The sequence below is a fragment of the Dermatophagoides pteronyssinus genome, unplaced genomic scaffold (assembly GCF_027571235.1).
Source record: "Dermatophagoides pteronyssinus isolate colony J.1.1.1.1 unplaced genomic scaffold, Derpt_VIB-CSIC_2022.12 sq0035, whole genome shotgun sequence".
Lineage (NCBI taxonomy): Eukaryota > Metazoa > Arthropoda > Arachnida > Sarcoptiformes > Pyroglyphidae > Dermatophagoides > Dermatophagoides pteronyssinus.
The window spans coordinates 97,995-320,000 of record NW_027461559.1 but is presented as its reverse complement, the minus strand read 5'-3'; the positions used below and the strand labels follow the sequence as shown (position 1 = coordinate 320,000).

Here is a 222,006-nt window from a genome sequence, read left to right as displayed (position 1 = left end):
AAAGGTTTTGTACATTGATCATATAAATGTTTCATGTGTGTATTAATCGTGTTCTGTGCTTGTTGTTGGATTAATTGTCTAAAAATATTGGTTCTTGATAGGTTTTGTATGTTATTGTATGTGTCTGTCTTCACTATAATTACATCTTTGATTAGAGGTGTGTTTGTTAATAAGTGTATTGTGTTTATTGGTGTGGATTTATATGCATTTAGTGTGTTCCTGAGGAGTGCGTTATCAAATGTACTGAGTGTTCGAAATGTGTTTTGATTAATTCTGTTGCTCCATATTTCAGAAGCATATAGTAGGGAGGGGATTACGAGACATTTATATAATATGTGTCTGCGTGTTTGTGTGAGTCCGTATTTGTGTGAGATGTGAATTTTAAGAATATTGAAATATTTATACAGTTGTGAAATTTTGTTGTGTACATGCTTGTCGAATTTTAGATTTGATGTGAAAGTAACGCCAAGAATTTTTGGATTGTGTGACGATGTTGATGTTGATCATGTGTTCGATGAAAGGAGGAGAACGGGCAATGGGGAGGACGTTGGATTTTTGATAATTGATTGGTATGCAGTTGTCATTAGACCAGTTGCTGACGGTGTTGGTGATTCCATTGATTTGTAGAGCCAGGTTGAGGACAGAACTACCGGATGCTATGATGGTTAGGTCATCTGCATAGGCTGTGCAGGTATACGTTTCTGAAAGTTTTTTGAGAAGACTGTTCATGATTATGTTCCAGAGGGTAGGAGAGAGGACTCCCCCTTGTGGGCAGCCACGTCCCAGTGGATTGTGAATGATGTTGTGATGATCGGTGATTATGTGGATGTTTCTGTTGTTAAGATAGTGCGAGACGATAGATTTTATATAAAAGGGACAATTTAGATTATTCATTTCGTTGAGAATTTTGCAGTGTGGTGCATTATCAAAAGCTCCTTTGAAATCGATGGAGATGATTGCTTTGTGCTTATGGTTTAAATTGTCGATATCGGTGATAATTTTGTTGAGAGCGGAGATTGACGATTTGTTGTTTCTGAATCCGTGTTGAGAATGATGAATGAGGTTGTTGGACTCAAGATGACGAACTAGAAAGATGTGTACGATTTTCTCATATAGTTTAGATAAGTGGGAGGTGAGGGAAATGGGTCTGTAGGAGGAGGGGGAGAAATGATCTGTTTTGTTGGGTTTTAAGATGATGCGTGTGTATGACGTGCGCCAGGTCGCTGGAAAATAACCGTACGAGAGACATTTTAACATTAACTGATGTAGTGCTGAGATCATTTGTGAAGGAAGGTGTTTGATCATGTTGTTGGTAATGTGATCAGGTCCTGGGGCTTTTTTTGGATTTAACTGATTTATGAGTAGTGTGAATTGGAATAGGGGAAAGGATAAAGGAGTGTTACTAGGGGGGAGAATAGGGGTGCAGAGTGTAGGATCAGAAGGGAAAAGGGAATTGGCGAGGGAAACGATCTCTTCTGGGGAACGAACGCTGGATAGAATAGGGGTGGTGTGTATTTTGTCTTTCAGCTTGTTCCTGATAAATTTGTATGTATTATTCCATACATTGGGGGATCTGTCCTCATTTTGAATGAAATTTTTCCAATCAGTCTCAGATTGTTGGGCTATAAGGGAGGTGAGCTTTTTTTTCAGATCGCAGTATTTTGTTCGGTAAATATTCTTTAGAATGGGATTAGTAGTTTTGTGTAGTTTGTTTTTGAAGCGTTTGGTGTCTTTGTGAAGGATACTGATTTCGTGTGTGCGGTAAATATTTCGCGTGTGTGTGTAAGGGTAGTGTTTTTTGATCGGGATTGTTTTGTAGGCGGTGTTGGTTATGATATTAGTGAGGTTAATGACACAACTTTCTATGTTTTCATGTGTGGTTGCATTGTCGATGTCATTAATTAGGGAGGTGATTTCATTGTTGTCAAAATTTTCAGAAAAAACATTCCAGAGGAAGTTGTTTTCATTAAATTTCCAGGTGGAAGGTTGAGTAGAAAATATGGGTTTGGGGACATTGATTGAGAATGTTTGGGGTGTGTGGTCTGAATAGGTAGGGTGAGGAAGTTGCTGAAAATTCTGCGCGAAGCGGGTAGCGTTGGGGGAGAGAAGTGTAATGTCTATGTAACTGCTACGTCCGTCATTGTGTTGGTAAGTGGGGTTAGGTGTAGTGAGGACAGTGAGATCAAAATGATAGATCAGTTCAAAGATTTGGGAGCCTCTGGGAGAGTCGGCGCTACTGTTCCATAGAGTGTGGCTGCTGTTAGAGTCTCCACTGATGAAAATGGGTGTGTCGTTGTGTTGGGAGAGGATGTTTTCGATGTGTTGAAGATGACCGTCAATTCTGCAATTGGGGGGGAGATATACTGAGAGAATTAGAAATTCTTGTTGATTTGAGGTGACTTTAATCGCACAGATGTCGCCGGATTGTATTAGAATTTGTTCAAATTTTATTGCAGTATTAAAAATTGCAATGATTGCTCGTGGACGGTCTAGTGTGGGGGGGCGAACGACGTTAGCAGTGTGTAGGGAAGGGAAGAGATGGTTAACATAGGAGGGTTCTTGTAAGAGAGCAATGTCAAGGTTTGATTTTTGTACGAGATCAACAAGCTCTTTGGCAGCATTTGTACTGCGGTTAAGGTTCAGTTGTATTATTTTTACAGGGTCCATGAACGAAGGTTAGGGTGAGGGAAGAGGAAGGCTGTGTATTAGGGGAGGGAGGGGTATTGTTAAGATTGTTGCTTGTTGATGTATCGGCAAGAGGGGGTTTATCAAAAAATTGAACTTTAGTGGAGTTGTCAAAGCATGTTCTATCCCACGTATTTTTGATTCTTTTACAGTAAAGAGGACAATGATCAGTTAATGCAGGATGATCTGCTGGCAAATTTTTCTCTGCGCAGTGGCAGCAATTGAAATATGAACAGTTTTTGATATGTATTGAAAATTCGGATTGTTGATTGTTTATACGCGAGGCCGAAAATGAAATGCCGCAATTTTTACATTTTTTATTACTCTGACTGGGACAGTCCTTTGTTCGGTGTTGAAAACTGAGGCATTTGCTACAGTGACCGAGAAGAAATATTTGTTCTGCATTGCACGCAGACCAACCAATAAACAAAGTACGTTGAAACAAAAGTTCAAAAACATGAGGAGAAACACACAGTATCGCGTCAAAGTAGTGTCGTTTCTTGATTGTGAATAGAAGTTGTGTGTGTGTGTGTATGGTATTGCACACCGGAATTTAGTCTCTCTCTCTCTCTCCTTCTATATTACTTCTGTTTTATTTACTTCGTTGATTTATCATCATCATCATCATCATCAAACATTGTCTTTAGAAAATCATCAAACGTTCATCCAAAAAGAATGAAAAAAAAGAAGAAATCCTTATATCAACTGTCATATTCTTTACAATTTGATTTTGTTGTAAAGTTTTGAAATGTAAAAAGATCATCCTCATGATCACCGTAATTTGATATTTTTTCTTCTTCTTTTGATATTTTTACCGAAACAACCGACCAAGAAGAAAAAAAAATCTTCAGCCATTTTTATGATCTTTATTTTTTAGTTTTTGGCAATTCCATTTTCCAAAAATTTATCAAATTCACCATCATTGAAGATAAAATGGTGCAATGAAAAAAATCAAAAGAAGCAGCGAACTAGTGATTTAAAAAAAGCAAACCACTAAAAATCCAGTGAATTGATTAAGACAAAGATATTTAAATGTCTAAATGTCTGCATGTATGTATCAAAATTTGGAATTTTAAAGTGTGCAAAAAAAACAAACAGAAAAGATAAGACAAGAAGCCGCACATAAAAACAGTTATTTTTTTCTTCTTCTTCAAAATGTTGATTGATCTGAAAAAAAATGATATTCAGCAAACACTGGTAGAATAATGTCATCATCATTTTTCATTTTGCCTTGCCTTGCATTCATGATACAAATGTTGCCAACAAATTAGCTATATTTAACATATGTGTGGATGGAAATGTTCAAAGCGACAAACAAAACAAACGGAAAGACAACAGTTAAACGATAGAAACCAGGCTTGAAGATTGGAAACAGAAAAAAAATCACTTGTTTTTTTCTATCAATTTATTCAACCAAACAATAATCAACCAACGTTTTTAATGAATACAATTAACCGAAAAGGAAAAAAAATGACACAAATTATCGTTTTTGAAAATGACATTTTGGACATAATATATATGGATGGAGAAACGAGTGTGACAAACAAACAAAAAAATTCATAAATCATTCTTTCGAGAGCAGAAAGAAGAAAAATCATCTTTTTTTTACCAAAAAAAAACAGGCAAACTCTGAACAACATTTGGATCATAAATTGACACACAGTGATTCAACCACAAGACATTTCTCTAAAAAATTCTAGTCTAAACATACACAGACATAGACACAATCTACCAATTAGTCCATTAATTAAAGCAGCAAAACAGTTTCTTCATCATTTTATGTTTTTGACTTTCCACCCTACTTCAGTTCCATTATCCACAACCAAAAAACAACAACACAGATGATCATTATCAAATTTACACCCCAAACACACAAACACACGAAACGAAATAATCAACGGAAATATGCAACTTGGATTTTTGAATTGCCAAAAAGACAACGAAAAAAAAATTCATCAATTTTCTTCTTTTGGAAAATAATTACTTTATTTTGTTAATTAATTAATAATTAGCAAGATTTTTTTTTTGATTACATAATTTTCATTTGTTTCATAACAATCTTGATTGATTGATTGATTGACATTTGACAAAAAAAAAACATTGATTACATTGAGAAACACAAACACACACATACAAACTATTTGATAATCAATACACCAGGAACAGAAGAAGAAAAAAAACAGGAAAAAAAAATATATTTTACAAGTTAAAGTGAGAAAAAAAATGATTATACAATCAATCAATCAATCAATCAATCAATCAATCAATCAGAAAAAAAATAATAACTAAAAAAGATCAATATGGCGTTAATTGAGAGAGAAAATACAAACAACATTGACATATAGGTGTAATTAGAGAAAAAGGCAATCATCATATTGAAAGGTGTTTGTGTGTGTGAACATTTCTTTTCCTTTTTTATTTCGAAGAATTAACTTTATGGTGGTACCGGTGGTCCAATACGACCGGCAAGAAAATTTGGTGGTGGTGCCAACGTAAATGGATAATAAAAATTTGATGCGGATGATGTTGGTAAACCAGCAGCAGCAGCAGCTGCTGCTGCTGCTGCTGCAGCTGTAAATGGTGATGTTGTTCCAGTTAAATGTTGTTGATGACCATATAAACCAATACCATTTGTTGTTGAACCATTTAGACCAAATAATGATGGCATCAATGTAGGAGGTAGCGATGATGCTAATGAAACATTAGTTGTACCTGAAGCAGATGATGTAGTAACTGTATTTGAATTACCATTTGATAGATTTATTGATTTTGAATAAGGATGATAACGATTATTAGTATTATGATGATGTTGATGATGATTATGAGATGATGATGATGGACTGGCCGTTGATGATGATGATCCTGTACGGCTACCCGATGGTGATGGTGTTCCACCTATTGATGGTGAATTTTGTTGTTGTTGATGATTGTTAATTAATGGTGATGATGAACTTTGATTACGACTATTATTATTATGATTATTAGCAGATGTATCATTGATATTATTTGTTGACGTTGATGATGTGTGAGTTTTTAAATGTTGTAATAATTCTTCACTTGTATTGAAACGTTTTCCACAATGATGATTATCACCAATAATCCAATTGCAAACATTTCCTGTTGTAGCTGTTGGTGCTGCTGATGCGGCTAAAGCTGCCATCATACGTTGATGATGTTGTTGTAATGCGGCTGCAGCTGCCAATGATGATGCATAAGCATTACTTGCTGCTGCTGCTGCCGATGATGATTGCAATAAACCGTATCCACCACCACCCAAAGCGGCAAATGAATTTCCATATACGGCAGCCAATGTGGCTAGATAACGTTGATGTTCACATTGATTACAACCATTTGGACATGTTGCTGGTGTACATGGTGTATTTGAAGCTGAATTTGATGATGACGATGAACCGTTTGAAGAAGCTTGTGAAGATGAATGACCATTTGTTTCCGTTCTATGATTCGTACCATTAACAGAAATAGGAGGAGATGTTGTTGTCGAAGAAGTCGAAGATGATGATAAGGCCACCAATGCCAATGGATTATGATGACTATTATGATGAAGTGGACTACATTGTCCACCACAATAAGGATCACGACAATGTGGATTAGGTACAGTACCGGTAGCTGGTATTATTCCTTTAAGTCTTTGTGAATAATTATATGCTGCTAAAGCAGCAGCAGCCGTTGCCGGTGGTGTTGGTGGATATATCGATGGATAGGCACCGGTTTTATCCAATGCAATCGGTGGTGGCATTAATGTTGGATATGGTGTTCCAGATGTTGTTGTTGTTGGACAACAATTTGGTGTTAAAAATCCATATGCTTTATAGAATGCAGCCAATGAATCTTTATGCATATCGGGTAAACCTAAACTAGTATAACTGATTGGTTGTGCCGATGATGATGATGATGATGAATTTTTATTATCCGATGATGTTGGTGATGGCACTTTATTATTTAAAGAATTTGGCGAAGTTAATGATTTTGATGGTGATGATTTATCTCTTTCATTTGTTAATTTTCTATGATTATTATGATGATGATGTTGATGATTATTATTATTAGTTTCATAAGGCTTAAAATTGAGCTTTGAATGATGATTGTGATGTTGTTGTTGTTGTTGTTGATGATGATCAAGAAAATAATCATTAGATTTTATTTTCGGTGTCGTACGACGATTATGATTATGATTATGATTTATTGAATCATTACTATTGGAAGAATTATTTGATGATGTTGATGATGATGATGAACCATTGGATAAATTTGCCGTTCCATTATTATTCAATGATTTTAGATTATTATTATTATTATTATTGTTTGGTTGATCAATACCAATATTTGAACATGTTTTTGCTAATAATGCCAATGGACTTTTATTTGCGTCCAACTAAACAAATTGAAGAGAAAAAAAAAGAAAAGAAATTAGTCAAACTAAACATAATAACAATAATAAAAATTCAAAGTTATTCAAATGTGTTATAATATCCCATTTATATGGATTTTATTTGCTTTTTTTTTACAATGATGAAATTGGATCTATTTGATCTAAAGAAATCGATCGATCGATTTTTTTTGTTACGTTCAGTTTTAGTGAAGCACAAAAACACACACGTAGTTTAGGTTTTCTTTTCGTTTTTCTACGAAGAAAATGCATAAAGAAAATGTATTTGTAAAGACCGCTTCTGGAATTTTTTTTTGTGTATTCAAAAAAAATAATGTCATTGCTGAATAAAGATTTATATTTTTTTCAGCAAAAAAAAAATTGTCTTGGAATTCTATGAACAACAACAACACATTATAAGTTCTGGTTTTTGTATATATGTACGAAATGTGTCATAAATATGGTTGTTTCTTGCCCATTGTATTTTTGTTGGTAAAATTGATGATATTCCAACAGCAACAACAATTTGATGATAATGGCCCAAGCTGAAAAGAAAGAAACCGATCAGTCATTTCCAAGTGACTAAACAATAATAACAACATGGGCAATATGCTGTGTGGCTAATATATCTGAATGAAAAGAAATATTACTTTTTTGAATAAAAATGGAGAACCAGAAAATATACAATCAATTTATCATTTGCTTTTATTCATTTGATAAATGTATGTATGTTCGTTGTATTATATGGTTCATAATCAAATTGGTGTCAAATAACATAACAGAAAGAAAAAAAAATTTCGGATGAAAAGTCCAAAGAAAAAAATAAATCGAGAGGAGGGTAATTTATTAATAAAATGATGATGATGATGATCAAAAAGAAAAGAAAATCCGATCCATGAATGATCGATTTTCTAAAGTGAGAGAGAGAGAGAGAGAGAGAGAGAGAGAGAGAGAGAGAGAGAGAGAGAGAGAGAGAGAGAGAGAGAGAGAGAGAGAGAGAGAGAGAGAGAGAGAGTGGGGAAAAGAAAATGAAATTATATGGAACCGAAGAAGATGATCATCGCTTCGGCAAATAAATAAAAGATTAAACACACATACGCACACACTTGTGTTTAATCTTTTATTTAGGCTCCAAATCCCTGAACTAATATATCAATTCGATCTTACAGTCCTCACTACACCTAACCCCACCCACCTATCAACACAATTACGGACGTAGCAGCTACATGGACATTACACTACTCCCCCCTAATGCCACCGGTTTCGCGCAAAATTTTCAACAACTTAGAAACATAATAAAACATAGAAAGTTGTATCATCAATCTCACTAATATCATCACCAACACCGCTTACAAAACAATCCCGATCAAAAACACTACCCTTACACACACGAGAAAAAATTAGAAAGCAATTAAAGAAAACAATTATAAACAAACTCATCAATACAACACTTTACAGAATTTTGCAAAGAAATACAAACATATACGAACACGAACACACAACTTCTAAAATACAACACACAAAACAACATATCAGATTCAACATAAAACACTAACACACATTTATAAATAATTTTTCTACTATTTGTAATTTCTTCTATTTTTTCTTTATAATATTAAATAAAATTTTGGAGTTACGCTCCTTTAAAAAAAAAAAAAAAAAAAAAAAAAAAAAAAAAAAAAACATACGCACACACACACACACACACCAAAATTTGATCAATCAATCTTAAAATGGAAGAAAATATATATCCTAAATACACCCACGCATACATCATACAAAAAAAAAAAAATATGATCGCCATCATGATGGTCAAGCAATATTAATGATAATAATAACAACATATATATTTAGTCAAGGGTCAAGTCAATCAATTCAAATATTATTGCTTTCAAATCCACTTTTTGGTTCATTTTTTTTTTGGTCCATCATATTCTGGCTATCTCTCAATCATTCATTCATTCATTCACATTTGGATATCATACCGTATCAAAATTGACAATTTCTGTTCCGATACGATAATGTATGACCTCCCCCTAAAACGGATGATGGCTTTGTAATTTTTTAATTTTTTGCTGTTCCTGTAAAGTTTTTCTTTGAAAAATGTAAATTATCGGGGATAGCAGAAAATAAAAACATGCGGTTCATTGATCAATTTATCTAAAACATATACAGCACAATTGATCATTATGACATTGACATTACAGTGGAGAATTGGAGAGAGAGAGAAAAAAAACCAATTGATCAAATAAGAATTTAAATATATCTTTATATACGACAACGACACTACAACTTTGAAAAATTTGTAAAGAAATTTCAAAAGAAGAAAAAAAAGGAGTATAATGGATCGATTGATATCAAAATGAATGAGTGAAAGAAGAAAAACGAAAAACCATTTTGAACAAATCTACAAACAAACAAACAAAAAAAAATATACAAACAAGGCATAAATCATTCAATAATGATGAATGAATGAATGAATGGTTAAAAGTGATAAATTATAATGTGTGTGTGTTACATACAACAACTACAACAATGACAATAACAACAACCAAACAGATAAAAGGAATACAGATCAGATTAGATTCAATTCAAATTTTTTTAGACATGTGTTGTTGTTGTTCCAAAGAAAATTTCAAATTTTAAATAATAAATGAAAAAAAGAACTCGACTATAAATAAATAAAAAAGGAGGCAAGAAGCAGATAGAAAATCCAATAATGATTTGTGTTACGTTAATATTCATTGATTCATTGTCATCGGCAATATACACAATAACGGAAACATCAAACATATCAATAATCAATGGACAACGACACGTGATCGTAATTGTGATTTTATTATTATTATTTTGGTTTTGATGTATGGATCATACATCATTATTATCATCATAAATAAATTTCAATTTGATTAACAATTGTTTGATCGATCATTGTGTGAACCTGTGTGATTTTTCGTTTCCACATTTTCAAATCATCATCAATATTAAAGATTTGCCTACAAAGCTGGTAAAAGCCAGAGACACAGGCAATGTAAAATGATAATAAAATTTTGTTGTTGTTGTTGGTCGGTCGGTTGGTATTCCATCTTTGACAACAACAACAACAACAACAACGATAACAATTTTATAACTTTTTTTTTATTCTCGGGTAATCATTTCTATATTCTAGACTTTTTTTCATCATCATCATCATCATCTCTAGTCAGTTGAAAGTTATGACCACCATCAACAACGACGAACGAAAAAATTATGGATGAAAAAAAAGTAGTAAAAAAAAACAAACTTTAACTACCTATATTTTTCATCTTATATCATTACTATTTTCAGGGTTCATATATAACGTTACACATTGAACATAACACACACACTATTTCGGATAATTTATTATGGCTAATATTAATTTATTTCATTTCATTTTTTCTTCTATTTCTATTTTATTTTATTACTTTAATAAATAATCCTATCATAATAATAATAATAATAATAAAACAGGCTATATAATAGTAATAAAATTGCCCATCATTATCATCATCATCATCATCAGCAACAACAACAACAACAACATCAGCAACCACCATCATTTCCTTCCCCTATGAACATTACACGCGTATAGAATTTTATTTTACTTTTTTTTCAGTAACAACAACAACAACAACAACAACATTTGATAGCTACATTAAAAACAAAAAACAGAACAGCAACAAACAACAACAACAGAAAATCTTTATCGTTTTGGTCAATGGATAATAATAATATTATCAATGGATTTTGACCAACAAAACAAAAAAAATTATAACCTAACAACATGATGATTTTTGACCATCGACCATCGAATCAAATGGAATGGTAAATGCGTGTATGTGTGTTTCAAGTTATAAAATAACCCGAAATAAAATCCATGTTGAGTAATAAAAAAAAATTACGATATTTTTTTATATATTCGCGTATATAAAATATGATATTCTTATTTTTAGAATCAAGTTTTTATATTATTATTATTATTATTAACATTTATCATTCTCTCTCTCTTTCTTTCTCATTTTAGCCATGAAAAAACTTTACTGCTAAATATGTTGATAATGAAATGAATAAATGAAAAAGAAATTTTAATGATATAATTTTCCTCTGGCAAAAAACACATTGAAAAACTTTTTCCAAAATTTTTTAAAGTAATAAAAAAAAAGTTAATAAAAAAATTTATTAGCTTTTTTTAAATTGTTTTTGTTTTCTTCTTCTTCTTTCGTTAGAATTACACCATTAACAATTGACAATCATAGGGGAAAAAATAGATTTTTTTTTTGAAAACAAACTTGTCACGAACATAGAAATATACACAGGATACATAATGTAAAATGATCAGATTTTTTTGGATTTTGATACACACCATTGCCTTGCATTGTGCAAATGAAAAACACGTGTTAAAATCTTCCAAATATGTTATCCTTTTCATATATATAAAAAAAACAACAGTAAACATAAGTGAATATAAGTGACTATGCCTTACCTGGAAGCGAAGTTACCTGGTCTGCGCTTCCAAACAACCGATAATAACAACAACAACAACAACAAAAATTAACCCCGTAAAAGATATGATTATGATGATGGGTGTTTTATTTCACAGTTGTGTCATAAATTATATTATCATTATTATCACTATCATTATTATTATTATTATCCATATAAATGTCTAAAATAAATAATATTACAATGAGACAAGATGATTTGTGTATTATATATGTGTGTGTATAATGTAATTTCATTGAATTATTTAAGCTTGTGATTTGAACAACAACAACAACTGTGCTGAAAAAAAAACACATAAAATATAATAATAATACCTGTTTGATTTGAATTATTACTGCTGTGTGTGTGTGTGTGTGTTTTTATTGTTTGTGTCTAGGTAAAAGAAAAAAAAAAACTATATAAAGGTAACGACAATATTCGATCAACAAATACACCCGGGGCCTTCGATAACAACAACAACATGATAATTTTCTTTATGTACCAAAACAATATCACCCATAAAGGTCATATACACCACCACCACCACCACCACCACCACCATGCACCATCATAAATCAAATTGAAAAATTATTATTATTATTGTCTAAAATTTAGACTCTAAATGATTTCTTCTAAATAACATATCAATAAAGAAAGAAAAAAAATTATTATGAACCAAAAAGGAATAATGATAATAAGGAACAATTTGTGTCAAAAACAAAATGAATGAATGAATGATTTTATTATCATTATGGATCGTTAATTTTTGTTGTTGTTGTCGTTATTCAAAGTAATCATTTGAAAAATTGCATCACTATCAATGATAATGATTATGATCATCAGGTGGTTGTTATCCGGATGATGATCATTCATTGATTTCATAAATGTTTATTATTATTTATGACAAAATTATCTATCTAATGAAGCAAATAATTTCATTCGCATTCAACCATTTATATACAAACGACAATCAATTACTTGTCAATCAAGATTGAAAAGTTATAATCAATTCTTTTTTCACTAATAATTTATCTAGTTTGCTTCTTTCTTTCTAATCTTTTTTGATTTTCAAATTCTTGTCATTCTTTTTTTTTTTTTTGTGTGTGGCTATTGATGACGATTATATGATGAAAAATACATTTTAAATGTTTATTTTGTTATTATCATGATTACGATGATGATGATGATGATGATGATGATGAGTACATTTTATTAATATTATCATCATTATTTATTATTATGTGATTTATAACCTTTTTATTTTATCATTGTCGTTATAATAATAATTTCAATCTGTTTGTTTGTTTGTTAAACCAGCAACAACATTATTATTATTTATCATTGGAAATTGATGATGATGATGATGAAAATGTCGTAAAAATTGAATTTCAATCATATAGGATTCTATTTTTATGACGATGATGATATTTAGAAGAAAAAAATTTCTTTCAAATCAAACGATGATTTTTTTTTGAAAAAAAATCATAACTTTTTTTTTATCTGACATTTTTATTACAAAATCAGACATCAAAAGAACACAAAAGATGTGTATAGGATTGCTTTTCCATAAATTTTTTATATGGATCATATCATTTTCTTTTCTTTTTTAAATAGTCAGAACATTTGGTTTGTTTTATGATGATGATGATATGTCTGTGACTCTGTCCCATGATGATGATCATAAAAATTTCTAAGTTTCATTCGGATTCAATCAGATAGATGTTGAACATATGTATTTAAAAAAAACAAATTTATTGATTTTTGATCGTAAAAAAATGTGAAATAAAAAAGTTTCCAGTGAAAATGATGATGGTAGTGGTTAACCTAACCAATGATGATTAGTAGAAAAATTTCCATCTCAATTTAATCAATTTTTTTTTGCTGTTTTTGTTGATTGATTGATTGATTGACATCATTGATAATGGATTCAGATGAAAAGAAAAAGAAACTGTTGAAAATATCATTGTAAATGAATGTTTCAAAATTTTTGTTTCAACGAATTATAAATTGCCTGCAAACATCGAAAAAAAATTATCATTCAAAAAATAGTGTGATTAAAAGAGAGATTAAAATCTCAGTAAACAAATCAGAAAAACGAACAGCAACAAGGTTGATTATTATTATTTTCGATCATAAATCAATCAACAAATTATCATTATTATTATTATCATATTTTCTATCTGCAAAAAAAGATTTTATTTACGACGAAAACAAACGTAGATTTAGATATAATAATAATAAAATCCAATTTTTCAATCAGTGAAAAGAGAAGCCAGAAAAGATAAATAGATAAATTACAAATTGTCAGTAAAGATTTATCTTCAGTTATGTTTGTTTCTTCTGTTGTTGTTGTTGTTTTCATATTTGAAAAACGTTTTCTGTCATAATCATTATCATAATCATCATCGATCGAAGCAAGACTTTTAACATCTCCAAAATGAATCTGTAAATCAAATTAAATTAATCGAATTGAACGATAAATGAAATTACATACAAGCGAACAAGCAGAGAGCTTCAGGGAATCAATATATTGATGGTGTCAACAACAACAACAACAACAACAAAAAAGGTGAAAAAAAATACAGACATTTGATTGAAATTGATCACCATCATTATTCATTTCAATTCATTTCATTTTACATTCAATTCAATTCAAACATGCATACATGTAATGAAAAACTGCCAAATACAGAAGAAATCAAGATGATTATTAATATGGAAAAAAGAACAGAAATGAAATGTAATGAAAAACGAATGAATAAATCAAAGTTTTATTATATGGAAGAAGGGAAAAAAAAGAAAGAATATAGAAAAAAAATTGCCATGTTCATTCACACGAAGATACATACATAGATAGATAGATTGATAAAGAGATAAAGGCTATCACTACATCTCTATCTCTCTCTATATCTGTATACGAATTATATGATAAATCTGAAGAAGAAAAAAATGACACATTTTTTTCAACACAAGAAAAAAAGTTATGACAGCCACGAATATATCAAATAAATTACTTTACAGATAGCAATTACCTAAGCAATTAATCATGAACAAAAAATGAATATATGATAATCATTCATTCAGTATAAATGTTGATTATAAATTATTATTATTATTAATCTAAACATTTATATTCAAGTAAGTTTTCAATTGTTACAACAACAACAACAAAATTATTAATAATAATAATAATAATCAAAGTAATGAAATAATTATTTAGATTTTCAATGGCAGGTTAATTACATATTCTTATAGCAACAAACGAAAAAAAAAAACAAAAACAAATTTGAATGACATCATATTAAAAATTGAAAAATAAAATCAAAATTGATTATAATTAATCGGTTTGTTTGTTGTTTTTGTATTTTTTCCCATCGAATCAATCGATCATCAATCAATTTTTTCATTTTGATGAATCATTCCACATTCACCTGGCCATGATTTTTTTTTTTGAAAACTGAAAACTGAAAATTCATTTTTTCTCATTAATAATTTTTTTTATAAAAATTTTCATTTCATTTCTAATAATGATTGATTGATTTTCAAATGGGAAATTTTTCGTTTTTTTATTTGGTAAACATTTTTTTTGTTTTGTTTGGGAAAATTCAACAATCATCAAAACACATGGACAAATGATTATGATGATGATGACAGTCAGACAAACGAATTTAGAATGATTCTCTTTTTTTTTCTAATTTGTTTTTAATGATGCTGTTGTTGTTTTCTTTTTCTATTTGCAAATCAATCATAACATCTATGGTTTGTGTCATTCAACCAAACTATTAAATTGTAACTTTTTCTTATAATAAAAAGAAAAAAAATGATAATGGATGGATCGAGAGGGTAAATGGGAAAATACGGATGGTTGAAAAGAAAACAATCCTTTTTATTATTCTGTTTTGTTTTGCATTAAATCATCATTATAATGATGATGATGATGATGATGATTTTTAAAGACAATCATTATCATTAAATTATCATCATCATTGAAAATGGCGCCTTTTTTGTTGTTGATTATCGATTGAATAATAATAATTGCCCACCCAATTTTCACTGGTTTTTTTTCAGTGAGTTGCAAGTTTTTGATCATTATCATCATCATCATGATAATCACATCATTGGGAAAAAAAGTAATAAGTAATAAATGTGGATTGTCTTGAAGGCAAACATTAATGTTTTTTTTTGCATCCAACCAATAATAATCGTTGAAAATCTATTTGATGATTAATTATTTAAGGTGATTGGCGTTGTTCTCTCTCTCTCTCTCTCTCTCTCTCTCTCTCTCTCTCTCTCTCTCTTGGTCATAATGATGATGACAATAATCAAAAATGATTTATGCCTTCAAGCTAAAAATGATTCTGTTGTTGTTGTTGTTGTTTTGATTACAGCATTTTATCAACTCAAAAAAAAAACTGCAAAATGCATTTCACCCTATTATCATTTGTAATTTATAACACAAATGCATTGTAAAAGGTAGCTAATGAATGAATCATTTAATCATCATCATCATTATCAAGAATCATTACACTCCAAAAAGCATAATCAGTTACAAAAAAAAAAAAATATTCTGGAAGATGATGATCAAATCGTTAAACTGAAAACAAATATCATGTGATTATTTTCATGAAAAAACTAATTTTAGTTTTTGAAAATTCATTTTTAAGCAAAAAAGAAAAAAAATCATAATGAAAATTGATCACTTTCTTCATATTTCAGCCAAGATTCATGGAACAAAAATGATGAATGAATGAATGAATGATTATCGGTGTGTGTTGTCAATAACAGGCACACCTTTTATTCTGCTTTCTTTCGTTCAATTTTCAGATCCTCAAAACAAAACAAAACCACCATTGACAACGACAAAAACAAAGTTTTCTTTTTTTTCCTACATAATAAATGATCATTTTTTTTTGGTGATTGTAATCGATATTTAATCGATTTCTTACCAACCAACCAACCAACCAAACACATACATCTGTGTCTATACATTATTATCTGATTATCATTTAGTCGTGCATTTTCAGTGTGTGTGTGTGTGTTTGAAATTCATTTTTTCTTCTTCTTTTTCTGTTAACAAAATGAAAAATGATCTTTGAAGATTGATGATTGTTGTTGAAATGAAATGAAATGAATGAAATGTATGATTAATCGATGGATCAAAATGCGAAAAAAAAGGTAAAAAAAGAAAATGATTGAAAAAAAACAACAAATTTTTTTCCCCAGCTAAAATAACCAAAGGCAAGAGATAATTATTGATTGATCTAGTTGAAGAAAACAATCAATTTTATAGTGGCAACTTTCGATCAAACAAACAAACAACTTTCACCTTCAAAAAACTCTGAATTAATTTGTTTTCATGTCCATATTTTTATTTAGGTAAAAGTTTATCATCATCATCATCATCATCATTTGTTGAAATAATAATAATAATGATGATAACAAGGGAAAAACATACACACAGACACACACAAACACATAACATTTTCTGAACTTTGAAATAATAATTATTAACGTTCAGTAAGTAAGCAGGTAAAAATTATTAATTATACGTGTATGAAATACACACACACACCTCCGTTAATTTATATGTGTGTGACCCCTGAGAAAATAATAATAATAATAATAATCAACTTTTGTTATTTTATAAACAAGTTTGTTATAAATTACACGTATATTTCATTTTATACTGACATTGATAATTTAGAAATTATAGACAACGAAAACGACAAACAAAAACATTTAATGATTCCATAGGCAAAGGAAAGATTTATTGATTATAAAACATATATAAAAAACGTGATAGTATTGATATAATTTGTTTTTCTTTTAAACAAAATCATCATCATCATCATCATCAATTAATGTCGATTGTTGATAATAATAATTTAGAGATTTAACAACAACAACAAAAATCATCCATCAAATTAGAAAAATGAAAAAACATGTGTTTCGATTAAACAATGTTATCATTATTATTTAAAATGAATGGGATTTTTTTTTCATGTTTTTGTTTGATGAATTACTTATGGAAATGACAGAGAATATAACCAGATATAACTAGATAAACATACAACACACACACACACACATAATGGACGACAAACGATAAAATGGATAAACCAAACAAAAAAAACATCGATCATTTTTATCCATCCACAACGTAACAGCAACAGAAAATCTCAGTTAATTTTATTTTTTTCATAATGAAAAATGAGAAAAATTTTTTCATTAGCATAAAACATGATGATGATCCATCTATTTCAACTTTGGATCGGTTATAATGAAAATTGAATGGAAAAATAAAAATACAAAAAAAATTCGTTCGTTCGTTCACTGTTTCACTATTTCATGCTTGTCATAAAATAACGAATGTAATCCATCTTCCACATATGTAAGCGATACATTACTATAACTACTATTATAACAACTTGGAAAAAAAATAGGTAAAAAGATTTATTATTCATTTGGTCTTTGAAATCTAATATGATCGATTGATTTTAATATTGAATGGGATCGAATTTTTGTTGTTGTTTGGAAATTCAATTCCAGTACACAACACACGCACACACATTATATATTGAATAATGTATTTTAATACACCACCTACGCTCCAGGTAAATTTGTTGCTGTAATCAAAAAAGTTTAAAATTCAACTTTTAAACTTTTTTTTCTTTGTAAAAGCAAAACGGGACAACCAATAGAAAAAAACACGATAATTACAAAAACAAATTCATTATTAATTCATCATTTTCAAAAAAACGAAAAACAGTGTTTGTGTTTGTGTGGAAAATTGATGTTTATTTTCTTTTTTCTTTCTTTTTTAAAAAGATGTTATTCAGGTTAGAATGAATCAATCAATTCAAAAATTCAAATTACAAGAAGGATTTTTTAGTTTTTTTAAAATAAACAAACAACGGCGACAATCAAAAATCAAACAAAAACAACAAAACACATGCAGAGATGATGGTTGAAGATCATCATCATCAATGATGGTGATTGATGATTGATGACAGAATGAATGAATGATCAAATATGGACATTAAACATTAAGAATGTCGAAATTATTTGATTTGTTCTTATCATCATCTTGATCATCATCATCAATGGAGAAAAAAAAACTTGAAAACTTTTAAAAGTTAAAATTGTCAAATACAGATGTAAAGAGAAGATTCTACATCGATCAAAACATTACAAACAAACAAACAAAAATCGATCATTTTTTTAATGAAGAAAACCATCATCAATCAAAGTAATCAATCAATCAATCAATTGATGTTGCAATTATGTATTCAACAAACAAACAAAACAGAAAAAAAGGTTTTTTTTTTGATTATTTAAACAACCAAAAGAAAAAATACAACGGACACGATAATTCATCATTTCGATTCGATTCGACAAAAAAAAAAATCAAAAGGAAATCTTTCTAGAAATTTCTTCTTTCTAATTTGATTGATGACTTTTTCGTTCGTTCGTTCTTCACTAGAAATAACTTTGAATAACGAAAAATGAAATGAAAATATTCAAAGAAAAAAAATAAGGGTGAGGAACATTATTCTTGTTGTTGTTGTTATTATTGTCATCATTATTATTTGCCCTTTTCGTTTTCCTTCCCCCCACCTCCTCGTTCAATTTTAACATTTATAAATTAAGCTTACAACAACAACAACAACAACATTGACAGCAAAAAAAAAAAATCTAATCCATCATAATCAACAACCCACCAACAACGAATTTGCCAAAGCAAAAGCAAAAAAAAATGCTCAATCAAATTGTTGATGTTTTTTTCCTTTTTTTTTTGGTTGGCTGTTTTTGGAACAAAGCAGCAGCAGCAGCAAATGGAAAAAAATCATTCATTTTGGCTGTGGCTGTGGCTGCTGATCATCATAATAAATATTCAAACAGAGAAAAAAAAACATTGAAGTCTACATTCAAGAAGAAGAATTTTATATTCGTTTGAAGAATAAATAAAAATATGAACCAATCATAATGATGATGATGATGATAGATGTTCATCATTGAATTTTTTTTTGTTTTTGTTTTTGTTTTTTCTGGGAGCAATAAATTATTTGTTTAGATTGGTGGGGGATGATGATGGTGGTGGTGGAGGGGGAAGAAAGAAAAAATGAAATAAAATTTATGGATGACAATAAATGACATCCGAATTACGGAAAGAGAGGGGGGACCTTTCTTTGAAAGAAGAACGGGTGCATGAATTTGTGGGGGTGGAGGTGGATAGCCATAAATAAACAAGACCGGATGATGGATATGGAGGGCAATATTTTGAATGGGGGTGGATGGATTGGGTGGTGGAGAAAGAAGCAGAAAAAAAAATCATAGTGTCAAATGATCGATGATCAAGAACAAAGAGAATTTGTGCTCATCGGAATCGATCAATCAATCGATGTTGTTGTTGTTGTTGTTGTTGTTATTCGATTCGAATCGATTTGAATTTCATAAAGATGAAGAATTTTTTTTCGATTATGATAATGATAATAATAATCATCATCGATCATCATCATCATCATTGATTGATCAACATAGAGAGAAGAAAAAAATGCAAAATAGCAAAGTTGAATTCAAGAGAATCACTATAGAAGAAAAAAGAAAATTATAGAGAAAATAAACAACAACAACGCGAATAAAATCATTCATTCAATCAATCAATCAATCGCAAATCAAATGAAAAAAGAAAAACCAATTGATGGTCAATTCAATCAGTGTTCAGGAATAATATAAAAAAACAAGATTATAAAAATATTATGACCATCAAAAGTGATCAAAGAAATTGTAGAAAAAAATTGATGATAAAATGAATTGAAATGAACGATAACAACATCTCCATTTGATTCATTCACCCACGCATTATAATCCTTAACAAAATTCAAAAGAAAAAAAGCGGCAGCTACCAACCATCATATCATACATACACCTTATCTCATCAATAACACTATGCCAATCATTCATCGATATCAAATGTTTTTTTCTCCACTCTTTTCGTTGTTCGGTACAACATTTTCAATCCCAAACGATCAATCAATCAATCAATCAATCAATCAAACGACAATCATCATCATCGATCAACATTCGATTCAACAAACAAAACAAAACAAAGATCACAGGTCGAATGGGAGAATCATTCATCAAAAAAAAAAAAAATCTTTACAAAAACACACAGTGAGGATCCATCAACCACCACCGTCAATCATAATCATCATTATTATTATTATTATTCGCTATCATCACCATCCATTCATTCATTCAATCATTCAGTCAGTCATTCAGTCAGTCAAAATGATGAAATGAAATGAAATCCTCATTCATATGTTTGTAAAGATTTCTTTTCTTTTTTTGATGTTGATGATAATTGACGAGGCTGTCAACATCATCAACCATTGATGATGATGATGATCCTTCGTCGTCGTCGTATAGTGGTGTAGTTTTGATGGCGTCATTTTGTCGTTTTTTTTTGTGACTGTAAATGGTATCGCGTTTATTTGATGTGTTGTGTTTGCGTTAAACATTTATATTCGTAAACAGCAACATTCCATTAGAAATTTTTTTCAAAAAGAAAAAAATTCATAAATAATACAGAGCGGGATGTTTGATGATGATTTCTTCAGTTTTTGATTTGACACTTGAAAAACAAAAAAATTGTTTGATTGACATCACAAACACACATCAAATTCATCAAATCTCAGTACAAGAATAAAAATGAGAAGTGGGGAAAAAGAAAAAAATTCAGCAACAATATTGACATTTGAAAGAACCATCAAACAGATCTAATGATATATTGATCAATCAATCAATCAATCAAATCAATCAAAAAAATAACAACAACAAAAACTATCAAGATGTCAATCAGAAATCAACACACAACACAAACTGGAGAAAAAAATGAATCAAATTTATTGACAGGCGTCAAATTTTTTTCACAAAAAAAATCAATCAATCAATCAATCAATGGATTGATTGATAAAAAAACGTTTTTGTTTTGTTTTTTTCGATATCAGAACAACAACCGAAAAAGGAAAAAAACAATGATTATCATTGATTCTCTCTCTCTCTCTCTCTCTCTCTCTCTCTCTCTCTAGTTGGATACAAAATTAACATTTTTTCAAAAAGACAAGAAAATATCTTTATCTTGATAAAAATAAAGATGATAAAATCATCAAGAAGTGAGGAGGGGGAGAGGGAAAAAGGCGTTAATTTGATCAACGACGATTATCATTATTGCTGAATATTTCATCAATGATAATAGTAATGCAGGGAAAACAAAAACAAAAATTAATTGAAAAAAAAGAAAATAAATATGATTTGGCGGCTTGTCTTTGGTCTCGTGTGTATGTTTGTATTCTATGAAACCGAACCGAACCGAAAATCAAAAAAAATCAAATCAAATAATCATCAGACAAGAGCAAACTAAATTATCATCATCGTCGCCGTCGTTTGAAAGACGACGTCGTCGCCGATAATTTTCTTTTTCTTTTTTCTTGTGTGTGTGTCCGATTTCAACCGATAACCGCGATTGACATGATGAATATCCCGATGTTTTTTTGTTTTTGTTTCGATTCAGATAACAAAACAGGTTTTTTTTCAATGATTATTTCGTGATTATTTCTTCAATAACAACAACAACAACAACGATAAAAATTTGAAACAAGAATGATTCAAGAATTCAAGAACAACCAAAACAACGAAGAAAATTTCTTCATTCATCCAACAAACAAACTAAAAATGTCTTAATCGAATAATAAATCTTTTCGTTTGCTTTTTTTTGGGTTAGAAAAGTAATAAATTTACTGACAAATTTTTTTCTGTTTGTTTGACACGACCAGAAATAAAATCCATCCATAGGATATAACACACCAGCAGAATTGAATAACGAAACGAAATGATGAAAAACAAAACTTACCGGACTTGAAACCGGTGGTAGATATTCCGGTCTTAGATATTGATTTGATGATGATGATGTTGTTGTTGTTGATGTTGTTGAGGTGAGCATTGTTGTTTGTTTGTTTGTTGATTCTTAATTTCCGATTGATACGAATTATTTTGTTGTTGTCGTTGTTGATCACTATATTTTTGTTGTTGTTACTTTTTTTTAGCATCACATTAATTTAATGTTGTTAAAACATTTTATCTCGATAAACACAACAACAAAATCACTGAACAAAACGAAAAAAACACCGAGATATTTCAATGTCCACCAACTCTACCATAAGAAACATAAGCACAGAAAAAATCGCAAGAATTTCTTGGCTAGACGACGTTGATGATAACGAAGAAATTTATTTTTTTCTCAAGAATAATTATTATGCCATTTGTAAAAATGATTTTTTAAATCAAAACAAAAAAAAACCGATTCCGGTGAAAATGGAAAAAGCGAATAACGACGACGACGACGACCAATTCGAATGAAAAGTTTGAATCCAAATAACGGTGTGTAACAACAAAGGACAACGACGATGAATCCAACATTCGAATGAATTTCGAATGCGAAAAAAAAAAGAAGAAGAAGAAGTGGTAGAAGAAATGGAAGAAGACATGTTCCTCTTTCTCCTTCTTCTTGTTGTTGTTGTCCATTCATGTTGTCTGTTATTGCTATCCGTAATATCAACATTTATATACAACATAAAATAGAACCACTACCTCAAAATCAACAAAACAAAAAACAAAACAATTTCTTACGCCATCTTTTGGAAAAAATTTTGAACTAATTTTATTTTTTTTTTCAAAAATTGAAAAAAAAATCATTTTTTCAAAATTTGAAAATCATTATGCATGATTCACACACACACAGAGAATCTTGTCAATTGAAAAGTGATCAGTTATTGAATCAAGAAACAAGCAGAAATATTCAACATGTCCAAAATGTATGTTTGTGTCAATCAAATTCTCCAAAATGTCAAACACTTCATTTCAAACCAAGATCATCATCATTTGTTTGCCACCGCCGTTATATGCCGCACCCTATCAAAACACATACACACATGGATCTGACACTTGATTTTCAGTAAGTAAAAAACAAAAATTCAATTTTCCAAATGTTTAATGTATTTCTCTCGGTGTTTGTGTATGTCTTGTCATCAACATTTTCCATCAAAAAAAAATCTTGTTAATACAAAGTGTGTGTGTTTGTCATTTTTTTCCAGTCAAGATTCCAGTATTCACTTTCTCTATGTATTCTGTATATGCCATCATATGATTTTTTTTTAATGTTTCTGGTTGGTAAACAACATAACAACAATGTTGTTGATGAAAATTAAAACACACACAGGGAGGGAGAGAGAGAGAGAGAGAAAAAACATGAAAATTATTATTATTATCGCCGTAGGATATATTGTCAATAAATTTAATGGAGAATAATAAATTCGAATGAACGAACGAATGAACGAAAAAATGACAGTAGATGACATAAATCAAATCAACAAGAGAGAGAGAGAGAGAGAGAGAGAGAGAGAGAGAGATCCAAATTGATTGACATTAATTACCCAAAACGATTCTTGTTGTTAGTTGTTTGAAGAAATAAAAAAAAACGACAACGATGATGTTTGCAATGATTGACTGACTGACTGAATCACTGACTGAATGAATGAATGTATGAATGGATATGTTTAAACACGCGTAAGTGTGTGTGTGTGTGGGTTGTCTAAAATTGAGAGAAAATTGAACGAAGAAAGAAAATTTTTGACACCTATGATGATGGTGGTGGTGGTGGTGGTCAACGCATTTGTCAGTCAATCAAAATCATGTCGTTTTAACGAAAAACAACAACAAAGGTATAATCATATTTCACATATAGGTAATCACAAATCTTTTACCTTTGACCTGATGTGAATGACAGACAGCAAATGTGAAAGGAAAAAATGAATGATTTAATGATGCCAGTGTGTGTGTGTGTGTTTGCCTGTCATTGTCAAGTGTCAAATGTCAATCAAAAAGAAATTCTCTTTCGGAAAATTGATTTTTTTTTGTTGAAATGAAAATGAAAGCCAAACAACAGATCTTTTTTCTGATGTTGAAGGACACACTACAGTACAGATAGATAGATAAACTTAATGTTTAAGGATGGAATTTAAGGATTTTCCTTTTTTTTAACACACGCAAACACACAAAGGATCATTGTCTTTTGTTTGAAATGGATAGCTTTTTTTGTTTGTTGGATCAGTATCAGTCACCACCACCATTATTATTGATCAATGTTGCTCGATATCGATTAGATTGTTAGTTTGAAAATTGTTTTATCCATCCATCGATCAATCAATCAATCAATCAATCGATCACAATCGTAAAATAGATTGAAATGAATTGGGCGTATTGATATTTGTTGATACATTGTTGCCTACCTAGAGATATTTATTCTTGCTTGCCATTATCATGTTGTTTAAATGTTGAAGTTTTTGATTTTTGATTTTTGATTTTTCAAAAACAAAAATCAAAAAATCCAAAAAATATCAATATGATTTTTCTCATTGAAAATGAATCGTTGTTGTTGATTGTTGATTGAAATGAAAATCAGGGCAATGAAAGCCTGAACAACGTCAAATTGTTTCACTTTTTTTTCCTACCACTGTTACTGTTTGTTGTTGTTGTTGTGGAAGTTTGATAAGATAATAATGATAATTATGGTGAATGAATTTGATTTCAACAAGCGGATGTGTTTGAAAATTTGATTTCCATTGGGAAAAATCAATCAATCAATCAATCAAAAAAAGTACCATTTATCAAAACATTTGAAAATATGGAGAAAAACTAACAAGTGAAACACACGGTCATTTCAAATGGATTCAATGAAGAAAAATCATTCCAGAAAACATGAAAATCATTATTCATTTTCATTGGAAAAAAGGGTGAAAAATATCGTTTTTCCTGTGCGTTACAAATGATGATGATAATGAATTTAAACATCAAGGGCTTTTGATGAATATTTTAGAAAAAAAAACGAATTTGATTGATTTTCAAAAAAAAAGAAAGTCAAAGATAAAATCCAAACAGAAAAAAAACACATTTAATTTCAATGTTAAAGAGTTTATCGCTGTTTTTCTTCTTCTTTCATTCTGGTATATTGTAATTATAAGGTGTTCAAAATCAATGGTTAATTTATTTTTTTTTCAAATGATTTTGTTAGGAGAATGTCATTTCTATCATCAACATCATCATTTGATTCATGAAAAAATGAATCATTCTGATTGAGGTTTTCTTTTCTTTATCGAAAGAAAAAACTACTTAATCACCATCAAGTTAGGACAGGAGGTAGTTATAATGATGATCATCATCATCATTTAAAGGTGTTTTCGTTCTTTTCTCTGTTGTTGTTGTTGATAATGATTATGGTGATACCTGGCTAAACCAGTCATTCTTTTTCATTTGAAACCTGTCAAGCTTGTCAAGTTTTTTTTTGTAAAATTGAAATGTACCAATTATTCTTCAATGATGATAATAGTTGTTGTTTGGATGTGGAAATGTGTTGATCATTAACAATTTTCTTCAAACTTTGATTGATCGATTGACATTTAGAAAACTAAAAAATTTGTTTTCTAAATCATCGATTTGATGATGACATTTTTTTTTGATTGACAGGAGTGTTTTTCTCTCTCGTTCAATTCACTCCTATTCGTTCAAACGCATCATAGATATCATTGAATGCATTTTTTTCTACTTTTGATTGACAATCGATTGATCGATTCATTGATCGATGATAATAACCATCTTATGTTTGGATTTTTGTTGTTGTTGTTGTTGAATGATTAAATTCAACAACAACAATAATTATATATTGATTCTTTCTTTGAATTCGACTTATTTTCTACGTTGTTGCAAACGAATCGAAATCCAAATGAAATGTTTCGGCTAATTATTTTTTTGTTTTGTTCAATTCAATTCAATTCAATTTGATTGATTGATTGATTCAAGTTGTTTGTGAAGTGTTTGATGTCTTTGGGTATGGACGATGATGAACATATGGCGTTTGATTCTCTTTCTCTCACACAGCATATTTTCAGTTTGGATTTTGAATTGAATTCTCCGATTGATTGACTGACTGACTGACTGACTGAAGTGTTGAGCTTATAACTTTCTTTTTTTCCTTCAACAACAACAAAAACTGATTTAGACTTTATCAACAACAACAACGACAAGCAAAATCAGTTGTCAAAAAACTAAACCCGAAACAAAAATTCATTCATTTCAAATCAAATCCACTATTTGTGACATATGTCATAAGTTATTTCAATTGAACTGTTGTTGTTGTTGTTGTCGATGATGTCATTGAATTCTCGAAGCAGAAAAAAAATGTAATGTATACATATCGAATGAGGAAGAAAATTGCAAATGATGTAATGATTTGTTAGTTATGTAATGGGAATTGTGTGTGTGTGTGACAACAACTTTGTGTGACGACAACATTACACATAATAAATAATAAACTTTGATTTATATAAGTGTTGAGAGATAATAGGAGAGGGTTGATTACCATTATCATCATGATGATTATTTTTTTTGATGTTCTGTATGCACGTGTGTGTTTGTAAATGACAGCCTGTCGTTCATTTCAAGTAGTACTCTTGGTTTGTTTCTTCTTCAATATTGACAACAACAACAAATTCAAAGAATGATGGCCATCATTATCATTGATGATGATGATCATCACATTCATTTGATTCGTGATTCTGATTCGACCTTTTTGTTTTCTCGTTGTAAAATTGCAAAATCTATAATCAATGTTTGTTGATCATTCAAATGTCATTCATTTCAATCATCAAAAGAAAAAGTTTCAAATGATTATAATCAAAGAAAGAATGAAAGAAAATTCTTCAAACAAACAATCAAAAAAGAAAAAAAAAGATTTTCCATCTCTGTCATTTCAATATGGTGATGATATATTATGTGATGACCATCATCATTTAGTTATGACATCTTTCAACTTCTTTTTCTTTGATTCGTTTCTTGATATCATCATGTTTTTTTGACGTTTTTTCTTTTTGACAATTTTCTGTTGGAGAAAAAACAAAAAATACTTATTGATTGAAAACAGACATGAATGAATGTATTTGAGGGAAAAGAAATTAATCATAACTTTTGTCTTTCTCACACTCAAGCACAGATTTTCTTGAGGATTTGCTGTTTGTAAGTATCATTTCTATTCTTCTTCAGAAGAATTCTCAACGACGACGATCAGAATTTTTCATTATTCAAAATAGAATCTGTTGTTGTTCCGAATTATTTGCTAATCATTCTTTTTTTTCAAACAAAAAGGGACCGACAAGATTTTCATTTCTCTCATTGTATTATCATCATTTTTCGTCGTTAAAGATGTTTGAACCTCCTCAATGAAATCTCCTTTAAATCAAAGAAAACAACCGAAATTCTGAGAAAGAAAAACAAAAGCAAAAAAACCCTCAGCAACGATAATAACAACAACAAAGACAATCCGGCAATACCAAAAATCAAATGATTTAAGTATAAATCATTCAAAAAACATAACAAACAAACAAAAGCGATGCAAAACAACTGATTTTTTTTTTTTTTTTTGTTATTTTCCCTTCTCTATATGGAAAAAAATCAAATTCCAAATCAAATAAACATTATCCAATTCTGATGATGATAATTCTGTCCAGATGTTTTTCTGATGGTGGTGTTTACATCCCGAACATATATTACACCGTTACAAACTGGATGGATGGACTTATGATAACGATGATGATAAATATACGAAAAAGGCTCGAAATCCGCATCATTTAATCATTACAACATTGATGCCCTTTTTATTTTCTCAAACAAAACTATTTGAATGGATGCTACTGATGTTTTTTTTTTGTTTATAAACAATCATTTCATTCACTAAAATTCATATCATCATCATCATCATCATCGAGGGAAAAAAATGAATGGCCAAAAATTACTACCGAATTAAACAAAGTAATGAATCTTTTGTTGTTGTTGTTGTTTTTCAAATTATAATCATTATTTTTTTCATTACTGATGCTTAAACATCCTACACACTAGAACCCGCCAACACACAATGATCATTCAAATGTTTCTATTTTGTTTTTGGGGGCAAAATTCATTTCCAAAAAAAAAAATCCAGAAGCAAGTGTTCATATTTGCGTTGATGCGTTAATGCATCATGATTAAAACAAGAAGAAAAAGAAGAAGATTTTCTTCATTGTTTTATTTGAATCAAATTCATTCAAAACATTCAAAATTCATTCAGAACAAAGTGACAAAATTTTTAGTAAAGATTATCTAATCACATTGTATCTCATCATCATCATCACCCAAACATCATCTTAATCATTATCTTAATGATAATCGTTTTTTTAAAATCTCTTTTAAACAAAAAAAAAGTTTTTGTCGGCTTTAAAAAAAGATTTAATCAAACTGGATGATGATTAAGATTATGTTTGATGGTGATGATGATGATGACAATTCCATCACCCTGTCAATGAGAAATTCTTTCATCATTTCGACCATATGTGTCTATCCGGCAACAGCAACAAAACAATGAATTTTTCTTTGATATTTTCTTCATCTTTGAATGAATGAATCTTTTGAACAATTTGATTTCAAAAAGATTATTTTAAACAAGAAAAATTTCTTCAAAGATTTACATTATTATTACTGGATGAAAAAAATAGACAATATAAAAATTATATAAACATGTCAAAGACGGAAACAAACAAACAAACAAACAAACAAGCAAAATGAAAGAAATTGTCAAACAAGAATGAGAATGAGAATAAGAAAGATGCCGCTCAACAAATCTTTATGATGATTTGGTTATGTACCGAATGTGTGTAAACATATAATAACAGAAAAAAAAGGCGACAAAGATCAAAGTATTTGCAAAAATTTGATTATAAAAAGTTCAAAGTTCAAAGAATCAACTGCAGCAGCAGAATCAATGAAATTGTTGTTGTTGTTGTTGTTGTTTCTCATCATTCTGTCCATTTTTTTTTGTCCTTTTTCTTTCACTAAAATTCTTTCTCTGATGATTCCTTTTGAAGATTAGTTTCAGATGATAATGTTTGATGAATGAATGAGATAACAAGTCATCGCCGCCACTGTCATAAAATGTTCAGAGCAAACAAAACAAAGGAATTCAGATTGGATCTCAATAAAATCAATATACGTAAGTAAGTAATAAAACTTTTAAAATTTAAAATTGGAAAATTTCTCCAAAAAAAAGTTAACAAGCTCGACGACGAAATATTTGTTTGCTTTTGGTTTGTTTTTGAACAAAATGGGTGATAGAAACAGCATTTTGACCCAATTGACATTGAGGAAAAAAACCTGTAAAAAGGTGATAGGTTTGTTTTGAAAAAATATATCAACTGATTAACTGAATTTATAAACTTTTCTATTCGATTTGATTGAATTGATTTATCATCGTTATCATTCAAAAAAAAAGATTAATGTTTGGTAATGTTTACGAAAATATGAAAAATGATCAATCGATCCGTAAAGATTCCGATGAAATAATGATGATGATGATTATGAATCAAGTTACATCACTAGATTTTTATCATCAAGTTTTCAATCATTTTTCCCCAATGGTTACCTAACAGTTAAACCAGATTTAATACGAGAGAAAATAAACAGAGTTTTTTTCAATCTGATAATAATTTTTCGTTGAAAAAACTTCAAAAATGATAAGATATTTATGACATATAATTAACCTGGATGAACACCTTTGAGGGATTTTGTTCGTTTTTTCTAATTTAAATTTAAAATCTTTTTGATGATAAAAATCAGATGCGGATCATCATTTAAATCGCTTTTATGCTAATTTGGAAGCTTGAAAACTTGGAAAAGCTTTGATAAATTGAAATAAAATCATCAAAATGAATGTTTTTTTATGTTCTCAACAAAATGAAAATCTTAATTATTTCGGTAGCCATATGATGATGAACTTTATCAAACTTTATTCAACCAATTTAAACACTTTTTTTTTGTTGGAACGATGCTTTTTGATAAGGCTGAAGAAAAAGAAGCCATAAACCCAGGATAATTAGTGATTTAAAAAAAAAACAGAAACAAAATGAACTTTTTATATAAGAAGAAAAAACAGTATGTTTGACAAGATTATCAACATCCTTTTCAAAATCAAAATTATTGAAGACGACAACGTAGGTGTTAATATACTGTATCAACAAACAAAGTGCTTATATGAAATTAACTATCATCAAGTATGTTGTTGTTTTTTTTTGATCATTTACATTTCAATCAAAATATGGTGATTTCAAAGATGTTTTCTTTTGAATCCATTTTGTAAACATACTAACTGAAGATAATTAAAAAGAAACTTTTTCTGTGTGTGTTTGTACAAATATAGATGATATGAATTTCAAATCTTCGTGGGAAGCGTAGTTAATTTTTTGTATTTGTAAATGTTTGTAATAAGAGTATCAAGCTTTTTTAAAAATGTTTCATTGATCATTATTGATCCTTAGATCCTCATTGATTATTTTATAATTAATCAATCATAATTATAATTAGAATGAAAAATTTATTAAAAATCCAACATTAAATGAAATTAATGTTTATGGCGACAACGGCTAATATCATTATCATCATTACCATCATTACCATCATTACCTTCATTACCATCATTACCATTATCATTATCATTAGCAACATTGTCAAACAAACAAACAAACAAACAAACATTGAAGCAATAATCAAAGAAGAAGAAGAAGATCCAACCGAAACTAATGAAAAAAAAAATTTATTCACATCATTTTCAAGAATGGTATGAATTCTACAGAAAAACAGACATTAGCATCTTTTTTTTATCCAAGTATCTTTTCAACGAAAACATATAACACATAAAAATAAATATTGAATGTTTCCATTTTATTCTTTTAACAAAAAAAAAAAAACATTCATCCTTTTATGGAAAAAAAAATTGTCAACCATGAATGATGGATGATGATGATGGAAATTTTTTGACTAGCCAAAAAAAAAAAATTTAACAGGTAATATTCATTAGTCGGTAATAATATTATCATCATCAAAAAACCTGATAGAATCGTTTAAATGAATAATTTAAAAAATTAAAAATCTTCTCTCTCTCTCTCTCTCTCTCTCTCTCTCTCTCTCTCTCTCTCTTTGGCTTTTCAATTCTATCATCATTACACATCAGTATCATCGGTAAATAAAATGCCATCATCATCATCATCCATTTCGAAGAAAATAATGTTGTCACCTGGCCAAGAAAAAAACGAAGAAAAAGAAGAAAACCGAAAAAAAACTCATTTCTTTTTCCCATTTAATTTAGTTGTTTGAATTTAACCCTTAATTTATATTTCCTGATTTATTTATGATTATTTTATTTTTATTTTTGTTTGTTTGTTTCCAAATGAATGAATGAATGAAAGACAAACAAACATAAATTTAAATTTTTCAAAAAAAACGGGTATAGAAAATTCAAAGGAATTAATGAATTGCTTGTCGTTCTTTTCTTTTTTACATGTGGTTTCCACCAACACACATCACACACATCGAGAATGCTTTCCAAAAAAATAACATAATTTAGATGTTGATGGTGACAATTATCACCTTGGTTTTTTTGTTCAAAAAGAAGATTTATATTCATTTTGTTGTTGTTTGGTTTTTCTCCACTCTTTACTTCTTAACAACAGCAATTTTTTTCGTATTTAAAAAGAAATTCAAAATGGAAATTTTTTTCGTTGTTTTTCTTCTTCTTCGCGCTCTCAATAATTCTTCGGAAGTTTGAAATATTTGGATTAAAATGTATTGAAATAACACACACATAAACATAGACATAGCCAGGCAATGTCGATTCTTTTCTCCCTCTCATGGATGTGATTATTATTGCATATTTCATTCATTTCGATGTTCATGGTACAGCCATCAGTATAATAAATTAAATAGGAAGAAATGAAAAAAAAAGCCGAATCAACCGTTTTTTTCTTTCATTTTCTCGCTTGAAAACACACATAAGGCAGACAAACATTGATTCATTCAAAGTGTCGGCGCTCAATTCCAAAAGCAACAAACACACATAACGATGGCGGCAAATTTTCAAACATCAATGTGGCTTTTTGTGGTAATAACGATGCTGATGATGATAATAATGATGGTGGTGGTGGTGGTGGAATTTCTAGTCTAGTGGGTGGATGGGTGTATTGTGTGTGGGGGAGTTTAATACAAAAAAAACAGATTTTCCAAATAAACAAAACCAAAAATTTGTTGTCCATGTTCGTAAATAACCAAGAAAAAAAAGAACCATATTTTATCTTTGATGATACAACAAATGTGTGAGGGAAAGAAAAGAGCTTCGCAGAAGAAGAAGAAGAAGAAAAGCAAAAGAAGAAATAAATTAAAAACCGAATCAAACAATCAGAAATTGATGTGTGTGTGATGCTGAAGAAGAACCGACACATTTTGCCATTTTTTGAATGTTCCACTGTAAATCTACTTTCTGAATTAGTTGATTTGTATCGATGTTTTAGAAAGAATAAACAAAGAATGAATAAAAAACATCATTAAACACACACTGAAATGATTTGTCGTTCATTTGCCGCATAAATTTTTCAAACGCTTCTGGTTAAAAGTTTAATGTACCATTCCACCATTCGAAAAAAAACATTGCCATAGACATGATGAATGTTGCTGACACTTTTGAAATTATCAATTTCTTTCCCCCCCGTTTGAATCAAAATTTTTTCAACGAAAAAAACAAAACAAAACAAAAAATCAATTAATCAAGCGATTCCTGATGTCTAGAATTTGCCCTGTTCAAATGAATTTTGATTTTTTTTTATTTTTCGTTGTATTTTTATTTCCTAATTACAATTTACAACTTGAAATTTATAATTCAAAAATTTTGATTGCCAATGGCAATTATACAATGGCGTTGATTGATATAATAATTTTTTTGTTGACTGCCTTAACACTTCAAACATTGCAAAATGTTTTCTCTCTCTCTCTTCATTCATTCAGTCAATCATTGATGGTTTTTTATTGTTGTTGTTGTTATTGAACATCTTTTATTCATGATCATTAACAACAACAACAAGTCCTGAATCTAAATCTGAATTTGACGTTTCTTCTTATTTGACGATAGGAAATGATTTTTTCGATCGAATCGATGATTGATCGATCAATCGATTATCTTCTATCGATAGTACTCTTTCCTGCAGTAAATTTGATATTTTCTCGTTGATTACAATATTCACATGATAATGAACGGGGAATGATGATGATCATCATAATAATAATGATAATCTTGTGCCCTTTTAATTTCGCAAAAAGTGATTGTATAATCACATCCAAAACATTTACATAATTATAGAATGTTCAATGTTGTTTCGATATAGCCGAGCAAAATCAAATGAAAAACTTGATTTTTTTCCATTCACTGATTAGCATTAATTGATTGATCATCATTATGATTATCATCGATAATGGATTAAATTTTCAGAATGGTTCATTTCTAGGAGAATTTGTTATTCATGATTCGACATTGATGATGATAAGATTTTTTTTTGTTGAAAAAATATTATCAATTTGTTGAATATTGATGAAGTATCAGATGATGATGGTCAAAAGTCAATCGAAATTAATGTTGTTGTTGTTGAATAATGATGATGATTATTGATATCTTGCTTTGGTTACAGCCAATATATCTTTGAAAAGATATTTTCTCTCTGCAAGGTACGGTAATTAATACGGTTCGCTATAGACAGATTCATTAATCATTTTGTTTTCCATCCCGAAAAAAAAAGATAAATTTTTTTTTCATTTCTTATCATCATCATCATCATCATCATAAGATGTTTATGATGCTATTTGATTTGATTTGAGAAAAAAAAATCAAATCATTTAAAAATCTAAATGTCAATCGCTTGGCGCCCAAAAAAAAAATCATTTGCTGTTCAGCTAAATAAATTGCGGATTTTCCTTCCCCCCACAAAAAAAAAGAAGATAGATTATATCATCATTTATGTCACCTGTATATGGTTGTTAATTATCATTTTGTTTTTTTTACTTTGCATGATGTTTTCGACTCTTTTCAACAACAACAACAACAGCAACAAAAAAAAATTAAGATGTTATCGTGACTATCTTTAACTGCAACAACGTTTTGAAAACAACATTAAAACACATTTTGAACAAAATCAAAAATTAATGAAACAAAAAAAAATCATTTTTAATTGAAATAATAAATTTTAAATGTTTTAAAATTCATGTGTGTTTATCATATATATGTAATCATTGTGTGAATTAAGATTTTTCTTCTTTTTCTTCTTCTTCGTTTAATGATGATAACTAAATAACTAACTATCGTGTGTTTAAAATCAATTTGTTTGATTTGCAGTTTATTTTGTTTAAAATGAAAAGCCCCATGATTGTTGATTGTTATCTTTATCTGATCATCATCTTAACGATGATTATAATGATGATGATGGTTTTCCAACTTGTTTCAAATTTAATTAGAAAATTTTTTTCACATTCTCTTTTGATGATTATTAACTGATTGTTTTCATCACTTGCGAACAACAACAACAAATGTTTTCACACAAACAAACAGCAAAATATCAATCAATCAATCAATCGAACTGATTGATTGATTAATTTTTTATGGAAGTCAATCATGTAATCGTGTTATCCTATGTGTATCCTTTTCTTTATTGTTGTTGATTTGAAACGAAAAGCGTGAAAATTGTTTTTTCGTTCTTTCCACTTTGTCTTATTTTATATTGACAATGTTGTTGTTTTGAGGGGGGAAATCAATGAAATGTTTTTCTTTTCTTTTCTTTTCATGTTTTACGTTTCACCCACATCATCATCAAAAATTATTGAATAAATAATGATTGCTTCGGTTGAAAATCATGCAAACAGCAAACAGCAACTGATTAAAATCTAATTAATTCAAACAAACAAACAAAAAATGTCATTAATCGTTTAATCCACAAGTTTTTTTCCAATACCTTTTTTCCTTTTTTTAAAAAAATTGTAATTTGTAATGAAATTATTAATCAAAAAGGTTGAACTAAAACAACGACGGAATCAGCCAAAATCGATTATTGTAACTAAAAGATTTTCATTAATCAAAAAAAACTGAAAACGAAACGAAACACTATCTATTGATATATCGAAATTAATTTTGACAGTTGAAAGAAATAAAATAAAAAGAAAACATTAATTTGTTATGCATGTTGTTAAACTCCTAGTTTAAGTTTTTTTTTATAAAGCAAAATGGAATAAATTAATTTTTTTCCTTTTTGAATATAAATCAAATCAAAAAAAAGGTTTTTTCCAATGATAAAATGTGTGTGTGTGTGTGTGTGTGTGTGTGTGTTTGTGACAAGCCATTGCAGTCAAGCAAAACAACGATAAATTTGATTTAGCTGACGATTTGAAATGTGAATGATGAATGATTATGGAGAAAAAACGAGATAATGATAATGATGATTATAACTTGAAAATATCTGATCAATTTATCTTCTTTCTTCATCATAGTATCAGTTATAGATGATAAATCCTGACAGATTTTTTGGAAAAATTGATTTCAATTAAGTTATATAGGGGAAAAAATGGAAGAAAAAGATAAGATTTTCCAATCTGATTGACTTATATCAATGATGATGTTATATCACCACCACCGTTATGATCACATCATCAATATTCATTCAGATACGCATACAGGTATTTGAAATACGATTTTTTTTTGCTTCGAAAATATTAATAATTCCCTCTTCTACATATGCCCGATAGCATAATCGGGTCGTAAGTGATCATTTTCATCATCATCATCATCATCATCATCAATTACTTTTGCGGTAACAGTGACACACATATCATTCAATAAATGTTGACCCTTGTTGTTCAGTTTATCGATTTGATTCAAAATGATTGAATGATTTTTTTTTTGGTTTCACCACCATCATCATCATCATCTTGTAATCAAATATTTTGATGAAATGACGGAAACGATCACAGATCAATCAATCAATTTTTATCGATTTTCGATTGTCATTTTGTTTTCGTGAAAGAAAAATACCGAAAAAGAAACCGACAACATTTTTTGCATAAAACAATTTAATTTTATTTAATAAAAAATTTTCGTTAAAAAAAATTATTTAAAATCATCACAAATGTTGTCCTGAAACAAACAAACAAAACAGAAAAATTTGACTTAATCATCAAATGTCAATATAGTTGAGAAAGAACTTTTTTCAACATTTCTAAACCAATAAATTAAAAATGGATATTTTGATTGTAAATTTTCATCAAACAATGGTGATGATGATGATTGTTGTTCATCATCATTATCATTATCATCATCATTATCATCATGAAATGATTGTCGTTTTTTCAATGCTAATTTTACAGCATTATAAACATTATCATCAATTTTTTCTTTTTGTTCACCATTTATATAGAAATCGATTAATATTTTCGGATGATGATGATATTCATATTCAGGTTTTGGACTTGTTGGTGGTGTATAGTAAATATCATTGTCATCATCGTCGTCGTCGTTGTTGTTGTTGTCATTGAGAGAATTTTCATCATTCACATCATGAAATTCATTGTCTTCCAATTGTCCATTTTCATCCATTGATTTTATTTCCATTTTCGATAATGATTCTATAAGATATAATTCATCATGTACTGAACGAAGATAATCATCTAATTTTTTTAAATATTTTTCTTGAGAAAAATCAACAAATTCACCAAGAAATGGCCAATATTCACAATATTCTAAATCAAATTCTTTACTTAATTCACAAACAACACGTTCAAGTCCACGTTCTGGATCTTGTAAACGAATTTTTCTTTGTTCAGGTGTACATCGTTTTGGACTTTTAAATATTTCGTAAATTTTTTTTGATTTTTCTGTTGTCATTGGACCTACAATAGCAGATATTTGTACATTTTTTTCTGGAGTATTTTTCAATGTTGATTCAAGCATTTTCTTTCCAACCTGACATGCTTTATTAATTGATTTGTCAAAATTATCTACCGATTTTGTTACCGTTATGAACACAGATGAATTAATAAGTTCTTGAACTTTTTTTCGTAATGATGATTCTTGAACAACTTGATAAGGCAATAGATTTTGTTTGTTTAATTTTTGTGTATCCAAAACCGGTATATAACCGACTAGAATAGTAATACATTCTAAATCACCAAATTTACAAGCCATATGTAATGGTGTATCGAAATTAACTTTATCGGGTGAATTTAGATACATATCTAAAAGATGATCACGTTTTTCAATTAATGATTCTTCAGCGAAATTCGGGTTCATTTTTTGAACAAAATCAACCGAATTAATTGTATCGAGAATAAAATTCAAAATTTCTGGACTTTTGTTACGAATAGCTAAATGAACAGCATTATAACGAGCACCTTGGACAATTATGGTTGGACTGTCAAAATAATTTGATATTAGATAACGTGGATTATTGTAAACAAATTGTTGAACCGAATCTAATTGTTTATTTGTAATGGCACGTTTAAAAACATTTAGATCACGTAATTCGATTGATGGAAATGGTGGAGCTTCTTCCATTCCAGTAGATTTTGAACCAGAAATTATTTGACTTGAAGATGGACTATTATTTGGCGATGATAAAATATGATTGGAAGGTGTATTTGTAATAACATCACAGTTTTCTTCCAGAACAAATTTCAAGGCTTCATCATATTGAGCAAATGATTTAAATCTTGAACCTTTATAACGTTTGATTAATTTCAGTATTTCATTTTTATCATTCGACATAAAATGTTCAGGATTAAAACCAGGTGATGGAATTGTTATTCTTGCCTGTTGTGGTATACAGGCAGCATAGAATATCATATCGGTTCCAATATCCATCATGAATCTATGAAAATCGTTTTGGTGGCATAACTAAACGAAAGAAGAAAAAAAATGATAAGAAATAAGTGAAAAATTTAAATTTAAATTGTTTTACAATGAACAATTTTAAATTTGGAGATTTTTTTTTAAATTAAACAAAAATTTTTTTGACAAACGAACAAATGACAAATGTGTTTGTTTATCATCAAAACAAACGAATCAAAAACAAAAAACAAAAATCCTTTGACCGTTCATAACCAATGTATCCAATTTTTTCACGTGATCGATCCATGTGCTTGAATTTGATCAAATCATTTTTTTCAAATCATTTTTAAATGTGATTAAAAAACAATCGAAACAAAAGATGCGTTCGAAAATTTTATCCACTTTATGGGAATTAGCAATCAATAATAAATTAACATCTGCATTAGCTGTTGGTATAACATTAATATTAACAACAGGTGTTTATCGAAAATTACAACAAAATTATCCAAAAGTGAAAAAATTTTATAAAGATTCTAAACAACAACAACAACAACAACAATGTAATTGTATGAAAAATAAACCTAAATTGAAAATTTTATATGGATCAACTGCTGGTAGTAGTCGTCGTTTATCGAAAAAATTACAACAATTATTAAAAAATAATGATTCAATATTACAAATATTTGAATCAATTGAATGTATTTGTACTGATCAATATGATCCTGAAGATGAATTATTAAATGATGCTTCGAATGGTAATTATTTGATTATATTAATGCCAACATTTACTGGTGGTGAACCACCCGAAAATGCTCGTTGGTTTTGTCAATGGATCAAAGATGCTGCAAATGATTTTCGTTTATCAAAAAATGCTCTTAGTCAATTAAGTTTTGCTATATTAGGTATTGGTGATTCGATTTATGGTGATGATTTTTGTCTTTGTTCATTTAAATTAACCAAAGCATTAAAACAATTAAGTTCAAGATGTTTATATAAAACAAGTGTATTAGATCGTTCGGCTTTAGAATCAATTGAAGATCAATTTCAATTATGGTATCAGAAAATTCTTTCCATTTTAATTGAACAAGAAACTAAATGTTGTTCATCAGATAGTTCATCTGATTCAACAAATTATTCTACATTTGTAAATGTTGGTGATGATAGTGTCAATGCTGATGATGATGATGATGATGATGGTGAATTTGATGAAGATTATGCCGAAGAATATGAATCCAAAAGAAATGATCAAATAGTAACCGATCTTGAAGATATTGTTACAAATACTGAAAAGAAAAAATCCGCTTCCAATAATAATAATAAAAAACAACCAATACGAGATATGTTAACAACGGATCTAAGAAAAGAATTAACAAAACAAGGTTATAAATTGATTGGTACACATTCGGGTGTAAAACTTTGTCGATGGACAAAATCAATGCTTCGTGGACGTGGTGGTTGTTATAAATATACATTCTATGGTATTGAAAGTCATCGTTGTATGGAAGCAACACCAAGTTTAGCTTGTGCAAATAAATGTGTATTCTGTTGGCGTCATCATACAAATCCGGTTGGAACTGAATGGAAATGGAATATGGATCCGCCGGATATGATTTTTAACAATACTATGAATGCACATTATGCAATGATCAAACAATATAATAGTGTTCCAGGTGTATTACCCGAAAGAATTGATGAAGCTATGCATGTTCGACATTGTGCATTATCATTAGTTGGTGAACCGATTATGTATCCAGAAATAAATGAATTTATTCGTTTACTTCATTCGAAAGAAATTTCTACATTTTTAGTTACAAATGCACAATTTCCAGATGAAATTAAACGTTTAGATCCGGTTACACAACTTTATGTATCGGTTGATGCATCATCAAAAGTTTCATTGAAAAAAATCGATAGACCATTATTTCGTGATTTTTGGGAACGTTTTAATGAAAGTCTTCGATTACTTAGTTTTAAAGGACAACGTACTGTTTATCGTTTAACATTGGTTAAATCATGGAATTCTGAAGAAATTGATGGCTATGCAAGATTGGTTATTCTTGGTCAACCAGATTTTATTGAAATTAAAGGTGTAACATATTGTGGTACAAGTATGAATGAATCAAATCTTACAATGAAAAATGTTCCATGGCATGAAGAAGTGGTAAGATTTGGAAAAGATCTTCTCGAAATAATTAATCAACAAATTAAACAACGAAAATTAAATCAATCTGGAATAAGTGGATATTCGGAAAATTTTGATTCTGAATTATATGGTTTAGCTTGTGAACATGAACATTCAAATTGTTTACTTTTAGCACGTCGTAAATTTTATATCAATAATCAATGGTATACATGGATCGATTATTCGAAATTCAATCAATTAATTCAAGAATATTATCGAACAAATGGTGAACGAACATTTACATCCATTGATTATTTAGCACCAACACCAAAATGGGCAACATTTGGTGCTAGTGAACAAGGTTTCAATCCAAACGATACAAGATTTCGTAAAAAACGTAATCATACATATGATAAAAATTAAAATTAAATTAAATTATTTGAGAAAAGCAAATGAAAAAAACTGACAAATTTTTATTTATTATTATTATGCTAAACACACACACACACAATCAAATATTCTAAGCATCATTATTATAATTATAAAATTATATAAAAATGCATGAGTATTATTATGGTTATTATTATTATTATTATGCTAATTACGATAACGAAGCGGTGGTGATAAATCACCAATTAGATTGCCAATCGAAGCATTTGTCTTATTGATATTGGTCGTTGTTTCCAATGTTGATGATGATGATCCATTACGTCGATAAGGAACTGGTCGTTTACGTGCACTTTTTTCGGATTGATTACGGATTACATTAAAGCAAGAAAAAAAGGAAAAATATATTTTTCGGTTAAGTTATATTAATTAAAGATTAATGAAAATCTATAAATCTCATCAGGCATCTATTGCATTATGTGCAAACAAACAAAAAAAATCAATATTTTTAATCATGGAATCAAAATGATAAAAAAAAGTGAAATAAACAAACAAACAAAAAAAAAGTAAAATGAAATAAAAAATGTATTGAAAAAAATGAAATGAAATGTGTCTATTGGTGAGTGAATATAAGTGGTGAATGTGAAAATGAACGAAAAAAAATGAAAAGAAAAAAAAAGATGTGATTTCAATCAAAAAAAAAAAAAAAAAAACAAATGATAAATGAAGGTGATGGTCTTCAATAGTCCGATAATATCCAATTACTATTTACTAATGATACCTGGTTATACGTCGTTTTTCAAGAAAACTTGGTGAACCTTGTCGTCTTGGTATAGATGGACTACGAGATCGTGAATATCTTTAGATCAGGGGGAAGGGAATAAAACAATGAATGTAATTTTGATTAAGTAATTAAGTAAAAGTTTTTTAATTAATTACTTTTTCATTTTTTTATTTGATCGTCTGATAGTCGGACTGTTGTTGTTATCACTGCTCATTGAAGATACCGAATCAGATATCGACGCGGATCGTGAACGTTGACGTTTTCGATTATTTTTATTTTGGCGACGATGATTTTTATTATCATCTTTTTCGTCTTCAGAATACGATGATGATGATGGTGATAATGAACGATTTCGTGGTGATTTCGAATGATGTGATCGTCGTGCACGAATTGGACTGCGACTTTTAGATCTAGATGAATATTTACTTCGATGATGATGATGATGACGGTATGATGGAGATTTTTCATTTTTATCATCTTGACGATGGCGACTAACTCGCTGATGATGATGACCTGATGAAACAACCGATTTTATTCGATTTTTTGACGATTGATAGGGAGAAATTTCTTTGTCGCCATCATTACGACGGCCATTTGTCGGTGGTGATTTAGAATGTTTTCTTGGTGATAAAGAATTCCTGCGATGATGACGACGATGATGATGATCATCATAAGATTTTTGTTTGATTTCAGCACCAATTGGTGATTTTGATCTTGATTTACGTGTTAAGGAATGACGACGATTAATTGATGAATGTGAATGTTTTTGTTGACTACGATGTTTTGATCGTAAAGATTTTTTACGATATGAATCATATGATGATCCACTTTTAGCACTATCTGATTCACTACTATCTGTACTACTTGGTTCCTCTGATTCAGAATCCAATTCTGAAGATGAATCCGATGAACTATTCGATTCTGAGCTACTTGATGATGACGACGATGATGAACTTTCCGATGATGAATCATCATCATCATCTGAACTTGATTCTTTTTTAATTTTCTTTTTATTTGCTTTAATAACAACATCTTTTTCTTCATTACGAATATTTTTATTATTTGATTCATTTTGTTGTTGTTGTTTTCGTATAGTATCCTGTATAAAATCTTTATTAGCTTTTAACATTTCTTCTTTAGCAGCTTGTTGTTCTTTTGCTTTACGTATAATATCCATTGATGAACCGGCAACAAAATCATCGCTAATACCTAATGCTGATTTTAATTTATCATTACGATTACGATTCATTTCGGCCAATTGATGTGTTTCTTTCACACTAAAAAAGTAAATTAAAAAAAATCAATTAAATTATTCATCATCATCAGTAAAAACATTTATAAAAAATTAAGCAATTATCATTTTATAAACAAACAAATTTTACAATTCTACTACGAGAGAGAAAAAAAAAATAACAGGAAACCAACAAAATTACAAATTACAAATTACATACCTTAAACAACTTTTTATCTTAAAAGAAGATGAAGCATTTTTACAATTATAAAATGAATCATTATTAGAATATTTTTTATCATTATTATTATTATTAAGATTAAGATTATTATTATTATTATTTAAATGATTATAGTAACAGTAACACACAGGATTATTATTCTTGGATAATTTTCTTTGATTATAATTTAAATTCTTATTAATAAAATGATGATGATTATTATTATTATGAATAAATGGCTGTTGTTGATAATGTTTTTGTCGTTGTTGTTGTTGACCTAAAATTGAAACAGCAGTTGCTGCAGCCGTTGCTGTTAAAATTGTTTCAAATCTTTTCATTTGATTACGTTTACGTCTGATACGACGTTTTGCTGCAGAACTTAATGGTTTTATCTGATTATTATTATTATCATTATCTAATTGTTTACTATTACTAGTACCATCTATAATATTATTTGAACCTATACTATTTCTATTATTATTATAAATACAATATTGAAATGGTGTTGATATTAAATGATTGGTAAATGCATTGAATAATATCTGATGTGGACAATATAATGATGATAATGATGACGATGTTGATGAGGTATCATGATTACAACAACATTGTTGTTGTTGTTTCGATGATGATCGATCATTCAGAATTGTTGAATTTGTTGCCGATCCAAGAATCGGACGTATCATTGGTATTATTGATGATACATTTTTTTGATTCATTTCAGGTTTATTATTATTATTATTATGATTATCATTCAAATTATTAAGGGTATTTGTATTTTCCATAATTCTACATTCTATTAAGTAAAATTATGTATGATTGTTTACAACAAAAAAAAAGGTGATATGATTTGGTAAATTTGGAAGACAAATCTGTGGAAGACTTGGATTGTTGTTTGTTTCGTTTGAAAAAATGGCTGAAACTTAGACCATTTTTATGTTTTGGAAGACATTCATACTATTCACATTCGAGTAAGGCACTGAAGATATGTAAGATTTGATCGTTTGGTTTTTATACCAACATGATAATCATCATTATCATGGTCACTTTGGAAATAAAATACATAATGACCATTAGCAGTAAAAAGTTTTTTTTGGAAAGAAAAAACGTTGAGTTTTATCTTTTTCTAATTTTGTTCTCGATCCACAACAACAAAAGTGACAAATTGAATTTGAGAAAATCTTTTGTCAAGAATAAATCAACTGTAAATATCAATTGAGTGATAAGAATTTTTTTTCTTTTGAATATTCAATTTTTTTGAAAAATATCAAAAAAACAATTTAAAATAAAATAGGAGAAATTTTGATTGAAATCAACCAAAAGAGTCGGCCATTTTGCCATTCAATATTCAGAGAATTTTTGTTGTTGTCTCAAATAGGCCCGTCAACAACAACAACAACAACGAGCATCAATTTCATTCCAAAACTGAATTTTTTTTTTTTTTTTTTTTTGGTTCGGGTAAATTAGCAATATTATATAGAGATGCTAAACATCATTGGTTATAATCGGGTGTTATCGCATGTGTGTGTGTATAGTGGGAAAAAAACTTGACGCCAACATCCATTAATAAGTAAATGTTACGTAATGGATTCTGTATATTCTGTAGCTATATAGCGATAGAATTGGCTATAGAATTTAGAAACAAAGTTGCTTGTTTCGTTCGAAAACAAGAAAGAAGATAAGAAAAATTTTCGTTTTTTGAGATTGGATCAATGAAAAAAGTTAAGATAAAAAAATTGTCAAAAAAAGAATGAAATTATGCAAAGGAACAACTTTGAAAAAAATTCAAGAATTTAAAAGAAATAAACCTTACCCTTTACTTTGAAGAATTTCATCAATAAATTCTTTTCGATTTTCTAAGGCTTTTTTCATTTTTTGTTGCAATTCTTGTCGATATTCATCTACACGTTTTTGTATTTGATCTTCAGTTAGCCTGGTTTGTTTTTTTCGGAGTAGAAAACAATAGAGAATTACAATGAAATTTAAAAAAATCGAATCAAAAAAATAACAAAATAAACATACCCTTTCTTTTCTAATTTTTCTTCCAATTCTAAACATTGTACTTCAATTTTACGTTTACGATGATGTTCAAGTATTTCTTCATTTGGTGCTTTTATATATTCGGATTCAAATCGACGAATTTCTTCTTCGGTTTTATAATCAATTTTTGGTTTTCCAACATGAACAAAACTAAGATTACGTTGAACATAACCATTGGTACCGCTACCACGAGCGGTTTGTAAACCGATTCCATTATACATTATTCTTCTTTTCGAATCGATTAATTGAAGAATTTATTAATTAAAATTACAATTTGTAAACAGAAAACAAGAAAAAAATTGTCGAGGTTTTTGAAAATTCAACTAATCACGATGACGCAAACAATGAGCACACCGATCTCAGTATTTCAATGTTTTTTTTGATGGTTGGAATCCTGGAATCTCATTTATGAATGTATCAACAACACGAGGACCGACACGAACACCGAAAAAATTAAAAAGAAAAAAAAAAAAAATTTTTGTTGTCGATTTATAAAATATCCACGTTTTAATTTAAACGTTTTTTAAAAAAAAATTAACTTAATTATCAATGGGTATACTCGATCGGATTGCCGAAATTGAACGTGAAATTTCACGTACACAAAAAAATAAAGGTATTTTTTAAGTTTGGTTCAATGTATTTCTGTGTGTTAAATTTTGTCTGTTTATATTTCAGCTACCGAATATCATTTAGGTGTATTGAAAGCTAAATTAGCTAAATATCGTGCACAATTATTAGAACCAAGTAAATCAAAAGAAAAAGGTGAAGGTTTTGAAGTGCTTAAAAGTGGTGATGCTCGTGTTGCATTGATTGGATTTCCTTCGGTTGGTAAATCAACATTATTGAATACGGTTACAAATACACATAGTGAATCTGCATCATATGAATTTACAACATTAACCTGTATTCCCGGAGTTATTGAATATAAAGGTGCAAATATTCAATTACTTGATCTGCCCGGTATTATTGAAGGTGCTGCACAAGGTAAAGGTCGTGGACGACAAGTTATAGCTGTAGCACGTACTGCCGATCTTGTTATTATTATGTTAGATGCAACAAAAAGTGAAGCACAACGTCATCTTTTGGAACAAGAATTAGAATCAGTCGGTATACGTTTGAATAAAAGACGGCCAAATATTTATTTCAAAGAAAAGAAAACTGGTGGTGTTTCATTTAATTCAATGTGTAATCTAACAAGAGTTGATGAAAAATTGGTTCAAATGATTCTACATGAATACAGTTAGTTTTAATGAAATTTGTAGTTTTGATTGTTTTCAATTGAAAATCATCATTATTTTTTTTTCTTACATTCACTTTACACAGGAATATTCAATGCTGAAGTATTGTTTCGAGAAGATTGTTCACCAGATGAATTTATCGATGTAATATGTAAAAATCGTGTCTATCTACCTTGTCTATATGTTTATAATAAAATTGATCAAATTTCTATGGAAGAAGTGGATAAATTGGCTAGACAACCACATTCAGTAGTTGTTAGTTGTAATATGAAATTGAATCTTGATTATATGTTGGAAACAATTTGGAATTATCTTTCATTAATTCAAGTTTATACTAAAAAACGTGGTCGTATGTTTTATTTTTTTGAAAAAAATTTATTTTCCTAATAAAAAACCTTTTTTTATTCCAAACCAGAACCACCTGATTTTGAAGATGGTTTAATCATGAGACGTGGATCATTAATCGAACATGTTTGTCATACAATTCATCGAACATTAGCATCCGAATTTAAATATGCTTTAGTTTGGGTATGTGTTTATATTCAACGATGACACTGGGGGTTAATCTTAATTTTTTTCAACCTAATTTTAAAACAAACCAGGGTACCAGTACTAAATATAGTCCACAAAGAGTTGGCTTAAATCATGTATGTTTTTTTTTAAATTACTGAATAATTTATTTTAAAATCAATCATTTTGTTTGTTTAATCATCATACAAATAGGTTGTACATCATGAAGATGTTGTTCAAATTGTTAAAAAATGATGGCCATCTGGATAATTCGAATGAATTTTTGTTTTTTAAAATTTATAATTTTTTTTATAATAATAATAAATTCTATTAAGATTCGAATAAATAATTTGTAAAAGGCGTTGGTGGTTTTATAAATTCAGCTGTAATTGAATTTTCTTCATCAGTACTTTCAAGTGCATCTTGATTAACTTGACCATCATCATTACCATTACATGTTGATAATGATGATGCTGTACCGGTAGAAGTGGATGTATCATCTGTTGAATCATCATTATCATCACCATCATCATCGAAACAACCTTTACGAAAACCATCAAAACCACAATCATTTTTTTTATTCTGTTGATTAATATTTAACATTTGTTCTTGAACACGTCGTTTTAATAGATTCATATTCATTTCAAGTAAATCAACTGGTGATTTATCTACAGTAATTGGTGATTGTTCAACTACTACCAGTTTTTCATTATTGGGATTATTATTATTCATTGTTTCGGATTGTTTTTTTATTTGATGATGATTTGGCAATCTAGTTATGATTGTATTTTGATTTTGATTTTGATCTTCATTTTGATTTATCATCATCATTTGTTCAACATTATTCATTGCTGTTTTTGTATCCAAATTAATCGAACGATGAAAAATTTCTAATTTTTTAAGGCTTGTAGGATTCGATATTAATATTTTAAAATCTTCTTCACTAATAAATTTAATTGGTTCATCATCTAATTCTAATTCAAAATCGGCAATATCTTGTGATGTTGATGTATCACCAGCACCATCGGCTTCATCATCATCATCATCGTCGTCGTCATCGTCTTCGTTATCATCGTCATCATCATCTTCACAACAATCATCATCATCATCTTCATCGATAAATACAGGATTATTCATTGAACCACCACCATCATTATTGTTTTGTAAAATTTGATTCAATTTTGATTGATTTATTTGTTCAAGCCAATATCGATATGGATTTTGTAATGATTGATTGATTGTTGGTTGAGTCTGTGTTGGCTGTTCCCTTTTCTCATTATTGTTGTTATCTAATTCTTGTTCTTGTTGTTGTTGTTGATTAACAGGAAAAAGATTTTGATAATCTTTAGGTGGTTCAATAATTGCAACATGAAATGGAATCTCTTCCATTGATTCGGGATGATTATTAACAACAATTGGTTCTTGTTTTGCTATCTGTTTGGTTTGATTAGATAATCCATTCTTTGTTGTTGAATATTGTTGTTGTTGTTTCGGCTGTTGTTGATTATTCGATTGGCCACAATTTCTTTGATGACGTTGATTACGATGACGATGATAATTATCTTTATTAACAGTATGAACATTTGTTTTCAATGGTAGTGTATAATAATTATTATTACTAATACGATTTTGTGAATCATAATAATTTTTAAATGCTTCTTCAAATGTTGTATATATTTGTTGATGATATTCAGTACTATTACCGATACTTGATGCAAATGTAAAAACATCAACTAAACTTGGTTGTTGTTGTTGTTGTCGATTTTGTTCTTCTCCATTCATTAATTCAAAATTATGATTGTCCGGTGAATGATCAATATCTGTTGATTGTTCTTTGTTTGATGATTGATTAATGGTTGAAGATTCAAATGGATTAAAATAACTTATATATGGTTGTGTTGTTGTTGTTGTTGTTGGTTGAATGGATATTGCATTCGGCACTTGTACAAATCCTTTAGCCAATTCTCCTTCATCTTCATCAATACATTCAAATGAATTGGCAAAATCATTCAAATATTTTGACCATTTTGAATGATTTTCAGTTGATTCATTAGAACTATGAATAGAATTATCAACTGATTGTAATGATTGTTGACAATATTTAGAAGTAAAATCAGTACGTGATTGTTCAACATTATTAAATAAAATTACATTCGTTTCAAATTGATGACCAGATTCTATATCATCATTTGATGAATTTTTCGAAAAAATCAAATTTGTTTGTTGATTTGGTAATAATAATAATTCTACATTATTATTGGCAGTATTTAATTGATAACGAATTGTTTGACTTTTATTAAAACTGGAATTTGATCCTAAATTGGAAGACGATTCATTACTATATGTAGATGATGATGATGAAGTTTTCAAAATGGATTTAGAATTTATCGAATTATTAGCATTCATATTGGACAGTTGTGATACTGAAAATCGTGGTATAGCCATATGAGGAGGTGGAAGTAGTGGATGTTTACGACGATGATGATGATGATGATGTGAAAATGTTGAATCATCAGCATCATCATCATGCTGCATAGAATTATCTTGTTTTTGAATATTTTTCAATGAATTCAATTTACGCCATACATATGATTGTACATTTGATGGTGTATCCAATATAACGCTCATATATCTTCGTAAATTTGATGTTGATTGTTGATGATTATTGTTGTTTATATCGGATGATCGATATTGTTTATTATCTGAAATTGTTTGAAAATTTGTTGTCGATTGTGATGATGACCATATTTTATCTTTTCGTTCTAATTTTCTATTCGGTGAAAATAATAACATTTCATCCGGATAATCATTAGCAGGTGTATTTGAAACAGTTGTTGATTTAAATGTTTGATGATGGTGATTTGGATTATCAATTAATAAATCTTGTGATGAAAAATCGGCAGAAAGACATTTAAAATTTGTTGTTGATGGAAATGATGATGATGATGATGGTGGATGGTTGAACTGATTTGTGGACGTTTGATGTTTTGTAGTTACTGTTGTCGTAGATGTGGCAGGACAATGGTCATATCTTGTTATTGATCGTTGATGATCAATTGATTGTGATTGAATCTGTGATTGATATTGATGACGATGATGATTACGAGCAATAGCCAATTGATTTTGAAAATATAATTTACGTTTTTCATGTGTAGATAATTTAAATAATGTTATCATTGAAAATAATGATATAATTATTGCTAATAATGATAAGGCAAATACAACACGTAATGAATCATATATAATACCATGAACTATATCACAATTCATTATTTCTTCCATAATAAAATGTTTGGAAGATGCTAAAATAAACAAAAGCAAGAAAATCAATAATGAAATAACATTAAAATCAATCCATTACCTTTGAATGAATTTGACAAAAGAATATCATTATCAATATCATCATCCTCATCATTATCATTATCATCAGCATTATTATCATTATTATCACTATCAATATTTTGAATATTAATCGATTGTAATTGATTGATTGATTGTTGTTGTTGTTGTTGTTGTAAATTAGATGAAATAGTACAGGTACAGGCACGTATACGAACATTATATGCACATTCACGATGTGAATTAAATCTTGGAAGATGTATAGCCGATGTTGTAATAGCAATAATTATCATTAATAATAATACCAATAAATAAAGACCACAAACAGATTTGAGCTTATCAGATTTAAAAAACAAAAAAAAAATTGAATTTACATTAATTATTAAACAAACAAACAAACAATTTCTTTAACATACCAAATACATTCGTCGTGTATTTTTGTTCATAAATGCCATCAATGATAATCCATTACAAAAAAGCTAAACAAATTTCAGAAAATTAGGAAAAGAAACCCAAAAAAATATCCATTATTCAACATTATCAAAGATCGATAATTTATCTTAAACAAAATTACTTACAATCAATGATGGCATATATAATGGTACTGATTCTAAAAGATGAATAGACGTTGTATTTGTTCGAAATAAAATACCAAGTAAAAAAAGTGCCACACCAATAATCAAACTCATACAACCGAATAATAAACAAAATAAAACATAACGATAAATATTAAGAATGTAGAAAAAATGTCTAAATAATGATGGTGATGGAGTCAATTGTGTTGTTGTTGTTGTTGTTGATGTTGATGATAATATTGATGATGATAATTTCTTAGTTTGATCCATTAAATTAGATTTGCTCGTTGTTGTTGTTGTTGGCGGTGGTGGTGGTCTCGAAGAAATCATTGTCTTTGCTATAGTCATCAAATTCTGTGGTGGTGGTGATGATGATACTGCTGCTCCTGATAATTTGGCCATTATTCTTTGAAAATTAGATTTTAGCTATTCTTGATTTCATCATTATTTTGAAAGAACAACAATCATTGGAATAGAAATCAAAATAGACCAAAAAAACAATTCTTATGATTCAATCAAATTTGAGTAACTGATTGACGATGAGGATGATGATTCGATTTTCGTTCGATTTCGAATACATTGTTAAGTTAATCAGAAAGGTAAACAAACAACAACAAAAAATTTGGTCGTCGTTTGGCCTTTTTTTTCTCCATTCATTACTTTCTTCAAGATTCTTTTCTTTTCTCAATTTTGTTTACCAATAACCAAAATAATGAGGACCAAATGGATCTATGAAAGAATACAACTGGCGGGTACCACTTCTTTATTTTGGGATTCGAATTTTTTTTTGTTTTTTTTTGTGTAAAAAAATATTTGGGTCATTCGATGGATGTTGTAACCCCAGAAAAATAATAAAAAACGGTACGCCCAACATTTTCATATATATTCCAAAGGTTCCAGACAATAATTGTATCCGTATTTATCTTACAAGTACTGCTACTTTGCGTATGTTTCCAACAAATACGGAAATACTAATAAAACAGCAAAGATGCTTTGGGAGAATATTACATATATAACTTGTTATTTTCAGGAGCGCACAATCAGGTTTGGATTTTCTTTATTTCTTGGTTCAACGGAATTTTCAACTATAGAATTATTCTCGGATTCCATTGCAATAACGATAACGACGACAAAGACCACTGCCACCATCAATTATCAACACCCAAAAAAAAATAATAATAATAAATGATAACGGGACCAACAAAAAAAAAACGAGACAAATAATGAATGATTGAGATTAGAGAAAGAAGAAAAAGAAGAAAAAAAAGTCGACATTTATAACGACAACGATTATGATGATTATTATTATTATTGCTTTTGGCATTTTCGTTGAACGAAGGATTTAGTGAATGAAAGATTGTTGGTTGGTTGATGGTGGTGGTGGTGGTGGTGCTTGAAAACCATTAAGAATATTTTCTGGTACAAGTATATCGAAACAAAAAAAAACACCACCATCAATACAATAACCGAATGATGAATAAATTCAACCCGTTTTTTTCTTCATTTTCAAATGGTTTTTCCAAAAGTCCAATGATTTAGATCAAATTCGTTTTTGTTTTGTTTTGGTTTTTGTTTTCATTGCTCAACGAAAATTCCACTCGACAACCAGAAAAAAACAATAAAACAATTCACGATTTTGGCTCGAAAAGTCCAATTGAATTTCATTTCATTTTGATTCATTACTATAATCATAAGCAATTTAATTTGATATGAATAAATTAAATTTGAATAATTTGAATTTATTTATAAAAACCTTTGAACATTCAATTGTCATAAATTGGGAGAGAAAGAAAAATATTATTTAACCAAATCGAATCGATCATTGTTTTTTCACAATATTTCGCCACACCCGTGAAAGATTTGGTTTTTTGGTTTTTCTGGTTTCTCTGGGCAATAAAATAAAGGTCCATAATATATCTTTCGGGTTATTCGAATCATCATAACAGAATGGTCATCAAATCGTTGTTTGCTTTGAAAATGAAAAAAAATTTAAAGAATTTTCTTTTTGGTTTCAATTTCGCTAAGAAATTCAGGCGGAAATTATCGAAGAAAACAAATCGGGAAAAAAATTTAGAAAAAAGTTTCCGGAAAACAATAGGTACTGTCATCATTGAATGGATGATTATTTTTTTTTGGACATTCTTTTTCATTCTTTCTGAATATTAATCCGGTGTGCTCTCTTTTTTTTTGTTTTGTTTTGTTTTCAATTTATTTTCGAAAAAAAATAATGGATAATTTTTATGATTATCGTAATGATGATGATTATCCTTCAGATTATGAATCGGAATTGAAAAAATCACAAAATGATTATCGTAAACATAATCGTCAATCAATAAATTATGTGGTATTCACTTCAGACGAAGATGATAGTGATGATAATAATAATAATGATGATGATGATGAGGAATTTGATGAATTTTCTTTAGTCGAACGTTTTGACCAGTTAAATTTAAGTAATGATAATTCGTCAAATGATTCGGCTATCACGAATGTAAGTGAAATTATAGAAAACATTTTAAAAATAGTAAAAATATTTGATTTTTTATTAGTCATCATCATCATCATCACAACAAACGATTAATTCGGATATTTATTTGGATTTTCAGGAATGGTTTACCGAAGATGAATCAAATGATTCTGATGATACCGATGGTAAGATTTCAGATGAATCAAATGACAACGTTAAAGATGAAAGTTCAAAAACAAATTCAACTGAATCATGTACTGAAAAACGAAATTTCGAAATAATAAATGATGATAATGATGATGATAATGATAATCAACGGCAAAAACGTTTAAAATTACAAAATATTATCGATTCGAATCAATGTCAACAACATGAAACAACAACTATTGAAATTATTGTCAAAATCGATTCTCAAGATCATATGTCCAATGATGATTCTTTGAGTAATGTCAATGGTTCTATTCGTTCATCCAATTCGATCAATACTAATTCAACTGGCAATAAAACTAGTGATGAAAATAATAACATTTTAGTCGATAGAAAATCGAATTCAGTTGATAAGCAAGACAATGACAATCTTGATTCGAAACATAGTGAATGTAAAATTCCAAAAAATGAAACCACCGATAACACCGATAATTATTATGCTAAAAATGTAACTAATTTCGATACGACAAATTCTACGATTTCAAAAATGTCTTCCATTCATAAACGATCATCGAATCAATTTGCTCGAAAACGTATTCGTGAAATATATCATCATCGTGATTTAAATTTAAATACTCAAATAGCAATTGAAATGGAAGATGAACGTACAAAACGTATAATGGAAAAAAATCGATTATTAGATATATTTGCTAAATCGGATCCGAATTCAGATTCACGTGTAATTTTAGAATTTGATCCGAAAAATGAAAAAGTATTACTTGAAATTGATCAAGGTATTGTTAAGATTTTAAAACCACATCAACGTAATGGTATACGTTTTATGTATGATTGTACAATTGAAACATTTGATAGATTATCATTGAATGATCAATCTGGCTGTATACTTGCTCATTCAATGGGATTAGGTAAAACATTACAAGTAGTTGCATTTTTACAGGCCATTATGAATAATCCGATCATCACTATACATATACGTAAAGTTTTAATCATCATACCGTTTAATGTACAAAAAAGTTGGATAGAAGAATTTTCTAAATGGAAAAATGAATATAATCAATATGAACCATTGAAAATTTATGATTTATCCGATGCTAAAACAATACCACAACGTATTGAAGTGATGAAAAAATGGAATAAAAATGGTGGAATATTTTTACTTACAATCAATATGTTTCGTAATTTGATTATGGGAAAAAGTCCTAAATTGAAACCAGTGATTTCATCGATGGAAAAATATTTACTTAATCCTGGTCCTGATATGGTTATTTTTGATGAAGGTCATTTATTGAAATCAAACACAAGCCAAATCAATCAGGTTGCATCAAAAATTCGTACACTTAGACGAATAATTTTAACTGGTACACCAATGCAAAATAATTTAGGTGAATTTTATGTTATGGTTGATTTTATTAAACCAAATCTTTTGGGTACAATCGATGAATTTCGAAATCGTTTTGAAAATCCAATCAAAAATGGACAACATATCGATTCAACTAGTATGGATGTTGCACGAATGAAAAAACGTGCATTTGTTTTGCATAAAATGTTATCACATTGTATTAATCGTTGTAATTATAAAGTTCTTGTACCATTTTTACCACCTAAATATGAATACGTGCTTTATCTTCGATTATCTTCAATTCAATCAAAATTGTATAGAAATTTTATCGATAATTTAAATGGTGATTATCAAAATTTACTTGGTGATTTTTGGAAATTATCTAAACTAAATAATCATCCAATATTGTTTTTAACTTCAAACGATGAAGATTTTGGTGTTAATGATGATAATAATAATAATGAAGAGGATGATGATGATGATAATGATGATAATGGTAAAAAAAGTAAAAAAAAATCTAAATTGAAAACCAAAATAATCGATAATAATGATGATGAACATAAAATAACGGTTACGGATTCTGGATTAATAAATGATGAAGAAATGAAAACATTGGAAAAAATTGAATCAAGTGTTAAATTTACTATTGCATTTGCTATACTTGATTATTGTCAAAAAATTGGTGATAAATTATTAATCTTTTCACAAAGTCTTCGTACTTTAGATCTGATTGAAAAATCATTAAAATCAATTAAAGGTGGTGAATGGAAAAAAGGTATTGATTATTTTCGTATCGATGGTCAAGTAAAAATTGGTGATCGAGTTAAAGGTACTAAACTTTTAAATGATCGAGAAAATAAACGTGCACGTTTAATGTTGATTTCAACACGTGCAGGTGGTATTGGTATTAATCTTGTCGGTGCAAATCGTTGTATAATTTTTGATTGTTCATGGAATCCAGCAAACGATGTACAAGCTTTGTTTAGAGTTTTTCGTTTTGGTCAATTAAAACCTGTGTATATTTATCGTTTAGCCGGTTATGGTACAATGGAAAATCGTATTTATCAACGACAAATTTCAAAACAATCAATATCAGGTCGTGTTGTTGATCTGAAACAAATTCGACGTTATTTTACCCGTATGGAATTAGAAGAATTGTATACATTTATTGAAAAACCGGATAAAATTATTATACCAAATGTACCTGATGATCAATTATTGGCAAAAATATTAAAACAATATTATCAACAAATAATTTCATATCATGATCATGATTCATTACTTGAAAATCTACCTGAAGAACAGCTAACAAATGATGAAAAAATTCGTGCATGGATTGAATGGAAAGAAAAATCGGATGAAAATCCCATTCAAAATAATAACGATAAATATGTGTTAAAATCAAACAACAACAACGATAATAAAATTACAACAACAAATGATCCACCTAAAATCGACGATCATAATCATTATACATTGAAAGAGTAAAATGTCAACAACAACAACAACACATAAGAATGATCAATTATCATTGATCATACGAACAACGAAGAAGAATCAACGAAATAAATAATACCGACGGGGATATTTTGTAAAGATTCATTCATTATGTAAAAAAAACTTTGTGAAAAAAAAATGTTTTTTGAATAAAAAAAATGATTATTATTATTTTGGAAAAAGTAAAAAAAAATCTTATTTACCATGAATACTGTGATAGAGATATATTTTACCTTAGTCAGTTTTTTTTCTGGTCTGGATTTTACACATTAATTTTACTTTCTTTTTTGGGGGGTTCTTTCTTACAAATGATGATTGATTATTTTTGGTCGAACAAAAAGCCAAAGAAATAGCGTGATATTATCGACAAACGAGAACAGCAATGAAAAAAAATCAACACAGAATAACCGAATGTGTGAGAAAAGTAATATTCAATCATCATTTTTGATTTCAAATAGAAAATATAGAAATGTAAATGAGAAAACCAACAAACCATTTTTTAATGATACATTTTCTTCGGTTGTTGTTGTTGTTGTTGTTGATGGCCAATTATCAACATCTGACGTTCTTGGAGATCTAAATCGTAAAAGATTTTCATCGGAAAAGTTTTTTTTCAAATTAAAAACAATCGATTTTGGTTGTGCATTGAAATTTTTTTATTATTATTATCATTATTTTGATTTAATTTGTCCAACAAAAAGAAAAAAAACTGAAATAAAAATAATTTTTTTCTCCCCCTTCATAAGCATCGAAATATATAGTGAGAGAGAGATAAGCACCAACCAGAATATTCTTGGCTGTTTGTTTGTCTTGGTGTGTGTGTGTTTCTGTGTGAGAAATTTCTTGATTCACAAGTAAGAAAAAAACATCACTAAAAAGTTAACAATATTTGTTGCAAAAGAAAAAAATTGAATGTTTGAAAATTGAAGAATGTGTGTGTGTGTGAAAATAAATAAAAATTGTGAAACATTCATTATTATTAGGTGTGTGTACACGTGTGTGAAACAAGTTCGTTCGTTATTTTCGTTATTTTTTAAATATTGTAATTAAAAAACAGAATGAAAACAAAGAAAAAATATTGATGCCAAAAAAATAATGTAAAATGTTTGTATCCTTATTCTTCGCACCCATATTGTTTGTTTTTTTTCGTTTTGCATTTGCTTCTGCATAGACAACCAGAAGAATTGAAAAAAGGGTTGAAAAAAAAGTTCAATAAAGTTTGCATTTCATTAATCAATTTACTAATACTATTATTATGATTCGGATTGTCCATTTTGTTGATCAGTTGATTCATCATCATCATCAATTATTGGCTGTTGTTGTTTCGATTTCAATTCTTCTAAACGTCATTGAAAAAAAATATAATGAAACAAGAAAACGAGAAAACAAGAAATGTTAGATTTTTTTTTCTCAGTGAAAATTTTTTTCGCTTTTTAAATTATTCATGTGGATATAATGAACGAGGAACGTTAAAAAAAAAGAAAAAAGAAAAATACTGTTGATTAGATTTGTTTGCAATGGAGAATAGGTAAATTGGAAAGAGCGACATGCAGCAATCTGTAATTCTGTAATTCTGTAATTCTGTAATTCTGTAGTACCATCAATGTTGTTGTTGTTGTTAAAAGTGATTAAAAGGAATTCATTATTCTGTTTTTCTCTGTGTTTTCTGATCATTATCGATTCATTCATTTTCATTAATTAAATAAAACTTAATAAGGGTAACACCATCTTGAAAATCGAATCGAAAAACAAACATATAAACATTCATTATAACTTCATTACAAGTGGATTTTTTGTTGTTGTTGTTGTTCATTTTCAAATCATCACACCTTTAACATGTATTTATAATCATCAAGTTTTTTTTTGATTAATATTACCATCATACCTTCAAATGCTGCTTTTTGTTGCCATTTAGATTTATTCTGATCTAAATGTTGTAACCATGGACGATATAATTTTCTTGTTGAACTATTTATAACCATATTGAATATAGGTGCTGTTGTTGTTATCACAGTGGCTGATGAATTTGTTGTTGTTGTTGTTGTTGATATTTGTTGTTGTTGTTGTGGTTGTTGTTGTTTCAAGGCCAAAGATCTATTTGAATTTTTTAAAAAATAAATTCATTAAAATATAAGAATTTTCAAATCAAGAAAATTTCAAACCTAAATTCTGAATCATTATCATTATCATTATCATCATCATTGGAAGACTTTTGATCATCACCATTACCACCAACATCTTCATCGATTATATCCACTGAAGTAGTGGCCATTGTTGTTGTTGTTGTTGTTGTCGATACTGTCATTGTTGTTGTTGATGCGGATGCATTGGGTAATGGTGATGATGATGAATTTAAATGTTCATAAACACGTTCAATAAGATCACCACAAAGTTCCATTGTTGGATAGACAATAAATTCGATAAAACCTTTTTTTTAAGAATATTAAAAAAAATTATTCCCCGTTATCAATCTTGCTACGTAAGTGTTAAACAAAAAAAAACAGAATAACATACCAATCTGTGATTGAGGTATCAATGTTGAATTACGATCACATAATGGAGAATAGGCAAGACCTAATTCACGTTCCATATCGCCCTATGTTTTGTTTTTGTTTTGTTTTTGTGTATGCACAGTGTTAAACGAGATTTTCAATTCAAATTCAACGACAACCAAAACAAAAACAACAAAAGAGAAAAGAGAAAAACAAAAAACAAATGAATAATTAATCAAATTCAAATTTATAAAAACAAAAGAAGAAGGAAGGAAGAAAGGAAGGAAGAAAAATTCATTTAATGATAAAATGACCTTATTATATGCATCAAACAAAACAAACAGCGAAAAAACTGTCAACAATGGGCTATGATTTTCATTCAGTGTTTATTTCTACTTTTGTTGTTGTTGTTGTTGTTGTTGTTGTTGTTGTTGTTGTTGTTGAGAAAAGTAAATAGGATAAACTTGATAACTTTATCATTATAAGATTATTATTTCATATTAATTCATCTTCTTCATATCTGAACTTTTTACTTTTACTTTTTTGCTTTAATGAATTCCCTTTTGTTTTCATCTCATTATCATCATCCAGTTCAATTCAATTCAAATTCAATGTGAAATAATCAACGATTTTTTTTTTTGATCGACGAACCGAAAGATCAAAAACAATGCGAAAAAAAATATATACACGAAATTGGATTACTTTTTTTTATTTGTTCCAATTCTATTCTTTTTCCCGAAATCTTTTTTTTTTGTGAATATCTTTCACCTTGTTTTCACTGAGTTTGTTCAATGAAACAAAAAAACTTTACTTTATTCTCTCTACAGTATCAATTTTTTTTAGGGCCAATTTTTTTTTGGGGTTCACTTTTACTTGCATAAAACATGCTATCATTTTATTTCATTTGAATCATTCAATTGGAAAATTATGAAGAACTTTTTTTCTTTTGTTTTTGTTTTTTGGCCAGTTTTCGTTTTTGTTTTGTTCAATGCAATAAACAACATTTCAAAAGCCAAAAGTTTTTTGTCTTTTGCATTCGTTGATCCGGTGTATAATTTGTGAATTTTGTTTAAACAAATAAATTAATAATGAATAATTAAAAAAAGGTTACCTGTCGAAAAAATTCTTCCATCAACAATAATGTCCAACGTTGATGTAGATCAAAATTTTTTGATGGATGTGATATATCGGCACTATGTAATATATATGATAAACCTTTTTGTTTATCTAAAACAAAATCCTGATGTCCAAGAATTGTTTTCAATGTTTTTATCTGTTGAAAATGTGTTGACATATCAGTTGCAATAACCATTTCAATAATTAATGTACGAAATTCTCTGCGTTATGTTTTTTTTGTGTGTAAAATAATGAAGAAAAAAAAAGTTGCATTTTAAAAGTTTTGTTTTGTTTTTCAAATTTAAAAAACAAAGACAACAACAACATTACCTATATTCTTCACGACTTAGATTAGCAACAATATTTGCATCATCTTTACGCATCACTCTAAATGCTTCGGAAATGTGAAAATTTTCCAATACTGAACGATCATTATACAGAAGGCTTATTTCCGATCTATAACCATACAAAATAACAAAAAATAAAAATGAAAATTTTTTTTTATTCAAATTTGATTAATGATGATGATGATTAGTTTTTTAGTTTCACACACAGCAGTTTTAAACCGAACAAAAACAAACATAAAGCAAACATACCCGGACATGATATGAAAATTATTTGTTGTACCAGTATGTTGATAATCATGTATAATAGCAGCAACTAATGTAGCAAATATTTCCAAATCGGTCAACCATTGCTTCAAGGGTAATTTATTGATAGATGGGATAGATGGATGGATGGATGGTAAATTGAATATGATAAAAAATTAATAATCAATTTTCAACAATGAAAAATTTCGTTTTTGTTTTTTTCTATTTATTTACCACACACACACACACACACACGCAAAATTGTTTTAAATTTAGAAACAAAGTATATATACTTGATACAAAAGAGAGATTGTTTCCAAAATAACGAAACTAATCTTCTTTTTTTTTCACATATAGTAAAGTAAAACATAATGAATGATTTACTTGAAGATAAAAGAAAAAAAAATAAACGATGGATATGCCTAAAGGCTTCCAGCAATCAAACTAGCAAGCAACTTTTAATGATAAAAATTTTCCCCATATACATAGACAAATATGAATTATACATTATCCAAATAATAAAAATCATCTATTTTTTTCTTGGTTATCATTTGTGGATGCTTCTGGTTGTCTTCATCATCATCATCATTGTCATCATCATCATCATCATTGCTCCCTATACTATCTGACTATCTGACTATAATGTGCACTTGCAATTTGTAATTATAGCTCGAGAATTCTCTCATAATAATGTTTGATAGATATGAATAGAAATATAGAAATAACCAAAAAAAAAAAGAGAATATAGCTTGAATCATATGATGATGATGATGATATTTTATTCATTTAGTAACTTCTATCGTCGTCATCAATTATAATTTCAATTGACGACAATATTTTTTTTTCGTTTTCATTTTTCGCTGGAAACCGGATGATAATACTTTCTATTTTCAACAACTGTATAGCTGTTTAGCCTGAAGCTTATTTTTTCTTTTCTTTTGCTTTTTTTAAAAAAAGGCTGAATAAAGAAGTTACAAATTGAAAACAGTAAAGGGATTTTTCAGTTGGATGGGGTTGTTGAAATCAATTTTGAATTTTTTGAAATTTTGAAGATTTTAATTTTTTTATTTCTTGTTAAATGTAATTTGTTGTCAAAAAAAGAAAACGAAAAGAAATACTTACTGCCAATCCAGTAACCCATAATAAATAATGGACGGTTTGTGTTACATCAGCTGCATGTAAATTATTATGATATGGATTTTGATATTTTTGATAACCTAATTCTACTTGTGATAAAAATGAATCAAGATTACTGGTTGGAATCTGTGTTTCAAGAAAAAGAAGAAGAAATAAAATACAAAATGAATGAATGAATGAATGAATGAAATGTTGCTGGAAATTTTTTCTGTTTGTTTCTGTTTGCCTTTTTTTTACCTTAAATTTATGTATAAGACCATAACGATTCAAAAGATCAGTTGCTAGATTACGTAATACTTTTCCTTGTTGTAAATGATTTAATTGAAATACATCAAATGACCATTCATCTGCACCCTGTAATTTGATTTGTAATAGGAAAACAATAAATTAGATTAGTGAAAAGTTACAGAATTTCTGAATTTTTAACACGAAAACAAAATACAAACTTTAAGAAAACTTGAAATTTCCGGAGCAATCTGTATGGTTGTTGCGCTAAATAATCGTCGATAAATTCTATTGAAATAATGATTTGTTAAATGATTTGTTACCGAAAAACAAAAACATATACCAACCTATCAACCATAATACCAGCACGTATAGCATTAGCAACTGAACGAAATTTTGGTTTATCATCAGTACGATTACGTGATGAAACCTGATTTCTTGTAAATGTTGATGTAAGCCATTCACGTACTTCACTTGGTACTGCATCCGGTTTTACTTCAGCCAATTCATCTTCTTCATCCAATAAACGTCTGTTTGTTGTTTTAAATCGTATTGATGAACAGAAACAAACAAAGCAAAAAGAAAAGCAAATTTCAATTAGAAAATTTTGTTAAATTTTTTCTCAATAAAAACAATAAAGAAAATTCTTTAAAATGCTACGATTCTGTTCTTTTTTGTGTTTTTTCTGTGTTTCACAAGCTTTCCAACCAAAAAATATTATCACTGATAAATTTTATTGCTATTAGGTTTTATTTTACGGAAAGTTTTTCTACGAAAAAACTAATCTGGATAACTAATCTCCTTAGCTTAACTTTTTTTTACGATAATTTTTCAAATTGAAAAATTGAAAAAAATAAACTGTTGTCTCTAATATTCTCAAGCTTAGTGGTATTTTTATTTTCTCCTTTCAAAAATTGAAAATTGTTTTTTATTTCGGGAAAGTTTTTCGGGAAATGTTTTCCGGAATGTTTTTAGGAAATGTTTTTAGGAAATGTTTTTAGAAAATGTTTTTAGGAAAATTTTTTAGAAACCTTGAATCTTTATCCGTCATTAATTTGTTCATATTGCTTGATGTATTATTATTATTATTATTATTATTATCAATATTTTCATCATCAACATCGACAACATTATCATCATTGTCGATGTTATCATTATCATTTATTGTTTTTTTCTGTGGATCAACTTGATCAAGTATAACTTTTTTAACCGAATCGGTTGTTATTGTAATTTTTGATTTTTGATTTGAATTTGGCATCAATTTTATTGAATCATTATTATTATTGGATTTTTGATTGAAAAGGCAGTGAATATTGGCCAATTTTATTTGTTATGGAAGAAGATTCATTGGCCACATTTATCATTGTTTTTGATGATGATGATGATGGTTGTTGCGATTGTGTTTGTGAAAAATTGGAAGATTTTATTGATGATGATCCTAATGATGATGATGATGATAATGGTAAAGGCGGTGATGCTGATGATTGACTTCGTAATAATCTTGGACCTGAATTTGTTGTTTGTGCTGTTGTTGTTGCAGATGTTGCAACTGCTCCATGTCCAAAACGATGATGATGTGGATAACGATGTTGATTATGATGATAATAATGATGATGATGTTGTTGCTGCGTTTGTTGTTCAATCAATTTACATCGACGTCTATGAAGTTTTTGTTTTTTTTTTTTTTTTTAGTTATAAAAGATTTAATTTAATAAATTTTTAATTTAGTAAAATTTTAAAATTTGTTTTTAGATTTTATTAATTAATTAAATTTTTAGAATTTTGGGTAAAATTAATTACAAAATTCACATTAATATCTATCTATCTATTTTTAGTCACACATTATATAATTAGCAAGAAGGATTTTTTTCATAAAAAACAAATAAATTATCCCTAAATATAGAGAGATAGAGAATGGAAAAGTGTGTGTGTGTATTTGTATACACAAAACATACCTTGTTTCATCCATACTAACTGTATCCAAAACATATGCAGCATATTGAAATGTTTTTTGTAAAACTTCATTCGGTATGTCACCATGTTCTAAATGTTTGGCCAATTCACGAAGTCTAGAATAGAAATAGAAACGTAAAAAGTAAAAAAAAAAATTAGTCAGATTAACAAAGACAAAGACAATGGAAATTCAAATTCATCATTCTATTTTTCGCTTTTGAAGTTTGTTTTGTTTTTCAAAAGGGGGAGGAAAAACAGAATATAACATTTTTCGGCCATAACAGAATATAACATTTTTCGGCCATAACAGAATTTCGCTGATGATGATGCTGACACAATGTTTTATTTTTATTCTTTTTTTTGGTGTCGAAAAGATTTTCATTTGTTAACTTTTTTCTCTCTCTCTATTCTGTGGATATAAATCATTTCAAAATAACTGATGCTATTGGAAAAACTGATGATGAAGCAAAAGTTCAAATTCATTTCAACAACGACCAACGACCGAAAAAAAACTTGTCCATTTTATTGGGGGGAAACCAGTTTTTGTGATTATCATTTTTGTTTTAGTTTTTTTTTCCGGTCGGGTCTACCATAATTCGCACATTTGATATTTGCTTGATGGGTTTTTTTCCGAATGTTTGTTAAATTGTAGCCAATTTATGGCAGTGAAGCCAACATTTTTTTTTTTTTTTAATTTCACAATGAAAACGAGTGAAACAAAAAAAAGTTTCGAAAGTTTTTCCTTTTTGAAAAAAATTGAGAAATTTTCTGGCAACTTCTTTCTGGAAACTTTTTTTTTGTAATTATAAAATTAAATTAAAAAAAAACTTACCTTGCTGCCGCTTTATCACAAACTTCTAATGTATCGACAATTGGTTCAAAATTTTGTTGTTGTTGTTGTTGTTGAGGATGACCACCACCACCAGCGCCACCACTACTGGTCAAAGATTTTTGGGAAATTACAGAATTTGATTGCTGCTGCTGTTGTTGTTGTTGTTCTTTCGTTGTCATTGTTAATGATTGTTGTTTTTCTTTATCCAATGTTTTTTCAGCTTCCAACAACATTTTATCATCCGGTGGTTGTTCAGTAGAACTTTGTGGTTTAAATACTAGAGGAGAAACGAAAAAAAAAACGTAACAATTAAATATTTTATCATCAGACTTTAACATCAATTTCGAAATTAAAAAAAAAATCAGACAAAAATGTAATGGGATAACAAAATTGATTTGCAGTCAAAAGATCAAAGAACTTTTTTCATTACTCTTTGCCCACACACGCACACACACACACACACACATTCTTTGTCCAATCCTGAAGCCATGGAAAATTTGAAAAGTTTTTTATTTTTTCCAAAAAAAAAAACAGTATAAAACAGACATAAACAGACAGACAAACACAAAGGAAGAAAAAAATTCCAATAAAAATGTTAATTGGAACCATTTGAAAATTGTCAAAAATACCAAAATGAAAACGTTCAATTTCCAACGAAATTCCATCATTGAATTGAATTGAATTGAATTGATTTTTGTTTTGTCTCTCATTCTTTCATTCATTCTCAATTAAAAAGCGAAGAAAAGAATGGAAAGAACAGCAATCGATAAACAATTCAAAACAAAAAATGTCAAAAGGTACATTGAATTTTTTTTTTTTTTGCTTCAAGTTTTTCATTCGTTTCATTTCATTTTATAATGATCAGAAAAACAACAACAACCCAAACAACCTACCCAAACAACAACCCAAACAGCAATCAAAATTTTCGAGAGAAAAAAACTAGAAGTACGAAAAAAAGTCTATTGGACCGTAAGCAAGTTATAATTATTTTTTTAATTTCCAAAAATGATTTTTTTAATTTTCTGTTTTGCTTTGTTTCATTTTCATTGTTGTTGTTTGTTGTTGTTGTTAATGTTGTTACACAATCATCATAATTACATAATAAAAGATTTTTTGTTTTGTTTCTAAGCATCATTATTTTAAAATTGAAAAAAATGAAAATTTTCGCTGTTGTCCTGGAATCATGTTAAAATGGCATTTTGATATACTTTTTTTGAAAAACACACACACACACACACACACACATCTTTTGTATCACGTTTTGGTTTGTTTGTTGACTTATGAAAATAACATTAGAAAAATAAGATTCTTTTGGTTAGTTTTTCATTTTCGCTTTTTCTGATTACACAAAATGTTTGTTCACGTCTAGAAATCGAATGACTTTTATTTCATGTTAATCATAAAAAACCGCGTGTACAAGACCGCGTGAAAAAAGACCGCGCTGCTCACTCGAGTGAGCAGCCCGCTCATATACAATGTTACAAATAAAATAATAAGATTAAAATACAATGATTATACGACATCCCCCTCCTTAAGAGGGAAGTATGTAAGTTGACAGGTTTTAAGTTCCGGACGGAATGGATAGATTGTTGGCCGTTGTTCGTAACCAGGTATCTTGACGCTGATAATTTATCCACAATTGTTTCTGGTCCTCTATACAATTCGTCCAGTTTCTTCCGGTTAGGATTGACCTCGTTTACTATAAGCACTTGATCTCCTGGAGAATATTCGATTTGCTCTCTATATCTGTTGGCCCTTTGTTCGGTGTACAAACGACTTTTCCGATTGTTCTCGTTTATCGTTTCCAGCAGTTCGATTGATGGATTTTCGATGGCAATCTCGTTTGGCTTGAATTTCGTAGCCGAATGTACTGTTTCATTGTAGATGTCGACAACTTTGTATGCTGCTTGTGTCCAAGAGATGTTGATAGTTGGGTCGTTGATGATAGCTCTGATTTGATTTACTATAGTTGAGTTGACGCGTTCGACCATACCGATGGATTGTGGTGAATATGGTGGTGAATGTTCGTATCTGATTTGTAATCTATTGATGAAACTTTTTAATCTTCTCGAATTCAACGCTGGATAATTGTCGCTTCTAATACAATCTGGTTTTCGGTCGCATAAGACTCTGTTGATTAGATTGATGAAATCGATAGTTGATTGTGTCTTTGAGCAGATGTGCCAGACTTTTCTGGAAAACATGTCGATAGCCAGATGGAGGTAACATTTTCGACTCGTTCCATATTTCATTCCTCCGATCGAATCAATCTGAATTACTTCGAATGGCTTGCTTGTACTTGTCGAATGGAACAGGCCTAATTGATTGCTAGGTCTTGATTTATTCTTTGAACAAATCAGACATTTTTTGACTACTTTTCTTACGTCTTCGTCGATATTAGGCCATCTGAATCTTTGTTTGATGTGAGGCAACATCTTTCCAGTAGAAAGATGTCCCAAGTCGCGATGAACATGCTGGGCGACTTCTTCTCTTAATTGTGGTGGGACAAATCGTTCCCCGTCGTATGTGATATTGTTGTTAGAAACATTGCATCTCGTTGGTACTTGATTATTCGCGATCAACTGGCGGTTTGCGTCGTTGACTCTGCTCAAGATCGGATCGTCGTCACAGAGGTAAACTGCAATTGTTGGCGTCGGATTTCTGGATAATCTATCAGCCTCAATATTCGCCTTCCCCCCTCTCATAAACGATGTTATAGTCGTATTGGCTTATTTCGATGCTCCATCGTGCCAATCTAGCATTTGTTAATTTAGTTTTTCTCAACCATTGTAGTCCACAATGATCAGAATGAATTATTATCTTTTTGCCATCTACATAGTGGTGCCAATGTTTTAGGCTTTCGACAATCGCCAGGCACTCTAGTTCGGTTATGGTGTAGTTTCGTTGATATGGTTGGAGCGATCTGGAGAAATAATGCACTGGTTTGAGGATGCTATCATGTTGTTGCTTTAGCACGGCTCCAATTCCTTTTGTTGATGCATCAGTAAAGATGTGAATTTGTTTTTCTGGATTGAAGATCGCAAGGATCGGTTCTTTAACCAGTAATTGTTTGATGGTGTCGAAGACGTTTTGTTGTTCGGTGCTCCAGCGAAACTCGGTATTTTTTCTAAGCAGATTGGTGATTGGTGAAAGCAAAGCCGAACAATTTGGAATGAACTCTCTGTAGTATTGAACGTGTCCGACAAATGATTGTACTTCTTGAATATTTTTGGGAGGTTGAATAGCGGTGATTACTTCGATGTTTGATTTTAGTGGTCTGACTTCGTTGTGACCGATTGTGTGACCAAGATAGTTAACTTTTGATTTTGAAAATTGACATTTTGATTTTTTTCAATTTGATGTTTTCTGACGAAAATGCTTTGAATATTTGCTCGATGTGTTCAAGGTGTTGCTGATAATTATTGGAAAATATTAGTACGTCGTCCATATAATTAGATGCGAATGCGTCCAGTTTATGTTTTCTTAGGATTCTATGCAGAGCACGTTGAAATATGGCTGGCGCATTTTTAAGCCCAAAGGGCATCACGTTCCATTCAAATTTGCCGCTGAACGTGACAAAGGCGGTTTTGCATCGGTCTTCTTTTGCTATTTGAATGTGATGGAAGCCTGATGCGACGTCTAATGTGGTAAAGAATTTGCAGTTGAGCGTTTGATCGATTAGTTCTCCGACGAGGGGATAAGGGTACGTTTCGTTTGTTGTTATTTGATTCAATTTTCGGTAGTCCACACACAACCTTGTTTTCCTACCGTCATCTCTTTTGTCTGCCAAGACCACTGAGAACGAGTATGGTGAGTTCGACTCAGATATAAGTCCCGTTCTCAGCAATTCGTCGGTGATATTTTTGATGATTTGATTGTTTTGTTCGGAATGTCGAATTAATCTCGTGTTGATTGGTATGTTGTTTGTTAGGTGAATTCGACATTTTTCGTTTTGAATTGTACCGACATCATACTTGGATTTTGCAAAGAGATTTGAATATTTGTCGATTAATTTCACGATGTCTTCGTTGGTCTCTTCTTCTGTCGAACACGATGATACTAGTTTGTTTTGAATTTGTTGTTTTTGAGATGGTTCGATTGTCACGTAGTTTGTTTCGAGTTGAAGATCGCTTAAATTTTGGACGATTTCGCCGTTTTTTCGTTGTTCGAGATTGAAGAGATAGATTATATCTAGTCCAATTATGATATCGTGGCATGTTTTTTCGCATACCTCGAAGTTGATGTCGTTTTGCAGAAGTCCTATATTGAGTGTTACTTTGGCCCGACCAACAGTCTTTTCTCTAGATGAATTTGCTGTAATGATTGTTCGTGATTTTTTTGAAAATTTATTTTGGTGAATTTTTATTTTTTTCAGCATTTTGTGGTTTATAATGGAGACTTCAGCTCCTGAGTCGTACAAAGCATTACAGATGATATTATTGATCATAATTTTTATGATGATTGGTCTGGGAGTGTTGGTTTTTGTTGGTCGGGCTTCTAAAAATCCTGCGGCAGTTCTTGTATGGTTGTTTCATCTACTGTGTCGATGCTGTTCACTTGTGCAGGTCTTGGTCGATTATTTTTGCACAGATATGTGGCGTGATTGCCATTACATTTTAAACAAGTCTGGTTGCATTGTTGGTCGTTTCGAAATCGGTGATTTCCACATTTGATGCACACTTTTGCAGTTTTCAATTTAGAGATTAATTCGGTTAAATTGGTGGTGGTCAATTTTGGACATTTGTCAATTTTGTGATTTGTTTGTTTACACAAAGGACATTGATTTGTTGGTATATTTTGTTGTCTGTACTGCTGCTGACGCTGGTACGACGGTTGTTCGAAGTTTTGTGGTCTTTTTAGTCTGAGACTTAGCTCTCTCATTTCTTGCACGTATTTGAAGATAAATTCTAGGTTATGTTCGTTGTTGGCCCGAAGGCTTGGCATAACATCGTTAGGCAATTTTGCCATGATTTGTAATTTTATATTTTCTATTTGTACGGGATCGTTTATTCGTTGTTTAGCTTTCGCTAAAACATTGTAGATTGCATCCCATCCTTTGAAGTCGGTCGATGAGTTGAATTTAGCACATTTATTGATTTGTGCGCGAACTTCGTCGAATATTATGATAGGAGAGTCGTATTCTAGGTCGAGCATTTTAAAGATTTGTTCGATAGATTCTTCATCTTGTGCATTGCATACGATATCTAATGCTCGTCTAGATTCTTTTACTGCTGTTTTGAGGTATTCGTATTTGATCGCGTTTGATACAGTCGTATTGATCACTATTTCATAGAATTGCTTCTTAAATCGTTGATACGTAAGGACATTGCCGTCGAATCGTGGAATTGAAGATTCTTTGATTTTATCGTTGTTGTTGTTAATTGATGGTAGTGTTTCTACTATTGATGTAGCTTTAATTTTTTGCAATTTCTTCGTAACTTTCAACATTTCAGTGAGTTCTTCTGTTGTTGCTATTGTACATTTTTTCGTAATTTGGTGAAGAAGTTCGTTAATTATCATTTGTGATGCCGAATCGTTATACGGATTGTCAGCAAATGCTTCATAAGTAATATTGGCTCGGTCAATCAGTTCTTTGATTTGATTTCGGTTTGCCGTTTCGGTAGGGATAAGCGTAAATTTTACTGATTGATTGCTCATAATCGTTTTTGTTACATCGTTGGTATTTGTAGATGTTGTGTTCGTTACTGTAGTAGTTGTGATTGTCGTAGTCGTTGTAGTCATGTTGATTTTCGGGAAATTAAATATAATCGTTGAGTATAATCGTTGAAAATAATCGTTGATCTGTAAAAAAAAAAACACAAAAAATATTTGCTCGAAAATTTGTTCACGACTTGCTGGCTTGTTCACGTCTAGAAATCGAATGACTTTTATTTCATGTTAATCATAAAAAACCGCGTGTACAAGACCGCGTGGGAAAAAAGACCGCGCTGCTCACTCGAGTGAGCAGCCCGCTCATATACAATGTTACAAATAAAATAATAAGATTAAAATACAATGATTATACGACATGTTTATCTCACACATATATCACACACACATTTAAACATGGAAACATGAAAACATGAAACATGGACATTTTTTTTTTTCTTTTGGGGTTTTCTCCCCTTGTGATTTGTATTGATTGAATTCAATAATTCATTCAAATCAATATCAGGATTTTGTTTGTTTTTTTTTGACTTTTGGTTTACATCATTATTCTTTCATTGGGCCAGATTTATTTGATGTTTTTGTTGTTGTTGTTGTTTGCAAGAAACATTCATTTCTCCTTTTTTTGAGAAAGAAAAAAAGGACATTTTTTTTCTGTTTGCAGGGCATTATATAATCGTTTTTTATTCGTTGTAATGATGCAAATGGATGAAAAACTTTTTAGGGAAAATTTCTTTTCCCTTTTCTGGAAAATGTCTAATGGTGATGATAACCATTTGCTGTTGTTGTTTACAGGGAAAATTTTCCATTTTTTTTCTCATCAACAGCATTTTTTTTAACCCGGCGTTTTTATCAGAGGGGAAAAAATAAATTATGAAATTCAAAAAAAAAAAAGTTTTTTCCAGAATAAAAAAAAAAAGGTTTAAAAAGGTTCTGTTTTATTTCAATAACAGACATTCATTTTTTCAGTTGAAAAGAAAGAATGATGTGCATCATTAAAATGATGTAATGGATGAAAAAAATTCTGTTTATACGAATAAAGTATACCATAATCATCATCATTTTTGACGAAAAAAAAAATATATTCAAATTTTTTTTGGTTCAAATGATTTTCCTTCAAACTAAAAAACATTTTAAACAACAATTGCTGAAAACATCCTTAAAAAGATTTACAAAATAAAATTGATGGCAAAACGAAAAAAAAAATATCTTATCTGGATATTGTCATATATTGTGAAGAAGTAAAGTAAGAAAGAAAAAAAGAAAAAATCCTGTTAATAATAATGATGAGGATGCATACCTGTGTAGGAAATATTTACTTTATTTTTTCAACAAAATTTGATTTTTTTTTTACTTTCACTTTTCGCTATTCATTTCGGTTATTCAATCGTTTATGGGCTCTGTTTTCTATCATCATCATCATAATGATTTTTTTCTTTTCTTCAAAGAAAAAAAGAATATTTCTCTCTCTCTCTAGCATTCATTCATTCATTCATTCATTATTTCGGTTTTTCTTATAGAAAATGAAATGAACAGAATATATACATGAGTACATGATTGAAATAAGAATGGAGAAAAAAAAAAGATTCCTATATGGTGATGATGCATTTAGGAAGAATATTCCGTTATTTTTCTTTACTCAAAGATATTTATACAAGTGAGATAGGTGAAGAAACAAACAAACGAACGAAACATATATAATGAGCGTATTGCTTCGATGGAACATACACACCAAACACATATTGTTACCAGAAGCAAAAAAAGTTTAAAATTTTTCAACCATAATCATCATCATCACCGAACAACAACAAAAAAAATCCATTAAATTCTTACCCAAAAGAATCTGTAATCAAGGGAAAAGTGAAACTTGGAAAACTTGAATAAACTTGAAAAAACTTGAAGAAAATCAATCAATCAGTTATTGATTATAGCAATAAATTTTTGATTAATGAAAAACAAAGCAATAATCATTAATGACAAAAAAAAGGAAAAAAGGAAAACAAAAACAATCACGCAATAATTAAACTAATTGAAATGAAACCAGAAAAAATTCATCTTTGGTTATTATTGTTTGTTTTCAAACAAACAAACAAACAAAAATCGATAAAAATGAATTGGCCAATAAATTGATTTTCGTTTGTTTGTTTGCTTTGCTTTGCTTTGCTTTGTTTTGCTTTCATGATCTAGTTTCCAAACTAAACCAAACAAACAAATACTTTTTTGTTCGTTCAATGATCATAATCATAAAGATTCCAATTTTTCCCTTTATCATTATCTTAATGTTTTTTTTCTGCTTTGCTTTTTGCTTTCTTTGAATTTTACTTCAAGATGAAAGGTAGACGTAGTAAAAAAAAGAAAATCTTACAATTTTTTTCTTTGTAAAATGAAATTTCTTTTTTTCTTTTTCTTTTTTTCAATTATAAATTTACGATTCGAAAAGTATCATCAATGTTTCTTCCCCCCATTGATTGATTTTATGATTCTCATTAGAGAATTTGTTTGTTTGTTTGTTGCTTTTGTCTGTTGTTTGTTTATTATTGTCGGTGATTTTGTTTCATTCCTAACATAATAATAATAATAATAATAATGATGATGATAATAATGATCATAATAAAAGATAATTATATAATTAAATCTTATTGATTGAAAACATTTGATGATGATCATGATGATCTTTATAAACACACAACACACGCACACGAACACTAATTAATTCAGGAATGAAGCTTGAAAAAAACATTTTGGAAAACATTTGGGAAAGATGATGATTTGTTTTGGAAAAAATTGAAATCATTTGCTTCTGATCACGTTATATTCAATTATATTTGGTTGTTTTTTGATTCATTCGATGAATGAATGAATGGGAAACCACACAAGAAGATCCATGGAATAAAACAGGCAAACCGATTCAACAACAGAAAACTTATACAACAACAATGTAAAGTGTGTTCTTTATTTTCAATGAATTTTTTTTTCTCGTTTTTTAATAAGCCAATTAGTTTTCGCAAATTCTAGATGATAATAATGATCGTTATTAAAAAAAAAGAAGAAATAACATCTTCTTCTTCTATATGGGAGATTTTTCGTTGTTGTTGTTGTTGTTGTTGTTGTTGAGAAATTTAAATTTCGTTTCACTTCTTCGAAAGTGATTCATTAAATCGAAAATTCCATGAAAAAAAGGGGTACAAATAGGCAAATATGATAAAATGATCGAAAGCAAAAATAAATATAAAAATCCCGATCATAGTTTGGAAATGAACTGAATGATTCCGTTTCGTTTCTAAATCAAAGCAATACGATGGAAATCTAGAATCCAGAATCCAGAATCAAGAATAATGCACCCACATACACACATACACCAACGCAAACAATAATCATTCACAAAGGGATACTATTCTCTATTTTTTTCGATTATCTTTTCATCATCATTCATTCATTCATTCATTCATTTCGTAATCATCATCATCATGTAACTTGTTTGTTTGTTTGTTATTAGATTAATGCTAACAAACCAAAATCTCATACAAATAATAATAATAATAAAAAACATAAGAAAACATTTACATCATCATCATCATATTGAGGAGATTGATGAAAATGGATGAACAAACAAACAAACAAACAAACAAACAAGAAAACCAAAATAGATAACTTGGGATTTGTTTTCCTTTTTTGCTATTTCTTATTTCATTGAACCAAAATGATAATGATCATTATACAATTTATAAAAATCTGTACTGGATAATTTTATTTTCCTCTACAGTAGTTGTAAATTTTCTTCTTCTTTTTCTCTTTTATTTTTTTTCGGTTTGATCGATTAAATGATGTTAAAGAAAATAAGAAGAAATGAACAGTTTCAAATGTCATCATCATCATCATCATCAAAAATCACTGAAGGATCACTATTATTATGCGGTTGAAATATTGGTTGGGCGAGAGAAGAGAGAAAATTCTGAAAGTTTCTGACAATGCAAATATGATGGTAATTTTTCTTTTTCTTTTTTTCATTTGTTTGTTTGTTTTGATTATCCTTTCTTTTGAATTGGAACAAAAAACAAAATTGAAAAATTGAAGAAAAAAACTTGAATTCGAATAATAAAAACTATTGAATATCAATCGATCAATCAATCATTTTCCAGTTCATTTCATTGCTGAATAGAGAGTGAGAGAGAGAGAGAGAGAGAGAGAGAGAGAGAGAGAGAGATTTTGAGAATCTGAATGTTTGTCGAATGTCAAAATTAAATTTTTCAAATAAAATTGGTAAATGCAAATGTAAACTACCGAAACCCTTTGCAACCCAAATAAACAAAAAAACAAAACCAAATTGGAAAATGGAGAAAAAACATTTCAAATTCAAATATATTTCCAAGGAAAAAGAATCCCCCCTACCAAAAAAAAAAACTTTTTGATTTAAATTTTTCCCTCATCCAATAAGCATTATGTGTGGTTTGTTACATTTCTTGTCAGTTTTTGTTAACCCGTTGATTCCGTACATGTTCAATTTTTTTTGTTGCAGAAGCCAAGAAATAATAATAATTTTATTGTGGGAAAGTGCGTCATCCAACAGGATGTTTGCACCATTTAAAGAATGAAATCAAATGAAGATTGAAAATACAAATAGAATAAAAGTAGAATAATGTAAAGAAAGTGTAATTAAAAATATTTACAGGTGAAGAAGAATGTGTTTACATATGTTATTGAATTTAATTGCGTTTTTTTGTGATGATATGTACAAGTGTGGTGAATGAAAAGGTGTTGTAAAATTATCACATGCAGTTAGTAGGTGGATTGGGCTTTGAATGTCGATATGGTTGCATGTACATGAAGGTGTGTCAGTTTTTCCGATGTTATGCAGATATTCTTTAAAGTTGCCGTGCCCGGTGACGAATTGCGTTGAATAGAAATTGGGCGAGAAATATTTTGGCACACCGGTGGGGAAGAACTGACGAAAGTTGTTGTTGGCGTTGTTTAGATATTTGTTGCGAAGTTTGTCCATTTCGGTATTGATTGCGCTTTTAATAAAGTCGTTGTCCATTCCTTGGATGGATAATACTTTTTGCTTTTCATAAGTTCGATGTAGTCGGTGATTAATGGGATGTCCGCCAAGAGATGTATACATTCGAAGGAGGTTGTTCGGTAAGCAGATACCACGAATTTTAAAATATTATACTGGATGGAGTTGATTTTACGTGACTCCTTTTTGTTGATATAGGGGTACCATGCCTCGGATGCATATGTGATGATTGGCCGTATTACGGTTTTGTACAATATTTTTCTTTTCTTTGTGTTTATACCCCAAATTTTACCACTGAGTCCAAAGAGGATGTTTTTGATTCTTAGAACTTTGGCTTCTAATTTCGCGATATGGGGCTGAAAATTTAATTTATCTTTAAATCTATGGTTTTTGAATGTTACTCCCAGTATTTTGATTTCCTTCGATGGATTTATTTTGGAGTTGTTTAAAACGATGGTCGGTGGTGGACAATTAGTTAGATATAGTATTTCTGTTTTTTCTGTCGAGATGGATAATTTGACCTTGAGGCACCAGTCGTTGATGAAAGTGATAGCATCTTTGATCGTTGTTGTAAGAAACAAAAATTGAAAAGTTATCAAAAAAAAAAAAAAAAAAAAAATAGTGATCCAATTGAAATTGTTTTTTGCCGATTCATTTTATGTTATTGATTTTTTTTTTTGTCAGTATTTGGTTGTTGTTGATTTGAAATTGAAAATTCTTTCTTTCTTTCTCTCTTCAAAACCAACCCTATTCATCATTCAAATTCTTTGCTTTGCTGCTGAAATTCTGTTCAACAGAAGAAAGAAAGAAAAGATTCTGGCCAATATTACAATGGTAATGGGTGTTTGTGTGCGAATATGTTTTGCATTTTATTAAAAAAAAAGTAGAAAAATTCAATATTCCGTTTTACCCATTGACTTTCATGCAAATTCATTTCATTTCATTTGTTTATTTCATTGAATTTTGTTTTTTTTTCTACTTTAAAATTTAAAGGGCTCAAAATTTGCATCATTTTTTTTCTTCAGTACAGTATCCATAAAGATCTTATTATGTTCTCCTTCTTTTTCAAAAGTTAATAATCATTATATGCCAGTTTTGGAAAGAAAAAAAAGAAACTTCAATCATCATTTCGAATGCTTATCTTTTCAGCATCAAATAATTCAATTTGGATGGGAAAAGATTTGTGATTTTTTGATGAATCATCATCATAATTATGGAATTGAAAAACAGAGGAAAAAAGGATTGAGAATCTCTTGATTGGCTTTGGATCCATTTTATTTTGGTTTCCTTCCATCAAACAAAACAAAAAATCCATAAAGAATGTTAATGGCAGAAAAAAAAGAAGAAAAATTCTTCATAGCTTTCAAGTGTGTCATCTTCATCATCATCATAATCATCATCGATTTCAAGTGCACTTTAATTTTTTCAATTTTTTTTTTGTTGCATAAATTGCATTTCCTGAGAAATTTCCAAAAAAAAGTTGACAGAAATTTTCCGACAACAACAACAACAATGGAAAATAGAAAATAACAGAATCCTACGAATTATTTCAACCGTGTTTGAGCGGAAAAAACTGAAAATTTCAATAAATCGAATCGATAATCGATTCAATTTGATTTGATAAACATCAACAACAACAACAGCGAAATTATCATATTTTTTTTCAAACAAACAAAATTGCAAGGCAGGAATCATTTCATTTTTGAAATAAAAATATGCATATGATGAAAAAGGACACACTTGATACACGAGATTATTTAAGAAAATTTACTTTATTTTGAAATATGAAAATCGTACAAATTTTAAATTTTATCAATACAAAATCACATAAAATAAAACATAGCTTTCGACTGACAACAAAAAAAACTCTCTGCCCAGATGTTTCTTTCTTCTCCTTTTTAAATACCGTCGATTTTCTTTTGTTTTTATGTCTTTAATTATGAACTTTAGTAAATTGTTTTGTTTGACATCACATCCCCCCTCGTTAATACAACTCTGGGCGATGGTCGGTGATTGTTGAAGATGCAAAGGATTTCGATATGTGATATTGATAGACAGATTTTGGTATAAGATTTTTGATCGTATTTAAATTGTCATAGTTTCGTTGATTGGTAATTCACATCTCGATTTGTTCATTATTTGGTGCTTTAGCTGGTTTGGTTTTTCCGACATGAATTTGTTGAATATGATCAGGTAGCTGGACATCGAACATCAAATTAGAAATTTTCTTCACTATCTTGAATGGTCCTTGGAATCGTTGTTCCAATCGTTCTTTATTTAGATCGCTCGAAAGATCAACGTAGACATAGTCACCTTCATTCAATGCTACTGGGTATTGTTTTTTCTCTAGTCTAATTTTCGATTTATTATGTTCGCGCTCACTTTTGTCGAATGCAATTTTCCTATCATTGATTAAATTTCTATCGATGTAAAGATTATCTGGGTCTTGCCCATTTAGTAAATATTGTGGTGTAAATGTTGTTGAACTGTGTATTGTTGTGTTGTATTCATTCAAAACATCTTTGGCCAAGACGGACCAAGATCTGTTTGGATCGGAAAGTTTCTTGCATCTGAGACGTTCAACTAATGTCTGACCCACTCTTTCAATAAGACCATTGCTTTGTGGGTGAGCTGTTGGTGAATGAATCAATTCTATACCTCTTTCAGCTAGAATATCTTTGAATTGTTGTGATGTTAAGGAAGCGTACTTGTCGGTAAAAATGATTTTCGGCTTTCCATCCGTACAAATTTTGTCGATTAATTTTTTGTAATCTTTTGCTGATTGACCACTAGATGTAATACCCCAAACGTATCTGGAAAATGCGTCAATCGCTAAATGAAAATATCGTAATTTAACTGGAGGTTCGGAAAAACCACCTTTTGTATCGATGTGAATGATGGCAAATGGTTCTTCGGCTGGACCAAAATGACCGACTTCGCCATATTTTCGAATTTGTTTTTTACCTTTTTTGCATATGTCACATCCATTTACGATATCTTGAATGATTTTATTTTGACCGATACTGTAATATTTTGTCGAAAAATGTTTGTTCGTTTTAACAATACCTAGATGACCTTTCTCTATGTGGATTCTTTCAATTTCATCGATAGCATGTTTTTCAGGTAAATAGTATCTCATTTTTCCATTTCGAATTTTCACTAAATGTCGATCATGCTTCACACATCCTCTAGGGGGTGTGGCCCAAAGTGGTTCATGGATTTTCTCCAATTCGCCTAACGACAAGATATTTATTTCGAAATCTGGATTACGAGATAGATAATCAGCTTCTAAATTAGTTTCACCTTTGATGTAATCAATTTCAAATTCATATTGATTAAGGCGCATGGCCCAGTTCATAATTCTTGTGTTGATCTTTTTATGTGTGTTGATGTACTTCAATGGTTTGTGGTCTGTTCGTATTAAAAATTTTCGACCGTAGAGATAATGGTGCCAATATTCAATTGATTCAATTATTGCCAAGCATTCTTTTTCAGTGACCACGTAATTTTTCTGATGCTTCAATAATTTTCGTGAAAAATAACCGATTGTAATTTCTTCATTATCTTTTTGTTGTTTCAATACAGCACCTATTCCAATATCAGATGCATCGGTTATTACTATAGTGTTCAAGTTTGGATCGAAAATATGAATTACTAATTCAGATGTTAAAATTTCTTTGATTTTCACGAACGATTTTTGCTTATCTTCTGACCATTTAAATTGATGTTCTTTTTTCAATAAATCATAAAGTGGATCAAGAAGTTCGGTACGGTCAGGTATAAAACGGTGATAAAAGTTGATTTTACCAAGAAATCGACGTAATGTTTTTTTGTCATGTGGTGGAGGATAGTCAGTTATTGCAGATAAATTGTTATTCAATGGTCTAATCGTGTTTTTCGATATGAGATGACCGATATACGTCACACTTTTCTTCATGAAAAAGCATTTTGATTGTTTTAATTTCACATTTTCCTTTTTCATAACTTTTAAAACTTGGTCAATATGTCGAAGATGTTCATCTGTCGTTTTCGAAAAAATTATAATATCGTCAATATAGTTGTGTGAAAATGCTGTCAAATTATTTCGTTTCAGGATGTTGTAAACGATTCTTTGAAATATAGCAGGGGCGTTTTTGAGCCCAAATGGCATGACCTTCCATTGGAAGTGTTCATGCATCGTAACGAATGCAGTTTTTGTTTTGTCTTCCGGAGCAACTCGAATGTGGTGAAATCCGGAGGATATGTCAAGTGTAGAAAAGAATTCAGCATTCAATAATTTATCTTCGATATCTCGTATGTTTGGCATTGGATAACGTTCGGGAATCGTGATAGAATTTAATTTTCTATAATCGATGCATAATCTTGTTTTTTCACCATCGTCCTTTTTGTTGACCAACACCACCGGAAAAGAATAATTTGACGTCGATCGTTCAATTAAATCTCGATTAAGCAAATCTGTTATTTGATTATCTATTTTGTCTTGATCGATGGTTGATGTTCGATAAGCTTTTTGATTAATTGGAATATTATTTTCAAGATTGATGTAACAATAGTCACCGATAATTTGCCCAACTTCACCCTTTGATTGTGCAAATACTTCATTATGTTTTTTCAAAATTTCGTCACATGCTTGCCGATTGGTATCATCAATTTGAATAGCATTTGTTTCATTATTTTGCAGGTACTCACCTGGTATTTTAAAGAATGTACTGTCAATGAATTGTAATATATTTCCATGTGGATCACGGATTAGACTAAATATTGACATTGCATCTACGCCTAGAATAAGATGGCGGAGACCAGGTAATACGTAAAATTTTTGTTGTCGACTTTTAATTCCGATTTTTACTCTTGTTGTTACGGTACCAATTGCCATTCCGGTAGCCGCTGCTTGATTGATAGGAATAGATTCGGGTTCAAGTACCAATTTCAATTTTTCTTGTAGTTCAGTGTTCATTACACAATTTGTTGACCCAGAATCGAATAGAGCATGACATTCTGTCTTGTTGATGGTGATCAAAATTTTTGTTAATCCCTTTTTCGGTAAATTAATATTGTTCAATTCTGGTTGTGTTTGTCGTGATGTCGGTGGAGCTGTCGGTTGAACATTTGTTGATTCTGTATTATTCTTATTTTCACAGATTGATGCTGGATGATCACCATTACATAAAAAGCATTTTAAAGGTCGACGACAATTTTGTGCGTTATGACCGTATTTCAAACATTTATGACATCTATTTCGTCGATCAAGACTTTCTTTTCTCTCTCGCAGCGATAGTCTACATTGATTTGATCGATGGTCTTGTTGGCAAAAGATGCAATTTGGTCTATCACGATTTGGTGAATATCTTTGCCAATTCTGATTCCTATTTTGATATTGTCCATCGTACGAGTATCTTCTATCCGGATTATTCAAATTTACCATTTCAAGATTAAGACTTGTTGGGTTGGTTCGTCTAGCTGATCGTATTTCTTCATGTTTGACAATATTGGCTATACGTTGATTTCTTTCGACATAATATCGTAAATCAGCCATGTATTTTTCACATCGCAAGCCGGTGTCAGCCAAGTGATCTGATGTTCGTAATATTTCCAATGGAAATTTACTACCGACAATGGACATAAATTCCGATTCCAAATAGGCATCGTTCATTTTATTCATTTTCAAAATGCCATATTTTTCTTGTACAACAACCAGATTATCAGTCATGGTTTTTAGATCCCATTCATTGGTCACCCTCGGTAAAGCTTCGAGTTTTTGCGATATTTCGGATCGAAGTGAAAAGGTACTTGAATAATGGTTTACCAATTTCAAATATGCTTGATGATAATCCAATATTCCTGCAATGATACCGCGGGGTTTTTCACCCAATTTTGATTTCAGTATCAATAATTTTCTTCCCGGTTCAATTCTGATATGATGAACTAATTCATCGAATGTAGAACGAAAATTTGGAAATTCTTCGAATGAACCATGAAACATTGGAATAAGATATTGGTACTTAATCATTATGTTTTCGTCATTTCTTCGATCTTGTACATGATATAAATTGTGATTGAAATTTTGATGATTATTCACTTCTGGTGGGATCATAAATGGTTGTGCTCCGATATTTTGTTGGTTATGAAATACTGGTTGAAACTGTTGTGGTAAATTATACATTGGATTGGTATTTGAAGGTTGTTGCGGAATATGAAATTCTTGTGGATTATATGTTGGTTGATTCATATTAAATGGTACACGAAAATATGGTTGATTATAAAATTCTGGTCGAAATTGTTGTGGAATATCATGTATTTGATTGGTGTTTGTCGATTGTTGCTGAACATGAGATTCTGGTGGTTGGACAAGATTCGTTGTTGCTTGTTGTTGGTCATTAGATTCTAGTGGTTTGTCAATATTCGATGTTGATTGTTGATTATCATTCGGTTCTGGTTGTTGGGTAGTATTCGGTGATGTTTGTTGATTTGCCGGTTTAACATAAATCACTGTAGGCGAAAATGCTGTTGCCATACTGTAGTTTGGTGAAGAAATCGATATTGGTGATTGATGCTGCGTGGTAATAATGGATGCACTATCTTGTTGATTTTCGTTACGCTTCTTTTCATCATTCAATTTTCGTTTGATTGTGTCGATAATATTCATCAATGTTTCTTTGATGGGACTAATACTTTCACGATCCGGCAGATCTTTGATACCGCTTGCTTGCCATTTTTCATAATGGTCATTAGCTGTGTTAATTATTTCTAAATAGTCTTGCGACCTGACTAAATTCTTTAAGCAATTATCCTGATTGATATCGTGGCATAATCTAGCTAATGTATCTATTTTCCTATGAACTAAAGTGTATTCTAAAATTTCTGTTTTATATTGATCAATTAATTCTTCACTAGCTGTTTTGTTTGTCATGTTTGATAAATTTTGTTTATTGTGTAATTAGCAAAGAAAAAGGGACATTTGTGTACGCGAAATTTGATGCGATTTTTCTTTGATGGATGATTAACAAGAAGAAAAAAAAATGGAGAAGAAAAAAAAAAATTTTTAATCAGCTTCGATAAACTTGAAATTTTGACAATCTGAATTGATCAACGAAAGCGAAACCCACGATAACCACGATAATGAAGTACGAGAAGAAGAAAAAAAAAACTGCGACAACACTTTTACACTTAATTTGACACTGTAATTATCACAATACTAAAATGATGCTTTAAAAATATCACAGTTGTTTTTACTTGACGAAAAAAAAAATTTTCTATTATTGGAGGTTGATGAATTCAGTTTTTTCGTATCGATTCCGTCGACCGGACTTGGATACACTGATGATTCTTTATCCTACTGGCTTATGATGAAAAAGGACACACTTGATACACGAGATTATTTAAGAAAATTTACTTTATTTTGAAATATGAAAATCGTACAAATTTTAAATTTTATCAATACAAAATCACATAAAAAAAAACATAGCTTTCGACTGACAACAAAGAAAAACTCTCTGCCCAGATGTTTCTTTCTTCTCCTTTTTAAATACCGTCGATTTTCTTTTGTTTTTATGTCTTTAATTATGAACTTTAGTAAATTGTTTTGTTTGACATCACATGCATAATGATAATTGTGAAAACATTCTCTCATCATTTATTTGGAATTTTTTCAATTTCTTGCGAAAACAAAATTGTTATAGATATAACAATGATAATGGAAAAAAAAGGGTAATATGTTTGCATTTAAATGAGTTAAAGTGAATGATTTGAACAAAATAATGAAATTATCAACAACAACAACAACATTCCATTGATAGAAAAAAGTGTTATGTACACAATCGAAGTATACTAAAGTTACGTACAGAATTTGAAACAAGAATGCAACAAAAAATTGCATAGGAAAAAAATTAGGGGAAAAAATTTTGTTGTTGAAATAGCCATTGGTCATCACCCAAGATAATGAAGAGAATATTCTCTCCAATGAAGAGAAAAAGAAACAATGAATTTTCAATTCATTTTCAATTCAGTTCAGTGAATTGAATTAAATTCAACAAAATAAAAACAAAATCAATTCAATTCAATTCAATCAATGTTAATTTCATTCATATTTTCTGTGTTTTTTCTTGTGTTTCTTTCTTGTCGATTGACAAAATAGTTCATTAATGTTATTCTTGTTTCTCTCTGTTTTCGGTTATTGTTATTATTAGTTTCTCGTTTGTTTTTGTTTGCTCTCCTTCATCATCATCATAGTTGTCAATTTGAATTCATGAAATGTTGCTGTTGAAAGAATAAAACAAACAAAAACGGTAAGAAATACGGATTTTCAAATGGAGCAACTGCGACAGCAGAAAAATAAATAAAATAAAATGTCAAAAACAAATCGATTTCAATGATGACAATTTTTCCTTTTTCTGTTTTGTTTTGTCTACTCATTTTTTGTTTTCATCAAACCTTCAAATCTTTTGAATGCCATACATTTGTATGTCAAAAATGCAATAATTTGTTTTTCGTTTCTCTGGTCCCTTGTTTTGTTTTTTTTTGGTTGAATGTTTGTTTAGAAAGATGAACCAACCAAAAGAATAACATGGGAAACCAATCGATTCCGGCTTAATCACCAAAACCAAAACCAAAAAAAAAAACATTTATTTATCAGATTCATTTATCGAATGATTGATTGGTTGATTATCGATTTTTTTTGTTTTTGATTTTCTATAATTTTTCTTTTTCTTCGATGATATGGTTGAATAATGATGATAATAAACGAAAACGAAAATCTGGTCGATCAAGTTTCTTTCTTTTCATTTTTGTTATTTTGTCATTTTTCCATTCAAGATGAAGAATTTCCAATTATTACCGGATATATAATCGAAAAAAAAGGTAGATTCGATTTTTCTTCAATTTTTTTTAATGAAATTCAATTCGATCATCATTGAATGATGAATCTTGAAAAGAATCAAATTTCATATATATCTAATGATATGATATGATATGATAAAAATAAGGTATCCATCTTTTTATTGGATTCCGGATTTCCAATCAAAAATAAAAAATGCTTTTCTTTTTGAAGAAAATTGAAGAAGAAGAAGAAGAAGAAGAAGAAATCCAAAACAAACATTAATGACTAAACATTATTCAAAATGATGATGAAAAAAAACGAAAAAGATTCTTTTGAATTTTATAAATGATATGGATTTGATGATTTTGAGTGAAAATTTGTATTTTATAACATTACCAATGTTATCTGTGCATGTTTACCCAAAAAACAACAACATTACATTACATTACATCAGATTGATATATTCAGAATGGATGTTCACTTTGGTTTTTCATTCATGTTTGTTTCATTCAAAACGATAGAAAAATCTTGTTATTCTTCAATTCTTGGATTTTCTATTATTTTTGCAGGCTTTCTATTTTTCTGATTCTTGAAAATCTTTAATCATTAAAGTTTCTTTCTTTCTTTATTTCGTTTTTCTCTCTCCCTAATAACAACAATATTTAATTTGTTTTTGTATGTAAAATTCATCATCATCATCATTGATTCAATGGATTCATTTTATTTGATTTTATTTTTCGTTGTTTTTCGTTGTTGTTGTAAATGAAATTTTCTTTATTTCGTTCATTTCTCTATATTCGAATTTATGGTTGAAGAATTTTTATTCCAAAAAGCATTAGTGAATTTGGAACCAAAATTTTTTTTGGATCATGTCGATTGTCAAAATGATGATGTTCATCACAAGAAAAAAAAACTTATTACTTGTTTGTTTGTTTGTTTGTTTGTTTATTTCTGTGTTTCTGTGTTTGTTCAGTCCAAAAACAAACTTAATTAATTTATCGTAATAATAATAATAATCAATAAAGATTATTCTGGTAACATTCATTCGTTCCTTGTTTATTCCTTTTTGATTCATGTGACAAGAATAAATGAATGAATGAATGAATGACGAGATAGAAGATCCTCCTTTTTCCCCCAACAAGCAAAATATTCTGATTCCAATGGTCAGAATTTTGCTTGATAATGATGATGATGATGATGATATCAAGAAAAGAAAAATCAAATGAAATGAAATGCAAACTGTACAAACTGCACAAATAGACAGACATTAGACAGACAAGAGAGACAAATGAAAATAGGAAAATCATCATGCGGAAAAGAGAATCCTAACGAAACGAAATATGAAACTTTTTTCTTCTTCTTCTTTTTCTTCTTTCTGATTATTTTGTTTATTCCTTCCATTCTTATTATTCTTTTCGTTTCTTTGCATTCAAAATAAACAAAAAAAAAAAAAAAAAAAAACAAACAAACAAACATCAACAAGCAACATTAGTTTTTATTCACAATGATTTTCTCAATGTATAAATCTTGGTCTGTTTTTTTAGTGAAGTTCTGGTTACTTAAATTCAACGAATAAAAGTTCAATTTATCTTCTTGAATGAAAAATTCCTATTTAAATTCTTTGGGATAAATTTCTGATTCTTGACTAAAAAAAAGAAGCAAAACAAAGAAAAAAAATCATTTTTCTATTGTTGATCATAATCTTTTAAAATGATCAAATATCCTTTTTGCAATTTTTTTGGTGACATCCAAAATTGACTTCTTCTTGATCAAAAACGGAAATCTTCTTTTGAAATCTTCTTTTCAAAATGATCATAATAATGATGATGATAAACATTTTGATAAAATGATTTTTATGATTTTTATCGATACAAACCTGAATATAGTTTCGATTTTCATCATCATCATCATTGACAAAAATCCAATGATTTTCCAAGAAAAAAATTTCACCAATCTAATCATATCATAATCTGAATTATTGATGAATTATTTTCATCATTTATTCATTGAACAAAAACTATGAGGAGCAAAAACAAAAAGAAACAAAAAGAAACAGAAAGAAATTTCATGCAGTTTTGGTTCAAATTTCCAAACAGAAAACAAAACAAAACATACATAAATGATGATTTACAAATATTGATGATGATGATGATTGTCTTACATACGTATATATGATTTGAAGCCATATATAAATTAAACAGACATCATCATAATGATGATAATGATAATAATTTACCAAACGCATCATACGATGATAACTTATAAATGATGCAATATTGCATGCAACATTGATCAACTTTTTGTTTTCTCTTTTCTATTTAAACCAATCAACTTGAACAAAAAATAGATAAAGTTTTTTTTTTGGTGGAAAAATAATTGAACAAACATCGTAATAATATTTTTCCGGTGAAAAATCTCTTGAAATTTGAATTTGTTTGCTTATATCAATTTTACATTTGAAATCGATATTTTTAAAAATGAAAAATGAAAAATGAAATCTTCAAATTTTATTTTTCCATTTCAAATCGATTAACACAGAATCTATTATATATATTTTTTTTCCTTTCAAATATTTGCCAAATCGATAATTGAATCGATCTGAACAAAAGAATAACACACACACACAATGTGCAATACGACACTGTCAAATATGACAATGACAATCATTATTGATGTTATGATTGCCAAAGAATGATGTGAATTTTTTTCTTTTTGATGAAAGAATTTTGAAGTTCTTTCTATTCATCGATGAATGAATACGACCTATACGAATATGTTTTTTTTATTCTGTTGAAATGAAAGAATATTCTTGATGATGCCCTGAAGTAGAAACCAACCATCAACAAAATCGACATTTTATTTTTCTCTCTCGATTTTCAATCCATATTTAGGTTTTTTTTAAATGAAAAAACTTTCTTTTTTTACTTATTCATTTGATTGTTGTTTGAATCTTTGATCGTCAGTGAATGCTCTGTCTGTGTGTGTGTGGGTGTTTTGTTCTTCATTCTGGCTTCATATGCCCAATGAATTTTTGAATTGTTGAAACATAAATAAAATGCAAGACAGTGAAGCAAACTTTTCATCATTTTCAACCAACAACAACAACAACCGAGAAAAATGAAGAATCTTTCGGCCGAAAAAAAAAGAAATGAATGAAAATTGAACAAAACGAAAAGTTTGTTTTTCAGAAAAAGAAGAAAATCTTCTTCTTTTACACTTTTTTTCTTGCATTATCTGGCCCTACTCACCACCAACAACAACAACAAGAATATTCTCTTGTCAATCTTTGAAATATGAAAGAGAATACTTGGAGAAGGAAAAATAGAGATGAAAATAACCGAATGAATTGAATTGATCAGAATTCAAAAAAAAGAATAAAACTACTGGCTGTCAAACTGGTAAAATATAATGGCCAAATGCAAAAATTGTATTCCAAAAAAACTGAATTCAACTCAGAAATAAATGGATGTTTTCTTGCCCTATATCGAATATTGTTAATATGAATATTACGACAACGACGATGACAATCAATCAATTTATGTTTGTCACCATTTGGCTGAATGGCTGGATGTTATTATTAGAAAATAGATTGATATAAGTGTCAAGAAGAAATATATGAAAATAGAAATATAGAAAAAAAAACATTTTCGGTTGGTTTTTTTGGAAAATGTAAATGAAATTGTAATCATTTCGTTTTTTTTTTCTATTATTTAAATGTAGAATTCGGGATGGAAAGAAAATTTCTTATCATCATCATCATCATCATTTTTTTGGGCGATCAAAATAGTTTCCGGAATATTTTCCATCTGTCATCTGTGAATATATGTATTGCAGTACTATTTTGTTGCAGGCAATTGGTTGCCGGGGAGTGTTTGGGGGGTGGCAACAATTTTTTTTTTTGTTGAAAATCTTTTTAAAATGAAAAAATTTTAAATTGAATTTAAATTTTCTGCTAAAATTACAAATCATCAAGCATTTGATCAAAAAAGTTTCGAATATCTTACGGCTGATCACATTATAAGATTTGTCATTTGCTTAGAGAACTTCGGAGTAAAAAAATTGAAATAAATTCTGCATTTTACATTTCAATTGCACGCAAACAATCAGGCGGAAAATTTATTTTTTTTTCATCAATTTTTCATTTTTTATTAAAGAAAAAATTGATATTCCTGTTTACGGTAATGTTTTGTTCGGGTAAAAAATATAACCGGGTAGTTCAATTCAAAATGGACGTAAAGCAAAAAAAAGAAAAAAATGTTTGGTTATAATTGAAATTTGTTATCAACAACCAAAAGAGAGGAAACATTTTCTCAACATTCTTGGGAATATTTCCCGGAAACAAGTTCCATTTTTTTCTTTCTCTCACCGTGTTGTATTTGATTAGTTTTTTTTTCTCTGGCCAATTCAAAGTACACATAGTTTTTTTTTCATGATTCATAATTATTTTTTTTCTCCACTTTTTCCAGAATCAAGTGTGTTTTTGTGTGTATGTGAAGCGAGGGGAAACACAACAGATTACAACCATGGTGAAAGTTTATGTAGAATGAGACAAACAACAACAACAACAATAATAATGTATGTGTAATTGGAAAACTTCCTTGAAAAAGTTCTTCAAAAAAAACAAGCAAGCAACGAAATTAATGCATAAAGATTCTTTTGACCAGTCGAGAAACGAAAAATAAAAAAGTTTTGAAAATCGTTACACAAGAGAAATTGATTGAATGAATGGAACAAAAAGTTATTAATATTCAAATAATGTGTGTGATTCTCTCTTTGGTGAAAGATGTATTGAATAACGAAAAAAAAACCTTTCTTGAGGAAGAACCCCCCAGAACAGAATTTAGAATAACAGAATTCAGAACAACAGCAGAAACAAAAAAAAGACAAACATTTAAAGGCAAAGAAACGATAGAAAAATTAACATATTATATTCAAAACAAAATTGAATGAAGAAAAAGAAAAGGAAAAATTGAAAATTGATGATAGTTTTAAAATGGTAATTTCGATAAACGTATAAAGGAAGAAGGAAGAAAAGAAAAATTGAAAAATTTGGAAATTTGAAAATTTGAAATTCTAAAATTCTTCGCTGCTTTTTTTTTGCCTTTTCGTTTACCTTGACATTTTACCTGATCAAAAATCTAAATCACATTAATCTTGTTACCTACACACACACACGGGTTTTTGCATTCAATTCATGCCCAAAAAAATGGGAAATTTTCCATTTTTCATTGATGTTATTATTTTCTGGTCTTGTTTCGCTGAAAAGGTTGATTGGAAACATTATTCCATAATGGAATCATCAATGATAAAAGCAGGGCAAACAAAGCAAAAAATTTAATGAAAACATAGCAGCAGCAGCAAATCAAATCAAATCAAAATGTTTTTTTGAATGCAATTTCGTTCATTCATTCTATTTTTAGGGCCATCATTATTGTCATTTGTTTCGTTTTTTTGTTTCATTTGTTTCGCTTTACTTTTCAATTTTTTCTTCTCTTTTTTATCATTGTTCAATTACATTGAAATTGAATTCTCTTTACAACTGATTCCTGGCCAGAAAAACACATCAACTAAACAAAGAGAGCAAAATGATGATGATGATGAAAAAAAGATTGAAGAATCAAATCGATCAAAACCTACCACTACTACTACATTATTATTGATCAGAAAAGAAAAAACATATTGTCAAAATAACCAAAGATTCTTTTTTTTTTTTGCATTGAAAGCAAGAAGCGAGAGAATCTTTAAGGCATCAATCAGGTTTATCTTTTTCTTTCTTTCTTTCTTTCTTCTTGTAGTTTTTGTCGTGTTGCAACGAATTTATTTCTGTCTTGATTCTTTCGATTTAAGATTAATTAAATGTAATCGTTTTTTTTTGAACTTATAACCGAAATGAAATGGAAAAAGAAATGGAATCAAATCAAACATTCAATTCACATCCAGAATCCAGAATCCAGAATCCAAATCATCATCATTCTTAATAGATTTTTCTTTTTTTCTAGTAAATAAAAAAAATATAAAAAAACTTTTTTCTTTGGATTCCACATAGATTCTAATAATAATAATAATAATCTATTTTATCTTGATTCCATGTCATCATCATTATTTTTATCTTCGTTATTATCATTTTTAGTAGTTTGGAAACCATATGCGTTCAATCAATATATGTTTGAAGCAAAAACCAATACCGTTTGTTGTTGCTTCGTAAACGTAAATAACCCCAGAATAAAACTATCTCTCTCTCTCTCTCTATATAAATTCTGTATATAGAAATAGTGAGATTTTGTTGTTGTTGTTGATTTCTCTTTTTCTCTGTTTGTGTGTAGTTATTTTTGGTGAAAATGATGATGAAAACGTATGTGAGTTATTCGTTTTTTTTCGCTAGAATTTTTTTCGTTTGTGAGTGATGTTGAAATAAAATAGGAATGGAACAAAAAAATAAAGTTTATTTGCCATGTTGCTTGTTTGTTTGCTTGCTTGCTACACACACACACACATACGAAAAACCAGAAAGAAAACAAAAATATTGAGAATTTTCGTACGAAAAAAAAGAAGAAGAAGAAGAATTTGTTTCAATTTGAAACGAAGAGAGAATTACTGATTTGAATATTTTGAGGAATATTCAAAATAGAATTCAAAGCTTTTCATTCGAAGAAAAATGAGAGAATTTTGAATGAAAAATTTATTGAATTCTACGTTCTGAATATGGTTCTGACTTTGAAACAAAAAAAAACGTTCCCAAAAACAAAATATTTCCAAAAAGCTTAACTTTTTTTTCACAAAGAGATAAGAGAAACAAATAATAAGATGATATTTGATTAAAAATTAATTATCAACAACAACAACAACAACAAAAACTTTATTTTTCCCTTGTTGTTTTTCTTCGGGAAACATAGAATGATAGTGAAGAAAAAGTAATTGCTGTGTGTGTGTGTGTGTGTGTGTGTATCTGACATTCGACAAAATCGATATCGTCGATCATCGATCAAATTCGAAACAAAGAGCAAGAGAGAGAAACCACCGATTGATAAAATGTTTTTTGATTATACCGAAAAAGAAAAGGAAAAGATTTTTAAAACTTTCAATTTTTCATTTCACACACACAAACACACATTCAGTCATTGTCCAAAGATTCTTTTCTTTTGGAAACACAGAGAGAAGAATAATAGAATGATAGGTGGATAGATTGATTTGTTGTTGTTGTTATTAAGTAAAACAAAACAAAACAAAAAAAATCAGTCAATTTTGTCACATTAATCGGCAACAACAACAACAACAATTGGAAAAAAGGTTTCCCTTATTTTTTTTTCGATGTGACAAGAATGATGGCCGCCTTTTTTTGTTTTGTTTTTGTCAGTGTTGTTCAGCAACAACAACAACAACGATAACAATTTTATTTTGGAATTTGGATTCTGGTCTTGTCACACACACACACAGAGAGACAATCAGATCAGATTGACAGTGACAGTTCTCTTCACTTTAATTTTACTTTTTCTATTTTTTTTTCATAATCGTATCTAACCAAACAGAACGTCCAAAACAAAAACAAAAAAAAACTTTTTTTCCGATTTTGCAACGAAAAAAAAACATCATTGAACATCATCGTTACATCGCAGAATTTCCGTATAAGATTCATTTGCCAGCTGAATGTTTTTTGATTCGATTCGAATCGATCGATCGATCAAATAATCGATCAGAAATTATTATTATTATTTTTTGCAAAGTTTGCAATTTGAAAAATCATAATTATTTTCAATCATCATCATAAATTATTTCATTTTTTGAGGATTAAATTCTCAAATTTCTAAATATGTTTGAGAATATTTACCGGCAACAAAGTGATGGGGAAATTTTTTTCGGAAAGAAAAAATTTAAAAATTGACAGTAGAGGAGAAAGTATTGATACAAAATTCTTCAAAATTATAATTCATTTTGACAGTTGAAATTTTTTTTTTTTGAAAAACATTTCATTTTTGATTTTTTGATTCTGAATTTACAAACACCCAAGCATTCCATCCATATGAATGTAAACAAAATCTTGTTGTTGTTGTTGTTGTTTGTTTGTTACATTCTGAATGATGCCAATAATTTTTCTCTCATTCTTTCAAATGTATTTTTCATTTGAAATTTCAAAAATTTTCATTCATTTTCCCAGTTGTTATTGTTGTTGTTTCAGGCGTTTGAATGTCAGAAAGTGTTAGAATATGATGATGGTGGTGGTGGTGGTGTTAATAGTTAATGGCTGGCTGGCTGGATGAGAATCGATTTCGTATTCGTTTGGCGTTTTCTCTGCTTTACTTTAGTTTAGTTTAGCTACCAAGATTTGTCTGTTTTCTGTTTTGGTCATTTATAAATTCTTTATGTAAATAAAAAAAATAAATCTACCAGCAAAAGAAAAGAAAAACAATGTGATTGTCTTTTCTATTAAACAACAAAATGGAAATAAATCTTTCAATTTCTTCGCAGAAGAAGTTAAATAAAAAATTCAAATTCTCTGTTCAACATCAATCTTCACCTTTTGTTGTTGTTGTTGTGGGTTGTACAATTCTTCACCCAGAAAGAAAAAGAAGAAAAACAAACCCAGAAAGAAAGAAAAATAACAATTTTGACATCCAATTGTTTTTTTGGTTATGGCAATTGTTTTGTTTTTTGTTTTTTTCCTATACAAATGTTATTCTGTTTGTCTTTCTCACAGTATGTGTAGGAGAGACATCACAAACAAAAGCGAAAACTGGGAAAAATGGCAAACAAGAATTTCACAGTTGTGTGTGTGTGTGTGTTTAGTTATTCTCGAAGAATCGTATTTTTTTCTGTTGTTTTTCGGTTTGATCAACTGAAATGATGATCATCATCATTTGGTGATGCTCATCAATCTTATGGCGTTTGTTTTTTTTTGCTTTTGGGTTATGTACATTGTATGTTTGTTTATTTCATAAACAAAAAATTCTTCTTTAAATCATTCATTCATTCCGAATACAGAAAATTCCAGAATGCTTAAGAAAACCAACAACAACAACAACAAAAACGGAGTGCGAAATGAAAAACGACAAAAATCGATGACGATGATCGACCAGAACTGAAGAGAAAAAAAAACCAATCAATCAACTATGAATCGAAAATTGAAAATAGACGAAATTTTAGACCATTTCATTTTTTTTCATATCGTTAAAAAAAATTGATGGAATTTTGGACATTTTTTTATCTTCTTCATCATCATCATTATAATTCAGTTAACTTGACATTTATCATAACCCATCATAGTTTGTTGTTGTTGTTGTTGTTCACATTGTTGTTGTTGTTGTCTGATCAACTTTGTTATCAACAACAACAACAACAACAACATCATTATATAATGATGATGATCAAAATGGTTTGGTGGTTTGTTACAGCAACAACAATAATATAATCGGATAGAAGAGAAAATAATCGATTATATCGATTTATAGAATTTGACAAGGAAGAAAAATGATGATGATGATGATGATGATAATGATTAAACGAATAAAAAAAACAATCGATTGTTTTGTTTTTTTGGTCGAATTGATAGAGATTTTCTCTAATTCTTTTTGTCTTTCCTTTTCTTTTACTATTATTCTCTACGAACAAAATAAATTTTTAATGGAATCCAAAAAAAAATTTCTACAGTGGTTTTCTCTTTTATCTTTCGACAATGATAGGATTTTTATTCATTGTGTGAAAGCAGACAAAAAATTGTATCAAATTTCGATTTGAAAAAAAAAGAAAACTTGGATTTCCCCTCCAAAAAAAAATACACTGTCCCAACTATACATCTTTATTGATTGATTGATTGATTGATTAATCGGTTATTGGCGTTTTTTGTTTTGTTTTTTTCTGTCTGCCTGAAAACAAAAACATTAAGTCAATATTTTTTACCAAACAAAATAATGATTCTGTTGGTCCAGGTTGACTATGTTGAAATTTTTTCTTTCTTTCTTCACACTGTCGGTTGGTTGGTTGGTTGGGTTATTTTTCATAACATCTGTCCATCGCACGACATGCAAATATTTGTTATTTGCATAAACAACAACACCGAAAAACCGAGAAACAACCAGAAGAAAAAAAAACATAATCATTTTAAATTGATTATTTTCATGTTGGACAAAAAAAAAAATGTTATCATCGGTCTGTTGTTGTTGTTTTTCAACCCGGATTTTTTTTTCAATATCCAATCAAAGTATATATGAGGGGGAAAAAAATACCAGAAAAACCAGAAAAATTCCGGTTTCATATTTCATAAACTATCCATTTGATCTGAACCTAAATATGGACTTTTTGTGTTTGTGTAACAAAAAAAAACATAAAGACAATATGTTCAATGTATGCGATACTATCATTTTTCATCATTGAGATAATCAACGTTTTTTTTGTTGATGATGATGATAATGAATATTGTTTTTTTTTTGTTTAAACATCAACAGCCAAAAGCAGCAGCAGCATCAGCCAAGCAGAATTGCAAAAAAATATTGTTTTTTTCCCAAGAATTTTTCATTATTCGTTTGTTCATGTAAAAATTTCTAGTTCGTATTGAAAATTTCGGTTGAAAATACACAAACACACACATACACAATGTATTGAATGTAAATGTTTACACAAGATTTTTTTTTTTACTGACCACTGAAATTTTTCAAATAAACTAAAATGATGATGATGATGATTGAACTTGGTCAACCCGGGGTTAGAATCGTATAAACAAATAATGAAAAATTTAATTTTAAAGCAAAAAAAAAAAAATTCTTTCAATTCTCGATTCCAAAAAAAAAATCTAAATAATTTAAAAATGACAAAAATTTCATTTCATTTTGAATTCAACAAAAATGAAAAGAAAAGAAGAAGAAAATAATGTTGACAAGAAAAAGGTGTTGACAAATAACCAACTAACCAACTACCACCACCATGGGCCATTAATAATAATCTAATCCACCTTATAAATTTGCTTTCATTCTCACTTTCTCTCTCTCTATATCACACATATGAAATGTGATAAAATTACGTTGAAAAATATTATTATTATTATCCATTTCATTCACGAAATATATATGTTACATTATCATCATCATTATTTGTATGACGACCTATGAAATTATTGATAAGAGACAAAACAACAACCAAACAACCAAAATAATAATAATATTTGGCAATCATCATAATGAACACAAACAAAAAAAAACCTATGAAAATAAATTATCCTAACCCTGAACGTTTGTTTCGCTTGTTTCGTTTTTTTTTATCAAATCGAAACAAGAATATAGACAAACGAAAAATACTGTTTCAATTTATTCAATGAATATGTGGTTATATAACAACGAACAACGACAGCAATAATCTAATCGTATCATTTCATTTCATTTTTTTCGGGTTCATTTATTCTCATAATGAAATTCAAAGCTTCTTTTTTTTCAAGAATCATCATCATCATTGAGTTTTATCGTTTTCTTGTTATGACAATTTTTTTTTGTCAATCCAAACCAGTAAAAAAATGGATACTCAGTCAAACACACATAGACAACCAAAAGAAAGAATCCATAAAAATGAAATCACCAACCAGCCAACCGATTCAAATGATTCAAACTAAGGCAACCCAACAAAAAAAAATTATTCATTATTGCAGAATTATAATCATTATCACAATGACCACCACGACGACGACGACAATCATTTAGAAACCACATGGAAATTATTATTAATTCTATCATTTTTTTTGTGTTTGTCCTTGTGGCTATTATATAATCATTATACGATTGTAATAATCATATAATAATAAATGTGTTTATCATAATCATTATCTTCATACATTTTTTTGTTTGTATTTTACTTTGATAGAAAGGAAAATAGTGTTGATAATTTTTCTTCGTTTCACCATATACGCCTACAGTGTTTGTTTGTTTATTTGTTTTGTTTTGTTTATTTGTTGTTGATTCTTGATTTGTATTTGGTCATCATCATCATTATCATCATAATCAAATGTCTTTCACATAGAGGAAATAAAACAAAAACACAGAATAGAATCACAAACGAAATACAATCATTATGATCATGAAATATGAAATATCATGAAATTCTATTTGATTTTTTTTCATGTCTATCAGTGTTGTTGTTGTTGTTGTTAAATATTAGATTATGATTATCATCATGATAACAAAACAAAACAAAACAAAAATCCTTGAATTTTTCTATAGAATGTAATAGAATATCAATGGGATATATAATTGTTGTTGTTGTTTGTTGTTGGTTTGCATGGATCAACGATCATAAGAATATTGTAGAATATTATGGTAAAATCGAGTATGAGTGTGTTCAGTGTTTGTGTTCAATGTGACATAACAAAATGTTGAAAAAAATGATGATGATAATGATTTTTTCATTATGAACCACAAACAAGGAAATGATAATAATAATTCTATGCATATTAAAATAATCATAAATATTATATTCTGTGTATGTGTGTGTGTGTTTCGCGATTCTCTATTCGATTCTATAATCGATTCTGTATTCATATTTTCCATTATTTTCCTTGTATTTTTTTCCTGGAAAAAAAATCCAAATAGCACAAAAAATGGGTGAAAAACAAGAAAGCTAAAAGTAAATGAATAAATGAATAGTTTGTTTTTCGGGTAAATATATGAATTGATTCATTCATTCTGTTTTGAAAAATCTCATTTTGTTGTTGTTGTTGTTATTGAAATAATTAATTTTTTTTTCTTCATAAAATTAATTGAAAAAAAGTTTGCGTTTTCTTCTTTTCACACACACACACATATCAAATTGAATAGCAAATCCTTTTTCAAATATCTATCATCATCAATGTCATTCTTGGTATTTTATTATCATCATCAGCGACAATGATAATAAAATATTGATTTTTTGGATTTTTTTTTCGTTGTTTTTGAACATAATTTTTGATTAGTTGTTCTGAAAGAAAACAATGATAATAATGATGATGATGGTACAGCATGTGGAATCCAGAAAAAATTAATGACACACACACACACATTTAGCAAGCAAGCTTAGTGTTTTTTATTGGAAAATCAGCAGAAAAGCACGACAACAGACAACAAAACAGAATTGACACATCCAACAAAAAAAAAAAACTCAAATCCGTTGAGGTTTATTATTATTTTCTTCATATAGAAACCGAATTTCTGTAAAAGAAAATCAATTGATCTATTTTATAAAATGAAATTTAAGATTAAATTTGGGATCTAAATCAAATTAAAAGTAAAAGTAAAATTAGACAATGGTGATAATGGAAAATTGCTTTTTCGTTTTTCGTTTTGGTTTTGGTCGAACGACATTATTATCATTTGTTTCATTATCTCATTGCGTGTGTAAATCATGCTGGGAATTTTTTTTTTTTAAATAAAGAAACTGACAGCCTGACCTTATTATAAATAATAACCCAAAACATTATTATAAACATCCCCGGATGATTATAATAATGTTTTGGGTTATTATTTATAATAAGGTCAGGCTGTCAGTTTCTTTATTTAAAAAAAAAAAAAAAAAAAAAAAAAAAAAAAAGAAACTGACAGCCTGACCTTATTATAAATAATAACCCAAAACATTATTATAAACATCCCCGGATGATGATGATGATGGGGGAAATGAAAATAAAAAAAAAAGAAATAAATCTTTGAAAATGAAAATTTGAATCGAAAGAATTTTGTTCCTGTTTTCTTTTCTTTTTGGAAATTACATTTGGCCGTTTGTCAGGTAGAATGAGTGAATAAATTTAAAAAAATTGATTTGAAATATTCAAATTTCTAACCAACCAAAGGAAAAAAAAGAAAAATCGTTTATCACATGATGATTAAAAAATGTCAGGAAAAGAAATTATTCAAGTGAAAAAAAAGAAAAAAAAATGTAATCCGAAAAAACGAAAAAGAAAATGAAAAGAAAATGACATTTTATTAAATTGAATTAATGATTCCTTCACAATCCATCACCAGCACATCCATCATCAACCTGTGAAGAATGAGAAAGAAAAAAAGAATATTGAATTTTCCCAAAGAAAAACTAATTGATAATGATTAATCAACAGATGTTGTTATGGTGCAAGAGAGAGAGAGAGAGAGAGAGAGAGAGAATATTCTTGAACAGAAAAAAAAGTTATGCATATCACACACACACACACACACACACATCAATATCATTATTATTATTATTTCCGTATAATAATAATTAGGTCAAATTCATTGACGTAATAGATTTTTTTTTGTTGTTGTTGTTGTCGATGATGTATTTTTCCCTATATATATCATGTTAGAAAAATTGTTAGTTTTTTTTCTCGTTTCTTTACCTATCGAAGTATACGCGACAAACATACATACAGACATTTACCATTTAGCCTTGGTTGTTGTTGTTGTTGTTGTCATATTGACATCATCATCAACAACAACAACAACAACAACAACAACAACAACAACAACAACAACAACAACAACATAGAGGTATGTATGTTTATGGTGTTTCCGTATGTATGTATGTTTCATTTTTGCATATTGTTAATTAATTAGTATCCAAAAATTAATGATAAAGTCAACTTTTTTTTTGTGTTTAAATAATTATCATAATCATCATCATAATAATCATATATCATTTTTCTTTTTGGTAAAAAAAAACGAAATTACAACACATTTACATCATCACCATACCCCAAAAAAAAAAAAACGATAACAGATAATTTCATTTACAAACAAAATACAGAAAATAGAACCAGAATAGAAACAAAACCAGAACCCAATACGATGATGATGTTTATTTATTGAATGAATGGTTCATTTTCCTTCGTTTTCCTTCTTCTTCGTTGTTGTTGTTGTTGTTGTTTGTCTTCATTTTTCCAAAATTTCTGGGTTCTTTCAACCTAATTCAATTCATTAATTCTTTTTCAACATTGCTGCTGATGCATTAATAAATACATTTTTATCATCATCAATCGATTGATTCTGTCATTCATTATTATTATAGAAAAAAAAATCATCGGTAATGGTTATTAGATGAATTAATTTTCTTTTCCTTTCCTTTCATTCATTCATTCATCAATGACAAGAAAAAAAATTATCATTATTTTTCCCTAAAGAACTAACCAGGAACAAAAAATTCTGGTTAAATAGACCAAAAAAAAAAATTGATAATTTATCAATGACGTATAGGACAAACACACAGAAAACATAGAGCGAATCAGCAAACCAAACCAGAATGGGAATATGATGATGAAAACATTTAGAGAATTTATTTTCTTTTTCTTTTCTATGTTTATATAGCCGATTATTTTTTCCAATATAATCATCATCATTTGATATCCTAAATGATTAACAATCACTTTTTTTTACATTGAGAAACAAAAACAACAAAAACAAAACAAACAACATGATAATCATATATGAATTTGCTTTGCCTTCTTCTTTTATAAACCTATAGGTTTTTTTTTGTTTTGTTTTACCATCATAATCAAGTATATAATGTCAACATCTTAAGATTTAATATATAAATGTCTGGTATGTTATAAATTGGAATTATTATTTTTGTTGTTGTTGGTTGGTTGGTTGGTTAGTATGCGGAAAACCATAGCATAGAGCCATGTGTACAGTGAAAATAGTTTAGTGAAAGTAAAGTAGAAAAAGTTGATGATTATGATGTGATGTAGGATTAGGATCAATTTTCCAACATTAACAACAACAACAACAACAACAAAATAATAAGAATATTTAAGGAAATTCAAATACACACAGAGAGAGAGAGAGAGAGAGAGAGAGAGAGAGAGAGAGAGAGAGAGAGAGAGAGGAAAATTTTGGAAACAACAAAAACCCAAATGAATGAATGAGAAAAACAACGATAATAATCAAGTATTCAAGTAGCCCGAATGGATATGAGAAAAAGGCAAAAAAAAACCAAAAACCAGAAAAGAAAAGATATCCGAGTTGTTTGAAAGTGAAGGACCTATGGATTTATTTATTTTTTTTACAATAAAAAGAAGTCTTTTGTTTCCTATGGAATCTTCTTATTTTGAAGTTTTTTTTAAATCGTTTTTTGGCTTTATTTTTTGGTTGCTGTTGTTGAATATTAATCAAACGATAACGACAACAAAATGAAGAAAATATGCAAAAAAAACTTTTTAAAGGTTTTCCATGTAAATATGAATATCATCATCTTCATCATTCAGTAGACTATCATCAAGACACACTTTACTTATGCTTATGAAATCTTATCTTGGTTATTCTTCACCAAAAAAAAAAAAAATCTTTAACACCATTCAAACCATAAACAAACCATATGGAATCTTTTTCTTCGTGAAAATTTTGTTGATCATCAAATTATCTGAATAATGATGATGATGATGGTGGTGGTCTATGAGAAAAATAAATATTTCAAGGAAAATAAATAAATCCTTATAAATATATAGGATATACCGATGAAAGAAAGAAAGAAAAAAGTATTGACATCTTTAAATTAAGTGGTTTTTTCCCTCTCTTTCGTTTCGTTTCGTTTAGTTTATTCATTTATTTTACTTTGGATCATTCAATTGTGGACTACTACAACATACACACAACGATAACCAAAAGAAAGAAAAAACACACTCAAAGAATCTTTATAACAAAGTATACCAATAAAAGAATATATTCTTTGAAAGTACATCACCACACTACCACAACAACACCAGAATCACATATATATCAACACACACACACACAAGGAATTTATGTACCCAAAAACAACCCGAAAACGAAAGAATAAAAATTTTACTTGATTCTTTATGATGATGATGATGTTTAGCTGATGACGATGACGATGATGTTTTTGTCGTAGCTGTTAATGTCATTTCCTGTTCATTTGATAAAGGAAATTTTGATAATAGTGGTACTGAACATGGTCTATCTTCATCATTATCATTATTATTATTATTATTATCATTATTAACGGATGTTGTCATTTTTTTCATAATATTCGTTTTTTCATTAATATTAAACATTGTATCTTTTGATTGTTGTTGTTGTTGTTGTTGTTCTAGTTGTTGTTGTTGTTGTTGTTGTTTTGGCTCTTGATATTGATTAACACGTGTTGTGGCTAATGTTGATGCGGATGATGTTGATGCGGATGCGGATGATGATGGACGTGGTGGTAATTGTGGTTTTTGTTGTTGTTGTTGTTGTTGTTGATTAATATTTATTTGATCCATTTGTATTATTGGCTTAATTTGTTTATCAGAAATATTTGTTTGAAATGATGATGCGGCTGATGATGGACGCATAACATTTTTTTGTTGTAAATAATGATCAGGTAATGATGATTGTGTTATAATTTTTGTTGTATTATATGAAGATTTACTAACAATATTTGTTACCGATGTTGCTGTTGCTGCTGTTGTTGTTGATGATGATAATGATGGCGGTGGTGGTGGTGGTGATGGTGATGATGATGATGAAAAACGTCGCCTTCGTGGATGATGATGATAATAATTAATACATTTAAGTAATGTATTGTTTATTATATCAATTGGATTTGTTGTTGTTGTTGTTGTTGTTGTTGTTGTTGTTGATGATGTTGATGTTGATATTGGTTGTGTTGATGATGGTGGTGTTATTGTTGTAATCGATTGTGTTCGTATTGGCAATGTTGTTGATGAGGATAATGATGATAATGATCGTTGTTGTTGTTGTTGGCGATTAATATTGTTGTTGGCCCCTTGTATTGATGATGATAATGGTACAGATGCTGACGATGGCGATGAGGATGATGATGATGATGATCGTCCTCGTAAACGAAATAATCTTTTTATATCGTCTGTCATTGATATTTTTGCCGTCAATAAAAATATCAATTTAAATAATGCTGATAATGAATTCAATACTAATCGATAATAATACAAATTATAAATGAGATTTCTGTAATCAACATTTATCGTTATATAATAATAATGAAAATATTCATCATAACTTTTCGTTCCATCAATATGATAATGATGATTTAATGACCAATAGAAATATTTTCGATTGAATTTTGTTGGTTGTTGTTGTTTTCGTTGATGATAATAAATCATCGATAATAACAATAGTAATAATAACGATGGCCATATAATAAAATTAAACAATAATATCGTTGATAATGAGAATAAATTCATTTCATTATTTTCATTTTCATTGTTTTGTTTTTTCTTCTTTATTATTAACGTTTCAATGTTATCACCGTCATCATTCTTGTTTTTTCCTTTTGAATTTTTTTTTTTTCGTTAAGTTTTCATTTGAAAGTTTTTTTTCCCTTTCTTGTTTCAATGGACATACGTCATAATGACGACGACGACGACGACGAATGGAATAAAAAGAATGAAACAGAAAATTCCAAAGAAAATGAATAACAAATGTGTGTGGAATGTAATGAAAAAAAGGAGAAAATCAACAACAACGAAGAAAAACTTTAATCAAAAAAAATGTAAAAGGATTCCACACTGCTGTACGCTGTTCTCCAATCAATAAGAATTATTATTGCCAATAAAAAGAAAAAATTTATTGAATATTGATCGGATAAAACAAGGAAGAGAATTATCACTTTGACAATCACACACTAGCACACACCAAATGCACCAAACACCAAACACCAAATACACCAAACACTCAAACACAACAGCACAACAACATTACTTCGGCTGCAATCATTAATCAAAAAAATCATTGAATTGATGGATTATTTTTGAAACAAAAAAAAAAAAAAAAAATTGTTGATTGGTTTATTGGTTGGTTGGTTGATTGGTTGATGAAAAACAATCGATTCGATGATGGTGATGATGTGATTGGAACAGAATATTTTCAATTGAGCTTTTTTTTTGGTTGTTGAGGATGCCAAAATCAATCAATAATGTTTTTTTTGTTTCCAATGAATAATCTATCTTCGTGCCATGTTTCATGATTTTTTTTTCGCTTTTCTCGATGTTAATTAATATTGATAATGTTTTTTTTGCATTGGATTTTTCTGTTTGGATTGATTCAATCACCCACTTTATTGTTTAAAGTTGATACGTTGATTAATTAAACAATTTGCAAGTGATCAAAGGATTTGCTGGATTTTGAAAATGAAATTTATCACTGAACTTTTCAATGTAAAAAACAACAGCAACAACCGAAAAACAAAACGATGTGGACAATATGAGAAATGATAATAATAATGTTGTCGTTTAAAGTATATGACGGATACACGGAAAAACAAACTAAAAAAAAAATTCTTGTTTTTTGTTTTGTTTTGTTTTGTTTCTTTATTTGTTTGTTTGTTGTATAGTCATTACTTTAAACACGGATATGGTTTGCGACAAATGATGATGATGATGATGATGACAACAACATCATCAACAACAACAACAGACAAAATGCATTATATAACATGAATGGGTACAATATATTTTTCTCATTCATTTCATTTCAGTTCATTTCCACACTGAAAACACACACACAGAAATTATAAGACAACCAAAAAAAAAACATCAAAAACAGAGAAAAAAAACAAGTGGAATAATAAATTCTTTTCATTAGATATTTATTCTCTCGTTGTCATTATCACTAGCATCATCACTAGCAAACAAAATTGGTCAAACAATTCAAAAATTGTTTGGTTTTTATTTTGGTTTGTCCGTTCTGTAAGTGTGTGTGTAAATGCGGGGGTGGATGGATTCTACATTTCCATTTCTCATCATCATACACATGAAACAAATGGAACAAAAAAAAATTTTTTTTAATGGAATCCTTCAGCATTACATCACATAACCAGACGAACAAACAAATAAAAGAATTTGAAGAAAATAAAGTACCATTCACATTTTTGGTAATAAAAAAAAAGAAGAAAAGAAAAGAATTGTCGAAAGTTGAAGAATACAAATTAAACTTATTATTGTTATTGTTGTTCTTGTTTTGTTTATGGTGAAATGTGTTTGATGTGAAAAAAACACAAAACGAATGCGAATGCGAATAACAAGAAACAAAAGCGAATGGAATAAAAAAAAGAGATATACACCGAGTGAATACGGAAACTTTTTTTTGCAAACAATCACCATACGTTGTGGTAAAGAAAAACTGATAGAATAATAAGAGCAAAACTGAATCAACATCAAAACAAAACAAAACAATGTGCAGAAGAGGAGAAAAAGAAAAACATTGAAAAGTAATGTCAAGTTGAACCCGGATCGAAACGAAACACACACACACACACACACAAAAGAATCGAAAGAATTGAGGAATTGAAAGAATTGAATGAATTGAAGGAATACTTTTAGCTTGGATTCTTCTTCTTTGTATTTTCGATCAATTATTATTCAGTTTTCAATTATTGAATTATAATAACAACGAATAACAACAGCGAACAATAAAAACTAACAATAAAAAATAACAATAATATTGAATGTTGTAACAGAATATTTATATAAATTTTTTTACAGAATTACAACACAATGTTCAGTTTACAATAATGATGATAATAATAATTTTGATTATAATTATAATAACAAATTCTTCTTCTTTTGTTGTTCAAATGTTAGATTAGGTTACAAGTTGGTTTTTTTCGGTTGTTTGTTTTCTTCTTCTTCATTTTGGTTATTATTTCTATCCAAAACATATGTGCTGGAATTTTGAATTTTTGTCGGAAAAAAACTGTTATTGTTGTTTTCTGGTTTTAGGTTTTTTCCTTGTCGATTTTTGTTTTGTCTTCTTACATTTCCTGCAATTTTCATCTGATGACGACTGCTGTTGTTGTTGATTCTGAAATTAGTTTGAACAAAATAATAAACAAAATAACTTCAATAAAGTTGTGGACGGAAATTCTTCGATAGATACAGATCGATATTTTGATGATAACAACAACCGCAACAGCAACAAATTATCAAATGACAAAAAAAAATGATAGGAAATCACTGAATATTTGGTCATCAGTTTTGGTGTAGGATTTTTGTTTTCCGTTGATCAAACACAACTACACCGATCTAGATTGATAATCATCATCGTTATCGATTAGTTGCTTAGTAACTTGATGATGATGATGATGATGAAGCTCCATAAGTTTTTTTTTTTTGATTCTTTTGATTTGAATTGAGAAAAATGAAAAAAGAATCAATGATGAAATTGAAACAAAGAAAAGACGTGGAAAGACGTTTTGTTTTTGAAATTTTTTTTTGTTTTGTTTTCTTGCTGTACAGAGATATACGCGCGCATTAATATCAAAACACCGGTTGTATTTGTCTATGATATGTTGGTGTTCGTATGGTGTGTGTGTGTGTGTGACTGACCCTCGAACAAGAATCGAAGACAACATTCAAACACACTGAAAGGAACTGAAAGAATCAACCGACAAAACTAAATGAAAAAAAATATAGGAAAAAAACCTGAACCAAATGGATGGTTGGTAGACAAAAAAAAAGTAAGCAGAATAAAATTTTGAACTGAAAAACAAATCAAATATGAATGATGCAACTACGACACGTTCGCCTACAATACTTTTGAACAAGGATAAAAAAAGGAAGAAGAAAAAGAAATAAAAAGGCTTTCTGGTAAATATTCTATATCATCATCAACATTATTCAATGGTCCACGCCGACTCAATCAATATTGTTCCACATTAAAGAATTTGATCCAAAAGAAAAATGAGAAGAAAAAAAATCTTGTTTGAGCCCACGACGACGACGACGACGACGACGTTGTGTTCATTTATTATTATCATCATCATCATCATTGTCAATCGTTATTTGAACAATAAGGTTTATCAAATAATACAACAGTTCTTCGTCCTTTTCTCTCTTCAATAATAATAATAATGATAATAATAATGATAATTTTATTTCCTTCCTTGCACATTTCAATACGGTTTGTTTTTTTTCTTTTTTTTCATTCATTTGTTCATTTCATTTCTCTATATTGCTACCACATTGCACACACACACATAGAGAATAAATGAAGAATATTCATAAAAATGGTGTATTTTATTTTTGTGGAGGGGGGGAAAAAATGCGCACAATATACGGTTATCGCATAATAACCGTATATTCGGTATTTTTTTCCCCTCACACCAATAATAATAATAATAATAAAAATGTAAAGGCGCAAGATTCGTTTTTTCTACTGATTGGAAGAAAAAAATACATTCAACTGGTACAAGTTTATATAATCAATTCAATTCATTCATTCATTCTCTCTCTCCCTTGTTTGTTTGTTTGCTATATCAGGTATCATATTATCAACTAGATTATATAGAATTCATTCATTCATCATTCATCATCAGTAATGATCATCATCATTGCAAAAATTCAATGTTAACAAAAAATGTATTGATTATATAGGCTATGTGAATGAAAAAAAAATGAATGTTTGCTTATTATTATTTTCTTCATTCTTTACTTTTCATTTATTTTTTTTCATTTTTTTCATTTTCATTTTCGGTTCTGGTATACATCATCATATATAGACAGATTTTCAGGATTGATTTGCCATTCATTCAATTATGTAATAAAATAACACCAGCAAGAGCAACCGAAAAAAAAACTTTAAAAAATTTGAAATTTCAATATTTTTTTCCCTCCGTCAATAATGAGAGATAGAATAACAACGAAAAATATTAATAGAAAAGGTATATAAAAGATGTGTTTTGGTAGAAAAAGAAGAAAAGAAGAAGAAAAAAAATGGAAACTTTTTTTTGGAATAGTATTCTGGTCTTGTTGTTCATACTTTTTCAACCAATTTCTATATATAGAAATGAAGAAAAATTTTTGAAAATAAAAAAAACTTTATTTTATTTTATTTTCGTGATTCACTGATTTTCATCATTATAATGAATTTCGAAGAAACAAAAAAAATTCTTTTGAATTTTCAAAAACACACGCACATACACAGAATTCAAACAGTAAAAATGAAAAAATGTCAAATGAACAAAAAGAAAATTTTATCAAATGTTTTTGTTTTCATTGTCAATTCATTTATGTATTTTCATTTTCTTTTGTGAAGAAAAAAATTCAATTAATTTTGTTCAATTTGAATTTTATCAAAACAGAAAAAAAATTTGAAAATTTAAAAATCCAAGTTAGTTTCAAATCCGCGCCACAAGATGTCGCACGGTGATTCAGAAAATTTCAAAAACTAAAAAACAAAAAAGAAATAAAATAAATAATTAGACACCTACTTTGTATTTGATAACTATTTTGGCCATCATTAAAATCCATTAAACATTTACCACCGGATGTTTTCATTACAGATATACCAACTTGACGTTTTTTCCTTAAAAAATGTACTTTTTGTTTTAAATCCATTGAATTATTTAATTTTTCCAAATATGATAATGATACTTTTTTCTCTTCAACAATATCTTCTTGTTGTAAAAGAAGTGCTGATTTGTTTTGAATAGCACTACCACCACCACCACTAATTTCTTTATCTTTTTCTTTTTCCATTATCATCATACCAAGACGATCGGCCATATCAATTAGCATTGTAACATCTTTATCCAAATTTGTCCATGTTGATGTTTTATCCCCACCACCACCTTTTATATATTCACAAAATTCACAAAATTCTTCGCCATTTTTTTCATTATTATTATTCATTTTATCACCAGTTTTTACAAATTCTTTTGTCAATAAATCTAAATCACTCCAATTCTGTATGAGTAGATTAAATTTACTATCCAATCTAGGTAGACTACGACATTTTTTACGTGAAAATTTTTCATTTGTTATAGCCATAAATTGATTGTTTTTCGTTGTTGATTTATCCATTTTCTTAGGTAATTCATTGATACTATCACCATGTTCATTTTCTGCTTCTTCTTCATTTTCTTCTTCTTCTTCTTCTAAACACATTGGAATAGTCGATACAGATCGATAAAGAATTGGACTAATCGAACCAGGTTTATCAGCGTTATTATCATCATCATTTTCATGTTCATTTATGATTGGAAATGGATCGACATTTCGTTGCGGTGATGATGACGACGATGATGAACATGACGACGATGTTGATTGCGATCCTGATGGTGAAACTTTTATCGAATCGGATAATGAATTTTTTTCGGGATTATCAGCACTGCGATCAGATAGCGGTGTTGTTGCAATCAATTTCTTATCATCATCATCATCATCTTCTATTGATGGAATATTCATAACTTCAGGTCTTACGGTTAATGTTGTATCCGGTGATGGTGTACGAGGATGATTTTTATGTGAATGATGCGAATTATGATCTAAAACATCATTCTTATTATCAGTAAATATTTTCTTTTCACAATAAGAACAATTTAATTGTTCAATAAAATTATTTTTATCATCCATACGTATATTCGATTGTATATGATCCAAATATGATGTATTAACTTCAACTAAACGTTCAGTTATTGGTTGTACTTGTACACGTTGTTTAATTTTACCTTGTTTTTTACTATTGTGTATACCAAAATTTAATGAACGTTTACCACCATTACGATTATCATTTTGATCAAAACGTGAATCTTTTAAATCATGACGACGTTGTTGTTGTGATGTTAATGGTAAATGAAGTGTTTTACAAACATTTGAACCCATTTATTTTATTGTTTTTTGTTGTTGTTGTTGTTATTGCATAAGAATATTCTGATATTGTTGAATCGAAGAAACAAGACAAAACAAAAAAAGAAAGCACAGCACAACACACACACACACACACACACACATATAGGAATTTTCTTGATTTTGAGATGTCTAAACGCAGTAACAACAACTGATCATAACGAACAATAATATGATAATGATTGATTGAAAGTCACATTCAACCAAAACCAAAACCAAATCATTAATCAGGAAGAGAGGGAAAATAATAATAATCAAACAGAAAACAAACAAAACTACCACCGTCACCACCAACCAAAAAAACTAAATGAATTTGGATTGGTCAATCAAATTAAAGCAAATATTTTTTCAAACTGATACAACAAGAATGAGAGAAAACAATGATAATCTTAATCCACTGTGCGAATCATTAATTTGTGAAGAAAACGAAAAACATTCATCAAGAATTGCAAGAAAAAAATATAATTAGAAACAAGGACGACAAATCATTTTATCTTGAAAATTTTGTTTGATCTATCCAACACACACAAATGAAACAAAATAAAAGTTTGTTTTTTTTCTACCAAATTAGATTCAATATGATCCAAAGTAAATCTAATTCCAATCATCATTATGATGAACAATAATAATAATGATAAATGAAAATTGCCTAGCTATATGCGAGGTACAAAAAAAACTATACTATATAAACAAACAAACATTTATAATTTATCTATATTGATCTAGTTTGTTTTGTGTGTCCAGGTTTCGTTGTTGTTGTTTGGATTGATAATTTTGGTTGTTGGTTGGTTGGCAATGTGCGAAAGAGAGAAACCCATTGCAGAGAAATCAAATTGCTTATCTGGTTTTTTTCAAAACAAAGAATTTTACCGCCAAATTCTTTTAAAAATTTTTTTTCGGGTAGCTAAGATTTTATCAAATGATAAGGATGTCATTCTACGCATCTTTCACATGTTTTTTCCACCACCCCCTTTCCCCCCCAACCAGTTGATAAAAATCAGGTGTTGGCTTAACCATTAAGAATAAAGGCGAAACAAGTAAAAAGGCGTACGTAATAAGCGAACAACAACAAAAAAACCGAAGCACCAAAAGCAAATAAACAGAAATTCAGCCCAAATAAGTGTGTGTGTGTGTATCACTTTAGTAAATATGAAATTGATTTTGGAAAACAAGGAAAAAAAATCCTGTGTATTCTGTGTATTCTGTGTGTGTGTGAGTCTAAGGATGGACATATAAAACAACAGATAATTCTGTTCGTCATCAAAACAAAAGTATTGATGTTATTCTTAGTATTTTTGTTGTTGTTGTTGTTGATCCATTTGAAACGATACATCACCACCACCAAAAAAAAAAAAAATGGGAGTAAAAAGCATTCATCGACGTAATAAAGGGAGAAACGAAATACGTAATAAACGAATCAATCATATTGATGATGATGATGATGATTATACGTCATGATCTATTTTGAAGTTTTTTTTTGGTTTTTGGTTTTGTTTTTTGTTTAATTTGATTGTCATGTTATTGTTATTGCGTAATAGTGGGTGGATTGTGATTAGTATTGTGCTTATTGTAATAATCGGATATTAGAAAATTATTAACCCTCGGCTATCCAGGTGGGGTCAAATTTGACCCCAACGACATTTAAAACTTCGCCATTCGAAAATCTATCAACATAAATCAATTTTCTCTTGAATGATCGAAGATCTATGTTTATTGAACATGATAGGCAATTTTCACCGTTTTCCGACTAAGAATAGTGGAGAAATCATCGATTTTCGGGATGAAGTCTAAATGTGCATAACGTAAGTGCTGTAGGATCCCTACCTACAACACTTACGTTATGAACGGACCCCAAATTTAATAGGAAAATCAAAATTTGTTTGCCGCTTTGTATCATTAATGATATGCTTTTAAGATAGAATTTTTGATGAAATTTTAAAATTGATAATATTTTCTAAGAGTTGAGCACAAAATTTTAGATTATTTTAACTTTCTAACATAATTTAAAAGCGATCAAAGTTGGGGTCAAAAATGACCCCACATGGATAACGACGTGAGAAATGCTGCGTGAATAGCGGAGGGTTAATAAACATTCATTACCGATTCTTTTGTTTGATTGCATCATTATATTTTTTGATTACATCATTATTATTGATCACATTACCGAAAATAATCGATCGATCGATCTGATGATTTTTGGTTATTTTTTTTAGTTTCTACAAGTCATCATTATCAATGTAGAACACAGGAGATTGATTGATTGATTGATTGATTTTTTGGAGAAAAAAAAAGGTTTACATTGAACTTTCTCTCTCACACATCAGCCATATTGTAAAAAAAACTTTTTTTGCTTTTCATTTTTCAAACAACATAACTGTTTACGGAGATTTGGAAAAACCTGGCTCTACCTGTATTAATTAATGTCCAAAAAAAAAGAAGGATGTGTGTATATGATCGCGATCTGTGTTGATGATGATCATTACCATTGGTTTTATGAAATTAGTGACACAACGAAAAACGCCAAAATTTGTTTTGATTTTAACCAAAATCAACATTTTTTTCCATTTCTCTCTCCTGCATTCAATGGCCAAGATAGATAATCAGATCTATTTTCTATCATCTGATTAACGGAAAGTAAAAAAAAATTTAATGAAATTTAGTAAATTAACATTGAATAACAGATACACACATAGTTCTGTTTATGGATAAATGAGAAAAACAAATTTCGGTTTCTGTTTTGGTTATTTGAAATGTTTTGTTGTTATTCAATAGAAAACGCACACCAAAAACCCAATTCAATCCAATCAATCGATCATCAGGTTGTTGTGATTGTTTTTTTCTGTTTGTTTTGTTTTGTTTGTTTTTTTGTAATACAAATATCACCATCATCAAAAAAAAGTATTATTATGGCCGGAATAATCATTACAATCATATTATTATTCATATTTGCTATTGATATTTCCAATTTAATCAATGAAGATCATTTTGATCATCCATTCAATGATGATCATGATGATGAAGAAGATCATCATTATCAAATTCATCAATTATATCAATTAAATAATGATCTATTTGTTGATAATAATAATTTTAATAATAAACAAATGAAAAAAATTCTACCATATCCAAATATTGATGATAATATTATTAAGATAATAATTGATGATCATCAAAGAAAAATTAGTTTATTATTTCAACATATATCAATAAAACCATTTATTGCTTATATTCAATATGATAATTTTATATTTGTTTGTGATGAACGTCGTATTTATATAACATCAATTAGATCGAAATTTTATAATCCATTGGGTATTTATAATGATTTTAAAATTATTTATGAAGATAAATTTGCACCAGATTTAACTGATTTAGCTATTGATTTTTATAAAAAACGTTTATTTTTTCTTAATGTAAATGGTGAAATTGGTTATTTTAATCTTTGTCCACAAATACGTTTTGGTGATATGATTAAAACAAATAATTTACAAAATGATTATAAACATGATAATACATTATTATTTTTATTTGTTGATAATATTAATCAAAAATTATTATGGGGTGATGAAAATCAAATTATAAAATGTGAAACAAATGGTGATAATGTTGAATTAGTACATAAATTTGGTTATATACAATTATCAACCAAATTAGATTCAAGACCAATGGATATTGATGGTGATTGTCTTTATTGGAATGATCGTAATAGTCTTTATAAATTAACAAATAATGGACAAATGAATCGTTTATTAGATGATCCACGTTTTATAACAAATAAAATTAAAGTTGTTGATGATGGAAAATATGTTTATTTTCTTTCAATGGGTAATATACTTTATCGTTTAGATTTATCTGAAAGACGACCAAAATTCAATAAAATACTTGAATTAATTGATAAAAATTTTACAATCAGTTCATTTGATATAATTATTGATTCTTATAATGATGAATGGTGTCCAATTCAATCATCATATGATTATTATTATAATACAGAAGAACATGAATCCATTTGGGTAAGCTAATTTTTTGTTCTGTTTAACTTGTTCAACTAATGATGATTTTTTTTCCACTAAACAGAATGAAATTGTTGAAATAGTTTTCGGAAGAAGAATGGATAAATTCCTGGCTGTATTGATAATAAATACATTGATTACTATACTAACAGCAATAGCTATTTTAGTTTATGTTTATAAAAATTTTTATCATAAAATAAAACCTCATCATTCAAATGAAAGATCAATACCGAAAATTATCGATGATAATAATAATAATAATAATAATAATGATGATACTATAAATAAATTATCCGGAATTGAACAATCATCATCAATATTTTCACCATTATCGGCCACTATGACGACAATTACAAATACAAAACCAATGACAACAAACAGAACATCATTTTTATCACAACAACAACAACAACAACAACCGCAACAACCGCAACAACAACAACTAACATCGACAAATCCAAAAATGTCAATTCAACTATGAACTATTGAATGTTGAATGATTTATTTGTAATTGTAATTGTAATTGTAATTAAAAATTTAAATTAAATTAACAAGAAAAAAAGACACCAATCAATCAATCAATCAATCGATTTTATTTGTTCCCATTTTATTCGTTTATTTTATAAAATAAAAAACAACAACAAAAAAATGATAATTTTTTTGAAAAAAAAAATCGAATAATTAATTCGGATTAACATAGAGCCAAAAAACCAGAAACCCAAAAATTTGAAATGGATCAAATAGCATCATCATAATCATCATCGATATTCATGATTAATAATGTGAATAAATGACGTTTGTTTTGCTTTGCTTTGATGATGGTTGATTGTTTTATGGAAAAAAATATGGAGAATATATATGGTTGATTTAATTTTTTCCAATGAAAAAAATTGAAAATTTGAATAGGTCAAACTTGGCTCATTTGTATCATTGTAGACTGTTGTCGTGGTTGTTGTTGTTGATGATTATAATGATGTTGAGGTAATGGATTTACTTTTGTTTGATTACGATGATACCATAATGATGATGATGATGATTGTTGTTGATGATTTTTCATGACGTTTGTTGTTTGTAATGGTGGTGGTGGCTGTTGGTGATTTAAATTATGATTATTGTTCATCAGCATTGGCTGATTATTATTGGAGCGATAATTTTTTTTCATTGATTGATGGCTATAATTTGATTTCATTTCTTGTACGTAATTTTTATTATTAACATCATCATCATCGTCGTCATCTTCATCAAAGTTCAAAGTTGAATTCGTTAGATTTTTAGATGATATATGATGATTTTGATTATTTGATTTATTGGATGAATGATTACGATTAATCGCTACAATTGTTTCATCATTTTGATTATTATTATCATTTTGATTATGATTGACGCCACAACATAAACGAACTAGAACATTTTTAAATGATTGACAAGCAGGTAGATTAACATCTTTTTTACGACAATAAACAATTGATGCTAAACAGAATAATATTGTAAATAAACCACCCCATAATGTTATTTGTTCTTTGCTAGATTTTCGGTTTCAAAATTAAAAATGATTTAAATTGAATCAAACAACAACAGCAACAACAACAACAGTAACTTACATTATCTGTATCGATGGTTTACGACCACAGCAAGATGGTTTTGTATATTCAAAACAACATTTCATTGGTTGTTTACATTGATAAACATTTTTTGGATCAGAATATCCAATAGTCGAATTGATCAGGCAATCAATACGGCCATTATTATTCGGATCGACAGCATTTATCAACAATATAATTTCGGACAAATAATAATAATTAATTAAAATTATAATCATTTTAAAATCATTATAATAATAATAATAATTATAATTGTAATAATAACAATGATTATAATTGTTTAAATATTGATTTATAGACATTATAAATTAATCAATATCATATCACTTTTGTTTATTCTCTGATTGATTGATCGATCGATCGATTGATCGAATATGAATGTTGTAAAATTAATTACAAATTTGTTGTTATTGTTGTAATGTTTACACAATCACTGAACAATAACAAAAAACATAATGATCATCGGATAAACATCGAATAGGGCAAATCAAACTTTGGATTTTTTTCGTTTCGTTTTGGGTGATTCAAATCCAAAAATTGGAATAAAAATAAAATTTATTTTCAACAACCAACGAATAACCAGAAAAAAATCAGGTCAGAATTTGACCATAAGAACATGAAAAAGTTACCAATAGTAACCAATATAGACGAAAAATGACAGGGAAAAATAATTTAAAACAAATATAAAAAAAAACCTAGTTTACTATCAATAATTCAGTATAATTTCAGTATAATAATCATAATAATGGAATAATTAGTCTTTCTTTGGTATTTCATCCAGACTGAATTGTACTAATGACGATAGTGATTTACATTGATTGTTTTGTTTTTTGCGTAAAACATTAACGACAACAACAACAACAATTTTTTTTCCCCATTATCGCATTCGCAATTCATTTGGATTTCATAAATTATTTCAAAGATCATCAATCTAGGAATCCGAAAACCAAAAATAAAAAAAAATCTAGGCTAATGAAAATGATTTGCAATGATGGATGAATGGATGGATAGAATCACACTACTACCCTAATTTGTTTCCCATTTTTTTTCTGTTTTGTTTTCAAACACCATGTTTTTTACATTACAAACATTACATAAACAAAAAGAATGTTCTCCAAAAAAATAAAGAATTTCATACATCGTGTATTTGCTGATATTCTCATAACAGAATATTCTATATATAGAAAAAAATAGTAGAAATTCCTATAGATTTCTAGAACCCAATAATAATAAAAAATATTATTCCTTTTGTTTAAGTTTTCCGATGATGATGAAAAAAGAATCTTCTGTTTACTTTTTTCCTTAAAATAATATTATTTTATTCGTCATCATCATCATCATCATCATCATCATCATCATCATCATGATAATTGGAAAATAATAATACTGATATTGATAAACAATGACGATATTGTTATTATTTACGTTTCAGAATTGATCATCATCATCAACATCATCATCAACATCATCATCAACATCATCATCATCATCAACATCATCATCATCATCATTATAATTCTTGGTAGAATCGTCATTATCAATATGTATGTGCTGCGTGTGCTGTGTGTGTACAGAATTCGGTAAAATATTCGTCATTACAAAAAAAAATTTCAGAATTTAAGAATCTATTGTGTGTCTGGTGTGTCGATCTGGTGTGTGTGTGTGTGACGTCAATCGACAAGAATCAAGAATTTATTCATTCATTCATTTAATGAATGAATCAACCGAACCAAAACAAAAATCAGATCGTTAACAGTTACATAACAACAACAACAACAACAACAGAACAATAAATAGAAATAGATTACGTATACGAATCGAAAAGAATAATATAAAAACAAACGGTACGCAATGGATAGTGGTAGAAGAAGAAGAATATTGTGTAGGAGGATGCACGAATCATCATCATGATCGTGATCATCATCGAATGACGTAGACATATTTTTTCTTCTTCTTCTTCGAAATCTTTTGTAAAAAAAGGGGGAATCAATATAGAGAATTATATAGGAAAACAAATCAAGTTTTGCTTTTCAAAGTAAGGGTGTTTTGCAATTGCGTCGAGCAATAACCAATAACTGAGAAAAACTTTTTCGGGGCAATTCTTTTGTTTTTTTTGTCGCAAATGAATCAATGAAGCATCCGAATTTTTTTTTTAACCAGAATTGACAACAAACCAAACCCCAGACAAGTTTTGAAAGGGAGAAGAAAAAAACAGAAAAATCAACGCCTTGTCAAACATTTGATTTTGAAGGGGATTAGAAAGGAAGGTAAAGAAATTTGATTCTGTTTGCTTGGATACTGTACGTAAACAATACCTGAGAAAGAGAAAGACTCAGTCAAAACAAGCAAACAAATGAATGAATGAATGAATAGATCCTTTTAGAATCCACAAAAAACAAAAGACGACGACATTAGGGCGGCAATGACTTAATGACTGGATGATGATGTAAGAGATGATGATGATAATAATTGCTATTGATTTAGTTGATTTAGTTTCGGGAGAAAAAACTAACTTTACCTATCTTTTTCTTTTTGTTTTTCGTTAATCAATTGAATTCATATTTGAATTTCATTTCCTATTTACAAACATCATCCTGTATTTATTCCGTTATTATGATGATGACGTTGAAACGATTATTGATTAAAGGATTTTCCTATTTCATACAACTTAGTCATTGATCTTTTTTTATATTTACACATTTATGGGTGATTCAATCCATCATATAGAATCTGCAAATATAAACTCTATATGCTTATTTCAATCAGATCCGGTTTTCCAAATATAATAATCTACATATTTCATATTCTTTTATTTCAATCATTTCAGTGATTGAACGAATGAATGAATCAGCAATAAACATAAACAAAAGAAAGAAAAGAATGATGAAATGAAGAAATAGGAAACTAGACTAGATTGAAAAATTCCCTTTACATAAACAACAACAACCAGCCAAAAAACAAAAAAAAATTAAATAATCATCATCAGTACGACGACGACGACGACAAGTACATTATTACATCACACAATCAAATACTTCACACACAAACACACCAAGCATCACACAAACATGTATTATTGATTACGTAGAATTCCTTGAGATGAATGAAATGAATCGAAATGAAATGAAAAACAGAAAAAAAACATTCAGTCATTGTCAATGTCAAACTACATAGAAAAACAAAAACATATATATTTTTGGGTTTATAAACATGTTGTTAGTTTTGCTATTTTTATGTTCAGATAGATAGATTCCTATATATATTCTATACATACATATAAAGAGAGTATATGTTTTAAAAGATTATTCATTCTTCATCATTCTTCATATAGAAAAATTTGAGAATTGATGACGAATAATAACATTGATTGAAACATGACTTGTAGAATTCGGTTATTATCATTATCATCATCATCATGAATGTCGCTGTGACGTAACAATCATCCATACGTGTACGGTTATTCCGATTCTATTAAATGGAAAGAGATATATACAAAAATTCCCGGATCTTAATCAAAAACAAAAAATCGTCATTCTATTATTATTGTTATGTTAGTTATATAAATATAGTGGTAGTTAAAATGATGATGATGATGATGATGAAAAAAAACCAGAGATGTGTACTGAAGAGGCAATCTTCCGCATGTATCTTTTGATAGTGTGTTTGTGTGTATAGTGTGTGTGTGTTTGTATAAGGTTGTGTTGAATCATGAATGAATGAAATGAATTGCGACTGACTGATCATCGTAGTCGTCGTCGTCGTCGGATGTCGTCATCAAAAAAAAAAATTCGTCAGCCGGCATATATAAACCAAATGATTGAATTCATTTTCAAACATAACAACTTTCTACTTGTGATAAAGACTGAAAAACGAAAAAACGAATAAAAAGCATCTTTGAAAGAATCTTTGAAATTATTTTTTTGGTTTGAATATTCTATGATCATCAACAACATCATCATCATCGACGATAACTAAGTCAAGTGTGTAGTTCGTAAAGTTTAGGCTATTGAACTTGAACTATATTTTTCTTTCATTTTTATTCAACCAAACAAGCAAACAACAAAATTCTTTATTACCATTATGTGCACGTGTTTTCTATTCGATTTTGAATGAAAATCTTGAAAAAAATTCTGCAAATTTCAACTCATCTTCAACTTTCAACCGAATCATCAATCGATTGGAATGATTGAATAGCAGCCACCACCAGAGAAAAAATCTTCACATTCGATCACTTTGAAATCAACAACGAAAAAAAAATCAAAAGCAATAATTTTTAAATGTGAAAAAAAGCAATATTTCAAGCAAAAATTACTGTGATTTTTTTCATCGGAAAAATCCGAAAATAATAATTTATATGAATCTCTTTAATTCATTTGATTATAATCATAATCACCGCCATCATCAACATCATTATCATCATTACGATCGACGACTATTATCGGTATGTTGTGTTTTTGTTTATTCCCAGTTTTGCATTCAAATCTTGAAAAAATAAATTTTTTTTTGCCACAAATCTTAAACCCCTGATAAACAAGAAAATCCTGAACAACATTTCCTAATGTGAATCAAATTACGACATAATTCTCTATTTGATTCAGAATCCGAAACAAAAAACAGAAAACAGAAAAAAAACAAAACAGAACCAGAATTCCGTTAATCTTGACAATGATCCACCCAAACGAACTAAAAAAATTCAAGGTTCAAAAAAAAAAAAAAAAATTCAGGGAAAAAAATCAGGAAAACGAAAACATATTCTGTATATTTGTTTTTAAGGTGTTTTCCCATTAATAATAATAATAATATTCCTTTCTTTATGTATGTATGTTTTGGCGGCCCGAACACACACACACAAACAGAAAAACACATGTATCACATTTTTGATTACATAGATTTTTTTGTTTGTATGACAAATTCGAATGAATGAAATGAATGAATCAGAAAACAACAACAACAATAGAATAAGAAAATCATTATCCCCGCCATACACATTACTATAGTTTACTATTACAGCAGTTACACATAGAGAATCGAAAGAAAAAATGTTTTATCGGAATCTGAATGAATGAATGACGTCAATGGAAAGAATTTTCTCATTTTTTCCATAACCAGAATTGTACAATCACCATCATCATGTGTAGTTGATGATGACGATTACTATAGATATAGTATAGTAATAGTGAAATCGACCATTATAGAATATTCTGTTGCCAAAAAAAAACAAAAACAAAAAATTCTCATGACGTCAATGATGATGACGATTAGTATCATTTTACACTCATACAATAGTTTTCATGGCCATTTTTATCATCATCATCATCATCATTACGATTCTGTACATTTTTTTGCAAATTCTGAGCCTACTCAATACAATCCTCATTGATCGATCGAAGAAACATATAATTTTTCCCATAGTTTCCAATGTAGTATTCCCATGTAGTTCTGATTTTTTTTGTTGCTGCTTCATCCATATACGATTCTGGTTCGCGTAGAATTAGACACAGAATATAAACATCTTGAATTTCGAAATAAAAAAAAAATCATATATATAGTATATTCTGACGTCATTCCAGTATAATAATAATGATCAGTATATAATAATATCATTCATTCATTTACAGTGACGTAACTATTCGGGAATTATACAGAATTTCAAAACAAAAAAAATTCTCATTTCCTTTTCTTTGGTTGGCTGCCTGGCTGGCTAACTGAATGGATGGCTCCTTGGATTGACGTCATCCATATCATATGAAATCGTTGATGATGATGATGATAATAGAATAGGAGACAAAAAAACTAGGACTTTCACCATCCAGATATAACCATCGTGTTATATATTTATTTACACAAACCAAATATACACACATGTCCGGAATGTTTTTTTCGTTCACTATGTTTCACTATGTTTCACATACAATGAACTATGATCATGAAAAACATGAATTTTCACAAACAGAATTTGATTATATTTGGGCGCATACTCAAATCAATTATTATTATTATTATGATTTTGTTTATTGGAAAAGGAAAATTTCGGAAAAGGAAATTGAATTTAAAGAATTTTTTCAGAGGAATTTTTTCAAAGAATTTTTTCTCAACAAAAAAACCAAAAAACCAAAATCGACCCTATTGATAATTTCAAGTTTTTTATTTATATTTTCCCACTTCTTGCTTTCTTACAAAATCATTTTTTTTCTTTCTAATCAAATTTTCTCATTTTCTTTTCTTCTTTTCTTCTTCTTTTCTTTCTACTTTTCTTTCTAATTTTTTTTTCTTTACCTTAACGAAATGAAAAAAATTCATCACCACCATTAATTCTACTCTACATTAACACCTTTCTTTTTCTTAATTATTTCAATGTTTTCTCCTAACCAATGAAAATTATCAACGAATTTAAACAACTTTAAAATTTGAAATTGAAAACCAAAAACAGTTTTTTCTCTCTGTCTCTCTCTCTGTGTGTGTGTGTAACTTATACTTTTGTGTGTGCGTGGGCTTATTAACTAAATATTCTTGATTTTGTATGTTTCAACAATTCGTGAATTTGATTATAACATCTTTATGGAATAAAATTTTCATTGCGGCTATATTGTTTTTCTGAAATTTCCAAATAGAATTCAGTGAGATTGATTTTTTTTGTTGAAAAACAAATTTTTTTTTGTTTCCATTCAAAATTCTTTATCTGTTTGACCATGATTCTAGTTGAGGTATGACCGTTGATTCTTTTTTTGTTTCTTTTTGTTTAAATTTCCATTATTTCAAATTTCCAAAAAACCAATTTCCTTTCTGTTTGTTTTTGTTTTCACACACCAAACACGATTTACATTGGAAATCTTTTTCTGTTTCACTGATAGTTTTTCATTATCCAAAATCGTTTTTTTTTCTATCTCTCTCTCTCTCTCTCTCTCTTGTGCAATAGAATTTATCATTTGGGTTAAATCCATCATCATCATCATCATCGTCGTCATCATCTGCATCATCTGCATCATCATCAAAGACAACACAATCAATAGCATCATCATCAACAGCAACACCTGCACCACATTTACAACATTCAAATTCTCATCAACAACAACAACAACAACAATTAATTGATACAGAATTTTCATTCGATTTATTTGATTCAACAAATAATCTATTATCATTTGATGATATTGAACAATATTTTTCAAAAGAAACCAATAATCAAGAAGATTTATCAAAATTATTGATTAAAAATAGCGACATAAGTGTTAATCAAAATAATTTTGATTATAATTTTTTTAATCAAAATCAACAACAACAACAACAACAACAACAACAATTTCAAACAAATCAATTGAATATAATCGATTACGATAATCGAATTGAAATTAATAAACAAAACGAAAAATTAAATTTTTCCGATCTGGATCTATTAAGTAATCATCGTCATCATAATCATCAGCATCAGGATCAGGAAAGCCCAATCGGCTTAATAAAGAAAGGTAACAACAACAACAACAACAACAATAACGAAGAAGAAGAAGAAGACGATTATATGTCGAATGGTCAAAGTGATTTAGAATTTTTTGATCAATTTCAATTACAGAATCAAAATTTATTTGATGAAAATTTTGAAATTGATTTACAATCATTAACACCATCATCAGTACAACGATTATTTACTAGTCAGATTTCAATGTCTGGATTTAATCCGAACAACAACAGCAATAATAACGGGCAGAATTTTTTAGATTCATCATTAGTATCATCGAATATTAAGCAACAACAACAACAACAGAATCTAGTTAATAATTCAAAGCTTTCAATTCAACAACAACAACAACCGATAATTAATCAACAACAACAACAACAACAATCATCATCAAATATATTAACCGCAACAAATATTCATTTACGACATCCATCATTATCACATCAATTAATTCGGCAAGATTCACAATCAATATTATTTGGTGGTAGTTGTTGTAGTAGTACAAGTAATACAAATACATCGACAACATTCGATTCAATTAGTAATTACGGTAGTGGTGGTTGTGGTAGTTCATCATCATCATCATCAACACCATCAACACCATCAAGTATAATTGGTGGTATATCAATAACGGTGGCATCATTGCCACCGCAACAACAACAACAACAACAGGTAGCAGAATCATCATTATCATCATCGACATCGACATCGAATTTAATTTCATCACCAACATCGACATCGACAATAACAACAAATCCAATATCATTGCCAAGTTTTAATGAAATTTATTCACCACCAAGATTTGGATCAACAACATCATCATCATCATCATCATCATCAACAGCAACAACAACGGTAACAAATATTGTTCAATCGCAACAACAACAACAACAACAAACAGAATCAATAAATTCAAATCAACAATCACAAACTGAATTAAATTTTGATCAATTCGTTGCTGATTATTTTAAATTTGAAGATTATATTTCTGAAAGTGAAGGTGATCTAGATAATAGTGATATATTGTTTCCATCAACAACAGAAACATCATTTATTATTGGATCTGATCAATCATCATTGATTAAAATTAAAGAAGAATCGATGGATACGTTTGATGATGTTGAACAACAACAACAACAACAACAACAACAATTTCAATCATCAAAAAATAATAATTCATTACGGTTTAATCAACAGAATTTTATCGCAACAAGATTATCACCAACATCATCATCGACAACATCATCTGGTCAATTAAAACAATCATCATCATCATCATCATCAATGATGATGATGATTAATAAAATGGAAGATGATGATGATGACGACGACGATGATGAAATTGTTGATAATAATGATGATGATTTGGATGAAAAAATTTTAACAGCAGCAGATTTTTTATTCTCTTCACCATCAACAACAACCGAAACAACATCATCACCATCATTATCATCAATGATTTCATCAAGAACAGCACAAACTATGAATATTGATTTACATAATCTTTCATTGAATGTTTTAACAAATCCAATTGATTCACAATTATTATCATCATCATCATCAACAACAGCAACATATCCGTCACAACAATTTATCACTGCTACTTCAACTACTACGGGAACATTAGCCCAACAACAATTACCGATTGCAACAACAACAACAACAATTCCATTATCCGGTATAATTGAATTGAATCAAATGACTGCCGGTAATGCAACGATAATACAACAACAACAACAACAACAACAATATCATCAACAACAACAACAGCCAAATGTTCAGGTAACATTACCTACATTATCGACTAGTACAATCGATACAATTCCAGCATCATCGTCAAGTCAACATCGATCATCATCAACAGCAACTTATCGAAGTAATAATCAATCACAATCGACAATTTCAAATAAATCGACAATTGGACGCGGTGGCAATAGTGGTGGTGGTGGTGGACATAAAACAAAATCAACAACATTACAAACATGTGCTGTTTGTGGTGATGTTGCTGCTTGTCAACATTATGGTGTATTAACATGTGAAGGTTGTAAAGGATTTTTTAAACGTACCGTACAAAAAGGATCAAAATATACTTGTTTGGGTAATAAAGATTGTACCGTAGATAAACGTCGTCGTAATCGTTGTCAATTTTGTCGATTTCAAAAATGTTTAACTGTTGGTATGGTTAAAGAAGTTGTCCGAACGGATAGTCTAAAAGGACGTCGTGGTCGGTTACCATCCAAACCAAAATCACCACATCAATTAGATCAATTGGGACAAAGAAAATTACCACCAATTTCAACCATTGCATCATTACTGAAAGCACATGAAGAATCATCAGTGAATAAAGCTAATCTTGATTTTAGTCGGGTATGTTAATCATTTTTTTATTTGAAAATTCAATTTAAAAAAACAAAAAACAAAATATTCATTCATTCATTTATTTTTATTTGACATTCAGTTTAATGATAATTTTGATGAACAAATCAATATTGGTAATCAATATCAACAGGATTTATTTGATCATGAAATATTAACAATATTATCATCATCATTGGATAATCTTTGGTTATTTATTGAAAGGATACCCGGTTTTCATGAACTAAATGAATTGGATAGAAAAACATTATTTCAAAATTCTTGTTTAGAATTATTTGCATTACGTTTGGCTTACAGGTAAGCAAAATCACACATATATAAACTTGTTTTACAATAAAAAATACTAATAAAATAATGTATTTTTCTTTATTCCCAAAACAGATTAATAGAAAATAATGATAATAATATATTAATATTATGTAATAATATTGTATTACATCGTAATCAATTTAAATTTACATTAGGTGAATGGTTACCAATGATTGAAGAATTAAGTAAACAATTACAATCAATGAATTTAGATTTGAATGCATTTGTATGTCTTTGTGCATTAACGGTTATAACAGGTATGTCAAACGGTTTTTAAAAACTCTTTAAAAAACTAACAAAAAGCTAATTCAATGAATTTTTTTTCCCATTTACAGCACGTGATTGTATAAAAGATTCAAATCAAATTGAACAGATTGAAAATAAAATTATCAATTCATTAAGGGATCATACTATTTATAATAATGAAGCACAAAAAAAATTTAATTATTTTTCAAAAATTTTAACAAAATTATCTGAATTACGAACAATTGGTGAATTTGGACAACGTATTATAATGAAAAAAATTCAACAATTATCCGCATCATCATCATCATCAGCATCGTTATCAACATTAACATCATCAACATCGTCAACATCATCATCGATAAATAAATTATATGATATAATTGAATTAGAACGAAAGATCTCACCAATTACTAATGTAAATCATCATCATCAGCATAATCATCAGCAACAATTGTCCAACACCGCCATTAACACACCGGTAACATTTAGTGATCTAATAAGTCATTGTGATAATTTATCAACAATTACTACAGTAGCAGCCAATATATCATCATCAACGATTACATCAACACCACCGCAGCCGCCAACAACAACATCAACAACATTAAATCAATCATTAGATTTTGATATACAAACAATAGCATCATTTTTTAAAGATTGGCCCGATGTTATTGATAAATAAACACAGTGTGTGTGTGTGTCGAGGGAAATTGATTTTCCCTAATTGAAAAAACCTAATGAAAATATCGCTGGACGAAAAAAAACGATTCAAATTCTTGTGCTATTCTTTTCTTGTTTTGTACTTGTGTGTGTGTGTGTGCGTGTTATTTTTGAAGTTCAAAAAACAAACAGAATTACCTCACCACCGATTGATAATCTTGAACACCTTTTTACTTTTCCTTGCATTCATCACTGATCATCATCATCATCATCAGCAAATAAATAATAATAAACATTGCAATCTTTATTTGAAAAAGAAATCACTGCCTTGATTGATTTACCCGCCGTAATTTATCATTTATTTATAACAAAAATCACGACTACCTTCAATCACCTGAATGTAATCCTTTCATCATCTTATTTCAATCAAGCGGACAAACTGAAGGAGAAATAATAATTTCAAAACTACTTCTTCACTACTAATCAATAATAATAATAACAGTTAACATCACTCTAGTCAAATATTAATAGAGTTTTACATCATTAGATCATCATTAGATCATCATTATAATTTGATTTACTTTTATTTTTTATATTTACAATTTTATTACAAAAAGAAAAAAATTATTGTTTTCCATTTAGTGAACATGCACTTGTTGTTTAATTTTATGTTGTTTTATTCCTTTGTTTGTATTTTTATCCTTGTTTTAAATGTTGACCAATTATAAATTATAATAGCCTATATTTATAAACCATCATTATCATTATAAATCAAAAATACACAAACCGAAAATAATTTCTATTTTTTAATACTTATAATGTTTATTTATTTATTTATTTATTTATTTATTGTTGTTGTAATTTATTTGATTAAAAATATTTATTTATTTTAAAAAATAAAAATCTTTATAATTTTTATCATCATTTGGATTTAATCCGATATGATCGATATGAATTGATAAATAGAAAACGTGATGTTGATGAATAGAATAACCGACGAAACCAAACCATTTGACTATAATGTTTACGTAATGAATAAACAATAATTAGATAATCTTTTAATGATGATATGAGATAAACATTCCAATTATTATTGATTAATGATGATATCAATGTACAAATTATATCAAATAAAGCTAAATATTTACGTATGATTGATATAGATTTAAGAAAATAAATTTCCAAATTTAAATCATTATTGCAATTGAATAATTTAATAACAGCTTCATAAATAGCAATATGATTTGAATGACCACTAATACCATATTGATCAAATGTTATGATTTTTGTTATTGAATTTTGTTGACAATATTTTTGAATAATTTTCATTATATAATATGGTTGCCATTCGGCAACAGGTGAATCAATTAATTCAGGGTCATCACGAATTTCCCATGTAAATAATTCATTAAGTAAATCTTTTGAACATTTTTCCTGAGAATTTTTCACAACAGAATTATCGAATGTTGAACGAAATAATTCATTCATTGCATCATCTAATTCTTGTTTACGTTTTTCACCATCACCATAATAATTACCCGTACAAAGACATAATAAATGAATTTTTGAATGTTTTTTATCATCAATGTTATTTAAAGAATAATAATTTTCAATTCTTGAACGTAATTCATTTAATAATGTTGGTCCAAAAAACATTAGTTCATCATCGGGATGTGCAGTAATTAATAATACATTATGATCTATATCGATTCTTTTGATTCGATGTTTAAGAATAAACCATGAAATGAATAAAATTGTTGAAAATAAAAGAAAAGATAACATTTCTTCAACAATAATTTAATGGAAAAAAACAAACAAATCAAATCGGTGACATTTGTCGAAAGAAAAAATCGAGCATAAAAAAAACATCTGATACATTCATGTTATCATATTGTCCACTAGATGGTGTTAATATGGAAATTAGTTTCAAAGAATTTTCAAGAATTTCGAAAAATTCGAAACAAATTCGCTATAAAATGTTTACTTCTTTTTCATTTATTTGTTTAACAATTTGTTTATAATTATAAAAATGTCGGATACTAATAATAATAATAATCATCATCATCATCATCATAATAATAATAATAAAAACTTTAAATTGGCTGTACATTTTGCACAACTTGGTAACGATTCAGCAATCGAAGGTGATTTTATTGATGCTGTTAAATATTATTCAAAAGCAATTGATTATTGTCCAGAAAATCATTGTTATTTTGGTTTCTATTTAAATCGTGCATTATGTTTAATTAAAATGGATTTTTTCTATTTAGCATTACCGGATACTAATCAAGCTGTACGATTATCATCAAAAAATTATAAATGTTATTATATTCGTAGTAGAATATTAAGAAAATTAAAACATTATGAATTAGCACAAAATGATTTGAAAATGGCATTAAATTTTCGTCCAACATGTAAAATTATTCGTGAAGAATCTGAACGTATAATCGAACGTAATGAACGTGAATTTCGTTTATTTAATGAAAAATTAAAAACATATAATTTAAATGATAAAACCTATTATAAGATAAAGGTAAATTTTCATCTTATTAAAGCACAAGATTTACCAACAAATATTTGGAATTATAATGGAATACGTGTAGAAAACATTCGATTTGATGCTCCAATCAAATTGTTAAAAGAATATTTTTCATTATTCGGTAATGTTGAACATATAAAACGAACATATGGTTATCATAATGATAAATATCAAAATCAAAATCAAAATCAATCATCATCATCACCATCAATATTTATCTATTATTATAATCCAGTAACACCAATGTTTACTATTGCATATTTTCAAGGAAAAATATTTGAAGAATTATGTCGTTTAGATGAACAAAATCAACAATATAAATCATTACGTTTATATTTTGCACCAACTGATCATCAAATTGAATTAAAATATCATCGTCCTAATCATCCATCAACAACAACACAAGAATGTTATTTTTGGCGTACAACATTCTGTCATCTAAAAGAACGTTGTCCAAAATTTCATCTACAACCATGTAAAAATATTGATGCACAAATATGGATGTTTAAATGAAGAGAAAAAACAACAAAAAAATCGAATGAATTTTAGAAAAAAAAAATGAAAATTTTTATTTTTATTTCAGCCAATTTTGAAAATGAAATTTTTGATTTTTGAGCAATATGAGTTTCATTTAATAAACAAAACAAACAAAAATATGATATGTAATTTTTCTGAGATTTAAATGGAATTTTCATCATCATCATTCGATGGTTTTGGTTTTGATTGTTGTTGTTCATTTTGATTCAAATGAATTTTTTCAATTTCATTGGCAAGCTCGTTAGTAGTGGTTTCTTCTTGATTATCATCAGCAGCGGCAGTGTTGGCAGTGGTGGTTACAATCGATTCTTCTTTATCATCAGATTCTTGTTCAATCATAAATTCAACTGCTTCATCGAATGCTTCTTTGAAGATCGAAGCATCTATTTTATTGAAATTTGAACAAAAAACAAAACAAAAAAAATCATCATTTGAAATTTTAGAAAGAAATAGCAAATAAACTTACTTTCAGCATTAGAAAAACGTATGGCAAATGTTTCTGGATTCGATTCATTTTCATAAAAATCGGCCAATGTTGAATAGAGAAAAACTTTTTCACTATTATTATGTTTATTCAATTTCATTGATCCAGTTACTGAATAGTTGAATTTAACGAGAAACAAAACAAAACAAATCATTTATCATTTTGAAATCAATTTTGAATCATAATAAATACTTACTATAATGATTAGCACAGATTTTAAATGTTTTTTCACGACGCATCAATATACGATACATTCCTGTTTGTTTATGTTGAAGAATTTTTACCGTACCAGTACCACGTTCTTTAAATTCTGGTTCTTCATCACCATTATTAGTATCATAACGATAAATACGAGCACGTCTTTGTTGAAAGTAAATGAAATGAAATGAAATTTTCAATCAAAATTCCAAAAAAACAAACAAAAAACTTACAAATTAACAATAATATCTTCATCATCTTCCATTGTTTTGGTTTCGGTTAATGGTAAACTAATTCTTGGTGAATAATTGATTGGTTGTTCATAATGATTATCATCATTATCATTATGATTATTCTGTTCATCTTTGTCATCATTTTGTTCAGGTTGTTGTTGACCATTTTCATTCGAAGAATAATGATCACCACCATTATTCATTTTATCCGGTTGTTGATGATTATGATTATTATCAACAATAATAATATTATTGGTTTCATCATCAAATGTTTTCGTATTATTATTATTATTATTTTTCATAATATTCATTACATTACCATCGATTTTATCATCAATCTAAAATTCGGAAAAATCAAGAAATTATTTTCAATATCTTCGATCAATGATAACAAACCTTTAATGAAATTGATTCAGCCATGTTTCAAGAGATTTTGATTTGATTGTTTTCGAAATCGGGTTGGCAATACAAACAGACAAAAGAAGATTGACTTAAAAAAAATTATCCTTGCATGCAATGTAAACAGTAAGCAAGCAAACAAACAAAAGATCTTTTCTTCGTTCTTTGCCAATTGTTGTCCAATATGATTATTTGGCGCGGCTATAACCCAATATAATGGGGACTAGCAAAAAAAAAAAAAAAAAAAAACAAGTAAAACAACGTTGTCATCTATTTCGACTGTCAACGATCGTTGTTATTTAAATAGTTTTCTCACATGATTTTTTGATTTAGATTTTTTAAATTTTTTTGAAAAATTAATTTCAATTTTTTTCAACATCATGTCGACCAGATGGTTTGTTTTTTTCAGGATTTTCTTGTTGAAAAAAATCTATTAAACAATTTCTGTTTATTTGAAGGTATCCCAGATATGTACGTGGTAATCCACAGTTACGAATATTTTTACCCGATTTTTGGATGATTATCAAAAAACCCGAACAACAATTACCAGCTAATAAAGTTATGTTCAAAATACCTGTACAGTATGTTTTTGAACAAAATAATTAATAATTGAAACAATATTTTTAAAATATTTGTATTTTATCATAAAAACAGAATGACTAGTTTTGATGTAAAAAATTATTTGGAAAAAATCTATAAAATACCAGTGATGCATGTTAAAACACGTGTTGTTTGTGGTGAAATAAAAAAAGCTAAATCAGCGAAACCATATCTGATAAAAGAAGATGATTACCGGGAAGCGATTGTCGATCTGGTATGATTTTAAAATTTCGTTTCAATTTAAAATTTTCAACTTCTTTCTTCTTTTTCTCACTCACCAACCACCATTCTCAAAAGCCAAAACATGTTCAATTCGAATATCCAGATCTGTATGGTGGTGATCGTGTAAAATTAGAAGATGAAATTGGTAAACTTGAAAAACAATTTGAATTTATTAAAAAACGTGAAAAACGTCGTATGTTTGCCGAAAATCGTCACAATGTTCCTGGATGGTTTTGATTGTAATTTTTTTTTAAATAGTCATTTTAATAATCATCATTATTATTATTATAATTTCAAAACACACAATTTAATTGAAATTTTCATTCGGAAAAATACTGATTGAATATAATTAATAATAATAAAACAAACAATTAGAGAAAAAGATCAATAGAGAAATGTTTTTTTCATAATACGAAGAAATTCTTGACAATCAACAGCTTTATCACCATCCAAATCAGCTTCCTGTATCATTTCCATCAGTTCATCATCGGTAATTTTTTCACCCAATTCATTCGAAACACGTTTTAAATCATCGAATGTAATTTTACCTGTTTGATTTGTATCGAATAATTGAAATGCTTTCATAATTTCATCATTAACATTTTTCTCTGTTATTCTTTTGATCATTAATTGTTCAAAATCATTATAAAGAATAAAACCATCTTTATTATATTCTTCGGAAATACGTTGTACTTCTTCTTTTTTCGGTTCAAATCCTAATGCACGCATAGCAAATTTTAATTGTTTAATATCGAAACGTCCTTGATTTTTAATATCAAAACGTTTAAATGTTTGTTTAATATCGGCAATATATTCTGGATTGATCGATGAAGTGGACATTTTTTTTGAATTTTTTCGATTTGTTATTTTTGATGATGATGATGATTTGATTGTTGTTGATTTTTTCTTTTTCGAACAAGATTTTCGTTTATTTTTACCAGAATTCTCTACACTAGAGCTATCGCTCCATGATTCATCTTGATTCTGCTCTTGAAATTCCACATCATCATCAACATCATCATCGTCATCAACATCTTCATTATTAATATTAATATCGTCATCATCTTCGAATACGTAATCGGAATCCATTTTGAGTATTATTAAAAAAACGGTTATTGATGATGATGATGATGATTTTTTTCCTGGATCAAAAATAAACAGAGCAGTCGTTAAATTTGATGTGATTAACAAAGAAAACAACAAAATATGAAAGAATCTAACTGCAAGAATCAAGAATTTTTTCAAAAAGAATATGCGCGCAACAATATTATTTGTCAATATAGCTCACAACAATATATTCTTCGAAAGTATAACTATTTCAACAATCAAACCAACAATGTCGATATGGAAATTTATTGGCGGTAATTTCGAATTTTAAAATACCCAAAAAAAATTCGAAATTACCAAAACAATAACATTTTTGATTGTATTTAAATCAATTGCAAATATTTTATGTTTGAATAAAAATTTTTTTTTGTTTATTTGGTTGTTTTGTATTTTTTTTTTTAAAAATGTCATCGAGAAAATCATCATCAACTAGCCAAAGTAATTATTCATCTACGTCAGGTCATCATGGATCATCGAATTCTAGCCAATCAAAATCAGTCATGTCAGAAGCTGCTTCTTCAGCTAGTCATTCAAGTCAAGCATCTGCTCATGGATCATCATCAGCAGTATCTTCAAGTGGTTCCAAAGCAAAATCAATGACATCATCATCATCACATGTTAGTGGTAGTCGAACAGGAAGTTCAATGAAAGCATCAGGTGGAAGCACCTCTAAAGGAACCAGTCAAGTTACTCTAAGTTCGTTGAAAGCATCAGTTGGAGCTTCTCCAATGGCAACATCAGCAGCAACAAAATCACAATCAAAAATGGGTAGTTCTTATCATTCATCAACTAAATCTGGTACAAGTAGTTCGGCATCAAAATCTGGTTCACATTATAGTTCAGTCAAACCTTCATCATCAAATGCATCAAGTTATCATTCCAGTTATCATTCAAGTAATCATTCCAGTTATCATTCAAGTAATGTAAATGGAAGTAGAGCATCTTCCGCATCAAATGTATCAAATTCTCATTCAAGTTATGCAAGTGGAAGTAAAGCATCTTCATCCGCATCACATACATCAAGTTATCATTCAAGTTATGCAAGTTCAAATGCAGCAAATCCTGCAAGTAAAGCAATGGTTTCAAATAAACCATTATCATTAGCATTAGCAAATTCAATTGAACCATCATCAATACCGGGTCGACCAAAACTTTGTGATAAAATGAATGAAATTGATCAATGTCAACCATATGTTGAATTGAATGATGTAAATGAATTACAATCGAATGGTGGTTTTAGTTTAGGAAATTTTATTGTTGAAGATGATTGTTATAAATATTATTCAGCTGGTAAAGATGGACATGAAATTATTTGTAAAATTATTAATCTAGATAAATGTACACCACGTTATCGTGAAAATATGTTAAGATTTTCATTAAAGATAACTAGATTTGTTGGTGGTTCGAATGGTTCGCCACCGATTAGTGAATATTTCGTCGATGTTTTAGAAATTTTTAAGGTAGGTATTTTTGCATAGCAAACAAACAAACATTGATTGATAAATTTTTTTTCCCTCAACAAAAGATTGGTCCACTTATCTATGTATTTATGGAAAATTGTCCAAATAAATCATTATATTTAGTATTACTTGATCATGATAAATATTCAGCAATTGATGAAAGAAGATGGACAGTACAAATTGTAAAAGGTATTGCAAAATTACAAGAATATGGTATTGCACATCGTTTCATTAAATTACAACATATATTATTTGATTCAAAACATAATGTTAAAATAGCTGGTTTTAGTAAATCGGTATTATTTTGGGATCCAAATAGTGAATGTCCATTATTACAGAATTGTGAAAGAAAATCAAGAAAAAATTGTCATTTACCACCGGAATCATTTCGTGGTCCATATGATCCATCAAAAGTTGATATGTGGTCATTAGGTGTTTTAATGGTTTGTTTACAAACACGTTCATATCCATTTAATGTAAATTCAACATCCAAATTTTCTGCACAATGGCGACAATTTGTTTTAAAACATGAAATGAATCGTTATGTACGTGCTGCTATTAATCAAACATTTTCTATTGATCCAAAACGACGTGTAAAACCGGCTGATTTTCTTAAACATCCATATTTTACTGCATCTGTTTCAAATATTGAACCAAAAGTTTTAAAAACAACTGTTGATCCTAAATATGATCCAAATATGATTGATGAATCATCTTGTCATGTTTCAACAACAGGTACAGTTAGTGCAATAAGTGGATCAAGTGTTGCTTCTTCATATAGTGGAACTACATCTAAAAATTCACATAATTCAAAACCATCTTCAGTTTGTAGCGGTAGTAGTAAAAGTTCATCAACAGCATCAGCGTCAGTGGCATCATCGGGATCAACATCAGCAGGATCAATGTCAGCTACACCAACATTAGCGGCACCAACATTAGCGGCACCAATATCAGCGGCACCAACATCAGCGGCACCAACATCAGCGGCACCAACATCAGCGGCACCAACATCAGCAAAGGGATCAACATCAGCTGCATCATCAGTGGTATCAACATCAGCATCATCAACATCAGCAGCAGCATCATCAGCAACAGCAACATCAATGAATGATGATGAATTTGGTGATGATAATGCATCCGGTATAGAAGGTGGTAAAGTTGGACAAGAAATTCCAGCTGAAGAAATGGCACATGAATCACATGCACAAGAAAATTCAGCACCCGAAGAACAAGCCGATCAAGCTAAACCAATTTCATATAACAGTAGTCAAAATAATGAAAGTTGGGAATCGAAAAAAACTTGAATGATGATTAAAAAGAAAAAAATTTGTAAAATATTTTTATTTTACAAAAATATGGAATTAAAAAAAACAAACAAAAAAAATGTTAATTTCTTTTCATAATGCCCAATCCTGTAAACATTTCAAAAGATCATTAACATCATTTTCAATTTCTTGTGATGTTTGACTATGTTCAACACGATTTTTTATTAAATCCATATTTACAAGTTTATTTGAATCAATTTTTGTACATTTTTCCAGATAAATACCTAACATTATTGATATTTTCATAACTTCAATTTTTAATTTTTCTAATGATGATTCAACGGATTCGATTGACGAAGAAGAAGAAGAAGAAGATGATGATGATGATAAAATAATACGACGTTTTTCCAATGATTTTGAAAGATATAATAATTTTGAATGTGCAAGATTTATCGGTGTTCTACCATTATTATCGGATGATGTACAAATAGCACCATTTTTTAATAATAATATTACCATATCTAATTTAGATGAACAAACAGCTAAATGTAATGGTGTATTACCATTAATATCATGTGGATTTGGATCAGCACCATTCATTAATAATAGCCAGGCTAATAATCGTTTTTGTTTGGGAAAAATAATCAATCAATAATCAATATGAAAAACAAACAAACAAACAAACAATACTAACCAATATCATTATGACCACGTACAGAGGCAAAATGTAAGGCAGTACGTTTACGTTCATCACAAGAATTTAAATCAATATGATGATTTCGTTGTGATTGTAATAATAATTGTTTGATTAGCTTTATATCACCACAATTTGCTGCATTTCGTAATGATTTTTCCTCTTTATGAACAAAAAAAAACAAACAAAAATTAGCGAATTGAAGAAGAAACAAACAAAAAACAATCATACCATGTTGATTGGATGGATATTGTTGATTATTATAATAACGTAATGTTCGTAATTTTTTTGTACATTTTATTTTTGGTATAAAATTATGTTGCTGTTGTTGTTGTTGTTGTTGACCATTATAAAAACTCCATAATTTATTTAGATCTTGTTTGTTGACTGTAAAATTAAAACCGCAAAGATTTATATTTGTTTTTATTATGGGCGATGTTGTTGTTGATTTAGAATTTGATATGGACGTTGTTGCTGTTGAACAATATTGTGGTGATGATAATGTTGATGAATTACATTCATCCATTGAATGTTCAGTTATAGAAATTGAACGCATACGAAATATATTGGAACTCGATGAGGTAGATGTTGATGGTTCGAATTGATTATTGTTCGTTGAAAAATTATTGACATTCATTGATGATGATGATTGCTGACTTGTTGATGGCGATGCTAACATTATCTGCTGATTTGGATCATTTTCGGATGATTCAATAACAGGATGATTAACAACGATTTCATTCGAATGATCGATTTGATTTTGATTATGATCGTCTTCGTCATCTTCATCATCAACATTTTCATAATTCATTTCATCATCATCTTCTCTATTGAATGATTCATCATTATTTGAATCATCATTACCAGAATCAACACCAGAATCATTTTCAGACATTTTGTTTGTTTGCTTTACTTGCACTGAAAATTTTTTTTACTAATCTAGCTTGACTAATTTGCTTTTTGACTAATAATATTTCTGAAGATAAAAATGCATTGACTAATCTTGAAAATTAGTCAAATGAAAAATGGTCAAATAGTAAATAGTCATATCAAAATTAGTCAGCCTTTTTGTTAGTCGAGCAAGATTAGTCAACCTTTTTGTTAGTCGAGCAAGATTAGTCAGCCTTTTTGTTAGTCGAGCTAGATTAGTCAGGTTTTTTATTAGTCGGGCTAGGTTAGTCAACGATTCATTAGTCCTGCAAGATTAGTCAAGTTTTTTGTTAGTCGGGCTAGATTAGTCAACGATTCATTAGTCGAGCTAGGTTAGTCAACGATTCATTAGCCCAGCAAGATTAGTCGAGCTAGATTAGTCAACCGAACGGAGAGCAATTTTTATACAGAATCCTCCAGAATCCAGAATACAGAATACAGAATACTGTTTAAAATTTTTACGATCGGTCAAATTCTTCATATAAAAATTTATTTTTTTAAAGATAAAATTTTTAACAAAATAATTCATGTTAACAAAATGTTTAGAAAGATATGTTTGAATCCTTTGGGTCTTCGAAACATTCTTGATTTGATCAATTCCAAGTGTTATCAAATTAACTTTTGTATCTTTCTAGGGTTATGCAAGAACTAGAGAATTTATCACTTTGAAATCGATTCATTGTCCAAGATTGTTTGATGATCATGTTTTATTTGATCATGTTTTTATAATAAAAAATTTTTTGAAACTTCTCCAGTCTTAAATTTATTTTTCTTTGATTGATTATCAAGAAATTTAAAAAACAGATGGATGTTTCGATAATTTGGTTTAAACGATAGGTTTAAAAAAATGACCAAAATTTGGCGAAACCATCCACCATTTCACATCAGTATCTCCAATGACCATTGAAAATTCATGATATTGACCATCAATGACCAATATCAGCCCAACTTTTTATAATTTTTCATTTCTTAAGAATTTTGGCTTGATCATCAAGGTTCCCGTTTCGTGAATCCGATACCATTGCTGTGAAATGATAGAAAAATTAATTTATGGTGAAACCAGTTAAAAAATTACTCGTATCAAAATCAATAATTTGAATCGTTCAACATCAATGATCATTCTCATGTCAGCAATATGCATCATTGTGCTAATTCAATAGGAAATAACTCAACCATGTTCCTAACTTGACCTGACCTATCCTGATTAAATTCTCACACACTTTGGTAAACATGGTCCAACTATTCTTGAATAGCACAATGAGACAAATCACCAACATAAAAATGATCTCGAAAAAAACTTGAACGATTTAGCACAACATGAGGGTAATCATATTGATTTATCCCGCAATTCATGTTATTGATTTTAGATAAATTGGATACGAGAATTAACATTTTATATTTAGAAAAAAACTGAACTTGCCATTAGAATATCCTCTTGGAAAAATTCATTGTAAATTCGATAATTAAAACAATTGCCAAAACAATGTGAGAAAAACAATGAGCACATGTTAAAAAAACTGAAAACGAACTTTAGTTTTTCTAAAGCACTGTTTTGAGTTGGCGTGCGTGTTTCGAACGTTTTGCTCGATGCGTCAAGTTGGAAAAATCAAAAAATCAAACAGTGGCATTAATAATCGAATTTAAATTATGCAATTTTAAATCATAATTTCATTACTAATGATAATACCGAATGAAGAGAATCCGTTTATAACAAATATTAATTACTAATCTAATATGAAGAGAATCATCACATAACGCCCTTTTGCAACAAATTTACCAATTTACCAATTTGTTATTTACGGATTCCCTTCATCTTAGGTTAGCAATTTGAGTTTGTTATTTGCGGATTCCCTTTATGTTAGGTTAGCAATTTGAGTTTGTTATTTACGGATTTTTTTCATGTTAGGTTAGCGATTTGGTTTGCTAAGGAATGATTATCTTAATCATTTGCAAAATGAGGTTAATAATTTTGAATTTTATTAATCTTTATTATTGAAATAAAACTAAGAATTTTCATAAAATATATTAACCCTAATAGGTACATTCACTAGTCTATCATATCCATAAATAATTAGTACAAATTCATTGGCCTGAAACGGAAATATCTGTGAATTTCTATTGTTAAATAAATATTGGAAAAAATCGAAAATTTTACAAGTCCGTCAAATAATCAAGTGAGCATGCTCCACGATGACTAATATCCGGATGACCATTCCTTATGCGACTAATCTTTAAAGTTGACTAATCTAGCCCGGCTAATTTGAAATCTGACCAAAATTCCTAGACTAATATAATATGTTGACTAATGAAGGCCGACTAATCTGAATTTTGACTAACGTGAAAGCGGCTAATTCTGAATTTGACTAATGCAGTCCGGCTAATCTGAATTTTGACTAACGTGAAAGCGGCTAATTCTGAATTTGACTAATGCAGTCCGGCTAATCTGAATTTGACTAACGAGAAAGTGACTAATATAATAGGTTGACTAATGCAGTCCGGCTAATCTGAATTTGACTAACGAGAAAGCGACTAATATAATAGGTTGACTAATGAAGGTTGACTAATCAGAATTTTGACTAACGTAAATGTGACTAATTCAGAATTTGACTAATGCAGGCCGACTAATCAGAATTTTGACTAATCCAGAGTGACTATTAGTGTTTTTGACTATTTTACTGCGACTGTCCATTAAAATGACTAAATGTGTGCGACTAACTTCAATTTTGACTAAAAATGTGCGACCACTTCGATTTTTGACTATTTTGGGCAATGGTTTTTTTTCAGTGCAGAGAGAGAGAAAAAACTATTTGCATTGTATAAACATCGTATATGTGTTTACATGTGCGCATAATCGCGCTTTTTTCTAACAACCTGATGATTTTTTTGTTTTTGTTTGAAAAATAAACGGTCATTTTTGTCAGCAAATCACATTGAAAACACGAAACGATGGAATCAAAAATTATTGATGAATTTATTGCAAAAACATCATTATCTGAAGAATTTTTAAAATGTTTTGATCAATCATTGGTGAAAGAAGCAACAAAATTGGCTTATAATTTGGCTCGATTGGGTATTGATTTTGATCAATCCAAACCGTTCGATTCGAATGTTAGGTAAGTATGATTTTTGTTGTCATTTTCTTTCTTTTTTGCTAAACTTTCTCGCTTTTTTTTTGAACAGTGAAAACATCTTGAAACAATTGGATAAACTATATTGTCAATTAGGACAAACAACAACCAAAAATGAAATTGAAAAACTTGAAAAACAATCAAATGATTGTGATAAAATGATTGAAAAATTGAAAAAATTAAAATCCAAAATGGAACGTTTTGATGATGAAAAAATGGCTGAAGAAAAACGTAAAAATATTGAAAAATTAAATGAACAATTACAAAAATTAGAATCATCGGAAAAATTATCAATGATGATTGGTAATAATGGTAATAATAGTAACAATGAACAAATCAATGAAATTGAATTGGATTTTTTATTGGATGAAATTGGTAAAAATAAACAACTTACCGAACAATTACAAACATTAACAAATGAATTGGATGGTTTTATTGATATTGATTTAAATGAAATTAATATTAATAATAATAATAATGAAACAATGTGGTTGGATGAACGAATAAAATATTTGGAAAGAAAATTTCGTAGTTTTTTACCTGAAACAAATAATTTGATTGTTGAATCGAATAATGTATTTGATACAATTTGTTAACAAAAGAGAGATAACAGGATAACCATTTCCCACCACCAACAGATGTCGACAGCGATCTCATTTTTTTTTTACTTTCGAAATGATAAAATTCAAATAAAATAAACCAAAAAAATTTTCTTGTAATTTTTTTTTCTTTGTTTATAACGATACTAAATATCTCTTCTTATGACCTAAATCTACAAACATCTTCTTGTTTTGTTTGTTTGTTTTTTTATTACCAAATTTGATTGAAACGCTAAAATCAATCGATTGATCGATCGATCGATTGATTCAATCGAAACAAAAAAATGAATAATTTATCTATACTTGTTGCGTGTGTGTGTGTGTGTGTGTGTGTGTGTCTATGTTTGTCTATTTTTCCTTATTTGACACACTCTCAAACACACACACACACACAACCAATGGTTTTCTGTGGTGGTCAAATACCTTTATACCATTGGGTAAATATTATCATGATGATGATGATAACCAGGTAAGAACATTTGTTGTTGTTGTTGTTTCTACAATTCATTTCATCATCATTTATTCAAGTAATATACATACATCATCATCATACATCGATGAACAGAGTAATCATCATCATCATCATCATCAGATGAAAAACGGTAAAACTAAGACTAAATAAGAAGAAAATCCATTGGAAAAAAAAATCCAAAATATCAATACAACAAGGGATGCGGCCGATTATTGTTATTAATGTTTTCAACAAAAAAAAAGTATACCGGGGTGGAGTAAAGACGAAGAAACGAAGCAGAAAAAAAAATCGATGCTGTTAAAGTTGAAAAAAATGTTTTTTTTTTTGATTACATATTCGGTAGAAGAAGAAAAATACTTACTACTTTTGTGTGACTTTTACATTGATCAATCTTCTTCAACGACGACAAGCTTCAAAAATTTAAGCTTCGAGGCAAATTCCTTAACATCGAACAAATAATTTTTTCTTCTTCTTCCTAAATACGGAAACACACTTATGTGTGTGTGTGTTTACCGTTAGCCAAATAAAAAAACGGTTCTTTTATGGTTATAAAGTTAGGTTAGATTATCTCCTACTACCTTTACTATTATAGAAAGAAATATGATATTAGGTTAAACTGACCCAGAACAAAACCCAAATGAAATATCCAAATGTTAAAGAAACCAAACCAAACCAAACCAAACCAAACCAAACCAAACCAAACCAAACCAAACCAAACCAAACCAAACCAAACCAAACCAAACCAAACCAATATCAAAACCCTCAATATCAGATTGAATGATAATTGATTTACAATTGGCGCACCTTTTCTTTTACTAATCTTTTCTTTTTCTTTCTTTCAAAAGGAAAAAATCCAAAACTATCTATTATTTTATCTTCATTGATCATTATCATAATTATTATCATTTTTTTTTTATTCAATTCGATCAACGACGAATGATCATTGACCGTATAAATAATGTGTCTACGTAAGTGTATGATTTAGCAATTAATGGTTATACCATTTCTTTTTTATCATCATCATCATCATCATCATCATCGTATAATCCAGTTTTGTCAAATTTTGAAATTATATATTATTATTTTTTTTCATTTGAAGAACTTAAACATTTCTTTCTCACTTTGCTCATTGATTTTTGTACTATACACACATACACAAACACACTTTGAATGTGTGATTCGAAAGAAGAAGAAAAAAACTATTTAAAATATTCACAGAAAAAAACAACGACAACGATAATGATAATGATGACGAAGTTGTCGAACATTAAGGACATTGGAGAAAGGATGATGATGATCATCATAGGAAGCATCCCAAAAAAAACAACATAACTTACTAACAAGAAATGTTATTTAGATGATGATGCTATTTGATGATGATGATGATGATCATCATGACAAGATCAAGAAAGAAGAAGAGAAAATTTTCAAAAGGTAGACGACATTCGACATTTCGTCCATCGTAGTTTTCTTGCAGTTGTTGTTGTTGTTGCCATTGAAAGGTATTTAGTAAATAAATATCTTCTTTTGCAAAAAAAAGTTGTCGGTCGATTCAGTAAAGAAATTAGTTGCAACAAGTCTATGGAAGAAGAGCCGAATAGAAGAAGATATCGATGAAGATGATGATGATGATGGACACACAATCCTGACATGGCCTCTTAAGACGGTCGACGTGGTTTTCATCATCACCATGGTCGTTATCATAGTGGTGGTGGTGGCGGCCAAAATGTGTTTATATCATCACCACCATTATTATGATTCCTGAATGAATGAAGTAAAAAAATTTTTTTTACAAAAGAAATTAAAGAGAATTTCATTTAGGATTTCAGCAATAGTGGTAGTAGTAAAATGAAATGAATTTCGAAACACAACAGGTTGATTTTTTACCTTTCTAGTCTTGTTTCTCATTTTTTGTTTCTTCTTCATTTATTTGGCAAGCAGGCCGAATTCAAAATATTCAACCTGTTGCCTGCTGCTTGTTGTTGTTGTTTGATGACTTTGATCGCTAAAGCTATGAACGAACGAAGACGAACGAAGAAATTTGAAGAAAAAAGTTCAAATGAGAATGATGTATATACTGCCACCATATGCTTTACCGACAACAAGTGAATATCTAGCTTTCTTCATTATAGCAGAAATATCACATTTTTTCCAAAAATCCCGAAGACCTGTTCGTCGTTTGTTAAATTCATTGCCTGTTACCTGTTGATGATGATCATCATCATCATCTTATTTTGTTGATTTCACATTTTGTTTCTTTTCTTTGCTCTTCTTCTTCGTTGCTTTTTATTCTAAGAATATATTATGAACTCAATAGGAAAAAAAGTTTATTGAAATGATGATGATGATCATGATGTTGTTGTTGTTGTGAGTGTTTTTGTTGTTGTTTGTTTGTTTGTTCGTATTTTTCTGTCCAGCCGAAAAACAATGATCATCATCATGTAGCATTTTTTTTTGATCAACAAAACAAAAAAAACGAAAAATTGATTCGATGATCATTGATCATTGATCATCAAGATGATGGTGTAATTTGAAAACAAAATCAAAAATTCTTCATCATCATCATCATCATCATCGAATGTTTACATTGGTGTGTTCGATTCGATATATTCGATTCGATATATCGATTCTAGATTCCAGATTCCACCATCACTATCATCATCATCATCAATGTAATCAAATTCAGTGTTTATCTTTAGTTCTTTCGAGTGCAATTTTCTAAATTCTTTTTTCGGTTCCTAAATTTATTCTTCAACAAAGTTCCTTTCACATCAAGTGCAAATCGTTGTTAAGTTAAGTTAATTTGTTTGTTTGTTTCTTTCATTATCAACAACATCAACATCGAGATAAAATACCCGCCAAATAAAAAAGAAAATCTGTGTTAATTTTTGATTCGTTTTCTGATTTTGTTCGTTGTTGTTTGTGTAATCCGCCATTCACCCGAAAATCATTCATCATTCCTTTTTCGTTTTTCTTCGTTTACATAACATCCAAAAACAATGATGATGGAAAATTTCAAAATCATCCATCCATCCATCCATCGATCATCATCAATTCAACGTTGATTAAGAAGAAATGATCGATAACCAATTAACAACAACCAAAAACAAACAACAACAGAAAAAAATCCTCATCAAATCTTGATGTTTTAATTTAATTTCTTTCGGTGACCATCAGTGGCCATTTTTTTCTTTTGATGATCATAATTTTGTTGCCATAATACCGTTCGATTATCATCGGTTGTTGAGTTAATTTCCTATTTACACAAAAACAAGAAAAGAAAAACATCTGAAGTGAAAATGGCCGTCATTACACAGCCAACATTGCCATCGTCAACAACAACTGAAATTGATTCTTCACCACCACCGCCACCATCATCAACATTATCATCTGCAGAAATAGTCGATCAAAGACCAATAACACCAATACCGATTGAATCTTTTAAAATTGTAATATTTTTCATTTTCATTTTGAAAAAGATTCTACAATAGTTTTTTCGTTGTTCAAATGACATACATTTGATTACGAGAAAATTTTTTCTACCAAAACCAAAAAACCAAATTTCAATTTAAATCCATCACGATTCACGATGGTAGTAGTAGTAGAGTGAATCCAACAAATTATTCATTCATTCGGTTTTCGCTCGTAGAAATTTTCTAATTTTAAAAAATTTCAATTTTTTTTCATTCATTTTTTTTCAAAATTGGTTTGCTGGTTGGTTGCAATGAAATATCATCATCATCATCATTTGATAATTGAAAATGTTCATCCATTCAAACTTTACCGTTTGACATTCTCTCTCTTGTCCTTTCTTTTTGGTTGATTATCATCATTATCATCATGGTTTTTTTTATGGCCAGAAAAAAAAATTCATTTGTAATTTTTGTTGAAATTCATTTCAAAATGAAATTGCAAAAGAAAAATTTTTTAATCTTTTTTCATTTTTCCTTTCAAAGACAATCGGTTTAATTTTTTTTCGGCCAAATATATTTGGCACAGATTCTCTTCAAAATTTTTTGATTTTGATTTATTGTTCGATTGGTTTAGTTTTTGTTGTTTGAATGGATTTTTCTGAATTTGAATGGATTTTGTTTTTTGAATTTTTGTTTTTTGTTTTTGAAGTAAGAAATGATGCATAAAAACAAAGGCAAAACGAAATTTTCGTTTTGTTTTGTTGTAGCTTCTGGTTTGCAAAAGTATTTATCAATCTTAAAGGATTGTTTTGATGAAGCAACAGAAGCAGTTTCAAGCAGAAGGAAAAATTGATGATAAACATTTTAAAATCCGATAAATTGATTTTCTCGGGAAATTCATTCATTTATAATGATGATAAATCATTCAAAATATATGAATATTTTCTGCATTCATTCAATCAATCAATATTTATTTGTTATTGAATATTTCAATTTTGTCAAACAAACAAAAAAGTAATGGTGTGGGAAGATTTTTAAACCAGAAAAAAAAGTTCAATATTTTTGAAATTGAAAAATATAGAATTCCAAGAAGAAAAAGATCAAATGTCATATTGACAAATGTTTTTTTTCTGGTTGTTGTTGTCATTGTTATCCTGAATCTTCAATTCAATCCATTCATGTATGTTTGAACTGTATTGAAAATATTGATAAACAACAACAGCAAACAAACATTCTCTCTATCTCTGTATATCTCTAAATCTACATATGTATTTCTCCCACAATCCCAAATGGCTGATATTGATAGTTTTTTTAGATGAATCATTTTTTTCCCACTAGTTTTTCCCCTAAAGCCAAACATTGATATGTCGCTATATTTTTAAAAAAATATATTCATCATGTCATTTCAAGCTGTGTTTGTTGTCTAAATTTGACAAATTTTGTTTGTTTCCACCGTTTGATAATACAATCCTATCATGCCCAAAATGAATGTCTTTTCATTTCATTTCTCGTTTGGATATCATAGACTTTAGCAATGAATTTCTTTCTTGTCTTCGAGGGCTGTTATTCTTTTCTGATTTTGTTTTCACATTTTAAATTGACTAATTTTGGACGAAAAAAAACAAAGGTGTAAAAATTTGATTTAGATTTTTTTTCTGTTTTTTGTTGTTCCAAATGCAATTTTCAAGCAATAAAATCTCGATGGCCATGGTAAATTCTTTCTTTCTATTTTTTTGATGATGATTTATAATAGAAAAACAAAGATATTTTCATGGTTTGAAAGTCATGGTAACGAAAATGTTGATGATGATTATGACATGAAGATGATGATGATGATCATCATCATCTTCAAGTTTTCAAGTATTATTTGTCCACCATAGTACAATGACCGTTGACTACTTATTATTATCATTATTTAAAAATGAATGAATAAGATGTCTTATGTAATTGAATGGTCAGTTTCTTTTCTTACTTCTTTCATTCGTTTCTTGACTGCATCATAATTTTAATGATGATATCTTCTTCTTTTTACTAAGAAAAATTACTATAATCAATTAAACAACAACAAAACCAGATTGATATTTATATTATTATCAAGGTTTTTTTCAGAGAATACAATTGAAAAAACTGTTGAAAACTACATAGGTAGAGAGAGAGAGAGAGAGAGAAAATGGAAAAAGATTTTTGTAAAATGACGTTTTTACATTGTAATATTTTACCTTATTAACCGGATAATGATGATTGACAAATGAATTTAATGAACTAAATAGAGGTAAAAAAATCTTACATCGATACAGAAACCACCATCGATTATCATCAATATTCATGGTAAAATTGTAATCTAATTAGAAAAAGAAAATATATCAGATTATAAATCGAGTACAGTAGTTGTTTGTTTTCAAAAATTTTTTAAAACAAAATTTCAATTTTCTTTAAAATCTCTGTTTGTTTTCTGTGTGAAAAAAAAGTTTTTCTCATTTTTATTATTATCACCCAAATTTGCCAGTCGATGATGAAAATATATTTCCAGACATATTTATAGCCAAAATGATGGCGATAAAAAAACAAAAATTTTGTTATTTGTGGAATGTGAGAAAATTTTTGTTTTTCCCGTTTGTTCGTTTGTTTGTTCGTTATTTTCTCACATTCACAAACATCCATTTTATTTTTTTTTCTGTTTTGTTTTGTATGTCATCATCAATCGTTGGCACCTTGTTGTTGTTGTCCACAGTTGATCACAATTGGCTCTATTGGAATCAAACGGATTTTTGGCCAATTTTTAAAAAGATGAACAAGTTTTCTTTCCATTTTGTTGTTGTTATCAATAAATTTCACATCGACATACTTTCCATTTTCATCGTTATTAATTATTCATTTCATTTGATTAATGAATCTATGGATTTATTAGTTTGAGAAATTTGACTTTTTTTCCATCATCATCCAAATGATTCCTATGTGAACTACAGCAAAATTTGATTTTTTCTTTCTTTTCGCAAAAATTGAATAGAAAAACAATAATAATCTCATCTCATTGATAATTAATTTTTTTCGATGTTTTTTTTTGAATGAGAAAAACATTTTACACATCCAAAATGTTTTTTCTTCCTTGATTCGTTCATTTCAAACAGATTAAATCAATTAATCTAATAAATAACATCATAAACACACACACACACACAGCATCGAAATCGTGTATTGAATTGATAATTTTTCCTGTGAAAAAGAAGCAAAATTTTACTTGTTTTTTCTTACCTGTCTTGCTTTTTACCTGACTTTTTTTCAATCTTTGATTTATATAACACATTTTCAAATCAATTTTGTTTTCGTTTTTTTTTAAATTCAATTTAAACTTTGTTGTTGTTGTTTGTTGTTCCATTTTTTCTTCTTCGAAAAACAACAACAACAAAAAGATTTTTTTTTCTTTTTGATTGATAAATCTGTTGTCTTTCTCTGTGAACAATATCAGTAGAAAATTCTTAAGAAATGTCCACATTATTTAATGAGAAATTTAAATAATGGATTACATTTCTTTTCAAGGTATTCACTCTCTTTCTCTCACACACAAAAGGTTAACAAGTTTTTTCTGATGACAATTTTCGTCGTTGTTGTTGTGACTGTCTGTCTGTCATCATGATGTAAACTTTCACCTCATTTGATGGCAGAAAAATGATGACAGACATAGATTGGAAAAAAATAGATTTTGTTTTTCTTTGGTTATTTTATGGCTGAATTTTGTCTTTTTTTTTGTCAAAATGTGGTGTAAAAGGGTTATTTTTAGACCCGAAAATTTATAGATCAGAATTTTTGTTTTTTTCTTTTTTTGGGAGAAAATAATCATCTGAATCATCTGATTGTCAATTGTATTCTCCCCTTTTTCGAATGAAAAATCTTATTTTATCAACCTCATCATCATTCAATGATGATGATGGTAAAATCAAAAAATGGCAAACGTCAACGCCTTGTCGTTGTTTTCGGCTATTTCGACAAATATGTCATCGATGTTTTTTTGTTGTTGTCAAAATCCATCTATCATATCAAAATGAAAGGGGAAAAAAATCAATCGAAATCATGTTTGGGTGTGTGTGTTATGCAACAACAACAACATTAACATCGAAATAAATGAAATCATTTTGTTTCAGAAAATACAAAAAAAAATAGCATATTTGATTGACCGTTGATTGCCTGTATCTGAATGTAAATTTACAATAAATTATCATTGTCTAATGGAAGCAACAACGATAAAATGATCAGAGAATATCAAGATGAAAAAAAGTTTTGTTGCAAAAAAAAACATGGGATTTTTTTTCTACATTTTCAAACATTCATCGTGAAAGTATTTGGATCAACAAAAAAAAAATCCAATTTATCATTTTCACTAATTAATGATCTGATTTAATTAAATTATGAATGTTTTTTTTTTGTGATGTTGAATGTAAAATGTCAACAAAATCAATGGCTATTTTGGTAGGAAAATCAACAACAAATTAGAAATTTTTGGAACACTTTTCTTTGACCGAAACAAAATGTTGATGATGAAATAAAATTCATAAGATTATGTAATAATAAAAATTGTAATTATAATTTCTTAATTTAGTTTGAAAAAAAAGTTTAACACATCTCTATCTAATTGTATAATTAACAATTTCATAGTTGTTGTTGTTGTTGTTGTTGAATCACATCATCATTAAATGATGATTATTATTATGTTTGTTGTTCCATCAATGTTTGTTCTTTGTATTCTTTTATGAATGATGTTTCAAATTCAATAAATTCAAATATCATTGTTTTTCTCTCATTGTAAATTCGACGTTTTAAGCATATAAAATTATACAAAAAACATTGCTCAATCATCAATGGATTCAACCACTAAGGTTACTTCATTCATTTAGTTCAGGTTTTTTTTTTACAGAGAGAGAATATCGAATGGAAAGAAACAAACAAACAAACAGATTCGATTGATATTTTTTTTTCCAAAATAATAGATTTGCTTTACATTCGATGATGATGATGATGATGAAACTAAATTTGATGATTGTTTTGGATTCATATTTCGTTATGCTTTTCTTGTTGTTGTTGTTTTGGTCTGATCACGATTTTCATTCGTTTCAGAAATTCAAGAAAGATTTTAGAAATGAATTTGTTCAGGTTCAACTAACTACTACTACTACTGTTGTTTGTTTGTTTGTTTGGTTAATTTGAATTCAAATTTTTTCTTTAAAAAAAAACAAAATTTCAATGTCGTGAATTTTGTTTTCTTCTTTGTTTTGATGATGATGATGATCATTTGATGATCGAAAAAAAATCAAACAAACATCCATTTCACTCCCCATTTGAAATTGATATTAATCGGTTTTTTCTGTTTTTTCGTTTGTTTTGTTGTTTGTAGGGTGATCCGGTTTGGTTTGATGATGGTATCAATGAAACATTAACACCAGGAATCGTACATAATGATTGTTCTGATTCAAATCAAATAATTATTGTACATAGTACAATTCCAGGTGATCAGGTAAATGATTTTTTTGCTTTTTTCTTTTTTGAATCGCTTCATATAAATTGATTATTATTTAACCCTTCCTTCTTCTTCTTTTTCTACCCCACCCGTACAAAAAAAACAAGACAAAAGAATATAATGTACAGAATACACCGAAAACCATTCAAAAACGTTTGGATTTTTTACCAAATATTAATAATCAAAATAATGGTGAAGATGGTATTGATGATATGATTAATTTAAAGTAAGTATTTCTTTTTCTTTCTCTCATTGAACAATTATTATTGATTCATTCGATCTGTGTGTATGTGATCGATCAATTGTTTCGTGATCTGCTCGATAATCAGTCACGATATTATTTTTTTCTTGGTTTCTGTTTTAATTTGCCCCTTTAATTTCAAAAACAAAAAATTTCGCATAAACATGATTTCTTCAGTAAAAAAATCAACTTTTAAAAAGTTTTTTTTTCAAATAAAATAATTAGATTATAAAGTAGTATCAAATATCTAAACATCCATGTAAAAACATTATAAAAAAGAATGAAACAAAGTTACAAAAATGATTTAATCCATTCGAAATACAGCGATTATCCTCCGCTATACGATTCGATTGCAATACCGTAATTTTTTGTTTTTGTTTTGTTTCCCATTGATTATCATCATCATGATTATCATATCATTTAAATTGAATTATAAAGCAGAAATCAATTTGCATTTGCATCTTCCTTACCGACACACACACACAATTTGTTCATTTGGAAGGGAAAGATAGAAAAGGATGTTGTATTTATTTCATTGAAGAAATTAAAAATCAAAAACTGATTTGCTGACTGAATAATTTATCAACACAAACCGTTTAGAAACTCAAATTCAAACAGTCATAATAACAACTGACCGTCCACAAACAAGTAATGTTATGATTCGTTAGTTATGTAATAAGTATTACAAAAAAAAATACCTTTATAATGATGATGATGATAATCAAATCAAAAAGAGATTTTCATCATTTCCTGATGTGTGTGTGTGGATCAACAGGTAAATTGAATGGAAAAAGTTTTTTTTGTTCATTCAAATATAGTCAAGTTAAATAGGATTGATTGATTGAAATGTCTAAACAACAAAACGAAAAATATGTCGACAATGATAAAGATTTTTTTTCTTCTTCTTCATTCAAAATTCATCCATCCTATATAATAGTTATTAAATGGGTTTATTTTGGTTGAATTTGTAAAGTTTTCAAAGTTTTTCTCACACACCAACAAGTGTGTGTGTGTGTGTTTTAAAAGACTGTTGTAATTTCTGATTGATTGATTGATTTCTTGATTGGATAATAAAATGGAAAATATTTGCGAAAAAAATTTAGAAAATGTTTGGTCGGTTGTTTATCGGTAAACAATCAATAAAAGTAGATGTGAAAAAGTCAAAAAGTCAGAAAAATACCTGGGAGAAACAAAAATTTCGCATTTTACTTCACTATATCGGATATCCGTTTCTATTTATAAACAATTTATAGACGTTCGTTCTTTCTCGTCGTCCAAACATATCAATCATATTCATAGATTTTTTTCTCTCTTTCGACTTATGTAATCGATATATTGATGATTTGACTATAATGTTTTTATCTAATTAATGAATTTATTTTTTTCTCTTTACCTAAATATCCTTTCAAAACAAAAAAAAACCCAAGTGATTTACATGAATCATCTTTATTCTGGAATCTTAAAAAACGATATGAACGTAACAAAATCTATGTAAGTTTTTCTATTCTTTGAGTTTTTTCTCCTTTGATAATTTTTTGAATTTTCAATTAGACATTTATCGGTGATATTCTTATATCATTAAATCCATATAAAATGTTTGAAATTTATGGTCTAAATATTGTTAAAAAATATCAAAATTATAATAATAATTATCAATTTTTTTATCAACAACAACAACAACAACAACGTTTATCACAGCCACCGTATGTAGTTTTTTCGTTATTAACTTTCATTCAACAAAAGTGTGGGGGCTTGACTAATTTCATTTTATTATTTTCATTCTCTTCATTTCCAGACATTTATTTAAAATTGGTGATTTAGCATATCAAAAATTACTGAAAGATAATCAAAGCCAAAGCATTTTAATATGGTTTGTTAAACTTATGAAACATTAAATTTGATTTGTCTAACATGTTTTCTTATTTTCCATTCAATTTTCAATTTTCAAGCGGTGAAAGCGGTTCAGGAAAAACAGAAAATACAAAATTATTATTACAATATTTTGCTGCTATTAATAAATCACCATCAAATATAATAACTGAACAGATTTTAGAATCAATACCATTATTGGAAACATTTGGTAATGCAAAAACAATACTGAATAATAATGCAAGTCGTTATTGTAAATATATTGAAATCTATTTTAACAAGTAAGTAGTATTTGCTATCTAACAATAACAACTGATGATAATTACAATTCAATCAAATTCAATTTCAATTGTTTCCGTATTTTTTTATTTCTATTTCTATCCCCTCATAAAAAAGTAATAACGGTATTATTAGCGGTGCTCGTACAATTGAATTTTTACATGAAAAATCACGAATCGTTTCACATAATCAAAATGAACGTAATTTTCATATTTTCTATGAATTATTAGCCGGTTTAAATGATTTGGAAAAAGAAAAATATGGTCTACAAACAGCGGAAAAATATTTTTATCTTAATCAAGGAAATTGTATTGAAATTGATGGAAAAGATGATTCAGAAGATTTTCGTTTTTTAATTGGTGCTATGCAAGTTTTAGGTTTTACCAATGAAGAACAGGATATAATATTTCGTATATTATCATCCATACTACATTTAGGTAATGTTTATTTTCATCGTAAACAATTTCGTCATGGACAAGAAGGTGTTGAAATTGGTAGTGATGCTGAAATTCAATGGATATCACATCTATTACATATACCTATTGAAGATTTATTCAGAATATTAACATTGAAAATAACTGAAACAAGAAATGAAACAATTCATACACCATTAAATATTGATCAAGCATTAGATATTCGTGATGCTATATCAAAATTATTATATATGAGTCTGTTTACATGGCTTGTACATCGTATCAATCATATTGTCTATAAAAGTGGACTATCTTCAAGACGGCCAAAAATAGCCGTACTTGATATGTTTGGTTTTGAAAATCTAAAAGAAAATAATAGTTTTGAACAATTATGTATAAATTATGCAAATGAAATGATGTTCAATTACTATATTAAATGTATATTTAAATTAGAACAAGCTGAATATATGAAGGAAAAAATTGAATGGAAAAATATTGATTATCCGGATAATCAATCGATTATAAATTTAATTTCAAAAAAACCTATTGGAATATTATCATTATTAGAAGATGAAAGTAATTTTCCAAAAGCAAGTGATAATTCATTTTTAGAAAAATGTCATTATAATCATGCATTAAATGATATATATAGTCGTGCTAGAATGAATACATTAGAATTTGGTATTAAACATTTTGAAGCACAAGTTTGGTATAATGTTGAAGGTTTTTTAGAAAAAAATCGTAATATTTTAAAAATTGATATTGTTGATCTACTACAATCAACTAAAATGCCAATTATGAATAAAATTTTTTATTATTCACGTGAATTAACCGATAATGGACATCGACAATCACAACAACAACGTATTGATGGTAGATTTATAACGATGAAACCACGTGCACCAACTGTATCGGCACGTTTTCAAGAATCATTAGCCAATCTATTTGATACTGTTTCACAAACAAATCCATGGTTTATTCGTTGCGTTCGACCGAATAATAATCGTGAACCAATGAAATTTGATGATAAAATTGTTTTTGCACAAATCAAACAATCCGGATTATTGGAAACAATAAATGTTCGTAAAGATGGTTATCCAGTACGAATGAAATATACACAATTTGTATCACGTTATCATATTTTTATAAATACTAGTCAATTACCAAGAGGTACACCATCCAAAGAAATAACTCGATTGATTATTGAAAAATATTTGACAAACGATAATAATGGTTATCGATTAGGATTTTCGAAAATATTTCTTAAAGAATCAACTGAAACTATATTGGAAAAAGAAAGATATCGTATAATGATAAAAGCTGTTTCAAAAATTCAGGCTTATATTCGTGGTTATCTGGCTAGACATCGTTATCATAATATGAAACATAGTGCCGTACATATTCAACGTGCTTATCGTGGTTATATACAACGTCGTAATTATCAAACATTAAAACGTGGTATGGTACGTTTACAGGCTACATTTCGTGCTAGACAACAACGAAAAGAATTTGAACAATTTCGTACAACATTAAAACATGAAAAAGAAAGAAAATTTATTGAAAATAAAGCTAAAAAAAATAATAATTTATCATCATCAACATCGAAACAGTCGAATGGTGGTCATTCCAATTCAACAAATGGTGGTGTCGCTGATGATGATGGTAATGGTACATTTAATGATCAAAATTTTCATGATCCAGAATTAGCCAATTTAATGGATAATTTAGAACAATGGAAATGTATTCATCAATATGGTGATATTATTAAACAGATAAAAGCTGTTATACCATCAAAACAACCAAATAAACTACCAAATGATATTGATCATCATTCATTTGCAAAATTTACAAATATTTATTTTCGTTCACAACAATGGCAAGCTAAACAACAACCGATTAAAACACCATTTTTACAGAAAAATTCGGAAAAAGATTTTCATGAATCCATTTCGGTATTTAATTTAATATTAAAATTTCAATATGATCAAGAATTATCAGGGAAAAAAGAAAAACTTCTGGCCGATTATATTGTACAAAAAGGTCTGACAAATTTAAATTTACGTGATGAAATTCTTTGTCAATTATGTAATCAAACATGGCAAAATGATAATATTGGTTCATGTGATCGTGCATGGACATTAATGATATATTGTCTTAGTTCATTTTCACCAAGTCCATTACTTTATAAATATTTACTGAAATATGTTTCAGATCATGCACCAAATTTAATTCGTCCAATTCTACAACGATTATTATTAACAAATAATCATTATGAACAATATAATTGTCGAGCTTATCCACCATCACTATTAGAATGGAAAGCAATTTCGAAAAATTGTGGTACATCTATCGAAGTTAATATGGCTAATGGTGATCAAAAACTTTGTCAAATTGATTCATGGAGTACAGCCGAACAAGTTACTACTGAATTATTAAAATCTATTGGTTTTCAAAACAATCACAATGGTTGGAGTATTGATTTTGAAGATAATTTTGGTGATATTTATTCATTGAATGGTGATGATTATATTTTAGATATGATATCACAAATTGAATTATTACCACAATTTCCATCATCAATAAATTATTTTATTGGTTGTAGTAGTCAAACAAGATTGTTAATGATGAATGGTACAAAAAATATGCATATCCATTCAGCACATAATCCTGATCTGATTAATAAATTTAATGTACGTGAAATTATTGAACAAAATTATGAAAATAAATTACCAAATAAACAACCTCATAATCATCATCATAATCAACATTTGTTTTTAAAATCAAATGTACAACGACAATTGAATCAAAAATTACTTCGTTCAATGTCAGGTGAAACATTATTACGTACTGATGATGATGATGATAGAATTGGTTTTGGTTTGGCTGTTCACAGTAAACTGAATGAACGTTATCTAAAGAATGCAAGTTCATTTGCAACATTTACACATTTGATTGAAGAAGAATCAACCGCAACTGCATTGGATCAACACGAAAATGAACAAAAATTAAAATTATCAGAAAAAAGTCGTCTAAATCAACGTTATATATCGAATTTGAATCAAAAATCACCAATATCAATGGATATGAAAAAATCAAAAGAATTTCGTAATAATCGTAAAAATCTTTATACAAGAAAAGGTGATAAACAATCATCATCGGATAAATTACTTAAACAACGTTCAATTTCAATGCAAGAATTAGGTTTGGCTGCAAATTCAAATCTAAATATAAGATATTTTTCCAGAGATAAATTACATAAAACAGCATCGCTTACAGGTGGTAGTGATAATGATGATTCGGATTCATTTCAAAATCAACCAGTACAACTACATTCATTAATGAATTTTCGTGAACCAAATTCTTCACCAGTTTTTGAAAATGGTAAATCTTCGGCACGTAAAAATAATCATCAACATCAACGACAATCACAACAAACAAAAGATCCATTACCTGCCAATCGTAAATCACCACATGTTATTCGACCAGATTCCTCTACAACAACAACATCATCATCATTTGAATCAGATTCATCATCATCATGTTTAAATGATACTGAATCACAAATATGTTCGGATAATAATAATATTAAACAAGAAAATCATAAACGTTATAAAAAATATTCACAAAAACAATCCTCATCATCAGGTTTATCAAAAAGTCAACAATTTTTATCATCATCAACAACGACAACAAATTCAAATCGTTATAAAGAAACAGGTATATCGGCTGCAATGTCCGATACATCTGAAGCACCATCATTAGCATCACATATACGTCATATTGGTATACCATCACATCAATCAGAATTAGATCAATATTTGGATGATCTTTTTAATCCAGTTTTGGATGCACAATTAGATGATGCAATGAGTGATGCTCGTTCATTAGCACAATCAATAAAAGGTGGTGCTAATGAAGTTGAGGTTAGTAGTTTACATACATAATATTTTTCATATTTTAATGTTTTTTTTTAATAATCATTTTCATTATTTATAGCAACATCAAAATTCAACAAGAATAAGTTTACCAACACAAATTGATCATTTACAAACAGATAATACAAATAATTTATCAAATAGTCAATTACAATTGAATACAATAGCATCATTGAATGGACAGATTGTTGATCCAAATATTTTACAACAACAAGTTATACAACAACAAATGTATCAAATGCAACAACGTGCATTTCTTGCATCATCATTACAACAAAATCTTGAAATACAAAAACAATTATTACAACAAAATCAACAATTACAACAATTATTAGCACAAACAGTTAGTTCACCATCAACACCTTCGTTAAATGGACAGGATGCATTATTAATGCATAGAAGTACAAGTATGTCATCATTAGCATATCCATTATCATCATTATCGCCAATATTTCCGATGCAAGCACAATCAACAACCGATTTACCGAATGCATCTAACAACAATAATATGATGCGTCATGATCGTGCCAAATCCGAAAAACCATCATCATCATCCAATGTTAAATCATTAATTAACAATGATCTAAACATTAAACAAACATCATCGACGACAACAAATGGTACAAGTATCAAGATTTTACCGATACCACCACCGCCACCACCACCACCTGCTTCACCAGGAACCGATGTATTTGGTCGTGCTAAAACTGTTCGTATTGGTAAATGGCGTTGGCCACCACCATCCGAACAAAATCAACAATCCGGATCAAATTTTATTGAATTTAAACGTAAAAAACAAATAGAAAAACAATGTAATAATAATGATAATAATAATAATGGTAAAAATGAACGAAGTAGTAGTGAATCTAATGATATAATACGATCAAATGAATCAGAACATTCAAATCAAAATGATAATAATAATGGTTCACAGAATAACAACATTAACAATCAACAACAAATGAAAAATGTTATTATGGGTGTTAATAAAACATCCAGTCAAAACAATAACAACAACAATGAAAATAAACAAAATTCAAATAATAAAATAACATCCGAACAAAATTTAGTACAAAAAGAATTAGTTACAAGAAAATATAGTGATAATCAACAACAACAACAACAACAAATACCTGGTAGTATTGGTAAATTACGTATTAGTGTTGAAATGCGTGCCAAGCTTGAACAATTGACCATTGATCAAAGTGTACGAAGTTCACGTAAAGATAATAAAAAAGGTGTTATACAAAGTCAAAGTATGGATGATTTAGCAAATATGGTTTCAGTAAAAAAATTAAGTGAACAACGTAAAGCATTACTTGAACGACAATTGATGGGTTCATTACGTAATAATAATGGTCCACAAACATCATTTATGGAGACTACTAGTACACCAAATATTAAACAATCTGTTGATAATATTGTTGGTTTACATACGAATAATAATAATAATGTTGTGATAGATCCACAACAGCCATCATTACCATTATCGACACAGAATTGCCAACAACAACAACAAACATCGGATAATGTTAGTTTAGTTAGTTCGAATTATGAATCATCAAATGTAAAAAAATTTATTAAAAATCATCAAAATCCACATCGTCATTCACCGAATCAATTGCTACGGAAAAGTGGTAGTCGTGAATTTCGTGAACGACGTGAAGAATTAGGTCCATTTAATCGATTTTCCACTGGTTCACAACAATCATCATCAATAGATAGACCAATGTTTACACCGGATCGTTATTTTAAAGATGATTTTCATAGTGAAGATGGTTGTATAGGTGGTGGTGGTGGTGGTGGCCGTCATTCATCAACATCGAATGATCGTCATTCTTATGGTCATCATCATCAACATTTATCACCAAAACGAAATTCATCGATGCAACCAAATCATCCACCCCCACCACCATCATTGGATATACAATCAGATGGTCATATGATCAATGGACATCGTGATAATCATCATCATAGTTCAACAAATTCATTGATTTCAGCCGATAAAAAACATCGTCAACCACAACCGGGAGGATTTTCATACACTGCAATGGATACACCAGATGGTGATATTATTGGTGGCCACCAATCATCATCAATTCAAAGAACTTCTGCCGAAAAAAATAATCATTTTGATTCATCAACATTAACACGTGATGATCATGAAAAGAAAATCAAAACAAAATTATTTCTTAAAAATGAAATTAATTTTTATGCATATTCAAAATGTAAATTTCGTTTAAAAATGCGTAAAGAAATGTTTACACCAAGTGAAACGATTGAAAATCCAATCCTTTTGGATTTAATATTTTGGCAAATAGTTAATGATGTTTATCAAACGAATTGTATTCGTTTGAATGATAATGAATGTCAACAATTACAAAAATTATTAAAATCCGAAGGCATTCATAGTTATAATCCAAATGTTTATAGTGCAAAACAACAATTTAAACGTTCGGTTATTGAATGTGCAAAAGAATTCCCGGGTTATTTTTGTCGATTATATTCAGTTAATGGTGGTAAAACATTATCAAATGTTGATTATTTTGGTATATCACATTCATCTGTTTATCTATTTAAACGTGAAAAAAATTCTACAATCAATATTAATTCAAAACATGATGATTATCTTTCAATTGTTGAAAAATTTAGCTATGATGATATTCAAGAAATCCTGATACCAAATAATTGTACATTTCAAATATTTTTAAATAATACTGATCAATGGATTACACTGTATTCAAACAAGGTATGTTGTTGGTTTTCATTTCGAAAATTCCAAACATTTTTTTTCTAAATTGAAATCATGCAATGAAATTTTCTGTCTCTTCTGATTTCTCTTGATTTATGCAATGAAAAGGCATTACAAATACGTAATATATTGGAAAAATTTATCAATGAATATCAACAAACAAATGTTGAATTTGTTCGTGCTATAAAAGATTGTCAAAATCATCAAGAACCATCAATGCTTTCATTTCGTAAGGATATGATCATTCGTGTTGTTCGTAATAAACATCTTCAACTTGCTAAAGGTATGGTTTGTTTTTATTTGAAAAAATTCTTCTTTTTACAAAAAACTTTTTGAAATGAAATTGAAAATAAGCCAAGTTAATTTTGGTTTGGTTTTTTCCTGTGTTGGTTGATTTTTGTTTCAATTTTTGTTTTTTCGCTTTGAAAAGAAAACCAATTTGGTTTTTCAATTCAGGAAGTTTTGTATTCACATTCACTACAGCATACCTGTGTGAAAAAGCTGAAAATTATTATTATGTTTGTTTGACAGAAAGGCAAGACTTACTTTTTTTCTGGAAAAAAAATTTGATGATTTTGTCCTGTGTGTGTGTGGTGTGCATACATAATACGCCTACACTCACTAACCATCAATGATTTTGAAACGGACACACTTGCATTGACACATCATTAGCTCGTTCGTAAAAAAAAGCTTGCCCATTTCTTTTTCTTTGCTTTTTTCGTTCATTAAATGTATGTCATTTTTAGCTATATTTTTAGTTTGTTTTTTGTTTGTTAAACAAAAAAAAATTGTTTCATTTTGGCAAATATTTTTTTTGTTACACTAAATTGAAACGATAGGATTGTTTTAGGAATCCTGGATTGAATCCAACCGAAAGATATTGATGATGATGATGATGATGATGATCATTAGAAAGAAAAAAATGCTTTTGTTTTATTGCCAATTCTTTTTGTCATTTGATGAAATTGGCCACTATTTTTTTTTCATTAGTCACCAGCCACACATGAAGAAAATATATTAGCTATTCGGGTTTAGCCGCCTACGACACGACTCTACTATTTTGTCAATCGAAGAATTTTTCTTTCTTGAGTCCATTGATGATAAACATTTGTTGCGCATTTGGTTGTTTCATTCATTCATTTCATTCATTTTATTACATTTCATTGAGAAATCATTTCATTTCTCAACCAAATATTTATTAAATAGTAATTAAAGTGAAGGAGAAAAGAAAAACCAACCAAACCGAATTGAATGAGAATTTCTCAAAATTGTGGACATAGTTAGTTCAGTAGTAATATCAAAAAACTGAACTATTTATTCAACCATCCATAAAAATTGGTGATTATTAGTTAGTTGTTTATGTGTGTGTAAGTAAGTTTTTTCCATTGATAAAGAATGTTGTTGATTTGGTTGGTTGTTTAAAGAAAGAAAGAAAAAAAAATGGTTTTAATGATGATGATGATGTAGTTGTTCATATAAATGAATTGTGGGAGTCAATTGAACAAATTGTCACTTTGTCCACCATAATTTTCTGTTTATTTTTGATCCATTTGGATCAGATTTTTCATTTTGGATTTTTGTTTTCGTACTGACCATCATCATAATAATCATTGTTTTGCTATAGCGAAACAATGATTATATAGAAAGATTTTCGCTTGGCAAGATTTTCATATATCCTTTTTTCCACCATATTTTGTGTTGATAATTTTTTCCTTCATTTTCTTACTTTTCTCTCTTTTTTGTCAAATATTTTTCTCTTTTAAGATTTTCTGGAGAAAAAAAACTTTTCACTGTGTAACGAGTTGAATTGAATTGAAATGAAATGACAGATTTCCTTTTTGTCGCATGTTTTCACTTCACTTCACTTTGTTGTCGTCAAACATATTATATTAGAATATCGTACGTTTAGTTTATTAAAAGGTAGCTCATCATCGTTTGTGTGTCCAGTTTGTGTGTATTTGATGATAATCCTTATTGAATTGGTCATCTTTGTCTGGTTTTTCTCCAATTCATTCTTCTGTCAATCAACAACAACGACATTTTTTCAAAAGAAAACTTTATCAATTTGATGACAATCTCGGTGTCTGTGTTAGAACGACGGTCTTTTTCACATCATTCCTTCCTTTCATTCATTCAATCAATCAATCAATCTAATCTCATGTTTTTATCAGTGGTGGTGGTCTATCCACATTTTATGTCATCTTTTTAAATGAAAATTGTATGTATCTTCTTCATCATCATCATCATTAACGATAGCAAATTATTATCTTTCATTTCAAATTTTGGACATTTTTTTATTTTGGATTTTTTGCTTTTACTAGCCATGTTATCGTTGAAAAAAACAAATTAGAAATTAGAAAGTTTTGTGCACGATTTTTTTTCCGATCCCCACCAATATTGTTGATGAATTTTTTTTCATTTTCAAATTTCGTTTTCATTTCAATTTATTTCGTTGATGCTTTTTCATTTTATCGTCGTAGTCAAATTTTCCAAATGATTTTTCGCTGAGTGAAATGAAGTTTCTTTTTTTTAAAAAAATTTTTATGAAATAATTTTTCATTTGAAAATGTTGATGATGATGATGGAAAAAATCATCCTTCATCACATCGTTATTCATTTTTGGCATCATAGATTTTGATAAAGTTTTTGCATCACAGATTTTTACGTTTGTTTTTACATCTGTGCTTTAACCGATTTTGATCAAATAATTTCATAATCTTATCCTTATCAATTTTGTTTTTCGGGTAAAATTAAATCCACGGTGACCTGTGTCGGATGATGATGGTAGCCTAGGAGCTTTGCTCTTTGATTTTTTTAAATGTTTTTTCCCATTCAATCATTCATTTAGTCAACAGGTTATTTTTGATTTTTTTAATTTTGGTGTGCTGTATGTGATTGATTTTCAAGCAAAATAATATTTTTCCGGTTTCGTTTCCGTGTTAGTGTGTGTGTTTGGTGTTTGGTGTTGAAACAAAAATCTTAAAGAAAATTTTTTCTTTCTTTCCCAAAAAAAATTTTTTTTGGATTCAAATTAGGCTGGGCATTCGGTGTACTTGAATTCGGTGAAAGTGGTCTATTTCAATTATCAAACGTTATACCATTAACACAACAACAAATTCAAACATATCAATTAAGTCGTAATTATCAACAACAATATCATCAAATGGTAAGTTTGGGTTTGTTTCCCCCTTTGAAATACTGTTGTTATAACTTTTTTCATTTTAAAAAAGGATGAAGATTCATTTCGTAATAATGTTCATAATCGATTATCATCATTAGATTCTACAATGATTAATGGTAATATTGGTATTGGTAATGGTCATCATCATTTTAATGGTAGTAAAGAAGATGGTCATTCATCAATGAATACTGCAACAACAACAACAATGATGATGAATGGTGGTGGCTATAATAATCATCATAATGAACTTAATAGTTTATGGATTGAACATAGAGCGGTCAGTAGTTGTTATTTCATCATTTTGCTCTTAATTTTGAAAAAATCTTTCATTTTCCATAATGTAAATAGGATCAATTTGATGAAGAAAATGTTGGAAATATTAAAAACGGTGGTGTTATCAATGGTAATGGTGATTCAACACCCAATATGGGAACAATATCATTAAATGGTGATACAAATGGAAATTTTTCATTATTACAATTTGCATTGTTTAATTTTCGTGAAAGTCTTAATAAGTATGTGATTTCTGATCTGATTGATTCAAATGATTCTTATTGATTTTTTCTTTCTTCTTTCCTCACAACAACATCAACAACAATAATAACATAGATATGATCTACGTGGCCATCTAAAAGATAATAATAATTCAATTCGTGGTTCAATAAAATTAATTGAAAATTTAAAATCAAAACGTAATTCAAAAATTAAAAATAAAAATGGTACCGATTCAACTAATGATTGGACATGGAGTGAATTTGCTAATCTGGTCAAATATTCAAAAGTAAATATAACACCTGTTGTTTTTTTTTTTTTTTTGAAAACAACAACAACCAAAAATAAAAATGCTAATTTTTCTTTCACTTTTTCCCATTATTATCATCATTTAGACACCGATTCAATCATCATTATTAATGTTACCAAATGAATTGAATAAAGTTTCTGTTGAATGTTTTTCAGGTAAGGATTTCTTATTTTTCTGCCCATTTACCGCCACTGTTAACCTGTTGCATATATGCAACCAAATCTAAATGAATGATCACCCTGCAGGTAATGATTTACCAAACTATAATTATAAAAAAAACTACAATGAGAATCAACTTACTTAGAGTAAAATAATATTATCAATCATATCTAGAGCATTTGACATGCTTCAGGTTTTTTTTTCTGGATGTTCATTCATTTGTGATGATTCGTTTGTTTGTTTGTTTGTTTCGCCAAACATGTTGATTGTCATTTTTTTTATTCATTCATTTTTTGTTTCATTCATTTAAATTTTATTCATTTAGCAATCATGCGTTATATGGGAGATTTACCAATGTTAAAAAATCAGAATGAAGTTGATTGTGTTTATACGATACTTTTGGTAAGTTTTTTTTTTTGTTTTGTTTCGTTGTTGACAATATTTGGGTCACCCGGTTTTTTAAATAATTTTTTTTTCGTTGTAATTTCTGTTCAACAGAATTGTCATCGTTATCCACCGATTCGTGATGAAGTTTATTGTCAATTAATGAAACAAACAACAAGTAATAAAAGTCCAAAACTGTAAGTGTTAATTATGATGATGGTAGTAGTAAATGGTTAAATTATTTATCATCCATTTTTTTTTGCAAATTATCATCAGTGATAGTTGTCAACGAGGTTGGAGATTATTTTCAATAATTGCAGCATATTTTGATTGTTCCGAAACATTACGACCATATTTATTTAAATATCTTGAAACAGCTGCATATGATAAACGTCGGGCATTTCATGTTACAGCCAATATTACATTAAAAAACCTGAAGAAAACATTTAAATTTGGTGGTAGAAAAAATGTACCGAGTATTGAAGAAATTGCAGCTATATCGGCTGGTCGTACTTCGAAAAGACAAATGTATCGTCTTCCTGGTGGTACTGAACGTATTTTAAGTACATCATGTACAACAGTTGTTAATGATATTATTGAAGAAATTTGTTTAATGTTAAATGTAACAAATTCATTAGAAATGGAAGAATTTTCACTTTATTGTATTATTGAAGGTGATCCATATACAATGCCATTAAATAGAGATGAATATATATTGGATGTAACAACTGAATTATTAAAAAATGGTCAATTATTTTATCTAATATTTTGTCGTTCAGTTTGGTATTATCCATTAAGATTGGATAGTCATCTTTATATTGAAGTTGTATTCAATCAAGTAGCACCTGATTATTTAGAAGGTTTACTTATACAAATACCAGATGAAAAATTATCCGATGATTTTGTTCAACAAATTGCTCGTATTGCATCATTATTACATCGTGCTGCCGAACTGGAACAAATGCCAACCAAAGATGAGATAAAATATTTATTACCTAAACCTGTTTTAGCATTACGAATAATAAAACCAATACAATGGGTTGAAATGGTACAAAATCATTGGAATGATATGTCAGCATTATCACCAATTGAAGCAAAAGCACAATGTTTAGATATTTTACAAAAATGGCCATTATTTGGTTCTTGTTTTTTTGCTGTCAAAGTAATTATTCTTTAATCTACTGGCACTAAATTTATTAACTGTTTGTTTTTCTTATAATTTTCAGCGAATTCAAAACGATTTTCACACACATTTGGATCATATTTTAGCGCTGAATAAAGATGGTGTTCATTTTCTTGATATGTCAACACATGTAAGTTATTACAATTTTCCAATCTTTTCATTTTCACCCCTTTTCATTCACATTTTTTTCAAAATAGGAAAAAGTTTGGCATCATCCATTTGCTGAAGTAATTTCTACCAGGAAAGTTCGTTCCGAAGATGGTACATTATATTTAGATATGAAATGTGGTAATTTAATGGTACAAAAAATTACTAGAATTCAAACCGATCAGGTAATGATTATTTTTTTACAATATTGATTTTTGATTATTGTTTTTTTTTATAAATCAATAGGCACATGAAATATCACGCCTAATCAGTCAATATATTGAAATTGAACAACATTTTAAAAACGGAAGAAGTTCATCACAACAACAACAAATGAATGGAAAAATCGAAGAAGATCAATCATTAAGTGATCAATCAACTTGATTTATAAGGAAAACATAGTTTTTTTCAAACAAATTGTGAATACAATTTGAATATAAGTGCCATACAGTTTTTGTTCGACGTTGACATTATCAATCACCATAATTGATCGATGTTCGATACTATCGATGATCGATGATAAATCGAATAATAATCAAAGCGGAAAAAAAATTTTTTTGATGATTTTTTTTTCTTTTTCCTGAAACTATTGCTGGGCCAAGGTGATTTGGCTATTTTATTCCTATAACAATCATCATCATCATTCCATATGGTCATACCTGATTTTCCTCAAACACACACAACTTTTTTTTCTCCTCTATTTTATCATGTATTTTTTGTTCCATCATCATTTTTTTCTTTTTTGAAAGTTTTTCTTCCAAATGCTTCTCAAATCATTAATCGTTAACAACAATGTTGCCATTGATTGACAGAAGCATTTAAAGGCCAATTTTGCCTAATCATATTTTTTTTGTACAAACATTTTCATTTCATTTCATTTCGTTGATTATTTTCATTATTTTTTTTCCATATTGATGGTATTCATCATCAACAACATTTCAATTGAAGTTCAAAATAAATAAAAAATTTCACAATCTTTAATCCATTGTGTTTTTGCAATAATCGTTTATCTCTCTCTATTCACAGAAACACTGTAGGTTAATTTGCTGCTGCTTATGATGATAATGATAATGATCATCGCATCGGTCATTCATATTCATTATCTTTCAATCAAGGTTACCATTTTTTTTTCACTCTCACATAAAGCTCGAAAACGATAAAAAAGGATTCTTTTTATTAAAAAAAAAAAATAAAAATAAAAATTGAATTTTTAATTCATAAAATCCAAAATAATTTATAGAAAAAAATACAAATTTTTTTATAAATAATTTTTGTGTGCACAATCTTTATCTTGTGAATAAATATTTGGAAAAGAAACAGTATGATGACCTGATGAAGAAGAAGAGTATTATTGATTGATTTGTTATGATTGTAAACAATTTTTTACTATAAAAATGTGTGTTTGTGTAAATTATGTAAAATATATGTAATATATAAACCCCAAATTGAAGCGCAATGCGGATACCTAATGTCATATATTGATTATTATTGAAAGCCAAATTGAAAAGTGAATTGAACCTTTTGAAAGTCTTTCAAAATCATACGATTTTTTTTTGTTGTTGATGGCCATTAAGACAAAAAAAAAAGATTTAGAATGGAAAAATGATGATGCACAATACCATCAAAATTATATCTGATCTGATCAACCGATGTTGAATTAGAGTCCACAGATATATTTAACAAGCCAGTAGGATTCAGTTCATCTATTTTTGGATAAACTCCATAAACTTCATAAGTCGAAGTTTATTTAAATTTGAAAAAACAATCAGCCCACGAAGAGACTTTTTTTTAAATAATAATATTAAAACTTTACGAAACAAATTAAACTAATGGGCTAACACAAAAGTCCCAAAATTTGATGGAACCTTCAAAAAGTTCCATTCCTAGGAATGTAAGTCTTTTCCTAGTCGATGATATCCAAAAAAACTCTCGCTGCAAGTAGAGATAATAATGAATGTGTCTTTTGTAAACAAAAACACATTCCAACATCCTGTCCAAAACCGATAAAAGAAAAACTTAAAATATTGAATGCTCAAAAAAGATGTATAAGATGCTTCTCTTCTTTTCATATGATTAATGAATGTCCATTAGGGTTTCTTTGTCGATTATGTCATGGTAAACATAATACCTCTTTATGTGAAAACAGAGACAAATATCCATCAACAAGTGTTAATACAATCCTCTCTGGTGGAAACAGTCTTACAATGATTAAGATTGAAATGAATGATATAGAAAGCTTTGGTTTATATGATCCAGGTGCATCACACTCATTTATTGATCTAGATCTATGTAAAGAAAATGGTTTTGAGCTCACACCATACTTTACAACAATAAACGAGGCTGTTTCAACTAGATCCAAAGTCGCTAGACTTAATAGCTGGGATCTTAGAACCAAACTACATCGAAGCTTATCGAACTGTAGTTAATTATTACACATCCTCTCACCCATTACAACAAAGATTAAAAGAAAAGATTGAAAATCTACCAGAAATCCGAAACTGGTACGATACAGATAAAATGCGAAGCAATCTAGCTATAATCAAAGATGCATATACTGTTCTAGCTCAAAGTTCAAATAACAGATCTTTCCTAGAAACAGATTTCTATTATATAATTGCATCAAAATTCCCGAGAGATGCTGTAAGGGATCTAATGCAGAAGTACGGATCCAAACTAACCGTATCACAGTACTTAACAAACATAAACCTGTATATAGAGCAAAATGAACAACAACAGATCATTCTGTCAAAATCTACGCTGCAAGAGAACCATCAGATTCTTTACTAAGGTTGAAGATAAATGCAATCAAAATTGACAGACGTTATGAAATTCTTCTTCGAAAGACCCTAAATATTTTGGTAAGAACATCATCATTGAAAGGTCCTTTAGTGTTTCCCATTTTTTCTTAGTATACAAAACATTCTATATTCTTATTCTTTCTTTCTTATAAGTATATACTTGTTATATACGGAGATTATTCTCTGGTTATAATCAATGTACGACAGCTATTTTAACAGGCGTGGTAACAATCCGATTATAACCAGAGAATAATCTCCGTATATAACAAGCCAGTAGGATCAAGAAATTTATCCTGGTAATAATTTAAAAAGTCAAGATTACAAGAAACATTGTTCTGTAAGTTGAAAATTTCTTTTGTTTATTTTGAAAATCTTTGTGAAAATGAGTGAACACAAGAAAAACGATGATCAAGAACGTGAAATTTCAAGAAAAGTTGAAAGGTACCATGAAGCGTACAAAGTTCTAGATGATCTTTCGAAAAACTTTCCTAAAGATTTAACAAGAGACGAGTTGGAAGTCCTGGATTATCGAGTAGCTGAACAGGAAAACAGTATCCTGGAAGTGGCAAACAATTTGTCACAATGGAGCAAACTGAAAAAGAAGATTCAGTTACCTGAACAGGGACAAGCGGCAGATATGATTCAATTAACCCAGACCATGAAGAAAAGAATAATTCAATTGAAAAATGAATTTAATGAGTTATTCAGTAAAGAACCTGGTCTATCAAGAAGTATCAAATTGTCTGAACTTAAACAATCAATGATACAAGGAACTTCTAAAGATTTTAATTTAGAAGAAAATTTTACAACCCCAATTAGTGCTTATCCGACAATGGGGCAAACCTATCGAAAAACAATGATGAGTCCAAAATTGAAGACTCAAATATTGCCGAAACCTATCTACACACATTCCACTCCTTTTGGAACATTTTCTGGAGGAAATTTTGAAACTGCTCAAAATATAACACCAGTAACAAATAATGATCTGGCACAATTAAAAGAACAGATGAGTCAATTAACTAATCTGGTTCAATGATCCCATTACAAGTAATTTTTTTTTCTGTACTCAATGCCACATCAAAAAAAAAGAAAACTTGACTTTTCCTTTTCCTTTCTTTTTTGTGTTCAATTTCATTTTCAATATCTTTCAAAATCAATCAACACACAAACAACTTTTTTGCGCTCAACTTTTTACATCACAGCTGCACAATACTATCAAAATTATATCCTGTTCCTGTTGACGCTGATCTGAACAACTGATGCTGGGGTCCATTGATATATCACATATATTTTTTTAGGAAGGAAAAGGAAGGGAAAAAGAAAGAAAGAAGCAAAAATTTGTTTTGGTTAAAAAAAGATGTTATTAAATGTTATTTAATAGTGCAACTTGATTGTAATAGTTACATTGTTAAATAATGATGATGATGAATTGTATTTAACACAGCAAAAAAAAAAAATAAATGAGAGAAAAATAAAGAAAGAAAGAAAGAATCTATTTTTTATCATCAACTAATAATTCGTGGACTTAGATCACCAATTTCATTATTTAATGATGTCATTGTTTGTTGTTGTTGTTGTTTACCCGTTGTTGTTGTTGTTGTTGTTGTAGGCAGATATTTTGAAGCTGAATGATGGTGATGATGATTGTGATGGTGGTGATGGCGGTGTTGATGACCACCACTATATGGTCTTCGATCTGCTGTACTTTTTCTACCCGATGATGATGATGATGGTAATGATGCTTTTAATTTTCTTTTAATTATAGCAATATTATATGCTTTTAAACGATCATCATTATCACTGCTACTTGTTTTACCTTCATCATCAATATCATTATCATCATCATCATCATCATTATCGTTATCACTTGAACTTATTGCTGATGTTTTTCTTCTCAATCGTCCATATGCATGACAGGTTCCAAATTCATGTATTCTACCAACTGAACTTGAACGTCTTGAATATAAACTATTATAATCATTATCATCATCATCATCATAATCATTATCTTCATAATCTGTTGAACTATTTGCTGTATATAATTGTTGTTGTTGATGATAACTTGATGACATTGGTCGTGATCTATTTGATGATAATCCAGATGATGGACATGAACTACGATCAATTGCTTTTTGTCTACGTAATCTAGCACGTATACGTTGTCCAGAAAGTGATGCTGATGTATTTGCTGAACTAGCACTAATATTTCCACCACCATTACCATTACCATTACAATTTTTCTTTGGTTCAGCAATTGGTGATGATATACAACTTTGTCCTTCACCATAACCCGAATCAAATGTACGACGTTGTGGTACACCACGAATCATTTGTGTTTGATTATTACTTTGATTTGTTGTTGTTGTTGTTACTAAATCTTGTTGTTCATTTGATTTATTTATCAAATCAATTGGAATCGATATTAAATCATTACAATCATCTAATGCTATGGAATTTTCTTGTGCAGTTGTATCCTGTGAATCGGCCATACTAAAACTAATATCTTTTGATGATGATGAATAACATTGATTTAATCGTCGATTTCTTCGTCGTAATTTTGCTTTTACACTTCCATATTGTGATCCACCACGTTGACGTATTGGACTTTCTAAAGCTCTAACAAACTGTTAATTGTTTGTTTGTTTGTTATGAGCAAAAAAAATTATTAATAAAAATAGATAAAATTAAACAATCCAAATGAAAACGTACCAAACTATCATTCAAATCATTATTGGTTTTTGATGATTCACGACTTAATTCTAATGCACTTTTATAAATAGGATCATTCAATGCTTTTTCCAATAATTTTTCTGTTAATGGTTTTTGTGATGATTGATTACGAATTGATTCAGAAAATTCTGTACCATTTTGACTACCACCATTTTCACTTTCACATATTTTTCTTTCTCTTTCAACTAATGATTCAATTACTTTAACCATATCGGTATAAAGACTGGCAGTTTTACGTATCATTGCACTTTGTAATGCTGATTGTAATGGTTCATCCAGATCAAGATGAGCTGTTGGATCTAATTGATCTAAATGATTTAATGATTTTTTCTTATTTTTTGATTTTAAACGATCCGAACATTCGGATACAGGTGAACCAGCAACCTGTGAACTACTTGATAATGATTGTTGATTATTAAAATTTATTCTTGTCAATGATAATGCATGTCGAACTTCTTCTTTCCAAATACGTTGTTTATTACGAAATTCTTCCAATTTAATATCATTAAATTCACGTGATGCAATCTCAATATGAGCAATAATCTGTTGAAATGATGGACGATTACGTGGTTTATTTTTCCAACTCATTTGCATTAAAAGTCGATAACCTTTTGGAAATGATTCAGGCAGAGGAAGACTAAGATTAGAATTACCAACACCATATATAATAGTTGATTGTTCAAAATCACGATATGGAATTTCTAATGTTAATAATTCCCATAAAACAACACCAAAACTCCATATATCAACTTTTTCCGAACAAAGTTCAGAACGAATAACTTCAGGTGCCATCCAAGCAACCGTACCGGCAAATGACATAATTTTTGAACAATCACTTAATTGTCTACTTGTACCAAAATCCGATATTTTCAATACACTATTATTCGATATCAATACGTTTGGTGATTTAAGATCACGATGTATTATTTTATGTTGATGCAAATAATTCATTCCGGATGCAATCTGATGTGACCAATCAATCACTTGTGCTGGTGGCATATATTCACATTTTTTTAAATATTCATATAACTGTCCATATGGACAGAATTCCATCACAATACAATAATTGGCACTTTGTGTACAAACACCTTTAAAGGCAACAATATTTTTATGATTTAATTTTCGTAAATGTTTAATTTCTGTTTCACATTTTTCACGCATTTTTTTCACTGCAACCAATTCTTGATTTAATGTTGCAACATAAACTGAACCTTGTGCACCACTACCTAAAAATTGCATATCTTTCAGATTTTCATATGGAATTTCACAATTATTTTTTCCATCTTTAAATCCTTTACTGCTTATTATACCGATAATCGGTTTGAAACAACCAAATACACCGCCCAACCAATTTTGATGATGTGATATTTTCCCGTGTGGATTCTGTGAATGACGTATATGTTGCAGGTGAACATCCATTGCGCTTTGATTATGATATGGTTGTCCAATCATCATATTTGGTTCAATATTTTCATGATGTTCACATGATATAATGGCACGATTTTGATATTGTACAATATCATCTAATGAAAAACTTCGTCGAAATAAATGTGCACGTATAAATGGTCTATCATCATTACTACAATCTTCTTGTTGTTTCTGTTGATTATTTGAATCATTTACCGAATCATCAACTTTTGACGATTCAATCCTATTGGAATTTTTTCTCCCGTATGATATTGGTGCCTGTGTTACATCCAATATAAGCTGATGATTGTTATGATCGTTATCACTAAACCTGTTGTTTGAATTAAAGAGAACAAGAAGAGAGAACAAGAATTATGAATCTTTGTAAAGTCTAGTGGATATTAGGAAACAAGAAAAAAAGTTCACTAACCTTTTTGAATCGCCATTGTTATTATCTTTGGTTGGAGAGTACATTGGTGATGGTAAAGTTGATGAAGTTGATTGTTGTTGTTGATAATTTGAATTATCATAGTTAAAAAAATTTGGTGATTCTAGTTGACGAAATATTCCCTGTACATCATTATCAGGTAACACTGTACCATGTTGTTTTAGATTACGTTTTAAAGTTGACATTTTTTCTTTTTTCTAATGATGATGGTGGTGGCCTTTGAACTTCTTGCGTGCAAAGAATTACGAAATTTTCTAATTGGATTTAAGTTGAAACAAAGGCGAAAAACTCTTTATCTCTTCCTCACACACACACAAACACAGGCGTAATTAATATTTGAAAAAAAGTTTTTCTAAAAATCCTGAGAATGAAATTGTTCCTTTTTAGATCAATCTTTTTTTTGGTTTTTTAATCATTGATTTTTGATTTGATTTAGTTTTAGCTGTTGCTGTTGATATACATTATCTAAAACAATAAAAGAGAGAGAAACAAAAAAAAAGGATATTTTAATTAAAAGATGTAAACTCGATCTTGTGCATCTTTGTTGAAAATTTACTGATAATAAAAGCATTAATTTAAATTTTAAATTTTTGAATTGGATTTTGCAAATAAGATAAGAAACAAAAATCGCACATCGCAATTACTTAATCATCATCATTTGATTATGACTGATTTTTTTGGTTGTTGTTGATTTCATCATGTCTTTTCCCAAAAAACAACAACAACTACTACGACAACCAAGACAAATTTGTTTGCTTGTTTTCCCGTTCCGATTGAATGGAAAAAAAATGACAAATGTGGCCACGAATGTGGCCAAAATTCACAAACAATGTACTATAGTGTGAATTGAAAAATTTAACCAAAAAAAAATTATCACTTCTCTATTCCAAAATACACTTGTGTACCACATAATGATATCTGGTAACTGTGCTGTTAACCTGTAATGTACATTGGCGCTGGCTATTTTGTTTTGTTTTTTGTTGTTCAAGTATTGCATTTGTATGTCGTAATTTATATATGAATATATGCTATATATACAAATGGGCGCCATACCTTTTTTTTTATTATAATATATCTGTGAACAACAAAACTGTGATTATTTGAATGAATTCAAATAGTTTCTCTCTCTTTTTTTCAAATCTGGATACATGTCAATGCCGTTTGAAATGAATTTGAATTGTCTTGTTTTGGGATTTGATTTTCTCTATCTACAATCAAGTTAATCGACAAAAAAATGAAGCTAATTTTTTTAAAAAACTAATTGATTTGCCTTATATGAATCAAATTATATTTTTTTTTGCTAAAAACATTATCTTGAAATGAATATCGGTCAGGAAAACTAAATAAATGACTAACATCAACAGTGTGTAACTCTTTTATTAATTTATTGGTGAAGATAATTTTGTATTTAAGATGTAGGCGTAAAAGCCAAACTGAACATATTTCTTATATAACGGAAAAACTTAATGATGATGACGAATATTTTTGATTTGTTTTGAAAAGAAAAAATCAAAATACAGGTCAAATGATGATGATGATTAATCTTATTGCTTACCTTTAATTTCGATGATTAATTTTTGTCGAAAATTGAAACAAAATCACAGGTAAAAAAAAAATTGAAAATTTTTCGGATATCGCTGATTTTTAGTTGATTTCAAGATGATTCAATTAAGATTTTTATTGCTGCATTTTATTGATTTCTATGGATTACCAAATCCAAATTTTTTTTGAAAGAATATTCACGTGGTTTTTTGATGTGAAAATTATCTGTGTCTAAATGTGTCAATGTTATGTCAATTGACATACACACACACAAACAATCAACACAGATAACCCACTATAAATATTATTTAGAAGATTCAGTTCTGAATCGAACGAATATCAAACGTTAAATGATCAACATTAAATTTTGGGTGTTTTTTTATCATTTTTTCTTTTGGTTATTCTTGGTTCAATGTATATGAAAACAAAACAAAGAAAAACGCTATGACAACGAAAATGACGAAGAATATTGTTTTCGATGAATGAATGAATGTAAATGACAGAATCAAACGAAAACGAAAATCCAAAGAAGAAGAAAAACTGAATGAGAAACACACACACAGAGACACAAAGAAATTTTGGTTTTTTTTTCGATTGGATCGATTGATTTTCCTTTGCTTTCTTTTGCTTTCGTTAGTTAGTTAGTTTGTGTCAATAATATTCGAAACAAAAACAGAAAAAAAAATTTCGTATTACGTACGTATCTTATGTACTAATATTAGAATTGTACAACACCTTGACCAATAGAAAAAAATTTTCACAATAAGAATATGGCTTACACAGGCACAGGTGTGCTATTCGATTTATGAAAGGTTTTATTTCTTTTTTCACTACTGACGGTTCCAGTTCTTGACAAGATATTTTTTATTATTATTGAAGTATGGTGAGAAATGAAAAAAGAAATAAAGAAATACCTTGAGGGTTAATGCGGCAGCAACCTGCCCAAAAATCAAGTAAAATGAATGAATGAATGAAAGAAAGAGAGAAATATTGTCTGAAGGTAAATGTTGAATGTAAATTCTACTTCGTCGAAACTTGAAACTTGAAAAAAAGAAATTCAAAAAATTTTACAAAAATGATTTGAGAGAAAAGAGGAAGAAGTAGCTGGTTGTTGGTTGTTGTTTTACTTTGGAATAAAAATGGCAATACTGGTTTAGTGAGTTTTTTTTTGGATGTTTTAATATAATACACTTCTTTGTGTGAAGGCATGGCTTTAATTTTTCTTTTTCTTCTAGAATTATAGCAATTTCTACTTGTTGTCAATGGTGGATTGTCTCTCTCTCTCTCTCCTGCTTTTTTTTCTGTTGATTATTGTCTGAACATGGTTGACTTGTTAGCATTTTTTCACTCTTCAATTCTTTTCTAATTATCTATTCAGTTCCATTTAAAACATCTCATTTTCAAGAAACAAAATCAAACCAAAAAAAAGAGAGAATATAACCTTCATTCTAGATAAAATATTTGGGTTTTTTTACTGTTTTTTTGTCAATGTTCATATAATATAATCGTGGATTGATGTCGGGATAATGCATGCAAAAGAAAAGAAAAGAAAAGAAAAGGAAAAAAAACTGGTTTATGACCATGGAGTTTTCTTCTTTCCCCCTCCCCGAAAAAAGATCTAGGTTTTGAATTTTTTTCAAGTTATTTTGTTTCTCCATTGAATCAATGTTTTTCTTCTTCTTCTTATCGATCACTGAATCATCAGAACAAACAAACATTCCATTCAATATTTTTTTTTGCGGTCAAATCCAAAAGGAAAAAAATTCTTGCCTTAGGTCAAAAAGACAAGATTTTCATAACAAAAAATTGCCTTATTTACTTTTCTAAATAACAATTTTTTTTAACCCAGTGGGGAACCAAACCATTTTCTTTCTTTGTTTCATTTTTTTCCTCCGAATCATTATTATTATCATGACATAATGGTATATTCAACAACCATAACAAAAAACTGTTGGAAATATCAGAATCGAGAAAAAAATTTCAAGTACAACCAACCAACCAATGGTATTACCATATTACAACAGATCGATCAATCATTAATCTACCTGGTAAAGGATAGAACTACCTGTACTTGTAAATTGCACGTACATTATGAATATTCTTAATAGTTCCGGTCATTGAATATTCAAGAGGGAAAAACAAATAATGATACTAATAAAGAAAAGAGTATGCGTATTGTCATGACAACAAACGATTATTAGAAATCGTTAGAAGAAAAAAAAACAATCAAAAATTCTGCTACAAGAATTATAAAAAACACTACCACTATTCAAATTCTGATGAAGAATATTCTCTCGTTTCTTGTTTGAAACGTTTTCATTACGTCTACCTTTTTTTTCAATGAATGATTAAATGACGTCAATAAATAATTCGTGAAAGCCATTCATAATCGGGCGAAGAAGAAGAAGAAGAAAAAAGAAGTAAAATTTTGTTACATTTTTTTTAGGGCCGATCATATTGGAAATTTCTTTCTTGTCATTTTCAATAATTATTATGTTTTTTTTTTCGGTTGATCATCATTTTGATATTGAAAAAGATAATCTATGTGATTTCAACAGAATAAGTTTGTTGATCACGTAATGATAATGATGATCAGGTCTAGCAATAAAAATTAATGATTATCCATTTTGTGGTAACAAAACAAAACAAAAAAGAAAAAAGAAAAAAAAGTTGATTAATAATGATCAGAATATTCTGACCGACCGGATTCTGTATGTGTGTATATGAATTTATGAAAGAATTTGCACTGTTTTTTTATTTTTCATTGTTTGTTTGATTCTGTTTGCCCAACAAAAAAAAAGAAGTAATAATTATATAATCATGATTCAATGTCAAGGACAGAATTTATTATCATAAATTCATTTTAGATTCAAGGTAATGAAAAGGAAGAAAGAGAGAATGATTTCATTTCATTTCAAAGTCAAATTTTTTTTATGGCGGTGGTGGTGGTGGGTAGGTGGGAATATACCTGGCAGAATATTTATTCATTCATAGAAGGTAATTTGAAAAATGACAATTTTTCTTTTTTGTTTTCTACCTTGTTTTCTGTGGGTTGGGAACATTATTATTAATGTTGAAAAAAGTTTTTTTTTTGTTCTTGCTTTCTGGTTTCTGGTTGATCATTATCATTGATATGAGAAGAAAAAAAAATTCCAATGAATTTTTTTTTACCACTCCGTTTCCAGAATTTTTTCCTTTAGAACAATTCTTGGTTAATCGTTATCACATGATAATTATCATTCAACACTGTTGCAATATTATTGATTATCATCCATGGGGAGAGAGGGAGAGAGAGAGAGAGATTCTATATTCTGGAAAATTACATGTTTTAAAAATGCCATCTATCGATAGTTAATTGTAATTAAATTAGGATTAAAATGTAATTTAAATAGTAATCTAATTAAGAATTTACAAACGGTGGAAAAAAACATTTTATAAATTAAAAATATTTGAATAAATTAAAAAATTTGTTTTTTGTTTTTTGATTTTGTTTTGTTTTTTATGTTTTTTTCGAAATATGGGTTGCATACAATCAACCTGTCAAACAAATAATAATCAACAACAGGATACATTTTCCAAATATTCATCAATCAGTGATCAAGTGGAAATCGATGAATCGGATTGTATAAAAATTTCCAATTCAAATACGGAAAAAAGTCAACAATTAATAGCGATGAAAAAAATGATTGATGATAAAAATATTTTTATGCCAAAATTATCAAAAAATTCAATTAGAATACCAGCAATTAAAGTTGATTATCGTAAATTAAAAGCTAAAATGGAACAAGAAGAAATATTTCGTAAAGCAGCAGCAAAAATTGGTTTTCTAAGCAAATTACAGGATGATGATTCGGTGGATGATAATAATACTGATATTATTATGGCTAATAATAAAATTGATGGACAAAAATTTTCATCAGCAATTTGTAGTGGTATAGAAAAAATTTCACCAACAAATGAAAAAGGTAAACAAAAAAAATTATCCACATTAAATAACGATGATGTTGGTGGTAAATCGAAATTAACATCAATCAAAAATCAAAATGTTAAATCAAAATTATCATCAATCAAAAATGAAAATATTAAATTATCGAAATTATTATCACCTAAAAATGATTATTGTAATGTAAAAAAATCAATTTCATCAATAAATAGTAATAGATCAGGAAATCAATCAAAATTTACACCATCATTTTCAAATATATTTGATGTACAATCATCATCATCATCATCATTCAGACCAAAACATTCATCATCATTACAAAGTGATTCTGGTTCAACACAAACAATATATACTGATTCATTATCAGTTTTATCAAGTACAAAATCAATTAAATCGGATTTTATATCAACACGTTCAAATAATACAATTAGTCAAATTGGAAGAATAAATGAATTGCAAAAAATTGAACAACAAACAAAATCACATTCAAGTATTGAAGATATTTAAAGAGAAAACAGAACAGACACACAGGATAAATTCATTTTTTTTTCGAAATAAGTAAACAAAAACGAATGAAAAATTTACTTTTTTTGTGTTTTATTAATTATAAATTATAACTTTTTTTACAAACAAACAAACAAACATTTATTAAGAATAATTTAAATGTATTATCAATTTATTTAGATAATTAAAATGATGATCTAATGGTAATAATAAATTTGAATATTTTTGAATCATTTTTTCAAAATGATTACGTTGTTTTTGACATGAACATTGATTATTGCTTTTTCGAATTGATTCCGGTTGTTTTCCGTAGAAAATTTCTAGAAAAATATGTACAAAATACTGAACGGAATAATAATCAGCTTTGTTTGATATAATAATTAATGATTGTAATGAATTTTCCTGTAATTCAGTTACAATTCCTTTTGAACATGTATAAAGTAAAAGAATTGGTAATATTTTACAAATATCTTCTGATTGTAATTTAATATTTACAGCTAATTTTCCAAATGATTTAAGTAATTCTAATTCAATAAAATAATTCATTGTTTTTAATGTTTCATTATGACAATGTTTACGATAATAATCAATACGTTTATCAAAATGAATTTGTAGAAAATTGATTAATGCCGGTATAATTTCTTTACTAATACGACGAAGTAAAAAATCACCACATAATTCATTGGCCAACATTAGACAATCGAATGCATTCTTAACGACAATCGGATGTTCTAAATCCAATGACAATAATCGTACTAATGAATCCCAAAATCGATGAACATATGGTAGAAGTATGTCTATTAAAAAATGGTGGAGAAAACAAAGTGTTAATCAAAATGTTTTTTTAATTAAAAAACAAAACAAAATTTACCTTCATAAGATCGTAATAATCGCATTGATTCGAATGATAATTTTAATAAATTTAAACGAATATTAATATTTGGATCATTAAGTAACATTGGACATAGATGAAAAATATTTGCAACACGTGATTTTATGATTGGTGATTGAAGTATTCTAAGATTTTTATCCATTTTATCATCATTATCATCATTATTATCAATGACGTTAGTATCGGAATTTTGAAAACTATTCAAATCTACTGGTGAAGATGTGTTGAGATCTTCCTCCATAGCTGATAATGTACGAGCATAATTATTAACATCTTCAATCAAATTTTCAATGTTTTCTTGATCAACATTATTTTCAATCATCATCGTCGTAGTAGTCGGCGATTCACCATGAACATCATATAACAATGTTATCAACCGGACATATGCATAAAGTATTTCAATCAATTTATTCAATTCACTCGTATCAATATCAATCAAACGTATTGAATAATATTTTAATAATATTAAAATCTGATCAATTAATCGATGAAGATATTCTATTTGTGATGGAGAAGAAATAGACGACTTATTGTCATCATCATCATTGTTTGATCGATGATAATCAATAATCAATTCGATAATAGTAAGCAATGAATTTTGAATTGTTTTGATTGAATAAAAATCATATGTATAAGAATTGGAAATTTCACCAGATTTTCTATGTTGAACAATAACACTATAATCCAACCCGATACTGAATGAACTGAAAATATAATCCAAATTATTCATTATCATTTGATTTAATAAAGATTTTGTACTATTTTTGTTCAGTGGTTGTTGTTCGGGATTTAAATGTTGACCCATTAAAATCATACAATATTTAGCAACGCGGAAAACAAGATTATTGTTTTGTTGTTGATAACCAATCGATTGTAATAGATCAAGAAAAAATGATTTAAAAAATTTTGTACGTATTTCATTCGGGTCAAATAATAAATATAATATGGTTGTACCTTGCATCAGTAGGCAATGTTGAAATAATTTTCTTTGATGTAATTCATTTGCATTGCTTTTTGTTATTGTTTCTTCGTTGTTTTTTGATGAACAAATTTGTGCAATATTTTCGATAGTAAGATATTTGTTATTATCTGATTGAATCTTTAATAAATCATCTTCAATATAAATATCAATCATATGTAATTTTTTGGAATAATCATTAAGAAATTCTTGAAGATAATTATCGATTTGTTTACCATAATTTAAACGAGATATATTAGCTAGAAAAATATTTGTAATCAATATGACGGTTGGATCAAAATCCGAATATTCCAGCAGATAAGATAAATGATCAAAAATAATTTGTAATGTTTGAAAATTTGAAAAAATACATAAATCTTTTATAAAACATTTATAACATTGAAATAATTCTTTATCATCCGAATTATTAAGATATTTAAAATATTTATCAAAATGAAAAATATCAAATGTATGTTCGATAATTCGTTGATGATCATGATTTAAATCGAATGAATCATCAACATCTTCATATACAGCATATTTCGAATGTTTAAAATCAAATTCCGATAGATTGATTAATGTACGAAACAGATGATGATTATGTTGTTCTAATTTCAGAAAATCATATATTCCCGTTCGGTTTAATGTACGCAGAAAACCGATCAGGATTTGAAATGATGATTTTAAACAAGTTTTCGTTACAATTCGATTCGAATTATGATTGTGAATATTTCGAAATGTATAAGGCATTTGTGTAAGATGATCGAATAATTTTTTCTGTAAAATTTCAATCATATTCAATTTTTCTAGGATTTTTGCTGAAAAATTTTTACACAGATCATTCATTTCATTCCTGTGTTCATCCTGTTGTTCATTAATAGAAATTGATCCAATATAATTCAAAGGAACTTTGATTAGATTATCGATTTGTTTTTGAACAAATTTTTCATCATCACAATTAAACAATAAACTTTTGCTAAATTTTAATAAATTTAATCGTACATTTAAATCACTATGTTCGATTAGTATATCGATAATATCGGAAATTATTGTTGATAAATTTCGATAAAATTTTTCATCATTCAATAATTGTTGTTCGACAAATTTTCCAATATTTTCGAAAACAATTAAAAAAACAATGTTCAACAATCGTAAAGCGGCGATGATAACATTGGATTGTAAATTATGATAATCACCATTCGAACAACGATTTAATAGTTTCCAAATTTTTGACAATAATCCAGGTAAAATTGATGCAATAAATTTCGAAAATCTTTCAAAATTTTCATCACTATTTGGATTTAAAGAATTATAATCAAAATCAGATAATTGTTGATCCAAAATTTTCAAATACATTGTTGACATTAAATCTAATGACGCAGTTTTTAATGGTTGATAATCATTTTCAATAATGATTTGTAATAAATTATTCGTAAGCATACCGTACATTGTTTCAAACTGTACTGTTCCTGTTTGATTGAAAATAAAATCCCGGAACATAGATTGATCACATGTTGATAACAGTTGAATTGTACAATCAATCAATAATTTAGTAGAATTATCACTTAAATGGATTATCTTTGAATCATTATTTCGTTGATTTGATGATTGTCTATCGATTAATAAGGAAAACATTTTGAAAATTGTATCAAAAATTTTTGAATCTTTAATCGAAACTTTTTGAAATAGAATCTGATAGATTTCCAAACATTTTCGAAAAAGTTGATCAGCACTGGAACAACAACGAAAAAAATCAAATTATAATCAATTTCAAATTACACAATAATCATTACCTGAATTTAGAATTCTGTACAGATTTTGGTATTTCAGCCAAAATCATTTGAATTGTAAATATTAAACGATTATAATTTGATTGAAAAAATTTTTGACTAAGATTCGAATCCCGTAAAAATTGTTTAATATCATCAAGTTTATTTGGATCTGGTGCAAATAAACAAGATTCACATTTAATTGCTAATGATTTTGTTTGTAAATAATCAATATTATTAGCCATTTTTGGTTTTAAATTAATCAGAAAATTTATTTATTTTTTATTTATTTTTTTAAACAGAATAAACAAAACAAACAGATTCATATAACACATGTGAAAAAGATTCTTTTGGATTATAACATAAACAAGTACTGACATCTATTGAATAACAATGTGAGTAAATCGAATGAATTAATTTTTAAATTTTTCCATATCCAATTGCAATTGAACATTTAATTGTTTATCATTTGACAATAATGATTGATCATTACGATTTAAAGCTAAAAATCTTGAACATTGTTGACGAACAAATAAATCATTATATTTATAGGCAATCTGATAGATTTGAATACAATTTTTCATTGTAAGATATTTCATTAAATGTTGAACGATTATTTTTAACATTTGATTATCGGAATTTATTATTGCCAAACGATATAATTGATAATAATTTTCTTTATTCAATATTCTTTTCAAAACTGATGAACAAAGTTCATTGATTAATGTTTCATCATTAGCCTTACGTGCCAACATATAGATTCTTTCGAAATTTTCAAAATTAACCAAAGTTTTAGCAATAATATTGGCCATTTTTAATTGTAAACATTGATCAAAAAAATCTCTTTGTATCATTAATTCATATAATCGAAGACAATTTATTGTTGATAAACGATCATTAGCTAATTGCCATAATTTTTCTTCAAATTCTTCATCTAAATAATTAGATGATGCCAGTATAAAATCGATAATATTTTTCGATGTTATTTTCGATATAATATCATTATGAAATTTTTTAATAAAATCATTTGAAAATGATTTATGATTTTGCATTATTAATTTATAAAAATCAGTACCATTTCTTTGATTTAAATTTGTTTGAATAAATTTTTCTATATGTAATAAAATAATACGATCATCAAATGTTGTTGCCAATTCTGTGAATCTATTCAAATTGATCAGATTAAAATTTTCAACAAATGTTGGCCGTAATAAGGTTAATGTTTGTAAATCTTGATATTGTTGTATTAATTCATATAATTGTAAACAATTAAAAATATTTATATGTTGAATAAATATTTTACAAATATATTCTATAAATTTATTATCATCAATATATGTTTGTACAATACGATATATAATTGATATATTTTCTTCATCTAAATTATTTACTAAACATTTATTTATAAACGATTTAATTTGTTCATCTTCATAATATAATGCCAATAAAAATATTAATGGTAATGTATTTGAATTAATAAACATTTTTGATGATAAATGTTTACGTATTGATTTGAGCATATTTTCATCATGTTCTTGTTTAGCTAATGAATAAAATTGACAATAAATTGCTGGTACTAATAATGTTTCTTGTCCAGAAAATATTATTACCGATTCTAACCAACGAAAATCATTATTTAATTGAAATAATTTTGTTTTAATAAAATAGGTGATACTTGTATTCGAATCCATTTCAACCAAAACTTGGTCAAGAAAATTTTGACGATTAATTTCAAAATTTTCTGGATCTCTTGTGAATGCAACAATAAGCATATGTAGATATTGATGATTATTATCATTAAATAAACCACCATATGATTCAAAATCTAATGAAAATAGATAAAAATAGAAAACATTAACCAAATGTTTTCGTAGGCAGAATTTTATTCGTTTCAATATGGCCGGTATTAGATCATATCTACGATACATAAAACAACATTTATAAATCTGTAACAATATTATTGTAACCATATTTTCATTCATAAAACGTATACAATCACGTTTTTCCGGATCATATTGTATGGCCAAATCTAATAATACTTTATTATCATCCAATAATTCACGTTTATAATAATCACATAATTTTGGTTCAATTTTTTCTTCCGAATAACGATAATTAATATTGATAAAATCATAAAGTAGACTGAATATTTTTTTTATAATTTTTGGCTGATTATATTGTAATGCATCTTCGAAAAATTTTCCACAATTATGAATACTAATGTAGAGAAAAAAATTCACTGAAAAAATTGCAGATGATGAACAAGATGTCGATGATATTGGATAATTTGATTGATATTTATCCATCAATGAAACAATTTGTATATAATTTTCAACATTTAAACGTTCACGTATAATATTTTCTAATTTTTCACGTAATGAATCATTCAAACTATAATGTGCAATTAAATCTTGTAATAACATTCGTTGTTGAAAATATTCATCATCATCATCATTATCATTCAGGTTGATTTGCCAAAGTGTTTGATAATTATCATTATAACAAAAATATAAATATTGAAAGAGGAATGAATATGGATAATTATTAATCATAATTCTGTTTGCGTTTGTTGGTGATTCAATTGAATGTTTCAATAGAATTTCACATTTTTTCAAAATAATTGATCGTTGAACATATAATGTACGTGGTAATTCACCATCATCGATAGCAGTAATTAATTCCAAATCTGAACAATATGGATTATTAAAATCAGTATTACAATCAATATTCATTGGTAATCGAATTAAACCAGGTGTATTAGGATGAACATAAAGATTAGTTATATCGGATATTGAATCAGAATTTGTAGCAAATAATTTTGGATCATCATAATTCCAAACAAAACATTTCCGTTCTGTTTTTGAATAAAGAATAATATGATTATTATTCCAATTTGTACTAATAATTTGAATATTATCTTCAATTTGTTGAAAATCCAATAATTTATCTTGATTAAAACAATGAAAAATTTTACCATTGTTTGTTTGTAGTGCACATATATCACGACAACCATAAACTTTTTCGAAAAAATCATCCGGTTTCAATTTTAATTTGATTAAAGTTGGTCGTTTAAAATAAATCGATGCCATACGACCCCAAACAAATACATTTCCATCATTATTTAACATTATTGAACTTGTATAACCACAAGCAATATCTTTGGCATGAAATTTATGAATTTTCGATAGTAATTTTGTTGGTAAAATTAATTTAAATGACATTTGTGAACATTGATTAAATTCATTATCACCCCAAGACCAAATATTACCATCAATATCTAATGCCAATGAATGAAGAGAACCACAAGCAATTTTAACAAATCTTATACGATTACGTATCAATGTAAATTGTTTAACCATATAAATATTTTTCAATCCAATTTGTCCATTAGAATTATTTCCACAACCATAAACATAGCCAAGATTAGTTAACAATAAAATAAAATTACTACCAATTTGTATTGTTTGGATTTCTTTGTCAAAAATTTGTTGTTCAATTTTCATTGGATATTCATGGATACGATCCGTTGATAAACCAAACCAACCATTTGAATTATCACCATAAACAAAAATACCATCCTGATGAAGAAAAATAGCCGATTGACCATCATGAAATATTTGAAATTTTCGAACATTTTGTAAAAATTCTTTAGATATTTTTCGTAATAATGGCCAAAAAACTAGATTTTTTGTACGAAAAATTTCATCATCATCTTTTTCTTTATTGTTTTTTAACGAAAGATTATTCTAAAGTAAAAGTAAAGTAAAAAAAATAATGATTAATGAAAAAAAAGAGAGATTATAATTAGAATCGATTTGAAACGTACATTTAAATCCATTCTTTATTTTGTAAATTGTATGAAAAGAAAATGTTTGCATTTTTTTCTTCGCTCCAAAATGACACGGAAATTTGCTATTTCATCACCCACACACACGTATAATGTTCGAAATGATGAACATTACTGAATGGTGAATTTTCTGGAAAATTTTCCAAATTTTTTTTTCTTTTCCGGAAAAATTTTCTCGAATGAAAAAAAAATCTACCAAAATTTTATTCAAAATTTTATTTGAAACAAGGAAAAAACTGACAATTTTTTTGTAATAAAAAGATAAAAAGTCAATCAAATGACCAAATTAATCAATTTTTTATTAATAATTTTTATTAAAAATGAATTACAGAATTTTAAACAATTTTTCTTATTTCTAATGATGACTATCTGAATGGCCATGATCATCGTGATGTCCACCACCACCATGATGACCATCTTTATTAAAATAATTTTCATAGATTGCTGTAACAATCAATAATGGTACAGCATATTTCCAACCATAGGTAATCAAACTAGCAATACGCCATGCTTCGGTACCAAATTGTTTACGATTATAACGCCATACTTCGTTCCTGTTTTTTCGAAAAGAATCAATATATTAATTTCCCTGATAAATTAATGATTCGTATATAAAAAATTTTACCTTAACCAATGGGATTTTAATCCACGTGCAGCTAAACGTCGTTGAATTGTCAACAATTCGGGAGCATCTTCAACTTTGTAGATTTTATAATCAGGTATATAAGCACCTGGTGGTAGATTTAATCCCGGTGTTGGTTTTCGTGGAGCCGAAGGACCAGTATCACTAATTGGACCACCAAAAATACGACTAACAAGTCCCATTATTGGATCCGAAACAAACAAAAAAAAATAATGATAAACCGAAAACAAAAAAAATCCAAATGAAAAAAAAATGAAAACAAAACACAACCTGCTTGTCCTCTGTTATTTTCTCAACCATGTTCATAGATGACGGATAATAAAAAAAAACTCACATGTTATTCGAAATTTTTTTGAATTTCGAAAATTTTTTTGTTTATTTGGGTTTACTTTTCTATTTTTTTCATTTGTATAATGGCTGGAAGTAGAGTGGAAAAACTTTCAACCATATTCAAAAGGTAAAAGTTTCTGAAATGAATTTTTAATGAATTTCTTTATTACATAAATAGATATACTGGTCTAATAAAATCCGGTGCTGTTTTGGAAGAAAATCGTCCAATTTGGTATGATATTTATAAACATTTTCCACCATCAATTGAACCATTAGCCATTCGACCCGAACCAGAAATCGATATCAAACCAATTTTCTATCCGGAAGATATTCTACGATCGTAAGTTTAAATATTTTTTGAAAAAATTGCTTGGGTTTACTAAATGTAATGTTTCTTTTTTTGTCAAAAATTTAGTCGATTCTTTCGAACATATGGTGATTCAATAATGATACATGATTTTATATCATCAAAACCATCTGATTTAAAAACATCCCGGATTGGTATTGGTGAAATGTTTATTGCAAAATATTTACAATTAGCACAATCAAAAGGTTTGGATGAAATTGATCTAAATAGTCAAGAATTATTCGATGAAACGGAAAAATCTATTCAAACTGATTGTGGTGTACAATTAAAACGTCGTAAAGATTATGATCAAGGGAATCGTACAATCATATCAACATCATAGAATATAGTTTCTTTTCTTTTTTTTTGTATTAAAAATGATAAATAATAAATAATAAAATAAAATAAAGAAAAACAAACATAATTCTCGATATATTTAGCGCGGTTCTTTTGATCCTAATTGGTTTTTCGTTGTTGTTGTTGTTGTTGTTGCTTTGTTGATATAACTTTGGAAACAAAACCAATCATCATCATCATTATTTCATTATATAGTTTATCCAAAAACAAACATAGTCTGGTCGTTGAAAAGATGATAGGAAAAAAAACACTAAATGATAATCGTAAACGGAATAATCTTTATCACAATATTATCAGCATCATCATTTAATCAATCCTTTTTCCTGTTTGCATTTTGTTGTTGTTGTTTCGGGCGGTCGAAAAACTTTGATTTTCGTTTTTTCTAATCATCACCATTATCGCCATAATCATTGTAACATCGATTTCATTTTTTCTGCCATTAAAAAAAAATTATAAACGATTTCATCATCATTTTTACATTTTTTGTTGTTGGCACTTACCGATGGCAAACCTTTCTCTCTTTTCGAAAATCCACATTTTTAATTTTCTGTAAACATTCTATCATCGGTTGTTTTGTTTTTTTGTCTATCTGAAGTATTTACCATTCTTCTTCTTCTTCTAATGACCTTTTAAAAGAAACTTCGATGCCGACAAACCGAAAGAATTCAAAAATCCAAACATTCGAATAATTTCGTTCATCTAAGTGACTATTTACACACAAAATGATCGAATCCGAATGATAATAATATTCGAACGAATTCGTTCGATTTATTGTTTCTTCGTTTATCTTTTTTCAAAATGTGTGATAATTCGTTTATATTTATTTTGTAAAATGTTTTTTGTTTTGTTTTTGTTTTTTGTTTGGTGCCATAAAGTTATTTTATTCTCGTTGTTTTTTTCGGGAAGATATATTCACATTTAGATAGATAGATAGAGATTTTAGCCTGTTGCTCTCTCTGTGTTGTTGTCATTTCATTACGATTCGATTGATAATGTTTATAGATAGGAAAATCGTAGCTATAGTTTTTTCTTTTTTCTTTTCTTTCTTCGTTCTTTTGCAAACAAATCCAAAGAAATTATATTTATAAATTCGTCTTCTTGTGTCGGCATTATTTATTATTTTTTTTCTCTTGTTGTTGCTGGTAATATCTTCGTCGGCGAATTGTTTATAACTTTGTTGTTGTTGTTGTTCATTGATCGTGTCTGTGTGTTTGTGTATGTCGGCAAATTACTTGCTTGACCATCAATCGCGAATCAACTATTCCTATTTCTATCTATCTATTTTCATTTTTTTTTTTTGGTTTTCATACCGAGGCAACCAACCAAACAACGAATCAATCGACAAACAACATTATTTTACAACCAAATCATCATCATCACCACCAAAGCTTTTTTTTCTAAAGAATAAGAACTGGTCATCATCATCATCATCATCGAAAGAGTGGTACTTTGAAGGTATTATATCGATCAAAACACACACACACAATATGTTTGCCGAATAAAATAGCCAAAGTTCTCTGTCTCTTTCTCTGTCTGTTGTATGGGTATGACGAAAAGTATGAAATAAAAACATTCAAAAGATCTTTAGTGAGAAAAAACAAAAACTAAAAGAAAGAAGAAAATTCAACAATTCTTATACCGAGGGTATTAAAGGTGGTTTTTTTTTCATTGCCATCAACAAGTTGAATGGACAAGACAACGACAACAACAACATTTGCCTTCAATGAACATGTTGTTGTTGTTTTTTCCACTGCAGTGAAGACAAGAAAAAAAGACTGAATATTATTATCATCATCATCATCATCACACGTTCGAGGTTCTTCTTCACATTTTATTTTTCTCGTTTCATTTCGGTCAACACCGCGAACCTACAACAACTGCCAAATAAAACAAGACCGATCTATGATCATAAGATGATTGGCTATGTGTATGGTGGTAATGTTGAATCAATTCTTGTCGACTGTTGTTGTTATTTGGTTCGTTGATCATTCGCATTCAAATGTTTAAACTGAACACTTCGCTGTTTTGAAACTTTTTCTTTTTCTCCCAAATAATGTAAAACATGTGATCCATATATTGATCCATATTCAATTTGTCAATTTGTATTTTTAATATGAATTTTTCTTGTTTGTTTGTTTGAATATACACACTGTGCAAAGTGAAAATGGAGAACAAAATGTATCAAAAACAACAAATTTTGAATATTTTTCTTTTATTTGTATTAACATTTTTTGATTTTTGTTTGGCTGATCAACAACAACAACAACAACAACAAAATCTTATCGGTGATAATAATAATGAAGTGATGACTACATTAAATCCATTAATATTAAATTCATCAACATCAACAACAACAACAAAAGATTATCAAAGGATTCGACCAAAATGGTTAATCCATTTGATTAACAGTAATAATAATAATATAGCAACAAATTTCAGTCATCAACATCAACATAATCAATCATTATCATTGAATTTAGGTGATCATTTAGCTAAAATTAATGATAAATATCAACAACAACAACAACAAAATTCAAATTCAACACGTTTCAATATTTTTATTAATCATGTGATTCTAAATAAAAATAATCATAATCATAATCATTCATTAAATAAATCATCAATACAAATAAATAATGATTGTATTGATGGAAAAACATATCATAATTATCGTACCGGTCATTGTCATGAATGTTTAACAAAATGTCCATCAGGTGCAATTATGTTACGTCCATGTAATCGTACACATAATATGGAATGTGTTTGTACACAAGGATGGTATATGTCAATATTGGATGGTACATGTAAACCATGTTCCGAATGTCCATCTGGTTATGGTAAGAATCTTTTATTTTATTTTTATTTCAAATGTAATTCAAATATCACTAAAACCACATATGTTTTCGTATGCATGTATATGATCAAAAATAGATCTTTTTTTTGATGACACAAAGACAATCTTTTGTTTAAATTTTCTGCTAAAAGATTCTGTTTTGTTGATAAACTGGAATTTTTGTTATTTCAAAATGTCCAAAAATATTCATTTGATTCAAATAAACAATGAATCATTATTGTATGTTTGTGAGTGTGAAGATTTTGAGAAACTATTCGGTGAAAAACATCAGAAATTGAAATGGATCATCATTTATTTATCTATTTTTTTATGATTCTCTATTTCTCTTTGGTCATATATATTTTTTCCTACAAATATTTATTTGTTTAGGTTTGTCATCATCATCATTTTTTTAAATTCAATTTTACGATTGTAAAATTTTTTTTTATTTGCATTTCAACAATTTCAAATATCGATCAATTTATTATTGGGTCTTTTGTTGTTGAAATTCAATGTAAAATAAGAAGAGAAAGAGAGAGAAACAAAATAATAAAATCAAACATGTGTTTTCTTGGGAGAGAGAGAGAGAAAAAAGATCAAAAGATTTTTTTTCATTTATTCAATAAGGTCGGCACTTTTTAGAAAAATGTATAAAACTTGTGTATTAAAAAGAATGATACAAGGGTGATAGATATTTATTCGGTCAAGAAAAAAATTGTCACCAATAAAAACCAAATGATAATGACGATAGTAGGGTAGAGAAAATGAAATAAAAAAAAGTTCCCGATTGACAAGTACAAGGATTGTAATCGATATTTTTTTTGACCAACCAGAAAAATTGATTCCGATTTTTTTTCCGCTTTGCTTGTTCGCTGACCATAAAACATTGAATTGACTTTCGCATTTTTTTTTCTTTTGGTTTTATTACAGGCCAATATTTTTCCTCTCTTATATGTGTAGTGAAACAGTTTTTTTTTGCTGTTATGGCTGTTATAATCATTTATATTAACCCTATTCTATTTTTTTGTGCTCTACTTTAATTTAGGTGTATGGCGTACATGTAGGTGGTCTCGTAACACTGTTTGTCGACAATGTCAACCGGGAACATTTTCCGGCGTTTCAGTTGGCACGCTTGGTTGCATACCATGCTCCAAGTGTGGTCCTAATCAAGGTTAGTTTTTAAATTATCAGCCTTTTTTTTCCTATACAATCATCATTGCTGTCATGCCAATCAAATTATTGATTATCGATTATCGACCTTATTTCGGGCTAACAATGACAATGAGAAAAAATGAATTTTTTTCTAATTTACAAAATTTACCACACAGAAAATAATTAACTTTAATGTTCAATTTTCTTTCAATTTTTCAATAGAAATGATTTCCGGATGTGATGGTAACCGTGATACAGTCTGTATTGGTAAGTTATTATCATTTCGATTCGATTTTGACCAATCGATTTGTCCATTTTTACTATACACACACTGTTTGATTTGAATTTTACATCATCATTATTATTGTATGATTGAAAAATATCATTCACATTCTCATGATTATTATTATTATTATTATTACAATAATGATGAGAATAGCATCCATAGCCATTTTATCATCTGGTTGTTCATTGTTTTGATCGACCATCTCTCATTCTCGACGAGAATATAATGATTAATTTTTTTAGTCACGAATTTTTCTCATCTCTTTTTGTGTGTGTGTGTGTGTGTTATTATTGGGTTCAGTTCATTTTCAACCAAAAAAAAAACATCTTTCATTTAAAAAGAATCTACCTTATTTGAAAATGAATTTTTTCAAATTCATTTCCATAACCACTGGTTTCTGTTGTTCATTAGTTTATCTTAATTACCTTTACTAGATAATTGAACATATGAAAAAAAAACATCAGCCAGGTAAAAACATCAATTAATTGATTTTTGTTTTCTCTTGATTCAACGATTCATTTTGTTTCACTGCTTTCAAAGACAAATTTGTTAGGCATAAAAATTGACTAATTCATTCAAAAAAAAATTTTTCTTCATTCATATTTATTGAAATTTTGTCGAGTGCTTTATAAATAAAAAAAAATCTTCAACATTTCCGATATCATTTCGTTGATGATTCTTTGATGTAATGAAATGATTCGAAATTTTCCGAAAGCAAGCTAGAGAAGGAGAGAAATGTTTGAATTCCGTGAACGGTCAAGTGAAACAGAAATTTTCTTCTTCTTTTTTTCCATTAAAAAAGTGAGATCACTTAATGATGATGATGATCATCATCATCATCATATCACCTGAAAAGAAAATTCATTCCGATAGACTTTGAAGGAAAATTTTTTGTTAAGGTACTACACAGGTAAAGCAAAGCTGTCATTTTAGATTTAATTGAACCATATATATGGTGTTTGGTGTGTTGGTATATATTGTGAACAACACTTACTTACAGTGTTCGTAGTCAGGATTTTTTTCTTTATTTCGCCATAGGAAAATAAGAAAAAAAACCTCGCCTTTTATCTATACGGTTGATCATCATCATCATTATCGTTCGTTCTTGGTCGGCGATTCGATTTTTTTTTCTTTTGGTTCGGTTGATGCTGCCGTATTAATTTTGACTTAGCCAAGATAAGATATTTTTTTTAAAGGCACCAACTTTGACCTATCGACCTTTTTTTTCAAAATTTTAGTGAAGAAGAAAAAAATATAAAATTCAAAGTTTGCATTCATTTTTCTTTTCGTTCTTCTTTTGGTTGAAGCAAATTATAAGTTATTAGAATTATTAAGGAAAAAAAAAGTCGGTGGTGAATGGTTGTTATCTTCCAAAAACCATGGCCAATCATTGATTGTTATTATTATGTTTTGTTGTGTTGTTATTCTCCATACATTATCATTATTTTTGTTTTTTTCTTCTCCTTCGTTTGGTCATGGCATTCATTCATTTGTTCATCATTTGAATCTTGTGGAAAAAAAAGGTCAAAGGTTCTTTTTTTTCTTTCTTTTCTCACTTTTTTTTTCTTCAGGAGAATCTTGAGACAGGAGAATAGATGAATGAATGAATGAATGATGATGATCAAATGTAAATGTCTTGAAAAAAGTGAGCCAAAGAAAAGGTGAGAAAAAGGCGTTCCATTCTGTTGGTTGGTTGTTTTTATATATGGCATCAAAACTAATAATCATTATTTGTCGGCGATCGAAAATAAAAATTGATGATAAAGGAACAAAACAAAGCAATGAAAAAGAAAAAATCTTTTCATAGAAACTTTGTTGAAAACAAAATTCTTGTTCACTGTCGAACTTGATAATATTATCGGTTTATTTGAATCGAAAAAAAGGCAGTATTCATAAATCGATGATAATAATAATAATAATCTTTGATCATCTTAATAATAATAATGATGATGATGATTTGTTTGAATCGAATGCAAAAGATTCCCGTGGCCAGTAAAGAAAAAATGTCGGAAAGTTGCTTTTATCCACCATAAAATGTATTATGAAACATATATTATAATAGATTATAATAATTACCTTTGATTTTGGTTTGTTTTTTTTTGTTGAACACTTGAACTTCAAGTGGACACGCGAACACATATTTTATTATTTTGAATTCGTATCTATGGGTGTGTATTGTATATGTAAATAAGATTTTTGAAAAAAATCATAATGACAATTTGATTAGCTATATTTTTGTTTTTGATTTCCGTATTTTATAACATTATTTTTTTTATAAATTACTTACAGATCGATCAGCTTTGATGGATTCATATTTGAATACGATTGATGATGGACAACAACCATCCGAAAATGATGATTCAATCATATTCAATTCGAATAATGGTAATAATCCTATAGTTGGTTCATCATCATTATCTTCATCATCATCATCGTCTACATCAAATTTGGATCGAATTCGAAATCATACAAATGGTGTACATCTTTTACCATTATATATTTCAATGTTGGTGGTCATTGTTTTTACATTCTGTATCTATGCATTGATTCAATTGAAATGTAATAATTCACTTATGTTACGTGTTGATCATCAACGAGTAACCGATTCTTCAAGTTTACATATGCATAATCATCAAACAAAACTTTTGCCACCTCATCCACCTCCTTATAATGCCAACAATAATATATTCACATCTCCTATTCAAACATGTCCACAGCATCATCAATATTCCTATAACATTCCAGCATGGTTATCAAGCCAAACAACCGATATATCACCATATCAATCACCATCACCACATTATCATCATTCAGCTATGCCTCTATTTTCATCAGCCTTGAATAAAAAAGAATCATTACAAAGAAAATTCCATAATACTAATAATAATAATAATAATCGTTCGACACCATTAACAACTAATCATTATGGACCAAAAATCTATAATGAGCTATTAATTGGTCCAACTAGTCCTACATCAACAACATCCACATCGATTCAATCGGTTCCATTGATCAGCGATGATGTTGAACATTTAACTATTGAAATTAGACAAGCATTGGAAAATATGCTTGGAAAAGATACAATGATTTGGCGTTCGCTAGCCAAAGAATTAGGTATGTATACAACACATTGAATCAATCTATTGCAATATTCTAATTCAATTTTTCATAGGATATGATGAAAAACATATCGTACAATTCGAAGCCAAAGCAACGACTATCACCAATGGTTTAACAGTAGTCGATACATTCAAAGCTATTCGTTTATTATTATTGGATTGGTCATCACAGATGACTACATCACCCGATGATCATCATCATCAGCAACAGCAACAACAATCAACGGAAACTGGAAATTCTGGTCCACCTTCATTAGCTACATTGAGCAATGCTTTGATAAGAATAGGCCGTGTTGATTGCGCTCGAGTTATTGTCCGACAGAATTATCAACAACAACAAAGATAATAACAAACAAACAGAAGAATCGCACATCAACATCAAGGCAATAAAACTTTTGCAAAAAAGGAAAAAAAATCTAATCACAATTTCATTGTTGTCTATAATGTCCATACTTTTTTTTAGTTTGAAATTTTTCATCAAACAACAAATGTGTGAAATTCCTCAAGAATTCATAGCCTGAAGATATTTTGACACATTGTTTTTTTTTATATTCAACATTTTCAATCATCTCATTCTTTTCTGTAATAATTTTTGTACAATAAAAAAAATCCTTGAATCTCATAATTTATTTTTTTTAATGTTCGAAATAATCCAATGACGAAATTGATGAACATTTGTATAAACACCGGGCAATGAACCATCACAAGATAATCCACCAAACGAAACAATTCCAATGATTTCATAGTAATGATTATATAAATGACGAAATAATGGCCCACCAGAATCACCTTGTTTTATAGAAATCAGATTAAACAAAAAGAGAGAGAGAGAGAGAAAAAAAATGAGATTAAACAATTGTCATTATATGAACATAGTTTACAAAAAAAAAAAAAAATAAAATTAGATAATTATCTGGCAAGAATCTTGATGATATGATGAAAAATAACATAATGTTTTTTTCGGAACAATGAATGATAAACTATTTCGATATAATTCACTACAATTCTCGTGTGGCCATGGTTTCAATTTTGCTTTCAATAAATGTTTCGATTGTTGTTGTTGATTTTGTATAAATCGATGATTTGATACGGTCGTTCCCCAGCCGGCAACAATAGCTATTTTATCTATTCGTTTAGATAATAATGATGATCGAGGTAATCGTATAATGTAATCTTGTTTCAATCGAATCGGTTTAGCCGTTTTTAATAGACAAATATCATTATCCAATGTATTCGAATCAAATTTTGAATGAACAAATGCTGAATGTAAACGATAAATTTTTCTTTGTTTAATTTCATCAATATAATCAGGATTGACGAATGCAATTGTTTGATTCAAAAAAAATGATACATTCATTATACAATGAGCAGCGGTTAGAATCCATTGTTTATGTATAATAGAACCAGCACAAAAATGTTTCCATTCACTGTTTTCATTAGTAAATTTTGAATATTGTAATGATACAATGAATGGAAATTCATTACATTGTATCAATGTTGTTGTTATTGAAAAAATGTATAAAAAAATTTGCATAATTAATTAATTGGATTGGATTTCTTATCAGGAAAAACCAAAAACAAAAAACATGAAACAAATTTGTTATAATTTAATGGAATTTTATTTCATTATTATTATTAATTAATCAATTTTTTTCACAGTTTTTTTTTCATTTTTTTTCACAGAAAAATTAATAAAAATCAAATTTCATCATTTGAAATCGACACAAAAAAAAGAAGAAGAAAAAATAATGACAAGTGAGTTAAAGCGAGTGAAAGATACAACAAATTGAAATGAAAAACAACAAATGACATTTGATGTTCAATGAAATGAAGGAAGGAAGGAAGATTAATTATACAAAGGGTTAAAAATAATTTTCAAAAAAAAGAATGTTGATGATGATGACACATATGATGATTTGGAAAAAAAACAGTTAAAATTTTTTTTTGTTTGTTTTTTTATAATTATTTTAATTAAATAAAAATTGAATTCGAAGAGAGAAAAAATGAAAAACAAAATAAACAAACAAAACGAATAAATTCGAATTCTGTTTAATGACTTTTGGATGTAGTGATTTCGATTAGAAATTCTTGTTCATTTTTTTTTGTTTTTGTTTTTTTTGTTTTGTTTTATCATAAACAGAAGATTTACAGAGAGCGAAAAAAAAGTCCAAAAAAAAACATGATGATAAATTGTTTAAAAAATAATTTTTTTTATAATAATAATAATAGAAAAAAGCCCGATACTGCCAATCGATGATTTGATGTAATCCTGTTGATGTAATTCTTTATCAAATTCTTGATTCAATAAACAAACACAAACAAACAACGATTATTATCGATGATTACACACATACGCACCATTATTCATCATCAAGTGAAAAAGCAAGAAGAAAAATATAATCATCTATATAATTTACATATAGAGATAGAGAGAAAAATGAAGAAATAAATATTCGAAATAACATAACATTTGAATTATACATTCAGAATTATATATTTTTGTTTTTGTTTTAGTTTTGTAATAATAATTAAAATAATAATGGCAAATGATGATCAAAAATACAAGAAGCCATATTTGATGAAAATGTCCAGCACGGACATTGACCTAAAACTGATATAAATATTTTCAAAAAAACAAAGAAAAAAAATGATAAACAATTTGTGTGTAATGGTGTGGATAATTAAAAAAAAAAAAATTCAAAAAATCAAATGAAACATTTCTGAAAAATAATTATAATTATAACAAGTCGCCGAAAGCAAAGCGAAAAAAAATTCGAGGATGAGATACAAACAATCAATAATCAACAATGAGATTTTTAAAAAATAAAAAATAAAATTAACAAAACAGGAAAGAAGAAAAGAAAAATTTTTTTTGCAAAGTTATCGATGAAACAGGTGGGATGTGATGAATAAACAACGTTTGAATAATGATCATCGAATGAAGAAAAATAAAACATTTTTTTTTGGGTTTTTTTTTTGGTTTTTTTTACGGTTTTCGATGATAAAGATGTTTATCATCGATTTGATTGATTTTGATTTTTTTTCTTTTGTTAAACAAAACAAACAAACAAAAATAACACTTGTGAAAATTATGTTTACAAATATAAAATCATGTTAGCATTCGAAAAAAAACGCACACACATACACACTTCGGAAGAAGAAAAGAAGAAGAAAAAAGATTGATCGGAAATTGATTACATAAGTCAGATTGAGAGAAATTAGAAATATCTAGATAGCCAGATCGGTATTCAAGTTCATCATGTTTGTTGATTGTTGGAATTGAATGGCCATTATGGATGGATGAATGAATGATTAGTTAGTTGATTGGTTGATGAATCGATTCTTCATAATTCCAAAATTTTCATCTAATTTTGTATGATTCTTGCTGTAAATTTTTTTGATGTTTGGACACATATCAGATCGACGTATGTATGGTTGATTGATTGGTGGCTTATGGCTGGAATATCTGTTTGTGTATCTTTTTTCCTATTTCACATTTCTAACCATTTTTTGTATTTTATGTAAGAATAATTTCGAAGAGAATTTCTTTTACATCCACAACAACAACAAAAACAGAAAAATAAAATGATCACACTGTGTTTGAATTGGATTTATAAAAAAAGAATGAAGAAAATTCACAATGATTTTTTGTATGTAATGTAGATGTTTGCAAAAAAAATGAGATGCAAACAAACGAAAAAAAACCCGATGAATGATAGATGATGAGAGACAATGGTTAAACAGGAAAAAAAGAAATACGGATGATAATCACATTATGAAAAACTGTTTTTGTTTGTTGGTGGTGGTGTAAATGTAGGTTTTAAAGGTGTTTTTGCTTGTGTAAAAACAAAAGAAAAGAAAACAATCAACAGTTAGAAAGCTGCATGAATATCGACAAAAATTTTGAAAACAAAATAAAGGGGAATTCTTTTCTTTTTTCAAATAAGTTATTTTTGATATATCTCTGAATTATCGGGTGGTTGATTTTAATGAGAATTTTTCATTTCATTTCTTTTTTTTAAACAAAAATATTTTTCAAAACAAAGGTGTTTTACAAATATTATACCAAACACACGCACACACACACACACTATTTCGGTTTTCTGACAACAATTTCGTGTCCTAAACATAAATCAAGATTGAATTTCAAGAAAAAATTTGATTTTTTTGTTTGTTTGTATTTGTTGTATCTTGAAATTTTACAGAAAATAATGAATAAGTTATTTGTTTTTGTTTTTTTTTGCCACACTTTTTCATCGAAATTTTTATTGAATTTATGATGATGGTAGTAAAAAATTCTTTCAAATTTGTAATGAATTTGTAATTCTAGTTTCCATTTATAAGCAGACTGTAATTATAATGTTATATGAAATTATTAGTATATTTTTCTTTGATATATAAAAATCTTGAAGATGAATAACCGATGACAAAAAAAATGGATTATATAAGAGAAGTGTGTTTGTGTGTGTGTGTAAAGATCAAAAGAGATCATTTTCCAAAAAAAAACAATGTAAACGAAAAGAATGAACAAATGATTATATTTGTATTTGATGACTTGAATTATTTTTTTTTTCGTTTTTTTTCTTATGATAATGAGCAATAGATGATAAATTCAATTCTTTACACTTCTTTTTTCGATGGTATTTTATAAATAAAATTCTGGTGGTATCACTTTATAAAATTTTGTTTGTTTACTATACATTCTTAGAAACTGGAATAAAAAATATAGTTTTTTTTCAATTCGATTCGAAGACAATATTGAGTAATTTCGAAAGGCGTTTCTGACGTTATGTGGAGTAGGCGTATTTGTATTTGTATGTAAGTTATCTGGATAAACAGATTCCACAACCAATGATGATGACATGTATATAAAGATATATTAAAGCCAAAATGCTTGTTTTGTTTCATTTCTAAGTCAGGGAAAAAAGAATCAGGTATTATTTTATTAGTAAATGCGTTGATTTCAAAAAACTTACCACCAATGTATGGGACAAAGCGTTTGTGGAAGCTGATGAATTAGTAGTAGCCGAACGAGGTATATTATTCGTAGCAATCAATGATGACGACGACGATGATGATGATGCTGATGATGGCACATTGCCACCGCTAACGTTACATAATGGAGAATTATTATTATTCGAATCATTCATAGTATCTATAAAAATAGTGTTGGAATTGTTGTTCATTGTAGAAGCCGTATCGGCGGTAGTCTCCATTTTACCACGTTTAGCTATTTGTGAATAAGTTAATTTACTCAATGCTGATTGGGAATGTTCACAATCCATATATCCATTCGTTCCATTATCTAAAGAACTATTGTTACTATTAATCGATTCGATACTATTTTGTAGTTGTACTGTTTTCTTATTCGGATTATTTACTAATGATGACTTGATATTTGTTGTTGCGCTGGACACAGGTTGTTCAAAAGATCCATGACATGAATCAGAATCTTTGACAGATAAATTAATATCATTACTGATAGTTGTCGTTAATGAAGATTTTCCTTGTCCTTTGTTCATTGTAACGATATTGCCATTTATCGTTTTTGATTCACCATTAGTAATATTGCTAAATGAAGTCTGTTGTTGTTTACGATTATTATGACTAGTAGCAGTATTTGTATTTGTATTGGATCGATTGTTTGTTGTTGTTGCAGCTGAAATTGTCGTCGTAGTCGTCGATGATGATGATGATGATGAGAATGTTGTTGCACCATTATGTTCATGGGAAATAGATGAAGATGATGATGATGAGAGAGGAGGACAAGATTGATTATGATCACCAATTATGTATACATTATCACCCGATTGGCCTTTGACTACATCAGCCATACTATCATGATGCTTTGTTGATTTTGAATGATGTTCCGATGAAGAGGAAATGGATGTATTAGGCACATTCGGTGTTGTTCTATTTACATCAGACGAATCTTTGCTCATCGAATCTGATGTTTGAACAGTGGTAGACATATTTGTTTGTTGATCATCTGATATGATACCAGGTAATGGAGGAAATGCATTGGCCAACAGATCAAATGATTGTTCGGTGGCTACTGTTGAATTTGGTTGTTGTTGATGATGATGATGATTATGTTGATGATGGCCATGACCGGAACCATTTCGATTTGAGCTTCCAGAACCACCACTACCTCGATTATTATTATTATTATAGGAAGATTTTCCGGAATTACCAGCAGATGAGCTATTACGTGGATATCGAGATGATTTTTCAGGCCGATTGTTGGTCGAATCATTAATATTTGAGCCACCACTATTACGATCACTAGATTTCGAAGAATTAGAATTCGAACGATAAGGAGAACTCTGATTGGATGAATTAGCTCTTGTTGTGTTTGATGTTTGTTGAGGCATTCCAGAATTGTATGTTTGTTTGGTGTTTGACGAAGACGACGAAGATGATGATGACGACATGTTACGATTTGAAGTATTCGTTGGGCATTGACCCGAATTATTATTATTGATCACAGTTTGTTGATTAACCGAACGGTTTGAAGAATTTGGAATTGTCGCCTGTGTATTTCGTGTTGTTGTTTGTTGTTCTTCTTTCATCGAAGATTTATCAACATTGGATTTATTGTTCCAGTTGGATGATGATGAAGAATGTGGCACTAAATTCGAGGTAAAATTGTTGTTGTTGTTGTTGCTATTGTTTTCAGAACTAGCAGCATTCGAATGATTATGATTACTAGAAGATTGCACCACCTTATTGTTATTATTGGGATAAGTTGACGACGACGAAGACGATGTTGAAGGATTTGACTTAGATGATTGATGATGATTGGCAGCTGAAGATTTGTTTGATAAAGATGTGGATGATGAAATTTTGTTGTTGATCGTCGTATCGATTGAATTTCCGGCCATCGGATGTGTCTGACTCGATGATGATTGGGTGGGAGTTGTAGTATTATTATTGTTACTACCGTTATTGCCAGATGAACTTTGCCCAACAGCAGACGTCATTGCTGATGATGATGGTAGCGGTTGCTGCTGTTGTTGATGATAATGACTTTGATTTGATCCATGATGGCCACCATAATTGCCTCCATGATGAGAATTAGAGGAATTGTGATGATGTTGACCATATGATGAGCCACCACCACCACCAGAATTATTGTATTTGTTGGAATTATATCCATTACCTCCACGGTAAGGTTTACCATTTCCAGACATGTTTGCTCCATTGTTAGCACCATATCCACCGCCACCACCTCGATGATGTGATTGTGATCCATGAGATTTCATGTACGAAGATTGATACGATGAATTATGATGGGCATATGGCTGGCCAACATTTGACGATGGTGTCGCATAACCAAAACTATATCGATGATTTCCTCCGCCATTAGATGGATTCAACATTGGTGCCACCATTTGTACAGTATTGAATTCTGAATTGCCATTAGCCGAAATAACACCAGGTGGGGCAGAACCAACACCATTATTAGAAGCTCCAATAACATGGTTTCCATTTACAATTTGACAATTTGTGGTTGTTGGAATAAAAATTGCTTGCGGAATGCAAACACTACCGGGAGGAGGTGTGGGACCACCTGAATGTCCTGTTGTAGATCCAGTCATTCCTACATTACTATTCGGTGTATAATGTGGTGCCAGACCATTGGCAACAAACACTGTACTAAGATCATATGCATTCGATATAGATGTCATTATTGGTGCATAGAATGGTGTTGGTGGATAAACCTGAAATCAAACATACAGTTCAAAAAATGAATTCAAAATAAATAGATTGATAACTTACTCTAGTTAAAGGAGGCACATTGTAAGGATAAACATTGGCGGCATTCGGATATGGTATTGCATTCAATGTCGATTCGGCAGTTCCTGGTGGTCCACCAGGAATAGTAGCACTTGTTGGCAATAAGACAGTAGTTGTCGAATGATTTGGTTGTTGGTTACTTGCATTAATGAATGATCCAGACATACTAGATACGGGTGAAACGGCAGCCGAATGACTGGATATGGTAGAACCAACGGGACTAGGAGCAGTCACAATTCCTATTGGACTTATCACATTGTGTGGCGGTACTGGCATTGGAGCACCAAGGACTACAGTATTTGGTTTACCATTAGGTCCCAATACTGGATTCGTGTTTGTTTGATTCGTATGATGACGAACAGTTGGTTTGGCTTTAATACGAGCTAAAATAGGTATCTGTGTCGTTGGATAGTATACCAAATCATCACGTAAGTAAGTCATTGCTTTTTGAGCATCTTCATCACCATGGAAGTAGAGATAATAGGATTGATTATGTGTTGATTCACATTTTTCCAATTTGACTGGACATTTAGATTCTTCGAAAATTTTTATTATTGTATCTCGTGTAATCTCAACGGGTACATCACGTAATATGACTACACGTCGTTTTGAATTTGGTTTCACTTTTGTACCGGTTTCATCGACAGTAACTTCAGTACTGTCTCGTAATACTTGAACAACCAAATCTAAATCATTTGTCAGGCGACGTATCTTATCAAAATTGGCCACAATCGAAATGGCAACATATTGTTCATCATCCATTTGTGAAACTAGATATTGATCTTTTGATAGATTTTTATATGAAAAATAATATTCTAATTGATGACGTAATTGTTCACAAAGTTCTTTATATGGAAGGCCTTGTACATTTGCTGGGCTTGGTGTAACTGAACGTTCATTATTTCCAACTAAAATATAAAGGAATAATGAAACAAACTTATAGCTAATAATTAAAATAAACTTACCATCCGATGAGATTTGTTCATTACCTATATTGGCCATATTTTTGGTCAATTCATCCACCATTGAATCATCCATACTAGCTGTCATATTGAAATCGGCAGTATCTCGATCACCATTCGGCATTTGTTGTTGGCAATCATAAGTAGAGTTGTTAGCAATCAAATCAACATTTTCCATAATGTCCATTTTAGTATTATTATCTTTCATATTAATTATGTCGTTGTCTCGTCCAATATTTTTAAAATTACTTTTTAAACTTTTTTTACCAGACACCGACGATGTTATCTTTGATGAAACACTGTTGTCAAAATTTGTTTCGACAATGTTTTTAGCTTCAGGATCATCAACAACAATAATATTTTTATTATCGATGTCTGATTGCTGACCAGCAGCAATACTGGCTGCCGACGACGACCACGATAAACAAGATGTTGATGTTGTTGAAATTTCTTTTTTTCGTTTCTTAGCTACAGATGAAGTTAGTATAGTAGTTGTTTTATGGCCACTATGATGATGATTTTCAACAGCAACAGCCGAAGAAGAAGCAGTAACGATGTGCTTATTATTAACGGACACTATTTTTTCTTTTTGTAAGCTTTCTTCGACACCACCGTTTTCTATTATTATTTTTTGTTGTTTTTCGATTTTTTCCTTCTGTTGTTGACGATGATGATGATGATGATTTTTATCGATCAATATCTTATTATTATTATTATTATTATTATTCGTTATCGTATGGCTACTACTAATAATATTATTATTATCGATCGTTTGGATGACTTTTTTTGTTGTTGGAATGATTATATTGTCGTTATTCACAACAATTTCGATCTTATTTTCATTTGTTTTAGCCGATTTTTTTAATGAAGAAAATTTTGTCTTTGGAATTTTTTCATTAATACAATCACCATTAATATTATTATCAATTAAATGATGATGTTGTTTTTGATGATGACGATGATGATGATTATGATGATGATTGGATGTTGTTGATGAACTTGATATTGTTGGTGATGACGATGATGATGATGAAGGTGTGGACAAAATTAACAATGGTATACATCGATTATTATTGTAACCATTACTATTTTCATTATTATTATTGGAATCATCATCATCATCATTTTCATTATTATTATTATCAAGGCTTTTAATTTGTTCTTCTTCAAATGATAATGATGATGATGACAATAACAAAGAAGATTCTTTTGTATTAATTAATAAATTTAAATGGCCATCATTATTATCATTATTTTCATTTTCATCATTATTCACATTGTTAACATTCGACCTTTTTACATTATTATTCGTAATGATTTTTGTTGAATTTTCAAGTTGTTGTTGTTGTTGTTGTTGTTGCTGTTGATCAGTTTGTATAATGATGTCATCATTATGATTATGATGATTATTACTCCTACTTAATGATGATGATGTTGATAATCCTATTTTGGTTGTCAAGAAGCAACACAAAAACAAAACAAATACAAACAAAAAAATGAAGGTAAAATTATTTAATCATCGAAAAAAAAAGAAAAAATAATAATAAAAACAAATTTGAAGACAATTTTAATTTTCCAAACTTCTTTGAGAGAGTGACAACGAAAAAAAAAATCGAACCGGTATACCGGTTACGCAACAGCAATCACCAGTATCTCTCTCTCTCTCTCTCCTTTGCATTACCTTTTTTTCTTATCATCATAAATCACCATTATCCCACACACACATTATATAAAGATATCCACTTGCTTGGATAAAATATCTAAGTTTATAGGGGTGGCGTTAATGAGGTGGGTGTTTTAGTTAATTTTTTTCTTTTCTTTCTAATCTTAATAATATTTTTTTTTTTTTTTTGTTAATAAGAAAGATCAACGAGAAAGCAAAATCTTTGAAAGAAACACAAACACAAATGCAAGTGCAAATAAAAAATGAACAGGATAATTATTCAACAAAGATTTCAACTCTACCTTCAATCATCAAAGTTTTTGTTTTTTCATTATTTAAATTGTGTCATTATTGAATGATATTCATAAAATAAAATAAACAAAGAATAAAGAATGACAATGTTTTTGGAATGATTTATTTGTTTTCAATGTAAATGATATACATTATCAATCCAAAAAATTTAAAAAACAAATGAAATAATCATGGCCATCATCATTAGGGATATTATTTTATGATAATGATAGATTTTTTTGTAAATATTAATAAATGTCAATCATTATATATTGATTTTCATTCACAAAACAACAACAAAAACAACAAAATAAGATTCTCATTCTTATTCTATCCAGACAATTTTTTTTATCATCAAATCATTACATCTAATCATAAATAGACATATATATTTTGTTACCACATATCAGTCATTTCAAGTGGCGCCATGCAAACAAAACAGAAAAAAATCAATAAGAAGCAACAATAACAACAAAAATCTCAAAGATTATTACGATGTTAGCAAAAAAAGGATACATATCCAACAACATAGACACTTAAAAGATTATTATCATCATCATCATCACTATCATCAAATTATTGTTACGTGCATTTCTGATTTGGAAAAAAAAATCATGAATTGGCAGAAAACAAAACAAGGAGATTCTTGAAATATTGGTTGATACACCTTTCACATGCAGATAAATTTATTCAATTTTTGAATGATTTATTATTGTTCGGCTGCAAATAAAATCAATCAATCAAAAAATTAAAGAGACAAACAAACGATTAAAAAAAACAAGATGAACTTCAAGGAGAATTCTATCACTGGAAAAAAAACTCAAGATATAAACATAAACTAAAATGAAATTATCGACACACACACACACGCACAGAAGCAAAAAAAAAGGAAAAATTACCGAAAAAAATACCCGAAAATAAATGAAATGGAAAAATGAATGAATGGATAAAACGAACGAACGAATGAAGAAATCGAAAAAACAACAACAACCGTTGTAATGATAACGAATTGAATTTTTTTCTTCTTCTTCTTTTTTCTCATTGAAATTATAACGATGATGATGATGATGATTTAGTAGAATGTGTGGCAAAATAAAATATCAACAACAAAAAAAAACAAACAGTTAAAATAGACGCAATAATAGGAAGGAAAAAAAAATTGAAAATTATGTCTGCAGGATCACGATGCCTAAATCAACGACGACTACGACATCGGTGATGATGATGACACGGATTTTTTTTTGTTGGCAGGGTTTTTTTGTCGTTTAATTTGGCTGATTATGGCGCATAGATATTCATCATCATCATCATTCTTTTCTATCTTTTTTTTACTGTTTAATTTAACTTAAGAAACACCTCTCTCTCTCTCGGTATTTTCTGAATGGTTGGTTTGTAAAGAAAAAACAAGAAATTCTTGCGATGGCTCGATGATTCTGAACGTTGATAAGTGTTGTTGTCGTTGTTGATGATGTTGATAATAAAGATGCGTTAACCATGCAAAACTACAACAACAAAAAAACGACGAAAATCTGATGATGATAATGGTAGATTCATACACATCCAAAACCACTATTACAAACAAATAACGAAAGTTAAAGATTAAATAGAAAAAGGTCAATTTTTTTTTGTTTTGTTTTGTTGAAACAAATGTTGAATGGGAAACAAATAACATCACCAAACATCAAATATCACACCGCACACATCCAATTCATCTAAATATCAGATAATGGTAAATTCATTCCTTTTTTTTCTGAAATTGATGTTAACCACCAACAAAAAAAAACAATCATTATTTGGATACGAATATTTTTCAGATAAATAACGGAAGACAACAACAATAACAAATGAAAATCGCAAACCTTGCAAACAATTAAAAGTAAAGGACAAAACAAAACAAAAAAATTTTCGATTCTTTCGAAATCCAAAATAAAATCATCATTCTTATCCAGGCTACACACAAATACACAACAACAAACTTCTTTGAAACACCATCAACACATAACCAACCAACAATAATAATAACAACAATCAATGGAAGTAGCCAATATAATAAAAAGTGAAGCAGAAAAAATTTACATCTACACTTATATGAATGAAAATACCACATACGAACGAATAAAAAAAATTCAAATATCAATGGTAAAAATGATGATGAAATATATAACAAACAAACAAATGAATACAAATATACAAATACACAAACAGAAAAAACATATTATACAGACCTAGATATTATTTAGTTAGTTTTTATTTTAATATGTTTTCAAGTAAGTATATACTGATGATGATCATCAAAGTGATGAGTTGTATGTTTTTTTTTTTGTTTATGTATGTTGTGTGTGCGAGTATCATCATCATATATAAATTGTGAGTGAGTTTTTTTTTTCGTAAATATTTTTACTATCACATTCTCATTTTGTTTTGAGTCGTCGTCGTCATGAATATTTTGATTCAAAAGGGGGAGGAAAACAAAAACGAAATGATCACATCATTATTTGGATGTTCTGGGGATATAGCTGCTGTGGTCAATATACACAAACACACACACACATCTATATACTACGAATACAAACACAAAAGATTGAAAAAAAAGATAACGTTACTTACGTTATGTGAAAATTATTATACTGGGGAAAAACACAAACAAAAAAAAAATTCTAGTTGCCTATGATAATGGTGGTGGTGGTGGTGGTTGATATTTTGTGCTGGTCGTTTCATACAAATGTATCCATTAAACAAAACAAAACAAAAAAAATTGGTACCGTTTTTTGGCTATATCTGTGTAGATCTCTTGTTGATTTTGAATCACAGGATATCAGTATGTTTAGAAAACAAAGGGGGTATTCAGTAGTTTTGTTTAGTTGTTGCTTATTTTGTTGTTGAATTCAACAGAACAGATATTCATAAAAAACCAAAAACAAAAAACATAGTCAAATAACATTCAAAAAACAAAACAAAACAAAACAAAAAAACTGATCGAGGATACACGCACGCATAAACGCATGCATTTTTTTTTTTTGTTTTGTTTTGTTTGGAAAGACTCAATTTTGGATGTGTTCGAATAATATATTTGTCTCTGTGTGTGCTGTGTGTTTGGAATGGAATGCAGCAGCAGCAGCAGCAGCAGACTAACCGCTAGCAGTATTTGTGGTGGTAGGACATAGGATCCAGTGCTAATCCATATGATAAAGAGTAGTATACGAGTATGTGTATCCAAGAAAAAAAACATTCGAAAGGAAGTGGAAAGTTATCCTCCTCCTCCTCCTTATTTATTTTTTATTTTTTTTGTTGAAATTTTTTTTGATATCCAAAAAAAAAGAGGTTGATAAATGATTGATATTATAGAATTGAAAATTACCACACACACACACAATCAACAGAAGAAAGAAAAAAATGAATGAATGAATGAAGAAAATCTGGGCGCGCAATTGAGTTTTTTTTTTTTGTATCCGAATAAAAAAAAAGAAAAAATAATAATTTTCCTCTCCCTCTCTCAATCCTCTCCTTGTGTATGCTACTACAACCAAACAATCAACCAACCGACCAATGTGAATCCGTGGATTGTGAAAACTATTTTCACTTAAAATGGTTTTTTATGGAAATGGCTTGTGTTACTATAGTGAATTTGAATGTTAATTTTTTTGATTTTTTGTTTTTTTGGTAGAATAATTAAACAAATAGAAGAAAAAAAACAATAATATCATTATTGAAAAATGATGTAATTATTGATTTTGTTAAAAGGGAAAGCCAAAATCAAAGTAGAAATAATAAAAACGGAACATCGGATAAATAGTCATTCATAAATGATAGGACAATTTGAATTCAAAGGAAACCAATTTTAATTTTGAAATTTTTTAAAATTAATTGGATTTCCAGAATGGATTATTAATTTTACATCCAATCTAATCACAATAGCTATTAACAAACAAAACAAAACAGAGAAAAAAATCAAAACAAAATGACGCCCATGTTTTTGGCTACATTGACGGGCCACATTTGTTTTCTTCTTCTTACATAATGATGATGATTGAAGCAGAAAGAAAATTACCAATCAAGATAATGATAAAAGAAGACAAGTTGTTGTTGTTGATTCAAAATTTGTTATTTATGGTGGGGGGAGGATAAAATAAAATAAATAAACGAAAGATTTACAAAAAAAAAAATTTTATCATTGTTTTTTTTCTTCTTCTTCGAATACATGTGTGATAAAAAAAAAAAATACTAACCGGACAACAACATGCTCGGAGACATGCATAAATGACATGCATGTTTACAAAAAAAAAAAAATAATGAAATTGTTTGTATGTGATGTGATCATGATATGATTCCCGAACGTGAAAAAAAAGAAGAAAAACATTTTTTCTTGAAAGAAGAAAAATGGAACAACAAGTAAGTGAAGAAAAAAATTTTTCCCGAACAAAATTGTTTACCGAGAAAAAAAAACTACGATGAAAAAACAAAATAAACAACGACGACGACGACGACAAAATGATGAATTTTTTTTTCATATTCGAAATGGATGTAATATCGTCGTCGTCGTCGTCGTCGTCGTAGTGGTAATGATGAATTTCATGAAAAATTCAACAAAATGCCGACAAAAAAAAAAAAACATTTTGGGATTTTTCTATCCATCATCATCATCATAACCATCATCATCATAATTCAACTTGTTCGAATTGATGATGATGCTGGATAAGAATGCGGAAGTGAATTGAACAACCACCACCACCGTTGTTGTTGTTGTTGGAGCCATACAATCATCATCGTCAAACATCAATACCGCACTGTGTTTGTCTGTGATCACTATAATACTCTCTTCTTTTTTTTCATGGTGGTCTTTTTTCCCTCTTCAAAAATGGAAAAAATCCATAGGTAAAAATATACACGTTTTTTTTGATGACCTGAGAACGAGAGAGAGACAGAGACAGACAAACAAGATGATATAAGTTGAACAAGTTTCAAAACCGAATAGTGTGTGTGTGTCTATGTCAATTTATGTTTTCATTTGAAACAAAAAAAAAATGGAAACAAAATCAACGATATTTTCCATTTTGCAAAGAATTAAAAAATTAAATTTTTGTTTTGGTTTCGATTCAGAATATTCAGTACATTGATAATTTGGCTAAATATACCTTATCGAATTCGATTGGGTATATTTAGCCAATTTTTTTTTTTGAATATTTTCGGCGCCAATTTGACAACAAAAAAAAAAAAATGAAATTTTGAAAATCAAAACAAATTCATTTCCAATATTTTATCGCCGAAAGGTATTTTTATGAAATAAAATCAATGGATAAACAGCACACAGACAAAAAAGCAACGACAATAATGAAAATGATGATGATAAACAATCACTTATCACGCACTAATTATCAATTTAATGCTCGAAATAATTTATTTATTTTGTTACGTGAAATACTGTTTTTTGTTTGAATCTTTTTCTGTAAACAGCTAGAAAAAAAAATTCAATAAACCAGTCTTCGGTATCTGTGTGTGTGTGTGTGGAAATTTCCTTTTATTTTCTAAATTTTCTTATTTTCTTTATCTTTTTCGTTCATAACACATATGAAAAAAAAACGCTGTAAATTTTGAAGAAGAAAGAAAATGTTAGTGGTGGTGGTGTGTGAGTGTTAATATATTTCAAAAGTAACGGTAACGCGTTTTTTTTATACATATTTTTCTATTCATATTTTGATAGGATAGTAATTCAATTTAAAAAAAAAAATCAAACTTACCAGACATTGATTGTTTCCTGCTCGATTGTTGTTGTTGTTGTTGTTTTTGATTGAGATCTTTTTGAGTCGATATAGTCGTCGTCGTCGAAGATGCTTCCGATGACCTATGTAATGAACGATGTATTGGTGAAGAATTTGTTGATGATGATGAACTACTACTAGATGATGATGATGACATTGTTGATAATGATGCCGATGACATTGATGATGATGATGATGAATCGGATATTGATAATTTGTTTATATCATCAACATCACCATCACCATCAATAATAATATGATCATCGGACGAAACTATCGATTGTATTGTTTTGATTTTTGATTGTTTTTGTTTATTAATAGAATTATTTAATGGATCAAGGTTATGATGATGATTATTATGATGATGATGACTTTGATTTATTAATGAACTAGAACTATTTATGAAATGATTCATCATTATCGTTGTTGTTGTTGTCATCGTTGTTGTTGTTGTTATCATCGTTGAAGATGGAGGTGTAATGAGCAATGGTAATGATGATGATGTTATTACATTTCCTGTTGTTGTTGTTGTTGTCGAAGAAGAATTTAATGTATTAATCGATCCAGAGGCGGCGCTATTTATTCCATTCTGAGATGTTGTTGTTGATGAGGATTGTTTTTGTTGATATGATTGATTTGGATGTTGTTGATGATGATTATAATTTCCATTTAATTCATTATAATGTTGTTGTTGTTGTTGTTGTTGTTGCGGATAATTATTATCGATCGTTAATACAGTAGGATGTTGTTGTTGTTGTTGTTGAATATGAGGTATGATTAGATTTCCATTCGATTGGGTAATTGGTGATTTATTACCCGATGATGATGATGATGATTTTACCTTTACACGATGGTGGGAGGAAGAATAACAAAAACAAAAATGAAAGGATTAGAAAAAAATCTTTTTGTATAGCCAATACAAACAACAAAATTGTCAATTGATTGTGACATTCATAAAATTTGTTACGCTACAATAGCATCTAACATTATTTTTCTTCCTGTTGTTTACCCGATTGTCTTCGTCATTATTATTGTTTTTATCGTTTTTTTGTTTTGTTTACTAACTAACTAGCCAATTGAATAAATAAATAAATAAATAAACCCAAGTTACGAAATTAAATTACAGAATTTTAACTATATAAAGAGAGAATTTGAAATTGGCAAAAACAAAACAGAAAAAATTTTATTATCCAATCAGTCGATATAGCTGTTGCTGTATGCTCATTTAGTTAAGAATTGAAAAGAATTTCCAGACACACGGCACAGTGATGAACAAAATGGGTCAAAATAGAATCGAATTTTTCATTAAATATTGAAATTCTTGTTTTTGTTTTTTGATGAAAACATCATTTTAATCAGAAATGAATTTTATTGATGGAAAATGATTCTGGATTGATCGATCGATCAAAAGAATCGATAGATCGATCGACCGGTTTGACCTACTATTGTTTTATTCTTCAAAAATCAATGAAAGTTTTTTTTTCCTGATCTTCTTTATCAACAGGGCCGGTCCGAGGAAACGCGGGGCCCTGTGCAAATTTTACATGCGAGGCCTTTTTTTAAGTAATGAAGGGGGGCCTTAAAAAATTCAAATTTGAAATCTAACATGAAGAGAATCTTCATTTAACAATGCCAAATTTCAAATCTGAAATGGAAAATATCTTCATTTAGCAAATCCAAATTTCAATTCTGAAATGAAGAATTTTTTTGGGCCTCGCTTTTAACTGGTTGAATTTTTTGGGCTTCGCTTTTGATGATTTTATAGGCGTTTTGCTAATCAAGTTTATGGAATTTTTTTGAATCAATTCGTTGTTATTGTTTAAATTCCACTTTTTTTTGCAAAAAAAAAAAAAAATTTCGAAGCGCGGGGCCTTTCGAAGCGCGGGGCCCTGTGCGGTCACACATCTCGCACACCCCAAAATCCGGCCCTGTTTATCAATATGAAAAAAAATGAAACAACAAAACAAACAAACCAAAAAAACATTCCACATTGGCCAATTTGACGTAATAAAAGGTAGGTGTGTGTGTCTGTATATTTATCTATAATTTAAACAACAACAACAACAACAGAAAAACAAACTAAAGAAGAAATATATAGTGATTATATAATGATGAATGATTGTGAAAAAAAACAAACAAAACAAATTCTTATTTCATTCATAATGTTCATCCATGTATATACATCTACATAAAAGAAGAATATTCTGTGTTTTTTTTTTTGTTTCTGTTGTTGTTTTTTGTTTTTGTTGTTGTTTGTTTGTTTGTCGTTTGTTAATATCATTATCATTATTATTATTAAATAAATTGTGATTTATTAGCGGTAAATTCTTCTTCTTCTTCTGTTTCTTCTTTCTTTCTTCTTCACAGTTCCATACAAATAAAATCAATCACATCAAAGTAAATGTAGTAATAAAAACTTTCTTTTTTTCTTTCGTTTTTTTTATAATAGCCAAAATCCCAAAGACATGATGATTTGTTTAAATGTAAACAGGAAATGACGTCAAAAATATCATCATCATCATCATCAATGATGATGCTATCTGGTAATTCACAATAACAACAGCAACAATAAATTCTACTATATCACCACCACCACCACCACTACATACGTAAACCACTACGAAAAAAACATAGTAAAAAATTGATGATAATCAGACAATATATCTATTTCTATTTTGATTGTGCAGACAAGTGATCCAAAAATGGATAAAAGATGTTTCTTTTTTCTAATGGTAAAAGTACGTACGCATGAATTTTTTGAAACAAACAACGAACAACAAAAGGGGTATCATTGATGAATATAATCCAATTGTAATAACAAGATGATGATGCACATGATCCAAATTGGAATTGAACAACAACAGCAACAACAAAATTTGAAATGGAAAATCAACAACACAACATTACATTCAGACATTTAGATAACTGAAAATTCTCACGATTGACATTTTGAACAAAAAAAAAAATCATACTTTGGGAAAATAACAAAGGTTAAGGGTTAAATTTTAGACCTTTTTTTCCGAAAAGTTTTTCTCCCACTACTTTTCTACCTTAATTTTATAAATAGAAAAAAAGTGTGTATATAAAAATCGTCTATGTGTAATTCATAGAATCCAGAATCGTTTTATTTTTATTGCTATCAATTTACATTTTTTTCTACTTTTATTCACTTTTTTTTTAAAAAAGAAAAAATGATGCGCATGATTTTTTTATTGAATAAGTAGAGTGCAGTAGAAGTATTGGTAGTGTGAAAAGATAGATATTTATTAGTACTGAACTAAGGTCTGTATATATAGTAGTAACAACAGTTACATTAATTAATTAACATTAATATAATATACAATGATTGTTGATCGAGCAATCCTCAACACTCCCCTTGTCGATATACAATCATTTACCACTAAAATACGACCTTGATATAGATGACCAAGTAACAATGGTAAAAGACCACCAGGCAATCCATTAGAAATATGGTTGTACATAACGAACCATCGATATACAATTGCCGCAATCTGATTTGGAACTTGCTTCTTAGTTGTCGTTGTTCCAGCAAACGTCCTAGGAAGAGTGAACCACAAAACTTGTTCAAGCTCCCCTATTTGCGTCGACACTTCTTGTCTGTCATCACACTTGTTTACAATTTCACTGGATGATCCAACAAACGATTCATCACACAAAGTTGACGGTACCACAATATCATCAGAAACGTCAGGCAAGCTTTCACCAGAAATAGCTGTAACAACTTGTTCAACACTATTCTCTGCTATGCCGTTCTGTACAGGTACTTCGACTGATCTGAATTTGTTCACAATTCCTTTATCACAGTCACTTCGATAACATCGCTTTTCTTTCTTCATCCAATTGTAATGACCTTTCTTTTCCACACGATTTTGTCGTTCTTCTTGTCTCTCCACCAAATTTTTAGAGATAGACAACATCGACACTTTAGCTTTCGGCATTCTAGCACGAACCAAATACATGTTCTCATGGCTACTTGATCGATCTGCATAGATCACTGGTTTTCCGCTCTGATAAACAACAGTGCAGTCGTAATCACCCTTAAAATGAATATCACCACGTTTTGTCAACTGACCAAGTGATATCAAATTCATCGGTGAGCTTTCGACAAACCACGAGTTGGATAAACTAACTGTTTTCCACTCAAAGCCATTATGAATTTCAAGTTCAACTGTGCCAATCCGAGACGCCTTAACTAAGCCACTACGCGTTATAATGTCATTAACTTTGCAAGAATGGAGATCCACGAAGTACTTCCGATCATTGAAAATATGTCCACTTGCACCACCATCAGCGAATACTTCACAGTATTCATCAGCTGTCCATGATGATCCCAGCAAATCAGACAAACAAGGCAAACCTGCCATTTCAGATGATACAGACATAACGTCTTCGACTTCATCATCAACTCCATGATTCTTGGCAATAACATTATTACGATTCAATACTTCAAACTGCCTAAACGTGTCAAGGCCCATAACCTATTGAATAAGTAGAGTGCAGTAGAAGTATTGGTAGTGTGAAAAGATAGATATTTATTAGTACTGAACTAAGGTCTGTATATATAGTAGTAACAACAGTTACATTAATTAATTAACATTAATATAATATACAATGATTGTTGATCGAGCAATCCTCAACATTTTTTTTCTTTGTTTGCCAACCTTTACTAAAAAAAACATCTTGAACACTGAATATGTGTGTGAAAAACGTTCCCAAAAAAACACAAGAAATTTTTTTTCGATGAATGAATGGCCTGATGATTTACCAGGTAAATTTTACCTGGTCGGATGATAATTTTGTTTTTTTTTTTGGAAAGCAGTGAACGTTTTCATTTTTTCAAGAAAGATTTCAATGATTAATGATGATGATGATGACAAATATAGATATCATTTTTTTCAGCAAAAAAAAATAAAAAAATCACATTTCTTCCTTGTATTATTTACAATTCCATTTCGTTTACCTGTATGTTTACCTGTATGTTTACCTGTTGTGTTGTTATAATTGAAAATCAAGTGTCAAAAACTTTTTAAACAACAGCAAAAAACCGTTTACACTCGGATAAACATCGGGCACAACGCACACACATAAAAATCAGTTTTTTTCCGAAATAAATGATGACGACGACGAGGAAAAAAAACAAGATTTTCTTTTTTGCTCGCTCGCTTCCTATGACTATTTCTACCCCAGAAATACTTTTTTTTTCTCTTTTTTTTTTGAATATCCGATCTTGTTTCATTTTTAGTTAGTTAGTTTGTTTCTTGTGAATTTTATTTCAATGTAAATTTTTTTTTGTTTTTTGAGCTAAATGTAACAAGTGGTATCTAAATATTTCTTCTGTCAAACAAAAAATAACGGGAAAAATAAGGGGAAAAAAATAAAAAAAGGAAAATGATGAGCTGAGCTGAAGAGAGAAAAAGCACTATTTTAACAAATGTAGCAAACATTTTTTTTTTGATATCATTAAATGAATGGAACAAAAAATTCAATCGAAATAGAAATGATAATAAACATATATGTGAACAACCTGTTAATAATATCCGTTTTTTGTTGTTGTTATTGTTGTTGTTGTTTTTATTAACCGTTTTAACAACAACAACAACAACAACAACAACAACAACAACAAAAGCCATAACAATAAAAAAACAGAAAATTATAGTCAATTTTGTAATACAAAATTGTTGTTCCATTGTTGTTGTTGTTGTTGAAAAATTTTAAAAATTTGTATTTTTTATTATTCGGTATTTTGTAAAATTGTTGTTGTTGTTGTTGTTCTGAAGTTTTCTTTTCTTTTTTTTTCACCATTCATCCATCCATCCATCCATCCATCCATCCATCCATCCATTCATTCATTCAAATTGCCAATGACATCGAAAATGTGATGATGATAAAAATATATGTATGTTCGATTGGATGGATGGATAGACAAAAAAAACTACAACAACAACAACAACAACACTTTTTTGATGACCTATCATCCATCAAAAAGCAAAAAAAAAAAAAAATCATCATCATATTTATGAATCGGAAATCAATGTCTTTATTCTTAGGCAACAATATCCTGAATGTTTTGCTGTTGTTTCTTCTTATTCTTCTTCTTCAAATTCGTCACTCTGATGATACATATTATTTTTGGGTTGTTTTTTTTGCTTTTTTGGTTTGCAAAAAACATTGAAAAAAAAACAATTCTTTTCGAATGTTTCTAATTCAATAATGGGCGGTATAATTGAAAAAAATATTCATTTTCTTCATTCATTTTTTGTTTGGTTCTTTTGAAAAAATTTTCCATTGAATTTCTTCTTTTCTTCTTTTCTTCATAACTCAAATTTCATTCAAATTTGTCAAAAAGAAGAAAATTGTTAATAACTTCTTTCATAATTGTCAAATGATGATGATTATCAATGGTGAAAGGTCGATCACATGCACCATTCAGAGGAAACAACAACAACAACAACAAAAGCGAAAGAGAAAGAGAGAAATTCACCTGACGAGAATACCACCACGTGATTCACCTTATTAGTTTAGTTACTTAAAACAAAATTTTCTATATGGAATTTCAAAATGAATGAATTGAAATTGTTTGAATGGAAAAAAATCCTTTTTTCTCTCTTCACTTCACTTCTCTTCTATTCACTCTCTAGCGAATTCACCTGTTGTTGTTGTAATGATAAAAACAGATTGGTCGGTTGGTTGGTTGGTTGATTATTAATCTTGACCTGTTTTGATCGAGGTCACCTTCATATAAATAAAATGAGGTAAAATGACGTAATGTTATGTATGTTGATCATCTCTTTTTTTTGTGGATTTGATTTGATTTGACTAAATCTCTCTTTCTCTCCTTAGCATCACAGATGATTAAAGGTGAAATGTGAATGTTTTTGGTGGTGATTGCTGCTACTTATTCATAGGAAATCGTCATCATTAGAGAATAATGATGGTTTGAATGAAGCAAAGAAAAAAACATTCCATTTAAACAGAATTGATCACAGCAACACAAAAACGGAAATCTTTCCGAAGAAAATCTATGTTCAAAATAAAGCCAAAAAACAAACAAACAAACGAATGGTGAAAAAAAAATTCCTGGAAAAATTTTTTCATTCCATTATCATCCCATACAGACCATCAGCCAGCAAGCCAGACAGATAGATAGACAAACAATGGATAATATCCATTCTATTGTGGAATATTTTCTGTTGCTGTTGTTGTTGATGATAATTATCATCATCATCAACGTCATGTCCATCATTCATGATCTAGATCGTCATCATTATGATCATCATCAAGCCGGATGAAGAAGCAAGAAAAAAAAAGAAAGATTTCTTCTCTCTCTCTTCTCAACCAAACCAAACAAACAAACGAAAAAACCTTGATACAAATGATGAATGAATGAATGGATCACCACCATAAATGTCAAACAAAAGCCAAGAAGAAAAAAAAATAAAACAGGAACAACAACAAATGAAATGAATTCCTAATACAATCTTCATTTTTGACATTTAAACAAATTTTTTTTTTTCAAAATTCGTTGTTTTGGATGAATTATAATCCATCATCATCATCATCATTGACACCGAAAAAAAACGAGATTGGAAAAAAATGAATATCAAAATGTGAATGAAAAAGAAGTTCAAAGTTTAAAATGAATATCAAAAAATGTCAAACATCAATCTGATCACCATAATCATTGTTTTAATCAAGAAAAATTAAAGATAATTTACCTTTTGTATTATAAAACAACGTGGGGAATATGCACAACAAATATATGTATCATTTGAACTTAATATTGGTGTTGGTGTTGAATTCAGTGCTGCTGTTATATGTATTGGTGTTGGATGAAATAGGCTATGATTATTTGGATTTAAAATTGATTGTTGTTGTTGTTGTTGTTGTTGATCACTATTATTATTATTGGCCATATTTGTTGTTTCCTTCATCATCATCATTGATGAATTGATTGAATTTCCATTCAAAATTGATACATTTGTTTCACAATTATGTTGATGATGATTACCATGATGAATATGATGGTGATGCATTGGTATTGTTGTTGATGTTGATGATGATGTTGATGGTGATGATGATGATGTAATCAATATTGAATGTCCATTCGGTAATTGATGATGATGGTGATGATGGTGGTGATTATGATGATGATGATTGTCCAATGGACAACATTGACCAATTGTTGTTGTTGTGGTTGCTGCTGTTGTTGTTTTTGGTTGACCCATTGAATTTTTGTTGATTCAAAGACTAGACGATAATTTGATGATAATTTCTTGACTGTTGTTGTTGTTGTTATGTTTCGACGTTATAACGGGATCGATAATCACACTAATCATCCAAAAACAAACAAAACAAAACAAAACACACAATACAATCTGACACCTGTAACTTGTGTTTTTTCGTTTTACAAAACAAATTTCCGTTGTTGTTGTTGTTGTTTCGAGAAACAAAAAAAAAAAAAAATGAAAACACACAAACAAATCAGCAAAGAGAGAAAGAGAAATATTAACAAATATTTATACCTGCTGATCCTGCTGCTGCTGCTGATGATGATGATGATGTTTTATAATATCAATTGGCAATTGGCCTGTTTCGTTATCTTTTTTTGTTACCTAGATACTTTAACACCTGGATTCCTTTAATAATGATGATGCTGTCGTTTTTTTCAAATGTTCAAAACAACCAAATACAGTTATCAAAATGAACAACAAAAAAAAAGAGACTAAAACGATGATAATGATGATGTCTATATCGATTATATCGATGTTGTTGTTGTCTTTGGATTGATTGGAAATAATTGATGACGATGATGACGATAATAAACTTTAAAAAAAAGCGTAACTATGTTACCGATTATGATGATGATGATAATGATGCGGATGATGATGGTGGTAATATGGTAATATTATTGTAATTTGCGAAAAAAAAACAGAAAACACAGAAATCATATGACGGATTTAAATCATCATCGTAGTTGTGGTCGTCGATTGTTGATAACAAACAAAAAAATTTTAGGAAATTGATAATGGACCAGCCACTTAATTGATGATGATGATTATGATGATGAAATTTTAATTAAACCAAAACCAAAAATGCAAAACCAAAAAAACGATACGTGGAACTTTTGTTTTCAAAAATATATGTGGTAATAAGCCAGAAATATCTTCTTCTTCTTCTTCTTCCGGTTTTTTGTTTCATAAAAAACAACAAAAGCAAAGTTCACAACACTTTCTTTCAAAACAACAAAAAATACAGATCACATTATATAACACTATTGTGTGTGTGTGTGCGTGGGTGGATGGATGGATAGATTGCTATTGAACAATGTTTGTCGTCGTCATCGATTCAAATGTTTGATTTGAAAATGAAATTTGGGAAAACAAAAAAGCCGATACACGCAGATACTGGTACACAATCAAACTGAAACTGGAAGAAAATTTTCTGCTGTTTTTTTCGGTTTGAGGAAAATGGCAAAAAAGAAAAGAAAAAGAAAAAAATGAACAACCAAAATCATCATTTGAAAATCTATATAAATGTTATGTTTCAACAACAACAAAAAAAACATTGCATAACATAAACATTATTACAAGTTAGACACTATAGTGAAGAAAATGAAAAGAAGTAGCAGTAGTAATCAAACGGAATATATAATTTTTTTAAAAAAAACATGGAACCCAAAAAAGAAAAAAAAACATTCAGACAAACAAGGAAGCTTTTTTTTGCGTTTCGTTTTGGGTTTTCAGAATGCAACTGTATCGATATTTTTGCCGAACCAGACGATTTAAAAACAAAAATAATTGAATGAATGAATGAGAATTCCCTACATGTACATATTTGGGGAGAGAGAGAGAGAGAGAGAGAGAGAGAGAGAAAAACGAAAAAGGAAGAAAAAAAAATTCTGATGATGTTGGAATCTAGAATATCTTGGATGTGTATGTATGTATGTACATATTTTGGCTGCTGCTGTTGTTGTGGATGTTTTTCTCTGTTGGTTTCTCTCTCTCTCTCTCTCTCTCTCTCTCTCTCTCTCTCTATATAGAATACGACGGACATTTGATGATTTTGGTGATTCGGCGTTTTTTTTTCTAATATTATTCTTCTTTTTATGGATTATATCATCAGCACATATAGACAACTATTAATGTGGAGCAACTGTTGTTTACGGGATAATGATGATGATGGAACCTACTGGTTGTTTTGTTGTTACTGTTACTGGTTACTGGTTGTTGTTATCGTAACGATTTTTTTTATTGTCCATAAATCTCTATACAGCAATGTTTTTTTTTCTTCCAAAATGCCAAAGAATTACATATTTGTTGTGCGTGTGTGCATAAACCACCGATATATATAAAAACGCGATTGATGCTGTTGCTAATTCTATGCTACTGTTGTTTTGCCGGTGTTTTTTTTTTTCTTTTTTGTGTCTTGTCTTGTTGTTGTTGTTGTTGTTGTCTGAGAACTGAAAAGAATTAGAATTGGAAAATTGAAAAAAAATTCCTGAAACAGAAACAGAAATAAAAAAAAAGTATTTTCATCAAACAAAAATGGAATATTTAGTTGTTTTGTGTAATGACTGAATGATATTTATAGATCCCACACACATAGACACATAGACAGAAATAAAAACTAAATGAAACCAAGATCCATGATTATGATGATTATGATGATTCTTGAATCATGATGGTAGAGGTGTATATGCATGTGTGTACTAACGAATAATACAAACCATTATTCTATGAAAAAATCCATACTAAGTTTAATCTGTCTTCCTTCCTCTATATATATTACATAACACACACACACATTAAACATTACACAGACACAAAACAAGAAAAATGTATGATATTTTGTTCGTTTCATTTGATAATTTTGTTTTGTTTTGTTTTTTTCTCACTGTTGTTGTATGCTGGTTTTTTTTCAAATGGAAAATGGGAAGAATTTATTTTGAATTCAAATTAATCTAATTAATTATTCAATCAGAATTTTTTAAAAACAAAATTTGAACAAATTTGCAAAAAAAAAAACAACAACAGCAACGAAGAAGAAGAATTTTCAAATGATGATGGTTCATTGCAAAGAAAATTACAAA

General features: G+C 28.8%; 31 protein-coding genes and 2 long non-coding RNA genes across 42 annotated transcripts in view; 14 read left to right on the top strand and 19 right to left on the bottom strand.

Moving 5' to 3' along the window:
* The window catches only part of LOC142645980 (uncharacterized), a gene marked incomplete at its 5' end in the record, with an annotated part of 927 nt that extends 424 nt beyond the window's left edge, over positions 1-503 (bottom strand). Inside the window, one exon of the mRNA XM_075823725.1 lies at positions 1-503. This exon is cut by the window's left edge and continues 424 nt beyond it. Within this exon, the coding sequence (XP_075679840.1) occupies positions 1-503 (503 nt within the window).
* Positions 504-4,719: 4,216 nt separating this feature from the next.
* LOC113797562 (uncharacterized) lies at positions 4,720-23,028 on the bottom strand. Its single transcript, XM_027347967.2, has 2 exons — positions 22,488-23,028; positions 4,720-7,078 (listed from the first exon to the last, which is right to left on the bottom strand). Exons 1-2 carry the CDS (start codon positions 22,575-22,577, stop codon positions 5,120-5,122), a joined length of 2,049 nt encoding a protein of 682 aa, XP_027203768.2. The 5' UTR covers positions 22,578-23,028; the 3' UTR covers positions 4,720-5,119.
* A 4,453-nt stretch (positions 23,029-27,481) lies between these two features.
* On the top strand, positions 27,482-28,667 carry LOC142645982 (uncharacterized). Its single transcript, XR_012846991.1, has 4 exons — positions 27,482-27,700; positions 27,830-28,033; positions 28,192-28,492; positions 28,580-28,667. It is a non-coding gene; the product is annotated as an uncharacterized LOC142645982 (long non-coding RNA).
* An 8,017-nt stretch (positions 28,668-36,684) lies between these two features.
* Ankle2 (ankyrin repeat and LEM domain-containing protein 2) lies at positions 36,685-38,640 on the bottom strand. Of its 3 annotated transcripts, none has more exons than XM_027347962.2 (2): positions 38,527-38,640; positions 36,685-38,462 (listed from the first exon to the last, which is right to left on the bottom strand). In XM_027347962.2, the coding sequence occupies exon 2, from the start codon at positions 38,430-38,432 to the stop codon at positions 36,741-36,743; it is 1,692 nt and encodes a 563-aa protein (XP_027203763.2). In that variant the 5' UTR covers positions 38,433-38,462; positions 38,527-38,640; the 3' UTR covers positions 36,685-36,740. The 3 variants fall into 3 exon arrangements, with proteins under 3 accessions (XP_027203763.2, XP_075679843.1, XP_075679842.1); XM_075823728.1 differs by having other exon boundaries at positions 38,592-38,609; XM_075823727.1 differs by having other exon boundaries at positions 38,534-38,598.
* An 85-nt stretch (positions 38,641-38,725) lies between these two features.
* On the top strand, positions 38,726-41,629 carry LOC113797569 (S-adenosyl-L-methionine-dependent tRNA 4-demethylwyosine synthase TYW1-like). Its single transcript, XM_027347977.2, has one exon. The coding sequence runs from the start codon at positions 38,776-38,778 to the stop codon at positions 40,939-40,941; it is 2,166 nt and encodes a 721-aa protein (XP_027203778.2). The 5' UTR covers positions 38,726-38,775; the 3' UTR covers positions 40,942-41,629.
* On the bottom strand, positions 40,972-45,534 carry LOC113797570 (uncharacterized). Its single transcript, XM_027347978.2, has 5 exons — positions 45,163-45,534; positions 44,954-45,073; positions 41,845-42,966; positions 41,687-41,764; positions 40,972-41,257 (listed from the first exon to the last, which is right to left on the bottom strand). The coding sequence occupies exons 1-5, from the start codon at positions 45,399-45,401 to the stop codon at positions 41,116-41,118; spliced, it is 1,701 nt and encodes a 566-aa protein (XP_027203779.2). The 5' UTR covers positions 45,402-45,534; the 3' UTR covers positions 40,972-41,115.
* Positions 43,119-44,935, bottom strand: LOC142645986 (uncharacterized). The gene has a single exon (XM_075823750.1). The coding sequence runs from the start codon at positions 43,923-43,925 to the stop codon at positions 43,119-43,121; it is 807 nt and encodes a 268-aa protein (XP_075679865.1). The 5' UTR covers positions 43,926-44,935.
* Positions 45,535-45,604: 70 nt separating the features above from the next.
* On the top strand, positions 45,605-47,277 carry LOC113797571 (developmentally-regulated GTP-binding protein 2). The gene is made up of 6 exons (XM_027347979.2): positions 45,605-45,793; positions 45,856-46,419; positions 46,504-46,767; positions 46,834-46,946; positions 47,021-47,065; positions 47,142-47,277. Exons 1-6 carry the CDS (start codon positions 45,730-45,732, stop codon positions 47,181-47,183), a joined length of 1,092 nt encoding a protein of 363 aa, XP_027203780.1. The 5' UTR covers positions 45,605-45,729; the 3' UTR covers positions 47,184-47,277.
* On the bottom strand, positions 47,259-52,723 carry LOC113797567 (uncharacterized). The gene is made up of 5 exons (XM_075823729.1): positions 52,596-52,723; positions 50,846-52,524; positions 50,684-50,746; positions 50,290-50,602; positions 47,259-50,230 (listed from the first exon to the last, which is right to left on the bottom strand). Exons 2-5 carry the CDS (start codon positions 51,242-51,244, stop codon positions 47,259-47,261), a joined length of 3,747 nt encoding a protein of 1,248 aa, XP_075679844.1. The 5' UTR covers positions 51,245-52,524; positions 52,596-52,723.
* Positions 52,724-52,789: 66 nt separating this feature from the next.
* Positions 52,790-57,252, top strand: LOC113797561 (transcriptional regulator ATRX homolog). 2 transcript variants are annotated; one of them, XM_075823733.1, is made up of 3 exons: positions 52,790-52,940; positions 53,116-53,333; positions 53,392-57,252. In XM_075823733.1, the coding sequence occupies exons 1-3, from the start codon at positions 52,790-52,792 to the stop codon at positions 56,302-56,304; spliced, it is 3,282 nt and encodes a 1,093-aa protein (XP_075679848.1). In that variant the 3' UTR covers positions 56,305-57,252. The 2 variants fall into 2 exon arrangements, with proteins under 2 accessions (XP_075679848.1, XP_027203767.2); XM_027347966.2 differs by lacking the exon at positions 52,790-52,940 and having other exon boundaries at positions 53,021-53,333.
* On the bottom strand, positions 56,946-108,854 carry LOC113797568 (uncharacterized). Of its 3 annotated transcripts, none has more exons than XM_075823731.1 (14): positions 107,312-108,854; positions 64,659-64,935; positions 63,829-63,942; positions 62,221-62,403; positions 62,095-62,161; positions 61,886-62,002; positions 61,634-61,774; positions 60,518-60,618; positions 60,252-60,377; positions 59,917-60,142; positions 58,828-58,909; positions 58,476-58,740; positions 58,199-58,407; positions 56,946-57,649 (listed from the first exon to the last, which is right to left on the bottom strand). In XM_075823731.1, exons 1-14 carry the CDS (start codon positions 108,702-108,704, stop codon positions 57,567-57,569), a joined length of 3,384 nt encoding a protein of 1,127 aa, XP_075679846.1. In that variant the 5' UTR covers positions 108,705-108,854; the 3' UTR covers positions 56,946-57,566. The 3 variants fall into 3 exon arrangements, with proteins under 3 accessions (XP_075679846.1, XP_075679845.1, XP_075679847.1); XM_075823730.1 differs by having other exon boundaries at positions 56,946-57,652; positions 107,312-108,848; XM_075823732.1 differs by lacking the exon at positions 107,312-108,854 and adding an exon at positions 100,913-104,564 and having other exon boundaries at positions 56,946-57,652.
* Positions 108,855-111,438: 2,584 nt separating this feature from the next.
* On the top strand, positions 111,439-113,341 carry LOC142645988 (uncharacterized). Its single transcript, XM_075823753.1, has 2 exons — positions 111,439-112,741; positions 112,806-113,341. The coding sequence occupies exons 1-2, from the start codon at positions 111,479-111,481 to the stop codon at positions 113,220-113,222; spliced, it is 1,680 nt and encodes a 559-aa protein (XP_075679868.1). The 5' UTR covers positions 111,439-111,478; the 3' UTR covers positions 113,223-113,341.
* A 90-nt stretch (positions 113,342-113,431) lies between these two features.
* On the bottom strand, positions 113,432-114,649 carry LOC113795699 (uncharacterized). Its single transcript, XM_027345906.2, has 2 exons — positions 114,343-114,649; positions 113,432-114,264 (listed from the first exon to the last, which is right to left on the bottom strand). The coding sequence occupies exons 1-2, from the start codon at positions 114,642-114,644 to the stop codon at positions 113,649-113,651; spliced, it is 918 nt and encodes a 305-aa protein (XP_027201707.2). The 5' UTR covers positions 114,645-114,649; the 3' UTR covers positions 113,432-113,648.
* Positions 114,650-118,037: 3,388 nt separating this feature from the next.
* LOC113795724 (uncharacterized) lies at positions 118,038-126,139 on the top strand. Of its 2 annotated transcripts, XM_075823719.1 has the most exons (6): positions 118,038-118,783; positions 120,773-121,046; positions 121,259-124,162; positions 124,254-124,468; positions 124,553-124,737; positions 124,816-126,138. In XM_075823719.1, the coding sequence occupies exons 2-6, from the start codon at positions 121,032-121,034 to the stop codon at positions 125,406-125,408; spliced, it is 3,912 nt and encodes a 1,303-aa protein (XP_075679834.1). In that variant the 5' UTR covers positions 118,038-118,783; positions 120,773-121,031; the 3' UTR covers positions 125,409-126,138. The 2 variants fall into 2 exon arrangements, with proteins under 2 accessions (XP_075679834.1, XP_075679833.1); XM_075823718.1 differs by lacking the exon at positions 120,773-121,046 and having other exon boundaries at positions 124,816-126,139.
* A 34-nt stretch (positions 126,140-126,173) lies between these two features.
* On the bottom strand, positions 126,174-127,269 carry PIG-L (phosphatidylinositol glycan anchor biosynthesis class L). The gene has a single exon (XM_027345936.2). The coding sequence runs from the start codon at positions 127,166-127,168 to the stop codon at positions 126,308-126,310; it is 861 nt and encodes a 286-aa protein (XP_027201737.1). The 5' UTR covers positions 127,169-127,269; the 3' UTR covers positions 126,174-126,307.
* Positions 127,270-127,320: 51 nt separating this feature from the next.
* On the top strand, positions 127,321-128,581 carry LOC142645977 (uncharacterized). Its single transcript, XM_075823720.1, has one exon. The coding sequence runs from the start codon at positions 127,416-127,418 to the stop codon at positions 128,436-128,438; it is 1,023 nt and encodes a 340-aa protein (XP_075679835.1). The 5' UTR covers positions 127,321-127,415; the 3' UTR covers positions 128,439-128,581.
* Positions 128,465-130,006, bottom strand: LOC142645978 (uncharacterized). Its single transcript, XM_075823721.1, has 5 exons — positions 129,774-130,006; positions 129,378-129,715; positions 129,143-129,306; positions 128,929-129,057; positions 128,465-128,845 (listed from the first exon to the last, which is right to left on the bottom strand). Exons 1-5 carry the CDS (start codon positions 129,795-129,797, stop codon positions 128,604-128,606), a joined length of 897 nt encoding a protein of 298 aa, XP_075679836.1. The 5' UTR covers positions 129,798-130,006; the 3' UTR covers positions 128,465-128,603.
* Positions 130,007-130,014: 8 nt separating this feature from the next.
* Positions 130,015-130,980, top strand: mRpL23 (mitochondrial ribosomal protein L23). Its single transcript, XM_075823722.1, has 4 exons — positions 130,015-130,170; positions 130,235-130,357; positions 130,431-130,590; positions 130,674-130,980. The coding sequence occupies exons 1-4, from the start codon at positions 130,157-130,159 to the stop codon at positions 130,833-130,835; spliced, it is 459 nt and encodes a 152-aa protein (XP_075679837.1). The 5' UTR covers positions 130,015-130,156; the 3' UTR covers positions 130,836-130,980.
* Positions 130,741-131,903, bottom strand: LOC113795730 (uncharacterized). The gene has a single exon (XM_027345938.2). It carries the CDS (start codon positions 131,685-131,687, stop codon positions 130,983-130,985), a length of 705 nt encoding a protein of 234 aa, XP_027201739.2. The 5' UTR covers positions 131,688-131,903; the 3' UTR covers positions 130,741-130,982.
* A 156-nt stretch (positions 131,904-132,059) lies between these two features.
* LOC113795723 (uncharacterized) lies at positions 132,060-134,683 on the top strand. Its single transcript, XM_027345930.2, has 2 exons — positions 132,060-133,165; positions 133,231-134,683. The coding sequence occupies exons 1-2, from the start codon at positions 132,110-132,112 to the stop codon at positions 134,467-134,469; spliced, it is 2,295 nt and encodes a 764-aa protein (XP_027201731.2). The 5' UTR covers positions 132,060-132,109; the 3' UTR covers positions 134,470-134,683.
* Positions 133,228-138,858, bottom strand: LOC113795726 (uncharacterized). 2 transcript variants are annotated; one of them, XM_075823751.1, is made up of 5 exons: positions 137,475-138,858; positions 136,219-137,078; positions 135,356-136,188; positions 135,125-135,286; positions 133,228-135,044 (listed from the first exon to the last, which is right to left on the bottom strand). In XM_075823751.1, exons 3-5 carry the CDS (start codon positions 136,017-136,019, stop codon positions 134,563-134,565), a joined length of 1,308 nt encoding a protein of 435 aa, XP_075679866.1. In that variant the 5' UTR covers positions 136,020-136,188; positions 136,219-137,078; positions 137,475-138,858; the 3' UTR covers positions 133,228-134,562. The 2 variants fall into 2 exon arrangements, with proteins under 2 accessions (XP_075679866.1, XP_075679867.1); XM_075823752.1 differs by lacking the exon at positions 137,475-138,858 and having other exon boundaries at positions 136,219-137,447.
* Positions 138,859-138,888: 30 nt separating this feature from the next.
* Positions 138,889-139,901, top strand: LOC113795729 (uncharacterized). The gene is made up of 2 exons (XM_027345937.2): positions 138,889-139,167; positions 139,235-139,901. The coding sequence occupies exons 1-2, from the start codon at positions 139,001-139,003 to the stop codon at positions 139,776-139,778; spliced, it is 711 nt and encodes a 236-aa protein (XP_027201738.2). The 5' UTR covers positions 138,889-139,000; the 3' UTR covers positions 139,779-139,901.
* A 1,691-nt stretch (positions 139,902-141,592) lies between these two features.
* On the bottom strand, positions 141,593-142,983 carry LOC142645987 (uncharacterized). Its single transcript, XR_012846994.1, has 2 exons — positions 142,141-142,983; positions 141,593-142,014 (listed from the first exon to the last, which is right to left on the bottom strand). It is a non-coding gene; the product is annotated as an uncharacterized LOC142645987 (long non-coding RNA).
* An 8-nt stretch (positions 142,984-142,991) lies between these two features.
* Positions 142,992-165,501, top strand: Myo10A (unconventional myosin 10A). The gene is made up of 21 exons (XM_027345939.2): positions 142,992-143,702; positions 149,053-149,172; positions 149,283-149,401; positions 150,844-150,907; positions 150,968-151,119; positions 151,212-151,286; positions 151,366-151,566; positions 151,682-155,900; positions 155,974-158,661; positions 158,773-158,947; positions 161,700-161,830; positions 161,895-162,122; positions 162,194-162,360; positions 162,455-162,626; positions 162,733-162,802; positions 163,132-163,208; positions 163,305-163,387; positions 163,467-164,352; positions 164,417-164,503; positions 164,571-164,705; positions 164,767-165,501. Exons 1-21 carry the CDS (start codon positions 143,553-143,555, stop codon positions 164,902-164,904), a joined length of 10,137 nt encoding a protein of 3,378 aa, XP_027201740.2. The 5' UTR covers positions 142,992-143,552; the 3' UTR covers positions 164,905-165,501.
* A 287-nt stretch (positions 165,502-165,788) lies between these two features.
* Positions 165,789-174,382, bottom strand: LOC113795690 (uncharacterized). 2 transcript variants are annotated; one of them, XR_012846989.1, is made up of 5 exons: positions 173,459-174,382; positions 171,886-172,368; positions 170,028-171,786; positions 168,723-169,942; positions 165,789-168,580 (listed from the first exon to the last, which is right to left on the bottom strand). XR_012846989.1 is itself a non-coding variant. In XM_075823717.1 (4 exons), the coding sequence occupies exons 2-4, from the start codon at positions 172,086-172,088 to the stop codon at positions 168,824-168,826; spliced, it is 3,081 nt and encodes a 1,026-aa protein (XP_075679832.1). In that variant the 5' UTR covers positions 172,089-172,368; positions 173,459-174,382; the 3' UTR covers positions 165,789-168,823. The 2 variants fall into 2 exon arrangements, 1 of the variants encoding a protein (XP_075679832.1); XM_075823717.1 differs by having other exon boundaries at positions 165,789-169,942.
* Positions 174,383-176,613: 2,231 nt separating this feature from the next.
* On the top strand, positions 176,614-177,972 carry LOC142645985 (uncharacterized). Its single transcript, XM_075823738.1, has one exon. The coding sequence runs from the start codon at positions 176,963-176,965 to the stop codon at positions 177,893-177,895; it is 933 nt and encodes a 310-aa protein (XP_075679853.1). The 5' UTR covers positions 176,614-176,962; the 3' UTR covers positions 177,896-177,972.
* On the bottom strand, positions 177,875-181,851 carry Tti1 (Telo2 interacting protein 1). Its single transcript, XM_027345909.2, has 3 exons — positions 181,536-181,851; positions 178,764-181,474; positions 177,875-178,689 (listed from the first exon to the last, which is right to left on the bottom strand). The coding sequence occupies exons 1-3, from the start codon at positions 181,754-181,756 to the stop codon at positions 178,037-178,039; spliced, it is 3,585 nt and encodes a 1,194-aa protein (XP_027201710.2). The 5' UTR covers positions 181,757-181,851; the 3' UTR covers positions 177,875-178,036.
* Positions 181,804-185,475, bottom strand: LOC113795704 (uncharacterized). Its single transcript, XM_075823736.1, has 2 exons — positions 185,338-185,475; positions 181,804-185,257 (listed from the first exon to the last, which is right to left on the bottom strand). Exons 1-2 carry the CDS (start codon positions 185,347-185,349, stop codon positions 181,925-181,927), a joined length of 3,345 nt encoding a protein of 1,114 aa, XP_075679851.1. The 5' UTR covers positions 185,350-185,475; the 3' UTR covers positions 181,804-181,924.
* Positions 185,476-185,636: 161 nt separating this feature from the next.
* On the bottom strand, positions 185,637-186,183 carry ND-B12 (NADH dehydrogenase [ubiquinone] 1 beta subcomplex subunit 3). The gene is made up of 2 exons (XM_027345901.2): positions 185,984-186,183; positions 185,637-185,912 (listed from the first exon to the last, which is right to left on the bottom strand). Exons 1-2 carry the CDS (start codon positions 186,181-186,183, stop codon positions 185,714-185,716), a joined length of 399 nt encoding a protein of 132 aa, XP_027201702.2. The 3' UTR covers positions 185,637-185,713.
* Positions 186,184-186,278: 95 nt separating this feature from the next.
* Positions 186,279-187,101, top strand: mRpS23 (mitochondrial ribosomal protein S23). The gene is made up of 3 exons (XM_027345900.2): positions 186,279-186,458; positions 186,510-186,671; positions 186,747-187,101. Exons 1-3 carry the CDS (start codon positions 186,415-186,417, stop codon positions 187,018-187,020), a joined length of 480 nt encoding a protein of 159 aa, XP_027201701.2. The 5' UTR covers positions 186,279-186,414; the 3' UTR covers positions 187,021-187,101.
* Positions 187,102-188,122: 1,021 nt separating this feature from the next.
* Positions 188,123-195,049, top strand: LOC113795693 (uncharacterized). Its single transcript, XM_075823737.1, has 5 exons — positions 188,123-189,871; positions 190,913-191,038; positions 191,242-191,286; positions 193,595-194,419; positions 194,478-195,049. The coding sequence occupies exons 1-5, from the start codon at positions 189,199-189,201 to the stop codon at positions 194,768-194,770; spliced, it is 1,962 nt and encodes a 653-aa protein (XP_075679852.1). The 5' UTR covers positions 188,123-189,198; the 3' UTR covers positions 194,771-195,049.
* On the bottom strand, positions 195,031-197,661 carry LOC113795696 (chymotrypsin B-like). The gene has a single exon (XM_075823739.1). The coding sequence runs from the start codon at positions 195,956-195,958 to the stop codon at positions 195,326-195,328; it is 633 nt and encodes a 210-aa protein (XP_075679854.1). The 5' UTR covers positions 195,959-197,661; the 3' UTR covers positions 195,031-195,325.
* A 732-nt stretch (positions 197,662-198,393) lies between these two features.
* Positions 198,394-219,378, bottom strand: Larp4B (La-related protein 4B). 2 transcript variants are annotated; one of them, XM_075823734.1, is made up of 6 exons: positions 218,633-219,378; positions 210,876-211,737; positions 203,190-204,629; positions 202,207-203,132; positions 199,401-202,148; positions 198,394-199,334 (listed from the first exon to the last, which is right to left on the bottom strand). In XM_075823734.1, the coding sequence occupies exons 1-6, from the start codon at positions 219,140-219,142 to the stop codon at positions 199,329-199,331; spliced, it is 6,492 nt and encodes a 2,163-aa protein (XP_075679849.1). In that variant the 5' UTR covers positions 219,143-219,378; the 3' UTR covers positions 198,394-199,328. The 2 variants fall into 2 exon arrangements, with proteins under 2 accessions (XP_075679849.1, XP_075679850.1); XM_075823735.1 differs by lacking the exon at positions 218,633-219,378 and adding an exon at positions 211,882-211,912.
* Between the last annotated feature and the right edge of the window lie 2,628 nt (positions 219,379-222,006).

Excerpts from the sequence above, each read along its gene's own strand:
- LOC113797562 (XM_027347967.2), bottom strand. The coding sequence starts at position 22,577 with ATGCTCACCTCAACAACATCAACAACAACAACATCATCATCATCAAAT. Across the intron at positions 7,079-22,487 it reads TACCACCGGTTTCAAGTCCG|TTGGACGCAAATAAAAGTCC; the intron begins GTAAGTTTTGTT and ends CAATTTGTTTAG.
- Ankle2 (XM_027347962.2), bottom strand. The coding sequence starts at position 38,432 with ATGATGGATATTGGAACCGATATGATATTCTATGCTGCCTGTATACCA.
- LOC113797569 (XM_027347977.2), top strand. The coding sequence starts at position 38,776 with ATGCGTTCGAAAATTTTATCCACTTTATGGGAATTAGCAATCAATAAT.
- LOC142645986 (XM_075823750.1), bottom strand. The coding sequence starts at position 43,925 with ATGGAAAATACAAATACCCTTAATAATTTGAATGATAATCATAATAAT.
- LOC113797570 (XM_027347978.2), bottom strand. The coding sequence starts at position 45,401 with ATGTATAATGGAATCGGTTTACAAACCGCTCGTGGTAGCGGTACCAAT. Across the intron at positions 45,074-45,162 it reads GAAAAATTAGAAAAGAAAGG|GCTAACTGAAGATCAAATAC; the intron begins GTATGTTTATTT and ends AAAACAAACCAG. Across the intron at positions 41,765-41,844 it reads TCAAATAAAAAAATGAAAAA|ATATTCACGATCTCGTAGTC; the intron begins GTAATTAATTAA and ends CCTGATCTAAAG.
- LOC113797571 (XM_027347979.2), top strand. The coding sequence starts at position 45,730 with ATGGGTATACTCGATCGGATTGCCGAAATTGAACGTGAAATTTCACGT. Across the intron at positions 45,794-45,855 it reads ACGTACACAAAAAAATAAAG|CTACCGAATATCATTTAGGT; the intron begins GTATTTTTTAAG and ends TTTATATTTCAG. Across the intron at positions 46,768-46,833 it reads TTATACTAAAAAACGTGGTC|AACCACCTGATTTTGAAGAT; the intron begins GTATGTTTTATT and ends ATTCCAAACCAG.
- LOC113797567 (XM_075823729.1), bottom strand. The coding sequence starts at position 51,244 with ATGGCCAAATTATCAGGAGCAGCAGTATCATCATCACCACCACCACAG. Across the intron at positions 50,603-50,683 it reads ATACACGACGAATGTATTTG|CTCAAATCTGTTTGTGGTCT; the intron begins GTATGTTAAAGA and ends AAATCTGATAAG. Across the intron at positions 50,231-50,289 it reads TTTGTCAAATTCATTCAAAG|CATCTTCCAAACATTTTATT; the intron begins GTAATGGATTGA and ends TGTTTATTTTAG.
- LOC113797561 (XM_075823733.1), top strand. The coding sequence starts at position 52,790 with ATGGTCATCAAATCGTTGTTTGCTTTGAAAATGAAAAAAAATTTAAAG. Across the intron at positions 52,941-53,115 it reads AAGTTTCCGGAAAACAATAG|ATTATGAATCGGAATTGAAA; the intron begins GTACTGTCATCA and ends ATTATCCTTCAG. Across the intron at positions 53,334-53,391 it reads ATGATTCGGCTATCACGAAT|TCATCATCATCATCATCACA; the intron begins GTAAGTGAAATT and ends ATTTTTTATTAG.
- LOC113797568 (XM_075823730.1), bottom strand. The coding sequence starts at position 108,704 with ATGGGTTCAAATGTTTGTAAAACACTTCATTTACCATTAACATCACAA. Across the intron at positions 62,003-62,094 it reads AAATTTCAAGTTTTCTTAAA|GGTGCAGATGAATGGTCATT; the intron begins GTTTGTATTTTG and ends ATCAAATTACAG. Across the intron at positions 60,378-60,517 it reads AATTTTCATATCATGTCCGG|ATCGGAAATAAGCCTTCTGT; the intron begins GTATGTTTGCTT and ends GTATGGTTATAG.
- LOC142645988 (XM_075823753.1), top strand. The coding sequence starts at position 111,479 with ATGTTTTGTTGTTATTCAATAGAAAACGCACACCAAAAACCCAATTCA. Across the intron at positions 112,742-112,805 it reads AAGAACATGAATCCATTTGG|AATGAAATTGTTGAAATAGT; the intron begins GTAAGCTAATTT and ends TCCACTAAACAG.
- LOC113795699 (XM_027345906.2), bottom strand. The coding sequence starts at position 114,644 with ATGTCTATAAATCAATATTTAAACAATTATAATCATTGTTATTATTAC. Across the intron at positions 114,265-114,342 it reads AAACCATCGATACAGATAAT|CAAAGAACAAATAACATTAT; the intron begins GTAAGTTACTGT and ends CCGAAAATCTAG.
- LOC113795724 (XM_075823718.1), top strand. The coding sequence starts at position 118,697 with ATGAATCTCTTTAATTCATTTGATTATAATCATAATCACCGCCATCAT. Across the intron at positions 118,784-121,258 it reads ACGATCGACGACTATTATCG|AATTTATCATTTGGGTTAAA; the intron begins GTATGTTGTGTT and ends CTTGTGCAATAG. Across the intron at positions 124,163-124,253 it reads CTAATCTTGATTTTAGTCGG|TTTAATGATAATTTTGATGA; the intron begins GTATGTTAATCA and ends TTTGACATTCAG.
- PIG-L (XM_027345936.2), bottom strand. The coding sequence starts at position 127,168 with ATGTTATCTTTTCTTTTATTTTCAACAATTTTATTCATTTCATGGTTT.
- LOC142645977 (XM_075823720.1), top strand. The coding sequence starts at position 127,416 with ATGTCGGATACTAATAATAATAATAATCATCATCATCATCATCATAAT.
- LOC142645978 (XM_075823721.1), bottom strand. The coding sequence starts at position 129,797 with ATGGCTGAATCAATTTCATTAAAG. Across the intron at positions 129,716-129,773 it reads CTGAATCAATTTCATTAAAG|ATTGATGATAAAATCGATGG; the intron begins GTTTGTTATCAT and ends TCCGAATTTTAG. Across the intron at positions 129,307-129,377 it reads GAAGATATTATTGTTAATTT|ACGTGCTCGTATTTATCGTT; the intron begins GTAAGTTTTTTG and ends CTTTCAACAAAG.
- mRpL23 (XM_075823722.1), top strand. Across the intron at positions 130,358-130,430 it reads ATGTTCAAAATACCTGTACA|AATGACTAGTTTTGATGTAA; the intron begins GTATGTTTTTGA and ends TCATAAAAACAG. Across the intron at positions 130,591-130,673 it reads GGGAAGCGATTGTCGATCTG|CCAAAACATGTTCAATTCGA; the intron begins GTATGATTTTAA and ends CATTCTCAAAAG.
- LOC113795730 (XM_027345938.2), bottom strand. The coding sequence starts at position 131,687 with ATGGATTCCGATTACGTATTCGAAGATGATGACGATATTAATATTAAT.
- LOC113795723 (XM_027345930.2), top strand. The coding sequence starts at position 132,110 with ATGTCATCGAGAAAATCATCATCAACTAGCCAAAGTAATTATTCATCT. Across the intron at positions 133,166-133,230 it reads ATGTTTTAGAAATTTTTAAG|ATTGGTCCACTTATCTATGT; the intron begins GTAGGTATTTTT and ends CCTCAACAAAAG.
- LOC113795726 (XM_075823751.1), bottom strand. The coding sequence starts at position 136,019 with ATGTCTGAAAATGATTCTGGTGTTGATTCTGGTAATGATGATTCAAAT. Across the intron at positions 135,287-135,355 it reads ATATCCATCCAATCAACATG|AGGAAAAATCATTACGAAAT; the intron begins GTATGATTGTTT and ends TTGTTCATAAAG. Across the intron at positions 135,045-135,124 it reads ACGTGGTCATAATGATATTG|CCTGGCTATTATTAATGAAT; the intron begins GTTAGTATTGTT and ends AACGATTATTAG.
- LOC113795729 (XM_027345937.2), top strand. The coding sequence starts at position 139,001 with ATGGAATCAAAAATTATTGATGAATTTATTGCAAAAACATCATTATCT. Across the intron at positions 139,168-139,234 it reads CCGTTCGATTCGAATGTTAG|TGAAAACATCTTGAAACAAT; the intron begins GTAAGTATGATT and ends TTTTTTGAACAG.
- Myo10A (XM_027345939.2), top strand. The coding sequence starts at position 143,553 with ATGGCCGTCATTACACAGCCAACATTGCCATCGTCAACAACAACTGAA. Across the intron at positions 162,361-162,454 it reads TTTCGTGAAAGTCTTAATAA|ATATGATCTACGTGGCCATC; the intron begins GTATGTGATTTC and ends ATAATAACATAG. Across the intron at positions 164,706-164,766 it reads CTAGAATTCAAACCGATCAG|GCACATGAAATATCACGCCT; the intron begins GTAATGATTATT and ends ATAAATCAATAG.
- LOC113795690 (XM_075823717.1), bottom strand. The coding sequence starts at position 172,088 with ATGTCAACTTTAAAACGTAATCTAAAACAACATGGTACAGTGTTACCT. Across the intron at positions 171,787-171,885 it reads AACAATGGCGATTCAAAAAG|GTTTAGTGATAACGATCATA; the intron begins GTTAGTGAACTT and ends TTCAAACAACAG. Across the intron at positions 169,943-170,027 it reads ATGATTTGAATGATAGTTTG|TTTGTTAGAGCTTTAGAAAG; the intron begins GTACGTTTTCAT and ends AACAATTAACAG.
- LOC142645985 (XM_075823738.1), top strand. The coding sequence starts at position 176,963 with ATGGGTTGCATACAATCAACCTGTCAAACAAATAATAATCAACAACAG.
- Tti1 (XM_027345909.2), bottom strand. The coding sequence starts at position 181,756 with ATGGCTAATAATATTGATTATTTACAAACAAAATCATTAGCAATTAAA. Across the intron at positions 181,475-181,535 it reads GTACAGAATTCTAAATTCAG|TGCTGATCAACTTTTTCGAA; the intron begins GTAATGATTATT and ends TTGTTGTTCCAG. Across the intron at positions 178,690-178,763 it reads ATTATTACGATCTTATGAAG|ACATACTTCTACCATATGTT; the intron begins GTAAATTTTGTT and ends ATTTTTTAATAG.
- ND-B12 (XM_027345901.2), bottom strand. The coding sequence starts at position 186,183 with ATGGGACTTGTTAGTCGTATTTTTGGTGGTCCAATTAGTGATACTGGT. Across the intron at positions 185,913-185,983 it reads TTAAAATCCCATTGGTTAAG|GAACGAAGTATGGCGTTATA; the intron begins GTAAAATTTTTT and ends TCGAAAAAACAG.
- mRpS23 (XM_027345900.2), top strand. The coding sequence starts at position 186,415 with ATGGCTGGAAGTAGAGTGGAAAAACTTTCAACCATATTCAAAAG. Across the intron at positions 186,459-186,509 it reads CTTTCAACCATATTCAAAAG|ATATACTGGTCTAATAAAAT; the intron begins GTAAAAGTTTCT and ends TTACATAAATAG. Across the intron at positions 186,672-186,746 it reads CCGGAAGATATTCTACGATC|TCGATTCTTTCGAACATATG; the intron begins GTAAGTTTAAAT and ends TCAAAAATTTAG.
- LOC113795693 (XM_075823737.1), top strand. The coding sequence starts at position 189,199 with ATGGAGAACAAAATGTATCAAAAACAACAAATTTTGAATATTTTTCTT. Across the intron at positions 189,872-190,912 it reads CGAATGTCCATCTGGTTATG|GTGTATGGCGTACATGTAGG; the intron begins GTAAGAATCTTT and ends ACTTTAATTTAG. Across the intron at positions 191,039-191,241 it reads CAAGTGTGGTCCTAATCAAG|AAATGATTTCCGGATGTGAT; the intron begins GTTAGTTTTTAA and ends ATTTTTCAATAG.
- LOC113795696 (XM_075823739.1), bottom strand. The coding sequence starts at position 195,958 with ATGCAAATTTTTTTATACATTTTTTCAATAACAACAACATTGATACAA.
- Larp4B (XM_075823734.1), bottom strand. The coding sequence starts at position 219,142 with ATGGGTCAACCAAAAACAACAACAGCAGCAACCACAACAACAACAATT. Across the intron at positions 211,738-218,632 it reads GTTGTTTTATAATACAAAAG|GTAAAATCATCATCATCATC; the intron begins GTAAATTATCTT and ends CATCGTGTAAAG. Across the intron at positions 204,630-210,875 it reads CAGGAAACAATCAATGTCTG|GATTATCAACATCATCATCA; the intron begins GTAAGTTTGATT and ends CAACCAAAATAG.